The 279,259-nt window shown below is 48.0% G+C and overlaps 11 protein-coding genes and 7 long non-coding RNA genes across 29 annotated transcripts in view; 12 read left to right on the top strand and 6 right to left on the bottom strand.

Moving 5' to 3' along the window:
• The first annotated feature begins 13,566 nt into the window (after positions 1 to 13,566).
• Positions 13,567 to 16,453, top strand: LOC149912164 (uncharacterized). Its single transcript, XR_016462306.1, has 4 exons — positions 13,567 to 13,725; positions 14,527 to 14,642; positions 16,082 to 16,297; positions 16,398 to 16,453. It is a non-coding gene; the product is annotated as an uncharacterized LOC149912164 (long non-coding RNA).
• Positions 16,454 to 17,075: 622 nt separating this feature from the next.
• LOC149912165 (rho GTPase-activating protein 32-like) lies at positions 17,076 to 23,789 on the top strand. Its single transcript, XM_090131263.1, has 15 exons — positions 17,076 to 17,551; positions 18,100 to 18,186; positions 18,530 to 18,607; positions 19,259 to 19,381; positions 19,563 to 19,640; positions 19,954 to 20,035; positions 20,514 to 20,657; positions 20,934 to 21,036; positions 21,132 to 21,264; positions 21,430 to 21,512; positions 21,873 to 21,980; positions 22,331 to 22,476; positions 22,939 to 23,143; positions 23,319 to 23,464; positions 23,653 to 23,789. The coding sequence occupies exons 3-14, from the start codon at positions 18,554 to 18,556 to the stop codon at positions 23,341 to 23,343; spliced, it is 1,284 nt and encodes a 427-aa protein (XP_089987389.1). The 5' UTR covers positions 17,076 to 17,551; positions 18,100 to 18,186; positions 18,530 to 18,553; the 3' UTR covers positions 23,344 to 23,464; positions 23,653 to 23,789.
• A 4,385-nt stretch (positions 23,790 to 28,174) lies between these two features.
• On the bottom strand, positions 28,175 to 35,451 carry LOC149912166 (uncharacterized). 4 transcript variants are annotated; one of them, XR_016461584.1, is made up of 8 exons: positions 35,288 to 35,451; positions 34,652 to 35,168; positions 29,507 to 29,574; positions 29,284 to 29,381; positions 29,094 to 29,161; positions 28,871 to 28,968; positions 28,650 to 28,713; positions 28,175 to 28,535 (listed from the first exon to the last, which is right to left on the bottom strand). It is a non-coding gene; the product is annotated as an uncharacterized LOC149912166 (long non-coding RNA). The 4 variants fall into 4 exon arrangements; XR_016461586.1 differs by lacking the exon at positions 35,288 to 35,451 and having other exon boundaries at positions 28,175 to 28,527; positions 34,652 to 35,274; XR_016461585.1 differs by lacking the exon at positions 35,288 to 35,451 and having other exon boundaries at positions 28,175 to 28,530; positions 34,652 to 35,274.
• On the bottom strand, positions 30,851 to 32,130 carry LOC149912167 (uncharacterized). The gene is made up of 3 exons (XR_016461587.1): positions 31,762 to 32,130; positions 31,159 to 31,226; positions 30,851 to 31,039 (listed from the first exon to the last, which is right to left on the bottom strand). It is a non-coding gene; the product is annotated as an uncharacterized LOC149912167 (long non-coding RNA).
• On the bottom strand, positions 32,157 to 34,408 carry LOC149912168 (uncharacterized). The gene is made up of 3 exons (XR_016461590.1): positions 34,239 to 34,408; positions 33,413 to 33,703; positions 32,157 to 32,888 (listed from the first exon to the last, which is right to left on the bottom strand). It is a non-coding gene; the product is annotated as an uncharacterized LOC149912168 (long non-coding RNA).
• A 6,316-nt stretch (positions 35,452 to 41,767) lies between the features above and the next one.
• On the top strand, positions 41,768 to 167,126 carry LOC149912169 (uncharacterized). 2 transcript variants are annotated; one of them, XR_016461588.1, is made up of 4 exons: positions 41,768 to 41,884; positions 43,323 to 43,471; positions 166,884 to 166,950; positions 167,051 to 167,126. It is a non-coding gene; the product is annotated as an uncharacterized LOC149912169 (long non-coding RNA). The 2 variants fall into 2 exon arrangements; XR_016461589.1 differs by lacking the exons at positions 166,884 to 166,950; positions 167,051 to 167,126 and adding an exon at positions 43,639 to 43,734 and having other exon boundaries at positions 43,323 to 43,538.
• Positions 45,333 to 51,316, top strand: LOC149912170 (rho GTPase-activating protein 32-like). Its single transcript, XM_090131262.1, has 14 exons — positions 45,333 to 45,427; positions 45,771 to 45,848; positions 46,494 to 46,616; positions 46,798 to 46,875; positions 47,194 to 47,275; positions 47,755 to 47,898; positions 48,126 to 48,228; positions 48,324 to 48,456; positions 48,622 to 48,704; positions 49,065 to 49,172; positions 49,526 to 49,671; positions 50,135 to 50,339; positions 50,515 to 50,660; positions 50,849 to 51,316. The coding sequence occupies exons 2-14, from the start codon at positions 45,795 to 45,797 to the stop codon at positions 51,274 to 51,276; spliced, it is 1,833 nt and encodes a 610-aa protein (XP_089987388.1). The 5' UTR covers positions 45,333 to 45,427; positions 45,771 to 45,794; the 3' UTR covers positions 51,277 to 51,316.
• LOC149912171 (uncharacterized) lies at positions 60,480 to 96,492 on the top strand. Of its 7 annotated transcripts, none has more exons than XR_016461679.1 (10): positions 60,480 to 62,106; positions 62,975 to 64,440; positions 64,812 to 64,911; positions 65,006 to 65,186; positions 77,877 to 77,982; positions 81,643 to 81,826; positions 90,689 to 90,769; positions 90,970 to 93,495; positions 94,533 to 94,596; positions 96,076 to 96,492. It is a non-coding gene; the product is annotated as an uncharacterized LOC149912171 (long non-coding RNA). The 7 variants fall into 7 exon arrangements; XR_016461682.1 differs by lacking the exon at positions 96,076 to 96,492 and having other exon boundaries at positions 90,970 to 93,208; positions 93,313 to 93,495; positions 94,533 to 95,117; XR_016461683.1 differs by lacking the exon at positions 96,076 to 96,492 and having other exon boundaries at positions 64,819 to 64,911; positions 94,533 to 95,118.
• LOC149912172 (maestro heat-like repeat-containing protein family member 2B) lies at positions 107,185 to 109,074 on the bottom strand. The gene is made up of 5 exons (XM_090131308.1): positions 108,994 to 109,074; positions 108,697 to 108,820; positions 108,386 to 108,495; positions 107,762 to 107,914; positions 107,185 to 107,502 (listed from the first exon to the last, which is right to left on the bottom strand). The coding sequence occupies exons 1-5, from the start codon at positions 109,072 to 109,074 to the stop codon at positions 107,185 to 107,187; spliced, it is 786 nt and encodes a 261-aa protein (XP_089987434.1).
• LOC149912173 (uncharacterized) lies at positions 113,915 to 114,525 on the bottom strand. Its single transcript, XR_016462020.1, has 3 exons — positions 114,439 to 114,525; positions 114,280 to 114,353; positions 113,915 to 113,948 (listed from the first exon to the last, which is right to left on the bottom strand). It is a non-coding gene; the product is annotated as an uncharacterized LOC149912173 (long non-coding RNA).
• On the bottom strand, positions 114,942 to 117,582 carry LOC116241499 (uncharacterized). Its single transcript, XM_090130691.1, has 7 exons — positions 117,503 to 117,582; positions 117,112 to 117,233; positions 116,831 to 116,953; positions 116,531 to 116,696; positions 116,029 to 116,144; positions 115,024 to 115,116; positions 114,942 to 114,974 (listed from the first exon to the last, which is right to left on the bottom strand). Exons 1-7 carry the CDS (start codon positions 117,525 to 117,527, stop codon positions 114,942 to 114,944), a joined length of 678 nt encoding a protein of 225 aa, XP_089986817.1. The 5' UTR covers positions 117,528 to 117,582.
• A 958-nt stretch (positions 167,127 to 168,084) lies between the features above and the next one.
• Positions 168,085 to 173,607, top strand: LOC149912174 (rho GTPase-activating protein 32-like). Its single transcript, XM_090130692.1, has 13 exons — positions 168,085 to 168,204; positions 168,753 to 168,839; positions 169,183 to 169,260; positions 169,912 to 170,034; positions 170,216 to 170,293; positions 170,607 to 170,688; positions 171,168 to 171,311; positions 171,588 to 171,690; positions 171,786 to 171,918; positions 172,084 to 172,166; positions 172,304 to 172,411; positions 172,765 to 172,910; positions 173,399 to 173,607. Exons 3-13 carry the CDS (start codon positions 169,207 to 169,209, stop codon positions 173,605 to 173,607), a joined length of 1,263 nt encoding a protein of 420 aa, XP_089986818.1. The 5' UTR covers positions 168,085 to 168,204; positions 168,753 to 168,839; positions 169,183 to 169,206.
• Positions 173,608 to 203,844: 30,237 nt separating this feature from the next.
• On the top strand, positions 203,845 to 206,876 carry LOC149912175 (rho GTPase-activating protein 32-like). The gene is made up of 7 exons (XM_090130911.1): positions 203,845 to 204,352; positions 204,901 to 204,987; positions 205,331 to 205,408; positions 206,060 to 206,182; positions 206,364 to 206,441; positions 206,755 to 206,836; positions 206,869 to 206,876. The coding sequence occupies exons 3-7, from the start codon at positions 205,355 to 205,357 to the stop codon at positions 206,874 to 206,876; spliced, it is 345 nt and encodes a 114-aa protein (XP_089987037.1). The 5' UTR covers positions 203,845 to 204,352; positions 204,901 to 204,987; positions 205,331 to 205,354.
• Positions 206,877 to 207,318: 442 nt separating this feature from the next.
• LOC149912176 (rho GTPase-activating protein 32-like) lies at positions 207,319 to 210,591 on the top strand. The gene is made up of 7 exons (XM_090130913.1): positions 207,319 to 207,459; positions 207,736 to 208,066; positions 208,232 to 208,559; positions 208,918 to 209,063; positions 209,527 to 209,731; positions 209,907 to 210,052; positions 210,569 to 210,591. Exons 3-7 carry the CDS (start codon positions 208,411 to 208,413, stop codon positions 210,589 to 210,591), a joined length of 669 nt encoding a protein of 222 aa, XP_089987039.1. The 5' UTR covers positions 207,319 to 207,459; positions 207,736 to 208,066; positions 208,232 to 208,410.
• A 15,433-nt stretch (positions 210,592 to 226,024) lies between these two features.
• Positions 226,025 to 230,094, top strand: LOC149912177 (rho GTPase-activating protein 32-like). Of its 2 annotated transcripts, XM_090131817.1 has the most exons (10): positions 226,025 to 226,101; positions 226,650 to 226,736; positions 227,080 to 227,157; positions 227,809 to 227,931; positions 228,113 to 228,190; positions 228,504 to 228,585; positions 229,065 to 229,208; positions 229,485 to 229,587; positions 229,683 to 229,815; positions 229,981 to 230,094. In XM_090131817.1, the coding sequence occupies exons 3-10, from the start codon at positions 227,104 to 227,106 to the stop codon at positions 230,086 to 230,088; spliced, it is 825 nt and encodes a 274-aa protein (XP_089987943.1). In that variant the 5' UTR covers positions 226,025 to 226,101; positions 226,650 to 226,736; positions 227,080 to 227,103; the 3' UTR covers positions 230,089 to 230,094. The 2 variants fall into 2 exon arrangements, with proteins under 2 accessions (XP_089987943.1, XP_089987944.1); XM_090131818.1 differs by lacking the exon at positions 226,025 to 226,101 and having other exon boundaries at positions 226,125 to 226,736.
• A 166-nt stretch (positions 230,095 to 230,260) lies between these two features.
• Positions 230,261 to 232,300, top strand: LOC149912178 (rho GTPase-activating protein 32-like). Its single transcript, XM_090130918.1, has 5 exons — positions 230,261 to 230,308; positions 230,662 to 230,807; positions 231,314 to 231,500; positions 232,107 to 232,252; positions 232,293 to 232,300. The coding sequence occupies exons 1-5, from the start codon at positions 230,262 to 230,264 to the stop codon at positions 232,298 to 232,300; spliced, it is 534 nt and encodes a 177-aa protein (XP_089987044.1). The 5' UTR covers position 230,261.
• Positions 232,301 to 270,986: 38,686 nt separating this feature from the next.
• On the top strand, positions 270,987 to 273,598 carry LOC149912179 (maestro heat-like repeat-containing protein family member 2A). Its single transcript, XM_090130920.1, has 9 exons — positions 270,987 to 271,060; positions 271,330 to 271,451; positions 271,569 to 271,691; positions 271,826 to 271,991; positions 272,146 to 272,244; positions 272,396 to 272,547; positions 272,890 to 273,033; positions 273,424 to 273,516; positions 273,566 to 273,598. The coding sequence occupies exons 1-9, from the start codon at positions 271,036 to 271,038 to the stop codon at positions 273,596 to 273,598; spliced, it is 957 nt and encodes a 318-aa protein (XP_089987046.1). The 5' UTR covers positions 270,987 to 271,035.
• A 62-nt stretch (positions 273,599 to 273,660) lies between these two features.
• Positions 273,661 to 279,259, top strand: part of LOC116237703 (maestro heat-like repeat-containing protein family member 2B) — a 7,962-nt gene continuing 2,363 nt past the window's right edge. The window contains exons 1-17 of the mRNA XM_090130921.1: positions 273,661 to 273,871; positions 273,986 to 274,099; positions 274,185 to 274,258; positions 274,589 to 274,708; positions 274,852 to 274,959; positions 275,143 to 275,302; positions 275,430 to 275,470; positions 275,649 to 275,790; positions 276,183 to 276,235; positions 276,548 to 276,655; positions 276,931 to 277,050; positions 277,222 to 277,344; positions 277,468 to 277,623; positions 277,844 to 277,969; positions 278,276 to 278,355; positions 278,736 to 278,871; positions 278,987 to 279,079. Coding sequence (XP_089987047.1) covers positions 273,862 to 273,871; positions 273,986 to 274,099; positions 274,185 to 274,258; positions 274,589 to 274,708; positions 274,852 to 274,959; positions 275,143 to 275,302; positions 275,430 to 275,470; positions 275,649 to 275,790; positions 276,183 to 276,235; positions 276,548 to 276,655; positions 276,931 to 277,050; positions 277,222 to 277,344; positions 277,468 to 277,623; positions 277,844 to 277,969; positions 278,276 to 278,355; positions 278,736 to 278,871; positions 278,987 to 279,079 — 1,764 coding nt within the window. The 5' untranslated portion in view covers positions 273,661 to 273,861. The remainder of the gene's footprint in view (positions 273,872 to 273,985; positions 274,100 to 274,184; positions 274,259 to 274,588; positions 274,709 to 274,851; positions 274,960 to 275,142; positions 275,303 to 275,429; positions 275,471 to 275,648; positions 275,791 to 276,182; positions 276,236 to 276,547; positions 276,656 to 276,930; positions 277,051 to 277,221; positions 277,345 to 277,467; positions 277,624 to 277,843; positions 277,970 to 278,275; positions 278,356 to 278,735; positions 278,872 to 278,986; positions 279,080 to 279,259) is intronic.

A 279,259-nucleotide genomic window follows, 5' to 3' on the forward strand; every position in this document is an offset into this window, starting at 1 on the left:
AGTCAAGAGCTCCTGTGTCACACAAGGAAAAGCAATCTTTTACCTGCTGTGCCATGCTCATGGCAGCAGCAATGCAGATGCCAGCAGCTGATGCCCACAAGGACAGCCAGCCTGGACTTATTTTCATTACATATCCTTGTCCTGATGTCCTTCTACAAGCTGGAACATTTCTCCATCTCAGCAGAAGAGGGCAGGAGGGGTCCAAGGTGAGGGCACACTCTGCTCTTTATCTGGCACTCAAAGAGAAAGAGAAAATGAAAACCAGATGTGTTTCCCTCCCCATGGCAAACACCAGACATTCCATTTTTACAGTCCTTCCTGACATCAGCACTAATTGAAACAACATCCCACTCACCTTTGCCATGTCTGGCAGAGGTTGCAGCTCTTTCTATTGCATCCCTCTAGCTTTCAACTCAAGAGCTCCTGTGTCACACAAGGAAAAGCAATCTTTTACCTGCTGTGCCATGCTCATGGCAGCAGCAATGCAGATGCCAGCAGCTGATGCCCACAAGGACAGCCAGCCTGGACTTATTTTCATTACATATCCTTGTCCTGATGTCCTTCTACAAGCTGGAACATTTCTCCATCTCAGCAGAAGAGGGCAGGAGGGGTCCAAGGTGAGGGCACACTCTGCTCTTTATCTGGCACTCAAAGAGAAAGAGAAAATGAAAACCAGATGTGTTTCCCTCCCCATGGCAAACACCAGCCTTTCCATCCTTACAGTCCTTCCTGACATCAGCACTAATTGAAACAACATCCCACTCACCTTTGCCATGTCTGGCAGAGGTTGCAGCTCTTTCTATTGCATCCCTCTAGCTGTCAAGTCAAGAGCTCCTGTGTCACACAAGGAAAAGCAATCTTTTACCTCCTGTGCCATGCTCATGGCAGCAGCAATGCAGATGCCAGCAGCTGATGCCCACAAGGACAGCCAGCCTGGACTTATTTTCATTACATATCTTTGTCCTGATGTCCTTCTAGAAGCTTGGACATTTCTCCCTCTGAGCAGCAGAGAGCTGGATTGGTCCAAGGTGAGGGCACACTCTGCTCTTTATCTGGCACTCAAAGAGAAATAGAAAATGAAAATAAGATGTGTTTCCCAGCCCATGGCAAACACCAGCCTTTCCATCCTTCCAGTCCTTCCTGACATCAGCACTAATTGAAACAACATCCCACTCACCTTTGCAATGTCTGGCAGAGGTTGCAGCTCTTTCTATTGCATCCCTCTAGCTTTCAAGTCAAGAGCTCCTGTGTCACACAAGGAAAAGCAATCTTTTACCTGCTGTGCCATGCTCATGGCAGCAGCAATGCAGATGCCAGCAGCTGATGCCCACAAGGACAGCCAGCCTGGACTTATTTTCATCACATATCCATGTCCTGATGTCCTTCTACAAGCTGGAACATTTCTCCATCTCAGCAGAAGAGGGCAGGAGGGGTCCAAGGTGAGGGCACACTCTGCTCTTTTTCTGGCACACAAAGGGAAAATGAAAACCAGATGTGTTTCCCAGCCCATGGCAAACACCAGCCTTTCCATCCTTACAGTCCTTCCTGACATCAGCAGCAATGGAAACAACATCCCACTCACCTTTGCCATGTCTGGCAGAGGTTGCAGCTCTTTCTATTGCATCCCTCTAGCTTTCAAGTCAAGAGCTCCTGTGTCACACAAGGAAAAGCAATCTTTTACCTGCTGTGCCATGCTCATGGCAGCAGCAATGCAGATGCCAGCAGCTGATGCCCACAAGGACAGCCAGCCTGGACTTATTTTCATTACATACCTTTGTCCTGATGTCCTTCTACAAGCTGGAACATTTCTCCATCTCATCAGAAGAGGGCAGGAGGGGTCCAAGGTGAGGGCACACTCTGCTCTTTATCTGGCACTCAAAGAGAAAGAGAAAATGAAATCCAGATGTGTTTCCCTCCCCATGGCAAACACCAGACTTTCCATCTTTACAGTCCTTCCTGACATCAGCACTAATTGAAACAACATCCCACTCACCTTTGCCTTGTCTGGCAGAGGTTGCAGCTCTTTCTATTGCATCCCTCTAGCTGTCAAGTCAAGAGCTCCTGTGTCACACAAGGAAACGCAATCTTTTACCTGCTGTGCCATGCTCATGGCAGCAGCAATGCAGATGCCAGCAGCTGATGCCCACAAGGACAGCCAGCCTGGACTTATTTTCATTACATATCTTTGTCCAGATGTCCTTCTACAAGCTGGAACATTTCTCCCTCTCAGCAGCAGAGGGAAGGAGAGTTCCAAGGTGAGGGCAAACTATCCCATGTTTATCTGGCAGTCAAAGAGAAAGAGAAAATGAAAACCAGATGTGTTTCCCAGCCCATGGCAAACACCAGCCTTTCCATCCTTACAGTCTTCCGGACTTCAGCACTAATTGAAACAACATCCCACTCACCTTTGCCATGTCTGGCAGAGGTTGCAGCTCTTTCTATTGCATCCCTCTAGCTTTCAAGTCAAGAGCTCCTGTGTCACACAAGGAAAAGCAATATTTTACCTGCTGTGCCATGCTCACGGCAGCAGCAATGCAGATGCCAGCAGCTGATGCCCACAAGGACAGCCAGCCTGGACTTATTTTCATTACATATCTTTGTCCTGATGTCCTTCTAGAAGCTGGAACATTTCTCCCTCAGAGCAGCAGAGGGCAGGATGGGTCCAAGGTGAGGGCACACTCTGCTCTTTATCTGGCACTCAAAGAGAAAGAGAAAATGAAAACCAGCTGTGTTTCCCTGCCCATGGCAAACACCAGCCTTTCCATCCTTCCAGTCCTTCCTGACATCAGCACTAATTGAAACAACATCCCACTCACCTTTGCCATGTCTGGCAGAGGTTGCAGCTCTTTCTATTGCATCCCTCTAGCTTTCAAGTCAAGAGCTCCTGTGTCACACAAGGAAAAGCAATCTTTTACCTGCTGTGCCATGCTCATGGCAGCAGCAATGCAGATGCCAGCAGCTGATGCCCACAAGGACAGCCAGCCTGGACTTATTTTCATTACATATCCTTGTCCTGATGTCCTTCTACAAGCTGGAACATTTCTCCATCTCAGCAGAAGAGGGCAGGAGGGGTCCAAGGTGAGGGCACACTCTGCTCTTTATCTGGCACTCAAAGAGAAAGAGAAAATGAAAACCAGATGTGTTTCCCTCCCCATGGCAAACACCAGACTTTCCATCCTTCCAGTCCTTCCTGACATCAGCACTAATTGAAACAACATCCCACTCACCTTTGCCATGTCTGGCAGAGGTTGCAGCTCTTTCTATTGCATCCCTCTAGCTGTCAAGTCAAGAGCTCCTGTGTCACACAAGGAAAAGCAATCTTTTACCTGCTGTGCCATGCTCATGGCAGCAGCAATGCAGATGCCAGCAGCTGATGCCCACAAGGACAGCCAGCCTGGACTTATTTTCATTACATATCTTTGTCCTGATGTCCTTCTAGAAGCTTGGACATTTCTCCCTCTGAGAAGCAGAGAGCTGGATTGGTCCAAGGTGAGGGCACACTCTGCTCTTTATCTGGCACTCAAAGAGAAATAGAAAATGAAAATAAGATGTGTTTCCCAGCCCATGGCAAACACCAGATTTTCCATCCTTACAATCTTCCTGACTTCAGGAATAATTGAAAAAACATCCCACTCACCTTTGCCACGTCTGGCAGAGGTTGCAGCTCTTTCTACTGCATCCCTCTAGCTTTCAAGACAAGAGCTCCTGTGTCACACAAGGAAAAGCAATCTTTTACCTGCTGTGCCATGCTCATGGCAGCAGAAGTCCAGATGCCAGCAGCTGATGCCCACAAGGACAGCCAGCCTGGACTTATTTTCATTACATATCTTTGTCCTGATGTCCTTCTAGAAGCTGGAACATTTTTCCATCTCAGCAGAAGAGGGCAGGAGGGGTCCAAGGTGAGGGCACACTCTGCTCTTTATCTGGCACTCAAAGAGAAAGAGAAAATGAAAACCAGCTGTGTTTCCCTGCCCATGGCAAACACCAGCCTTTCCATCCTTCCAGTCCTTCCTGACATCAGCACTAATTGAAACAACATCCCACTCACCTTTGCCATGTCTGGCAGAGGTTGCAGCTCTTTCTATTGCATCCCTCTAGCTTTCAAGTCAAGAGCTCCTGTGTCACACAAGGAAAAGCAATCTTTTACCTGCTGTGCCATGCTCATGGCAGCAGCAATGCAGATGCCAGCAGCTGATGCCCACAAGGACAGCCAGCCTGGACTTATTTTCATTACATATCCTTGTCCTGATGTCCTTCTACAAGCTGGAACATTTCTCCATCTCAGCAGAAGAGGGCAGGAGGGGTCCAAGGTGAGGGCACACTCTGCTCTTTATCTGGCACTCAAAGAGAAAGAGAAAATGAAAACCAGATGTGTTTCCCTCCCCATGGCAAACACCAGACATTCCATTTTTACAGTCCTTCCTGACATCAGCACTAATTGAAACAACATCCCACTCACCTTTGCCATGTCTGGCAGAGGTTGCAGCTCTTTCTATTGCATCCCTCTAGCTTTCAACTCAAGAGCTCCTGTGTCACACAAGGAAAAGCAATCTTTTACCTGCTGTGCCATGCTCATGGCAGCAGCAATGCAGATGCCAGCAGCTGATGCCCACAAGGACAGCCAGCCTGGACTTATTTTCATTACATATCCTTGTCCTGATGTCCTTCTACAAGCTGGAACATTTCTCCATCTCAGCAGAAGAGGGCAGGAGGGGTCCAAGGTGAGGGCACACTCTGCTCTTTATCTGGCACTCAAAGAGAAAGAGAAAATGAAAACCAGATGTGTTTCCCTCCCCATGGCAAACACCAGCCTTTCCATCCTTACAGTCCTTCCTGACATCAGCACTAATTGAAACAACATCCCACTCACCTTTGCCATGTCTGGCAGAGGTTGCAGCTCTTTCTATTGCATCCCTCTAGCTGTCAAGTCAAGAGCTCCTGTGTCACACAAGGAAAAGCAATCTTTTACCTCCTGTGCCATGCTCATGGCAGCAGCAATGCAGATGCCAGCAGCTGATGCCCACAAGGACAGCCAGCCTGGACTTATTTTCATTACATATCTTTGTCCTGATGTCCTTCTAGAAGCTTGGACATTTCTCCCTCTGAGCAGCAGAGAGCTGGATTGGTCCAAGGTGAGGGCACACTCTGCTCTTTATCTGGCACTCAAAGAGAAATAGAAAATGAAAATAAGATGTGTTTCCCAGCCCATGGCAAACACCAGCCTTTCCATCCTTCCAGTCCTTCCTGACATCAGCACTAATTGAAACAACATCCCACTCACCTTTGCAATGTCTGGCAGAGGTTGCAGCTCTTTCTATTGCATCCCTCTAGCTTTCAAGTCAAGAGCTCCTGTGTCACACAAGGAAAAGCAATCTTTTACCTGCTGTGCCATGCTCATGGCAGCAGCAATGCAGATGCCAGCAGCTGATGCCCACAAGGACAGCCAGCCTGGACTTATTTTCATCACATATCCATGTCCTGATGTCCTTCTACAAGCTGGAACATTTCTCCATCTCAGCAGAAGAGGGCAGGAGGGGTCCAAGGTGAGGGCACACTCTGCTCTTTTTCTGGCACACAAAGGGAAAATGAAAACCAGATGTGTTTCCCAGCCCATGGCAAACACCAGCCTTTCCATCCTTACAGTCCTTCCTGACATCAGCAGCAATGGAAACAACATCCCACTCACCTTTGCCATGTCTGGCAGAGGTTGCAGCTCTTTCTATTGCATCCCTCTAGCTTTCAAGTCAAGAGCTCCTGTGTCACACAAGGAAAAGCAATCTTTTACCTGCTGTGCCATGCTCATGGCAGCAGCAATGCAGATGCCAGCAGCTGATGCCCACAAGGACAGCCAGCCTGGACTTATTTTCATTACATACCTTTGTCCTGATGTCCTTCTACAAGCTGGAACATTTCTCCATCTCATCAGAAGAGGGCAGGAGGGGTCCAAGGTGAGGGCACACTCTGCTCTTTATCTGGCACTCAAAGAGAAAGAGAAAATGAAATCCAGATGTGTTTCCCTCCCCATGGCAAACACCAGACTTTCCATCTTTACAGTCCTTCCTGACATCAGCACTAATTGAAACAACATCCCACTCACCTTTGCCTTGTCTGGCAGAGGTTGCAGCTCTTTCTATTGCATCCCTCTAGCTGTCAAGTCAAGAGCTCCTGTGTCACACAAGGAAACGCAATCTTTTACCTGCTGTGCCATGCTCATGGCAGCAGCAATGCAGATGCCAGCAGCTGATGCCCACAAGGACAGCCAGCCTGGACTTATTTTCATTACATATCTTTGTCCAGATGTCCTTCTACAAGCTGGAACATTTCTCCCTCTCAGCAGCAGAGGGAAGGAGAGTTCCAAGGTGAGGGCAAACTATCCCATGTTTATCTGGCAGTCAAAGAGAAAGAGAAAATGAAAACCAGATGTGTTTCCCAGCCCATGGCAAACACCAGCCTTTCCATCCTTACAGTCTTCCGGACTTCAGCACTAATTGAAACAACATCCCACTCACCTTTGCCATGTCTGGCAGAGGTTGCAGCTCTTTCTATTGCATCCCTCTAGCTTTCAAGTCAAGAGCTCCTGTGTCACACAAGGAAAAGCAATATTTTACCTGCTGTGCCATGCTCACGGCAGCAGCAATGCAGATGCCAGCAGCTGATGCCCACAAGGACAGCCAGCCTGGACTTATTTTCATTACATATCTTTGTCCTGATGTCCTTCTAGAAGCTGGAACATTTCTCCCTCAGAGCAGCAGAGGGCAGGATGGGTCCAAGGTGAGGGCACACTCTGCTCTTTATCTGGCACTCAAAGAGAAAGAGAAAATGAAAACCAGCTGTGTTTCCCTGCCCATGGCAAACACCAGCCTTTCCATCCTTCCAGTCCTTCCTGACATCAGCACTAATTGAAACAACATCCCACTCACCTTTGCCATGTCTGGCAGAGGTTGCAGCTCTTTCTATTGCATCCCTCTAGCTTTCAAGTCAAGAGCTCCTGTGTCACACAAGGAAAAGCAATCTTTTACCTGCTGTGCCATGCTCATGGCAGCAGCAATGCAGATGCCAGCAGCTGATGCCCACAAGGACAGCCAGCCTGGACTTATTTTCATTACATATCCTTGTCCTGATGTCCTTCTACAAGCTGGAACATTTCTCCATCTCAGCAGAAGAGGGCAGGAGGGGTCCAAGGTGAGGGCACACTCTGCTCTTTATCTGGCACTCAAAGAGAAAGAGAAAATGAAAACCAGATGTGTTTCCCTCCCCATGGCAAACACCAGACTTTCCATCCTTCCAGTCCTTCCTGACATCAGCACTAATTGAAACAACATCCCACTCACCTTTGCCATGTCTGGCAGAGGTTGCAGCTCTTTCTATTGCATCCCTCTAGCTGTCAAGTCAAGAGCTCCTGTGTCACACAAGGAAAAGCAATCTTTTACCTGCTGTGCCATGCTCATGGCAGCAGCAATGCAGATGCCAGCAGCTGATGCCCACAAGGACAGCCAGCCTGGACTTATTTTCATTACATATCTTTGTCCTGATGTCCTTCTAGAAGCTTGGACATTTCTCCCTCTGAGAAGCAGAGAGCTGGATTGGTCCAAGGTGAGGGCACACTCTGCTCTTTATCTGGCACTCAAAGAGAAATAGAAAATGAAAATAAGATGTGTTTCCCAGCCCATGGCAAACACCAGATTTTCCATCCTTACAATCTTCCTGACTTCAGGAATAATTGAAAAAACATCCCACTCACCTTTGCCACGTCTGGCAGAGGTTGCAGCTCTTTCTACTGCATCCCTCTAGCTTTCAAGACAAGAGCTCCTGTGTCACACAAGGAAAAGCAATCTTTTACCTGCTGTGCCATGCTCATGGCAGCAGAAGTCCAGATGCCAGCAGCTCATGCCCACAAGGACAGCCAGCCTGGACTTATTTTCATTACATATCTTTGTCCTGATGTCCTTCTAGAAGCTGGAACATTTCTCCATCTCAGCAGAAGAGGGCAGGAGGGGTCCAAGGTGAGGGCACACTCTGCTCTTTATCTGGCACTCAAAGAGAAAGAGAAAATGAAATCCAGATGTGTTTCCCTGCCCATGGCAAACACCAGCCTTTCCACCCTTACAGTCCTTCCTGACATCAGCACTAATTGAAACAACATCCCACTCACCTTTGCCATGTCTGGCAGAGGTTGCAGCTCTTTCTATTGCATCCCTCTAGCTTTCAAGTCAAGAGCTCCTGTGTCACACAAGGAAAAGCAATCTTTTACCTGCTGTGCCATGCTCATGGCAGCAGCAATGCAGATGCCAGCAGCTGATGCCCACAAGGACAGCCAGCCTGGACTTATTTTCATCACATATCCATGTCCTGATGTCCTTCTACAAGCTGGAACATTTCTCCATCTCAGCAGAAGAGGGCAGGAGGGGTCCAAGGTGAGGGCACACTCTGCTCTTTTTCTGGCACACAAAGGGAAAATGAAAACCAGATGTGTTTCCCAGCCCATGGCAAACACCAGCCTTTCCATCCTTACCGTCCTTCCTGACATCAGCAGCAATGGAAACAACATCCCACTCACCTTTGCCATGTCTGGCAGAGGTTGCAGCTCTTTCTATTGCATCCCTCTAGCTTTCAAGTCAAGAGCTCCTGTGTCACACAAGGAAAAGCAATCTTTTACCTGCTGTGCCATGCTCATGGCAGCAGCAATGCAGATGCCAGCAGCTGATGCCCCCAAGGACAGTCAGCCTGGACTTATTTACATTACATATCTTTGTCCTGATGTCCTTCTAGAAGCTGGAACATTTCTCCATCTCAGCAGAAGAGGGCAGGAGGGGTCCAAGGTGAGGGCACACTCTGCCCTTTATCTGGCACTCAAAGAGAAAGAGAAAATGAAAACAAGATGTGTTTCCCTGCCCATGGCAAACACCAGCCTTTCCATCCTTACAGTCTTCCTGCCATCAGCACTAATTGAAACAACATCCCACTCACCTTTACCTAATATGGAAGGGAGGTGATGCTCTTTCTATTATACACCTCTGGCTTTGAATTCACCAGTGCTTGTGTCACACAAGGAAATGCAACATTCCAGCTGTTCTGCCATTCCCATAGCAACAACTATGCAGATGTCAGCAGCTGATGCCCACAAGGACAGCCAACCTGGACTTATTTTCATTACATATCTTTGTCCTGAAGTCCTTCTAGAAGGTTGAACACTTCTCCATCTCTGCTGCAATGGTCAAAAAGGGTCCAAGTTTAGGGCACACTCTCCTCATGGCCTCTTGCACTCAAAGGCAAAGAGAAGATGAAAACCAGAAGTGTTTCTTTGCCCATGGCAGACACTAGCCTTTCCATCCCGACAGTCCTTCCTACAATCAGCTTGAATTGAAACAACATCCCCCACATCTCTTTTTTGTACTTATTCATGCGTGAATAATAATAAGGAGAATTTTTCTGTAAATCTTATTTCTGCATGGAAACGATCAGATAACCGGAGCTTTTTTCTCTAAAACAATCCTGCAAATTTGCACTGCTTATCTATGTACGCAAAATGTTTTTGCCATTCATCTCAAATATCAATACATCTGGCAAAATAAGATAGAAAAAGTATTTACAGACATTTTTGGACATAGATTACTTCTGTTCAAGTGGGAAAGAATCCCTAAGCTGCAATCATGAAATTCTTTTATCACTTTCTCTGATTTAGCCAGTGTTACTAAAAGGGAAATAAGACACAGGCTTTTGATAGCAGCTGCCAATTTAAGAATGATAATAAGTTTTATTATTCTTGGCTAAGATCAAAGTCCTGCATTTCAGGTTTATCTCCAGCTCATCAAGTATAATTTACAGTTTTGGATAGCCACATTATTATATGGCAATATTGTCTTCCTGCAAGGAATTTCATTGTTTTGACACGTGCCACAGGTTGTTAATAGATTGCCTGATTACCATTTATTTTTTTTATTGGCTTATGATGACCACAGAAAACTATACAGCAGCACCATAAAAACTTTAAATCCTATCCCATGTATCTGCATTCATACGAAAATTATATTGGAAAGCATTGGTGAAACTAAGATTACAAAATAAAGCAGGGGACAATTTCAGTGAAAGCCTGCAGGTTTCACAGCTCTGCCCATTTCAACCCCCTGAAGACATCCACGGGTTTCCTGCTGTGGGACACAGGCACTCACCTGCAGCTCAGCACTGCCTGCTCATGCCTGCGCACACCTTCAGGCTGGAACCAAGGAAATCCTCAGCAAAGACATCAGTACACTTTTGTTATGATGACTTTCCTAAAGAAGCATCAAATATTTCTTCTCGAGAAATACTGCAAGTCCCTTTGACACTAGCCCTTATTTTAAATGTTTAGATTTGTGCTTCATTCAGGCGTGCTGTCACTCCCAAAAAGATTTTTATTCTTTTGCTTTTCATTCTGAGGAACACAGTGATTTCTGCCTTGTTTACTGACTGTAGGCACAGCAATACTCCTGCACCTTCAGGGAAACAGCAAATCCATCTCTTTCACACCCTACTTCTATCAAGCTCATTCACCTTACAAGGTATTTATTGCAAGCAGCTCTTCCAGAAATGGAGATTAACAGAACCTGCAACCCAGGACACCTCAGTAAGCCAGTACTTTTCATCTCCTGAAGGTGTAGGTAGACACAGAGCTGGAACATCTTTTCCAGAGCTGTGTGATGCTATCTCATCTGTGTTCCCTTACTGTTGACTCAGTGTCACTTCTTATCTAACCTGGTTGCATCCCAGGATTTCTGGTGCCAAAAATAAACTGACAGCTTTCATCACTAGTTAAAAGGAAACTGCAATAGGAAAAGCAATTTTTCTGATTTCTCTGTTGATCAGAGATGCTTCATGCAAGCCTGATGCGGTAGAAACAATATCAGCTTTAGAATGACAGTCATTAGAGCAGAATCCTTTCACTGATGAAATCCCACAGTCCTGATTCATACAACACTGACACTGGAGGACACAGTAGTTTAGATGAGAGCGCATTAAAAATGACTAAGTTAAGGTCTCAGAAATAGCAAAGAGTGACAAGTATGAAAAAAAGAAGTTGCAGAAACTGCTTCAGTTTGGCACTCTGGCATAAAGTATGACAACACACAACCTGCCTGTGCAGTTCCAGAAGCAGAAGAAAGCCGTCAACCAAGACTTGTTCTCATCTGCTCTGAAAGTCCACTGGGACAAGGCCACTTTTCTCTGACGTGCTTCCAGAAGTATCACTTCTGAGCACTGTGCCAGGGAGTTACAAGATACTGTTTGTGTGTACAGAGGAGAAAAAGACGTCTGTCTGGAAACAGACTTGGTGAAGGAGAAGCAGCATTTTCCAGAGTACTTCAGAAAGAACTGAGCACTGCCCCAAGAGCTTCAGAGCGGCAGGCTGTCACAGTGTGCCAACCAGCTCAGCTGTGAGTTGGCACTGAAGCTGCACCACAGGGAGAACAAAGCCCCCTGTGCACCCTTGGAGAGCCAAGGGTTGGAGATTCATGAACCTTGAGCTCCTTTCCAAGCCGGGCCATGCTGTGATTCTGGGATTCTCACCTTTGCCTCATCTGGCAGAGGGAGGCAGCTCTTTCTCTTGTCTCCCTATGGCTGTCAGGTCACCAGGGCCAGTGTCACACAGGGAACTGCAAACACTGTGTGTGCTGTGCCCTGCCCATGGCAGCACAGAGGCAGCTGCCAGCAGCTGATGCCCACAAGGACAGCCAGCCTGGACTTCCTTTGATTCCTTCCCTTTGGATCAGCGTCCTTCAGGAAGGCGGAACATCTCTCCAGCTGAGCAGCAGAGGACAGCAGGGCTTCGTTGTCTGGGCATGTTCTCTTCTGGCCCTCTGGCCCTCACAGACACAGGAGGAGGACACAGAGGCTGCTGTCACACAGCCAGCCCTGCCTCTCAGGTCAGCTCTCAGGCCATCCTCTCTCCCCTCAGCAGCAGCTCACTGTTCTGCACTCCTCTGGCCTGGGCTGGCAGAGGTGTGCAGCAGTTCTGCTGATCTCCCAGTGCTGGCCATGTCTGCAGTGCCTGTGTGAAAGACACAGGAAGCTGCCAGCATTGCACTGCTCTGCTGTGCCCCTGCCATCACCGAGTTTGCTGTCAGCAGCTGCTGCTACACGTCCATTCAGGCACAGGCCTTTCCTTCCTGGCCCTCTTTCCCCCCTCTCTCCTCTGCTCTCTCTCGTGCTCCCCTTTGGCCTGGGCTGGCTGAGCAGTGCAGGCCTTGTTGTTGCTCCCTGGGCCAACTACGTCACGGTTCCCCGTGACTCTGCCAGCTGCTCTGACACAGCGACTGCGTCCTCAGTGTGGATTCCAGAATGCGACAGACGTCCAGAGAAGACTTCCAGGGCTGATTGGAACATGCTGCCATCAAGAACTGCCATGGCTCAGGCCCCCTGGGAATCTGCTCACAGCGAAAGCTGCTGTCACTCTGTGTGGGCACAGCCTTGTCTGTGTAGGCCTGCTCACACTGCAGCCCCTGTCTGCACCAGAACCGTGCCGATCCACCTTCTCTTGGCCTCCTTGCCTGCATGGAAAAGGGCAGCTTGGGCTGAAGGCCCTCAACTTGCAGATGGCCGAGTGAAGTCTCTGAGCCCTGGTGACCCACGCAGCTCTTCAGCCTGCTGACCTGCTCTGCTGGGGCTGTCTTAAAAGGCAGAGGGCACGTTATCCTAATGTCCCCACATCCATCCCTCTTAGCATACTGTAGGCCAGTTCCTAAAAGGACACCTGCACAATCTCTCTGAATGTTAATCAACATGTAGTTAGTTTTCAGTGGTGATTAGCTATGTGTTTAGTCAGAGGTGCAATGGTTCTAATGGTGAGAGAAAGACATTCCCAGTTGTCATCAGGTGGAACACACTTCAGACTGGAATCCTCAAGCAGACTGCAGTCAAGCTTTCTTAATTACTCGTTGTTGTTATCAATTCAGACGCATCTCTTAATTCCTGCTTGAATGAACATTTTGTAATAATCTGCTGAGACAGTGCAAGGCTTGACAATGAGACTATAGTTTATTAAAGTAGCACTTTTTACTTAGGTGCACTTTTCATCTGTTGAACTTCCTGTCGTCTATTGGAAATCTCTGGCACCAGTGCATAAGATTCACCTATTCTATAGAAGTCTGACTGAACCCCATACTGGGATTATTTTTGTTCAATCCAAGCACCTTGGACGTTACTATACATTTATTCAATCATGAGGTAAGTCTGCTTCAGAAGCAATATAGAAAGCATAAAGGGGGAAGAAGATAATGTATTAGTGAAGACTTAACTAGTATTCATAAACTGAAAACTGTTAAACACTATGATGATTACAGAATTTCCCGGAGAAATGTCAAGTTCTTATCTGAATGCTAAATGCAACATCAGTTCACTTCTCACTGGGTTGAATGTTTTAAATATTTGGTAATAATAATGGTTCCTTAATTCTGACATTTAATATGAAAATATTAAAATTCCTGTGTTAGAGTACTTTTTTGTTAGAATGCCAGATGCTAAAGGGATGAAGTGGCACAAGAAAGCAAAATATCTCTGCTGATGGCAGGAAGGACTGTAAGGATGGAAAGGCTGGTGTTTGCCGTGGGAAGGGAACACGTCTGGTTTTCTTGTTCCCTTTGTCTTTGAGTGCCAGAAAAATAGAGGAGAGCGTGCCCTCACCTTGGACCCCTCCTGCCCTCTGCTGCTGAGATGGAGAAATGTCCCACCTCCTACAAGGACATCAGGACAAAGGTAAGTAATCAAAATATTTCCAGGCTGGCTGTACTTGTGGGCATCTGTTGCTGGAAAATTTAATGGCAGTAAACTGCCTAGATAATGACAGAATGAGGGTGACAATAGAATGGTACGTAATCACAGTGCAATGAAAAAAGTATGCAGGGTGCAGGAAGGGAGGTGTGGACATTCTGAGTTGCAACTCTTTATTTGCTCCAGAAAGCTCTATCAGAATGGAAGACTGAAGGAAATACTTTGAGGGGTTTTTTAATGTGACTGGATAAAAGATCCATGTGGCAAATTGAATAACTGAGTGGTAAAGGGACATAGATACCTCACTGTTTCATGGAACCTTTCAATTAAGCATCTGAGCACTGTGTACAGGACTTGGGAATATAAGTATTAGAGGATCATGGAATATCTGTATTTGGAAGGGACCTCGAGGATCATGTATTCCACCTCCTGGTTCCACACCGGACCTCCTATGGGTCAAGCCCTGTGTCTGAGAGCATTGTGCAAATGCTCTTTGGCCTTTGTCAGCTCAGTGCCAAACCACTGCCCTGGGGAGCCAGTGCCAAATTCCATGTATCTAGTTCATCCTACAGAATGATGCCAAGAACAGTTATAGAGATCGACTTACAAACAAAATTCTTGTCTTGAATTAATGGTACACTCACCATTTAAAAAAAAAAAAAGAAAAAAAAAAAATCAAAGCCACATTCTTACGCTGGCATTTTACAGTATTGTCAGATTTTTGTAATTCTGTTTTGTCATATAAGATTCTCTCATCGTGAAATAATGACCAAGTTCTCTTTTCAGATCTAAACATACAAATGCTGAAGGCAGCAGTGCTGTTCAAGAGTACATTACCAGCTCAAACACTGCTTTGGCTATAAAACTGAAGGCAGTCAGGAATTTTATCAAGGAGTTAGCATGTAAGTGTAGATTTAAAAGCAACCTGTATTGTTACTTAGAGTTTGATATAGTGTAATCCAATGCACAGTACTTGTAACGTGTGTTTTACAAAATGCTTTGCAATGTAGGCATCTATTAAGAAAAATGCTGCAAGTTCTAATATGTCCATGACCTTTTCAAACAGTTCCTTACTCCTACACATCACTACGAGTAGTTCTTCTGTCAGGAAGGATCACATGAGTAATTAACCTGTGACCTTAAGTTTGGAATTAAATGCATACAGTGGAAGTAAGAGCTGTGGGTTATTTTGCTCTTTCAGTGTTGAACAGCCGAGGTGTTTTGTTTTGGAGGGTGGACAGTGATGGGACACGTGGGGAATGGCTTTAAACTGAGACGAGGGGTGTTGAGGTTTAGGTTGGATGTGAGGAGGAAGTTTTTCAGCCAGAGGGTGGTGAGGCACTGGAACAGGTTGCCCAGGGAGGCTGTGGATGCCCCATCCCTGCAGGCATCCAAGGCCAGGCTGGATGTGGCTCTGGGCAGCCTGGGCTGCTGGTGGGCAGGTTAGAAAGCCCACAGGACTTTATTGCAGCCCTGGGTGCAGGGGGATCACTTCTCCTAGCATGCACACAGAAGAGCTGGAGCACACAGGTGATGTACATTCCACTTGTGAACATTCCTGCAATTGCAGAGAGCGTGCGCCTGTTCCAATCACTGCTGCACAGATTAAAAACTGATTGCAGATGAGCTGTTTTGGTATGGGGTTCTTGCCAACGGTCTGCAGTGGCTGTGTGATTCCTCGGGGAGTTGCTCTCCAGCCCAAAGGTCATGTCCTAAGTCGACCAGATCCCGTTTGTGTCCAGAAATGGCTGACAACAGATCAGCTGCTGGTCAAGTTTCTAACATCACACTGGCCTTGCTCCAGTGTCTGTGTCATCAGCCCCAGCACATACGCTGCACCTCTTCAAGGCTTTGCAACACTGAGACTCTGCACTTGGGCTCCAGACATCCTGCTGCACCAAGAGGTTATTCTAGCTTTGGTATCTTGCAACTTTGTATATAACTACATCACTGTAATCATAAATGTCTAGGAGAATGGAGATGGAGAAATTAATCTCCCTGTAATTCTCTGTACTGCAGCCCCGTGGTTGTCAACACCTAATGCAATATTGAAATTTCAGTTGAGAAATTGAAAGCTGCCCTTAACAAAAAAGCATCTGGATTTGTTACTGAAATCACACTGAGGATCAATAAATCCAAATGCTTCTAGCATAACCACGATTATAGGCAGTGTTTAGACAAGCTCTTACAGGAAAACCATGAACACAAGGCTAAAGAGAGACTAAGTGATGCACTCTGCAGGAATACTCATGGAAGTCTTCACAGTGCAGGAGTCTGATCTGATTACAGATGCTGTGCTTTAAGTACCCCTTATCATATCTTTTTTTTCACTGTTGTGCAGGGGTTGGACTCAGTGATCTCTGGAGGCTGGAGATGCTGTTTGCTAATGGCAGATGGAGATAGGAAAAGCAAGTCCAAGGCATGCTGTGCATAGCCACCACATGGCATCTGCACCATTTCCCCCTGCACCAAGGAGGAGCAGCTCACAAGCTTGGCCTGGGCCAGGGAAGGGAGCAGACAAACATCTGGACCGACCCCAAACGAGCTGGTTCTGCAGGTTGGGTGTCTTCTGCTGCTTGTCTCACATCCTGCTGCTCAGCGGTAGATTTGTTCCTGCTCAGTGCTAACAGGAAACTCACACAGCATTTCTGTTTCAGCTGTGCCAACGCTTTGATCCCTTGCTGCTTGGATGGGGCGTTTGAAGAATGATGCCTGTGCTGATGTCCAGCCAGGCTTTGGGGATGAGTCTCCACACCAGGGTACGACTGAAAGGACTGAGGGTTGGGGATCCAGCCAGGTCGAGTCCAGTGTGCTTTGCTCTTGTTCTTAGTGCTTGTTTTTGCTCAGGAGGGCAGGAGGTGAACCTCGTGAACCAATGCCTGCAGACGGGGTTTGGAGAGAAAGAGGTCCTGCAGGCCTTGTGTGACAGCCACGGAGCTGCAGCGAGGCTGCATCCGTGTAAAACACCAGAGATCCACGGAGGTGTGAAGGGGAGCTGTGGGCTGCAGTCACGCAGGAAGGGATGTGCATGCTCGGGGTTTGGTTGTTGTGTGTGTGTTAAGTGACTGTGATACCACTGCTGGGTCAGTGTGAGTGTACGGAACAAGTGTGACAGCCTTTTTGATGGAGCCCTGTGAAAGGAGTCCTATGGATTTGAGATCCAACTATCAGCCCGTGGGCATCATCCAGGAGTTGGGGTAGGGGATGAGGCAAGGGAAGTTGGGCTGAGAAAGGGATAAAGCAGTCTGGCAGCAGTTCTGTGTTTCTCCCATCTCCTGCTTTATTTCCTTCCAGGTGAAATAAATAGGTGCTGCAACATGCCCTTGAATGTAACAAAACCCACTCTAGTGTGGATTTGACATGGGCCCAGCACTGCAAGGTACGCTGCTGGGAGGAAGCGTCCATCTGGCTGAGGGCAGGAAGGCCCTCCAGAGGGATGCACTGAGGCCAGTTGTGCGAGGCTCAACAAGAGCAAGCGCCAGGTCCTGCGCTTTGGTCATGACGACCCCGTGCCAGCTTCTCCAGGATTTGGCTGGGGTAGAATTCCAAGCAGCCCCTGATTCCAGAACGTTGGGCTGGGCTGTTGGAATCTTCTGCCCTTGTGACTGGTCTTGCCTCCCCACCCTGTCCGTCGTGGTGGAGCAGCCTGGTGGCCCTCAGTGATGTCATAAGGGCTAGAATGAGGGGAGGAGCAGTGCGTGCTGCGTCCCTTCATTGGAGCGCTGGAGCTCTGACTGAGCAGCTCGCTTGTTGCACTTGTGCACCGACTGCGTCCCTTTGTCTTCACACCGTCCTGTGCAGCACCTTGTAGGTAAGCTGAGACAGTGTGGGAGAGACGGGGGGACAGTGAGTGCTGAGAACTGCTGGCTGGCGGAGCTCATAGGATCACATTATCTCCATCAGCAGAGGGGTGGCCATGAGGGACAGGGAGGTGATCGTCCCCCCCTGCTCTGCTCTTGTGAGGCCCCAGCTGCACTACAGTGTCCAGAAAGACAGGGAGCTGTTGGAGAGGGTCCAGAGGCGAGCCACAGAGATGATCAGGGGACAGGAGCACCTCCCCTGCAAAGACAGGCTGGGGGAGCTGGGCTTGTTCAGCCTGGAGAAATGAAGGCTGTGGGGTGACCTCATGGCAGCCTTCAGTACCTCAAGGGAGCCTAAAAAGAGGAGGGGAATCAACTCTTTGAAAGGGTAGATAACAGCAGGACAAGGGGAAACGGTTTTAAGTTGAAAACTTGAGTTTTTAAGTTGAGGGAGGGCAGACTTTGGATTTTCCGTCGTAGTCTTTGCTAAACCGTGGAAGCAAACTGACCTGCTCTTTCTCTCTCCTCTCTCCACCCTCTGCCTGCTTCCCTGCTGCAGCTTTTGCTCGTGGAAGATCAGAGCATAGTGACAAGGAACGGCTGCGGATTCGTGAGATTTCTCTCCCTCGTTCTGATCTCTTGCCAGGTACCTGCCATGGTTTGTCCCCCCACATGCTTTAGCAGCCCGTGACGCCCCGTGTTTAGTAACACAGCCTCATCCAGCTTTGATGGGACGCTGGTCACGTGTGGGTTTTCTCCACGTGCTCTGCAGCTCAGCCCTCAGAAGGATGCTGTCTGTGGTGCTGTGACCAGCTGGTCTACAGGAAACCAATCCCTTAGGCAAAGAGTCCCAGCCCCAGCTTGTGCAGAGCTGCACAGCATCACCAGGGACACCAGCAGGCGTGCTTGGGCTGTGTGAGTGTGCCCGACAGCTGTAGGGAGCACAGCAGAGATGTGAACAGAGAAAATAAAAGTGTGTTTCTTTTCAGTTCCAGCTTGTCACACCTACGCTGATGGCTGTGGCGTGCAGCGAGATCAGCTGTGGGCCTGACCTGGCATGGACAGAGGTAGAGTATGAAGCTCTGATTGGTCTTTGTTCCCTGACTGCAGCCAGCAGAGTGAGCCGCAGATGTGCTCTCCTGCTTTCCAAGAGAGCTCCTCTGTGGCAAGACAGTAGTGCAAGAGTGGCAAGTTTATAAAAGTACCAGAGCCATCTCGGGTGTTGTGTTTGTCCTCTACTGACTTTTCCCTTGAAATGGCTGCAGAAACAACAATCATTCTCTGCTCTGTTTGGCCTCGCTGTTGGTTGGACTGCTCAAGAGAGCTGCTTGGTGCTTGCAATGGCACTGTTTGCACCTTGTAACTGCAGCCGTAGCTTTGGTTTCCCTCTGCACGGTCTCCTAGCATCTGAAACAGTCAGCCTTCCTGCACAAAGAGCGCAGGAAAGGAGGGGGCAAAATGGACAAGGCCACCTGTCTGCGTCAGTGCCATTGCTGATTAGTCTGGGTGGGGAGAGATGCATCTTTGCATTGCCTGGCGTGTGCCTGCTGCACACCAGGGAGAGAAACAGCCGTTATTAGACTTGCAGTTCCTTCTGAAGTGCCCACGATAAGGACCGAGTGCATTTCCTGCAGCTTTCTCTGCAGATGTGCTCCTCACCTTGAAATCCTCCTTGTTGGTTCCCAGCTCCTCACCGTGGCCTGTGCTCTCTGTTTCAGGCTGAGAACAAGGGGAAGCCCCTGCTAGACCATGAGGTGGCACCTGTGAATGTTCCAGCTATTGCTGCTGCCCATGCTATTAAGAGATACGTTGCCCAGGCAGCGGATGAACTCTCCTTTGAGGTAAGCAGTTCAAGGCGTTCCTTGTTGCTCAATTTTACAATGGCAAATGCCTTCAGAGCTGCACTGGTGCAAGTGCTTTAATGCTCGGCGATGTTTGGCAGTGCAGAAGAATGCAGTCATTTGAGCTGTGCTTTCCTCCCAGCCGTGCTGAAGCTGGGATTGACGTTGCACTCTCTTGCAGGTGGGAGACATCGTGTGTGTCATCGACATGCCACCAAAGGAGCTGACCCCCTGGTGGAGAGGCAAGCTCGGCTTCCAGGTAGGCACAAGCTTCAGACTGGAGAGTGCAACTTCAGTAAAGGCAGGAATCTCAGCTTAGAGCTGCTCTGCCTGCACAGGACGCCTAGTGGACATAAACAGTTTCCCTGTGTCGGTGTCAGAGGACCTTGCCTTTGGCTGCAAATGTTGAAAAATTATTACCTTTATGCTGTGAACTATGGCCATTTTCTGCTGGATAGTCTTATGGAACGTCAGGCAAGCACGTTCCGAGGGAAATGTTACGTGCCTTTTGGTTTAACAGTTCAGACCTGAGAAGTGCTGCATGCAATAGTTGGCCTCTCTTCTTGTTATAGGTTGGATTTTTCCCAGGGGAGTGTGTGGAACTCATTAATAAGAACATTCCTGAGGCACTCATCAACTCTGTGCCAAAGCCAGGTACGGATGTTACATTTGATGGTGTGGGGAAGCAAAATGAAGTCTTTATTGGGGTGTGTTCCATGTTTAATACCTCCTTTATCCATGCCACATTGTCCTCTGTGTTGATGATTCTTCATGCACACCATGGGGCAGAGATTTGGCCCAATCCTCCTGATTTTATGATTGGACTTGGCAAAACTATAGAATCTTCATAGAATGGCTTGTGACGGAAGGGACCTCAGGGATCATCATGCTCCAACCCTCCTGCATCAGGCTGTACTGCCAGCCCCCACATTTATTGTCAGATTAGACCAGGCTGCCCAGGGCCCCACCATCTTGGCCTTGGGCTCTTCCAGGCATGGGGAAAATCACTTTTTGTATGTACTGGTTGGTAACGTTCTTCCCGTTCTGACGTGCTCTGTAGAATGTGCTGTGCTCGGCCTCGTCCAACGGAGCCAAACCTGAAATGACCTGGTTTCTTCCTTTTGTTGTGCAGTGCCCAAGAAACGCAGCAAGATCCTCACCTTCCTTCGTTCCTTGGTGAAGGCCCGCCCAAAGAAACCGACCGAGCGGGAGGTGGAGAAGGAAAGGGTGTTTGGCGGTGACCTGGGAGAGCATCTTCTCCACTCCGGTCGTGATGGTAAGGAGCTGCCCATTCCTGAGATCTTCCTCTGCTGGGCATCTAAAGAAGATGAAAGGGAGCTCATATCTAGCAGGGGGCAGGCTGATAGCCGTGGAGACACGTGTAATGGGAGTTGATGGCTGAAGGATCAAGTGAGGCGGATGCTCCTAAGAGACAAGCACATCTGTATTTGCTTCAGCCAAGCCTGGCTGGGCTTAGTGGATAGGATGTGAAGCACAGCCTGCAGCACGATTGAATCAGGAGCTCCACTGACGGCTGGCACGTGTTCTTTAGTCCCCCAGGTCCTCCAGAGCTGCGCTGAGTTCATTGAGCAGCACGGCGTGGTGCAGGGGATATACCGCCTGTCCGGCGTCGCGTCCAACATCCAGAGACTGCGGTAAGAGTGCTGCGACTGACACAGCCTGAGTGCATCTGGTGTGGCTTTGGGCTTGCCTTCCTCTCGCTCAACCGGGTTTGCGTCCCTCTCTCCAGGCAGGAATTTGAGTCGGAGCAGATTCCTGAGCTCACCGTCCGTGACATTCACAGCGTGAGCTCCCTCTGCAAGATGTACTTCAGGGAGCTCCCGAACCCTCTGCTCACCCACCAGCTGTACGGCAAGTTCTCGGTAAGCACAAGGCCACGTCTTTCATTTCCCTCTTCCTGGGCCTCTTGGCAGATGGCTGCAGCAGTGCCCCAGCTCGGAGGCCCTTTTGCTGTCAGCCCCACGAGGTTTACTCGCAGTGGTGTACTAGCCTGATTGGTGTCTCGCTCCCTTTCTGCACTACTCCAGGATGCTGTTGGTGCCGCTACAGAGGAGGAGCGGCTGCTCAGAATGCAGGACGTCATCCAGCAGCTGCCCGCTCCTCACTACAGGTCAGTGCTGCCCTCAGCCTGCTGAGCTCAGTCCTGCTGCATTGCAGAGGGCAATGATGCGGTTCCAGGCTCTGTCTCACGCCGGCAACACGATGCCTGTGTATGCTGAAGGGTTGAAGGCTCCATGGGCTTACTTTATGGGGTCAGTTCCTGGGCACGGGGGCACGCTTGGTGCAGCTGATGGCTGCGGCTGTGCTGTGCTGGGGCTTGGTGCTGCAGCGTGGCACTCAGTCAAGTTGGATCTACTTCATCTTCTGTGACAGTAGCAATCACAAGAAGTAGCATGAATGGAGGTTTGCTTTCTGAATTGCAGCACAGCATGCTCGTTGGTGCTGAACGTTTGCTTCTCTTGTTTTCCAGGACACTGGAGTTCCTGATGAGACACTTGGCGTGTCTGGCTGGGAGCTCCACGGTAACAAACATGCATGCCAAGAACCTAGCCATTGTGTGGGCTCCAAACCTCTTAAGGTAAACTTCTGGTTCTGTTTCAACACTTCCTCTGTTCTCCAGTTAAGAAAAGCAGTCTTCCCTTTTTCTCCATCAAATGTGCTCTTCTGTAAAATCTGTGGCTGACAGAAGTGCAGGAGCCTGGGCTGTTCTCCATCCCCATGGGCACAATGTCTAGGTGACAATTTCTGCAGTCTTGTTGAGATGGGACTGACGTGTCCTTGATCATCCAGGGGAATTTCTGCAGTGGCATCACTGATTGCCCACTGCGGAAGTCTCCAGAGCCTCAGCTGACAGCTTTTGGCTGCAACAATTCAGACTCGGGGAAACGGTCTTGGAGAAATGACTTCTAAAATCTGCCTTTTCTACAGATCACAGCAGAACGAGTCTGCCTGCGCCAGCGGAAGAGCTGCCTGCATGGAGCTGCAGATGCAGTCGGATGTGGTGGAATTCATCATCAACCACACAGACGTCCTCTTCTGCTCCAAATCCGGAGCAGACATTGCAGATGCAGCAGGTGAGTGTCTTCCTCCATTAGCTTGATCTTGACCTGACACCTTGATCAAATGCAGGCCTTCTCCAGGACCTCTGAGATACTCTTTTACCATCAAGGGGACTACAGACCTCTGGGCTTCCATTAGGGTATGGCATCCTGTTGCTGGATGCTGAGAATGTCCAAGCCCAAACTTCACAAGGAGGAAACTGTCATTATTATGTTTGCACGCAGGAGAAGCTTGATGCAAGCGTTGCAGCGAAGCTTTCTCAGTTCCCTGCCCCTTTTATCTAGGGGTGAGCTCTCTTAATGATGACCATGTCCTTTGCCATAAACAGACCTCTGCCCACATGGTTATTTTGGGCTCCTCTTCTTCCAGTGGCTCGGATAAGCAAGCCTGAGAAAAATACAGCACCTCCCCCAGAACCGTGGTGGCTGTGCTGCTGCTTTCTGATCCTCACTCTTACCTGTGCTTTTCCCTGACAGGGCACAATTCTCTCCCAGGGCCCAAGTCTGTGGGGGTCTCTTCTGCTGCCACAAAGCTGCTCAGCCTGGAGGAGGCACAGGCACAGAGGCGAGGCCACAGCACCTCTTCTGTGGTAACAGAGAGCAGCAGGGACATTGAAGTGGAAGAAAGCCCTGCAGCTGGGCAGGGCAAATTCCACACTGTCATCGACTTTCCATCTGACAGGTAAAGAGGACTTTCTTTTCCAGCACCTAGCATCATTGTTTGGGTGGGTTTTTGTGTTTTCCTGCAGAAACCAGGCAGTGCTAGGAACAAGCAACTGCTGCCAAGAGCTCAGTGCAGCTCTTCCCTCACCCTTCACCACGCACGACTCACAGCGTTGGCTGTTTTCTCTCTCCAGACAAAATCCACACAGCAAGAAGTAGGAATCACCAGCTAGCAGTTGGTGTTGCTGCTTCAGCCTCAGAAAGCCATCCTCTGGCAGCAAACGCCAACTGCAGCGCAATGCCAGGCAGCCCTCAGAAACAGCAGTGGTAGTCCTGGCAGGTAAGGGTGCAAATGCAGCTTCCAAATCCCTGCTTTTCAGGAGCATAGAATTCAAGCTTGCTCTGCACTTGTATCTCTTTCTGGCGTTCCAGCCCCTGCCCAACATCTTCAGTTCACCCCTGATCAAGAACCACTGTCGTAATTCAGCTTGTGAAAGTTTGACACTAACCCCTGTGTATCCTTTCTAGGTGAATCGAGCCCTTGCCAACCCACAAGATCCAGGGCAAGTAGCGAGGATGCTCTCTGTGCTTCCATCAGTGGAGAGCTCTTAGGAAGCACAAATTGCTGCAGTTCCAACAGCAGCCTTCCGTCTGACAACATTAATGGAGAGAAGGAGCTCATCGAAGTTCATGCCCTCATTACACCTGGCTCTGCTCAAAATGCTGACCTGGGCCTGCCAGAAACCACAGTCACCAGCCTGGATTGTAACCAGGAGTCTCTGCAGTGCAGGCCATCCCAAGAGCAGTGTGAGTGCCCCAACAGCAGCACCTCCATGCAGGAGCAGGTCAGTGTCAGTGAGGAGGAGCAGAGCCTCTTGCAGGAGGACTTTCAATCAGGCCTCCAGTCCCAGGCATCAGAGAGCAGCACTGAGAGCTCTGAGCCACTCTCTCCATGACAAGACAGGATGAGTCCCATCTTCACCGTGGACCTCTCACACCCTCCTGTCCTTTATATAATAATAAAAGCACACTCGTGCTCAATCAACGCCTTGACTGCCTCCAGAGTCTTCATTCACACGGACTGGGATGAATGCAGCACACAGCAAGGCACCCCAGCTTGCAATGCTGTGGCTGTGGGGTGCGTGCAGCACAGCTCCGGGTTTGTTCCTGTTTTGTCTGGCTTTGGGATGTCTGCAGGGGGAGCTCTGCTACCATTTGGCATGGTAGCAAATAATCTCTCGCATCCTGGATGCTGCTCATGATACTCCCAAGCTTCCTGGCTGTGGCTTTGTGATGCTTTTCAGGGCTTTCTGATGCATTTTGATGCCTTGGATGTTGCTTAACACCTCCCTCCTCCCATCATGTCCTTTCCTGGCTCCCATCTACGAACTGGCCCTGCAGATCATCTCCAGACCTGTCATCAGCACACTGCGGCAGGAGAAGCTCCCCCTGGCAAACGTCAGGCAGTACTGCTTGGTCTGCAGCTCAGTGGCCATTTCCCCTTTAGGCGGCTCCTGCAGAAGAATCAGGCAGCAGAAGAATTTGCTCACCCTGCAGCACACAAATGCTACGAAAGCAGAAACAACCTGGGAATCTCTGGGTCTGCAAGACTTCACAGACACTCACCGACTGTGTCTGATGGTTCCCTCCCATCCTTGATTTCCGTCTCCCCTTCTCCACATCGGATCCCACTGCTGAGCCATGATCAAGCTGCCCAGTGTGGCAGAGCATCGTGCAGAACCGTGCTGGCACCTCCTCCCCTTCCTCTCCTGCAACCTCACCCGCTTCTCTGACAGACCTGCTGATCCCACGCGTCCCATCGGGATGCTCTGGCACAGGATGTGCCCCTAACCCAAAGCTCCTTCCCACCCTCCCAAGAAAAATTAAACAGGTTTTCTGCCTCCTCTGCTTGATTTCATGTGGCAGGGATGGAGAGCTCTTCAGCTCTGAGCAAGTTTTTTTCTGAGAAAGTGACCAGCTCTTTTCCATCCCTTTGCCCCTACAAAGAGTTGTCCAGAGCATCTCGTCCAAGAATTCCTGGAACAGCTTGCAGCTGGCTCTCCTGAAGTTCAGGCTCCTGCCTTTGCTTCCTGCCAGGCCCGCATTCCTTGAGATCACCAACTCAAGGAGGGCATGGTCACTGCAGCCCTGACCGCCTCCTGTCATAACCCCTGGTGTGCACCATGTCCAGCAATGCTTCCCTTCTGCTTGCTGTGCCCAATGCCTGCACCACAGAGTGATTCTCACTGCACTCCAGGAGTCTGTCAGATTGCTTGCAGCCAGCCATGCTGATTTCCCAGACTGACTGGAATCCCCCATCAGGATGAGAGTCAGTGAGTGCGATGCTTCTGCTGGCTGCAGTAAGCAGCTCCCACCAACAGGCTCTCTTTCCAGGCGGCTGTAGCAGACCCTCACCTCCAGAAGCCCTGCACTGCTGCACTTCCTAATTTTACCCACAAGTTCACAACCTGCTCATGGCTCTTCTTAGTTCTTTGCAGTCAACTTCTCATCATAGGGGGCAAATCCCTTGCCTTCCAGAATTCCGTAGTATCAATTGTGTCTCCTTTATGTCAGGATTTTTTTTCTTTCTTTTCTTTTTCCATTTTCTAGGTAGGAAAATGAATTTCTGAGCCAGGAGAAGCAGAAGTGAAACAGTCTTCCTGGCACTGCTCAGGTTGCAGGAGTTGCCAAGTGCTCCTCAGGTAATGTGTGCTGAAGAGCTGACCTTGGTGGCAGGGGCTGTGGCTGCATTTTGTGCCTGTCATGCGGGAATCCAAGAAAGCCTATTCAGAGCAGGAGCTGCAGAGCGAGATAAACATCACGAGAAGGTAAGGCTGAGAAGCAAGGACACCTCCAGAAAGAAGAGAAAAACTGAGTCAAGTGAGCTGCGTGACGGCCGTGTGATGCTGACCATGATTGGAGGAAGAGCGCATGGCTGGGAATGACTGATGGCTCTGGTTGGATGGGTGCCTGTGTGCACAGAGGTAAGGAGTGTTTGTGGGATGTTTTGCTGGCATCTAACGGCTGTAAGGGGAAGTCAAGAGAGAAAACTTGTGAATGCATAGAAGGGATGTTAAAATCTGGAACAGACTGTTTGGATCATTCACAGCTGAGTCCGTGCCAGATTGCCACACTGTCAGAACCTGGGGCCTAGGATTTTCCTTTAAGAGTGCCAACTGCTCATTTTAAATGATAAAAAGTAACATTGATAGAAGCTTCCCTCCTTGCATTAGAATAAGGCATTGATATTTGATGTTTCTGTCTTTCCATTCCTTTAGCAGCCTGGGTGTTGATGCAGCTGCATGCATCTGCTGCCCTCCCCTTCTGTTTTGTGTAAAAGAACAGTAAAATATGCAATCAGTGTGAGATCTTTCTGAAGTATTTTACTTTATTTGCCCCTAGGCTGCAATGGCTGGGAAATGGCAGTGTCACCCAGGAGCCCACACGGCGACCTGATGTCTCATTGTTGGGGTCTATTGGAAACCACCACGATGACAAAAGAATGCCTGGGATTCCTCCGGCCCAAATGCCAAACCTTGCACTTGGCTGTGCTGAACCTCATGAGGTTCACCCAGGCCCACCTCTCAAGTCTGCTGAGCTCAAACAGATGTCATTTTTCTCGTGTCCTTCCATTCCGAGTCCATCTGTTCCCCAAAGCAAAAGAATTTGGAGGGAACCACCGACAGTTATGTGAGCGATTTCAGCGTCTATTTCTGATCATGGCAACAACTTCAGAGGTCACACTTAATTTACGGTGCCCGTTGTAATTCTGACCAAGGCTGCAGTTGCAGCTGACTTCCCAAGGCTGCAAGACGTGGTGGTGACACAGCCTTGTGCTTCTGCATTGGTGCTCATCCCACGTTTCCTTTCTCTGTCTCGCAGGTCAGCTCCTGCTGGAAGCAGATGGTATCCCAGTGTGAATGAAGGTCAGTGCAGGAGCAGCTGCTGATGGGAGGAAGGAAGTCCATGCTGAAGAGCTCTGAAGCATCTGCAGGTATGGTTCTGGAGGAGGCAGCAGTGATGTCGGAGGGCTCCCCAGCAGGAAGCTGTCTCATCCAAATGCTTGCTGAGTGGTTGGAAGGGAGCTTTCTGCATGACAGCAGCACCAGCTGCTTGCTTCAAATGCTGCAAAGACAAGGATTAGCACGAGTTCCAGTATCTACAGTATCATCACGAATCACGATAGGATTACAATGTGTCCTCATACAAACGCAGCCACTTCTCTCTGAGTCCAAAGGCTGTTTGGAAAGCATCTTTGAGGTCTCTCACACCAAACCACTGCTGCCCGTGTGGGATCTGACTCATTAGGGTGTAGGGGTTAGGAACCACAGGCTGTCTTTTGAGAACGGGTTCAGTCATTTCCTTACATCTTGCACCAGCCGATACGTGCCGTCTGCCTTCCGTGCCGACAGGATTGGGGTGTTATAAGGCAACAGGTTTGAAACAAGGTTCCAGAAGACATCCTTAACCAGTGTCTGTGTTACAGCTTTTAGACCCACTCTCCCTTCTAAGGCTATGGGATATTGTTGCTGTTTCACAGCTCCACTCCCTCCTTGGGCAGTTCTTTGTAAAAGAAAATTGTGAGTCCACCCCGATTTCCTTCCCCTGCCCACACCTTTGGATTCATTTCTTCTCATCACCAGCTGTTAACACATTCATTGACCCCTGATATGTGTTTAACAGACTTGCAGCTGTAATCCTCATTTAACTGTTAAATCTCTCCCCCATAAATCGGTCCCTGCTTCAGGCACAGAGAACAATTGCCCTGCAACTATTTTATCTTTCCATTTTAGTTCTGTGGTCTCCAAGAGTGGAGCTGTCATTTCTGATCCCTCAGCCCCAGTTACGCACAACAGCCACATCCAGATACATGTCTGGTACCTCTGAACTAGCTAATGCTGTAGGATGGAATGTTGTTTCTGCACTGGCTATCAAATGTGGGATTGCTCTGAAGCAGTACAGCACGATGTGTTTTGTAATTTGCCCTTAGAAACAGTTTGAAAAAGTAGAAAGACTTTATTAGTATTAGTAAAAAGAAGCTATTTCATAACATGTTTTAGAAATACAGTTGTTCAATCATGTGATCAATTCTCACTTACAGAACTGTAATAGTTACAAATTGCATGGGTATAGTATTAAGGACCAGAAAGCATGTTGTAAGGCCATTCTGTTTGGATAGGAGAAGCTCAGCAAAAGAAAAACAGACTCCAAAGAAGCCAGGGCCTCCACACAAGGCCGAACTGACTCACTCTGTGGGCAGGTTGGGATGCAACAGGCAGGCATCAAGAGACTCCCCTCTGTCCTCCTTCCAAACTTCTCTCTCTTCAGGGATGAGCAGGTGTCCAGAAATAGTGGCCAAGTGTTGATAAGCAGCTGTCAGGCGTTCAATAATTAGCAGTATACCTGCTGAGCTAGCAACAATTGGTGTTTAGCCAGTCACACACACACACACAGAATGGCCCGGGTTGGAAGGGACCTCAAGGATCAGGAATCTCCAACTCCCTCCCACAGGCAGGGCCACCAACCTCTGTACCATTGCACATATGAACATTGCTGGACAGAAACAGCAGTGTGGGAAAAATCTGTATGCTGTGGATGAAAAGGGTGAATCAGAATGGCTTAACAGTTGTCCCACAAGGAAAAGCAATCCCTTACCTGCTGTGCCATGCTCATGGCAGCAGAAATGCAGATGCCAGCAGCTGATACCCACAAGGACAGCCAGCCTGGACTTATTTTCATTACATACCTTTGTCCTGATGTCCTTCTAGAAGCTGGGACATTTCACCATCTCAGCAGAAGAGGGCAGGGGAGTTACAAGGTGAGGGCCCACTCTCCCCTGTTTATCTGGCACTCAAAGAGAAAGAGAAAATGAAAACCAGATGTGTTTCCCTGCCCATGGCAAACACCAGCCTTTTCATCCTTACAGTCCTTCCTGACATCAGCAGCAATGGAAACAACATCCCACTCACCTTTGCCATGTCTGGCAGAGGTTGCAGCTCTGTCTATTGCATCCCTCTAGCTTTCAAGTCAAGAGCTCCTGTGTCACACAAAGAAAAGCAATCTGTTACCTGCTGTGCCATGCTCATGTCAGCAGCAATGCAGATGCCAGCAGCTGATGCCCACAAGGACAGCCAGCCTGGACTTATTTTCATTACATACCTTTGTCCTGATGTCCTTCCAGAAGCTGGGACATTTCTCCCTCTCAGCAGCAGAGGGCAGGAGAGTTGCAAGGTGAGGGCACACTCTCCCCTGTTTATCTGGCACTCAAAGAGAAAGAGAAAATGAAAACCAGATGTGTTTTTCTGCCCATGGCAAACACCAGCCTTTCCATCCATACAGTCCTTCCTGACATCAGCACTAATTGAAACAACATCCCACTCACCTTTGCCATTTCTGGCAGAGGTTGCAGCTCTTGCTATTGCATCCCTCTAGCTGTCAAGTCAAGAGCTCCTGTGTCACACCAGGAAAAGCAATCTGTTACCTGCTGTGCCATGCTCATGTCAGCAGCAATGCAGATGCCAGCAGGTGATGCCCACAAGGACTGCCAGCCTGGACTTATTTTTATAACATATCTTTGTCCTGATGTCCTTCCAGAAGCTGGGACATTTCTCCCTCTCAGCAGCAGAGGGCAGGAGAGTTGCAAGGTGAGGGCACACTCTCCCCTGTTTATCTGGCACTCAAAGAGAAAGAGAAAATGAAAACCAGATGTGTTTCCCTGCCCATGGCAAACACCAGCTTTTCCATCCTTACAGTCCTTCCTGACATCAGCACTAATTGAAACAACATCCCACTCACCTTTGCCATGTCTGGCAGAGGTTGCAGCTCTATCTATTGCATCCCTCTCGCTTTCAACTCAAAAGCTCCTGTTTCACACAAGGAAAAGCAATCTTTTACCTGCTTTGCCATGCTCATGGCAGCAGCAATGCAGATGCCAGCAGCTGATGCCCACAAGGACAGCCAGCCTGGACTTATTTTCATTACATATCTTTGTCCTGATGTGCTTCTAGAAGCTGGGACATTTCACCATCTCAGCAGAAGAAGGCAGGGGAGTTGCAAGGTGAGGGCACACTCTCCCCTGTTTATCTGGCACTCAAAGAGAAAGAGAAAATGAAAACCAGATGTGTTTCCCTGCCCATGGCAAACACCAGCCTTTCCATCCTTACAGTCCTTCCTGACATCAGCACTAATTGAAACAACATCCCACTCACCTTTGCCATGTCTGGCAGAGGTTGCAGCTCTGTCTATTGCATCCCTCTAGCTGTCAAGTCAAGAGCTCCTGTGACACACCAGGAAAAGCAATCTGTTACCTGCTGTGCCATGCTCATGTCAGCAGCAATGCAGATGCCAGCAGGTGATGCCCACAAGGACTGCCAGCCTGGACTTATTTTCATTACATATCTTTGTCCTGATGTCCTTCTAGAAGCTGGGATATTTCACCATCTCAGCAGAAGTAGGCAGGGGAGTTGCAAGGTGAGGGCACACTCTCCCCTGTTTATCTGGCACTCAAAGAGAAAGAGAAAATGAAAACCAGATGTGTTTCCCTGCCCATGGCAAACACCAGCCTTTCCATCCTTACAGTCCTTCCTGACATCAGCACTAATTGAAACAACATCCCACTCACCTTTGCCATAACTGGCAGAGGTTGCAGCTCTGTCTATTGCATCCCTCTCGCTTTCAACTCAAAAGGTCCTGTGTCACACCAGGAAAAGCAATCTGTTACCTGCTGTGCCATGCTCATGGCAGCACCAATGCAGATGCCAGCAGCTGATGCCCACAAGGACAGCCAGCCTGGACTTATTTTCATTACATATCTTTGTCCTGATGTGCTTCTAGAAGCTGGGACATTTCACCATCTCAGCAGAAGAAGGCAGGGGAGTTACAAGGTGAGGGCACACTCTCCCCTGTTTATCTGGCACTCAAAGAGAAAGAGAAAATGAAAACCAGATGTGTTTTTCTTCCCATGGCAAACACCAGCCTTTCCATCCTTACAGTCCTTCCTGACATCAGCACTAATTGAAACAATATCCCACTCACCTTTGCCATGTCTGGCAGAGGTTGCAGCTCTGTCTATTGCATCCCTCTAGCTTTCAAGTCAAGAGCTCCTGTGTCACACAAGGAAAAGCAATCTGTTACCTGCTGTGCCATGCTCATGTCAGCAGCAATGCAGATGCCAGCAGGTGATGCCCACAAGGACTGCCAGACTGGACTTATTTTTATAACATATCTTTGTCCTGATGTCCTTCCAGAAGCTGGGACATTTCTCCCTCTCAGCAGCAGAGGGCAGGAGAGTTGCAAGGTGAGGGCACACTCTCCCCTGTTTATCTGGCACTCAAAGAGAAAGAGAAAATGAAAACCAGATGTGTTTCCCTGCCCATGGCAAACACCAGCCTTTCCATCCTTACAGTCCTTCCTGACATCAGCAGCAATGGAAACAACATCCCACTCACATTTGACATGTCTGGCAGAGGTTGCAGCTCTGTCTATTGCATCCCTCTAGCTGTCAAGTCAAGAGCTCCTGTGTCACACCAGGAAAAGCAATCTTTTACCTGCTGTGCCATGCTCATGGCAGCAGCAATGCAGATGCCAGCAGCTGATGCCCACAAGGACTGCCAGCCTGGAGTTATTTTCATTACATACCTTTGTCCTGATGTCCTTCTAGAAGCTGGGACATTTCTCCCTCTCAGCAGCAGAGGGCAGGAGAGTTGCAAGGTGAGGGCACACTCTCCCCTGTTTATCTGGCACTCAAAGAGAAAGAGAAAATGAAAACCAGATGTGTTTCCCTGCCCATGGCAAACACCAGCCTTTCCATCCTTACAGTCCTTCCTGACATCAGCACTAATTGAAACAACATCCCACTCACCTTTGCCATGTCTGGCAGAGGTTGCAGCTCTGTCTATTGCATCCCTCTCGCTTTCAACTCAAAAGCTCCTGTGTCACACAAGGAAAAGCAGCCTTTTACCTGCTTTGCCATGCTCATGGCAGCAGCAATGCAGATGCCAGCAGCTGATGCCCACAACGACGGCCAGCCTGGACTTATTTTCATTACATATCATTGACCTGATGTCCTTCCAGAAGCTGGGACATTTCTCCCTCTCAGCAGAAGACGGCAGGGGAGTTACAAGGTGAGGGCACACTCTCCCCTGTTTATCTGGCACTCAAAGAGAAAGAGAAAATGAAAACCAGATGTGTTTCCCTGCCCATGGCAAACACCAGCCTTTCCATCCTTACAGTCCTTCCTGACATCAGCACTAATTGAAACAACATCCCACTCACCTTTGCCATGTCTGGCAGAGGTTGCAGCTCTGTCTATTGCATCCCTCTAGCTTTCAACTCAAAAGCTCCTGTGTCACACAAGGAAAAGCAATCTGTTACCTGCTGTGCCATGCTCATGTCAGCAGCAATGCAGATGCCAGCAGCTGATGCCCACAAGGACTGCCAGCCTGGACTTATTTTTATAACATATCTTTGTCCTGATGTCCTTCCAGAAGCTGGGACATTTCTCCCTCTCAGCAGCAGAGGGCAGGAGAGTTGCAAGGTGAGGGCACACTCTCCCCTGTTTATCTGGCACACAAAGAGAAAGAGAAAATGAAAACCAGATGTGTTTTTCTGCCCATGGCAAACACCAGCCTTTCCATCCTTACAGTCCTTCCTGACATCAGCACTAATTGAAACAACATCCCACTCACCTTTGCCATGTCTGGCAGAGGTTGCAGCTCTATCTATTGCATCCCTCTAGCTGTCAAGTCAAGAGCTCCTGTGTCACACTAGGAAAAGCAATCTGTTACCTGCTGTGCCATGCTCATGTCAGCAGCAATGCAGATGCCAGCAGCTGATGCCCACAAGGACTGCCAGCCTGGACTTATTTTCATTACATACCTTTGTCCTGATGTGCTTCTAGAAGCTGGGACATTTCACCATCTCAGCAGAAGAAGGCAGGGGAGTTACAAGGTGAGGGCACACTCTCCCCTGTTTATCTGGCACTCAAAGAGAAAGAGAAAATGAAAACCAGATGTGTTTCCCTGCCCATGGCAAACACCAGCCTTTCCATCCTTACAGTCCTTCCTGACATCAGCACTAATTGAAACAACATCCCACTCACCTTTCCATGTCTGGCAGAGGTTGCAGCTCTGTCTATTGCATCCCTCTAGCTTTCAAGTCAAGAGCTCCTGTGACACACAAGGAAAAGCAATCTTTTACCTGCTGTGCCATGCTCATGTCAGCAGCAATGCAGATGCCAGCAGCTGATGCCCACAAGGACTGCCAGCCTGGACTTATTTTCATTACATACCTTTGTCCTGATGTCCTTCCAGGAGCTGGGACATTTCTCCCTCTCAGCAGCAGAGGGCAGGAGAGTTGCAAGGTGAGGGCACACTCTCCCCTGTTTATCTGGCACTCAAAGAGAAAGAGAAAATGAAAACCAGATGTGTTTCCCTGCCCATGGCAAACACCAGCCTTTCCATCCTTACAGTCCTTCCTCACATCAGCAGCAATGGAAACAACATCCCACTCACATTTGACATGTCTGGCAGAGGTTGCAGCTCTGTCTATTGCATCCCTCTAGCTTTCAAGTCAAGAGCTCCTGTGTCACACCAGGAAAAGCAATCTTTTACCTGCTGTGCCATGCTCATGGCAGCAGCAATGCAGATGCCAGCAGCTGATGCCCACAAGGACTGCCAGCCTGGACTTATTTTCATTACATACCATTGTCCTGATGTCCTTCCAGAAGCTGGGACATTTCTCCCTCTCAGCAGCAGAGGGCAGGAGAGTTGCAAGGTGAGGGCACACTCTCCCCTGTTTATCTGGCACTCAAAGAGAAAGAGAAAATGAAAACCAGATGTGTTTCCCTGCCCATGGCAAACACCAGCCTTTCCATCCTTACAGTCGTTCCTGACATCAGCACTAATTGAAACAACATCCCACTCACCTTTGCCATGTCTGGCAGAGGTTGCAGCTCTGTCTATTGCATCCCTCTCGCTTTCAACTCAAAAGCTCCTGTGTCACACAAGGAAAAGCAACCTTTTACCTGCTTTGCCATGCTCATGGCAGCAGCAATGCAGATGCCAGCAGCTGATGCCCACAAGGACTGCCAGCCTGGACTTATTTTCATTACATACCTTTGTCCTGATGTCCTTCTAGAAGCTGGGACATTTCACCATCTCAGCAGAAGAAGGCAGGGGAGTTACTAGGTGAGGGCACACTCTCCCCTGTTTATCTGGCACTCAAAGAGAAAGAGAAAATGAAAACCAGATGTGTTTTTCTGCCCATGGCAAACACCAGCCTTTCCATCCTTACAGTCCTTCCTGACATCAGCAGCAATGGAAACAACATCCCACTCACCTTTGCCATAACTGGCAGAGGTTGCAGCTCTGTCTATTGCATCCCTCTAGCTGTCAAGTCAAGAGCTCCTGTGTCACAACAGGAAAAGCAATCTTTTACCTGCTGTGCCATGCTCATGTCAGCAGCAATGCAGATGCCAGCAGCTGATGCCCACAAGGACTGCCAGCCTGGACTTATTTTCATTACATACCTTTGTCCTGATGTCCTTCCAGAAGCTGGGACATTTCTCCCTCTCAGCAGCAGAGGGCAGGAGAGTTGCAAGGTGAGGGCACACTCTCCCCTGTTTATCTGGCACTCAAAGAGAAAGAGAAAATGAAAACCAGATGTGTTTCCCTGCCCATGGCAAACACCAGCCTTTCCATCCTTACAGTCCTTCCTGACATCAGCACTAATTGAAACAACATCCCACTCACCTTTGCCATGTCTGGCAGAGGTTGCAGCTCTGTCTATTGCATCCCTCTAGCTTTCAAGTCAAGAGCTCCTGTGTCACACAAAGAAAAGCAATCTTTTACCTGCTGTGCCATGCTCATGTCAGCAGCAATGCAGATGGCAGCAGCTGATGCCCACAAGGACAGCCAGCCTGGACTTATTTTCATTACATATCTTTGTCCTGATGTGCTTCTAGAAGCTGGGACATTTCACCATCTCAGCAGAAGAAGGCAGGGGAGTTACAAGGTGAGGGCACACTCTCCCCTGTTTATCTGGCACTCAAAGAGAAAGAGAAAATGAAAACCAGATGTGTTTCCCTGCCCATGGCAAACACCAGCCTTTCCATCCTTACAGTCCTTCCTGACATCAGCAGCAATGGAAACAACATCCCACTCACCTTTGCCATGTCTGGCAGAGGTTGCAGCTCTGTCTATTGCATCCCTCTAGCTTTCAAGTCAAGAGCTCCTGTGTCACACCAGGAAAAGCAATCTGTTACCTGCTGTGCCATGCTCATGTCAGCAGCAATGCAGATGCCAGCAGCTGATGCCCACAAGGACTGCCAGCCTGGACTTATTTTTATAACATATCATTGTCCTGATGTCCTTCCAGAAGCTGGGACATTTCTCCCTCTCAGCAGCAGAGGGCAGGAGAGTTGCAAGGTGAGGGCACACTCTCCCCTGTTTATCTGGCACTCAAAGACAAAGAGAAAATGAAAACCAGATGTGTTTTTCTGCCCATGGCAAACACCAGCCTTTCCATCCTTACAGTCCTTCCTGACATCAGCACTAATTGAAACAACATCCCACTCACCTCTGCCATGTCTGGCAGAGGTTGCAGCTCTATCTATTGCATCCCTCCAGCTGTCAAGTCAAGAGCTCCTGTGTCACACAAGGAAAAGCAATCTTTTACCTCCTTTGCCATGCTCATGGCAACACCAATGCAGATGCCAGCAGCTGATGCCCACAAGGACAGCCAGCCTGGACTTATTTTCATTACATACCTTTGTCCTGATGTCCTTCCAGGAGCTGGGACATTTCTCCCTCTCAGCAGCTGAGGGCAGGAGAGTTGCAGGGTGAGGGCACACTCTCCCCTGTTTATCTGGCACTCAAAGAGAAAGAGAAAATGAAAACCAGATGTGTTTCCCTGCCCATGGCAAACACCAGCCTTTCCATCCTTACAGTCCTTCCTGACATCAGCACTAATTGAAACAACATCCCACTCACCTTTGTGAAGTCTGGCAGAGGTTGCAGGTCTTTCTATTGCATCCTTCTTTCTTTCAAGTCAAGAGCTCCTGTGTCACACAAGGAAAAGCAGTCTGTTACCTGCTGTGCCATGCTCATGGCAGCAGCAATGCAGATGGCAGCAGCTGATGCCCACAAGGACAGCCAGCCTGGACTTATTTTCATTACATATCTTTGTCCTGATGTCCTTCTAGAAGCTGGGACATTTCACCATCTCAGCAGCAGAGGGCAGGGGAGTTACAAGGTGAGGGCACACTCTCCCCTGTTTATCTGGCTCTCAAAGAGAAAGAGAAAATGAAAACCAGATGTGTTTCCCTGCCCATGGCAAACACCAGCCTTTCCAGGGAGGGTGATACTCTTTCTATTATACCCCTCTGGCTTTGAATTCACCAGTGCTTGTGTCACACAAGGATATGCAAGATTCCACCTGTTCTGCCATTCCCATAGCAACAACTATGCAGATGTCAGCAGCTGATGCCCACAAGGACAGCCAACCTGGACTTATTTTCATTACATATCTTTGTCCTGAAGTCTTTCTAGAAGGTTGAACACTTCTCCATCTCTGCTGCAATGGTCAAAAAGGGTCCAAGTTTAGGGCACACTCTCCTCATGGCCTCTTGCACTCAAAGACAAAGGGAACATGAAAACCAGAAGTGTTTCTTTGCCCATGGCAGACACTAGCCTTTCCATCCTGACAGTCCTTCCTACAATCACCTGGAATTGAAACAACATCCCCCACATCTCTTTTTTGAACTTATTCATTCATGAATGAGAATAATGAGAATTTTTCTGTAAATCTTATTTCTGCATGGAAACAATCTGATAACCGGAGCTTTTTTCTCTAAAACAATCCAGGAAATTTGCATTGCTTATCTATGTACGCAAAATGTTTTGTCCTTTCATCTCAAATATCAATTCATATAGCAAAATAATATAGAAAATATATTTACAGACATTTTTGGACATAGATTACTTCTGGTCATGTGGGAAAGATTCCCTAAGCTGCAATCATGAAATTCTTTTATCATTTTCTCTGATTTAGCCAGTGTTACTAAAAGGGAAATAAGACACAGGCTTTTGATAGCAGCTGCCAATTTAAGAACGATAATAACTTTTATTATTCTTGGCTAAGATCAAAGTCCCGCATTTCAGGATTATCTCCAGCTCCGAAAGTATAATTAACAGTTTTGGATAGCCACATTATTATATAGCAATATTGTCTTCCTGCAAGAAATTTCATTGTTTTGACACGTGCCACAGGTTGTTAATAGATTGACTGATTGCCATTTATTTTTTTTATTGGCTTATGATGACTACAGAAAATTATACAGCAGCACCATAAAAACTTTAAATCCTATCCCATGTATCTGCACTCATACGAAAATCATATTGGAAAGCATTGGTGAAACTAAGATTACAAAATAAAGCAGAGGACAATTTCAGTGAAAGCCTGCAGGTTTCACAGCTCTGCCCATTTCAACCCCCTGAAGACATCCACGGGTTTCCTGCTGTGGGACACAGGCACTCACCTGCAGCTCAGCAGTGCCTGCTCATGCCTGTGCACACCTTCAGGCTGGAACCAAGCAAATCCTCAGCAAAGACATCAGTACACTTTTGTTAGGATGACTTTCATAAAGAAGCATCAAATATTTCTTCACGAGAAATACTGCAAGTCCCTTTGACACTAGCCCTTATTTTAAATGTTTAGATTTATGCTTCATTCAGGCGTGCTGTCACTCCCAAAAAGATTTTTATTCTTTTGCTTTTCATTCTGAGGAACACAGTGATTTCTGCCTTGATTACTGACTGTAGGCACAGCAATACTCCTGCACCTTCGGGGAAACAGCAAATCCATCTCTTTCACACCCTACTTCTATCAAGCTCATTCACCTTACAAGGTATTTATTGCAAGCAGCTCTTCCAGAAATGGAGATTAACAGAACCTGCAACCCAGGACACCTCAGTAAGCCAGTACTTTTCATCTCCTGAAGGTGTAGGTAGACACAGAGCTGGAACATCTTTTCCAGAGCTGTGTGATGCTGTCTCATCTCTGCTCCTTTACTGTTGACTCAGTGTCACTTCTTATCTAACCTGGTTGCATCCCAGGATTTCTGGTGCCAAAAATAAACTGACAGCTTTCATCACTAGTTAAAAGGAAACTGCAATAGGAAAAGCAATTTTTCTGATTTCTCTGTTGATCAAAGATGCTTCATGCAAGCCTGATGCGGTAGAAACAATATCAGCTTTAGAATGACAGTCATTAGAGCAGAATCCTTTCACTGATGAAATCCCACAGTCCTGATTCATACAACACTGACACTGGAGGACACAGTAGTTTAGATGAGAGCGCATTAAAAATGACTAAGTTAAGCTCTCAGAAATAGCAAAGAGTGACAAGTATGAAAAAAAGAAGTTGCAGAAACTGCTTCAGTTTGGCACTCTGGCATAAAGTATGACAACACACAACCTGCCTGTGCAGTTCCAGAAGCAGAAGAAAGCCGTCAACCAAGACTTGTTCTCATCTGCTCTGAAAGTCCACTGGGACAAGGCCACTTTTCTCTGACGTGCTTCCAGAAGTATCACTTCTGAGCACTGTGCCAGGGAGTTACAAGATACTGTTTGTGTGTACAGAGGAGAAAAAGACGTCTGTCTGGAAACAGACTTGGTGAAGGAGAAGCAGCATTTTCCAGAGTACTTCAGAAAGAACTGAGCACTGCCCCAAGAGCTTCAGAGCGGCAGGCTGTCACAGTGTGCCAACCAGCTCAGCTGTGAGTTGGCACTGAAGCTGCACCACAGGGAGAACAAAGCCCCCTGTGCACCCTTGGAGAGCCAAGGGTTGGAGATTCATGAACCTTGAGCTCCTTTCCAACCCGGGCCATGCTGTGATTCTGGGATTCTCACCTTTGCCTCATCTGGCAGAGGGAGGCAGCTCTTTCTCTTGTCTCCCTATGGCTGTCAGGTCACCAGGGCCAGTGTCACACAGGGAACTGCAAACACTGTGTGTGCTGTGCCCTGCCCATGGCAGCACAGAGGCAGCTGCCAGCAGCTGATGCCCACAAGGACAGCCAGCCTGGACTTCCTTTGATTCCTTCCCTTTGGATCAGCGTCCTTCAGGAAGGCGGAACATCTCTCCAGCTGAGCAGCAGAGGACAGCAGGGCTTCGTTGTCTGGGCATGTTCTCTTCTGGCCCTCTGGCCCTCACAGACACAGGAGGAGGACACAGAGGCTGCTGTAACACAGCCAGCCCTGCCTCTCAGGTCAGCTCTCAGGCCATCCTCTCTCCCCTCAGCAGCAGCTCACTGTTCTGCACTCCTCTGGCCTGGGCTGGCAGAGGTGTGCAGCAGTTCTGCTGATCTCCCAGTGCTGGCCATGTCTGCAGTGCCTGTGTGAAAGACACAGGAAGCTGCCAGCATTGCACTGCTCTGCTGTGCCCCTGCCATCACCGAGTTTGCTGTCAGCAGCTGCTGCTACACGTCCATTCAGGCACAGGCCTTTCCTTCCTGGCCCTCTTTCCCCCCCTCTCTCCTCTGCTCTCTCTCGTGCTCCCCTTTGGCCTGGGCTGGCTGAGCAGTGCAGGCCTTGTTGTTGCTCCCTGGGCCAACTACGTCACGGTTCCCCGTGACTCTGCCAGCTGCTCTGACACAGCGACTGCGTCCTCAGTGTGGATTCCAGAATGCGACAGACGTCCAGAGAAGACTTCCAGGGCTGATTGGAACATGCTGCCATCAAGAACTGCCATGGCTCAGGCCCCCTGGGAATCTGCTCACAGCGAAAGCTGCTGTCACTCTGTGTGGGCACAGCCTTGTCTGTGTAGGCCTGCTCACACTGCAGCCCCTGTCTGCACCAGAACCGTGCCGATCCACCTTCTCTTGGCCTCCTTGCCTGCATGGAAAAGGGCAGCTTGGGCTGAAGTCCCTCAACTTGCAGATGGCCGAGTGAAGTCTCTGAGCCCTGGTGACCCACGCAGCTCTTCAGCCTGCTGACCTGCTCTGCTGGGGCTGTCTTAACAGGCAGAGGGCACGTTATCCTAATGTCCCCACATCCATCCCTCTTAGCATACTGTAGGCCAGTTCCTAAAAGGACACCTGCACAATCTCTCTGAATGTTAATCAACATGCAGTTGGTCTGTGCACTGCAGAAATTGCATCTAGGTTTTCAGTGGTGATTAGCTATGTGTTTAGTCAGAGGTGCAATGGTTCTAATGGTGAGAGAAAGACATTCCCAGTTGTCATCAGGTGGAACACACTTCAGACTGGAATCCTCAAGCAGACTGCAGTCAAGCTTTCTTAATTATTCGTTGTTGTTATCAATTCAGACGCATCTCTGAATTCCTGCTTGAATGAACATTCTGTAATAATCTGCTGAGACAGCGCAAGGCTTGACAATGAGACTATAGTTTATGAAAGCAGCACTTTTTACTTCCTTTACAAGTTCTTATCTGAATGCTAAATACAACATCAATTCACTTCTCACTGGGTTGAACGTTTTAAATATTTGGTAAACATAATGGTTCTAATTCTGACATTTAATATGAAAATATTAAAATTCTTGTGTTACAGTACTTTTTTGTTAGAATGCCAGATGCTAAAGGGATGAAGTGGCACAAGAAAGCAAAATATCTCTGCTGATGGCAGGAAGGACTGTAAGGATGGAAAGGCTGGTGTTTGCCATGGGCAGGGAAACACATCTGGTTTTCTTGTTCCCTTTGTCTCTGAGTGCCAGAAAAACAGAGGAGAGCGTGCCCTCACCTTGGACCCCTCCTGCCCTCTGCTGCTGAGATGGAGAAATGTCCCACCTCCTACAAGGACATCAGGACAAAGGTAAGTAATCAAAATATTTCCAGGCTGGCTGTACTCGTGGGCATCTGTTGTTGGAAAATTTAATGTCAGTAAACTGCCTAGATAAGGACAGAATGAGGGTGACAATAGAATGGTACGTAATCACAGTGCAATGAAAATAGTATGCAGGGTGCAGGAAGGGAGGTGTGGACATTCTGAGTTGCAACTCTTTATTTGCTCCAGAAAGCTCTATCAGAATGGAAGACTGAAGGAAATACTTTGAGTGTTTTTGTAATGTGACTGGACGAAAGATCCATGTGGCAAATTGAATAACTGAGTGGTAAAGGGACATAGATACCTCACTGTTTCATGGAACCTTTCAATTAAGCATCTGAGCACTGTGTACAGGACTTGGGAATGTAAGTATTAGAGGATCATGGAATATCTTTATTTGGAAGGGACCTCGAGGATCATGTATTCCACCTCCTGGTTCCACACCGGACCTCCTATGGGTCAAGCCCTGTGTCTGAGAGCATTGTGCAAATGCTCTTTGGCCTTTGTCAGCTCAGTGCCAAACCACTGCCCTGGGGAGCCACTGCCAAATTCATGTATCTAGTTCATCCTCCAGAATGATGCCAAGAACAGTTATAGAGATCGACTTACAAACAAAATTCTTGTCTTGAATTAATGGTACATTTACCATTAAAAAAAAAAAAAAAGAAAAAAAAAAGAAAAAAAAAATGAAAGCCACATTCTTACGCTGGCATTTTACAGTATTGTCAGATTTTTGTAATTCTGTTTTGTCATATAAGATTCTCTCATCATGAAATAATGACCAAATTCTCTTTTCATATCTAAACATACAAATGCTAAAGGCAGCAGTGCTGTTCAAGAGTACATTACCAGCTCAAACACTGCTTTGGCTATAAAACTGAAGGTAGTAAGGAATTTTATCAAGGAGTTAGAAGAAAACATGTAAGTGTAGATTTAAAAGCAACCTGTATTGTTACTTAGAGTTTGATATAGTGTAATCCAATGCACAGTACTTGTAACGTATGTTTTATAAAATGCTTTGCAATGTAGGCATCTATTAAGATAAATGCTGCAAGTTCTAATATGTCCATGACCTTTTCAAACTGTTCCTTACTCCTACACATCACTACGAGTAGTTCTTCTGTCAGGAAGGATCACATGAGTAATTAACCTGTGACCTTAAGTTTGGAATTAAATGCATACAGTGGAAGTAAGAGCTGTGGGTTATTTTGCTCTTTCAGTGTTGAACAGCCGAGGTGTTTTGTTTTGGAGGGTGGATAGTGATGGGACACGTGGGGAATGGCTTTAAACTGAGACGGGGGGTGTTGAGGTTTAGGTTGGATGTGAGGAGGAATTTTTTCAGCCAGAGGGTGGTGAGGCACTGGAACAGGTTGCCCAGGGAGGCTGTGGATGCCCCATCCCTGCAGGCATCCAAGGCCAGGCTGGATGTGGCTCTGGGCAGCCTGGGCTGCTGGCTGGCAGGTTAGAAACCCAACATGACTTTATTGCAGCCCTGGGTGCAGGGGGATCACTGCTCCTAGCATGCACACAGAAGAGCTGGAGCACACAGGTGATGTACATTCCACTTGTGAACATTCCTGCAATTGCAGAGAGCGTGCGCCTGTTCCAATCACTGCTGCACAGATTAAAAACTGATTGCAGATGAGCTGTTTTGGTATGGGGTTCTTGCCAACGGTCTGCAGTGGCTGTGTGATTCCTCGGGGAGTTGCTCTCCAGCCCAAAGGTCATGTCCTAAGTCGACCAGATCCCGTTTGTGTCCAGAAATGGCTGACAACAGATCAGCTGCTGGTCAAGTTTCTAACATCACACTGGCCTTGCTCCAGTGTCTGTGTCATCAGCCCCAGCACATACGGTGCACCTCTTCAAGGCTTTGCAACACTGAGACTCTGCACTTGGGCTCCAGACATCCTGCTGCACCAAGAGGTTATTCTAGCTTTGGTATCTTGCAACTTTGTATATAACTACATCACTGTAATCATAAATGTCTAGGAGCATGGAGATGGAGAAATTAATCTTCCTGTAATTCTCTGTACTGCAGCCCCGTGGTTGTCAACACCTAATGCAATATTGAAATTTCAGTTGAGAAATTGAAAGCTGTCCCTAACAAAAAAACATCTGCATTTGTTATTGAAATCACACTGAGGATCAATAAATCCAAATTCTTCTAGCATAACCACGATTATAGGCAGTGTTTAGACAAGCTCTTACAGAAAACCATGAACACAAGGCTAAAGAGAGACTAAGTGATGCACTCTGCAGGAATACTCATGGAAGTCTTCACAGTGCAGGAGTCTGATCTGATTACAGATGCTGTGCTTTAAGTACCCCTTATCATATCTTTTCTTTCACTGTTGTGCAGGGGTTGGACTCAGTGATCTCTGGAGGCTGGAGATGCTGTTTGCTAATGGCAGATGGAGAGAGGAAAAGCAAGTGCAAGGCATGCTGTGCATAGCCACCACATGGCATCTGCACCATTTCCCCCTGCACAAAGGAGGAGCAGCTCACAAGGTTGGCCTGGGCCAGGGAAGGGAGCAGACAAACATCTGGACCGACCCCAGACGAGCTGGTTCTGCAGGTTGGGTGTCTTCTGCTGCTTGTCTCACATCCTGCTGCTCAGCGGTAGATTTGTTCCTGCTCAGTGCTAACAGGAAACTCACACAGCATTTCTGTTTCAGCTGTGCCAACGCTTTGATCCCTTGCTGCTTGGATGGGGCGTTTGAAGAATGATGCCTGTGCTGATGTCCAGCCAGGCTTTGGGGATGAGTCTCCACACCAGGGTCTGTCTGACAGGACTGAGGGTTGGGGATCCAGCCAGGTCGAGTCCAGTGTGCTTTGCTCTTGTTCTTAGTGCTTGTTTTTGCTCAGGAGGGCAGGAGGTGAACCTCGTGAACCAATGCCTGCAGACGGGGTTTGCAGAGAAAGAGGTCCTGCAGGCCTTGTGTGACAGCCACGGAGCTGCAGCGAGGCTGCATCCGTGTAAAACACCAGAGATCCACGGAGGTGTGAAGGGGAGCTGTGGGCTGCAGTCACGCAGGAAGGGATGTGCATGCTCGGGGTTTGGTTGTTGTGTGTGTGTTAAGTGACTGTGATACCACTGCTGGGTCAGTGTGAGTGTACGGAACAAGTGTGACAGCCTTTTTGATGGAGTCCTGTGAAAGGAGTCCTATGGACTTGAGATCCAACTATCAGCCCGTGGGCATCATCCAGGAGTTGGGGTAGGGGATGAGGCAAGGGAAGTTTGGCTGACAAAGGGATAAAGCAGTCTGGCAGTAGTTCTGTGTTTCTCCCATCTCCTCCTTTATTTCCTTCCAGGTGAAATAGATGGGTGCTGCAACATGCCCTTGAATGTAACAAAACCCACTCTAGTGTGGATTTGACATGGGCCCAGCACTGCAAGGTACGCTGCTGGGAGGAAGCGTCCATCTGGCTGAGGGCAGGAAGGTTTTCCAGAGGGATGCACTGAGGCCAGTTGTGCGAGGCTCAACAAGAGCAAGCGCCAGGTCCTGCGCTTTGGTCATGACGACCCCGTGCCAGCTTCTCCAGGATTTGGCTGGGGTAGAATTCCAAGCAGCCCCTGATTCCAGAACGTTGGGCTGGGCTGTTGGAATCTTCTGCCCTTGTGACTGGTCTTGCCTCCCCACCCTGTCCGTCGTGGTGGAGCAGCCTGGTGGCCCTCAGTGATGTCATAAGGGCTAGAATGAGGGGAGGAGCAGTGCGTGCTGCGTCCCTTCATTGGAGCGCTGGAGCTCTGACTGAGCAGCTCGCTTGTTGCACTTGTGCACCGACTGCGTCCCTTTGTCTTCACACCGTGCTGTGCAGCACCTTGTAGGTAAGCTGAGACAGTGTGGGAGAGACGGGGGGACAGTGAGTGCTGAGAACTGCTGGCTGGCGGAGCTCATAGGATCACATTATCTCCATCAGCAGAGGGGTGGCCATGAGGGACAGGGAGGTGATCGTCCCCCCCTGCTCTGCTCTTGTGAGGCCCCAGCTGCAGTACAGTGTCCAGAAAGACAGGGAGCTGTTGGAGAGGGTCCAGAGGCGAGCCACAGAGATGATCAGGGGACAGGAGCACCTCCCCTGGAAAGACAGGCTGAGGGAGCTGGGCTTGTTCAGCCTGGAGAAATGAAGGCTGTGGGGTGACCTCATGGCAGCCTTCAGTACCTAAAGGGAGCCTAAAAAGAGGAGGGCAATCAACTCTTTGAAAGGGTAGATAACAGCAGGACAAGGGGAAATGGATTTAAGTTGAAAACTTAAGTTTTTAAGTTGAGGGAGGGCAGATTTTGTTTTTTCCCTCGTAGTCTTTGCTAAACCGTGGAAGCCAACTGACCTGCTCTTTCTCTCTCCTCTCTCCACCCTCTGCCTGCTTCCCTGCTGCAGCTTTTGCTCGTGGAAGATCAGAGCAAAGTGACAAGGAACGGCTGCGGATTCGAGAGATTTCTCTCCCTCGTTCTGATCTCTTGCCAGGTACCTGCCATGGTTTGTCCCCCCACATGCTTTAGCAGCCCGTGACGCCCCGTGTTTAGTAACACAGCCTCATCCAGCTTTGATGGGATGCTGGTCACGTGTGGGTTTTCTCCACGTGCTCTGCAGCTCAGCCCTCAGAAGGATGCTGTCTGTGGTGCTGTGACCAGCTGGTCTCCAGGAAACCAATCCCTTAGGCAAAGAGTCCCAGCCCCAGCTTGTGCAGAGCTGCACAGCATCACCAGGGACACCACCAGGCATGCTTGGGCTGTGTGAGTGTGCCCGACAGCTGTAGGGAGCACAGCAGAGATGTGAACAGAGAAGATAAAAGTGTGTTTCTTTTCAGTTCCAGCTTGTCACACCTACGCTGATGGCTGTGGCGTGCAGCGAGATCAGCTGTGGGCCTGACCTGGCATGGACAGAGGTAGAGTATGAAGCTCTGATTGGTCTTTGTTCCCTGACTGCAGCCAGCAGAGTGAGCCGCAGATGTGCTCTCCTGCTTTCCAAGAGAGCTCCTCTGTGGCAAGACAGTAGTGCAAGCATGGCAAGTTTATAAAAGTACCAGAGCCATCTCGGGTGTTGTGTTTGTCCTCTACTGACTTTTCCCTTGAAATGGCTGCAGAAACAACAATCATTCTCTGCTCTGTTTGGCCTCGCTGTTGGTTGGACTGCTCAAGAGAGCTGCTTGGTGCTTGCAATGGCACTGTTTGCACCTTGTAACTGCAGCCGTAGCTTTGGTTTCCCTCTTCACGGTCTCCTAGCATCTTAAACAGTCAGCCTTCCTGCACAAAGAGCGCAGGAAAGGAGGGGGCAAAATGGACAAGGCCACCTGTCTGCGTCAGTGCCATTGCTGATTAGTCTGCGTGGGGAGAGATGCATCTTTGCTGGCGTGTGCCTGCTGCACACCAGGGAGAGAAACAGCCGTTATTAGACTTGCAGTTCCTTCTGAAGTGCCCATGATAAGGACCGAGTGCATTTCCTGCAGCTTTCTCTGCAGATGTGCTCCTCACCTTGAAATCCTCCTTGTTGGTTCCCAGCTCCTCACCGTGGCCTGTGCTCTCTGTTTCAGACTGAGAACAAGGGGAAGCCCCTGCTGGACCATGAGGTGGCACCTGTGAATGTTCCAGCTATTGCAGCTGCCCATGCTATTAAGAGATACGTTGCCCAGGCAGCGGATGAACTCTCCTTTGAGGTAAGCAGTTCAAGGCGTTCCTTGTTGTTCAATTTTACAATGGCAAATGTCTTCAGAGCTGCACTGGTGCAAGTGCTCTCAAGCTCGGCGATGTTTGGCAGTGCAGAAGAATGCAGTCATTTGAGCTGTGCTTTCCTCCCAGCCGTGCTGAAGCTGGGATTGACACTGCAATCTCTTGCAGGTGGGAGACATCATCTGTGTCATCGACATGCCACCAAAAGAGCTGACCCCCTGGTGGAGAGGCAAGCTCGGCTTCCAGGTAGGCACAAGCTTCAGACTGGAGAGTGCAACTTCAGTAAAGGCAGGAATCTTAGCTTAGAGCTGCTCTGCCTGCATAGGATGCCTAATGGATATAAACAGTTTCCCTGTGTTGGTGTCAGAGGACCTTGTCTTTGGCTGCAAATGTTGAAAAATTGTTACCTTTATGCTGTGAACTATGGCCACTTTCTGCTGGATAGTCTTATGGAACGTCAGGCAAGCACGTTCCGAGGGAAATGTTACGTGGCTTTTGGTTTAACAGTTCAGACCTGAGAAATGCTGCATGCAATAGTTGGCCTCTCTTTTCTTCTTGTTACAGGTTGGATTTTTCCCAGGGGAGTGTGTGGAACTCATTAATAAGAACATTCCTGAGGCACTCATCAACTCAGTGCCAAAGCCAGGTACGGATGTTACATTTCATGGTATGGGGAAGCAAAATGAAGTCTTTTATGGGGTGTGTTCCATGTTTAGTACCTCCTTTATCCATCCCACATTGTCCTCTGAGTTGATGATCCTTCATGCACACCATGGGGCAGAGATTTGGCCCAATCCTCCTGTGTTTATGACTGGACTTGGGGAAACTATAGAACTCTCATGGAATGGCTTGGGATGGAAGGGACCTCAGGGATCATCATGCTCCAACCCTCCTGCCTCAGGATGGTCTCCCAGCCCCCACATTTAATGTCAGATTAGACCAGGCTGCCCAGGGCCCCATCCAACCTGGCCTTGGGCTCCTCCAGAGATGGGGAAAATCCCTTTTTGTATGTACTGGTTGGTAATGTTCTTCCCGTTCTGACGTGCTCTGTAGAATGTGCTGTGCTCGGCCTCGTCCAACGGAGCCAGACCTGAAATGACCTGGTTTCTTCCTTTTGTTGTGCAGTGCCCAAGAAACGCAGCAAGATCCTCACCTTCCTTCGTTCCTTGGTGAAGGCCCGCCCAAAGAAACCGACCGAGCGGGAGGTGGAGAAGGAAAGGGTGTTTGGCGGTGACCTGGGAGAGCATCTTCTCCAGTCCGGTCGTGATGGTAAGGAGCTGCCCATTCCTGAGATCTTCCTCTGCTGGGCATCTAAAGAAGATGAAAGGGAGCTCATATCTAGCAGGGGGCAGGCTGATAGCAGTGGAGGCACGTGTAAGGGGAGTTGATGGCTGAAGGATAAAGTGAGGTGGATGCTTAGTGGATGGGATGTGAAGCACAGCCTGCAGCAGGACTTGAATCAGGAGCTCCACTGACGGCTGGCACGTGTTCTTCAGTCCCCCAGGTCCTCCAGAGCTGCGCTGAGTTCATTGAGCAGCACGGCGTGGTGCAGGGGATATACCGCCTGTCCGGCGTCGCGTCCAACATCCAGAGACTGCGGTAAGAGTGCTGCGACTGACACAGCCTGAGTGCATCTGGTGTGGCTTTGGGCTTGCCTTCCTCTCGCTCAACCGGGTTTGCGTCCCTCTCTCCAGGCAGGAATTTGAGTCGGAGCAGATTCCTGAGCTCACCGTCCGTGACATTCACAGCGTGAGCTCCCTCTGCAAGATGTACTTCAGGGAGCTCCCGAACCCTCTGCTCACCCACCAGCTGTACAGCAAGTTCTCGGTAAGCACAAGGCCACGTCTTTCATTTCCCTCTTCCTGGGCCTCTTGGCAGATGGCTGCAGCAGTGCCCCAGCTCGGAGGCCCTTTTGCTGTCAGCCCCACGAGGTTTACTCGCAGTGGTGTACTAGCCTGATTGGTGTCTCGCTCCCTTTCTGCACTACTCCAGGATGCTGTTGGTGCCGCTACAGAGGAGGAGCGGCTGCTCAGAATGCAGGACGTCATCCAGCAGCTGCCCGCTCCTCACTACAGGTCAGTGCTGCCCTCAGCCTGCTGAGCTCAGTCCTGCTGCATTGCAGAGGGCAATGATGCGGTTCCAGGCTCTGTCTCACGCCGGCAACACGATGCCTGTGTATGCTGAAAAGTTGAAGGCTCCATGGGCTTACTTTATGGGGTCAGTTCCTGGGCACGGGGGCACGCTTGGTGCAGCTGATGGCTGCAGCTGTGCTGTGCTGGGGCTTGGTGCTGCAGCGTGGCACTCAGTCAAGTTGGATCTACTTCATCTTCGGTGACAGTAGCAATCACAAGAAGTAGCATGAATGGAGGTTTGCTTTCTGAATTGCAGCACGGCATGCTCGTTGGTGCTGAACGTTTGCCTCTCTTGTTTTCCAGGACACTGGAGTACCTGATGAGACACTTGGCGTGTCTGGCTGGGAGCTCCACGATAACAAACATGCATGCCAAGAACCTAGCCATTGTGTGGGCTCCAAACCTCTTAAGGTAAACTTCTGGTTCTGTTTCAACACTTCCTCTGTTCTCCAGTAAAAAAAAAACAGTCCTCCCTTTTTCTCCATCAAATGTGCTCTTCTCCTGTAAAATCTGTGGCTGACAGCAGAGCAGGAGCCTGGGCTGTTCTCCATCCCCACAGGCACAATGTCTAGGTGACAATTGTGCTCTGTTCTTTAGATGGGACTGACGTGTCCTTGATCATCCAGGGGAATTTCTGCAGTGGCATCACTGATTGCCCACTGCGGAAGTCTCCAGAGCCTCAGTTGACAGCTTTTGGCTGCAACAATTCAGACTCGGGGAAACGGTCTTGGAGAAATGACTTCTAAAATCTGCCTTTTCTACAGATCACAGCAGAACGAGTCTGCCTGTGCCAGCGGAAGAGCTGCCTGCATGGAGCTGCAGACGCAGTCGGATGTGGTGGAATTTCTCATCAACCACACCGACGTCCTCTTCAGCTCCAAATCCGGAGCAGACATCGCAGATGCAGCAGGTGAGTGTCTTCCTCCATTAGCTTGATCTTGACCTGACACCTTGATCAAATGCAGGCCTTCTCCGGGACCTTTGAGATACTCTTTTACCATCAAAGGGACAGCAGACCTCTTGGCTTCCATTAGAATCTGGCAACCTGTTGCTGGATGCTGAGAATGTCCAAGCCCAAATTTCACAAGGAGGAAACCGTCATTATTATGGTTTGCATGCAGGAAAAGCTTGATGCAAGCGTTGCAGCGAAGCTTTCTCAGTTCCCTGCCCCTTTTATCTAGGGGTAAGATCTCTTAATGATGACCGTGTCCTTTGCCATAAACAGACTTCTGCCCACATGGTTATTTTGAGCTCCTCTTCTTCCAGTGGCTCGGATAAGCAAGCCTGAGAAAAATACAGCACCTCCCCCAGAACCGTGGTGGCTGTGCTGCTGCTTTCTGATCCTCGCTCTTACCTGTGGTTTTCCCTGACAGGGCACAATTCTCTCCCAGGGCCCAAGTCTGTGGGGGTCTCTTCTGCTGCCACAAAGCTGCTCAGCCTGGAGGAGGCACAGGCACAGAGGCGAGGCCACAGCAGCTCTCCCCCTGTGACAGAGAGCAGCAGGGACATTGAAGTGGAAGAAAGCCCTGCAGCTGGGCAGGGCAAGTTCCACACCGTCGTTGACTTTCCATCTGACAGGTAAAGAGGACTTTCTTTTCCAGCACCCAGCATCATTCTTTGGGTGGGTTTTTCTGTTTTTCTGCAGAAACCAGGCAGTGCTAGGAACAAGCAACTGCTGCCAAGAGCTCAGTGCAGCTCTTCCCTCACCCTGCACCATGCACGACTCACAGCGTTGGCTGTTTTCTCTCTCCAGACAAAATCCACCCAGCAAGAGTGAGGAATCACCAGCTAGCAGTTGGTGTTGCTGCTTCAGGCTCAGAAAGCCATCCTCTGGCAGCAAACGCCAACTGCAGCGCAATGCCAGGCAGCTTTCAGAAACAGCAGTGGTAGTCCTGGCAGGTAAGGGTGCAAATGCAGCTTCCAAATCCCTGCTTTTCAGGAACATAGAATTCAAGCTTGCAGTGCACTTGTATCTCTTTCTGGCATTCCAGCCCCTGCCTAGCATCTTCAGTTCACCCCTGATCAAGAACCACTGTCGTAATTCAGCTTGTGAAAGTTTGACACTAATCCCTGTGTATCCTTTCTAGGTGAATCGAGCCCTTGCCAACCCAGAAGATCCAGGGCAAGTAGCGAGGATGTTCTCTGTGCTTCCATCAGTGGAGAGCTCTTAGGAAGCACAAATTGCTGCAGTTCCAACAGCAGCATTCCATCTGACATCATTAATGGAGAGAAGGAGCTCATCGAAGTCCATGCTCTCATTACACCTGGCTCTGCTGAATTTGCTGACCTGGGCCTGCAAGACACCACAGTCACCAGCCTGGATTGTAACCAGGAGACTCTGCAGTGCAGCCCATCCCAAGCACAGTGTGAGTGCCCCGACAGCAGCACCTCCATGCAGGAGCAGGTCAGCATCAGTGAGGAGGAGCAGAGCCTCTTGCAGGGGGACTTTCAATCAGGCCTCCAGTCCCAGGCACCGGACAGCAGCACTGAGAGCTCTGAGCCACTCTCTCCATGACAAGACAGGATGAGTCCCATCTTCACCGTCGACCGCTCACACTCTCCTGTCTTTTATACAATAATAAAAGCACATTTGTGCTCAACCAACGCCTTGACTGCCTCCAGAGTCTTCATTCACACGGACTGGGATGAATGCAGCACACAGCAAGGCACCCCAGCTTGCAATGCTGTGGCTGTGGGGTGCGTGCAGCACAGCTCCGGGTTTGTTCCTGTTTTGTCTGGCTTTGGGATGTCTGCAGGGGGAGCTCTGCTACCATTTGGCATGGTAGCAAATAATCTCTCGCATCCTGGATGCTGCTCATGATACTCCCAAGCTTCCTGGCTGTGGCTTTGTGATGCTTTTCAGGGCTTTTTGATGCATTTTGATGCCTTGGCTGCTCCTTAACACCTCTCTCTTCCCATCATGTCCTTTCCTGGCTCCCACCTACGAGCTGGCCCTGCAGATCATCTCCAGACCTGTCATCAGCACACTGCGGCAGGAGAAGCTCCCCCTGGCCAACGTCTGGCAGTACTGCTTGGTCTGCAGCTCAGTGGCCATTTCCCTTTTAGGCGGCTCCTGCAGAAGAATCAAGCAGCAGAACCTTTTGCTCACCCTGCAGCACAAAGATGCTACGAAAGCAGAAACAACCTGGGAATCTCTGGGTCTGCAAGACTTCACAGACACTCACCGACTGTGTCTGATGGCTCCCTCCCATCCTTGATTTCCTTCTCCCTTTCTCCACGTCGGATCCCACTGCTGAGCCATGATCAAGCTGCCCAGTGTGGCAGAGCATCGTGCAGAGCCGTGCTGGCACCTCCTCCCCTTCCTCTCCTGCAGCTCAGCGTGCAACCTGAGCAAGTTTTTTTCTGAGAAAGTGACCAGCTCTTTTCCATCCCTTTGCCCCTACAAACAGTTGTCCAGAGGATCTCGTCCAAGAATTCCTGGAACAGCCTGCAGCTGGCTCTCCTGAAGTTCAGGCTCCTGCCTTTGCTTCCTGCCAGGCCCGCATTCCTTGAGATCACCAACTCAAGGAGGGCATGGTCACTGCAGCCCTGACCGCCTCCTGTCGTAACCCCTGGTGTGCACCATGTCCAGCAATGCTTCCCTTCTGCTTGCTGTGCCCAATGCCTGCACCACAGAGTGATTCTCACTGCACTCCAGGAGTCTGTCAGATTGCTTGCAGCCAGCCATGCTGATTTCCCAGACTGACTGGAATCCCCCATCAGCATGAGAGTCAGTGAGTGCGATGCTTCTGCTGGCTGCAGTAAGCAGCTCCCACCAACAGGCTCTCTTTCCAGGCGGCTGTAGCAGACCCTCACCTCCAGAAGCCCTGCACTGCTGCACTTCCTAATTTTACCCACAAGTTCACAACCTGCTCATGGCTCTTCTTAGTTCTTTGCAGTCAACTTCTCATCATAGAGGGCAAATCCCTTGCCTTCCAGAATTCCATAGTATCAATTGTGTCAGGATTTTTTTATTTTATTTATTTATTTATTTATTTATTTATTTCCATTTTCTAGGTAGGAAAATGAATTTCTGAGCCAGGAGAAGCAGAAGTGAAACAGTCTTCCTGGCACTGCTCAGGTTGCAGGAGTTGCCAAGTGCTCCTCAGGTAATGTGTGCTGAAGAGCTGACCTTGGTGGCAGGGGCTGCATTTTGTGCCTGTCATGCGGGAATCCAAGAAAGCCTATTCAGAGCAGGAGCTGCAGAGCGAGATAAACATCACGAGAAGGTAAGGCTGAGAAGCAAGGACACCTCCAGAAAGAAGAGAAAAACTGAGTCAAGTGAGCTGCGTGACGGCCGTGTGATGCTGACCATGATTGGAGGAAGAGCGCATGGCTGGGAATGACTGATGGCTCTGGTTGGATGGGTGCCTGTGTGCACAGAGGTAAGGAGTGTTTGTGGGATGTTTTGCTGGCATCTAACGGCTGTAAGGGGAAGTCAAGAGAGAAAGCTTGTGAATGCATAGAAGGGATGTTAAAATCTGGAACAGACTGTTTGGATCATTCACAGCTGAGTCCAGATTGCCACACTGCCAGAACCTGGGGCCTAGGATTTTCCTTTAAGAGTGCTAACTGCTTATTTTAAATGATAAAAAGTAACATTGAAAAAAGCTTCCCTCCTTGCATTAGAATAAGGCATTGATATTTGATGTTTCTGTCTTTCCATTCCTTTAGCAGCCTGGGTGTTGATGCAGCTGCATGCATCTGCTGCCCTCCCCTTCTGTTTTGTGTAAAAGAACAGTAAAATATGCAATCAGTGTGAGATCTTTCTGAAGTATTTTACTTTATTTGCCCCTAGGCTGCAATGGCTGGGAAATGGCAGTGTCACCCAGGAGCCCACACGGCGACCTGATGTCTCATTGTTGGGGTCTATTGGAAACCACCACGATGACAAAAGAATGCCTGGGATTCCTCCGGCCCAAATGCCAAACCTTGCACTTGGCTGTGCTGAACCTCATGAGGTTCACCCAGGCCCACCTCTCAAGTCTGCTGAGCTCAAACAGATGTCATTTTTCTCGTGTCCTTCCATTCCGAGTCCATCTGTTCCCCAAAGCAAAAGAATTTGGAGGGAACCACCGACAGTTATGTGAGCGATTTCAGCGTCTATTTCTGATCATGGCAACAACTTCAGAGGTCTCACTTAATTTACGGTGCCCGTTGTAATTCTGACCAAGGCTGCAGTTGCAGCTGACTTCCCAAGGCTGCAAGACGTGGTGGTGACACAGCCTTGTGCTTCTGCATTTGTGCTCATCCCACGCTTCCTTTCTCTGTCTCGCAGGTCAGCTCCTGCTGGAAGCAGATGGTATCCCAGTGTGAATGAAGGTCAGTGCAGGAGCAGCTGCTGATGGGAGGAAGGAAGTCCATGCTGAAGAGCTCTGAAGCATCTGCAGGTATGGTTCTGGAGGAGGCAGCAGTGATGTCGGAGGGCTCCCAGCAGGAAGCTGTCTCATCCAAATGCTTGCTGAGTGGTTGGAAGGGAGCTTTCTGCATGACAGCAGCACCAGTTGCTTGCTTCAAATGCTGCCAAGACAAGGATTAGCACGAGTTCCAGTATCTACAGTATCATCACGAATCACGATAGGATTACAATGTGTCCTCATACAAACGCAGCCATTTCTCCCTGAGTCCAAAGGCTGTTTGGAAAGCATCTGTGAGGTCTCTCAGACCAAACCACTGCTGTCCGTGTGGGATCTGACTCATTAGGGTATAGGGGTTAGGAACCACAGGCTGTCTTTTGAGAACGGGTTCAGTCATTTCCTTACATCTTGCACCAGCCGATACGTGCCGTCTGCCTTCCGTGCCGACAGGATTGGGGTGTTATAAGGCCACAGACAAGGTTCCAGAAGACCATCCTTAACCAGTGTCTGTGTTACAGCTTTTAGACCCACTCTCCCTTCTAAGGCTATGGGATATTGTTGCTGTTTCACAGCTCCACTCCCTCCTTGGGCAGTTATTTGTAAGGGAAAATTGTGAGTCCACCCCGATTTCCTTCCCCTGCCCACAGCTTTGGATTCATTTCTTCTTCATCACAGCTGATAACACATTCATTGACACCTGATATCTGTTTCACAGACTTGCAGCTGTAATCCTCATTTAACTGTTAAATCTCTCCCCCATAAATCGGTCCCTGCTTCAGGCACAGAGAACAATTGCCCTGCAACTATTTTATCTTTCCATTTTAACTCTGTGGTCTCCAAGAGTGGAGCTGTCATTTCTGATCCCTCAGCCCCAGTTATGCACAACAGCCACATCCCGATACAAGTCTGGTACCTCTGAACTAGCTAATGCTGTAGGATGGAATGTTGTTTCTGCACTGGCTATCAAATGTGGGATTGCTCTGAAGTAGTACAGCACCATGTGTTTAGTAATTTGCCCTTAGAAACAGTTTGAAAAAGTAGAAAGACTTTATTAGTATTAGTAAAAAGAAGTTATGTCATAACATATTTTAGAAATACAGTTGTTCAATCATGTGATCAATTCTCACTTACAGAACTGTAATAGTTACAAATTGCATGGGTTTAGTATTAAGGACCAGAAAGCATGTTGTAAGGCCATTCTGTTTGGATAGGAGAAGCTCAGCAAAAGAAAAACAGACTCCAAAGAAGCCAGGGCCTCCACACAAGGCCGAACTGACTCACTCTGTGGGCAGGTTGGGATGCAACAGGCAGGCATCAAGAGACTCCCCTCTGTCCTCCTTCCAAACTTCTCTCTCTTCAGGGATGAGCAGGTGTCCAGAAATAGTGGCCAAGTGTTGATAAGCAGCTGTCAGACGTTCAATAATTAGCAGTACACCTGCTGAGCTAGCAACAATTGGTGTTTAGCCAGTCACACACACACACACAGAATGGCCCGGGTTGGAAGGGACCTCAAGGATCAGGAATCTCCAACTCCCTGCCACAGGCAGGGCCACCAACCTCTGTACCACTGCACATATGCACACTGCTGGATAGAAACAGCAGTGTGGGAAAAAACTGTATGCTGTGGATGCAAAGGGTGAATCAGAATGGCTTAACAGCTCAAATCACGAATGTATTTTCACCTTCACATTACCCATACAATGTCTGAGAAGGAGCTGTGTGTCAGATTTTTTTTTATGCTCCCTTTCTTTCACCAGCCCTCTTGTGAAGTGCCTAGCTGATGGCAGCCCTGCTCAGCCTCAGAGAAAGGTGACCCCAGCCAGCACTTCTGTGCTTTGTGTCCTGTGTCAGCAATAACTCTGAGTAACTAATGCATTCAGGAAAATCAGGGTCTGTTGATGGACCATTTGCAAACATAAAGAGATGCCAAAACCGAATGGATAACTGACCTGTTATGAATGATTATCCCCACCTCTTCTGTTTGCAGCTCAGTGACTGTGGGCAGCCAGTCGAGCCAATGCACACCCAAGAAACATCAGACAAGGCACTTCTGACCTCGTTCTTCCTGTGACCTTACAGCACTGCCCTGCAGAATGAATGTGTGCCTGCAGAGATCTCTCTTGGCATGACTTCAAGAGCAGCTCAGTCAGTAGTTCACAACTTCACACCCATCTGGCTGTTAGATCTACGAGGGAACTGTTAATGTCAGAGCTAGAACATTGCCAAGCTGCAACAAAAGCTGCATGGCAACGCAGTGTTGATGATCTCCACATCTTTCCGGCAGTGAAATTTATTTTTAATTCTCTGCAGGAAAAGGTTTGTGCCAAATGACAAAGGAAAGAACCCTTCCTGCAAAACGTCTGTTAGAAAGCAGCACGTTGTCAGCTGGAATCATGAGTTATTTCAGCCCTCACTGGGCTGATCTGGAGAAGGGCTGTGCCAAGGTATTTACAGATGTCTTCTGATGGGTTTGAAGCATTTCTGGCTTGCAGGGTAGGCATAATTCTGCAAAGCTGGTGGATTGCTTGATCAATCTGAAATACAAGAAAGATCAATAAATGACAAAAAAAAAAAAAAAAAAGCACCCAGATATATTGATAGCTGCATTACGTACTACATGATTCCTTTCAGCTGTATGCTTTTTTTTTAAATAAGAAAGTGTAGAGCTGCCAGTTCCCTTATCCATCCTTTCAAGCTCCAGGCTAAGTAAGAAATGTTATTCCTCTCAACTGGAAGATGCATTCTGGGAAGAATGGTCTTCAAACTATTTGCGTTTCTTTAAGACATTCAGTTATGGGAAAATAAGACAAAACAAAACAACAACAACAACAAAACACGAACAACCCCTATATTCTGAAAATGAAAAAAAAAAAAAAACCCTCTTGACTTTCTCTTGACTGACTGAAAAGTATAACACATAAAATGCAAATGTTTAAGGAACAAAGAAAGAACTGTCACGGAAAAGGAGGGAGCTGCTCTTTTACCTATCAAACCTTCCACATCTTTGAGTGTCTGCCAACAACCAGAATGTGTGGAGGCCCCTTCAGTAAATGGAGGGCAATGATGGCACTGCACTTACATTAATCCTTGATGAAATAGTACAGCACTGATAGAAACTTCCCAACAGTCTGTGCTGATCTGAAATGCTCTGGCAACTCTTTGCAAAAGGCACTTCATGCTGAGTATTTTTATGTCATTGCTTGCTTGCTGGTATCACCTGTGCTGAGCTAGCTGGACAAACCCAGATTGGCAGCTCCTCAGATGTGTTACCAGCTAATTTCTCACTGATCATTAGAAATAGAAAGTTAATTCTGCTGGGATTTTAGCCAGCTTTCTAGCTGTGTATTCATCCTTGGCATAACTAATTCTGTCTTTAGACATGTTTTTGAAACACTCACACGTTTTACCAACAGATAAGTAGATAAGAGACCAAAATGCTGAATGGGAATGAAAAAAAAAAGCCATGTCAAAACAACAACAACAACAGAAATAGAAGAATTAAAAGTGTTCCAAAAGGTTAAAGATGTGGACTGAAAAAGTCTCAGCCAAAAGTATTTCTGAGGAATTTCTAAATTTATTTCCGTATTTCTTCTACTTGCCAAGAAAGCACGATCTTACTTCTCCAGCAAAATTGGTGTGCCCTTATCTTACTAGAGAAAGGGCCTCTCACCATGGCACAAAGCTGCTAGAGTTTCCCAGGACACAGGAACAAGATTTTCTCCACTCTTCCACTCCTCCACTTTAGCATTTTGCAGTCAATGCTTTGGGGTTTTGGCAGAACTCACGGGTTACCCTAGTGTAGGATACTGGCTTCTACATTGCCAAGATACCTCATGGTAATTTTGGTCGCCCAGATTTCAGCTCTGTTGGGGATGAAAAAAGAGGCTGAATTTCCCACCGTCAGTCCCACAGATTCCTTCTCTCCCATTGGAAACGTCTGGGACATTACTGAGAAAAACACTGCAGTCTTTTGTTCAGGGGTTGGCAAAGGCAATGCTCCCCGCATTCCTCGCAGGGGCCTTTTTCCATGACTTTTTCATTGCTGTACACAAGTGCATACGGATACTTGGACACTCCGATGTAGGTCGCTCCAAAAGTAATGCCTGCTGTTGATTTCGATGGAAACTGCAGCTCTGCTGCCATCTGCTGGCACGACAACAGAACGTAATGGAGTATTTGTAGGAAGGTTCAGCCTCTGCTGCCGTACCACCAACAGTCACCTCTGATATCACGGGCGTTCATCATTATCTGTCATCACAACACCTGAACGTACGGCCACTGACACAGATTGCTGACAAGGCCTACGATTAACCTGCAGCAATGAGGAAACCCATGAAGTCTACGTGGAAATGATAAAAGCTGACCAGGATAACTGCCAGCCAAGTTTCATGTTACAGATCGGTGCATCATTTCTGTATTTGGCAGGGTTGAGCAGTCGGCAGTTGGAAAACAAAGCACTGGATTTTGCAGTGTTAGTGACAGAGTGAGATGTGAACAAATGAACCACTTGTCACGTACTGCCTTCTTCTGTAGCGACATTAAACTCTGCAGAAATACATTTTCCCTGTGTTTGCCTGCATTTGTGAGGAACCGGGGCAGAAAGAGAGCAGCGTCGGGCAGAGGGGATGAAAGATGGAACCCTGCTTTCTCGGGCTCTCCTGCTTGCAGGAGGCCGCCACCGCAACCGCGAAGAACGTCTGCTTTATCCGAGACGCCGTCCCAGAGCGTTATGTGGAGACTTCCCACACTGCGGCACGTCCTCCGGCATCACCGCGAAGTGCGGACGCCTCGACCGCCGAGGTTCGCCGCTTCGGAGCCGTTCCCGCCAGAAGCGCAGCGACGGCCCGCGAGGCGCGGCGCGGTTCCGGCCGCTTCCCTCACTCACGGCTCCCCGAGGCGACGGAGCGGCCGCGCGGCTCTCGGCCGGGCGGCTCTCGCGAGAGCGGCCGACGCGGCGGGGACGTCGCCGGGGCTCGCCTGGAAAAAGCCTCGGGGGCGGAGCGGAGGCGGCGGGGCGCGAGGATCGCCCGGGCCGCTTTAACGAGGAGAAGCCGCGAGCCGCTCGGACGCGGGACCGCGCGGCGAGGGCGGCCGTCGGCGCCGCCGGGCGAGCGGTGAGTGCGCGGCTCCCGTTGACGGCCCGGCGGCCGCAGCTCCGGAGGCGCCGAGTGGCCGCGGCCGCGCCCGCGCCCGGCGGAAGGCTGACGCCGCAGCTGCGGAGCCCCGGGTGCTGCTGGGCTGATGTTCTTTTGTGTCCGTGAGATTGGCAGTGGGGCTGAGTGTTCCCTCAGCAGGTCTGTAGATGACACCGAGCTGTGGGCTGTGGTCAGCACACCGGAGGGATGGGGTGCCACCAAATGGACCTGGACGGGCTTGAGCACTCGGCCTGGGAGAGCCTCAGCAAATTCAAGTGCGAGGTCTTGCACCTGGGCTGAGGCAGCACCCATTAGCAGTACAGACTGGGGGATGAAAGGATTGAGCGCAGCCCTGCTGAAAAAGACCCGGGAGTGCTGGTGGATGGGAAGCTGGACATGAGTCAGCCCGGAAAGCCAACCGTGTGCTGGGCTGCACCCAAAGCAGTGTGGCCAGCAGGGTGAAGGAGGGGATCCTCCTTCCTCTCTGCTTTGCGCTGGTGAGACCTTACCTGGAGTCCTGTGTCCAGATGTGGAGTCCTCAGTACAGGAGAGACGTAGACCCGTTGGATTGTATTGAGTGGAGGGCCATAAAAATTATCCAAGGGGTGAAGCACCTCTCCTATGAGGACAGGCTGAAAGAGCTGGGGCTGCTCAGCCTGGAGAAGAGAAGGCTCTGAGGTGATTGTGGCATTTCAGTATCTCAATGGGAGCTACAGGAACAAAGGTGATAGACTCTTTATCAGGCTCTGTTGTGATAGGACCAGGGGAAATGGTTTCAAGCTTAAAAAGGATGGATTTAGGTTAGATATTAGGAAAAAGTTTTTTACAGTAAGGGTGGTAAGGCAGTGGAACAGATTGCCCAGAGATGTGGTGGATGCTGTGTCCCTAGTGACTTTCAAGGCAGTGTGCTGGATTAAACCATGGGGAACCTGATGTAGATGTAAATGTCCCTGTTCATTGCAGAGGAGTTGGACTAGATGACTTCTAAAGGTCTGTTCCAACCCTAAGGATTCTATGATAAAAGTCACTATACACACTCTCTTGGCGTTGATTTCTGTCTCTTGCCACTTACTCTTCCTTTCCTCCTGTCACTAATACAAACATCTCATTTGCTTTTCTCTATTTTGTTTCCATGTAAGCTTCTACTGTCTTCGGATGCTTTTCTTGCACTCAGTTTCTTTGTTTCCTACACAAAGGAATACCACCCTCACAAAGTGACCCCTCCCTCCCCCCACTCCTCTAACTTCTTTCCAGGCATTCCATTCCTAAACTTATTGGTATTCTGAACTCTCCTCTGATTTCATCATGGCAACAATCCATCCTCCATCCTTGACATCTCTCTAGAATTTCTCTCACTAAAGCCTTTGATGACTGCAGCTGAATCTCAGATCCACATCAGCATGCTTATGTTTTTCAAATGATCAGACACCTGCCTCACATTTAACCAGGCTTTTCTTACTGAATTCTTGCCCTTCCTCAGGGACTGTATCCTCTCTGAGCTTCTCTCATTATTCTCCAATTTTTTTTTTTTCCAGTTTCATTTTGGGGGGAGAGGGGTAGGAACCAGACAATTCTTTAACTTCCTATGGGTTTTGGATAAATTTTTTGTCTCTATCCACACTGTCTGTGGATAATTTTGTCAGGAAACAAAGTCATTTCCAAATTCTGAGACAGAGAAGCAGATTTAAACTTATTTTTCTCTCTTCGGTGCTCTCTTCCAAACATTCAGCAATCCATTCTATTTAGCTGTGACTAGAGGTAAACTCATTTTCTCTTGGCCACCTTTGTGTCCTGTTTGTTCAGTCCTTAGTCACTGAGGTTATGGCCTGTGACTAGAGTGCTGCAGCAGTGTGACAACCAGAATAACAAATAGCCACAGAGTTGAATTAGGTAGAAATGTGTCAGTTTTGAAACGAGTGTCACAGTACCTTGAAGAACACCTACATGAAGATTTACTGTCATTAAAAACTAAGTGTTTGACTCGGTTGTTCAGCATTTGTGTGCGTGCTGCATGGCCTGAATTCAGTGCTCTACAAAAGTTTCTGTTGTTTGGCATAAAAGAGGTCTGGATCCTGTACTTTGCTACCCTAGTATCTCTGGTTCTGCTGGTACATCTCTTGTGCCTGGAGCTGGCTCTCCATCTAACTGAGGCATCATCTTTAACACTTAAAAAAACAAGCTCAAGGAAAAAAGGTTTTGGTGATGTGACATGAAAATAGACAGCACAAATACAGACCTGCAGTAACAGAAGATGTACGTGCTAGGTGTTAAATATAATTTGGAAACCAAGCCACAGATGAGAGGTCTTACTTGATTTGGTTTATTTTTGCTAATCAGAAAGTCAGTAGATGTAAACTACAGATGCATCATAGGGATATTCAGTCAGGTGATGCAACATGTATCTAATTGTTTCTTCGTAATTACAATGATTAATAGATATTAGCATGATGATGACTCTCTTCCTAGCTTAAAATATGTTATCACTAAATTTGAAAATGGCACACTAATAAATAGGGCTTGTAAAAGAGGTGTGTTGGTAAAACCTTGTTTTATCTACTTGTTTTTCACTGTAATATCAATATATTGAAAACATTTGCACAGGGCCAAGTAATTGTGAGGGAATAAAACAGCATATGAGGTTATAATTACTATGTTAGGTAAAACAGAGCATTATCAGTCTTCATTGTTGTTGTTTTTTTTTTCCCTTCCAATTACTTGATAGTCCAGGAAACTTTTCACAGCTGAGCCATTGTGTTTTCTTCAGAAGTTAGAAAGAAGATTGGCAGATTGATGTCCGTATTCAGCCATGCAGCAAAGTACTGGAAGAACTGCCCTATTTCATCCTACTCTTCTGTGAGTTTCTATTATTTACCACATAAGAACAACTTCTTTGTAATGTCTCCCTTGTAGAAAAATGACATGTTTATCTTCATTGCCAGCCCTTGATTTCCAGTGCATGTTCAAAATAGTTAATGGGTAAAGGAATGCTGGCTGGTTTTATGCTAAGAAAAAAAGCCTCCACAAGTTCACAGTTAGTAAAGTACACTTTTTTTTTTTTTTTTTTTTGCCAGATGGTCTGCTGGTTTCTCAAGTCTTCTTCTGTAACATGAGGGAACATTTTGTTGTTTGAATTGTTATAACTGCCTATTTTCTGTGTTCAAAGGAATAGATTCCCTTACATCTGGGGTATTTTTAACTGGATAATGTAACTCAGAATGATAATATATAAAAACAGACTTCTGTGTTGGTTGTTGGAAAGAAAGTTGCTTGTTCATTAGAAATACTAGAAATGTAATAATCCCATTTAGTAGTTAGTTTTTCATCTGAATATTAAGTTCTGAGTAGAAAAGAAAATAGCACTAAGTTTAATTGCATGCTTTGAACAAGGTTTAATAACCTATACACTTTCTTAAATATCCCTCAGTAGTGTATGCTATTATTGTCCTTAGAACCTCTGGATGTCCTTGTTTTAATGGTTCAAAGCATGTGAAAAATCTTTATCTCGAAGAATATAACAACTGGGATTTTTTATTTGTACATGATAACACACTAAATTATATCACCTTTAATTAATTTGATTAATTATAATTTAATAATTTAATAATTTAACTATATATAAAAATATATAGCCATAATTCACTGCTGCAGATCTCAATACAAAGATTGCTGGGGCAATGCTTTCAGAGCCAAAACTTCAGCTAGACTGTTGTGTCTTTTGAAGGAATTATGCAGATCCTTCCTATTTGAGGGTCTAGCTTTTGGCTGTCACCTTATGAAGTCACTGCTTTCCATGGACTTCCTGGCATTCGCCTTAATCAAGAGTTGGTGAGGGATAAAAGCCCCTGGCTGATCTCATATCTGCACTTCTTGCACAACCATTGTAGTAAGTATCATCCTTAATCTAACATTGTGAAATGGTTTAATTTATAATGATTAAAAAGGTGCAAAAACACGTCAACCTTCACATACCTTTGGAAGATCATAGAATCATATAATGGCTTAGATTGGAAAGGACCTTACAGGCCCCCCCAGCCCCAACCCCTGCCATGTGCAGGGCTGCCCCCCACCAGCTCAGCTGCCCAGGGCCCCATCCAGCCTGGCCTCGAGCGCCTCCAGGGATGGGGCACCACAGCTTCTCTGGGCAGCTGTGCCAGCGCCTCACCAACCTCTGGGTACAGCATTTCCTCCTAACATCTAACTTAAATTGCCCCCTTTTTAATTTAAAATCATTTCCCCCTGTCCTATTACTAGCAGACTGTGTAAAAACTTGTAAGCTCCCTTCAAGTACTGGGAGGCTGCAATAAGGCCTGCCCAGAGCCTTCTCTTCTCCAAACTACACAAGCCCAGCTCCCTCAGCCTTTCTTCACAGGAAATGTTCTCCAGTCCTCTCATCATCTCCAAGGCCACCTCTGGACCTGCTTCAGCAGCTCCACATCCTTACTGTACTGGGATGCAGTACTCCAGATGGGGCCTCACAAGGACAGAGTAGAGGGGAGCAATAGCTCAGGTTGGGTAAAACCCAGCATCCTGGCCGAGAAGCAAGGATGTGTAAGCAGTGTGCTTACATGTATTTCTGAAGCTGTAGTTTGATTTTTATGGTGTATATATGTATGGGAAGAATGGCCTGAACCTCTGATTGATCACCTGAGGTGAGCAATGAGTCAGCCCTGGGAGCACAGGTGAAGGCAATTCAGCTGTGCTGCTGGAAGGAGTGGAGCCTGGCTGCACCTCTCCTGGTCCCATTTAAGAGCTGACTACCAGTGGGGAAGGATCTTTTTCTGGAGATCCCTTCTTTGGAGTTTTACAGCAAGCCCAGGTAAGCGTAAGCACTCTATCTGTTCTTTCTTTGGTGTATGTAATAATCTGCTTAGCCAAACTCTCTTGTGTTTCGTAATTATAATGTCTGTGTATTCATTGATTATACAGTATAACTAAGGTTTTCTAGCATGTGTTCACTGCAGTTGGGAATTATCTAGGGCAAACACGAAAACCTGGCAAACTGTAGTATTGTGGAGTAAAGAGAAATCCTGCAGTAGAACAACTTGCAAGCAGAGGCATCTAAGCAGAGAACTAATCGCTTAATAGTATATTTTATCATTTGTTTTCTTGAAAGCAAGAAGGCAAAGTGGAAGTGAAGAAGTAAGAATGGACATCATGAAAACATCAGCAAGAATTTCTGTTCTAAAAGTAAGCTAGAGAAGGAGTCTGTAAATACTTACAATTCCACATTAATCATAAATTATTTTTCTTGAGTTCCTATATTCAAGTTTGTTTAAATAAGAGGTTGACATAATCTCTGTTTATGCTTGTGTGTGCATAGCAGTATATTTGGAGATGCTCAGGTTAATGGTGGGCCAGTAACTCAGTCACTCTGCTATAGCAAGAAAGGGATGTTTTAAATTCTTTATTTATTAAATATTTAATTATAATATATAATATATATATTAATATTTTATTTAAAAATTTAAATAAAATTTAAATATTATAGAAATAGTTGCTAGTCAAAAATGGATTTTTTTGGTTCCCAGTCCTTACCAATACATTTCTCTGGTCTTGAGTCCACAGATGGGTCGCTCATTACAAGATGAAGAAAATCCAGCAGAACTGTGTGGAGCACTGAAGGCGTAGCAAAATAATGGATCGTCAGTACCAGATGATGTATGTATTTCTTAAAATTCCCATGTTTTTATGTAGCAATATAGATGGCTCTACTTATCTTGTCCTTAGTGCACTTCAAATACTTTGATTCCAGCCTGTTCTGACTTCCTTGTCAGTACCAACTGGGGTACAAATCATCTCACTTGACATCAAACCTGTAACCGTTAGGTGTGAAGTTAAGCTGGCTGAAGATCAGATTTGGCTGCTATGGACGTTCTAAGTGCATCTACAGAGGAAGCTTAATCTTTCCCATCCCAGATGGCTGTCTTGAAAAGGTATGGATTGCTATCCTTAATCACTCCTTTCTCTTTGCTGAATATGTAGGGAATCTAAATATTGATTTAAGATGATATGTCTAATTTTTGGATGGCTGATTCTAGAGAACAGAAATTCTATTTTAAGGAGGCACACAAATCCTTCCATGCAGTACTGTTCTCATAGATAGAGTGTAGTTCTTGTAGGCCTGGGATGTAGGTACTTACGTATTTTGAGGAAGATAACAATTTAACTGCTCTGTTCTGTACTCTTGGTGTATTTGGTGCTGGGGGAGAACTGGTCCATTAGGATCCTGGTATGAAAGGCACTCAGAGTCTGTAAGGTACCATTTGACCTGCTGTTTATTAGATTGAATGCTAAAAGGACAGAATAATAAATAACTGATGTCCCTTTAGATGCTAAGAACCCCAAGTTATGCAGCACCGAAGAAGCATCTGATCCCTGCACAACACTATGCAGACCCCTTATTTGAAGGGGTACTCCCATTTGGATAATTTCCCAACATGCCAGCTTTTTGCTGTACTTCTAGACAAAGTCAGGATAACCCAAGTGGCATAATCACTGGTACTAAATGGGAGCTGGAGTTTTTGTGAAGGAAACTTAAAACTTGATTGCAGTACTGAATCAACAGGTGAGAATGATGCCTAGAGCACAGATCCACAGCAGTTCTAGCTGTTCGGTTATGTTCACTTGTAGCCTTTAATGTCAGGAAAGGAGTTGAGCACTGAGCTGTGTATGCTCTGTTTTGCTGAGAGTTGCAGCGTGACTTATTGAGTCAAACTGCCATCTCTTCCTGGAAGGCAGGTTCCATTTAAGACACTTTTGTGGCTCACACACTCCAGATTATGCAGACGCACATTTAAAGGTTGTGAATGACTGGCTCTGGGTCTTTTGAAATGCTCCTTTCCTACCTATCTACTTCAACAAGTCAATAGTTTTGTGTCAAGTTAAAGATCAGAGGGCATTATTCTACCTGATCGTATTTGTGGCGTGGAGACAATCACTGTGGCAGATTTCCTGCTCTGAAGAGTACTGCTATGGCATTTAGCTAAGAAACAGAAATTCTGTTGGAAAGACAGACCTCTTCTGTTACTGAGGCTTACTGTGTGGAAGTGCTTTTTTTTGGGAGAGCAGTTTGAAGGAAATCGTCCTGAGAGCTTGTGACAATTCTAACTGAAGACAGAGCTGTTTAGATCTGTTTCCAACCACCACAGAGCCAACAAGAAAGCTGCCCCAACTCCTCTGTAGAGGTCTTATGTGACTGATGATGGGGCAAGGCCAGGGCCTCCTTCTGTTACCTATCCCCCTGTCAAGGAAGAAGCATTGCTGCACTTGTGTTTTCCAGAAGAGGTGACAGACCTTGGCAGCGTGACGTCTGTGATGCTAGCAAGGAAGTCAGGCTGGTCCTATGTAAAAGTGAGAAAAATCATCTGGATAGAAAATCATCTGGTAAATATTGCCTTCATAACCTGGGGTTCCCTTATTGCATCCATGTGCAGAGGGACTGGGCTTTTTCTTGGTGATGGACTGACAGATTAATGAAGAAGATTCAGTATGGATCAGATAGATAGAATTGGAGCTGAAGGTCTCAGCAGCAGTATGAGATGCCTAAGCAATGTCATCCTATGAACTCAGAAAGCTCAGGGTGCATTACAGCCATACATGAATTCATGGAGTTCAGTAGAAGACTCACGGTAGGGGTTGCATGGTCAAGGCATCTGGCTTTTGGTCTGAAATATGCTGCATTTAACACACGACTCAACCTGATGGTGTGGGGCCAGAGCAATGGAAATCTGTGCCCTAATTAAGTCAAATTATGGGCCTTGCAGACAAGTTTAATGTCAACAGAAAGATCAGAATTTCCCTTCTCCTATTAGAAGCTTTTAGTAGAAAAGAAAATAAAGCTTGAAATCATACTTTTTTAAAAATTATTATTATTTGGAAGAGAATATCAGTGTACAGTGTGGTAAATGCAGCTGAATGAAAGGATTTTCATTTGTAATTGGCTTGAAGCTAATTTCTTTTCTATTAGCATCTCCTCTACCAAGATTTAATAGCAATCAGAGGGCTAAGGAGGCTTCCCATGCTCTTCAGTTGCAGTAGCATGCGCAGTGTCAATTAACTGGTCTGTAGGTGAAGTCTGTGCCCTTTATCTCAAACCCTGGGCACTGCCTGCCTTTTAACTACATTTCTGGCTTTTCATCTGATGTTCCTACCCTTGTTTACAGATTCTTGATTTTACCTTGGTAATCCAGTTTGGCTTGAAACTTTATTCTGGACTATGAGCTTTGATTTCTTCCTAGGTTAACAAGAAAGCAGGCATAGTTTTAGGTTTGCTCAAAGAAAGCTTAGCAGTGATTATGTGGGGACGTTTTAGAAGTCAAAGGTCTAGTTTCATTTGATTCTGTTTTCTGTATTGTTTACCATCTCTATCTTAATGTTTGGTGGCATAGCTGACTTCATCTCCCCAGCGTCACCGATTCATTCCTAAGTTTGTTGCTTGGATGAATCTCAGCTGTATTCACTCCTCTCTGTGCCTTATTCTCAGATTTCGTCGTTTCCTCTTTTTTTTTTTTTTTTTTTTCCCAGGCATTTATTGAAGTGCAAACTTTTCCATGTAGTCCTCTTTTTCCTTTGGTGTCCAGACAGTACTACCTCCTCTTCATCCTGAGCTGATGAGATTTATTGCCACCCTGCTTCAGTCTGATCAGGGAGTCAAGAACTGTCTTCCTGCTTATGGAATTGTTAAAACTTTCCCAACCGTGCTTTTTAAGAGTTTCCAGTCTCTTGAGTTTACTGTGGCAAGATCAAGGTTCTCAGAATTCTTGTATGCCTATTCATTATGAGTAAAAACAATGTTTTTCATCTGTCAACTGAAGACATGCTCAGAGTGCTAAGTAAACATGCTACAACAAACAGCAAGAAGGCTAAGCCTTTAAAATCCCCTTTATTTGCTGTGATTTGTGACTGTTGTCTTTCATTTTTTTGAGTTTTGTAGGACTTGTATCTAACCCGCTTACCCTGTGGCATTCATTCAGATGTTGTACAGGTCAGAGCTGAAGTCTGCATTTGTGCGTTTGAGATTTGCTGTAGTTGGAGTCTGGCTTTAATGTATTGATTCACTGGATGAAGGACTGATTCAGCCTTGATGTGACTGTTAAACTGCAGTAGATAGAGACCTTGACCACAGCTTGCCCAGCCTTGAACTTGGCCGTCATGATCACTTGGCACTCCTCCTGGAAAGCTGCTGAGTATAAACTTAGCCTGAGAAGATGAATCTGTTAAATTATGTAACTTCTAACAGATGGACTTGCTTGAACACAGAAGTCTCTGTTATTGTATGGAAAATGCCTTTAGAATTGAGGAAGAATGTATGAAAAGGAAAAATATGCAAAATTTGCATTTTCTTTGGCTATGGGATACTCAGAGCAACTTAACAGTTAAGGTTGGCATGTAAGTAATGTGAGATAAGATGAAGCTTCTTTTTGAATCTGAAGTTTTCAAAACTTCAGAGATGACGTAGATGCTATTGCAAAATAGCATAGTGGTTACAAGTGACGTGCTTTTGTACCCATATAACAAGCAGAAAAGATTGTGTATTATTTAGAATAATTTAGAATAATTCAAATAGAATTAGAAAAAATCCTTTATGTAAGCAAGAATGAATTTGGTATTCCAAGCACTATCATTCATGGGAACTTGTCAGTGCTCATGTATCATAGATATCTACTGGGATACTTACAAATACATGCACTTAGGTACAAGACCTAATATTTGCAAACTAATGAAGATCATTTAGTTCAGACACTGAAACTAGCTAAAAAGAATAACCTTAATAAAATAAAATAACCCCACAATTATCAACTGCTAGGATTCTGATAGGCTTTTGTAACAAGTCTTTGTCTCGGATACTAAAAATACCTTTGGAAAAGACAGATGGGGAGCTTTCTGACTGGTTTTGTGAGAACAGTCAAAATGTGCTCTGAAAAGGAATTTCCTCCTGTATGACCTGATGCACTGATGTGTGTCCAAGCTGCAGCTCATTTCACAAGTGTTGCTGGGCTTGTTAATGGTGCGTTGAGAGAGCTTTTCCTTATCTGAAGCTGCTCATTAATGACACAGAGGATCTACATAACCTTAATTGGTTTCAAATACCTATATGCTGAACTCAATTACGTAAATTTGATTTCTGTTCATTCTTTGGAGATAATTTGATAGGAATATCTTCATCTTAGCTAAAATGATCCCATTTGCTCCTGCTAGTATAGGTATTGCTGTCCACATTTCTTAAATAATCACAGATTTCTGTGAATTGCATAGTTAGTCAGGATAAGACAGCTGTTAAGTTCCCCAGACTGGCTCATATTGCATTGTATACATTACTGTTTTTGAAACATTGCATATACCTCTGCTGACAGCACTTTCATATCTTCAAGATTAACCTTCCATTGAGTACAGTGATACTATGGTTTTCTTACTGCTTTACCCCAGCCTATGCACATCTGATTGCTGTTGTGGGTTCTTCCTTGTATAGGTTTGATTTCACACATCTTGACAGTATTGACCTGTATTAAATTGTATAAAACCTTTTGCTTGGAGAGTAATAAATGACTTTACCCCGGAAAGAACAGAAATATTCCTTCCCTCCTTCCTTCCTCCCTCACTTACTGCTTTGGCTTATTGTTGGAAATGCAAAACTCCTAGAGATCTGATTTCAAGTGTTTCAAATATTCTCTACAATACTTGTCATTAATTTCTGTTATTGCTTTTTTGCCCACATTCTATTTATTATATGGAGCTGGCCTCAGTATGAACCTTGAGAGGTTACCATCCAGGAGCATTAAAGAGATTTAAATCCCTTAATGTTCAATGCATTAAGAACTATTTTATGATATGGCAATTAAAAATGACATGCTGTGGAAAGTAAGAGGATCCCACAGAGTATGTTACAGGTATGGATCATCAGAAAATGAGCAGTATGTCCAACTTCTCCCCTTGGCCTCTTCTTATCTCATAAAAACTGTAACTTTCAAAACATAAAGGAAGCAGTACAGATCTCTACTGGGTTGAAGGATGATGTTTTGTTGCAGAATGGAAAGTTGCAAGTTATTAGAAAAAAATGACCATTGAAAGTGGTCAATTTATGGTGCAGGAAATCTAATTTCTTGGAGCTGTGTGTGCATGTATGTTCTCACTTCATCACTGTTTCCAGATGATGGGGCTACAAACTCAGGCAGTAACCATCATTAGTCATCGTTATTCTCAAAGTTCAGATCTTCTTTCTGACTTCTTAGAGATCATTTGAGATGTTTGTAGCAATGGTCATGGCATTCTCTGTTTGGCTGCAGCTCTGACTAAATGGAATAGAATTATGAAGGAGAACATAGAAGCTGATATTCCCTGGGCAAACCTGCATGCCAAATGTACCTTTCTCAGAAAAAGATGTAATGGTTTAGAGCTCAGGAGAGCTGTAGCCACACGCTGCAGGCATATTTGATGAGCTTGCATTCCCCTTCTGTTGAATCAAAAATCTGGGCTAAGCAGGAACTTTGTAGGGAAAAGAAGATAGAACGTGTTCCTTTCCAGGCTCGCTTGGGAAATGTCAGGTCTTTCAAAGGCACCATTCAGCCACCGGCCTTTTTTGCCAAAAAGATAACAAGACAGCCAGCACTGCAGTACTGAGTATTCTCCATGTATTTACTCATAGCCTGAAATAGAGTATGGCAGTTGTCTTTAAGATCATCAATATACAGTTAAGAAGTGAGCAGCTGACAAAGGTAGGGGCATACCAGTGAGTCTTTCCATTATGAAAGATTTTCATGTAGACCTTAACTCTAAGTATTACAGATTGATCACAGTCACAAATCCCATCTTTCATCCCAAACCTATTAAGCTATTGCAAATTGACCTTATCTGAGCCCTCTTCTTTTTTCTTTTTTTAACTTAACTGCTTATTATGTATTCATTTTATGTATCTCTTATTTTTGCCTTGCCTCGAGCTGGAAGTCACTTTAAGAAAGCCATCTAAAAAACTCTCTGTATCTCTATTTAGTATGTAAGTAAATCTTGGTGTGAATTGTAGTGTATGCGTATCTTTGGTTCATCTCCTGTACTACATAGTGTGGCAGTATGGCTTTACTCTTTCCAAAACAGTATGCCTTCTCAGAAAGCACTTCACTGACAGCTGAAGCTGTTCCTGTGTTTTTCAAATGTCAGGGGGATAAGAAATGCCATGTGGCAGCAGCAGCTGTGCTGGCTGCATCTCCTCTGTTGTCTGGGGGAACATCTGATAAGGTGCCCATCTTGCACCTTATCTGTGACTCCAGTGGAATGTGTAGCAAGGCAGAAGCGAAAGACTTGAGCTTTGCAGCTGTGAAGAAAACCTACAAAATAAGACAGTTACTCACAGCTTGAAATAAAAGTGACAGGTGTGAATGATGAAGAAGTCCATGTGATATCTAACCTTCTTCCTCAAAGCGGAGATTTACTGTCAGACAGGCTGCTTCAGACACTGATCTCATATTATCACACATCTGGAGCAATGACAGCCTTTGCTTACTGCTTACAGGGAGACCTCTAGGGTAAATGCACACACAAGTGTACAAGGAGAGTTAGCAGTTGTCACTCTTCCCAAATGCACTGTGACATGGGATGTGTTCAAGGTAACAGACTTGCTGGAGGGGCAGATTTCCTTGCAGCTTTATAGGAAACCTGAGAGCTCAGTGCAGAACTCTACGATAAAACACCCTTAGTAAAATCTATTTGAGAGGTGAATCCTCCTGGTTTCCATGAAGTTTGGGACTCCCTAATAATGAAATTAAAATTTGCATGATTGGAAATTATATGTTTGGTTCTTTTGATCCCACTGGACTTTAGTTTTAATATTTACCTTCCTGCCTATTGGGGTACTTGAGTAATTTTAATCTGCCACAATATTATGCAGCTCCTCTCTTTAACAGAGTGGGGTAGGCTGTTACCAACTTGGCTGAGGGAGCTGGTGTTGTTCAATCTGCTGAAGTGGAAGCTCAGGAGAGACGTTATAGCTCTCTCTACCTACCTGAAGGGAAGTTGTAGCCAGCTGGTCTCGGCCTCTTCTCCCATGTAACTAGTGACACGACTGGAGGAAATGGCCTCGAGTTGCACCAGGGGAGCTTCAGGTTGGACATTAGGAAATAGTACTTCTCTGAAAGAGTGGGCAGGCACTGGAATGGGCTGCCCGGGGAGGTGGTGGAGTCACCGACCCAGGAGGCATTCAAGGAACGTTCAGATGTTGTGTTGAGGGACGTGGTTTAGTGAGAAATATTGGTGATGATCTTGCAGGTCTTTTCCAACCTCGGTGATTCTATGATAGCAGGAGAAATAGTTATTGCATATCCTTTTTTTTCTATTCTACCTCACTTTGTATTTGGGCTGCTGCTTGGGATCTGCTCAGGATCACAGATGATTTTAGATACTTTTGATCTATAAAGATGAAAATAAGAATGAAGATGGGGTGTATTTTAATATTAGCTTTTGGGTGAATACCAAGGGTGTAAAAAGAGATTAGAAATATTTTGATGGAGAGAGATAAAAAAAAGATCTAGTGGAGATTGTAGAGATTGAATTGTCTTTCCTTCTTCATGTATCAAATATGTTAATAGAGAAAGTGCTCTTTAAGATCAAGCGAAGGTGACAAATTTTAATTAAATCATGTCTTTATGGATTTTTTTTCCTGTTCTTATAAAGTCATCTAAAAATGTTGTAAAGAAGACTGCAACATTTCAGAGGAAGAGTGAGATACAATTTCCAGTTGTTTGCTTTCCTGAACATAGGTGTCCTCATGTCGGTGTGCACATGGAGCTAGGAACTTGGCTCAGTTCCCCACATGCAGGCACTGATGAAAGTTGAGGTGCTCTGGGGTGCTCCTTGTTTCCTGCTGCTGGCACAGACGAGTCTGGGTGTCTCTGAAGCTGCCTGTCACGTTCAGCAGTCCTGTATGTGTTGAACTGCAGCACAGTTCTGTGCACTTTTAAGGCCATGCTGTTGGATAAGGTGATGGGAGCACTTGACCAGTATAGGGCAATGCAGGAACACAGGATTCAGTATTGTCTTGAGACTTTGGAGAGGAGAAATAAGATTCAGCTACAAACAGGTCCCGAACTGGGAAAGGGTCTTCCATCCCAGACAGATCCTGCTGATGAGCTGCTCAGCATAGAGTTGCCTCCTGCTCCCCAGTGAGGAAACATCAACAAGAGCTGAGCTGAAAGCCTCGTGATCAGGGACTTTGCCTGAAAGAGAGTTAAATGTGGCTCTAATTCTTAGTCTGAAAACCATATCAACAATTTATTCAATTACTGTTTATAGTAGAAGTAGCTACACAGGCTTACAATCAATACAGGCTCCCAGAATGCCTTCTATTTATGTGCATTTTTGGTTTGTTTGTTTTCCCCTTGATCTCCAGATGGGTTCTTCATTTGTTCACATGAGGAAAAAAATGAACAGAAGTAGAGAGGTGTGAATTGAGTGTGTGTATATACTTTTACATCTGTTCCTTGTGCTTTGCATGCTCTATAGGAACGTAGGTGACCTGGATGCAAACTCCATAAGGCTGTGGGGGAAACTTAAATATATTCCTACTCCCTGGATGGCAGTTAAGTATTTGTTATCTTACAGAAGGAGGCTGTGTATGAACTGAGATGCCTGTCAATTTCTAATGACATTTCTGTAAGTCTTGTGGTGAAAGTGGTGAAGACAGATGAAAGGCAAGTAGTTTGGTTTATTAAATGATCATTCTTCACATTGAATAGCAATGTCATGCACTCTGAATCCAAGTATTAGAGCCTCTTGTTGTTTTGTAACTTGATCACACACAGTAACTCCTAAGCTAATTTCTTAAAGGCTCATCTGTAGTCTCAGCTGATTATGCTCCGACAGTGAAATGTTTGGGATGGAGAGCAGCAGCAAATGTAGATCACTGATTTATTTTCTTGCAGCCATCATGTCTACCCTTGGAGGCCTTAGAAGCAAATTCTGTTTTCCATGTATTCAAGCTAGAGTAAACCTTTGCTCCAACAGTACTAAATGTAACTATCTGAAATGTTTTGTAGTGTATCAGTAGTTAAGAGTGAGCACCCTATTCAGAGTCACTGAAGTCAAAGACTTGCAGGTAGCTGTCAGAGCTGAAGACAAGTGGCTCTGTGGGCATGTTGCATAGCCATGGTCCCGCATGCATCCCTACTGGTGGACGGGCTGTCAAAGTGCCCTGTGGTTCCCTTTCAGCCTCTGCACTTTCCTTCTCAGGGAATCAGAGTAAGAGATCAAAGGCAGAGAGAAGGTGCACAGTGTTTTGCCCACCTGTATTTTCTGGAGAAGTGTCTTCAGATGTCTTGGCACAAGTTTTTCCCTAATGATTTCGTAGGGCTTTGCACATGGCTGCAGACTAGCACTGTCTGAACACACAACATAAAGGTAATGTAGATGCCCTGCTCACAAAGAAGCAAAATTGTTTCTGACAGATTCTTGGAGATACCAGGCAAAGTATTCACAGGTAGACCAGTAATCATAGCAAGAAAAATCGTGCTCCCCCAACTGGTGAAGGGGCTCTATGGCCACACAGCACTCCTTCCCAGGAAGCAGCCTAGCTCCAAGAGGTACTCTCTTGTTGTGGTCTTATGATTTTTGGTCAGTATTCCACATCATAACATCACACTGTACTGGGAGTTAAAGGGTTAGTACTGCAGCTCAGTGGCTTGTCAGCATTTCTGGTTTCCTGGTCTCAGAAGGAAAGAGTGAGCTACAACTCCCAGAAGACTTCATTGTTCCATTTCCATTCGAACAAAAAGATAAAACTGGCGGAGTCTCAAGACTGCCTCTCTTTGCTCTCTGTGCTCCTGGCTGTCTCTCCTACAGCATTAGAGTAAGGAATGCAGTTTTGTAAACTCTTTCCTGTTTTATTTGAGTTGTTAACTCCAAATCCCATCATATTCTATTATCTCACATTGTGCCACTATATTTTGTAAATTAAGATTTTCCCTTAGTTCACTGCTGCTGGTTTTCTTGCCTCTTCCCCCACCCTTTTGTCTTCCCAGTCCATAGATCCCTTAGCTCCCTGTCACCAAACCTGGCCAAACTACGACAACTTCCTTCAGTGACTGGCCCTTACATGAGCCCAGGCTAACAGAAGGGGACTTATTTTCTGGAGAACATTTTTGTCCTTTTGTTTTTCTTCTAAGACTGTGCAAGCTTTGGGTAGCAATGTCATGGTAGGGAAAGGAGAATGTGTGGACTTAGCAACAGGTAGGACATACTGCCACCTGCAGAGCCTGAGTTGACTTCAGACAGAGCACAGAGGGCACCTGAAGAATGGGGGATAGGGCATAATGGATATACCTCATCTTACTAGAGGATCATTAGATGAGGTAACTGGAGGTAAAAGGTAAAGGAGTTTACACTAGACAGCAGGGATTTATATGAGCATCAGCTTAGTAAGGGCTGTGCAGAATATCTCATCGTGCCAACCTAGCTTCTCCCCATCTCACTTTTGAGCACTGCACAGACTTTTTGACGTGCTGTACTTTCTGATGTGGTGGGACTCAATAGTCAGGAACCAGAGGAGATAGACCATACCCTCTCAGCCCACCTGGAGGGTTTGGTTTGGAAATGTCTTGGGCTGATGCAAGCGATCAAATCAGGAAATAATTTTTGCTGCTGTATTTTCAGTTAGTGAGCAGGTGTAGCTTGTGAGCTCTCAGGGCCAAATCAGAGAGTATTCAGGAAAAGCAGCATTACCTTTAGAGTGAGGGTGGAACCACTGATGTGATGAAATTCTGAAGTGTGGTCTAAACTACTTAAAGTAAACTCCAGATTGAATGAATATTTACATAAAAAATGAAGCTGTGTAAATGCTTACAACACAACAGTCTTGAAAAATACAGGTCTCTAGGTGTTAGATTCTTATATTCGATTAGGGAAAGAAGTTGTGTGATTCCTAATGATTTCATCTGGGAGCACCCAAAGGTACAAAAAGAGTAATTTCAGAGAATTTTAATTGGAATCACAGAATCACAGATTCTGGAAGGTCACCTTTGGAGATTTTCTAGTCCACTGCTTGCTCAGGCAGGGTGTTGCTCGCAGACGTGTCCAATTGGGCTTGAGCATCTCCAGAAATTCCATCACCTCTCTGGGCAATCTGTTCCAGTGTTTGACTTCTCCTGGAGTAAAACTGTTGTTTTTTTGTTTTGTTTTTCCTATTTATAGAGACTTTCACAGGTGTTCACTTTGTGTTCGTCACTTGTTATCCTGTCACTGGGCAGAATCTGGCTCCCTCTTCTTCATTCCTTCCTATCAAGAATTTATATCATCAACAAGATCCCCCTAAGCCTCTTCTTTTCCAGGTTGAACAGTCTCAGTTCTTTCAGCTTCTCTTCATGTCACATTATCCTCTTCCTTTGTTATTTTTGTGCCCCTTCACTGCACCTGTTGCAGTAGCTTCCTGTCTCATACCAGTAAGCCCAGAGCTCCAGATGTATCGCACCAGAAGTGAGTACAGGAGAGGGAATTCCTCTGCTGACCTGCTGTCAATGCCTTGCCTAACACAACTCTGGAGGTCGCTGACTTCCTCTGCTGTGAAGGCACAGTGTTGGCTTGTGGTCAGCTTTTTGTCCTGCAGAACCCAGATTCCCCTCTGTAGTGCTTCTCCTCATCCTGTCATTATGTACTGGGGAGTCATTCCTTGACAGACACAGGACTTTGCATTTCTTCTTGTTGAATATCACATGATTCTTTTCAGCCTAATACTGCAGCCAATCCAGCTCCCTTTGAATGGCAGCACACTCAACTAGTGCCTCAGCAGCAATGTTGTACCATCTGCAAACTTGATGAGAGTGCACTTTGTCCAGACGTTCAGGTCATTAATGAAGATAGACAATGTTGGCCCTGATGTTGTCCCCTGGCACACTTGTTGTGGTTTCAAGATTTCTGCTATTGGTATTCCACATCATAGCATCAGGTAATGCACGGGGAGTTAAAGAGTTAAGGCCTCAGTTCCATGGATTGTTGATAGTTCCAGGTACATTTCACAGAAGAGAAAGAATGAACTGTATCTCCCAGAATACTTCACTGTTCCATTTCCATTTTCTGTTTAAAGGGAAAGAGAAAACTGGGAGTCATGAGACTTCTTTTTCTGCTTGGCTCTGCAGTGTATGCTCCGTAGCTGTCTCACCTTTAACATTAGAGTAAGGCCTTTGGTTTTGGACAATCTCTTGTTTAGTTTATCAGCTACAATTCCAATTGTATTGTGTTCTATTGCATTCTCTCACACTGTGCTCTAATACTTAGTGAATTAATTTTCTCCCTTAGCTCGTTGCTGCTGTTTTGTTTTTAGACCCATCACAGGGTCCCCCTGTGCCATTTAGTCAAGGAACCAGGTCGAAGCAGGTCAGAACTGTGACAGTGCTGTATCTGAATAACTGGGTAAAAGGCACGAGGTGCACTGAGTAGGACTTCTGCTCCACCATACGTTTTTGTTGAGTTTGTAATATAGAGCTGGTTGTATTGAAGTGGAGCTTAATTGTAACTTTCCTAAAATCAGAATGCTGTAATGTTGTAATTCCAAAGATGTTCACTATATGTTTCCCATTTACGAGTATTTATAGCTGACCTACTGTTACTGAATCCTCACTAATTTTGTATTTACTTTTATTCTTTAAAAGATATAACTGTGAGGTGAGAAGATGAAAAATTCATTGTACTCTGCGGAGAAGAAAGACAATTTTCTTTGTATGAATGGCAGAACAGCCCCATGGCAAGACTTGTAGGGTGAGTTAATATCTTTTTCTGGAGTAACTGAAAAAAATAGAGAAGATATGAAAGCTGCTTGCAGTTCTGAAATGGGGGATGTATGGCAGAATAATTAGTATTGACCTCCAAAGGTAAATCCAGACTGAAAACAGTTGTGATGACTGCAACTGCACAATGTTGCTCAGTTAAGGAAAAATTAAATGTAACGCAGTGGAGAAGAGGAGAAAGAAATGAAGAGTTTAGTGTTCAGATCACATACACGGAGCCAAAAATTTCCATATATCACATGTGAGATGTCCCTGCTAAGTGAAAAAACATCATTGATTTTTACCCCTACAGACTAAAGCACCATGAATTTCTACCAAACGCTGTGAGTATGCTTGCTTCATCACATTTTTTCCACTCTCTGTCAAGACTAGTGGGGTCAGAATCCTCCACAAGGGAAACACTGGGGCAAAAGTACTAAGAGAATCTGCTGGGAAAAGGTGAAAAGGAGTTGGGGGGTGTTGTCTGTAAGAGTGGATGTGATGATGCCCCAAATTGCAGGTGTATTTTGGATGTTGGCAGCAGTGTTTTCTTTGCGTAACTCTGCTTCATGGTATGAGTGGTGAGAGGCAGTCAGAAAGCTCACCTGGCTGTCTGCTCAACAGGGATCACACTGAACCTCTATTTCAGTAGCGAAAAAATGGTGAATATATGATGTCTGACTGTCTGCTAGCAGTCAGTTTGGGTATGCAATTTTTGTGGGAAGAATGGTGGAACTGAGCAGACAGCTGGCCTTCTAGTTGTCCCTGAAAAGCAGCTTATGCTACCATGGCTTGGAATCACACAATATGGAATCATAGAATGGTCTGGGTTGGAAGGGGCCTCAAGGATCATGAAGCTCCAACCCTCATGGCACGGGCAGGGCCACCATCCTCCAAATTTAGTACTAGACCAGGCTGCCCAGGGTCCCATCCAGCCTGGCCTTGAACACCTCCAGGGATGGGGCATCCACAACCTGGAAGATCTTCCTGGAAGATCTGGGGATTCACTTAGGGACTACCTGAGTTCAGTAACTCCTCTGCTATCCATAGAAGTACATGGAAATTGTGAGTAAATGATACTACAGCACATCAACCAATATTAATACTGCTGCTAATGCTGATGGAGGTAAAAGAATAGATGTAAGAAAAAATGGGAAGTTAGAAGACACAAAGTTCTCCTAAAACATTTGCTGAGAGTTTTACTCACGTAAGTGTTTCCATGTGTTAAAGTGGGACTGTTCATGCACATGAATACATCTTTGAAGGATTCACTCGTTAGCAACGTCATCTTTTTCACTTTAGAAGATTTTAATGTGACTGTTGTACTTTCTTGAAAAGACAAACAGATATTTTACTGTAGTATTCTTTTCTTCTACATCTTTTTAGTTGTTTTACGTAAACTGCTTTACATATGTGATTTTTTGAGACCTTTTATGCTTCTCTTACTGTATGATTGTCAATTTCTATATTTGATTCAAATGAATGACTTTTTAAATTGTAATACATTCTATTGTTTATATTGCAATGAGTCACAAATATGTCTCATGCTCAGTTTCCTCTCATTCCCTTTGATCACTCTGTACGACTGATTTCTCCATACTGGTGTGCTGTCTTTCATGGTTTTTGTCTTTTCCTTTTGCAGAAATTGCTGACCTTCACACAATCACCATTCATCCATACTCTGTTCTCATCAAAGTTAGTATAACCACAAGGTTTAGGCTTCTTTTTTTAGCTTTACTCTTTCTCATTTATCATAGATGAGCTGCATTTAAGCTACAGCCAACAGTACCTCCTTGCAGGTCCACGCACTGGAGATAACGGAGGTCCTTGCTGTGAAGAAAGGGGAATAGAGATGCAAGGGAATGATGGAGCTGAAAAGAAGTACAATAAGAGACTTTGCCAAACTTTTTTCACAGGACAATGATTAATCAGTTTGTTCTCTTCTACTTATGAATCATCTGGAAGTGGGCTTTGCCACAGTGTATGCTCAATCTATGAGTTGCTTTTGAGTTAATTACTATGACTATCAGCCTTTCTGTTAATTTGTAGCGTGTAATAATCCAAATCACCTGTGTGATGTCTTTTCCTTGGTTCAAAGATTCATTAATCCCACAAATGGCTTTCACTATACATGTGAGTACGTTGATATAACTTTCTGTTCACAAATCTATGTTCAGAGAATAGAAGTAGTCCTATCTTAATTTTTTTTCTGCTTACAAACTGCCATACAGTGCGCTTTCAAATTTACATGAAAAGAACATGAACAATGTATTGAAGGAGAATTTATAGACATACAGATATCATTGTGCAATATTTGCCCACGTTTAAAGTGTTTGTATAAGTATCAAACATGAGGAAGAATCAGAAACTCATTAACAGAATTTCATGTACATGTAATGTAAACACTATCTACTAAAGTCTCCAATTAGGAAAGCATAACATGGTTAATGTATGTGACTCAGCTGAATCCCAGTGTTAAACGTGCTGTGATTAAGTAATGGATGGCTTTTGGGAAATGAATTGATGGTCTCAGGCTTGTTCCTGCTGGACAGTTATCACTGTCATACAAATGAAATTGTTATCCTATTGCTTTACAAGCTAAGGAGAAGGATAATGAACAGAATAGATAAAGCAGCAGAACTATTCCTTGTCCTTAAAACATTTAAGTGGCATTTAATCATCTGGATGATATGGTAGTAACTTATATTGCCACTGGCCTCGCTGAAATCTTTGTGGCAGAAAATATAACTTCCAAGGTCTCTAAATCTTTCTTATCAGTGACATCTCAGATGAAAATGTTCACGCAGGTTCCTACATCAGGTTGCTTTTTACTGTCAGAATTTTACACAGAAAGTTTTCTAAAAGCTTTACTACTTACTGGGAAATGAGTCCTCACGTGGAAGGAACCCAACCCTTGAAAACCAAAATGTTGGTTAAAATAAAGCAAAATAACAATATGCAGTAATGCAACATTAATTAAATAACTTTTCTCGGGGAAAAAGTTCATAAGGTATTTTTCATCAGCTCTCAAATGTTTGAGAGGAGTCCATTCTGTTAAAAAGAGCTCAGATACTTCCAGTACTTAAAGCTGAAGATACATGTTATGAAGTATGAAATGTCAGGAGATGCCTTAAGGTACCGTCTACTCCATCAGTGCCTAGAAAGACAGGATCAACCACAGATGTATGTCATTCTTTACCACTGTCTAACTTGTTATTGAAGCTGTCAGATGACGTAGATCCTGTTTGTTGAACCAACAGTACATCTCATTGTTAAATTAGCTCTGTTTATTCTTCCTCATGTCTGCTAGGATTCTTCTGTACTTCAGTTTAAGCCATGCTTTGTGTTACTGTCAATGGATTTATGTAATCCATACGTAATATGTATATATGATGCCATGGGCTTCTCCTGCCCTATTCCCTACAAGGCTTTCTCCTCTCTATTGTGTAAGCCAGTTGTGAAGATTCTCTTTAAATCCTAATGATTAATATTTTTCATCTTTATTATTTAGTCGGTCTTCAAGGAATTGAGAAAATGACAACATGGCATAGAACTGTGGCTTAAACTCTCTTCTAACAGCTGTCACTAAACCAGCCATCTGTACAGTATCTGTAAGGATTCCTAAATATTCATTTTTCTCTGTTTTTTTTAGAAAAGATGATGGCTGTACCACGAGACATGAAGGACCCGAGAAAAGATGAAACGAAGGTCACTCATCTCTGGGCCCTGCAAACAGTGCAAGGCAAAAAACTCTTACCATCCCGAAGGCCCGTTGTTGCGCACACCACTGATGAATCATCAAATATCCAGTGTGGAACCCTGCAGATACCAGTAAGGTGTGCCAATTAACAGAATGATGATGTAGATTGCTCTTACTCATAATAGGCCATTAATTTTCTGGTAACTCATAATACAAATAAGACAGTAGCTATCCAAGCATCCCAGTCACCTCAATTTCACATAGTAGTTTCCCTCCAATGATTTTCTTCCCAGTGGGAAACTGTCCTCATGGATTATTATAAAGCCATTTTTCTTGTCTTTCATATCCCCTCTGCTTCCACTCATTTGTACAGTCTTCTTCCCAGATGCTTCTACTAGAATGTCAGTAGGAAAAATACAGCAACAATAAAGCCAGTGAGAGAAAGGCTGAAGAATAAAACTAGGAGATTTTAAGTTGAACAAAGGGTTGCTTTCTTCAGTTCCTCTTAAAAAAAAAGAAAGAAAGAAATATATAAAGCATTAGTGATAGGGAACCACTTTGCCACTTAATGCTTTCTCAAAAACATGCTATTGTTGCTAAGAATCGTATCACCTCTGTGGGTTTTGGATCAGCTGTATCCTTGAGAAGTCTCCTAAAGTCTCTCTGCTCTGAAGCAGACACTCATGCCAAGAACAGGAGTGCTGGAGATGGAATACCACGCGTGCTTCAGAGTTTACACACTGCGTGGTGCTATAGGCAAAGAGGCATAAAGGAGGAAATATGCAGAGCAAATGTGGAAGTTTCATGTGAGATTATCTTCTCCTCTTTTACCAGACCACCACTAGATTAATTCTGATGTCTTTTGCTGGCAGGTTTACAAATTATTTCATTAGTTCCTGTGAGTGTACATTCTTCCACTCAGTGAACAAATAAGCAAAGACAAAAGCAAAACCAAAAATCACAGCAGGCTGGAATTCCTACACTAAGTACGGGTCAGGCAACACAGCTATATGATAAAAGGAATTCACACAACAAATCTGAACCAAATCAAACCAAAAACATCTTGGTGAAGGCTTTTAGTTAGAGGTATCTGGTTCAGCTTGTTATTGAAGTAATATATTGATCAGCATTATTGTCACATTTTCCTGGACCCCATAGGCATTCTGCATTGCCACTAATTGCTACTGAAATATTTCCTATTTTTCTGTAATTTTCTATGTTTCTCTAATTTTCTTTCAGAATTATGTTCCTACTAAAAAATCCAGCTTTATACAAGCACTGTTGTTAAGTACTATATGTTAATAATATAGGTACATAATATATTTAAAATTTAAAACAAAGGGTATAATTATACCCTTTTTCAAAGTGATAAAATTAACCCTTTTCATTTATAGGAATATTTGAATACTGTCTATTGACTACTTATAAATCATCTTATTTCTAGATGAGCAAAACTGTTTTTGGAACGTGATGTTGCATGTGTCCTTTTTAAAAGCTAGAAACTATACAATGCTTCATAAAGTCTTACAGGTCTTACAGTCCATGCTTGCAGTATTTAGTTTTGAGGCATGTGGCTTTTAAAGCTCATCTCCTTAATGCCGTTTGTGTGCCAAGTTTACAGCTTGGCTTCCAGACTGGGATTCTCTTCTTTGTTCTAACAACTGTGAATGCCTAAAGCCCTAGCAAAGTGTCTGAAGAATTTGTTTCCAATAGCTGCTCATATGGAAATAATAGTCAGCTGCTCATATGGAAATTAGTGAGCTACTTTGACACTTGTGAAATACACGGATCACTTCTTAGAGCTTAAACATGGATTTTTTTTTTTTTTTGAGGAATTGAAGTTGAATAAGATAAAGTGGGATAAAGATTAAAAAAGACTGTGGACAGCTTAGAAAGTAGGTGGAAGGGAAATTTTCAGGACTCTACTAACAGTGCACAAATCACATAGGAATGACAGAGAACAGAGGCTCATGGAACAGAGGCTGAATAAATTACAGAAAATATCAGATATTGTATGATATCTGATTATTGTAAGATAAGATGCCTGTAGGTGGAAATTCCATACCTAAGTAGGTAAGCAGAGCATGAAAGCCATGCAACTGCCTGCCTTTCTTTATCCAGGTGATGCCAGTGACTATGGAGAGCAAGTGACCATGAGATGCTGCTACCTCACAGTAATCTGATTGGAAAGGGGCTTCAGGAAGTTTCTGTCCCACCGTAGGACAAGCTTTGGGGTCAGACCAAGTTGCTCAGGGCTTTGTTCATTTGAGTATCTAAAGCCATCATAGCCATATCATTTGCATAGTGATGCCAACACATGCCAGGGCAACCTGCTCCACTTTTCCAGGATAATTAAGAGGCCTTACCATGAGCAGCTCCCTTCACTAGGTGCATTCCATCAAGTTCCTTGGGCTCACATCCTATTCAAATGCATCCTAACCTGATTGTCCTCTGCTCAGGATAGGTCTTTATTTGGCTTCTAACCTTCCCTCTTTTCTCAAGGGTCAGGAATTCCTAAAGACCAGTCTTACCAGGAAAGACTGAGGTAAGAAAGGCACTGAATACCTCATTCTTTTCAGTGTTCTGCAAAGGGTTCCTTCTTCATTCAGCATTGAGCCCTTATTTTCCCTAGTTTTCATATTCCTGCCTGTGTACCTGTAGAAGTCTTTCCTGTTGCCTTTTATGTCCCTCACCAGATTCACCTCCAGATGGACTTTGGTTGGAATAATGACTCTGTGTTTGTCCTGGGTCATCTGTTGCTGCTTACATTTGAGTTTAGTCAGGATATCTACACTTGATCTTTTGATCACCTGTGTCAGGATCATCAGTGCACTCCAGAAATCTGGATTGTTTCTGATTGTGCTGGACTGCGTAGTCTCTTTTGCATTTATTAGGCTGTGCAAACAAGAGGTTTCTTCCAGTTATCTAATAGGCTCTAATTATGTGAGCTATGCCACTGCATTCTGATGAAGTCATAGCCCTTTCCCTGCATACAGGCCTCCATTTCATGCTTTTGTTCCCATGACGTGGGCATTAGTGTAGAGCACTTCAGCGAGTCACAGAGATGTGCTGGTTTTCCAGAAAGAGTGTGGAAGCCTTCCCCATGTGCTGAGGAGACCTTTTCAGGAGACTGAGGCAAAACAGAAAACAGATGAATAATGTCAGATATTTGTAACTTCACTAGACCACTTTTGATTCAGAAAAGTTGTATTACTAGGATGTACTTGTTATGTATTCAAATAACATTACCTCTGCTTCTTAGAGCACGTTGTCCTGCAGGCAAAAAACAGCTCATGATTTAATTATAGAATCAGAGAATTGTTTGAGTTGGAAGAAACCTGTAGAGGTCATCTTGTCCATCACCCCAGCAATGATCTGGTGCTCAGTGCCCCATCCAGCCTGACTTTGAGTGTCTGCAGGGATGGGGCAGCCACCTCCTCTCTGGACAACGTGTTCCAGTGACTCACTACTGTTATTGTGAAAATCTTTTTCCTTATGTGCAATCTAAATCTCTCCTTTTAGTTTAAAACTCCCCCTGTCCTATCACAGCAGGTACTGCTAAGGAGTCTGTCCTCTTCTTTCTTATAGTCCTTGTTTAGATACTGATAAGAATGGCAGTAAGTGCCATTATCAGTTTCGTCATGCTAATTATTCACCTACGTAATTTAAGACGACCTGAAATGAAAGATGAGTCAGACTGAGCATTATAGATCTTTCTGTGTTCCCTACCTGTCTCATGTTAGCACTTTTACTCAGTGGAGCAGTGTGGGAATCAACCAAGAAAAGAATATTTTCTTTCTTTCCAGTATCTACATCTAAAAGATCAATTTGTTTTGCTCATATATATATGCATATTCTTGGGATGTCTGTTCCCAAATTAGATGATTGTTATTTGATTGATATCTTTGATTTTTATTTGGGTTGTTTCTTTTTTTCCTCCCTGAAAGCATCAGTTGGTGAGCTCTTCTCTGTGAATTTTCCCTTCTTGTAGCAAGCTGGGGAGAATTTTCTTGCCCTTCTCAAAACTCACTGGCCCTCAACCTGTGGGCTGGAGTATCATCTGGTCTGCTTGGGTTAGCATGCATTCTACTTTGAGCTTAAATGTTAGCATCTTTGATAAAGGAAGAAGGCGCCTGCCTGGAGGCAAGTACTGATACAAATAGGGAAAAACCTCACTCTTAGAAAACCTTTGACAGCACTGATAACCTGAAAATGGCTTTCATTGCTAGCTGAGAGGAACATATAAAAAAACGTAGACTTGATGTTCATGGAGAATGAAAAAATCAGGTACAGTTCTTGTTCATAACACCCAAACATTCCTGAGTCTTTTTCTCTAGGAGCGACAAAATTGGTTTAGCTTATTCACATCAGCAGAAAGCTTCATTAGGTAAGTTTAATAATTTTTAATAATGTCATGGCATAATATTATTAAACTGTATCTCACGTATTAGAGTCTTTCAGTCAAAATAAAATACAATAAACTATTTCTTTTGTAAGTCTAATGACTAGTATCAAGGTTACTGATTACCTTTCCTACACAAAGGGAGACTTGTCTCTGTGAAGAACTGATTGTCTTCAGATGCTTGTTGGCAGCAGGCAACGTAGGGTGTTCAGGTATTCAGCAAGTATTCTTGTCCAAAAAAGCCTCATGGCCTTGCTATGTTCTGCCCTCAGAATGAATCTGTACCTGTTCTGCAAAGTGGAAGGCTGCAGTGGAGTTCTCAAACAACTTCACACGTGCAATTTGTCAAGGGCAAAAGCCACCAATCCCCAAGAAGCTGATAAAGGAGTGGGAAGTTCATTCTATGGCTTTGTCTCTGTCTGAATTGCACCTGTTCTGTTTCTATCCAAAACTGTGCTGAATCTTACAGATATTGCTGTCTTATACAGGGTATGAGGACTCTGGGGAGCCAGATTTGCTATGTTATGATCCCACAGATGGAAAAAATTCTGCCAATTTATTTAAATAAGAGGCATAATTCACTACATCTTTATTCTAGGAAACCGAACATTGTGTGATAGTAAGTTTTCAAAAGCACTAAAATTGTATTTCAGCTATTTTTTTTTATGTTACCAGTTGTGTAGACTTCTTATGTATTGTTTCTTTTGATACAATTGGGAAGGAACCAGTCTTTATCTCTTGGTTGTCCTGAACTTTGAGCTGCAGGGAGCTGGGGCAGTACCTTCTTAATTTGTATATACACATTCCAGTCCATGGGTCCATGTAACAGTCAGAACAATTACTAAAGGGAACAGAAGTGATTTCTGTCACATGGAATACAGTCTGATATTGCTGACTTAGTGTCTTTCAGAAGTGTTGTCTACAGAGTCTTTCCTGACCAGTGACTAGGATCCCTGCCTCTTTTGTAATGTTATCCTTGCTTCTTATATGCCAATACTGTGGGGATTTGGAGATGCAGAAATGTTATTTAGTCATGCACCACCAGACTAAACTCAAGTCACCATAAAGTGACCCAGCCCAGATCCATAGAGTGGTATCTAAATTTGTCATTTAATAGCAGGTGTTTGGACGTGGTAGGAGTAATAAGGGTATCTGACAATCTGTGCAGTTTTGGTAGGGTTTCCTTCTCCAGAGAGACTTCTCCTATCTTTTTGTATCTTCTGTGGGAATGAGCTCTGCATAAGCCTCAATGGAGTTAGTCTGGTTCCAAAGGGGAAATAGAAAAATGTTGCCTTTTATCCATAGTCTAGCTCTTAATACATGTAAGAGTACAGGAAGAATTTCTAAGTATTTCAGGAATCCATGAAGGAAAAGGACAAGATTGGATGGGGCCCTGGGCAGCCTGGTCTAGCATTAGGTGGGATGGTTAGTGGCCCTGCATGTGGCAGGGGGGTTGGAGATTCATGATCCTTGAGGTCCCTTCCAACCCTGGCAATTCTGTGATTCTGTGAAAAGGAAGCAATCCAAATTTATCTGCTGTCAGAATATCAGCAAATAACAGAAAGTCCCTATGCCTACATTTTCCTACCTCTGAGTCTCTAACCTATAGAGAAGAGTAGTGATACGGCTTGAAACATCACCTGAGGAACAAGGTCTAACTGGAGGTTGAACTGAGGATGTTATCAAGATGAAATGATTTCTTTTAGCATTGTGCTGAATTCAACCTGATAGCAGTGAGAGCCCTAGGCAGAAAATACCAATTTTATGATTGCTTGGTAGGCTTACGACACCTGAGTAAAATTTCTTAATTTGCTATTGCTAGTGTCATACACTGCTACAACTGAGCAAAAGTACTTTAGATGCTCATTGTGCATTCTTATTAATAAGACTTTCTTGCCTCTGAGCCCTTGCAAATCCAAAGTTGATCAGTAGGAGATAAAAGGAAATATCAGAAAGGGATATTCTTAGGCAAGTTCTACGAGATTATAGGAATTTTTCTCACTAGGAAAACAGACCATACATTTGGCATATTACTAGGTTTTTTTCCCTATGTTCAAAAGTTTTTATGAAAAATAATCAAAATAAGCTGAAGACAAACAGCAAGAAGAGTACTCTTCTTTTCCAGTGGAGATAGTTCAGCTTTTGATTTTCACTTTTCAAATACTGTTAGCCATGAGAAAGCTATGGAAAAAACAGAGTCTGATGACTACGTGCAGTGATTAATGTAATTGCCTGCAGGACTAGGCCCCAGATATGTCTCCTATTTTCATCTCGTGGGCACTGTTGGTTTAGGAAAGCTATCAGATGTGTGGGTTTCTCCTCCAGGTGTCTATTGGAATTACAAAATTATATAGGATGTAAAGGACCTCTGGAGGTCATTTAATCTAATGTCCTGTTCAAAATCAGGTACAGGCTAGATCTGGGTGCTGAAGGCTTAACCAGTCAAGCTGTGAGTATCTTCAAGGATGGAGGTCTCACAACCTTTATGAAAGAACCTGTTCTAGATTTTGACTACAATTTTTGTTACAAGATTTTTTTTCTAACATCCAATCGTAATTCCTCTTCTTGCAAGCAGTGTCTCTTGTCCTTTGTCTTTTTCTCTATGAATCTTCAAGAAGTGATGAGTCTTGTTCTGCTAGCCTCCCACTAGCCAGTTGAAGATATGGTCTGGCCCCCTTCGACATCCCAACCCTGAACAAACACAGTTCTGTCAACCTTTCCCACATGTTTCTGTAGACAATGGCATAAAAAATAAAAGAAAGGGATTTTGGAAATATGCGGTAGAAGGGAGAAAGGTCATTGATGGGCTGCCCAATATTAGATCAGAAATATCCTTAACATATATTAACTTATATACTATCCTTGACACTAAAAATGTCAATATGTGTTGAGTGCAGGTTTAATTTTTCATTTGTTAAAAGTCTGTAGGAAAGAGAAGGGCTCTTCAGCCACAGTGCAGCCCAATGGAATACAGATTTTCATGTCTCCTGGTATGTGTTCATATCTTCCAGGTTCCCACAGTCACAGTGCTTTATGTATCAATGTTGCACTGCAAGCAGATAGCTATTTTGATCTTCAGGCACAAATTGGAATATTTTTACCCTACATATTTTAAAATATTCCAAACAATAATATTTATGTTTTGAGTTATTCTCCCCACAGACATCAGTCTACATATTTAAAATCTAACCTCTTTTTTTTTTCCATTTCTCAATCTTCTGGATTCCTTTTCCCTCTATTTCATTAGAGACTACAATCTTTTCTATTTGAATAGAACTTGCAGCACACTATTGACTCTTTCATCGAGTTGTGGAAGAAGTCAATTGGGCAGTCTTTCCTGTACTCAACAAGAACATCCCTCTGCACTGTGCTGGTCTATCGTGACATCCTGCCAGCATTGCTCCTCTCTGCTTATAGCCCTTCACTGAGTTCATTACTGCTCTAACCTGCCATTCCATGCAAAACAAACTGCAGTACATTTCACTCTTCAAATAAACTATTAACCTGTATTCTTAGAGAGGGAAACTTTTCGAGCTGTGTCCTACAATAGAGATTGAGAATATCAGTAGAAATGAGCTCAAAGAAGTGTAAGGAAATATTACCAAGAAGTTAGGAATTAATGTTAAAGCATTACATGTCCTCTCCAGATTGATGCAGCTATATCCCACTTAAAATGTCAGTGCATATGCAGACACCATCTTCAAAGAACTTCTACTATATGCATACACATATATATAAAACTATGTTAATAAGATCAGCCATTTCTGTCTTTGCTCTGAATACTTTTGAGAAAGTGTAGGTGGTTTTCTGTAGTATGATGAATACCTTTTCAGATTAAGAGACTGTAAAAAGAGTTGATTCATCAAAGATGTGCCATCAAATGATATCCAGACAAAACAGTGAATGACTGCATTTCTTTGTGCATGGTTACTTCTTTTCCCTGTTTTTCAAGATACCTTGCTGTTTGTTTAAAAATCCCACTAGAAGAGTTTTTCTGTTGAACAGACAGAAACAGCCATACTGGATTGGACAGAAGATGCCTTAGGGTTAAGTCTTTATTGTCTTTTGAGATAAGCCTTAAAGCAACCTTACAGCCAGTGTGCTATGCCACATGGACTCACTCACGCTCAGCCACAGGCACATCAATCACACATCAGTCTTTCAGGGACATGCAGGCAAACTCTGTGCATGCCTCTGGGTCCTGCTCTGCTCACTCATTTAGAACAGGCTTTGGGATCTAAAGATGTGTAAAGCAGTTGGTATCCCATCTCTTATGCAGTTGGGTGTTAGATGCTTCAAAGGAAGATTCCTGGCTATACTAATGGTGAAGAATTTTGAAATCAATTAGAATCATAGAATCATTGAATTATTTAGGTTGAAGGAGACCTCTGGATGCTATCTAATCCAATCTGTTGCTCAGAGAGGGAGTGATTATATCAGTTTGCTCAGGGAGGTTTCTAATTGAGTGTTCAACAACTCCAAGGCTGGAGATCCCAAAAGCTGTCTGAACACGTTCCAGTGTTTGACTATCCTTATAATGAAAATATTTTCCTTATATCTAATTGGAATTTCCTGTGTTCCAAACTCTGCCCACAGCCTTTTTTCCCCCTGCTGTTCTGCACATCTGTTAAGAATTTTGCTCAGCCTGGCTCCACCTGCTCTGAATCTTCTGTTCAGGTACCAACTTGGTTGTTCCTCCTAATCTAGTGTTGTCTGCAGACTTGCTGAGAATGCATATTGTCCTGCCATTGGGGTTAATAATGAAGACATTAAACAGTATGAACTTCAGTGTCAGCCCCTGAAGGGTGCTGTAGTTTCTGGCTGCCAGTTGGACTTTGCACCGCTGATCACAACATTTTGCTATGTTGTTTTCGCAGGGACTGAACTGAGACTGACCAGCCTTTAAGTGACCTGGATCCTTACGCCTGCAATTCCTGAAGCTGGATGAAGACCTGCTGAAATGTTCTTGCCCTGAGGCTCCTGTGGTTAACCATTATTTTATTCTTTATACATAAGAACTTACAAACCTCATAGATAGTGTATCTAGACTTCCATTAAATAAAAAATGCTGCAGATTTCGTGGCTCTAAGAGTAAACTGGGTTAGCAAATTCATGGGTCTGAAACTGTTCCTGTCGATTGTTGTTCCTGAATATGAGCCAGTACCAATTTTTAGAAGTTCTACTTCTCACTAACACATCTTTATTAGGTTCCTTCAGAATCCCTTGCAATCTTCTCTGATCTTGCCAAATGAAATAATTTTCAACCATCTGCAAAATTAATTGACTGACTCACTGTTCACATTTTTTTTTCTCAGTGATTGTACTCATACAAAACACATGGGGTTCTATCAGACGTTGGTCCTATCATGTTCCCTGAGATGTTTTAAAAGACTATTTTTATTTAAATTTTACAAGATTAACTTACATTGAAATAAAACTCTATGATCTGCGTTTCTCCAGTTCCCTACCTTTTCTTTTTTCCTTTCTTTTTTTTTAATAGCTGGAACGGTTGTTACCCTGCAGGTCTCCAGTGGAGCTGCTGATTTTAACCAGAGATTGAATATTTTGATAGCTGTTAAATCCTTTCTGTCTTCAGCATCTGCAGAGCTTTGGAGAGGTACCAGCTAGTCCTAGGGAGTTGTTGTTTGCCAGTTTGTGCCAGCCTCGTTTGCTGTGACATGGTGGGAAGGGATTATTCAAAGAATTCTTTAAGTTTATTTGCATTTTTGTTGTCTTTTAGTTCGTGGTCACCTTGGGCTTGGAGATAACTAATTCACTTCTGACTTCCTGCTTCTGTAATACCTAGAAAGTTTCATTGGGTTTGTTGTATCCCGTGCAGTTCTTCTCCATATTCCTGCTTTGCTCTTCTATCTTCTTTTCTGCACACTGTCACTAATGATTTTCCCTTTCCTGTTGACTTCTCTTCTCTTGGGTCAGATTTCTTTCTTCTCAGTGAGATTAAGTGCACGGCAGTAGATTTTTAACTTTTTTTACTTATCTAGCTAACTTCCTCAGCTACTGCCTTATATTTCATGTTAGTCTTTCTTACGTATATATGTATACATGAGATTCATTGTATCATTTTTCCCACAGAGTAAAACTTCTAAGATACTTCTGTTACTGCACAAAAAAATCCAGCTTTAAATAATGTTTTGTGGAAAACCCAGCTAATCATGAAATCTTTAGCTGTCAAGAAACGTGTTGCTCAGTCCAGTAAAGCTACTTCTGTTAATTCAGGATTCCGTTAATTAAGCATTCACTTCATCAATGGAGACCACAGTGGAAATGTCAGGAGATGAGGAAGTGGGAGATTTTCCAGCAAGAAACGTTTAAAGCAGTAACCCTGAAGTCAGCTTTAACAATAACCAGAGAACAAAAATTTCAAAGTGCTTGACAGTGGCCTTTAAGGTGAAGGATGAATACTGAGGGAGGAAGAAAGAAGCCACAGTCGTGTAAAAACAGGTTTTGGATTTATAGGTTGCTACAGGCTACTGAAGATGCTTATGTTCTTCAGTTTCTATAAATCTTTCTGTGTGAACTTGTTCATCCAGATGGAGACTCAGTGATGGTACTGATACTGCAACCTGCAGAGTGGAGTTGTAGATTACTTTCTTAAAGATTACTTGTGAACTTTTGTTATAATTTCACAGAGATCCACATATATTCATGATTTTTAAGAGTGAAGAAACTTTTATTTATAGCTAGAAGATAATACTTTCTCAGCACCAACCCTCACGTACCAGATTTATTTCTCTAGCTTTGTTATTCTTGGCAGCAACTGAAACCCACAAGAACTTCCTCTTCATAATCTGCAGCTTTCACTACCCTGCAGCAGTTCTGAGTACTTAACAAGTACATTTCTAAACCAGACATAGAAAGGAGATGTATTTACGATAAAAAGAAATTGCCAAAGGAATTCTGAAAGCTAAGCAAGCTATCACTTTCTTTCTTTCCCCAGCTCCGTCACAGTATGATGAATCATAGATCGAGTTATCTTTTATTCTCTTGGAAAAGCTTTTGTAGCTACAAAAGCTAGTGGCTATAACACAAAGACAGCTCATCCCTCCTACTAGCCTTCAGTTCAGTTGACACCTGTGCCACTGGGTCTACCCTGAGGTCAAGTTGAGTTCAGGCTGGGTTTTCACCCTTCTAATTTTCTCCCTGCATATCCTAAGAACTTCTCTGTACTCTCCCTGAATTTCCCATCCCTTCTTCCACAGGAATAAGGTTCTTCTTTTCTCTTGGAGCCTCAGGAAAAGCTCCCTGTTCATCCACGCCGGTGCTCTTCCCCACAGGCTCATCTTGCAGCTCAGGGGGATGGGCTGCTTTTGCACCTTCCAGACTTCCTTCTTGAGGAGGGACCAGCTTTTCTGGACCCCTTTACCTTTCAGGAAATAATCCAGGTATGTATGGGGAGGCCTCTCAAACTATGCGAAACACAGTTTGATTTCACTGCAAAGGAAAGCGTGCAGCATGCTTCACAGCTGGAAGGATCGCATTTCCTTCCTCAGTGAGTGAAGCATTCAGAATTAGATGTGGTGCCAAGGACAGCATCCGGACAGGGAGAGCTGGGTGAGGAGTCTTACAAAACGCATGCAGTGCTGCTTGTAATGATGCTGAGTTTGGTCTGTGGTGCAGCTCAAAGTGGTGGCTGCGAATTAATGGGGAATTTAAGCAAGAATTCTCAAATCAGAAATGAATAATTCCAGACAGCTGATGAAAGAGGGTTTCATACACACAGTTCACCTCATTTCTTGCTTAATGGTTGGGCTTTGATGTTAGTGTAATTTTTCCTCCTTTGCCTAACAATTATTTATATTAATGCTGAGATGATACTGCAGTCGTGTTTCTGAATCTTCCAACCAAATCCTTGTTTAATGTCATAGGCAGTGTTTCAGCCAGGTTTTCTCAAGAGAGTAGCTCTATTTCAGGAAACAATTAAATTTAGATTTGCTTGGTGACCTAAAAGTCCTCAACTGGATTTCAAGCTTATAAACACAGTGGGAAGAAAATGATTCCTGAGAAATGAGAACGGAGTCAAGCTGGGGATAAATACTCTAAATAGTGATCTCAGCCACAAATCCTGTTTCAGGAGCAGAGAGAATGCAGGCAAGGTGGTGATCCAGACTCAGAAGACATGAAACTGCAGTACTGGTTTATTAAGTCTAGCACAAGCATGTTAATCAAAGTCGGTGAAAGAAAAAAGGAGTTGCTGGACTGAAGTGATAAAATCAGATACAAAATCTGATTTGCTAAAACAATCTGCAAGAGGCAAAATTTCATTGTAGGGAGCACGGTCACAAAAAGGTAGAGAGTGCTGTGCTCACTTACACTGAAGCAAAAAGCTGTGTAACAGTGAGGGAGAAAATCAGTATCATATAGGAATAAACAAAAAGAGTATGTGCCAGCAGTAAGTCCTTTCATTCTGTTTGAACTCTAGGAAGCTGTGGGGACTGCACTGGGATCTGAATGCTAACTGCATTGCAACTCTTCTCAGGTTAAAGGTAAGGATCACCCCCAGACTGTCTGATTTTCCACTACATTCACATCAGTGCATATAAAAGCAGTTAAGCAAGATAAGAGCTATGCCTGAATCATAGAAACATATAATCATTAAAAGGTTGGAAAAGACCACTAAGATCATCTGGTCCAACCATTCACCTACCACCAGTTAAACTATTCTTGGATATTCTGTTTTAGGAGAGCCTCAGTCAATGTCTTGCTAGTTCATACTTGCCTTCTGCAACACTTTTTGAACAGTTTAGTAATACATTCTGATGGGGGGACATAGCTCTGGTCTTTGGCACTATGTCTGACATTTTCCTTAACTTGCTAGCAATACCTTACTCCCCTCCCATATACTTACTCTACCAAGCTTTCTCCCTGCTCTGATCCAAAGGATCACTGCATTTTCTGTTGTACGTGGCCCAAATCTTGGTCTTCAGCAAAATAAATATTTCTGTGTAGATGTTCACTGTTCCAATTGGTCTTTTCCATGGAAAGGATGACTAGGTTCAATTGAAAACAGTTGTAAAGTTTTTTTCTATGCCATATTTTGTCCCATGGAAAGGATGGAATAATGCTGCTCCACTGCCACACTTGTGCTGCTTTTGAGTTGTGTCAGGGAAGATATGCTGCCACAGTGAGACCCAGTGTGAAGGGCTCTTGCCAGTGCAGTGGCTGTTTCCTGAATGCAGTCCCTGTAAAGATGGGAAACAGATCTGACTGTGAATTCTTGTTCTACTGTTTTGTAACTGCTGGAACTTTTATTATTTGATGCAGATGCTCTTACTAAAACCTCTGTCAGTTGCCATCCCTAGGGAAGTGGTGATACTTGGCTGAGAGTAGAAAAGGGAAACCTCAGTTAGAGAAAGCGAGAAGCCTGGGGCAGGGAGCGGGGGGAGCACCCACCTTAGATTTTCCTGCTGGAAAAGGTTTCATGCACTTCTTTTTCTGCTCCCTCTTTGCTGAGTGGGAGGCAGAACACTTCTCCCCAGACATCCCCTGGTGCCTTCTGACATGTCCTGTGCGGCACCTCTGAAGCACACAGCAGTCCCTGCAGATGAGAGAGCTTCCTTCCATGCTTTCCTGGGGACGTTTGAGCAGATTGCATTCTTCAGGGTGGTTACTTTTTGTTCTAATTACCAAGAACAGCTTTACAAGGTTACTCAAACAGTGGTCTATCCAGAGGAAGTTGTGTAACTTGTGACCTGATGGCACTGTGACTGACTCAGATGGGTTTTGAACGTTCAGATCTGGTGTTATTGGCTCTTGTTGTCCAATGCAGTTTCTTTTCAACACAGGCAGAGTGTTGAAATATTTCTTCAGTACACTGCATCTTTGACATCACACAGGCAAACGGAACCTTACAGCTCCTCCCTTCAAATTCATGACAATTATTTAAATATCACAAGAAACATCACAAGAAGGATGGTATTTATTTATTTATTTATTTTAAATATATATTTTTTCTCTGTTTACAGCCTTTAAATTTGTGGCTATGGTGGGTTGACTCCAAGTGGCAGCTAAGTCCCCACTCAGTTTCTCACTCCTTACCTGCAGTACTTGGGAGAGAAAATTGGAAGAGCAAGAGTAAGAACAGATTATGGTTCAAGACAAAGACAGTGTCTGTATCCCCAGCTTTTATGGTTGAGCTTGACGTCATATGATATGGAATTTTGTTCAGCTGGAGTCAGCTGTCCCTCCCAGCTTCTTTTGCAGCCACAGCATCCTCACTGGCAGGGCAGTATGGGAAGCTGAAAGTCCATGACTTGGTGTATGCACTGCTCAGCAGCAGTCAAAACACTGCTGTGCTATCAACATTATTTTCATCCCAAATTCAGAACACAGAACCACCCCAACTGCTATAATAACTCTGTGCTACCTGAGACCAGGTACCTCCCAACCCTTTCCTTCTCTCCAGCCTACTTTCAGTGGGGCCAGAGAGGGAAAAAAAGACAAGGCCTATATACCGTGCAAGCGCTGCTCAGCAAAAGCTGGAACACCAGTTTGTTATCACCACTCTCTTGGCCACCAATCTAAAATAAAGCCCCAAAGGAGCTATTATGAATTCCAGCCTAGCTGGACTCAGTTAAATCTCTGCCCCTTTTTCCATGCCATTTACATCATGGTCAGTAATGCCCCACTATCTAATGCCTCTTTGTCAGCCACACCTCTCAACCTCACCTTCAGCACATCTACCCATTCCCTGTGTAACATCTGTAAAATGTACAGCAAATATCCACCAGGTTCATTCAACTCTGCCTGTCCATGCCCATCCTGGGCCTTCCCTTGCCCAAGCCCAGGCCCCCACACCATCCTGGGGCTGTGGTCCCTTTCCCAGCAAGACAACAGCAGGCTGGGCTTCGGCCCTTCACAGCCCTGCCAGGTCAGCCCTTTGCCCAGCTGAGCCCACCTGTGGCCCAAACCCACCCCAGCTTGTGGGCCTGTCCCCCCCCAAGGAGACTCCACACCCAAGGTCTGCACCACTGTCCCTGACCGCCTTCCTGTGCTTGGGAACATAGGATGGGATCAGGTTGCCAGGGCCTGCCCTGAACTGCCCATGGGGACCCCCAACACTCTTGTCTTACAGGGTGCCCCTGGCCCATCTTCCCATGCTGTGTCACTGAGTGGCAGAGAACTCTTCCCATCCTTTTAAAAAAATTGTTGTTGTTTTCAGCTTTTGTTTGTTTCTTACTTTCTGCATCCAAGCTGTGTTTCTTGCCCAAGCGTGAAACTTAGAGATGAATCTTTCAAAACAACAGAACATAAAACCATAATTCACAGCAAAGTTGTGTTTGCACTTGTGAATGTGTTGACAAAGAGGCCAACTTTCAAGACAGAAAGAATTCAAGGGAACACAAGAGACACAGGAATAGTCTGTAGACAGAAATATGGCCTGCCTTACGTATGAATGGGAAAATACTTCTTCTAATGTAATATGTAAATAATTATAGATGACGACCCCTAAGAAATGTCTTACAAACAGTTGCTTTTTCCAACATCTTCTATTTTTTTTTTATTTAGGTTGTTGTTTTTTATTCAGTTTTTGTGTCTCCTGGGCTGGATCTTATTGGCTTCTCAGGGCTGAACAGTTGAAACCTATCATTAAAATATTCCTTCTGCTAGATCTTTGAGAGCGAGCACTCAACCTCTGCAAATCCCCATTAGTTCTATATTTTAAGCTGCTGTGGAAGTTTGTTCTGCCGTGTCACATGCACAGTGTGCAAAGTGCAGTGTGAAGGGTCAGGCTGTGTCAGGTGGAATTCCCAGTCCGAACTGAACGGTGCTCAATTTTCCCACTGCCCAGAAGCATTTTGAGAAATGACCTTTCAGTCATGCCTTTAAGCAGGAATCTTCAGACTGTCCGACTTGATCCACCAGCCCTCACAACATGGGTATATGAAAGTTGGGGCCAGGACTTTATTCCAGACTACAGGATATTTTAGTACTGCTCATCAAAGCCCCTGGTTACTCTTACCAGTGTAGTGCACTCCATGTTCTTAGAGAACATACTTCTAAACAACTCAGCTGGCCTTTCAGCATGTTCTGCTTCTCACCTGAGTTAACCATTAAAGAAGGCTGAACAAAGGACATTATCTTCCTACTGATGGCAAACAAATCCAAAGAGAATGATACGGTAGAATTGACAAAGCAGCATGAAATAGAAAGAAGGAGAGCTCTGACACTGATGACTCAAAACCAGCAAATACTCCAAATTTCAAAGCCAGCGTAATTTGAAAACTGTGATGAAATCATAGGAGTATGTTTAGCAAAAAACACTGTGATTACCTCTTTCTTGACAGTCTGCTGCTTCATGGATACTTGATGGATATTATGTGCATTCATAGCAGTACATAGTTTGAGCAAATGAGTTTCAAAGTACAAAGCTAAATGTTTTCATAATTCAGTATTTCAGGATGAACATAGTGCAAATGAGACCTAGAAAATCAGTTCTCTAGAAACATAGTCCATTTCTTTTCTTACATTTTGGCTTATTGAAGGATACAGGTAAGATTGCATGTTACAGTTGTCACTGGAGCACGCATTTTACATAAAATGTCTATTTAAGTTTAAAAAATGTTTTACTTTTTTTTTTTTTTTTCAATATTGAAAAGATATTATGCTGTTTTGTGGATTCTGGGCTATCATTTATTCACACTTTTATGTACCTCTGACTGCAATTCCTGCATATATTAATTCTCTCTTTAGCAGCTTCATCTGCAGGAAGAAAAATGGCAGCACAACAGTTGTCCTATCTGCAGATTTTGCTCCTTGCAAATTCTGAAAAACATTTCAATACAGTTTTCCTTGTGCGACATCTAATACTGCTAAAAGCTGTGTTTTGTTCCCATTTCTAGAGATTTATTTACAGTATGAGGGAACCATCAGCTGCACTTCCTTTCTCTTGTAATTTTTGCTCCTTGATTGAAGTTGCTGTTACATGGCTTCTCCTGGAAGCTGTTGGCACTGTCTGTGGTCTCTACCAGCATCATGATTTGGAAGGTACGACATTTCTGGCTCAATGGAAAGAAAGTACATGTAGTAGATGTAGAAAGTCATGCTTCCATGTTCTGACAGCCCTTGGTTACAGGACGGCAGCCCTTTGGCACTGTGCAGCTGGGTGTGATTTAGAAAGAAGTTTGCCGAGGCATCTCCAGACAGTGTGGGAAATTCAGTTCACCAAGGGCTTAGAAATGAAGGATGTATATTCCTGTGCCCTTTTTCTGTTGCTGTGCTTTTTCTTGGCAGTGTGAAAGTAGGAAACAGTAACGGAAGGAACAGAAACCTGCAGATGATGTTCTTGCAAACAAAGTACGCTCATGTTACTCTTGAGATTTTCTCCTTGCAGATCGCTGAGTAGAATTCAGGTGCTTGTGCATGAATGGCTACAACTATTTTAGATGCCTTGGGACACCTGAAACATTCAGAAGCCTGCAAACATGCCGTGGATCCTACAGAAGATCTGTATCCTTGTGGAGAGCAAGTTACAGGCCAAGAGAAAAGCTGGGGAGGCTTAATTGGTGTTAGATGTCCTGTGCTTATTTGAAAGATTCCTGTCTACACTGCGTCTCAGGTGAGTGTCCTGTGTCTGAAAGGAGAGGGCAAAGAGTGGAGAAGGGAGGTTCACATGGATGTATTGGTAGAAATGTTCTGTAGATTGTAGGTAAGTTGGCTCTTATCTTCACCATCACTGTTAGTAAGAAAACTATTTTGCATTGTATAGCACTGTATGAGTGTGCCTTTCAGTGCATGGATTGTTCTTACCGTGTTTGCTCTGAGAACTTGCCCCTTGCTCCACAGCACTGGTGATGTGAAAGAGGGGAAGGGTGAGCTCATCACAGCACCAGTGCTTTTTGTGAGAGCACTTATATAGTGTATGTTAGCCTCCAGAACTGCTGGATGTTCTTTCCCCAGGTCAGGAGGTACTGCTTAAAATGGAGATTGCTTATGTTACCTGGAAGCAAGTAAACTGTGTTACAAATACTGATGAAATGATTTAATCTTCTTCATTCATACAAATACAATTAAATCACTTTTCTCCACTCTTCCCTCTAATCCTCACATTGACACAGAGTCAGTGGGACAGTTGTTATTCTGGGGTTTGCTATCTGATAGAACAAAAAAATAAAGGACTTATTCATTACAGAATGGTTTTTGGTCAGTGAAGCTCTGACTACCTGTTCTCTTTAGCTGTACTGTATTCTCATGTCAGGAATGAGAAAATACAAATTTGTCCATTTCATCTCTCTTTTGGGAACAAAAAAAGTTGTAGCGATTTTTGTTTGGACACGTGCTAATTTTTCTTCCTGCCCTGGGACAGAATGGTTTGGAAATGGCTTTAACAGAGTGCTTTGGAAACTGTTCCCAGCTAATGAAAGCTATTAAGTAGCCAGATCTAGCTGAAGGAGGATGGCTTTGGTAACCTGTGTAGAGCAACATGCTGGTTTTGCTTTGCAGTATAATTAGTCCCTGGATGAGGCACCCTGCTTTTACTTTAAAAGTAAAATATACATGTGGTTTATGAAAACCAAGCATCTGCCACAGAGACACTAAAATATGTACCTTAAAATATCTTCTGCTAATACACTGCTAAGTACATTAAACAAATTAACAACGATCCAAACGGACATTTTAACACTGAAGTTATGGTTACCTGTCACTTAACTCATGTATCTTCCCATTAACTATACTTCTGATATACAGACCTTACTTGCTTTAAAAATATATCTTCCATGTTTCTGAATCATCTTTTCGTCTACTGACCACAAGACTTGCTTCACTCCCAGAATGAGCAGATCTCATACATTTTTCCTCTTAATTGTATAGGATTGATTCCTCTTTATCATTGCTCAGTGATGTCTACCCTAGAAAAACAGAAGACCAGTTTGTCACCTGTCAGATGCTGGCAGAATAAGAGACACTGATTGATGGAACGATGACTTGAATCTCCCCACATATGCCCAAACTGCCTTAAATATTCCTTTGGCCGTGGTATTTACAGGAAAAAATGCTGGAATGTGGCAATAAAGGAAATGAATATGAAGGGCAGACTGACTTTTCTGCTGGTGGTTTTCGCTACACAAAAACTTAACTCCCAGGCGGTGACACCTTGTACTAATGAGAAGCACCGTTATCCAGGGTCTTTCCTAACAGCACATGAAGCTTACTTGAAGTTTCAGCTTTCTCTCCCCTACTAATTGAAACTAGCAAACACAACTAATGCATTTGATAATTAAATTGCCAAGTTACTTCATGGGAAACCGCTCACACTGCTTCAGCTTGTGTTCAAATCAGCAACCGGCTGGAGAAACGTGGTGTCTTTTCATCATTCTGTTGTCAAAGGGCAAGCTTGGAAAACAAACTGAAACATGCATGCTGGCTTTCTGTCACTGAATAGGCGGTAGCCAAAAAGTGAATGCTGACACGGACTTAAAGATTGGAGATCTTGAAAGTGAGGGAGGCAAGTTTTCCTAAGATTTCATTAGAACTCTCTGATAAGGTAAGGCAAGGCTGCACTTACAGGCACTGAAATTGTTGAAAACAGAAATAATTTCTGTTGAGAGTCAGAGTTGTAGTTCATGGGAGGAACTACTCTTAAAATCACCTCGTCTGAATGCAGTTTGATAGCTGGATAAGCTAATGGTGTGAATTAAGTTTCTGTCTGTACATTCCCTTTTCTTTATTTGTTGATTTGTTTAGTTTGCTTTTCAGGGAGGAAGAGGCAGTAGGACAAGACCAGCTGTTTTAACATCAGGCTGTGAAAAACAGCCACCAAATAATGCAATAAATTATTCCTCTTGTCCAGTGAGCAGCACTATGGAACCACCTTCAGTGAGAAAATAGAGATTCGTAAATACAGAACATTTCACAGGGATTGTATTAAGAAATCTTTGAAAATAATTTGTTTCAACTTCATTTAGAATAAAAAATGTGTGCATTTTTTATGCTGCATGTTGGTGGTAAACTTGAGACACACACAAAATGAACATACTTCTACATGTATAATAAGCCATGGTGCAAATGAGAAATCTTTTTTAAAAGAAATAGGTTGTTTTTCACTGAGGGCATTCTGAGTCTTCATTCTGGAAAACTATGGCTCTCATTTCAGTACGATTTTAATTGCAAAGTCTCTTTCAGCAGAAAAACAATGAACTGCTGGACAGGTAGATGAAGGTACGTGATTAATGGAGTTGTTACCTGGAAAGGGAAATATTCGGCCACATTAGAAGTCCAGCCTGTTTCTGTTTGCATATTTGGCAGCCTTAAAAAAAGGCATTAACTAGTACTGCTGTGTCAGTGGGGTTATGTCATATTGTGTGGGGACACCAGTGGTTCTTCCCTATATGATATTCTAAGGTTAAAAAGGAGAGGGAGAGGAAAAAAAAAAAAAAAATCAAAATCAAGTTGTTCATTTTTGCTGTTGTAGTGTTTCTTTTAGTGCAAAAATTAAAACATAGTTTTATTTTATCTTAGCCATTTGTCAAGGAAATAAGGAAAAGTTTAAACTTGTGCTCTTGTTCTTGAAAAAGCAACAAGCAACTAGTGCATGATGTAGTAACCTTTTCATCTAAGCAGCATTTCAGTGCTTGTATATGTTTGCAGAAAATAACACTTTTTTTTCCTGGCATCTGTCTGTAACGCCATCTGCTGCTGTGCTTCAGGCAGCTTCAACTGTGTGAACTTAGCTTTCCAGACAGTTTGCCAGATGTGGAGCTGCTGAAGATGTATCCTCCTTCATCCCCTACTGAGACCTTTGATGGTGTCCAGCAGACGCAGTGCAGAATGTGCAGACCTCAGCTGTAGTGAAAGCATTTCTTGCTTCCTCAGTTCTGCTTGTGACTTCACACGTCTGAGTCAGCAGGATGCGCACTGGGGACAGATAACAGCATTCTTCCTGCCGCTCCAGGTTTGAATTAAACACACGCAAGGAGAGCTTTATTTCTCTTTGCACATGACACACAAAGGAAACAAGTTACATGAGTAAGTAACAGCGTGGTCTCCAGGAGAGACACTGGGCCACTTTTGCTTTTCCTCCATGAATTGCAACAGAGAAAACCATTAAAAACATTTCCCAGTCTTCTTGTATTACCAGTGGTGAATCTTTGCATCTCATTTTCCACCTTGTGATTGTCACTATTCTCTCTTGCTCTTTGTTTCCTATTGTGAATACCAAACTTGCATTTAGGAATTACAGAAAGAAAATCATTTCTTCTGTTAGAGTCTCTGAATAGATTGTGTAGGTGTATGTAAACTCCTTTATTTTTTAATATTTTCCTACTGTGTGTCTTCAAGTAGGCCATGGGTAGTTGCTGAAGGAAATAAACTAACAGAAGTATGTACTGAGAGATTTTCTGGTTCTTAATTTGTAATTCCAGGGAAAAAAAATCTTCTAATCTTTTTCGTTTTCCCTTTCTTTAGGTACACTTAATTTTATTTATTTACGTATTTATTTTTCTGTCATGGACATTTATGGAAAATGAAATTAAAACTTCCTTGCTTAAGCATTCCCTTAAAGCAGACCTAAATTCTCTCTCCATAAGTAATTTTCTCATCAGATAATCACATTATGATCTGCTGACTCATAGACCTGCCCCTGTGACACAGCCCTGCTCTGAGCTCTGGGTTTATTTACCAAACAGACTGAACACACATTTCTTTCTTTCTGCTGCAGAGTTCGTATCTGATCCAATGCAGCAAGTTAACAGATATTGTGTGCACGAATAGAGAGGATTGTTTTTGTATTTTGCTATTCTGTGTCGAGGACATGCAGCTGCTGCCATCTTCAAAAGATCAAGATAACGTGTGAGCTAATAGACCAGACACGATTGCACTAAAGCAGTTTCAGGCTGAGTTTATGGAAGTAAGCTGTAGTGGCAGGTTTATGAATCAGCAGATCATAAAGTTGCAGTGAATGGAGGTTGAAAGCTTAGTATTTCTGTGCTGAGAAAATTACCCCGCGTCCAGAGGAACAGACAGACATTACAGCCATGACACCTCTGTGGATTTTGTTATGCCTGTCCTTCTCATGGACATAGGCCCTGAGTCTTCAGAATTTGTAGACAGAAGTGCCTTTAAACAACCTGTGTGTCAGTTTTGGACTGGGCCCTAGAGAAAAAATAGCCTCCTACCACCCCCTCTCCTCAATTTTGCATGCGTGTAAGAGGCTCTCCTGTAGGCTCTTGGTCTGTGCTTAAGAAGCAATCAGAAACGTGCCAGAACATCCAGGTGCATCTCATGTAATAACTAAGTGCTGCTCCTGGGCCAGCAGTCGGACCTGTGCTTTTTCTTCATGATGCTTTTCTGCAACGTACAGCAAGGCATGTGACCTTTGTCTGTGAATAAAATGTATCAGAGAATCAGAGAATCACAGAATAGCCTGGGTTGAAAGGAACAATGATCACACAGTTTCAACGCCCCTGCTGTGTGCAGGGCACCAAGCACTCAACCAGGCTGCCCAGAGCCACATCCAGCCTGGCCTCGAATACCTCCAGGGATGGGCATCCACAGCCTCCTTACTCTTCTCCAGTGTGAGAAATGCTATTGCTGGGCTACCTTGGAGTTTGTTCTGTGTCCTCACGATGTTCTAGTGAGGCCAAACATCTGCCAACCTGTCTAATTGAGCGTGGCTGACAGCTGCTTTTGCTTCTGGAAGTCTGTAAACCCACTGAATCTAACTAGGAGCACAGCGTAGTTGTGAGAGATGTGTGAACTTGCAGCCTAATTCCACCCTTAGCTGTGCAGCCCATCTGCCACTGCTGAGAGTGGCTTCTATTACTGTTGGTTCACATTTCGTGCTGTTGCCAAAATAATGCAAATTATTGTGTGAATATTTCCAGATTTGCTGCCAAGATAAGCAGAGCTAGCAGATAAATACCTCTTTGGCATCTGAGTTGCCAAGAGACATTGCTGAGCTTTGAACGAGCGTCAGCCACTCAGTGAGGAACCACCCACAGCTCCAACATGGACCAGATTCTCTCAGTGGTACTCATGTCTGACTGCACAACTGAGGAGCCTCCAAATTTAAGGCGTCTGCAGCAACTACATTTGAGTGTCTAAATGTAAGTGTCTGAATCTAGAGCTGAGCTACACAGCTTCTGGTCTGAAAGACTGTTAAAATTAAAGCCTGCCACCAAGCACTGTCTGCCAACATATTATGACACACTTTGTCATAGATGCTAGGGATGTGAGGAATTTAAGGGGGAAAAAGAGACGTGTAGACGTGTCCTAGTTTCATGAGAGACACATGCACTTAGACTGCTGAGGTAAACTTGTACAGTTCATAACTCAACTAGTTTTTCAATTCTGAAGGCCATTCAGACTTTCAGACCCTTCAGTAAGGGTGATGGAGCACTGGAGCAGGTTGCCCAGAGAGGCTGTGGGGTCTCCTTCTCTGGAGACATTACTCAAAACCTGCCTGGATGCGTTCCTGAGTGACCTAATCTAGGAGTTCTGCTAAGGCAGGGGATTGCACTCGATGAGCTTCCCAGGTTCCTTCAGCTATAAATAGGAAGACTGCTAAAAAAGTACCCTTTTCACATCTCAGCCAGGATTCTCGCATTTATTTATTTTTAATAAATGATACAATTTTCTCTTTCTTCTTCTCTTTCTCTTCTCTTCTCTTCTCTTCTCTTCTCTTCTCTTCTCTTCTCTTCTCTTCTCTTCTCTTCTCTTCTCTTCTCTTCTCTTCTCTTCTCTTCTCTTCTCTTCTCTTCTCTTCTCTTCTCTTCTCTTCTCTTCTCTTCTCTTCTCTTCTCCTCTCTTCTTTCTCCTCTCTTCTCCTCTCTTCTTTCTCCTCTCTTCTCTTCTTTCTCCTCTCTTCTCCTCTCTTCTTTCTCCTCTCTTCTCTTCTTTCTCCTCTCTTCTCCTCTCTTCTCCTCTCTTCTCCTCTCTTCTCTTTCTTTCTCCTCTCTTCTCCTCTCTTCTCCTTTCCCCTCCTTCCCTTTTTCCTTCCCTTTTCCTTCCCTTTCTCCTTCCATTTTCCCTTCCCTTTTTCTTCTACTCCTCTCATATTTTTTTTTTCATTCCCTTTTTCCTTCCCTCTCTGTTTCCTCCTCATCCCCTCTCCTTTCCCTTTTCCCTCCTCTCCCTTCTCCTCCCCTTCTCTCTTTTCATTTTCTTTCCTCTCCTCTCCTCCCCTCCCCACTCCTCCCCTCCCCTCCCCACTCCTCCCCTCCCCTCCCCACTCCTCCCCACTCCTCCCCTCTCCTCCCCACTCCTCCCCACTCCTCCCCTCTCTTCTCCTCCCTTCTCTTCTCCTCCCTTCTCTTCTCCTCCCTTCTCTTCTCCTCCCTTCTCTTCTCCTCCCTTCTCTTCTCCTCCCTTCTCTTCTCCTCCCTTCTCTTCTCCTCCCTTCTCTTCTCCTCCCTTCTCCTCCCTTCTCCTCCCTTCTCCTCTCTTCTCTTCTCTTCTCTTCTCTTCTCTTCTCTTCTCTTCTCTTCTCTTCTCTTCTCTTCTCTTCTCTTCTCTTCTCTTCTCTTCTCTTCTCTTCTCTTCTCTTCTCTTCTCTTCTCTTCTCTTCTCTTCTCTTCTCTTCTCTTCTCTTCTTTCTCTTCTCTTTTCTCTTCTCTCCTCCTTTCCCCTCCTTCCCTTTTTCTTTCCCTTTTTCCTCTCCTCTCCTCTCCTCTCCTCTTCTCTTTTCTCTTCTCTCCTCCTTTCCCCTCCTTCTTTTTCCTTCCCTTTTTCCTTCCCTTTTTCCTTCCCTTTCTCCTCTCCTCTCCTCTCCTCTCCTCTCCTCTCCTCTCCTCTCCTCTCCTCTCCTCTCCTCTCCTCTCCTCTCCTCTCCTCTCCTCTCCTCTCCTCTCCTCTCCTCTCCTCTCCTCTCCTCTCCTCTCCTCTCCTCTCCTCTCCTCTCCTCTCCTCTCCTCATTTTAAATTTCTCTTTTTCATTCCCTTTTTCTTCCCTCCCCTTTCCTCTCATTCCTCCTCATTCCCTCTCCTTTCCCTTTTCCCTCCTCTCCCTTCTACTCCCCTTCTCTCCTTCTTCTCTTTTTTTCTTTTTTCTCTTCTTTCATTTTCTCTTTTTCCTTTCGTTTCCTTTTCTTTTTCTTCCTTTTTCTTCTACTGGCTCCACCGTTGAAGGCAGAACTCTCTTATTCTCTTCCACGTCTCACTAGAAAATGGAGAGTCTCAAGTTGTGACTGAGTAATTTCCACCTCACACAGACTTTGAGAGGAAAAAAGAGAAGCTGCCTCCTCCCTGGATCCCTCTGGCAGAGGCAAGCTACAGCAACAGCAAAGGCAGGAGTGCCAGTACCTGTCTGTGGGTCCAGGCGGCCGGGAGAAGTTGTTCATCACGGCCTCAGTGTGACAGCGGGTGAGGATGACCACCGCCTGGCACAGGAAGGGCACGAACGTGCTCTGCTGCGTAGATGACGCGCAGCTGCGCAGGATGTAGAGGATGGGTGGCACCTGGAAGAAGAAGGGGAGAAGGAAGGACTTGCTGCATCCTGGACTCTGCAGGGCCTAACCATGGACATTCAGCGCGTGAGCAGTGCCTGCTCACTTGACATGCTGCAACACCTAAGCCTAAATTTCAAACCAGCCCCCCTGTCCAAGCCCTGGCTCTGCGCTCAGGCTGTGCTGCTTTAGTACCAGAGGCAGACGGCACAGGGCATGGTGCAACAGCCAGAAACAAACCAAGACACGTGGAAGAAAGAAAGTCTCTTACGTTCCAACAGATGTCCTTCCCGTGCATCTGCAGAAAGGTGGTCACCCACTTCCCAGCAGCACGCACGCGCACTCCTGTGGCTTTCCGGATGGTCTCCTTGGTGGCCATCATGAAGTCGACGGTGCGTTCGACGGGGAAGTTTCTGCACACGATCTGCAGAGAGATGAGAAGCAGGAGAGATCCCATCACTGCTCTGCGCAGCTCTTCAGAGCACCAAGCAGTCTGGAGGGCATTCTTAGCTCAGTGGCTTGCCGGCCATTCACAACGCTCCTGCTGTCCGTACCCTGCTATTTACACGGAAGGCGGCTGAGCCTTCGCTCAGCTTCTGCACCCATGGTGTCTGCTGACATGCAAAGCCTACCTCCCAGCAGCCACAGTCACACATGCACGCAAGTGCACACACACACACACACACACACACACACACACACACATCATGGAGTCAGCCCCTTGCACTGCGTGCCTGAAGGCCAGCCATAGCTCAGAGCCTCCTGCTGCTTGCTGAGAACAGCGGTCTCAGGGCGACAGCTCATTTTGGAAACGGTGTGAAAGGCTGGGAGCAGCACAGAGTCGTGCAGAAGCCTCCGCACAGAGATCCCACCACCCCTTTCTGGGTCCACTTACCATGGCCATTTTGGACGTGGTCTGGAGCTGAGAGACAGTGCTGCAGGCATGCAGTCCCTCAGACAGGCTCCCGATGTCTCCTGGCTCCATGACTCCGTTGGCTGCTTTGGCTGGAAAGAGCCCAGGGAGAAAAGGGAAGTCATGCTTCTGGAAATGGAACCGCTCTCCACGGGGCAGAGACAGAGGACAGGGTGGGGACGAGAAGAGAGCTGTGCACGGTGCCTCTCCCTCCTGTAAACAGGGCCCAGCCCGTGGGGCTCTGGCAGTGCTACGGAGGAGGGCAGAGGGCTGGTGCAACCTGCTCTGCTCACCTTGGATTCGGAGAAGGGAGCTCAGACAGGAGGCAGCCAACTGGCGGGATGCGGGCATGGGGTCGCACGTCAGAGGCGCCAGCAATCCCACCAGGGAGCCAAAGTGCTCGCAGGCATCTGCTCTCTGCAGGGGTGAGAGGCAGGAAGAAAGCTGTAGGCAGCCCCGGCTCTCCCTGGCTTCTCCGCCTGTGCCTTCCTCACGCCGTGGCACAGCATGCACAGCTGGGCGGAGCTCGCCTTCCAGCTCAGGGCCTCTGGGGAGGGAGCAGGGGGCATGCGGTGGGGCTCTTTACTCACTCGAAGCTCTTCGCAAACAGCCAGAAGCTGGGAGCAGGTCTGCAGGGCCCTCTTGCGCTCCCACACGTTCTCTGAGACCATGCATTTCTGCAGGACCTGGGGTAGAGCATCTGTCTCACTGAGGAGTCTTTGCTTTCCCTCCTGCCGCCCCTCTCCCTGTCCCTCCTTCCCCAGCACTTTCCCCCAAGGCTGCCCTGTGGCTCCACGTGGCCTCCAGCCTCACTGAGCACCGGCACTGCTGCCCCCGCTCTCTGCAGTCATCCTGCCTGCCAACCCGGGAGCTTTTCCTCGGCTGTGGCCTGCCAGGGGCTGGCTCCTGCCTTTCCCCTGCAGGGCCCATCGCTCTGCCCATTTCTGAGCTCGCAGTGAGCTGGCACGTCAGCAGGAGATTGCTCCCCTCTGATCACCCTCTCAGTCCCCAGATCTGCCCCCACTGCCGACAGGCACCATGCTTTCTCCCTTGCCCCACACATACTCACATGCACTATGTTCTGAAAGAAGCCGCCGCTGGGCTCTGTCTGGAGCAGAACCGCCATGAGCCGGCCCAGAGCTTTCAGGGACGTTTGCTGAAGCTGAAAGCAGAAGAGGGCAGTGAGGTTTAGCATCACGGCTGCTGCCAGAGCATAGGCTGTGTGTGCTGAGGTCGGGTTTGACCGAGAGGTGGCCGGGAAAGTTACGGCAGGTTACCTGCAGGTACTGCGCTGCGTGCTGTGACTTCCTGATCTTCAGCATCATCTCTGCTGAAGGGTGCGTCACGATGTTCTTGCAGCACAGGACCAACATCTCCCGCATGTCCTTGCTTTCAAAAGAGGGCTTCAGCTTGCTGACAGGAGGAAGAAAGGAAGAGAAATCAGAAAGGGCCTTTAGCAGTGCACTCCAGACTGGTTCAGACAGCATCTGACTTTCTCCTAATCGACAGCTACCAAGCCAATACCCCCAGCTCCTGCTGCTGAGCACTGTCTTCAGTTCCAGCAGCGCCCACCTCCTCCTCGGCAGCACTGAACCAGCTCCCTCTCTGAAGGGAAGGAGACCCCAACTCTCCCTTCTCTTCCCTGCCAGGGGACAGGAGCACCAGGGCCTTTCTCCCTGCCCAGAACCTCAGCTCCGCCGGGCACAACAGCCCAGCCTTCACTCCTATAGATGTGTCTCTTTGCCCCCTACCCCCTCCAGGCCTTCAGGAGCTACCCAAAATGGGGACCACCATCCTGCCTTGCAACCTCAGACCTTACCTCAGCTGCTCCAGGGCCAGAACCACCTTGAGGGGCACTGGGGAGACAGGAATGCCCGAGTAGTATTTCTTCAGCAGGTCCTGAAAGTCCCAGAGAGACACTGTCAAGTTGGGCAGGGGGCACATGAGAGCTTTTCCACCCAGCCCTGAGACAGACATAACTGCCACACACCAGCCCCATCACTCCCATGTTTCCCATGGAAGCACTGCAGGATGCAGCAGCTCGACAGCTGGTGCACCTAGCCCGCTGCCCAGCAGAGCCTCCAGCACCCAAAGTCCCCACCAGCTGGAGACATGTGGCTGATGGAGACCTGTATGCCCCCAGGGAAGCGGGCCTCATAGTGCAGCCCAGAACTCTGCAGGCAGCCCTGCCTCTAGGCACTCACCATCAGGATCTCCAGAAGCTTTCCCTTCAAGGAGGGGTTAAAGGATGCAGAATCACCCACAGCTTGGAAGGCAGAGCTGAAGTCGGTGATGCTCTGCACCAGTGCGAGGTTGTTCTGCAGGTCCTGAGGCCCAAGAGAGAAGAACATTCTTTGAACTGCGGGATGGGACAAGGGCTGCAAGGGGGACACGTGGGGGCAACGCTAAGGGAAGGGCTTGGGTCTTCATCTGGGCACAAACCATTCCCCGGGGGACCGTTGGAAAGGGAAGGTCCCTCTCAGCATCCCCCCTTGTGGAGGGGCTGCAGCTGGGCGCTCAGACACCCTGGCACGCTTTGAGCTCTCACCCGGCAGCTGCAGCTGTAGAGCATCAGGATGTTGCCCACGATGTCTCCCTCCAGGTGGGCGAGCAGCTGCTCCTTGGAGGCACGCAGTGCCAAGCTGCCGTGGGCGAGCACGAGAGCGCTGCGTGTGGCCTGAGCTCTCGTGCTGTCCAGCTCCATCTGTGTGGGAAGAAATGCCTTGAGACACTCGCTCAACGGCCCCCAGTGCCCCGCGATGCACCTGGGCTCCAAGGCAGAAAATAAGGCAGAAGAATGCCAAGATGGAAACCCGTAACGCTTTACCTTCTTGCGCCTGGAAATCCTCGCGTTGCGGCCTTTGCACAGCCTGGACGCAAACGTGGTGAGCGTGGCCAGGACTGCTTGGAAGTTACTCTCAGCCGCGTGGCTGAGAAGAGAGACCATTCCCTGCACAAAAGAACAAGGGGCAGTTGGCACAGGCCTGAATCTACAGATCCTCTCCTGAGGAAAAGGGCAGCAGGGAGGAGATGGAAAGGCGCGGAGCAGGGCCAGGAGAAGCCCTCTGCCCCAGGGACGGAGCGGGGATGCTCGCAGGAGCTGGAGGAGAGCAGGGCTCACCTGGGCCTCACATGGGTCCTCCGCGTTTGCTTCCTCCAGGTGCTGCAGCAGCTTCTCCTGGACGTGGAGGACTCCCTTACAGGCTCCCAGCACTGTGCCCAGAGCCTTGTACAGGAAAGACTGCAGGGGAAGGGAAGGAAGAAGCTGAGATGTGGCAGCAGCTTAACCTGTTGGGGGAGGGCCAGGTGGAAGGACCCACGCTCCCTGGGAGTCACTGAGAGCAGCTGCAGGGCCGAGCTTTATCCATCCCTGGGCAGATTGCAGGGAAAGGCCCTCTGGGGGCACAGACTGGGGAAGCAGCATCAGCATCCCGCGTGGGCAGAGCACCAGCCGCAGCCCCAGCCCCAGTTGGACACCTGCAGCTGCACCGCTGCGTGGAGCCGGGGGGAACTCACCTTTTCTGCAGAGCTGCTGGCAGAGCTGCTCAGCCACCGGCTCAGCTCACAGCTCAGGGCCTCGATCCAGGCCTCATCCCGTATGGTGTCCATTGACGCCCCGAGGAACTGTTGGAGAACAGGAGAAGACGATGTTCCCTCGCCCTTTGCCTCTTCCCTCACTCCCAATTGCTGCAGCCCTCTGGGGAGAGGTGTCTGGAAGAACAGTTCCTCTCCCAGCTCCCCAGCATTCCCTCCATTTAAGCCTCCTGCCGCTCTTCTCCTAAGACCCCCCTTGGGCTTGGGACAGAGCGGAAGAGGCAGCGCCTCAAAGGCTCCTCAGCAGCACTGGAGAGGCTGTTCCTGTCCCGTGGTGGCTCATATGGGAGCGGGGCTACTTGGGGCAGGCAAGCACTTCTCTGCACCCAGCAGTGCTGTACCTTCAGCAGACGGCGCTCCCACCCTGCAGCGTCCAGGAAGCTCTCATCTTTCCCTGCACAGCAACAGGAAGAAAAAGACCCTTACTTGGGATCAAGGCACAGAAGAAGAGCTGCTGCAAACCTGGCTTGGCCTGGGCACTTGACACTGCCAAGCTGGGACCCGCACCCCCTCCACAAACTGACTTGTCCCTCCCCACAAACACTGTCCCTGCAGGAACACAGAACTGAGGGGACGTGAAGGGCCCATCCGTGTCCTGGAAGGGGCAGATCCCCGCGGGGAAAGATCCCCGGGCCTCAGCGCTGTCTCCCTGGAATGGGAACAGCAGCAGAGCAAGCACTGGGCTGCAGGCAATGCTTCCCCTCTGCCACCCTGCAGAGAGAGCTGCATTTTCACTCCCGCCCTTCCCTGCCTCCGCCTCTCCCTCCCCACCAGCACTTTACCTTGGAGACACTGCAGCAGCAGGGGGATCTCAGCGGCCCACATGGCCCCCACAGCTCTGTGGAACCTGCTGTGGAGGTTTTGCATCAGCTGCAAGGCAGCGGCCTGGAGTTCGCTGCCTGCAACAGGGCTCCCTGCCACCACCTGAGCGAGAGCAAGGAGAAGCAGGGTCACTTCTGCAGCAAGAGCAGCGGCTTCCCCCCAGGATGGAAGCAGCCAACAGCTCTGCCCGTGGCCGTGCTGCTTCCTCCCGGGGGCTGGTGGCACTGGGCTCTGGAGCATCTACTCACCAGCAGGCGCGCCAGCAGTGTCTGGGGAGTCAGTCGTGGGCCTGTGAGGAGAAAAAAGTGCTGAGTCAGACTCCAAGACGCTCCGTGCCCAGCCACGCGCAGCTCCGCTGTCCCTTCTGGGTGGTAGCACAGGTCAGCAGAGCTCACTGGCGGAGCTTCTGCTCCTACCTTGAAACATGGAGCTGAGGAAATGGGGATCCAGCTCCTCTACTCGCCGTCCTGTCAGATCCTCTCTCTCGGCCAGGGCTCGGACACAGCGCGAGACCGGGATCAGCATGCCGGTGTGCTGGGCTGGCACCACGAACAGCAGCAGCCGTGGCCACAGGAGCTGTCGGGAACGAGGCAGTTGAGCGTGTCAGCATTCCTGCCTCCGCTCAGAGATGAAGAGGACTCTGCGAATTTCCCTGAGCCTTGCGTGCTTCAGAGCACGCTGGAGGAGAGACCTGGGGTGGTGGGATGAGGAACAGGTGGTGCGAAGGCAAGGAGCAGCAGCAGGGCAGATGTGACTTACTTTGGACATCCCTGTCGCAGAGACGTCCAGAGACCCCAGGATGTCCATGCACAGCTCCTGCAGAGCTCCTTCTTCCTGGGCTTCCCGGGGAGAAAGGTCTCCAGCTGCCTGCACAACAACGGTGTTGAAACCCGGTTACCTCAGTTCTCAGAGCCTCTCAGGAGGCTCAGGTGCGGCCCCAGCGGTGCTTCTGTGCCACCCTCTGAGCAGCACAGGTCTTCCCAAAGAAGATGCTGCCCACTGTCCTTACCCTTCTTCCAGCGGTGCGGCTGAACTCAGTGAAGATGTGCCCCACCACATCCCAGGCTGAGCAGCTCCGGGTGTTCGAACTGAGCAGGTCCTTGATGAAGTGCAGAACTGCCGTCCTCACCTGCCAGGGGTCAATTGTGGGTGTGATTTTTCTGGTCAGAAGGCAAAGGGAAGCCACCTGCTCATCGGGGCAGCCCTTTGGGCACGAGCAGAGGCAACAGGAGCAGAGGAGAAGCCTTGGCTCCTGAGGTGAGGGCCAGGCCGTAGCACCAGGCTGTGCACTTTCCAAGCACAGCACAGGGACCTGCCCGCTCCACTCTGCCTGCTCTCCCACAGGAGCCATCGCGACCGTGTGGTCAATGCCCCAGCACCTCTCTAGTCACCCCAGCCCTGCCCGTGTTGGCAGCAGCATCACCACCCCAAAAGAGCTTTCTTTTCCCAAAGCAGCTCACCCGGATCCTGAGGTCGCTGCACAGACACTGCACAGCCTCAACCACCTGGGGCAGCTTCTCCATCATCACGGGCTCTGCAAGAGATGCACAGAAGCATGAGCGGAGCCACAACCCTGATGGCAGAGGGGATCCCTGGAAGTCCCAGCCTGTGGTACTGACCATCAGAGCGAGCCAGAGCACCGAGCAGACCCAGTGCTGCCACGCGTCCAGCCTCCCAGTCCTCGCCCAGCTGTGACTGCAGAAACAGGACCATTTCCTCTGGGCAGATCCGGGCTGCAGGGAGGAAATCCCACGCTGTGTTAGCAAGAAACTCATGCCCATTCCTGAGGTTTGTGAGAGAGGCCCTTCTGGCAAGGGCACTGCAAGCATTGCCAAAGCTCCTCTCCTTACCCTGCAGCAGGATGCAGTGGCTCAGCTCCGCACGATCAGCCTCGCTGTGCTGCTTGGTGTTGTCATAGAGCTGTGGGAACAAAGTCCATATGAGAAAATCACATCAGCACTGAGGATGGAAAAGACACTGTGCTGCTGCTCTCGTCTCCCTGGGCACTCTCAGGAAGAGGACAGGCAGACAAAACCCAGCCTGCCTCACAGCAACCCCAGGGGGACAGGCACGGCTCTGGAACAGCCTTGAGCATGCAGAAGCCAAGGCTCAGCTGCATTAGTCAGGGGCTCAGACCTTTGCACTCCTCCTGAGACTTAGGCAAGAGGGAAACTGCTGTGGGCACAGGGATAGGCTCCCCTTACCTGGTAGAACACGGCACTCGTGACGTCCAGAAACTTGTCCTTCTGGATGACAGACTCAATGCCCTCTAAGGCCTCCAGGAAGACAGTGAGGCTCTGCAAGAGACCAGGAGAGGAAGAAAGGGATGAAGCCACATCTAGACACTTGGGAGTGGAAAAACTCTTTCCCAATTGTTTCTCTGCAGGGAGAAACTCCTGCACAGGCTTTTTATCCCCCACCTCCCAGCAGCACCGAGAGTCTCTCTGCTCTCAAACAAGCTGTGTTTGGGCATCATTTGCAGGCATTTCCCACCCAGCAGCCCTCTTCTCCTCCAGTCAGATGCAACTGGATGTGGTCCCCCCAGTTGCTAGCACAAAGCTCCTCAGGCTCTGAGGCACCCATTCCTCCTTTCTCCAAGGGCTCCCCACCTCCTCCCTGCACCCCCCGACCCCTCGTGGCACTTGCACCGGCCCCACGTCCACCCTGAGCCCTGCACATCGTCTCACCTTGGCCACCCTGCAGGTGTCTTGGATCTCCTGACACGGGTGCACAAGCCAGAGGAGCTGCTCCCAGACGTGCTCTTGGTGCAGCTCCTCTTGCAGGAGAACATCCAGCATGGCAGCCACGGCCCCGAGGACGGCCTGTTTGTCCTGGAGAGGGATGGCAGAGGCCCGGCATCAAAGACCGAAGGTCTGCCCTTCCTACAGAGAAGGCTTTCTCTTTCCCTTCCCCTTCCCCAACCCCCACGCCCAGCAGGAGATGGGCTCGCTCTGGAGGGCAGGCAGGTTTTCCCCAGACCCTCATCCCCAGCTCTTCCTGCCACAGTGCTGTGACATGCAGCTGCTCCCTGCCACAGAGCCACTTTGGGGCCCTTTGCAGAGCCAGCCCACTCCCTCCCATCACTGCTCAGCTGCCAGCCCACTGGGCACAGACAGAGCTGCCACATGGGTGCCCCCGCTGCCACCCTGGGCTGGGAGCGCAGCAAGGCTCACCTCCTCCTCCTGGCAGTCCTGCCAGTTCCTCAGCACAGAGAAGAGCAGCTCCTGAAGGTTCTCATAGATCTGCTCTTTCTCCATGGCAGGCCAGGGGCATTGGGATCCAGAGGACAAGTGAATCTTCACTCCTTCCAGCCACTGTTTCACAACTGAGAAAACAAAATTAAAGAAACATATATGAATAGTAATTGTTATTTTCTGTGTTTAAAGAGAGTGAGAGAAAAGGCAGCCTGTGAGAGCCTGCAGCAGGGCGAGGTGCAAGGGCTGTCCCAAGGCCCCCTGCTCTGGAGCCAGCACTCACCAGCACAAGCGAGGCGCAGGGTCCGGCCGCTCCTCACCTGGCCCACCACACTGCGCAGGCCAGCCAGCATCAGCCACGTGAAGGGGATGCACTGTGGAGCTGCAGAGAGGAAGGAGAGGTCCACAGTCAGAGCCCTGGCAGCAACAGAGGAGGGGGCGAAGCCCTGCATCCCCCAGAGAGGAAAGACCCCTTTCCCCAGTTGTCATAGGTGTAGGGTGGCTGAGAGCACTCTACCGTAGATGCCGAACAGTTTGCTGAGGGTGATGAGCACGAAATCCTTGGATACCTCACCGATGGCCTTCAGCTGGCCCTGGAGCTCAGCCATCACCAAGCTGAAATGCATCCGGGCCAGAGCCACCAGGACGTTGCTGGCAGCCATCCTCACGTTGTCCCTGACACCCTGAAAAGGAGTCACTGGTGACACACCGTCCAGGAGACTGCCTGAGACCCTGGGAAGGGCTGAGCCACCGCCGTCCACCAGCACAACACCAGCACGGGCAGCGGCTCCCTTTGCCTTTGGCTGTAACCCCTCACCTGGGCTGCCGTCAGGTCCCGGGACACCTCTGCCAGCAGCCGGTTCACCACTCCGCACGGCGGGCGGCTGTCGTCTTCCCACAGGGCGCCCTCCAGCTCGCGGTACACCTGTGCTCGATCACCCTGGGGACAGGGACCAGTCATGCTTTGCTTTGCCCTTGCTCTCGGGGAGCCGCCCACTGCCACCCATCACCGTGCCGGTGTGGTGCCGCGGCCCGGCACCCACAGGACCACGGCACTGCGCCACGGCAAGGATTCACGGCCGGACGTCCCCAGCTCACCTCCCGGTCTTGCAGGCGCTGTTGCAGCACAGTCACAGCGGAGACAGGGACAGGGCTCGGCACCCTGCTTCTCTCCCTGCGACGCGTACGTCTGGGCACGCAGCCCACACAGGCAAAGAGACCTGGAAGCAAAGAGCGGAGCAGCTGCCGCCGGTGTCGCTCGGAGCCAGGGCCGAGCATCCGGCCGGCTCTGGGAGGAACGCTCCTCCAGCCCCACGGTTGGCGGGGACGGGGGAGGGAGCTTTCCCCTTGCTGGGGTGCCGGGGAAACCACGGCGGGCAGCTGCGCTCAGCAGAGCGAGGACGGTGCTGCCGGCGCGGCCTGAACTGACTCTGGAGGCACACGTGCGCTCGGGCGGCGTCACGGCGTGCGGAGAGGTGGAGGGACTCACCTCGAAGGGCTCTCAGCCGCTCCATGACAGCAGGAAATCTCCAGGTAGACGCAACGCTCTCTCTGGTTCCGCTTCCTGCGGGTCCCACAAGCGGACTGAGCCACCGCTCCCACCGCTGCCACGAGGGCGCACGAGGTACCACTGTGACATCACAGCGCAGTGTCACCTCACAGGGAATGGCTGGGGACCAGGCAGCACGCAGGGCAGCCCTGCAGGCCCCCAAACGCAGCATCTTCTGTGATGCACTCGGCTCTGGGGTTCCGGTTCCATGCGGAATTCCTTCCATGAAGTTGTAATAAAGACATTTTACTGGCTTAATAAATAGGACCTGAACTGGTAAAGTACTTCACGATGGCTTAATTTTAAGATTTAGGTCTCAGAAGGAGCCCTTGGTTACCAAACCCCAGCAGTTTAGCAATACTGGTGCACCAGCACATTAGCACTATCCTAATGGATACCACGGTTACTGTAGAAATTCCCTGTCTCACTGTAGAAACTAAAACATACTCCTGGCTGATTACAATAATTTTCTGTCCATTCTGATGCTCTGAAACAATAAATGTGCATAGCTCAATTACATTTGATGCCTAGAATGTCAGCAATCAACATAGTTTAATAACTTTTCTAAGAGTGAAGGGATTTTCACTATTTTTGAAAAGAATCCATAATTGCACACTCACTCGTGCAAAATGAGTTCATCTTGTTACAGAGTGGTTCTTACTGGAATGAAATGCGCCGTGCTAAGTAAACAGCTACAGTCAGATTGGCACAAAACCCAAACACATTCCAAGGATAAATGTTTATAACAAATAAAATGAAATGAACACATCTTACGAGTGCTTTTAGAAACGTGCTCCTGTTACTCGTTACAAAACAAATGGCTGCAACATACATAAAGTGAAGGAAAACACCAAACAAATAAGGCAGGAACAGGCTCAAAGTGTTACATGAGCAAGAAGAAAAACTATGACAAATCAGGCATGCTTCAGCAGGAAGGTATTTGTGAAGAAAATGCTGCCAAATATAAGGCACGTATTTATTCTGTGCTGAGTAACTGAAGAGCCGCATCTACTTCACGGAGATGTGCTGCCAGAGCTGCACAGTCAGCACAGAGTTTGAAAGCAGAATGCATGTCTCTGAAGACAGGTATGCAAAGCCATAAAACCAATGGCTGAATGATGCAGAACAGCATCTCTAAAAGCATCTCACCTTTCTGGAATGGCTGCTGTTCCTATGTGATATGGGTTCTTTCAAACTGCACGTCAGACCTGACACCTCTGTGTGAGCTCCCAACCCAGTTCTGAAAGACAACACTGAACATTTTGGGTGGGCTTTGGCTTGCAATGTGTACTTTCTCTCTGTGAGCTAAGCCCCCATTATGCTCTGCATAGACATAACCAAAACAACTGCAGCCTGAAGAGGAGTTCAGCTCATCCTATCTCTGGATAGCTAAACATCTCACAGACTCCATAGGCTGCACTGCTGTATAGGCAAATGGATACAGTGAAATAAAGGAGACTGCTTAACAGAATTGGAAACTCCACTGCACTGCCTTTTATTACTTGGTCTTATCATTCTGTCTGTTTGGAAAAGGGGAGCTGTATCTTTAGGAAGCCTTGACCTGGTCCAGTTGAAACGTGTAATTCCCAGAGGCTCATCAGAACAACACATCATGGTACAAGGTGATGTAAATGTCCAGCTGAACCCAGCCCCAAAGCTTTCTCTGCAGGAATGCGATTGATGTTGGTGTGGAGCTGCGACAGCCAACTCACAGCCCATGAAAGGACATCTTGTTAATGCTCCAGAAGAGGGGAAAGATAAATAGCTCTCTAAGTTCTGTACTTCATATACCAGCCACAGTTACGGCTCTTCATAAATATTTTCAGAGAGACATCAATCAGAATTGCCACTTTATTTCTTCCCACACCTGAACCTGTGAGGTTTTATTTTGGGAAATTAAATCTACCTACTGCACACAGACAGACTGTTCCCTGGATACCACGGAATGAACGCAGTAAAGTGATCTCTGGGCTGTGCCAGGGCTGGGAACGCTCTCCGACGTGTGCATCCTCTTGCCCTTACAGGACAGAAGAGCCTGAAACGCTGGAATTTGAATTGCTTAAGCATTTCTTCACTAAATGCTGGCTTAAATATTATCTCTCTGTCACTTACAGGTATTTGTATTGAGCTCAGCTGTTTGGCTTTTTAAAGGAAAAAAAATCTGAGACATTACCATCTCAGTTTTTGTACTAATACGATTTGACAGCAGCAGTAAAACGGAGCCATTGCTAATTGCTTCTACATAGAGATTATTAAGGAATTTCTATCTGAACAGCAGAATACTTGCATTTCTAATAAAACCTCTAGAAGAGAAATCACGCTTTGGTTCTGCTGATGTGTTCTTATCAGTTATTGCAGCTTTCAGGTAACTCATAGTTTGCCCTTATCAAACTTTCTGTTTAGGGGAGCAACTCATGTGAGAAAGGAGGAAAGATGATACGTGGAAAGTATTACACACACTAATCTCTATTGTAGAAAATGCTGGCATACAAAATAATCTCCTTTATTAAAAAGCGTACAGTTAAGAGTCCAGCCCACATGAAGATAGAAGCTTCACTTCTTTTGGTGTCTATCTGGAGCTCTGCTGCTACATTTCTAATAACATTAGAAACATGACAAACCTAGCTAGCAACACTAACCTTAGAGTCTAAACCATGAAAAAGAAAAGGGAAGGCAGCAATTTCACACCACTTGTGTTTAGGATTTCTAATGCATAGACATCACTTAAACCTTGCTCAGAAATGAGAAAACTTGCAAGAGTCTTTGTCCTCTTCTTGCTTTCTTCATACATTTGATAGTGCTCTGCATGCAGATTGGTTCCATATTTTCTCCAGGATAGCACCTATAATAGCATGAAATGCCATTTACTAGCCTTTACTGCTGTCACCGTCCCAGGAGGTGACTAGGCTGCATTATTTTCAACAGCTGAAGTCATCAGGGCCCAAACTGTTTAACTGTAACTCTGAAAGTCACAATTAATACAGTACAAATACAAGTACTCTGCTATGCAGTGTGTCCTGACTCAGACTGAAATTAAAACATGATTGCTTATCTCTGTGGCTGAAAGGAAAAACTGAAATCTTCCATTGAGTGCAGCAGTCAGCTCCTCCAGCTGACACAAGGCCAAATGTTCTATTGCACTCACTCATAAATAAAGCATGGGGCAGATCTGCTAGGTTTACAAATTGCTGGAGGAGATGGTGTCTGCAGATTGCCTTTCCTTTGCCCTCTTCTACTACATGTGAGAGGAATCCAAACTGAGTTCTTCCTCTGCCTGGGGCATTTGGAACCCACACAGTCAGATCCGATACTAGGAGAAAAATTCTAAGAGTGGTGAGGTGCTGAACACCTCAATAGAAACAGAAAACTCTCCAAATCCTGTCCTTATTGCTTGTGTCCCACACTGAAGTTAGCTTTTTCCTTCCCACCAAGGGCCGCAGTCTTTGATTCTCTCCATCTTCCCCCATCTTGCTCCCTTGTCCGTCACAGGAAAGCTTTACTTTCTAAAGTGCACACGATGCCTTGTTTACCTGCTGCCATGCTGCTCAGTGCCGTCTCTTCTCCTGCTCTGTGTTGGAATATATTCAGACACAGCCTGATTTTCCAAGAAATCAAGCTCACAGTTCTGTTCCGACCATTACTGGATTGTGGAAGGATGCTCCCAGCAATATGCCATTCAGCAGGTAGAGCTTGTTGCTGGGAGGATGGTAAGATTTGACTCAGAAAGAAGGCTGTCACTGCAGCCAAAACCTTGTCAGAAGAGAGACGTGAGCTTGTCATTTGTCCATTGCATTCCTTGCAGGTTTGATATAGCACATGAAGATTTCGGTACATCAGCAGTGAGCTTTCACCATTCTCATCTTCACTTGTGATTGCTTGGGTGATTTACATACCAGCAGCACAAGGAGCCTTTATACTTCTTCTTCCTTTGTTTTCTTATTGGAAAACCACTGTGAGGCAGGTAAAATGGTTTACAAGTGTCAGTGCAATATATTTGCTTCTAGTAATGCAGATGTATTGATGCCTTGTTTTTCATCTGGCGAATGTACTTTGTAAGTTATGTACTTCTTTGTAAGCCGTAAGCAAGTACTTTTAATTACTGATACAAATTATTTTACCTGGACTTGAGCAAGGCCTTTGACATGGTCCCCCACCACATCCTTCTCTCCAAACTGGAGGGATGTGGATGTGATGGGTGGACCACTCGATGGATAAGAAACTGGTTGAAAGGCCGCAGACAGAGGGTGGTCATCAATGGCTCCATGTCCAGGTGGAGGCCGGTAACGAGCGGCGTCCCCCAGGGATCTGTCTTGGGACCGGTGCTCTTTAACATCTTTATCAATGACATCGATGACGGAATCGAGTGCACCCTCAGCAATTTGCTGACGACACCAAGCTGAGTGGTGTGGTTGACACGGTTGAAGGACGGGATGCCATTCAGAGGGACTTCGAGAGGCTGGAAAGGTGGGCCCGGGTGAACCTGATGAGGTTCAACACGGCAAAGTGCAGAGTTTTGCACTTGGGCCGGAGGAATCCCAAGCATCCCTACAGACTGGAAGGAGCGGTCCTTGAGAGCAGCCCTGTGGAGAAGGACCTGGGGGTCTTGGAAGACGAAAAACTTAACATGAGCCAGCAGTGTGCCCTTGCGGCTCGGAAGGCAAATGGGATCCTGGGCTCCATCAGAAGAGGGGTGGCCAGCAGGGACAGGGAGGTGATTGTTCCCCTCTACTCTGCTCTTGTGAGGCCCCATCTGGAATACTGCGTCCAGGTCTGGAGCCCCCAGTACAAGAAAGACAGGGAGCTGTTGGAGAGGGTCCAGAGGAGGGCCACAAAGATGATCAGGGGATTGGAGCACCTCCTCTATGAGGACAGGCTGAGGGAGCTGGGCTTGTTCAGCCTGGAGAAAAGAAGGCTGCGGGGTGACCTCATGGCAGCCTTTCAGTACCTAAAGGGAACCTACAAACAGGAGGGAAATCAACTCTTTGAAAGGGTGAGTGACAGCAGGACAAGGGGAAATGGTTTTAAGCTGAGGGAAGGGAGATTTAGGTTGGACGTCAGGGGGAAATTCTTTACGGAGAGAGTGGTGAGGTACTGGAACAGCTGCCCAGGGAGGTTGTGGATGCCCCGTCCCTGGAGGTGTTCAAGGCCAGATTGGATGGGGCCCTGGGCAGTCTGGTCTAGCATTAGGTGGGATGGTTGGTGGCCCTGCGTGTGGCAGGGGGGTTGGAGATTCATGATCCTTGAGGTCCCTTCCAACCCTGGCAATTCTGTGATTCCTTGATAAAATTCCTTACTACCTTCAGTTTTACAGCCAAAGCAGTGTTTGAGCTGGTAATGTATTCTTGAACAGCACTGCTGCCTTTAGCATTTGCATGTTTAGATATGAAAAGAGAACTTGGTCATTATTTCACGATGAGAGAACCTTGATTTCACACAACAGAATTACAATACTGTAAAATGCCACTGTAAGAATGTGGCTTTTCTTCTTTCTTTTTTTTTTTCTTTTCATTTTTTTTTTTCTTATTGCAATGGTGAGTGTATGATTGATTCAAGATAAAAATGTTGTTTGTAAGTCAATCTCTATACCTGTTTTGAAAAATATGTGTTTTTATTTCTCATTATTTAAAAATTGTCTGGCGTGAAGAATCACGAGGTCACTCATGCTACAAGATCAGTAAATATCTCATATCAAGGTTAGAGAACATTCTCTCTGTGCATTTTAACAGAGGAGCTGCATCTGTACGTAACTGTAGCTACACACGATGAGCTTTTCTTGAAGGTAGGCAGGAAATTTGGTCTGCGCTGGAACAAAAATCCAGTCCTGTTTTGACTGCTCTACTTTTCACTGAGATAAAAAAATGGCATCATTCTGCAGGATGAACTAGATATACGGAATTTGGCACTGCCCTTAAATTGTGTGTAGTGAACTGAGGGGCATCAGAGCTTTACAGATTTCTACATATTCTCATGGAGAAATCTAGAGAGATCACAGGACGTAACACTGAGCTTCCAAATGGATAACAAAACACTGATGTTTTTCAGAAGACCAGAAGCTGTAGAGGACCAAGTAGCCTGGCTAGAAAAAGAGTGCAATGAATAATTGGCTGGATTAAATGAACTGCAGTGTATTTGCAGTGTTTATTCTGGAGTACTGCAGGACTTGACTAATTTTTGGCATCCTATGAGGAGATACTACAGCATTTACATTCTGATTAAATCATAGAATCACAGAATGGCCTGGGTTGAAAAGGACCACAATGATCATCTAGTTTCAACCCCCTGCTCTGTGCAGGGCAGCCAACCACTAGACCAGGCTGCCCAGAGCCAAATCCAGCCTGGCCTTGAATGCATACAGGAGTGGGGCATCCACAACTTACTTGGGTTTTCACTTTCTGGTAATATTCCAGAGATGTCATGCAGCCTGGAGGAGAGGACCAAAGTTCCACCTGATGAGGACCTGCTGAAAACTGAGAGATTCTTCAGTCTGTGTTTGTCTAGTCTGAACTATGGGCAAATTGTCAGGTGGATCCTCAGGGTCCAGAAGAATGTGTGATTGCCAAAGTGAAAGACAATTTGCTGATAGTCCATGGAAACAGGAATCCTCCTGGCATCTGGCACTCAAAGACAAAGAGAACAGGAAAACCAGATGTGTTTCCCTGCCCATGGCAAACACCTGCCTTTCCATCCTTCCTGATGCCCACAGACGCCAACAGCTGATGCCCTCAAGTACAGGCAGCCTGGACTTATTTTCATTACATATCTTTGTCCTGATGTCCTTCTAGAAGATTGGATATTTCTCCATCTCAGGAGCAGAGGGCAGGAGGGGTCCAAGGTGAGGGCACACTCTCCTCTATTTTTCTGGCACTCAAAGACAAAGAGAACATGAAAACCAGATGTGTTTCCCTGCCCATGGCAAACACCAGCCTTTCCATCCTAACGGTCCTTCCTGCCTTCAATAGTGATATTTGGCTGTCTTTTACCACTTCATCTGTTTAGCCGCTGGCATTCTAACGAAAAAGTACTTACAAGCATTTTTAATGTTTTTATATTAAATGTCAGAATTAAGGAACCATTATTATTACCAAATATTTAAAACATTCAACCCAGTGAGAAGTGAACTGATGTTGCATTTAGCATTCAGATAAGAACTTGACATTTCTCCGGGAAATTCTGTAATCATCATAGTGTTTCACAGTTTTCAGTTTATGAATACTAGTTAAGTCTTCACTAATACATTATCTTCTTCCCCCTTTATGCTTTCTATATTGCTTCTGAAGCAGACTTACCTCATGATTGAATAAATGTATAGTAACGTCCAAGGTGCTTGGATTGAACAAAAATAATCCCAGTATGGGGTTCAGTCAGACTTCTATAGAATAGGTGAATCTTATGCATTGGTGCCTTTAAGGACTAGAGATTTCCAATAGACGACAGGAAGTTCAACAGATGAAAAGTGCACCTAAGTAAAGAGTGCTGCTTTCATAAACTATAGTCTCATTGTCAGGCCTTGCACTGTCTCAGCAGATTGTTACAGAATGTTCATTCAAGCAGGAATTCAGAGATGCGTCTGAATTGATAACAACAACGAATAATTAAGAAAGCTTGACTGCAGTCTGCTTGAGGATTCCAGTCTGAAGTGTGTTCCACCTGGTGACAACTGGGAATGTCTTTCTCTCACCATTAGAACCATTGCACCTCTGACTAAACACATAGCTAATCACCACTGAAAACCTAGATGCAATTTCTGCAGTGCACAGACCAACTAAGTGTTGATTAACATTCAGAGAGATTGTGCAGGTGTCCTTTTAGGAACTGGCCTACAGTATGCTAAGAGGGATGGATGTGGGGACATGAGGATAACGTGCCCTCTGCCTTTTAAGACAGCCCCAGCAGAGCAGGTCAGCAGGCTGAAGAGCTGCGTGGGTCACCAGGGCTCAGAGACTTCACTCGGCCATCTGAAAGTTGAGGGACTTCAGCCCAAGCTGCCCTTTTCCATGCAGGCAAGGAGGCCAAGAGAAGGTGGATCGGCACGGTTCTGGTGCAGACAGGGGCTGCAGTGTGAGCAGGCCTACACAGACAAGGCTGTGCCCACACAGAGTGACAGCAGCTTTCGCTGTGAGCAGATTCCCAGGGGGCCTGAGCCATGGCAGTTCTTGATGGCAGCATGTTCCAATCAGCCCTGGAAGTCTTCTCTGGACGTCTGTCGCATTCTGGAATCCACACTGAGGACGCAGTCGCTGTGTCAGAGCAGCTGGCAGAGTCACGGGGAACCGTGACGTAGTTGGCCCAGGGAGCAACAACAAGGCCTGCACTGCTCAGCCAGCCCAGGCCAAAGGGGAGCACGAGAGAGAGCAGAGGAGAGAGGGGGGGAAAGAGGGCCAGGAAGGAAAGGCCTGTGCCTGAATGGACGTGTAGCAGCAGCTGCTGACAGCAAACTCGGTGATGGCAGGGGCACAGCAGAGCAGTGCAATGCTGGCAGCTTCCTGTGTCTTTCACACAGGCACTGCAGACATGGCCAGCACTGGGAGATCAGCAGAACTGCTGCACACCTCTGCCAGCCCAGGCCAGAGGAGTGCAGAACAGTGAGCTGCTGCTGAGGGGAGAGAGGATGGCCTGAGAGCTGACCTGAGAGGCAGGGCTGGCTGTGTTACAGCAGCCTCTGTGTCCTCCTCCTGTGTCTGTGAGGGCCAGAGGGCCAGAAGAGAACATGCCCAGACAACGAAGCCCTGCTGTCCTCTGCTGCTCAGCTGGAGAGATGTTCCGCCTTCCTGAAGGACGCTGATCCAAAGGGAAGGAATCAAAGGAAGTCCAGGCTGGCTGTCCTTGTGGGCATCAGCTGCTGGCAGCTGCCTCTGTGCTGCCATGGGCAGGGCACAGCACACACAGTGTTTGCAGTTCCCTGTGTGACACTGGCCCTGGTGACCTGACAGCCATAGGGAGACAAGAGAAAGAGCTGCCTCCCTCTGCCAGATGAGGCAAAGGGGAGAATCCCAGAATCACAGCATGGCCCGGGTTGGAAAGGAGCTCAAGGTTCATGAATCTCCAACCCTTGGCTCTCCAAGGGTGCACAGGGGGCTTTGTTCTCCCTGTGGTGCAGCTTCAGTGCCAACTCACAGCTGAGCTGGTTGGCACACTGTGACAGCCTGCCGCTCTGAAGCTCTTGGGGCAGTGCTCAGTTCTTTCTGAAGTACTCTGGAAAATGCTGCTTCTCCTTCACCAAGTCTGTTTCCAGACAGACGTCTTTTTCTCCTCTGTACACACAAACAGTATCTTGTAACTCCCTGGCACAGTGCTCAGAAGTGATACTTCTGGAAGCACGTCAGAGAAAAGTGGCCTTGTCCCAGTGGACTTTCAGAGCAGATGAGAACAAGTCTTGGTTGACGGCTTTCTTCTGCTTCTGGAACTGCACAGGCAGGTTGTGTGTTGTCATACTTTATGCCAGAGTGCCAAACTGAAGCAGTTTCTGCCACTTCTTTTTTTCATACTTGTCACTCTTTGCTATTTCTGAGAGCTTAACTTAGTCATTTTTAATGCGCTCTCATCTAAACTACTGTGTCCTCCAGTGTCAGTGTTGTATGAATCAGGACTGTGGGATTTCATCAGTGAAAGGATTCTGCTCTAATGACTGTCATTCTAAAGCTGATATTGTTTCTACCGCATCAGGCTTGCAGGAAGCATCTCTGATCAACAGAGAAATCAGAAAAATTGCTTTTCCTATTGCAGTTTCCTTTTAACTAGTGATGAAAGCTGTCAGTTTATTTTTGGCACCAGAAATCCTGGGATGCAACCAGGTTAGATAAGAAGTGACACTGAGTCAACAGTAAGGGAACACAGATGAGATAGCATCACACAGCTCTGGAAAAGATGTTCCAGCTCTGTGTCTACCTACACCTTCAGGAGATGAAAAGTACTGGCTTACTGAGGTGTCCTGGGTTGCAGGTTCTGTTAATCTCCATTTCTGGAAGAGCTGCTTGCAATAAATACCTTGTAAGGTGAATGAGCTTGATAGAAGTAGGGTGTGAAAGAGATGGATTTGCTGTTTCCCTGAAGGTGCAGGAGTATTGCTGTGCCTACAGTCAGTAAACAAGGCAGAAATCACTGTGTTCCTCAGAATGAAAAGGAATAAAAATCTTTTTGGGAGTGACAGCACGCCTGAATGAAGCACAAATCTAAACATTTAAAATAAGGGCTAGTGTCAAAGGGACTTGCAGTATTTCTCGTGAAGAAATATTTGATGCTTCTTCATGAAAGTCATCATAACAAAAGTGTCCTGATGTCTTTGCTGAGGATTTCCTTGGTTCCAGCCTGAAGGTGTGCGCAGGCATGAGCAGGCAGTGCTGAGCTGCAGGTGAGTGCCTGTGTCCCACAGCAGGAAACCCGTGGATGTCTTCAGGTGTTTGAAATGGGCAGAGCTGTGAAACCTGCAGGCTTTCACTGAAATTGTCCTCTGCTTTATTTTGTAATCTTAGTTTCACCAATGCTTTCCAATATGATTTTCGTATGAATGCAGATACATGGGATAGGATTTAAAGTTTTTATGGTGCTGCTGTATAGTTTTCTGTAGTCATCATAAGCCAATAAAAAAAATAAATGGTAATCAGGCAATCTATTAACAACCTGTGGCACGTGTCAAACCAATGAAATTCCTTGCAGGAAGACAATATTGCCATATAATAATGTGGCTATCCAAAACTGTTAATTATACTTTCGGAGCTGGAGATAATCCTGAAATGCGGGACTTTGATCTTAGCCAAGAAAAATAAACCGTATTATCATTCTAAAATTGGCAGCTGCTATAAAAAGCCTGTGTCTTACTTCCCTTTTAGTAACACTGGCTAAATCAGAGAAACTGATAAAAGAATTTCATGATTGCAGCTTAGGGATTCTTTCCCACTTGACCAGAAGTAATCTATGTCCAAAAATGTCTGTAAATACTTTTTCTATATTCCTTGGCCAGATGTATTGATATTTGAGATGAATGGCAAAAACATTTTGCGTACATAGATAAGCAATGCAAATTTGATGGATTGTTTTAGAGAAAAAAGCTCCGGTTATCTGATCGTTTCCACGCAGAAATAAGATTTACAGTAAAATTCTCATTATTATTATTCATGCATGAATAAGTTCAAAAAAGAGATGTGGGGGATGTTGCTTCAATTCCAGCTGATTGTAGGAAGGACTGTCAGGATGGAAAGGCTAGTGTCTGCCATGGGCAAAGAAACATTTCTGGTTTTCATGTTCCCTTTGTCTTTGAGTGCAAGAGGCCATGAGGAGAGAGTGCCCTAAACTTGGACCTTTTTTGAACATTGCAGCAGAGATGGAGAAGTGTTCAACCTTCTAGAAGGACTTCAGGACAAAGATATGTAATGAAAATAAGTCCAGGTTGGCTGTCCTTGTGGGCATCAGCTGCTGGCATCTGCATAGTTGTTGCTATGGGAATGGCAGAACAGCTGGAATGTTGCATTTCCTTGTGTGACACAAGCACTGGTGAATTCAAAGCCAGAGGGGTATAATAGAAAGAGCATCACCTCCCTTCCAGATTAGGCAAAGGTGAGTGGGATGTTGTTTCAATTAGTGCTGATGTCAAGAAGGACTGTAAGGATGGAAAGGCTGGTGTTTGCCATGGGCAGGGAAACACATCTGGTTTTCATCTTCTCTTTGTGTGCCAGAAAAAGAGGAGAGTGTGCGTGCAACTTGGACCCCTCCTGCCCTTTGCTGCTAAGAAAGAGAAATGTCCAAGCTTCTAGAAGGACACCAGGACAAAGATATGTAATGAAAATAAGTCCAGGCTGGCTGTCCTTGTGGGCATCAGCTGCTGGCATCTGCATTGCTGCTGCCATGAACATGGCAAAGCAGGTAAAAGATTGCTTTTCCTTGTGTGACACAGGAGCTCTTGAGTTGAAAGCTAGAGGGATGCAATAGACAGAGCTGCAACCTCTGCCAGACATGGCAAAGGTGAGTGGGATGTTGTTTCAATTAGTGCTGATGTCAGGAAGGACTGTAAGGATGGAAAGTCTGGTGTTTGCCATGGGCAGGGAAACACATCTGGTTTTCATTTTCTGTTTCTCTTTGAGTGCCAGATAAACAGGGGAGAGTGTGCCCTCACCTTTTAACTCCCCTGCCCTCTTCTGATGAGATGGTGAAATGTCCCAGCTTCTAGAAGGACTTCAGGACAAAGATATGTAATGAAAATAAGTCCAGGCTGGCAGTCCTTGTGGGCATCAGCTGCGGGCATCTGCATTGCTGCTGACATGAGCATGGCAAAGCAGGTAAAAGATTGCTTTTCCTTGTGTGACACAGGAGCTCTTGACTTGACAGCTAGAGGGATGCAATAGCAAGAGCTGCAACCTCTGCCAGACATGGCAAAGGTGAGTGGGATGTTGTTTCAATTAGTGCTGCTGATGTCAGGAAGGACTGTAAGGATGGAAAGGCTGGTGTTTGCCATGGGCAGGGAAACACATCTGGTTTTCATTTTCTCTTTCTCTTTGAGTGCCAGATAAACAGGGGAGAGTGTGCCCTCACCTTGCAACTCTCCTGCCCTCTGATGCTGAGATGGTGAAATGTCTCAGCTTCTAGAAGGACATCAGGACAAAGATATGTAATGAAAATAAGTCCAGGCTGGCTGTCCTTGTGGGCATCAGCTGCTGGCATCTGCATTGCTGCTGCCATGAGCATGGCAAAGCAGGTAAAAGATTGCTTTTCCTTGTGTGACACAGGAGCTCTTGAGTTGAAAGCTAGAGGGATGCAATAGATAGAGCTGGAACCTCTGCCAGACATGGCAAAGGTGAGTGGGATGTGGTTTCAATTAGTGCTGATGTCAGGAAGGACTGTAAGGATGGAAAGGCTGGTGTTTGCCATGGGCAGGGAAACACATCTGGTTTTCATTTTCTCTTTCTCTTTGAGTGCCAGATAAACAGGGGAGAGTGTGCCCTCACCTTGTAACTCCCCTGCCCTCTGCTGCTCAGAGGGAGAAATGTCCCAGCTTCTAGAAGGACATCAGGACAAAGATATGTAATGAAAATAAGTCCAGGCTGGCTGTCCTTGTGGGCATCAGCTGCTAGCATCTGCATTGCTGCTGACATGAGCATGGCAAAGCAGGTAAAAGATTGCTTTCCTTGTGTGACACAGGAGCTCTTGACTTGAAAGCTAGAGGGATGCAATAGCAAGAGCTGCAACCTCTGCCAGACATGGCAAAGGTGAGTGGGATGTTGTTTCAATTAGTGCTGATGTCAGGAAGGACTGTAAGGATGGAAAGTCTGGTGTTTGCCATGGGCAGGGAAACACATCTGGTTTTCATTTTCTCTTTCTCTTTGAGTGCCAGATAAACAGGGGAGAGTGTGCCCTCACCTTGTAACTCCCCTGCCCTCTTCAGCTGAGATGGTGAAATGTCCCAGCTTCTAGAAGGACATCAGGACAAAGATATGTAATGAAAATAAGTCCAGGCTGGCTGTCCTTGTGGGCATCAGCTGCTGGCATCTGCATTGCTGCTGACATGAGCATGGCACAGCAGGTAACAGATTGCTTTTCCTTGTGTGACACAGGAGCTCTTGAGTTCAAAGCTAGATGTATGCAATAGACAGAGCTGCAACCTCTGCCACACATGGCAAAGGTGAGTGGGATGTTGGTTCCATTGCTGCTTATGACGGGAAGGACTGTAAGGATGGAAAGGCTGGTGTTTGCCATGGGCAGGGAAACACATCTGGTTTTCATTTTCTCTTTCTCTTTGAGTGCCAGATAAACAGGGGAGAGTGTGCCCTCACCTTTTAACACCCATGCCCTCTTCTGATGAGATGGTGAAATGTCCCAGCTTCTAGAAGGACATCAGGACAAAGATATGTAATGAAAATAAGTCCAGGCTGGCAGTCCTTGTGGGCATCAGCTGCTGGCATCTGCATTGCTGCTGCCATGAGCATGGCAAAGCAGGTAACAGATTGCTTTTCCTTGTGTGACACAGGAGCTCTTGACTTGACAGCTAGAGGGATGCAATAGACAGAGCTGCAACCTCTGCCAGACATGGCAAAGGTGAGTGGGATGTTGTTTCAATTAGTGCTGATGTCAGGAAGGACTGTAAGGATGGAAAGTCTGCTGTTTGCCATGGGCAGGGAAACACATCTGGTTTTCATTTTCTCTTTCTCTTTGAGTGCCAGATAAACAGGGGAGAGTGTGCCCTCACCTTGTAACTCCCCTGCCCTCTTCTGCTGAGATGGTGAAATGTCCCAGCTTCTGGAAGGACATCAGGACAAAGATATGTAATGAAAATAAGTCCAGGCTGGCTGTCCTTGTGGGCACCAGCTGCTGGCATCAGCATTGCTGCTGCCATGAGCATGGCAAAGCAGGTAAAAGGTTGCTTTTCCTTGTGTGACACAGGAGGTCTTGAGTTGAAAGCTAGAGGGATGCAATAGACAGAGCTGCAACCTCTGCCAGACATGGCAAAGGTGAGTGGGATGTTGTTTCAATTAGTGCTGATGTCAGGAAGGACTGTAAGGATGGAAAGGCTGGTGTTTGCCATGGGCAGGGAAACACATCTGGTTTTCATTTTCTCTTTCTCTTTGAGTGCCAGATAAACAGGGGAGAGTGTGCCCTCACCTTGGAGCCCTCCTGCACTATTGCGCTGTGATGGAGAAATGTTCCAGCTTCTAGAAGGACATCAGGACAAAGATATGTAATGAAAATAAGTCCAGGCTGGCAGTCCTTGTGGGCATCAGCTGCGGGCATCTGCATTGCTGCTGCCATGAGCATGGCAAAGCAGGTAAAAGATTGCTTTTCCTTGTGTGACACAGGAGCTCTTGACTTGACAGCTAGAGGGATGCAATAGACAGAGCTGCAACCTCTGCCAGACATGGCAAAGGTGAGTGGGATGTTGTTTCAATTAGTGCTGATGTCAGGAAGGACTGTAAGAATTGAAAGGCTGGTGTTTGCCATGGGCAGGGAAACACATCTGGTTTTCATTTTCTCTTTCTCTTTGAGTGCCAGATAAACAGGGGATAGTGTGCCCTCACCTTGCAACTCTCCTGCCCTCTGCTGCTGAGAGGGAGAAATGTCCCAGCTTCTGGAAGGACATCAGGACAAAGATATGTTATAAAAATAAGTCCAGGCTGGCTGCCCTTGTGGGCATCAGCTGCTGGCATCTGCATTGCTGCTGACATGAGCATGGCACAGCAGGTAACAGATTGCTTTTCCTTGTGTGACACAGGAGCTCTTGACTTGACAGCTAGAGGGATGCAATAGCAAGAGCTGCAACCTCTGCCAGACATGGCAAAGGTGAGTGGGATGTTGTTTCAATTAGTGCTGATGTCAGGAAGGACTGTAAGGATGGAAAGGCTGGTGTTTGCCATGGGCAGGGAAACACATCTGGTTTTCATTTTCTCTTTCTCTTTGAGTGCCAGATATACAGGGGAGAGTGTGCCCTCACCTTTTAACTCCCCTGCCCTCTTCTGCTGAGATGGTTAAATGTCCCAGCTTCTAGAAGGACATCAGGACAGAGATATGTAATGAAAATAAGTCCAGGCTGGCAGTGCTTGTGGGCATCAGCTGCTGGCATCTGCATTGCTGCTGACATGAGCATGGCACAGCAGGTAACAGATTGCTTTTCCTTGTGTGACACAGGAGCTCTTGACTTGACAGCTAGAGGGATGCAGTAGACAGAGCTGCAACCTCTGCCAGACATGGCAAAGGTGAGTGGGATGTTGTTTCAATTAGTGCTGATGTCAGGTAGGACTGTAAGGATGGAAAGGCTGGTGTTTGCCATGGGCAGGGAAACACATCTGGTTTTCATTTTCTCTTTCTCTTTGAGTGCCAGATAAACAGGGGAGAGTGTGCCCTCACCTTGCAACTCTCCTGCCCTCTGCTGCTGAGAGGGAGAAATGTCCCAGCTTCTGGAAGGACATCAGGACAAAGGTATGTAATGAAAATAAGTCCAGGCTGGCAGTCCTTGTGGGCATCAGCTGCTGGCATCTGCATTGGTGTTGCCATGAGCATGGCAAAGCAGGTAAAAGATTGCTTTTCCTTGTGTGACACAGGAGCTCTTGACTTGACAGCTAGAGGGATACAGTAGACAGAGCTGCAACCTCTGCCAGACATGGCAAAGGTGAGTGGGATGTTGTTTCAATTAGTGCTGATGTCAGGAAGGACTGTAAGGATGGAAAGGCTGGTGTTTGCCATGGGCAGGGAAACACATCTGGTTTTCATTTTCTCTTTCTCTTTGAGTGCCAGATAAACAGGGGAGAGTGTGCCCTCACCTTGCAACTCTCCTGCCCTCTGCTGCTGAGAGGGAGAAATGTCCCAGCTTCTGGAAGGACATCAGGACAAAGATATGTTATAAAAATAAGTCCAGGCTGGCAGTCCTTGTGGGCATCAGCTGCTGGCATCTGCATTGCTGCTGACATGAGCATGGCAAAGCAGGTAACAGATTGCTTTTCCTTGTGTGACACAGGAGCTCTTGACTTGACAGCTAGAGGGATGCAATAGCAAGAGCTGCAACCTCTGCCAGACATGGCAAAGGTGAGTGGGATGTTGTTTCAATTAGTGCTGATGTCAGGAAGGACTGTAAGGATGGAAAGGCTGGTGTTTGCCATGGGCAGGGAAACACATCTGGTTTTCATTTTCTCTTTCTCTTTGAGTGCCAGATATACAGGGGAGAGTGTGCCCTCACCTTTTAACTCCCCTGCCCTCTTCTGCTGAGATGGTTAAATGTCCCAGCTTCTAGAAGGACATCAGGACAGAGATATGTAATGAAAATAAGTCCAGGCTGGCAGTGCTTGTGGGCATCAGCTGCTGGCATCTGCATTGCTGCTGACATGAGCATGGCACAGCAGGAAACAGATTGCTTTTCCTTGTGTGACACAGGAGCTCTTGACTTGACAGCTAGAGGGATGCAGTAGACAGAGCTGCAACCTCTGCCAGACATGGCAAAGGTGAGTGGGATGTTGTTTCAATTAGTGCTGATGTCAGGTAGGACTGTAAGGATGGAAAGGCTGGTGTTTGCCATGGGCAGGGAAACACATCTGGTTTTCATTTTCTCTTTCTCTTTGAGTGCCAGATAAACAGGGGAGAGTGTGCCCTCACCTTGCAACTCTCCTGCCCTCTGCTGCTGAGAGGGAGAAATGTCCCAGCTTCTGGAAGGACATCAGGACAAAGGTATGTAATGAAAATAAGTCCAGGCTGGCAGTCCTTGTGGGCATCAGCTGCTGGCATCTGCATTGCTGCTGACATGAGCATTGCACAGCAGGTAACAGATTGCTTTTCCTTGTGTGACACAGGAGCTCTTGACTTGACAGCTAGAGGGATGCAATAGAAAGAGCTGCAACCTCTGCCAGACATGGCAAAGGTGAGTGGGATGTTGTTTCAATTAGTGCTGATGTCAGGAAGGACTGTAAGGATGGAAAGGCTGGTGTTTGCCATGGGCAGGGAAACACATCTGGTTTTCATTTTCTCTTTGTATTCCAGAAAAAGAGGAAAGTGTGCCCTCACCTTGGACCCCTCCTGCCCTCTTCTGCTGAGATGGAAAAATGTTCCAGCTTCCAGAAGGACATCAGGACAAAGATATGTAATTTAAATAAGTCCAGGCTGGCTGTCCTTGTGGGCATCAGCTGCTGGCATCTGCATTGCTGCTGCCATGAGCATGGCAAAGCAGGTAAAAGGTTGCTTTTCCTTGTGTGACACAGGAGCTCTTGACTTGAAAGCTAGAGGGATGCAATAGAAAGAGCTGCAACCTCTGCCAGACATGGCAAAGTTGAGTGGGATGTTGTTTCAATTAGTGCAGATGTCAGGAAGGACTGTAAGGATGGAGAGGCTGGTGTTTGCCATGGGCAGGGAAACACATCTTGTTTTCATTTTCTCTTTCTCTTTGAGTGCCAGATAAAGAGCAGAGTGTGCCCTCACCTTGGACCCATCCTGCCCTCTTCTGCTGAGATGGAGAATTGTTCCAGCTTCTAGAAGGACATCAGTACAAGGATGTGTAATGAAAATAAGTCCAGGCTGGCTGTCCTTGTGGGCATCAGCTGCTGGCATCTGGACTTCTGCTGCCATGAGCATGGCACAGCAGGTAAAAGATTGCGTTTCCTTGTGTGACACAGGAGTTCTTGATTGAAAGCTAGAGGGATGCAATAGAAAGAGCTGCAACCTCTGCCAGACATGGCAAAGGTGAGTGGGATGTTGTTTCAATTAGTGCTGATGTCAGGAGGACTTTAAGGATGGAAAGGCTGGTGTTTGCCATGGGCAGGGAAACACATCTTGTTTTCATTTTCTCTTTGTATTCCAGAAAAAGGGGAAAGTGTGCCCTCACCTTGGACCCCTCCTGCCCTCTTCTGCTGAGATGGAGAAATGTTCCAGCTTCTAGAAGGACATCAGGACAAAGATATGTAATGTAAATAAGTCCAGGCTGGCTGTCCTTGTGGGCATCAGCTGCTGGCATCTGCATTGCTGCTGCCATGAGCATGGCACAGCAGGTAAAAGATTGCTTTTCCTTGTGTGACACAAGAGCTCTTGACTTAAAAGCTAGAGGGATGCAATAGAAAGAGCTGCAACCTCTGCCAGACATGGCAAAGGTGAGTGGGATGTTGTTTCAATTATTGCTGATGATTGCAGGAAGGACTGTAAGGATGGAAAGGCTGGTGTTTGCCATGGGGAGGGAAACACATCTGGTTTTCATTTTCTCTTTATCTTTGAGTGCCAGATAAAGAGCAGAGTGTGCCCTCACCTTGGACACATCCTGCCCTCTTCTGCTGAGATGGAGAAATGTTCCAGCTTGTAGAAGGACATCAGGACAAGGATATGTGATGAAAATAAGTCCAGGCTGGCTGTCCTTGTGGGCATCAGCTGCTGGCATCTGCATTGCTGCTGCCATGAGCATGGCAAAGCAGGTAAAAGATTGCTTTTCCTTGTGTGACACAGGAGCTCTTGACTTGACAGCTAGAGGGATGCAATAGAAAGAGCTGCAACCTCTGCCAGATATGGCAAATGTGAGTGGAATGTTGTTTCAGTTGCTGCTGATGTCAGGAATGACTGTAAGGATGGAAAGGCTGGTGTTTGCCATGGGCAGGGAAACACAGCTGGTTTTCATTTTCTCTTTCTCTTTGAGTGCCAGATAAAGAGCAGAGTGTGCCCTCACCTTGGACCCATCCTGCCCTCTGCTGCTGAGATGGTGAAATGTCCCAGCTTCTAGAAGGACATCAGGACAAAGATATGTAATTTAAATAAGTCCAGGCTGGCTGTCCTTGTGGGCATCAGCTGCTGGCATCTGGACTTCTGCTGCCATGAGCATGGCACAGCAGGTAAAAGGTTGCGTTTCCTTGTGTGACACAGGAGCTCTTGACTTGAAAGCTAGAGGGATGCAATAGAAAGAGCTGCAACCTCTGGCAGAAATGGCAAAGGTGAGTGGGATGTTGTTTCAATAAGTGCTGATGTCAGGAAGGACTGTAAGGATGGAAAGTCTGGTGTTTGCCATGGGCAGGGAAAGACATCTGGTTTTCATTTTCTCTTTGAGTGCCAGAAAAAGAGCAGAGTGTGCCCTAACCTTGGACCCCTCCTGCCCTCTGCTGCTGAGATGGAGAAATGTCCCAGCTTATAGAAGGACATCAGGACAAAGATATGTAATGAAAATAAGTCCAGGCTGGCTGTCCTTGTGGGCATCAGCTGCTGGCATCTGCATGGCTGCTGCCATGAGCATGGAAAAGCAGGTAAAAGATTGCTTTTACTTGTGTGACACTGGAGCTCTTGACTTGAAAGCTAGAGCGATGCAATAGAAAGAGCTGCAACCTCTGCCAGACATGGCAAAGGTGAGTGGGATGTTGTTTCAGTTGCTGCTGATGTCAGGAAGGACTGTAAGGATGGAAAGGCTGGTGTTTGCCATGGGCAGGGAAACACATCAGGTTTTCATTTTCTCTTTCTCTTTGAGTGCCAGATAAAGAGCAGAGTGTGCCCTCACCTTGGACCCATCCTGCCCTCTTCTGCTGAGATGGAGAAATGTTCCAGCTTCTAGAAGGACATCAGTACAAGGATGTGTAATGAAAATAAGTCCAGGCTGGCTGTCCTTGTGGGCATCAGCTGCTGGCATCTGCATTGCTGCTGCCATGAGCATGGCACAACAGGTAAAAGATTGCGTTTCCTTGTGTGACACAGGAGCTCTTGACTTGAAAGCTAGAGGGATGCAATAGAAAGAGCTGCAACCTCTGCCAGACATGGCAAAGGTGAGTGGGATGTTGTTTCAATAAGTGCTGATGTCAGGAAGGACTGTAAGGATGGAAAGTCTGTTGTTTGCCATGGGCAGGGAAAGACATCTGGTTTTCATTTTCTCTTTCTGTGCCAGAAAAAGAGCAGAGTGTGCCCTCACCTTGGACCCCTCCTGCCCTCTTCTGCTGAGATGGAGAAATGTTCCAGCTTCTAGAAGGACATCAGGACAAGGATATGTAATGAAAATAAGTCCAGGCTGGCTGTCCTTGTGGGCATCAGCTGCTGGCATCTGCATTGCTGCTGCCATGAGCATGGCACAGCAGGTAAAAGATTGCTTTTCCTTGTGTGACACAGGAGATCTTGACTTGACAGCTAGAGGGATGCAATAGAAAGAGCTGCAACCTCTGCCAGACATGGCAAAGGTGAGTGGGATGTTGTTTCAATTAGTGCTGATGTCAGGTAGGACTGTAAGGATGGAAAGGCTGGTGTTTGCCATGGGCAGGGAAACACATCTGGTTTTCATTTTCTCTTTCTCTTTGAGTGCCAGATAAACAGGGGAGAGTGTGCCCTCACCTTGCAACTCTCCTGCCCTCTGCTGCTGAGAGGGAGAAATGTCCCAGCTTCTGGAAGGACATCAGGACAAAGGTATGTAATGAAAATAAGTCCAGGCTGGCAGTCCTTGTGGGCATCAGCTGCTGGCATCTGCATTGCTGCTGACATGAGCATTGCACAGCAGGTAACAGATTGCTTTTCCTTGTGTGACACAGGAGCTCTTGACTTGACAGCTAGAGGGATGCAATAGAAAGAGCTGCAACCTCTGCCAGACATGGCAAAGGTGAGTGGGATGTTGTTTCAATTAGTGCTGATGTCAGGAAGGACTGTAAGGATGGAAAGGCTGGTGTTTGCCATGGGCAGGGAAACACATCTGGTTTTCATTTTCTCTTTGTATTCCAGAAAAAGAGGAAAGTGTGCCCTCACCTTGGACCCCTCCTGCCCTCTTCTGCTGAGATGGAAAAATGTTCCAGCTTCCAGAAGGACATCAGGACAAAGATATGTAATTTAAATAAGTCCAGGCTGGCTGTCCTTGTGGGCATCAGCTGCTGGCATCTGCATTGCTGCTGCCATGAGCATGGCAAAGCAGGTAAAAGGTTGCTTTTCCTTGTGTGACACAGGAGCTCTTGACTTGAAAGCTAGAGGGATGCAATAGAAAGAGCTGCAACCTCTGCCAGACATGGCAAAGTTGAGTGGGATGTTGTTTCAATTAGTGCAGATGTCAGGAAGGACTGTAAGGATGGAGAGGCTGGTGTTTGCCATGGGCAGGGAAACACATCTTGTTTTCATTTTCTCTTTCTCTTTGAGTGCCAGATAAAGAGCAGAGTGTGCCCTCACCTTGGACCCATCCTGCCCTCTTCTGCTGAGATGGAGAATTGTTCCAGCTTCTAGAAGGACATCAGTACAAGGATGTGTAATGAAAATAAGTCCAGGCTGGCTGTCCTTGTGGGCATCAGCTGCTGGCATCTGGACTTCTGCTGCCATGAGCATGGCACAGCAGGTAAAAGATTGCGTTTCCTTGTGTGACACAGGAGTTCTTGATTGAAAGCTAGAGGGATGCAATAGAAAGAGCTGCAACCTCTGCCAGACATGGCAAAGGTGAGTGGGATGTTGTTTCAATTAGTGCTGATGTCAGGAGGACTTTAAGGATGGAAAGGCTGGTGTTTGCCATGGGCAGGGAAACACATCTTGTTTTCATTTTCTCTTTGTATTCCAGAAAAAGGGGAAAGTGTGCCCTCACCTTGGACCCCTCCTGCCCTCTTCTGCTGAGATGGAGAAATGTTCCAGCTTCTAGAAGGACATCAGGACAAAGATATGTAATGTAAATAAGTCCAGGCTGGCTGTCCTTGTGGGCATCAGCTGCTGGCATCTGCATTGCTGCTGCCATGAGCATGGCACAGCAGGTAAAAGATTGCTTTTCCTTGTGTGACACAAGAGCTCTTGACTTAAAAGCTAGAGGGATGCAATAGAAAGAGCTGCAACCTCTGCCAGACATGGCAAAGGTGAGTGGGATGTTGTTTCAATTATTGCTGATGATTGCAGGAAGGACTGTAAGGATGGAAAGGCTGGTGTTTGCCATGGGGAGGGAAACACATCTGGTTTTCATTTTCTCTTTATCTTTGAGTGCCAGATAAAGAGCAGAGTGTGCCCTCACCTTGGACACATCCTGCCCTCTTCTGCTGAGATGGAGAAATGTTCCAGCTTGTAGAAGGACATCAGGACAAGGATATGTGATGAAAATAAGTCCAGGCTGGCTGTCCTTGTGGGCATCAGCTGCTGGCATCTGCATTGCTGCTGCCATGAGCATGGCAAAGCAGGTAAAAGATTGCTTTTCCTTGTGTGACACAGGAGCTCTTGACTTGACAGCTAGAGGGATGCAATAGAAAGAGCTGCAACCTCTGCCAGATATGGCAAATGTGAGTGGAATGTTGTTTCAGTTGCTGCTGATGTCAGGAATGACTGTAAGGATGGAAAGGCTGGTGTTTGCCATGGGCAGGGAAACACAGCTGGTTTTCATTTTCTCTTTCTCTTTGAGTGCCAGATAAAGAGCAGAGTGTGCCCTCACCTTGGACCCATCCTGCCCTCTGCTGCTGAGATGGTGAAATGTCCCAGCTTCTAGAAGGACATCAGGACAAAGATATGTAATTTAAATAAGTCCAGGCTGGCTGTCCTTGTGGGCATCAGCTGCTGGCATCTGGACTTCTGCTGCCATGAGCATGGCACAGCAGGTAAAAGGTTGCGTTTCCTTGTGTGACACAGGAGCTCTTGACTTGAAAGCTAGAGGGATGCAATAGAAAGAGCTGCAACCTCTGGCAGAAATGGCAAAGGTGAGTGGGATGTTGTTTCAATAAGTGCTGATGTCAGGAAGGACTGTAAGGATGGAAAGTCTGGTGTTTGCCATGGGCAGGGAAAGACATCTGGTTTTCATTTTCTCTTTGAGTGCCAGAAAAAGAGCAGAGTGTGCCCTAACCTTGGACCCCTCCTGCCCTCTGCTGCTGAGATGGAGAAATGTCCCAGCTTATAGAAGGACATCAGGACAAAGATATGTAATGAAAATAAGTCCAGGCTGGCTGTCCTTGTGGGCATCAGCTGCTGGCATCTGCATGGCTGCTGCCATGAGCATGGAAAAGCAGGTAAAAGATTGCTTTTACTTGTGTGACACTGGAGCTCTTGACTTGAAAGCTAGAGCGATGCAATAGAAAGAGCTGCAACCTCTGCCAGACATGGCAAAGGTGAGTGGGATGTTGTTTCAGTTGCTGCTGATGTCAGGAAGGACTGTAAGGATGGAAAGGCTGGTGTTTGCCATGGGCAGGGAAACACATCAGGTTTTCATTTTCTCTTTCTCTTTGAGTGCCAGATAAAGAGCAGAGTGTGCCCTCACCTTGGACCCATCCTGCCCTCTTCTGCTGAGATGGAGAAATGTTCCAGCTTCTAGAAGGACATCAGTACAAGGATGTGTAATGAAAATAAGTCCAGGCTGGCTGTCCTTGTGGGCATCAGCTGCTGGCATCTGCATTGCTGCTGCCATGAGCATGGCACAACAGGTAAAAGATTGCGTTTCCTTGTGTGACACAGGAGCTCTTGACTTGAAAGCTAGAGGGATGCAATAGAAAGAGCTGCAACCTCTGCCAGACATGGCAAAGGTGAGTGGGATGTTGTTTCAATAAGTGCTGATGTCAGGAAGGACTGTAAGGATGGAAAGTCTGTTGTTTGCCATGGGCAGGGAAAGACATCTGGTTTTCATTTTCTCTTTCTGTGCCAGAAAAAGAGCAGAGTGTGCCCTCACCTTGGACCCCTCCTGCCCTCTTCTGCTGAGATGGAGAAATGTTCCAGCTTCTAGAAGGACATCAGGACAAGGATATGTAATGAAAATAAGTCCAGGCTGGCTGTCCTTGTGGGCATCAGCTGCTGGCATCTGCATTGCTGCTGCCATGAGCATGGCACAGCAGGTAAAAGATTGCTTTTCCTTGTGTGACACAGGAGATCTTGACTTGACAGCTAGAGGGATGCAATAGAAAGAGCTGCAACCTCTGCCAGACATGGCAAAGGTGAGTGGGATGTTGTTTCAATTAGTGCTGATGTCAGGTAGGACTGTAAGGATGGAAAGGCTGGTGTTTGCCATGGGCAGGGAAACACATCTGGTTTTCATTTTCTCTTTCTCTTTGAGTGCCAGATAAACAGGGGAGAGTGTGCCCTCACCTTGCAACTCTCCTGCCCTCTGCTGCTGAGAGGGAGAAATGTCCCAGCTTCTGGAAGGACATCAGGACAAAGGTATGTAATGAAAATAAGTCCAGGCTGGCAGTCCTTGTGGGCATCAGCTGCTGGCATCTGCATTGCTGCTGACATGAGCATTGCACAGCAGGTAACAGATTGCTTTTCCTTGTGTGACACAGGAGCTCTTGACTTGACAGCTAGAGGGATGCAATAGAAAGAGCTGCAACCTCTGCCAGACATGGCAAAGGTGAGTGGGATGTTGTTTCAATTAGTGCTGATGTCAGGAAGGACTGTAAGGATGGAAAGGCTGGTGTTTGCCATGGGCAGGGAAACACATCTGGTTTTCATTTTCTCTTTGTATTCCAGAAAAAGAGGAAAGTGTGCCCTCACCTTGGACCCCTCCTGCCCTCTTCTGCTGAGATGGAAAAATGTTCCAGCTTCCAGAAGGACATCAGGACAAAGATATGTAATTTAAATAAGTCCAGGCTGGCTGTCCTTGTGGGCATCAGCTGCTGGCATCTGCATTGCTGCTGCCATGAGCATGGCAAAGCAGGTAAAAGGTTGCTTTTCCTTGTGTGACACAGGAGCTCTTGACTTGAAAGCTAGAGGGATGCAATAGAAAGAGCTGCAACCTCTGCCAGACATGGCAAAGTTGAGTGGGATGTTGTTTCAATTAGTGCAGATGTCAGGAAGGACTGTAAGGATGGAGAGGCTGGTGTTTGCCATGGGCAGGGAAACACATCTTGTTTTCATTTTCTCTTTCTCTTTGAGTGCCAGATAAAGAGCAGAGTGTGCCCTCACCTTGGACCCATCCTGCCCTCTTCTGCTGAGATGGAGAATTGTTCCAGCTTCTAGAAGGACATCAGTACAAGGATGTGTAATGAAAATAAGTCCAGGCTGGCTGTCCTTGTGGGCATCAGCTGCTGGCATCTGGACTTCTGCTGCCATGAGCATGGCACAGCAGGTAAAAGATTGCGTTTCCTTGTGTGACACAGGAGTTCTTGATTGAAAGCTAGAGGGATGCAATAGAAAGAGCTGCAACCTCTGCCAGACATGGCAAAGGTGAGTGGGATGTTGTTTCAATTAGTGCTGATGTCAGGAGGACTTTAAGGATGGAAAGGCTGGTGTTTGCCATGGGCAGGGAAACACATCTTGTTTTCATTTTCTCTTTGTATTCCAGAAAAAGGGGAAAGTGTGCCCTCACCTTGGACCCCTCCTGCCCTCTTCTGCTGAGATGGAGAAATGTTCCAGCTTCTAGAAGGACATCAGGACAAAGATATGTAATGTAAATAAGTCCAGGCTGGCTGTCCTTGTGGGCATCAGCTGCTGGCATCTGCATTGCTGCTGCCATGAGCATGGCACAGCAGGTAAAAGATTGCTTTTCCTTGTGTGACACAAGAGCTCTTGACTTAAAAGCTAGAGGGATGCAATAGAAAGAGCTGCAACCTCTGCCAGACATGGCAAAGGTGAGTGGGATGTTGTTTCAATTATTGCTGATGATTGCAGGAAGGACTGTAAGGATGGAAAGGCTGGTGTTTGCCATGGGGAGGGAAACACATCTGGTTTTCATTTTCTCTTTATCTTTGAGTGCCAGATAAAGAGCAGAGTGTGCCCTCACCTTGGACACATCCTGCCCTCTTCTGCTGAGATGGAGAAATGTTCCAGCTTGTAGAAGGACATCAGGACAAGGATATGTGATGAAAATAAGTCCAGGCTGGCTGTCCTTGTGGGCATCAGCTGTTGGCATCTGCATTGCTGCTGCCATGAGCATGGCAAAGCAGGTAAAAGATTGCTTTTCCTTGTGTGACACAGGAGCTCTTGACTTGACAGCTAGAGGGATGCAATAGAAAGAGCTGCAACCTCTGCCAGATATGGCAAATGTGAGTGGAATGTTGTTTCAGTTGCTGCTGATGTCAGGAATGACTGTAAGGATGGAAAGGCTGGTGTTTGCCATGGGCAGGGAAACACAGCTGGTTTTCATTTTCTCTTTCTCTTTGAGTGCCAGATAAAGAGCAGAGTGTGCCCTCACCTTGGACCCATCCTGCCCTCTGCTGCTGAGATGGTGAAATGTCCCAGCTTCTAGAAGGACATCAGGACAAAGATATGTAATTTAAATAAGTCCAGGCTGGCTGTCCTTGTGGGCATCAGCTGCTGGCATCTGGACTTCTGCTGCCATGAGCATGGCACAGCAGGTAAAAGGTTGCGTTTCCTTGTGTGACACAGGAGCTCTTGACTTGAAAGCTAGAGGGATGCAATAGAAAGAGCTGCAACCTCTGGCAGAAATGGCAAAGGTGAGTGGGATGTTGTTTCAATAAGTGCTGATGTCAGGAAGGACTGTAAGGATGGAAAGTCTGGTGTTTGCCATGGGCAGGGAAAGACATCTGGTTTTCATTTTCTCTTTGAGTGCCAGAAAAAGAGCAGAGTGTGCCCTAACCTTGGACCCCTCCTGCCCTCTGCTGCTGAGATGGAGAAATGTCCCAGCTTATAGAAGGACATCAGGACAAAGATATGTAATGAAAATAAGTCCAGGCTGGCTGTCCTTGTGGGCATCAGCTGCTGGCATCTGCATGGCTGCTGCCATGAGCATGGAAAAGCAGGTAAAAGATTGCTTTTACTTGTGTGACACTGGAGCTCTTGACTTGAAAGCTAGAGCGATGCAATAGAAAGAGCTGCAACCTCTGCCAGACATGGCAAAGGTGAGTGGGATGTTGTTTCAGTTGCTGCTGATGTCAGGAAGGACTGTAAGGATGGAAAGGCTGGTGTTTGCCATGGGCAGGGAAACACATCAGGTTTTCATTTTCTCTTTCTCTTTGAGTGCCAGATAAAGAGCAGAGTGTGCCCTCACCTTGGACCCATCCTGCCCTCTTCTGCTGAGATGGAGAAATGTTCCAGCTTCTAGAAGGACATCAGTACAAGGATGTGTAATGAAAATAAGTCCAGGCTGGCTGTCCTTGTGGGCATCAGCTGCTGGCATCTGCATTGCTGCTGCCATGAGCATGGCACAACAGGTAAAAGATTGCGTTTCCTTGTGTGACACAGGAGCTCTTGACTTGAAAGCTAGAGGGATGCAATAGAAAGAGCTGCAACCTCTGCCAGACATGGCAAAGGTGAGTGGGATGTTGTTTCAATAAGTGCTGATGTCAGGAAGGACTGTAAGGATGGAAAGTCTGTTGTTTGCCATGGGCAGGGAAAGACATCTGGTTTTCATTTTCTCTTTCTGTGCCAGAAAAAGAGCAGAGTGTGCCCTCACCTTGGACCCCTCCTGCCCTCTTCTGCTGAGATGGAGAAATGTTCCAGCTTCTAGAAGGACATCAGGACAAGGATATGTAATGAAAATAAGTCCAGGCTGGCTGTCCTTGTGGGCATCAGCTGCTGGCATCTGCATTGCTGCTGCCATGAGCATGGCACAGCAGGTAAAAGATTGCTTTTCCTTGTGTGACACAGGAGATCTTGACTTGACAGCTAGAGGGATGCAATAGAAAGAGCTGCAACCTCTGCCAGACATGGCAAAGGTGAGTGGGATGTTGTTTCAATTAGTGCTGATGTCAGGAAGGACTGTAAGGATGGAAAGGCTGGTGTTTGCCATGGGCAGGGAAACACATCTGGTTTTCATTTTCTCTTTCTCTTTGAGTGCCAGATAAGGAGCAGAGTGTGCCCTCACCTTGGACCCATCCTGCCCTCTTCTGCTGAGATGGAGAATTGTTCCAGCTTCTAGAAGGACATCAGTACAAGGATGTGTAATGAAAATAAGTCCAGGCTGGTTGTCCTTGTGGGCATCAGCTGCTGGCATCTGGACTTCTGCTGCCATGAGCATGGCACAGCAGGTAAAAGATTGCGTTTCCTTGTGTGACACAGGAGTTCTTGATTGAAAGCTAGAGGGATGCAATAGAAAGAGCTGCAACCTCAGCCAGACATGGCAAAGGTGAGTGGGATGTTGTTTCAATTAGTGCTGATGTCAGGAAGGACTGTAAGGATGGAAAGGCTGGTGTTTGCCATGGGCAGGGAAACACATCTGGTTTTCATCTTCTCTTTGTGTGCCAGAAAAAGAGGAGAGTGTGCCTGCTACTTGGACCCCTCCTGCCCTCTTCTGCTGAGATGGAGAAATGTTCCAGCTTGTAGAAGGACATCAGGACAAAGATATGTAATGAAAATAAGTCCAGGCTGGCTGTCCTTGTGGGCATCAGCTGCTGGCATCTGCATTGCTGCTGCCATGAGCATGGCAAAGCAGGTAAAAGGTTGCTTTTCCTTGTGTGACACAGGAGCTCTTGACTTGAAAGCTAGAGGGATGCAATAGAAAGAGCTGCAACCTCTGCCAGACATGGCAAAGGTGAGTGGGATGTTGTTTCAATTAGTGCAGATGTCAGGAAGGACTGTAAGGATGGAGAGGCTGGTGTTTGCCATGGGCAGGGAAACACATCAGGTTTTCATTTTCTCTTTCTCTTTGAGTGCCAGATAAAGAGCAGAGTGTGCCCTCACCTTGGAACTCTCATGCGCTCTGATGCTGAGATGGAGAAATGTTCCAGCTTCTAGAAGGACATCAGGACAAAGATATGTAATGTAAATAAGTCCAGGCTGGCTGTCCTTGTGGGCATCAGCTGCTGGCATCTGCATTGCTGCTGCCATGAGCATGGCACAGCAGGTAAAAGATTGCTTTTCCTTGTGTGACACAAGAGCTCTTGACTTAAAAGCTAGAGGGATGCAATAGAAAGAGCTGCAACCTCTGCCAGACATGGCAAAGGTGAGTGGGATGTTGTTTCAATTATTGCTGATGATTGCAGGAAGGACTGTAAGGATGGAAAGGCTGGTGTTTGCCATGGGGAGGGAAACACATCTGGTTTTCATTTTCTCTTTGAGTGCCAGATAAAGAGGAGAGTGTGCCCTAACCTTGGACCCCTCCTGCCCTCTGCTGCTGAGATGGAGAAATGTTCCAGCTTGTAGAAGGACATCAGGACAAGGATATGTGATGAAAATAAGTCCAGGCTGGCTGTCCTTGTGGGCATCAGCTGCTGGCATCTGCATTGCTGCTGCCATGAGCATGGCACAGCAGGTAAGAGATTGCTTTTTCTTGTGTGACACAGGAGCTCTTGACTTGAAAGCTAAAGGGATGCAATAGAAAGAGCTGCAACCTCTGCCAGACATGGCATACTTCAGTGGGATGTTGTTTCAGTTGCTGCTGATGTCAGGAAGGACTGTAAGGATGGAAAGGCTGGTGTTTGCCATGGGCAGGGAAACACATCTGGTTTTCATCTTGTTTTTGTGTGCCAGAAAAAGAGGAGAGTGTGCCCTAACCTTGGACCCCTCCTGCCCTCTGCTGCTGAGATGGAGAAATGTTCCAGCTTGTAGAAGGACATCAGGACAAAGATATGTAATGAAAATAAGTCCAGGCTGGCTGTCCTTGTGGGCATCAGCTGCTGGCATCTGCATGGCTGCTGCCATGAGCATGGCACAGCAGGTAAGAGATTGCTTTTCCTTGTGTGACACAGGAGCTCTTGACTTGAAAGCTAGAGCGATGCAATAGAAAGAGCTGCAACCTCTGCCAGACATGGCAAAGGTGAGTGGGATGTTGTTTCAGTTGCTGCTGATGTCAGGAAGGACTGTAAGGATGGAAAGGCTGGTGTTTGCCATGGGCAGGGAAACACATCTGGTTTTCATTTTCTCTTTCTCTTTGAGTGCCAGATAAACAGGGGAGAGTGTGCCCTAACCTTGGACCCCTCCTGCCCTCTGCTGCTGAGATGGAGAAATGTTCCAGCTTGTAGAAGGACGTCAAGACAAAGATATGTAATGAAAATAAGTCCAGGCTGGCTGTCCTTGTGGGCATCAGCTGCTGGCATCTGCATTGCTGCTGCCATGAGCATGGCACAGCAGGTAAAAGATTGCTTTTCCTTGTGTGATACAGGAGCTCTTGAGTTGAAAGCTAGAGGGATGCAATAGAAAGAGCTGCAACCTCTGGCAGAAATGGCAAAGGTGAGTGGGATGTTGTTTCAGTTGCTGCTGATGTCAAGATGGACTGTGAGGATGGAAAGGCTGGTGTTTGCCATGGGCAGGGAAACACATCTGGTTTTCATCTTCTCTTTGTGTGCCAGAAAAAGAGGAGAGTGTGCCCTAACCTTGGACCCCTCCTGCCCTCTGCTGCTGAGATGGAGAAATGTTCCAGCTTGTAGAAGGACATCAGGACAAAGATATGTAATGAAAATAAGTCCAGGCTGGCTGTCCTTGTGGGCATCAGCTGCTGGCATCTGCTTTGCTGCTGCCATGAGCATGGCACAGCAGGTAAGAGATTGCTTTTCCTTGTGTGACACAGGAGCTCTTGACTTTAAAGCTAGAGGGATGCAATAGAAAGAGCTGCAACCTCTGCCAGACATGGCAAAGGTGAGTGGGATGTTGTTTCAGTTGCTGCTGATGTCAGGAAGGACTGTAAGGATGGAAAGGCTGGTGTTTGCCATGGGCAGGGAAACACATCTGGTTTTCATCTTCTCTTTCTCTTTGAGTGCCATATTAACAGGGGAGAGTGTGCCCTCACCTTGGATATCTCCTGCCCTCTTCTGCTGAGAGGGAGAAATGTTCCAGCTTGTAGAAGGACATCAGGACAAAGATATGTAATGAAAATAAGTCCAGGCTGGCTGTCCTTGTGGGCATCAGCTGCTGGCATCTACATTGCTGCTGCCATGAGCATGGCACAGCAGGTAAAAGATTGCTTTTCCTTGTGTGACACAGGAGCTCTTGACTTGAAAGCTAGAGGGATGCAATAGAAAGAGCTGCAACCTCTGCCAGACATGGCAAAGGTGAGTGGGATGTTGTTTCCATTGCTCCTGATGTCAGGAAGGACTGTGAGGATGGAAAGTCTGGTGTTTGCCATGGGCAGGGAAACACATCTGGTTTTCATCTTCTCTTTGTGTGCCAGAAAAAGAGGAGAGTGTGCCTGCTACTTGGACCCCTCCTGCCCTCTTCTGCTGAGATGGCGAAATGTTCCAGCTTGTAGAAGGACATCAGGACAAAGATATGTAATGAAAATAAGTCCAGGCTGGCTGTCCTTGTGGGCATCAGCTGCTGGCATCTGCACTGCTGCTGCCATGAGCATGGCAAAGCAGGTAAAAGATTGCTTTTCCTTGTGTGACAGAGGAGCTCTTGACTTGAAAGCTAGAGGGATGCAATAGAAAGAGCTGCAACCTCTGCCAGACATGGCAAAGGTGAGTGGGATGTTGTTTCAATTAGTGCTGATGTCAGGAAGGACTGTAAGGATGGAAAGGCTGGTGTTTGCCATGGGCAGGGAAACACATCTGGTTTTCATTTTCTCTTTCTCTTTGAGTGCCAGATAAAGAGCAGAGTGTGCCCTCACCTTGGACCCCTCCTGCCCACTTCTGCTGAGATGGAGAAATGTTCCAGCTTGTAGAAGGACATCAGGACAAAGATATGTAATGAAAATAAGTCCAGGCTGGCTGTCCTTGTGGGCATCAGCTGCTGGCATCTGCTTTGCTGCTGCCATGAGCATGGCACAGCAGGTAAGAGATTGCTTTTCCTTGTGTGACACAGGAGCTCTTGACTGTAAAGCTAGAGGGATGCAATAGAAAGAGCTGCAACCTCTGCCAGACATGGCAAACTTCAGTGGGATGTTGTATCACAGAATCACAGAATCACAGAATCGTAGGGGTTGGAAGGGACCTCCAGAGATCATCGAGTCCAACCCCCCTGCCAATCAGGATCCCTACACCAGGTCGCACAGGTAGGCGTCCAGGCGGGTCTTGAATATCTCCAGAGAAGGAGACTCCACAACCTCCCTGGGCAGCCTGTTCCAGTGCTCCGTCACCCTCACCGTAAAGAAGTTCTTGCGCACATTGGTGCGGAACTTCCTATGCTCCAGCTTCTGGCCATTTCCCCTTGTCCTGTCTCTGCACACTGCTGAAAAGAGTCTGGCCTCGCCACTTTGCCCCCCACACCTTAGATATTTATAGACCTGGATCAGGTCCCCTCTCAGTCTTCTCTTCTCAAGGCTAAACAGACCCAGCTCACTTAGCCTTTCCTCATAGGGGAGATGCTCCAGGCCCTTCACCATCTTTGTGGCTCTCCGCTGGACTCTTTCCAAGAGATCCCTGTCTTTTTTGTACTGGGGAGCCCAGAACTGGACACAGTACTCCAGATGAGGCCTTACCAGGGCAGAGTAGAGGGGGAGGATCACCTCCCTCGACCTGCTGGCCACGCTCCTTTTAATGCACCCCAGAATGCCATTGGCCTTTTTGGCCACAAGGGCACACTGCTGGCTCATGGCCAACCTGTCGTCCACCAGGACACCCAGGTCCCTCTCCACAGAGCTCCTCTCCAGCAGGTCATCCCCCAACCTGTACCGGTGCATGGAATTATTCCTCCCTAGGTGCAAGACTCTACACTTGCTTTTGTTAAACCTCATCTGGTTCCTTACTGCCCAGCTCTCCAGCCTGTCCAGGTCTCGCTGAATGGCAGCACAGCCTTCGGGCGTGTCAGCCAATCCTCCCAACTTCGTATCATCAGCAAACTTGCTGAGGGTGGCCACTACCCCCTCATCAAGGTCATTGATGAAGATGTTGAACAGGACCGGTCCCAGCACCGACCCCTGGGGAACACCGCTGGTTACAGGTCTCCAACCAGACTCTGCACCGCCAATGACAACCCTCTGTGCTCTGCCAGTCAGCCAGTTCTCAACCCACCTCACTGTCCACTCATCTATCCCGCACTTCCTCAGCTTCGTTATAAGGATGTCGTGGGAGACAGTGTCAAATGCCTTGCTGAAATCAAGGTAGACTACATCCACTGCTCTCCCCCCATCCACCCAGCCAGTGACAACATCATAGAAGGCTACCAGGTTGGTCAAGCACGACCTCCCCCTGGTGAACCCGTGCTGACTACTCCTGATAACCTCCTTTTCTTCCAGTTGTCTGGAGATGGCATCCAGCACAATCTGTTCCATCACCTTTCCAGGGACAGAGGTGAGGCTGACTGGCCTGTAATTACCTGGATCTTCCTTCTTGCCCTTTTTGAAGACCGGAGTGACATTGGCTATCCTCCAGTCTTCAGGCACCTCCCCCATTCTCCAAGACCTCTCAAAGATGATAGAGAGCGGTTCAGCAATCACCTCTGCCAGCTCCCTCAGCACCCGTGGATGCACCCCATCGGGTCCCATGGATTTATGAACATTGGTGTTGCCTAGGCGCTCTCGGACCGCCTCTTCCCTGACTAAAGGGAAGTCTTCCATTCCCCAGACCTTCTCACTAACCACCAGGGCCTGGGATTCCCGAGGGGGAGCTTTTTCACTGAAGACAGAAGCAAAGAAGGCGTTCAGTATCTCCGCCTTCTCAGCATCCCCCGTTACCAGAACACCCCCCTCACTTAGTAGGGGACCTACATTCTCCCTAGTCTTCCTTTTACTGTTAACATACTTAAAAAAACCTTTTTTATTATCCTTTACCACCTTTGCTAGATTCAATTCCAGGTGGGCTTTAGCCTTCCTCGTCGCATCCCTGCAGGCCCTGACAACATTTCTATATTCTTCCCGAGTGGTCAGACCCTTTTTCCACATTTCATGGACCTTCTTTTTCCCTTTGAGTTTGTGCATGAGCTCCTTGCTCATCCACACAGGTCTCCTGCCACCCTTTCCTGATTTCTTGCTCACAGGGACGCACCGATCCTGGGCTTGGAAGAAGAGCTGTTTAAATGCCAACCAGCTCTCACAGGCCCCCTTACCTTCTAACACCCTAGCCCACGGGATAGCTCCAAGTAGGTCCCGGAAGAGATCAAAGTTGGCTCTCCTAAAGTCCAGGGTAGCAATCCTACTTTTTGCTTTGCTCCTTCCACTCAAGATCTTGAACTCCACCATCTCGTGGTCACTACAACCCAAGCTACCCCCAACTTTTACTTCCTTAACAAACCCGTCCTTATTTGTGAGAATAAGGTCCAGTAACACCCCTCCCCTCGTTGGTTCCTCCACCATCTGCATCAGAAAGTTGTCTTCGACACATTGCAGGAACCGTCTGGACTGCGCATGCCTGGCCACGTTGCTTTTCCAGCAAATATCTGGATAATTGAAGTCCCCCATAAGCACCAGCGCCTGGGATTGCGACGCTACTTTCAGTTGCTTGTGGAAGGCCTCGTCAACCTCCTCCTCCTGATCAGGGGGCCTGTAGTACACACCCACAACGGTGTCACCCATACCAGCCTGCCCCTTGATTCTCACCCACAAGCTCTCCACTGCTACATCACCCTCCCCCAGGTGGAGTTCAATACATTCTAGCTGCTCTCTCACATAAAGAGCAACTCCACCACCCCGCCTCGCCAGCCGATCTTTCCTAAAAAGCACATAGCCCTCCATGACAACATTCCAGTCATGCGAGCTGTCCCACCACGTCTCCGTGATCGCAATGAGATCATGGCCTTGCGACCGCACACAGATCTCCAACTCTTCCTGTTTATTTCCCATGCTGCGCGCATTAGTGTATAGACACTTTAGGGAAGCAGCACCCCCCTGCCTCTCTCCATCCCTTTGAACTCCACCCTTTTCACCCATCGAACTCCATTTTGAGCCATGAACTACCCGCTCAACCCCAGTGGCCCTCATTCTGTCCCCTTCCCCCTTCATACCTAGTTTAAACACCTTTCAATGAGCCCTGCCAGTTCCTGGGCTAGGATCCTCTTACCCCTTGGAGACAGGCTACTTCCATCCGCAGCCATCATGCCAGGCGCAGAGTAAATTGCCCCGTGGTCAAAAAAACCGAAGTTCCTGTGCTTGCACCAACTTCTTAGCCATTTATTTATGAGGCGGGTTTTTTGGATGCTCTCGGTATCCTTCCCTGCCACTGAAGGTAGGGAAGAAAAAACCACCTGCACACCCGTTCCTTCAACTACCCGCCCCAGTCCCCTGAAGTCTTCCTTGATAGACCTCAGGCTTCTCTCAGCGACTTCATCGCTGCCAGCCTGAACTATCAATAATGGGTAATAATCAGAAGGGCCAATCAGACCAGGAAGTTTCCTAGCAATATCCCTGACCCTTGCCCCAGGGAGGCAGCACACCTCCCTACGGGTAGGGTCAGGCCGACATATAGGGCCTTCCGTTCCTCTCAGCAGGGAGTCACCTATGACAACCACCCTTCTGTCCTTCCGGGCGGAGGCAGTCTTGAGGCGTGGGGTCGACCGCTTCGCCCGAGGCAACCTTACAGGTGGACCTCCCTCCACCCCCTCACTCACCTCTCCCTCGAGATTCAGGGCCTCAAACCTATTTTGCAGAGGCACCTGGGGAGCCGAGGATGGTCGGGATGGAGGACGCCCACTTCGCCGAGCTGGTATCCTTTTCCACTCCTCCTCCTCCCTTAGATTGCCTTGCTCTGCTCTCAAATTGCCTTGCACTGCAGCAGGAACACAGTCTACCTGCCGGTTCCCCTCTACTACCTGTTTGCAAGGCGGCAGGGAGTGACACGCTCCACGCAGAGCCTCAGCTGTGTGCCAAGATCTCGGGGCTGATAGGGACTGGCACCACCAATCAATCTCCCTCTCACATTCCTTTATGGTCCTTAGCCTCTCCACCTCCTCCTTCAGGTTGACCACAAGGCAAAGTAAGTCCTTTAGCTGGTCACATCTTACACAAGTGCTGCCTCCATCGCCTGGCACTGCAAGGGCCAGGCTCTGGCACTCATCACAGCCAGTGACCTGCACACTAGCATGTTGTTTTGGGACCTCAGTCTGCACCTCTGCATTCTTCTTGGCAGTCTTTCTTTTACATGTGCAGGGGGCCTCTGTCTGGGTCCCCACATTATTTTTAGAGACAGTAGCCTTCCGCCGGGGTGGAGCCATGGAGAACCTGAAGACTAATTAGCACAACTAGAATAGCCTTAACAGGGCGTGACCGATAAGCCCCACCCTGCTGCTGATAGTGCTGGCTCTGCCCTCGCCCCCTTACCAGGTCGTTAATGGGTGACCCCGCACCTGCCACTTACCTCACAGTGATAACGCCTCTCCTCTCCGCCCTGGTGGGGAAGTCAAGAGCTCCTGTGTCACACAAGGAAAAGCAATCTTTTACCTGCTGTGCCATGCTCATGGCAGCAGCAATGCAGATGCCAGCAGCTGATGCCCACAAGGACAGCCAGCCTGGACTTATTTTCATTACATATCCTTGTCCTGATGTCCTTCTACAGGCTGGAATATTTCTCCCTCTGAGCAGCAGAGGGCAGGATGGGTCCAAGGCGAGGGCACACTCTGCTCTTTATCTGGCACACAAAGAGAAAGAGAAAATGAAAACCAGATGTGTTTCCCTGCCCATGGCAAACACCAGCCTTTCCATCCTTACAGTCCTTCCTGACATCTGCACTAATTGAAACAACATCCCACTCACCTTTGCCATGTCTGGCAGAGGTTGCAGCTCTTTCTATTGCATCCCTCTAGCTTTCAAGTCAAGAGCTCCTGTGTCACACAAGGAAAAGCAATCTTTTACCTGCTGTGCCATGCTCATGGCAGCAGCAATGCAGATGCCAGCAGCTGATGCCCACAAGGACAGCCAGCCTGGACTTATTTTCATTACATATCCTTATCCTGATGTCCTTCTACAGGCTGGAATATTTCTCCCTCTGAGCAGCAGAGGGCAGGATGGGTCCAAGGCGAGGGCACACTCTGCTCTTTATCTGGCACACAAAGAGAAAGAGAAAATGAAAACCAGATGTGTTTCCCTGCCCATGGCAAACACCAGACTTTCCATCCTTACAGTCCTTCCTGACATCAGCAGCAACTGAAACAACATCCCACTCACCTTTGCCATGTCTGGCAGAGGTTGCAGCTCTTTCTATTGCATCCCTCTAGCTTTCAAGTCAAGAGCTCCTGTGTCACACAAGGAAAAGCAATCTTTTACCTGCTGTGCCATGCTCATGGCAGCAGCAATGCAGATGCCAGCAGCTGATGCCCACAAGGACAGCCAGCCTGGACTTATTTTCATTACATATCCTTGTCCTGATGTCCTTCTACAAGCTGGAACATTTCTCCATCTCAGCAGAAGAGGGCAGGATGGGTCCAAGGTGAGGGCACACTCTGCTCTTTATCTGGCACTCAAAGAGAAAGAGAAAATGAAAACCAGATGTGTTTCCCTCCCCATGGCAAACACCAGCCTTTCCATCCTTACAGTCCTTCCTGACATCAGCACTAACTCAAACAACATCCCACTCACCTTTGCCATGTCTGGCAGAGGTTGCAGCTCTTTCTATTGCATCCCTCTAGCTTTCAAGTCAAGAGCTCCTATGTCACACAAGGAAAAGCAATCTTTTACCTGCTGTGCCATGCCCATGGCAGCAGCAATGCAGATGCCAGCAGCTGATGCCCACAAGGACAGCCAGCCTGGACTTATTTTCATTACATATCCTTGTCCTGATGTCCTTCTACAAGCTGGAACATTTCTCCATCTCAGCAGAAGAGGGCAGGAGAGTTCCAAGGTGAGGGCACACTCTCCTCTTTTTTCTGGCACACAAACACAAAGAGAAGATGAAAACAAGATGTGTTTCCCAGCCCATGGCAAACACCAGCCTTTCCATCCTTACAGTCCTTCCTGACATCAGCAGCAACTGAAACAACATCCCACTCACCTTTGCCATGTCTGGCAGAGGTTGCAGCTCTTTCTATTGCATCCCTCTAGCTTTCAAGTCAAGAGCTCCTGTGTCACACAAGGAAAAGCAATATTTTACCTGCTGTGCCATGCTCATGGCAGCAGCAATGCAGATGCCAGCAGCTGATGCCCACAAGGACAGCCAGCCTGGACTTATTTTCATTACATATCCTTATCCTGATGTCCTTCTACAGGCTGGAATATTTCTCCCTCTGAGCAGCAGAGGGCAGGATGGGTCCAAGGCGAGGGCACACTCTGCTCTTTATCTGGCACACAAAGAGAAAGAGAAAATGAAAACCAGATGTGTTTCCCTGCCCATGGCAAACACCAGACTTTCCATCCTTACAGTCCTTCCTGACATCAGCAGCAACTGAAACAACATCCCACTCACCTTTGCCATGTCTGGCAGAGGTTGCAGCTCTTTCTATTGCATCCCTCTAGCTTTCAAGTCAAGAGCTCCTGTGTCACACAAGGAAAAGCAATCTTTTACCTGCTGTGCCATGCTCATGGCAGCAGCAATGCAGATGCCAGCAGCTGATGCCCACAAGGACAGCCAGCCTGGACTTATTTTCATTACATATCCTTGTCCTGATGTCCTTCTACAAGCTGGAACATTTCTCCATCTCAGCAGAAGAGGGCAGGATGGGTCCAAGGTGAGGGCACACTCTGCTCTTTATCTGGCACTCAAAGAGAAAGAGAAAATGAAAACCAGATGTGTTTCCCTCCCCATGGCAAACACCAGCCTTTCCATCCTTACAGTCCTTCCTGACATCAGCACTAACTCAAACAACATCCCACTCACCTTTGCCATGTCTGGCAGAGGTTGCAGCTCTTTCTATTGCATCCCTCTAGCTTTCAAGTCAAGAGCTCCTATGTCACACAAGGAAAAGCAATCTTTTACCTGCTGTGCCATGCCCATGGCAGCAGCAATGCAGATGCCAGCAGCTGATGCCCACAAGGACAGCCAGCCTGGACTTATTTTCATTACATATCCTTGTCCTGATGTCCTTCTACAAGCTGGAACATTTCTCCATCTCAGCAGAAGAGGGCAGGAGAGTTCCAAGGTGAGGGCACACTCTCCTCTTTTTTCTGGCACACAAACACAAAGAGAAGATGAAAACAAGATGTGTTTCCCAGCCCATGGCAAACACCAGCCTTTCCATCCTTACAGTCCTTCCTGACATCAGCAGCAACTGAAACAACATCCCACTCACCTTTGCCATGTCTGGCAGAGGTTGCAGCTCTTTCTATTGCATCCCTCTAGCTTTCAAGTCAAGAGCTCCTGTGTCACACAAGGAAAAGCAATATTTTACCTGCTGTGCCATGCTCATGGCAGCAGCAATGCAGATGCCAGCAGCTGATGCCCACAAGGACAGCCAGCCTGGACTTATTTTCATTACATATCCTTATCCTGATGTCCTTCTACAGGCTGGAATATTTCTCCCTCTGAGCAGCAGAGGGCAGGATGGGTCCAAGGCGAGGGCACACTCTGCTCTTTATCTGGCACACAAAGAGAAAGAGAAAATGAAAACCAGATGTGTTTCCCTGCCCATGGCAAACACCAGACTTTCCATCCTTACAGTCCTTCCTGACATCAGCAGCAACTGAAACAACATCCCACTCACCTTTGCCATGTCTGGCAGAGGTTGCAGCTCTTTCTATTGCATCCCTCTAGCTTTCAAGTCAAGAGCTCCTGTGTCACACAAGGAAAAGCAATCTTTTACCTGCTGTGCCATGCTCATGGCAGCAGCAATGCAGATGCCAGCAGCTGATGCCCACAAGGACAGCCAGCCTGGACTTATTTTCATTACATATCCTTGTCCTGATGTCCTTCTACAAGCTGGAACATTTCTCCATCTCAGCAGAAGAGGGCAGGATGGGTCCAAGGTGAGGGCACACTCTGCTCTTTATCTGGCACTCAAAGAGAAAGAGAAAATGAAAACCAGATGTGTTTCCCTCCCCATGGCAAACACCAGCCTTTCCATCCTTACAGTCCTTCCTGACATCAGCACTAACTCAAACAACATCCCACTCACCTTTGCCATGTCTGGCAGAGGTTGCAGCTCTTTCTATTGCATCCCTCTAGCTTTCAAGTCAAGAGCTCCTATGTCACACAAGGAAAAGCAATCTTTTACCTGCTGTGCCATGCTCATGGCAGCAGCAATGCAGATGCCAGCAGCTGATGCCCACAAGGACAGCCAGCCTGGACTTATTTTCATTACATATCCTTGTCCTGATGTCCTTCTAGAATCTGGGACATTTCTCACTCTGAGCAGCAGAGGGCAGGAGAGTTAGAAGTTGCAGGCACACTCTCCTCTTTTTCTGCCACACAAAGAGAAAATGAAAACCAGATGTGTTTCCCTGCCCATTGCAAACACCAGACTTTGCATCCTTACAGTCCTTCCTGACATCCGCAGCAACTGAAACAACATCCCACTCACCTTTGCCATGTCTGGCAGAGGTTGCAGCTCTTTCTATTGCATCCCTCTAGCTTTCAAGTCAAGAGCTCCTGTGTCACACAAGGAAAAGCAATCTCTTACCTGCTGTGCCATGCTCATGGCAGCAGCAATGCAGATGCCAGCAGCTGATGCCCACAAGGACAGCCAGCCTGGACTTATTTTCATTACATATCTTTGTCCTGATGTCCTTCTAGAAGGTGGGACATTTCTCACTCTGAGCAGCAGAGGGCAGGAGAGTTAGAAGTTGCAGGCACACTCTCCTCTTTTTCTGCCACACAAAGAGAAAATGAAAACCAGATGTGTTTCCCTGCCCATTGCAAACACCAGACTTTGCATCCTTACAGTCCTTCCTGACATCAACAGCAACTGAAACAACATCCCACTCACCTTTGCCATGTCTGGCAGAGGTTGCAGCTCTTTCTATTGCATCCCTCTAGCTTTCAAGTCAAGAGCTCCTGTGTCACACAAGGAAAAGCAATCTTTTACCTGCTGTGCCATGCTCATGGCAGCAGCAATGCAGATGCCAGCAGCTGATGCCCACAAGGACAGCCAGCCTGGACTTATTTTCATTACATATCTTTGTCCTGATGTCCTTTTCGAAGATTGGACATTTCACCCTCTGAGCAGCAGAGGGCAGGATGGGTCCAAGGTTAGGGCACACTCTCCCCTGTTTATCTGGCACTCAAAGAGAAAGAGAAAATGAAAACCAGATGTGTTTCCCTGCCCATGACAAACACCAGACTTTCGATCCTTACAGTCCTCCTGACATCAACAGCAACTGAAACAACATCCCACTCACCTTTGCCATGTCTGGCAGAGGTTGCAGCTCTTTCTATTGCATCCCTCTAGCTTTCAAGTCAAGAGCTCCTGTGTCACACAAGGAAAAGCAATCTTTTACCTGCTGTGCCATGCTCATGGCAGCAGCAATGCAGATGCCAGCAGCTGATGCCCACAAGGACAGCCAGCCTGGACTTATTTACATTACATATCTTTGTCCTGATGTCCTTCTAGAAGCTTGGACATTTCTCCCTCTGAGCAGCAGAGAGCTGGATGGGTCCAAGGCGAGGGCACACTCTGCTCTTTATCCGGCACTCAAAGAGAAATAGAAAATGAAAATAAGATGTGTTTCCCAGCCCATGGCAAACACCAGACTTTCCATCCTTACAATCTTCCTGACTTCAGGAATAATTGAAACAACATCCCACTCACCTTTGCCACGTCTGGCAGAGGTTGCAGCTCTTTCTACTGCATCCCTCTAGCTTTCAAGACAAGAGCTCCTGTGTCACACAAGGAAAAGCAATCTTTTACCTGCTGTGCCATGCTCATGGCAGCAGAAGTCCAGATGCCAGCAGCTGATGCCCACAAGGACAGCCAGCCTGGACTTATTTTCATTACATACCTTTGTCCTGATGTCCTTCTAGAAGCTTGGACATTTCTCCATCTCAGCAGAAGAGGGCAGGAGGGGTCCAAGGTGAGGGCAAGCTCTGCTCTTTATCTGGCATTCAAAGAGAAAGAGAAAATGAAAACAAGATGTGTTTCCCAGCCCATGACAAACACCAGCCTTTCCATCCTTACAGTCCTTCCTGACATCAGCACTAACTGAAACAACATCCCACTCACCTTTGCCATGTCTGGCAGAGGTTGCAGCTCTTTCTATTGCATCCCTCTAGCTTTCAAGTCAAGAGCTCCTGTGTCACACAAGGAAAAGCAACCTTTTACCTGCTTTGCCATGCTCATGGCAGCAGCAATGCAGATGCCAGCAGCTGATGCCCACAAGGAAAGCCAGCCTGGACTTATTTACATTACATATCTTTGCCCTGATGTCCTTCTACAAGCTGGAACATTTCTCCATCTCAGCAGAAGAGGGCAGGATGGTTCCAACGTGAGGGCACACTCTCCCCTGTTTATCTGGCACTCGAAGAGAAAGAGAAAATGAAAACCAAATGTGTTTCCCTGCCCATGGCAAACACCAGCCTTTCCATCCTTACAGTCCTTCCTGCCATCAGCACTAATTGAAACAACATCCCACTCACCTTTGCCTAATCTGGCAGGGAGGTGATGCTCTTTCTAATATACCCCTCTTGCTTTGAATTCACCAGTGCTTGTGTCACACAAGGAAATGCAACATTCCTGCTGTTCTGCCATTCCCATAGCAACAACTATGCAGATGCGAGCAGCTGATGCCCACAAGGACAGCCAACCTGGACTTATTTTCATTACATATCTTTGTCCTGTAGTCCCTCTAGAAGGTTGAACGCTTCTCCATCTCTGCTGCAATGGTCAAAAAGGGTCCAAGTTTAGGGCACACTCTCCTCATGGCCTCTTCCACTCAAAGACAAAGGGAACATGAAAACCAGAAGTTTTTCTTTGCCCATGGCAGACACTAGCCTTTCCATCCTGACAGTCCTTCCTACAATCACCTGGAATTGAAACAATATCCCCCACATCTCTTTTTTGAACTTATTCATGCATGAATAATAATAATGAGAATTTTTCTGTAAATCTTATTTCTGCATGGAAACGATCTGATAACCGGAGCTTTTTTCTCTAAAACAATCCAGGAAATTTGCATTGCTTATCTATGTACGCAAAATGTTTTTGCCATTCATCTCAAATATCAATACATCTGGCAAAATAAGATAGAAAAAGTATTTACAGACATTTTTGGACATAGATTACTTCTGGTCAAGTGGGAAAGAATCCCTAAGCTGCAATCATGAAATACTTTTATCACTTTCTCTGATTTAGCCAGTGTTACTAAAAGGGAAATAAGACACAGGCTTTTTAAAGCAGCTGCCAATTTAAGAATGATAATAAGTTTTATTATTCTTGGCTAAGATCAAAGTCCCCCATTTCAGGATTATCTCCAGCTCATCAAGTATAATTAACAGTTTTGGATAGCCACATTATTATATAGCAATATTGTCTTCCTGCAAGGAATTTCATTGTTTTGACACGTGCCACAGGTTGTTAATAGATTGCCTGATTACCATTTATTTTTTTTATTGGCTTATGATGACCACAGAAAATTATACAGCAGCACCATAAAAACTTTAAATCCTATCCCATGTATCTGCACTCATACGAAAATCATATTGGAAAGCATTGGTGAAACTAAGATTACAAAATAAAGCAGAGGACAATTTCAGTGAAAGCCTGCAGTTTTACAGCTCTGCCCATTTCAAACCCCTGAAGACATCCACGGGTTTCCTGCTGTGGGACACAGGCACTCACCTGCAGCTCAGCACTGCCTGCTCATGCCTGTGCACACCTTCAGGCTGGAACCAAGGAAATCCTCAGCAAAGACATCAGTACACTTTTGTTATGACGACTTTCATAAAGAAGCATCAAATATTTCTTCACGAGAAATACTGCAAGTCCCTTTGACACTAGCCCTTATTTTAAATGTTTAGATTTATGCTTCATTCAGGCGTGCTGTCACTCCCAAAAAGATTTTTATTCTTTTGCTTTTCATTCTGAGGAACACAGTGATTTCTGCCTTGTTTACTGACTGTAGGCACAGCAATACTCCTGCACCTTCAGGGAAACAGCAAATCCATCTCTTTCACACCCTACTTCTATCAAGCTCATTCACCTTACAAGGTATTTATTGCAAGCAGCTCTTCCAGAAATGGAGATTAACAGAGCCTGCAACCCAGGACACCTCAGTAAGCCAGTACTTTTCATCTCCTGAAGGTGTAGGTAGACACAGAGCTGGAACATCTTTTCCAGAGCTGTGTGATGCTATCTCATCTGTGTTCCCTTACTGTTGACTCAGTGTCACTTCTTATCTAACCTGGTTGCATCCCAGGATTTCTGGTGCCAAAAATAAACTGACAGCTTTCATCACTAGTTAAAAGGAAACTGCAATGGGAAAAGCAATTTTTCTGATTTCTCTGTTGATCAAAGATGCTTCCTGCAAGCCTGATGCGGTAGAAACAATATCAGCTTTAGAATGACAGTCATTAGAGCAGAATCCTTTCACTGATGAAATCCCACAGTCCTGATTCATACAACACTGACACTGGAGGACACAGTAGTTTAGATGAGAGCGCATTAAAAATGACTAAGTTAAGGTCTCAGCAAAGAGTGACAAGTATGAAAAAAAGAGGTTGCAGAAACTGCTTCAGTTTGGCACTCTGGCATAAAGTATGACAACACACAACCTGCCTGTGCAGTTCCAGAAGCAGAAGAAAGCCGTCAACCAAGACTTGTTCTCATCTGCTCTGAAAGTCCACTGGGACAAGGCCACTTTTCTCTGACGTGCTTCCAGAAGTATCACTTCTGAGCACTGTGCCAGGGAGTTACAAGATACTGTTTGTGTGTACAGAGGAGAAAAAGACGTCTGTCTGGAAACAGACTTGGTGAAGGAGAAGCAGCATTTTCCAGAGTACTTCAGAAAGAACTGAGCACTGCCCCAAGAGCTTCAGAGCGGCAGGCTGTCACAGTGTGCCAACCAGCTCAGCTGTGAGTTGGCACTGAAGCTGCACCACAGGGAGAACAAAGCCCCCTGTGCACCCTTGGAGAGCCAAGGGTTGGAGATTCATGAACCTTGAGCTCCTTTCCAACCCGGGCCATGCTGTGATTCTGGGATTCTCACCTTTGCCTCATCTGGCAGAGGGAGGCAGCTCTTTCTCTTGTCTCCCTATGGCTGTCAGGTCACCAGGGCCAGTGTCACACAGGGAACTGCAAACACTGTGTGTGCTGTGCCCTGCCCATGGCAGCACAGAGGCAGCTGCCAGCAGCTGATGCCCACAAGGACAGCCAGCCTGGACTTCCTTTGATTCCTTCCCTTTGGATCAGCGTCCTTCAGGAAGGCGGAACATCTCTCCAGCTGAGCAGCAGAGGACAGCAGGGCTTCGTTGTCTGGGCATGTTCTCTTCTGGCCCTCTGGCCCTCACAGACACAGGAGGAGGACACAGAGGCTGCTGTCACACAGCCAGCCCTGCCTCTCAGGTCAGCTCTCAGGCCATCCTCTCTCCCCTCAGCAGCAGCTCACTGTTCTGCACTCCTCTGGCCTGGGCTGGCAGAGGTGTGCAGCAGTTCTGCTGATCTCCCAGTGCTGGCCATGTCTGCAGTGCCTGTGTGAAAGACACAGGAAGCTGCCAGCATTGCACTGCTCTGCTGTGCCCCTGCCATCACCGAGTTTGCTGTCAGCAGCTGCTGCTACACGTCCATTCAGGCACAGGCCTTTCCTTCCTGGCCCTCTTTCCCCCCCTCTCTCCTCTGCTCTCTCTCGTGCTCCCCTTTGGCCTGGGCTGGCTGAGCAGTGCAGGCCTTGTTGTTGCTCCCTGGGCCAACTACGTCACGGTTCCCCGTGACTCTGCCAGCTGCTCTGACACAGCGACTGCGTCCTCAGTGTGGATTCCAGAATGCGACAGACGTCCAGAGAAGACTTCCAGGGCTGATTGGAACATGCTGCCATCAAGAACTGCCATGGCTCAGGCCCCCTGGGAATCTGCTCACAGCGAAAGCTGCTGTCACTCTGTGTGGGCACAGCCTTGTCTGTGTAGGCCTGCTCACACTGCAGCCCCTGTCTGCACCAGAACCGTGCCGATCCACCTTCTCTTGGCCTCCTTGCCTGCATGGAAAAGGGCAGCTTGGGCTGAAGTCCCTCAACTTTCAGATGGCCGAGTGAAGTCTCTGAGCCCTGGTGACCCACGCAGCTCTCCAGCCTGCTGACCTGCTCTGCTGGGGCTGTCTTAAAAGGCAGAGGGCACGTTATCCTCATGTCCCCACATCCATCCCTCTTAGCATACTGATGGCCAGTTCCTAAAAGGACACCTGCACAATCTCTCTGAATGTTAATCAACACTTAGTTGGTCTGTGCACTGCAGAAATTGCACCTAGGTTTTCAGTGGTGATTAGCTATGTGTTTAGTCAGAGGTGCAATGCTTCTAATGGTGAGAGAAAGAAATTCCCAGTTGTCACCAGGTGGAACACACTTCAGACTGGAATCCTCAAGCAGACTGCAGTCAAGCTTTCTTAATTACTCGTTGTTGTTATCAATTCAGACACATCTCTCAATTCCTGCTTGAATGAACATTCTGTAATGAAAGCAGCACTTTTTACTTCCTTTACAAGTTCTTATCTGAATGCTAAATGCAACATCAATTCACTTCTCACTGGGTTGAACGTTTTAAATATTTGGTAAACATAATGGTTCTAATTCTGACATTTAATATGAAAATATTAAAATTCCTTGTAACTACTTTTTTGTTAGAATGCCAGATGCTAAAGGGATGAAGTGGCACAAGAAAGCAAAATGTCTCTGCTGATGGCAGGAAGGACTGTAAGGATGGAAAGGCTGGTGTTTGCCATGGGCAGGGAAACACTGCTGGTTTTCTTGTTCCCTTTGTCTTTGAGTGCCAGAAAAACAGAGGAGAGCGTGCCCTCACCTTGGACCCCTCCTGCCCTCTGCTGCTGAGATGGAGAAATGTCCCACCTCCTACAAGGACATCAGGACAAAGATAAGTAATCAAAGTATTTCCAGGCTGGCTGTACTTGTGGGCATCTGTTGCTGGAAAATTTAATGGCAGTAAACTGCCTAGATAATGACAGAATGAGGGTGACAATAGAATGGTACGTAATCACAGTGCAATGAAAAAAGTATGCAGGGTGCAGGAAGGGAGGTGTGGACATTCTGAGTTGCAACTCTGTATTTGCTCCAGAAAGCTCTATCAGAATGGAAGACTGAAGGAAATACTTTGAGTGTTTTTTTAATGTGACTGGATGAAAGATCCATGTGGCAAATTGAATAACTGAGTGGTAAAGGGACATAGATACCTCACTGTTTCATGGAACCTTTCAATTAAGCATCTGAGCACTGTGTACAGGACTTGGGAATATAAGTATTAGAGGATGATGGAATATCTTTATTTGGAAGGGACCTCGAGGATCATGTATTCCACCTCCTGGTTCCACACCGGACCTCCTATGGGTCAAGCCCTGTGTCTGAGAGCATTGTGCAAATGCTCTTTGGCCTTTGTCAGCTCAGTGCCAAACCACTGCCCTGGGGAGCCAGTGCCAAATTCCATGTATCTAGGTCATCCTACAGAATGATGCCAAGAACAGTTATAGAGATCGACTTACAAACAAAATTCTTGTCTTGAATTAATGGTACACTCACCATTTAAAAAAAAAAAAAAAAGAAAAAAAAAAGGAAATAATAGAGAAAAAAAAAAAAGAAAAAGAAAAAGAAAAAGAAAAAAAGAAGAAAAAAAATGAAAAAAAAAAATCAGAGCCATATTCTTACACTGGCATTTTACAGTATTGTCAGATTTTTGTAATTCTGTTTTGTCATATAAGATTCTCTCATCATGAAATAATGACCAAATTCTCTTTTCAGATCTAAACATACAAATGCTAAAGGCAGCAGTGCTGTTCAAGAGTACACTACCAGCTCAAACACTGCTTTGGCTATAAAACTGAAGGTAGTAAGGAATTTTATCAAGGAGTTTGAAGAAAACATGCAAGTGTAGATTTAAAAGCAACCTGTATTGTTACTTAGAGTTTGATATAGTGTAATCGAATGCACAGTACTTGTAACGTGTGTTTTACAAAATGCTGTGCAATGTAGGCATCTATTAAGATGAATGCTGCAAGTTCTAATATGTCCATGACCTTTTCAAACTGTTCCTTACTCCTACACATCACTACGAGTAGTTCTTCTGTCAGGAAGGATCACATGAGTAATTAACCTGTGACCTTAAGTTTGGAATTAACTGCATACAGTGGAAGTAAGAGCTGTGGGTTATTTTGCTCTTTCAGTGTTGAGCAGCCGAGGTGTTTTGTTTTGGAGGGTGGACAGTGATGGGACAAGTGGGGAATGGCTTTAGACTGAGACGGGGGGTGTTGAGGTTTAGGTTGGATGTGAAGAGGAAGTTTTTCAGCCAGAGGGTGGTGAGGCACTGGAACAGGTTGCCCAGGGAGGCTGTGGATGCCCCATCCCTGCAGGCATCCAAGGCCAGGCTGGATGTGGCTCTGGGCAGCCTGGGCTGCTGGTTGGCAGGTTAGAAAGCCCACAGGACTTTATTGCAGCCCTGGGTGCAGGGGGATCACTGCACCTAGCATGCACACAGAAGAGCTGGAGCACACAGGTGATGTACATTCCACTTGTGAACATTCCTGCAATTCCAGAGAGCGTGCGCCTGTTCCAATCACTGTTGCACAGATTAAAAACTGATTGCAGATGAGCTGTTTTGGTATGGGGTTCTTGCCAACGGTCTGCAGTGGCTGTGTGATTCCTCAAGGAGTTGCTCTCCAGCCCAAAGGTCATGTCCTAAGTCGACCAGATCCCGTTTGTGTCCAGAAATGGCTGACAACAGATCAGCTGCTGGTCAAGTTTCTAACATCACACTGGCCTTGCTCCAGTGTCTGCGTCATCAGCCCCAGCACATACGGTGCACCTCTTCAAGGCTTTGCAACACTGAGACTCTGCACTTGGGCTCCAGACATCCTGCTGCACCAAGAGGTTATTCTAGCATAACCACGATTATAGGCAGTGTTTAGACAAGCTCTTACAGGAAAACCATGAACACAAGGCTAAAGAGAGACTAAGTGATGCACTGTGCAGGAATACTCATGGAAGTCTTCACAGTGCAGGAGTCTGATCTGATTACAGATGCTGTGCTTTAAGTACCCCTTATCATATCTTTTTTTTCACTGTTGTGCAGGGGTTGGACTCAGTGATCTCTGGAGGCTGGAGATGCTGTTTGCTAATGGAAGATGGAGAGAGGGAAAGCAAGTAAAAGGCATGCTGTGCATAGCCACCACATGACATCTGCACCATTTCCCCCTGCACCAAGGAGGAGCAGCTCACAAGCTTGGCCTGGGCCAGGGAAGGGAGCAGACAAACATCTGGACCGACCCCAAACGAGCTGGTTCTGCAGGTTGGGTGTCTGCTGCTGCTTGTCTCACATCCTGCTGCTCAGCGGTAGATTTGTTCCTGCTCAGTGCTAACAGGAAACTCACACAGCATTTCTGTTTCAGCTGTGCCAACGCTTTGATCCCTTGCTGCTTGGATGGGGCGTTTGAAGAAGGATGCCTGTGCTGATGTCCAGCCAGGCTTTGGGGATGAGTCTCCACACCAGGGTACGACTGACAGGACTGAGGGTTGGGGATCCAGCCAGGTCGAGTCCAGTGTGCTTAGCTCTTGTTCTTAGTGCTTGTTTTTGCTCAGGAGGGCAGGAGGTGAACCTCGTGAACCAATGCCTGCAGACGGGGTTTGCAGAGAAAGAGGTCCTGCAGGCCTTGTGTGACAGCCACGGAGCTGCAGCGAGGCTGCATCCGTGTAAAACACCAGAGATCCACGGAGGTGTGAAGGGGAGCTGTGGGCTGCAGTCACGCAGGAAGGGATGTGCATGCTCGGGGTTTGGTTGTTGTGTGTGTGTTAAGTGACTGTGATACCACTGCTGGGTCAGTGTGAGTGTACGGAACAAGTGTGACAGCCTTTTTGATGGAGCCCTGTGAAAGGAGTCCTATGGACTTGAGATCCAACTATCAGCCCGTGGGCATCATCCAGGAGTTGGGGTAGGGGATGAGGCAAGGGAAGTTGGGCTAAGAAAGGGATAAAGCAGTCTGGCAGTAGTTCTGTGTTTCTCCCATCTCCTGCTTTATTTCCTTCCAGGTGAAATAGATGGGTGCTGCAACATGCCCTTGAATGTAACAAAAGCCACTCTAGTGTGGATTTGACATGGGCCCAGCACTGCAAGGTACGCTGCTGGGAGGAAGCGTCCATCTGGCTGAGGGCAGGAAGGCCCTCCAGAGGGATGCACTGAGGCCAGTTGTGCGAGGCTCAACAAGAGCAAGCGCCAGGTCCTGCGCTTTGGTCATGACGACCCCGTGCCAGCTTCTCCAGGATTTGGCTGGGGTAGAATTCCAAGCAGCCCCTGATTCCAGAACGTTGGGCTGGGCTGTTGAAATCTTCTGCCCTTGTGCCTGGTCTTGCCTCCCCACCCTGTGCGTCGTGGTGGAGCAGCCTGGTGGCCCTCAGTGATGTCATAAGGGCTAGAATGAGGGGAGGAGCAGTGCGTGCTGCGTCCCTTCATTGGAGCGCTGGAGCTCTGACTGAGCAGCTCGCTTGTTGCACTTGTGCACCGACTGCGTCCCTTTGTCTTCACACCGTCCTGTGCAGCACCTTGTAGGTAAGCTGAGACAGTGTGGGAGAGACGGGGGGACAGTGAGTGCTGAGAACTGCTGGCTGGCGGAGCTCATAGGATCACATTATCTCCATCAGCAGAGGGGTGGCCATGAGGGACAGGGAGGTGATCGTCCCCCCCTGCTCTGCTCTTGTGAGGCCCCAGCTGCAGTACAGTGTCCAGAAAGACAGGGAGCTGTTGGAGAGGGTCCAGAGGCGAGCCACAGAGATGATCAGGGGACAGGAGCACCTCCCCTGCAAAGACAGGCTGAGGGAGCTGGGCTTGTTCAGCCTGGAGAAATGAAGGCTGTGGGGTGACCTCATGGCAGCCTTCAGTACCTAAAGGGAGCCTAAAAAGAGGAGGGGAATCAACTCTTTGAAAGGGTAGATAACAGCAGGACAAGGGGAAATGGTTTTAAGTTGAAAACTTAAGTTTTTAAGTTGAGGGAGGGCAGATTTTGGATTTTCCGTCGTAGTCTTTGCTAAACCGTGGAAGCAAACTGACCTGCTCTTTCTCTCTCCTCTCTCCACCCTCTGCCTGCTTCCCTGCTGCAGCTTTTGCTCGTGGAAGATCAGAGCAAAGTGACAAGGAACGGCTGCGGATTCGTGAGATTTCTCTTCCTCGTTCTGATCTCTTGCCAGGTACCTGCCATGGTTTGTCTCCCCACATGCTTTAGCAGCCCGTGACGCCCCATGTTTAGTAACACAGCCTCATCCAGCTTTGATGGGACGCTGGTCACGTGTGGGTTTTCTCCACGTGCTCTGCAGCTCAGCCCTCAGAAGGATGCTGTCTGTGGTGCTGTGACCAGCTGGTTTTATGGAAAGCAATCCCTTAGGCAAAGAGTCCCAGCCCCAGCTTGTGCAGAGCTGCACAGCATCACCAGGGACACCAGCAGGCGTGCTTGGGCTGTGTGAGTGTGCCCGACAGCTGTAGGGAGCACAGCAGAGATGTGAACAGTGAACATAAAAGTGTGTTTCTTTTCAGTTCCAGCTTGTCACACCTACGCTGATGGCTGTGGCGTGCAGCGAGATCAGCTGTGGGCCTGACCTGGCATGGACAGAGGTAGAGTATGAAGCTCTGATTGGTCTTTGTTCCCTGACTGCAGCCAGCAGAGTGAGCCGCAGATGTGCTCTCCTGCTTTCCAAGGGAGCTCCTCTGTGGCAAGACAGTAGTGCAAGTGTGGCAAGTTTATAAAAGTACCAGAGCCATCTCGGGTGTTGTGTTTGTCCTCTACTGACTTTTCCCTTGAAATGGCTGCAGAAACAACAATCATTCTCTGCTCTGTTTGGCCTCGCTGTTGGTTGGACTGCTCAAGAGAGCTGCTTGGTGCTTGCAATGGCACTGTTTGCACCTTGTAACTGCAGCCGTAGCTTTGGTTTCCCTCTTCACGGTCTCCTAGCATCTGAAACAGTCAGCCTTCCTGCACAAAGAGCGCAGGAAAGGAGGGGGCAAAATGGACAAGGCCACCTGTCTGCATCAGTGCCATTGCTGATTAGTCTGGGTGGGGAGAGATGCATCTTTGCATTGCCTGGCGTGTGCCTGCTGCACACCAGGGAGAGAAACAGCCGTTATTAGACTTGCAGTTCCTTCTGAAGTGCCCATGATAAGGACCAAGTGCATTTCCTGCAGCTTTCTCTGCAGATGTGCTCCTCACCTTGAAATCCTCCTTGTTGGTTCCCAGCTCCTCACCGTGGCCTGTGCTCTCTGTTTCAGGCTGAGAACAAGGGGAAGCCCCTGCTGGACCATGAGGTGGCACCTGTGAATGTTCCAGCTATTGCTGCTGCCCATGCTATTAAGAGATACGTTGCCCAGGCAGCGGATGAACTCTCCTTTGAGGTAAGCAGTTCAAGGCGTTCCTTGTTGCTCAATTTTACAATGGCAAATGCCTTCAGAGCTGCACTGGTGCAAGTGCTCTCATGCTCGGCGATGTTTGGCAGTGCAGAAGAATGCAGTCATTTGAGCTGTGCTTTCCTCCCAGCCGTGCTGAAGCTGGGATTGACGTTGCAATCTCTTGCAGGTGGGAGACATCATCTGTGTCATCGACATGCCACCAAAGGAGCTGACCCCCTGGTGGAGAGGCAAGCTCGGCTTCCAGGTAGGCACAAGCTTCAGACTGGAGAGTGCAACTTCAGTAAAGGCAGGAATCTCAGCTTAGAGCTGCTCTGCCTGCACAGGATGCCCAGTGGACATAAACAGTTTCCTTGTGTCGGTGTCAGAGGACCTTGCCTTTGGCTGCAAATGTTGAAAAATTATTACCTTTATGCTGTGAACTATGGCCATTTTCTGCTGGATAGTCTTATGGAACGTCAGGCAAGCACGTTCTGAGGGAAATGTTACGTGCCTTTTGGTTTAACAGTTCAGATCTGAGAAGTGCTGCATGCAATAGTTGGCTTCTCTTCTTGTTACAGGCTGGATTTTTCCCAGGGGAGTGTGTGGAACTCATTAATAAGAACATTCCTGAGGCACTCATCAATTCTGTGCCAAAGCCAGGTATGGATGTTACATTTGATGGTGTGGGAAAGCAAAATGAAGTCTTTTTGGGGGTATGTTCCATGTTTAGTACCTCCTTTATCCATCCCACATTGTCCTCTGGGTTGATGATTCTTCATGCACACCATGGGGCAGAGATTTGGCCCAATCCTCCTGTGTTTATGATTGGACTTGGCAAAACTATAGAATCTTCATAGAATGGCTTGGGATGGAAGGGACCTCAGGGATCATCATGCTCCAACCCTCCTGCCTCAGGATGGTCTCCCAGCCCCCACATTTAATGTCAGATTAGACCAGGCTGCCCAGGGCCCCATCCAGCCTGGCCTTGGGCTCCTCCAGAGATGGGGAAAATCCCTTTTTGTATGTACTGGTTGGTAATGTTCTTCCCGTTCTGACGTGCTCTGTAGAATGTGCTGTGCTCGGCCTCGTCCAACGGAGCCAAACCTGAAATGACCTGGTTTCTTCCTTTTGTTGTGCAGAGCCCAAGAAACGCAGCAAGATCCTCACCTTCCTTCGTTCCTTGGTGAAGGCCCGCCCAAAGAAACCGACCGAGCGGGAGGTGGAGAAGGAAAGGGTGTTTGGCGGTGACCTGGGAGAGCATCTTCTCCACTCCGGTCGTGATGGTAAGGAGCTGCCCATTCCTGAGATCTTCCTCTGCTGGCATCTAAATAAGATGAAAGGGAGCTCATATCTAGCAGGGGGTAGGCTGATAGCAGTGGAGGCACGTGTAATGGGAGTTGATGGCTGAAGGATAAAGTGAGGCGGATACTCCTAAGAGACAAGCACATCTGTATTTGCTTCAGCCAAGCCTGGCTGGGCTTAATGGATGGGATGTGAAGCACAGCCTGCAGCAGGACTTGAATCAGGAGCTCCACTGACGGCTGGCACGTGTTCTTCAGTCCCCCAGGTCCTCCAGAGCTGCGCTGAGTTCATTGAGCAGCACGGCGTGGTGCAGGGGATATACCGCCTGTCCGGCGTCGCGTCCAACATCCAGAGACTGCGGTAAGAGTGCTGCGACTGACACAGCCTGAGTGCATCTGGTGTGGCTTTGGGCTTGCCTTCCTCTCGCTCAACCGGGTTTGCGTCCCTCTCTCCAGGCAGGAATTTGAGTCGGAGCAGATTCCTGAGCTCACCGTCCGTGACATTCACAGCGTGAGCTCCCTCTGCAAGATGTACTTCAGGGAGCTCCCGAACCCTCTGCTCACCCACCAGCTGTACGGCAAGTTCTCGGTAAGCACAAGGCCACGTCTTTCATTTCCCTCTTCCTGGGCCTCTTGGCAGATGGCTGCAGCAGTGCCCCAGCTCGGAGGCCCTTTTGCTGTCAGCCCCACGAGGTTTACTCGCAGTGGTGTACTAGCCTGATTGGTGTCTCGCTCCCTTTCTGCACTACTCCAGGATGCTGTTGGTGCCGCTACAGAGGAGGAGCGGCTGCTCAGAATGCAGGACGTCATCCAGCAGCTGCCCGCTCCTCACTACAGGTCAGTGCTGCCCTCAGCCTGCTGAGCTCAGCCCTGCTGCATTGCAGAGGGCAACGATGCGGTTCCAGCCTTTGTCTTTCTGAATTGCAGCACGGCATGCTCGTTGGTGCTGAACATTTGCCTCTCTTGTTTTCCAGGACACTGGAGTTCCTGATGAGACACTTGGCGTGTCTGGCTGGGAGCTCCACCATCACAAACATGCATGCCAGGAACCTAGCCATTGTGTGGGCTCCAAACCTCTTAAGGTAAACTTCTGCTTCGGTTTCAACACTTCCTCTGTTCTCCAGTTAAGAAAAGCAGTCCTCTCTTTTTCTCCATCAAATGTGCTCTTCTCCTGTAAAATCTGTGGCTGACAGAAGAGCAGGAGCCTGAGCTGTTCTCCAACCCCACGGGCACAATGTCTAGGTGACAATTTCTGCAGTCTTGTTGAGATGGGACTGACGTGTCCTTGATCATCCAGGGGAATTTCTGCAGTGGCATCACTGATTGCCCACTGCGGAAGTCTCCAGAGCCTCAGCTGACAGCTTTTGGCTGCAACAATTCAGACTCGGGGAAACGGTCTTGGAGAAATGACTTCTAAAATCTGCCTTTTCTACAGATCACAGCAGAACGAGTCTGCCTGCGCCAGCGGAAGAGCTGCCTGCATGGAGCTGCAGACGCAGTCGGATGTGGTGGAATTCATCATCAACCACACCGACGTCCTCTTCTGCTCCAAATCCGGAGCAGACATTGCAGATGCAGCAGGTGAGTGTCTTCCTCCATTAGCTTGATCTTGACCTGACACCTTGACCAAATGCAGGCCTTCTCCAGGATGTTTGAGATACTCTTTTACCATCAAGGGGACAGCAGACCTCTGGGCTTCCATTAGGGTATGGCATCCTGTTGCTGGATGCTGAGAATGTCCAAGCCCAAATTTCACAAGGAGGAAACCGTCATTATTATGGTTTGCACGCAGGAAAAGCTTGATGCAAGTGTGGCAGCGAAGCTTTCTCAGTTCCCTGCCCCCATTTCCTTGTTTTTTTCCTTGCCTATTTTGATACAGTAAGCTGCTCTTAATGATGACCGTGTCCTTTGCCATAAACACACCTCTGCCCACATGGTTATTTTGAGCTCCTCTTCTTCCAGTGGCTCGGATAAGCAAGCCTGAGAAAAATACAGCACCTCCCCCAGAACTGTGGTGGCTGTGCTGCTGCTTTCTGATCCTCGCTCTTAACTGTGGTTTTCCCTGACAGGGCACAATTCTCTCCCAGGGCCCAAGTCTGTGGGGGTCTCTTCTGCTGCCACAAAGCTGCTCAGCCTGGAGGAGGCACAGGCACAGAGGCGAGGCCACAGCAGCTCTCCTGTTGTGACAGAGAGCAGCCGGGACAATGAAGTGGAAGAAAGCCCTGCAGCTGGACAGGGCAAATTCCACACCGTCATTGACTTTCCATCTGAAAGGTAAAGAGGACTTTCTTTTCCAGCACCTAGCATCATTGTTTGGGTGGGTTTTTCTGTTTTTCTTTCCATGATTTCTAGTGCCAAAACTTGCTGAAACTAAGTTATGCTACTGGTGGGGTTTTCCAGATGTCAGGGCCACTGCCTGAAAACAATTCCAGTTCTCCTCTAAGCAGAGCAGTTGGTCAGACTTGCTGGCACTAGAAATTAAACATGGCAGTGAGATGAGGCTGATGAGGTGCTAATGTAAGAGTCAGAGATGCTTTTGAGCTTCCTTTATGGCTGCACGGTTCCTCAGAAAGCAGTTACACCTGCCAGCTAAATCAAAGCACTCCCTCAGATGCTGTGCTGTACAGCTGTGGAGCCTTTGCTCACATGCTCTGCATCTTGCTTGACAGATGTGAGGGGAATTCAGCCAGCAAGACTTCAGGGCTGAGCTGTAGAACGGAGCCATCCTCAACTGTTGCAAACAGAGCGAGTTTCTAAGTTGTGTTTCTGCAGAAACCAGGCAGTCCCAGGAACAAGAAACTGCTGCCAAGAGCTCAGTGCTGCTCTTCCCTCACCCTGCACCACGCACGACTCACAGCATTGGCTGTTTTCTCTCTCCAGGCAAAATCCACCCAGCAAGACTGAGGAATCGCCAGCTAGCAGTTGGTGTTGCTGCTTCAGGCTCAGAAAGCCATCCTCTGGGAGCAAACGCCAACTGCAGCGCAATGCCAGGCAGCCCTCTGAAACAGCAGTGGTAGTCCTGGCAGGTAAGGGTGCAAATGCAGCTTCCAAATCCCTGCTTTTCAGGAGCATAGAATTCAAGCTTGCTCTGCACTTGTATCTCCTTCTGGCGTTCCAGCCCCAGCCTAGCATTTTCAGTTCACCCCTGATCAAGAACCACTGTCGTAATTAAGTTTGACACTAACCCCTGTGTATCCTTTCTAGGTGAATCGAGCCTTTGCCAAGCCATAAGATCCAGGGCAAGTAGCGAGGATGCTCTCTGTGCTTCCATCAGTGGAGAGCTCTTAGGAAGCACAAATTGCTGCAGTTCCAACAGCAGCCTTCCATCTGACAACATTAATGGAGAGAAGGAGCTCATCGAAGTCCATGCCCTCATTACACCTGGCTCTGCTGAAGTTGCTGACCTGGGCCTGCAAGACACCACAGTCACAAGTGTGGTCTGTCACCCAGTGTCTCTGCAGTGCAACCCATCCCAAGAGCAGTGTGAGTGCCCTGACAGCAGCACCTCCATGCAGGAGCAGGTCAGCGTCAGTGAGGAGGAGCAGAGCCTCTTGCAGGGGGACTTTCAATCAGGCCTCCAGTCCCAGGCACCGGACAGCAGCACTGAGAGCTCTGAGCCACTCTCTCCATGACAAGACAGGATGAGTCCCATCTTCACCATCGACCTCTCACACCCTCCTGTCTTTTATACAATAATAAAAAGCACACTCGTGCTCAATCAACGCCTTGACTGCCTCCAGAGTCTTCATTCACACGGACTGGGATGAATGCAGCACACAGCAAGGCACCTCAGCTTGCAATGCTGTGGCTGTGGGGTGCGTGCAGCACAGCTCCGGGTTTGTTCCTGTTTTGTCTGGCTTTGGGATGTCTGCAGGGGGAGCTCTGCTACCATTTGGCATGGTAGCAAATAATCTCTCGCATCCTGGATGCTGCTCATGATACTCCCAAGCTTCCTGGCTGTGGCTTTGTGATGCTTTTCAGGGCTTTCTGATGCATTTTCATGCCTTGGATGTTCCTTAACACCTCCCTCCTCCCATCATGTCCTTTCCTGGCTCCCACCTACGAACTGGCCCTGCAGATCATCTCCAGACCTGTCATCAGCACACTGCGGCAGGAGAAGCTCCCCCTGGCCAACGTCAGGCAGTACTGCTTGGTCTGCAGCTCAGTGGCCATTTCCCTTTTAGGCGGCTCCTGCAGAAGAATCAAGCAGCAGAAGAATTTGCTCACCCTGCACCACACAAATGCTGCAAAAGCAGAAACAACCTGGGAATCTCTGGTTTGCAAGACTTCACAGACACTTATTGACTGTGTCTGATGGTTCCCTCCCATCCTTGATTTCCTTCTCCCCTTCTCCTCGTCTGATCCCACTGCTGAGCCATGATCAAGCTGCCCAGTGTGGCAGAGCATCGTGCAGAGCCGTGCTGGCACCTCCTCCCCTTCCTCTCCTGCAGCTCAGCCTGCAACCTGAGCAAGTTTTTTTCTGAGAAAGTGACCAGCTCTTTTCCATCCCTTTGCCCCTACAAACAGTTGTCCAGAGGATCTCGTCCAAGAATTCCTGGAACAGCCTGCAGCTGGCTCTCCTGAAGTTCAGGCTCCTGCCTTTGCTTCCTGCCAGGCCCGCATTGCTTGAGATCACCAACTCAAGGAGGGCATGGTCACTGCAGCCCTGACCGCCTCCTGTCGTAACCCCTGGTGTGCACCATGTCCAGCAATGCTTCCCTTCTGCTTGCTGTGCCCAATGCCTGCACCACAGAGTGATTCTCACTGCACTCCAGGAGTCTGTCAGATTGCTTGCAGCCAGCCATGCTGATTTCCCAGACTGACTGGAATCCCCCATCAGGATGAGAGTCAGTGAGTGCGATGCTTCTGCTGGCTGCAGTAAGCAGCTCCCACCAACAGGCTCTCTTTCCAGGCGGCTGTAGCAGACCCTCACCTCCAGAAGCCCTGCACTGCTGCACTTCCTAATTTTACCCACAAGTTCACAACCTGCTCATGGCTCTTCTTAGTTCTTTGCAGTCAACTTCTCATCATAGAGGGCAAATCCCTTGCCTTCCAGAATTCCATAGTATCAATTGTGTCTGCTTTATGTCAGGATTTTTTGTCTTTCTTTTCTTTTCCCATTTTCTAGGTAGGAAAATGAATTTCTGAGCCAGGAGAAGCAGAAGTGAAACAGTCTTCCTGGCACTGCTCAGGTTGCAGGAGTTGCCAAGTGCTCCTCAGGTAATGTGTGCTGAAGAGCTGACCTTGGTGGCAGGGGCTGTGGCTGCATTTTGTGCCTGTCATGCGGGAATCCAAGAAAGCCTATTCAGAGCAGGAGCTGCAGAGCGAGATAAACATCACGAGAAGGTAAGGCTGAGAAGCAAGGACACCTCCAGAAAGAAGAGAAAAACTGAGTCAAGTGAGCTGCGTGACGGCCGTGTGATGCTGACCATGATTGGAGGAAGAGCGCATGGCTGGGAATGACTGATGGCTCTGGTTGGATGGGTGCCTGTGTGCACAGAGTTAAGGAGTGTTTGTGGGATGTTTTGCTGGCATCTAACGGCTGTAAGGGGAAGTCAAGAGAGAAAACTTGTGAATGCATATAAGGGATGTTAAAATCTGGAATGGATTGTTTGGATCATTCACATCTGAGTCCAGATTGCCACACTGCCTAAACCTGGGGCCTAGGATTTTCCTTTAAGAGTGCCAACTGCTCATTTTAAATGATAAAAAGTAACATTGAAAAAAGCTTCCCTCCTTGCATTAGAATAAGGCATTGATATTTGATGTTTCTGTCTTTCCATTCCTTTAGCAGCCTGGGTGTTGATGCAGCTGCATGCATCTGCTGCCCTCCCCTTCTGTTTTGTGTAAAAGAACAGTAAAATATGCAATCAGTGTGAGATCTTTCTGAAGTATTTTACTTTATTTGCCCCTAGGCTGCAATGGCTGGGAAATGGCAGTGTCACCCAGGAGCCCACACGGCGACCTGATGTCTCATTGTTGGGGTCTATTGGAAACCACCACGATGACAAAAGAATGCCTGGGATTCCTCCGGCCCAAATGCCAAACCTTGCACTTGGCTGTGCTGAACCTCATCAGGTTCACCCAGGCCCACCTCTCAAGTCTGCTGAGCTCAAACAGATGTCATTTTTCTCGTGTCCTTCCATTCCGAGTCCATCTGTTCCCCAAAGCAAAAGAATTTGGAGGGAACCACCGACAGTTATGTGAGCGATTTCAGCGTCTATTTCTGATCATGGCAACAACTTCAGAGGTCACACTTAATTTACGGTGCCCGTTGTAATTCTGACCAAGGCTGCAGTTGCAGCTGACTTCCCAAGGCTGCAAGACGTGGTGGTGACACAGCCTTGTGCTTCTGCATTGGTGCTCATCCCACGTTTCCTTTCTCTGTCTCGCAGGTCAGCTCCTGCTGGAAGCAGATGGTATCCCAGTGTGAATGAAGGTCAGTGCAGGAGCAGCTGCTGATGGGAGGAAGGAAGTCCATGCTGAAGAGCTCTGAAGCATCTGCAGGTATGGTTCTGGAGGAGGCAGCAGTGATGTCGGAGGGCTCCCAGCAGGAAGCTGTCTCATCCAAATGCTTTCTGAGTGGTTGGAAGGGATCTTTCTGCATGACAGCAGCACCAGCTGCTTGCTTCAAATGCTGCAAAGACAAGGATTAGCACGAGTTCCAGTATCTACAGTATCATCACGAATCACGATAGGATTACAATGTGTCCTCATACAAACGCAGCCATTTCTCTCTGAGTCCAGAGGCTGTCCGGAAAGCATCTTTGAGGTCTCTCACACCAAACCACTGCTGTCCGTGTGGGATCTGACTCATTAGGGTATAGGGGTTAGGAACCACAGGCTGTCTTTTGAGAACGGGTTCAGTCATTTCCTTACATCTTGCACCAGCCGATACGTGCCGTCTGCCTTCCGTGCCGACAGGATTGGGGTGTTATAAGGCCACAGACAAGGTTCCAGAAGACCATCCTTAAGCACTGTCTGTGTTACAGCTTTTAGACCCACTCTCCCTTCTAAGGCTATGGGATATTGTTGCTGTTTCACAGCTCCACTCCCTCCTTGGGCAGTTCTTTGTAAGGGAAAATTGTGAGTCCACCCCGATTTCCTTCCCCTGCCCACACCTTTGGATTCATTTCTTCTTCATCACAGCTGTTAACACATTCATTGACCCCTGATATCTGTTTCACAGACTTGCAGCTGTAATCCTCATTTAACTGTTAAATCTCTCCCCCATAAATCGGTCCCTGCTTCAGGCACAGAGAACAATTGCCCTGCAACTATTTTATCTTTCCATTTTAGTTCTGTGGTCTCCAAGAGTGGAGCTGTCATTTCTGATCCCTCAGCCCCAGTTATGCACAACAGCCACATCCAGATACACGTCTGGTACCTCTGAACTAGCTAATGCTGCAGGATGGAATGTTGTTTCTGCACTGGCTATCAAATGTGGGATTGCTCTGAAGCAGTACAGCACAATGTGTTTTGTAATTTGCCCTTAGAAACAGTTTGAAAAAGTAGAAAGACTTTATTAATATTAGTAAAAAGAAGTTATTTCATAACATATTTTAGAAATACAGTTGTTCAATCATGTGATCAATTCTCACTTACAGAACTGTAATAGTTACAAATTGCATGGGTTTAGTATTAAGGACCAGAAAGCATGTTGTAAGGCCATTCTGTTTGGATAGGAGAAGCTCAGCAAAAGAAAAACAGACTCCAAAGAAGCCAGGGCCTCCACACAAGGCCGAACTGACTCACTCTGTGGGCAGGTTGGGATGCAACAGGCAGGCATCAAGAGACTCCCCTCTGTCCTCCTTCCAAACTTCTCTCTCTTCAGGGATGAGCAGGTGTCCAGAAATAGTGGCCAAGTGTTGATACGCAGCTGGCAGACGTTCAATAATTAGCAGTATACCTGCTGAGCTAGCAACAATTGGTGTTTAGCCAGTCACACACAGAATGGCCCGGGTGGGAAGGGACCTCAAGGATCAGGAATCTCCAACTCCCTGCCACAGGCAGGGACACCAGCCTCTGCAGCACTGCACATATGCACACGGCTGGATAGAAACAGCAGTGTGGGAAAAAACTGTATGTTGTGGATGAAAAGGGTGAATCAGAATGGCTTAACAGGTGTCCCACAAGGAAAAGCAATCCCTTACCTGCTGTGCCATGCTCATGGCACCAGCAATGCAGATGCCAGCAGCTGATGCCCACAAGGACAGCCAGCCTGGACTTATTTTCATTACATATCTTTGTCCTGATGTCCTTCTAGAAGCTGGAACATTTCTCCCTCTGAGCAGCAGAGGGCAGGAGAGATCCAAGGTGAGGGCACACTCTCCTCTATTTATCTAGCACTGAAAGATTAAGACAAAATGAAAACCAGATGTGTTTCCCTGCCCATGGCAAACACCAGCCTTTCCATCCTTACAGTCTTCCTGACTTCAGCAGCAATGGAATCAACATCCCACACACCTTTGCCATGTCTGGCAGAGGTTGCAGCTCTTTCTCTTGCATACCTCTTGCTTTCAAGTCAACAGTGACTGTGTCACACAAGGAAAAGCAATCTTTTACCTGCTGTGCCATGCTCGAGGCAGCAGCAATGCAGATGCCAGCAGCTGATGCCCACAAGGACAGCCAGCCTGCACTTATTTTCATTACATATCTTTGTCCTGATGTCCTTCTAGAAGCTTGGACATTTCTCCATCTCAGCAGAAGTGGGCAGGAGGGGTCCAAGATGAGGGCACACTCTCCTCTTTTTCTGGCACACAAAGACAAAGAGAAGATGAAAACCAGATGTGTTTCCCAGCCCATGGCAAACACCAGAATTTCCATCCTTACAGTCTTCCTGACTTCAGCAATAATTGAAACAACATCCCACGCACCTTTGCCATGTCTGGCAGAGGTTGCAGCTCTTTCTATTGCATCCCTCTAGCTTTCAAGTCAAGAGCTCCTGTGTCACACAAGGAAAAGCAATCTTTTACCTGCTTTGCCATGCTCATGGCAGCAGCAATGCAGATGCCAGCAGCAGATGCCCACAAGGACAGCCAGCCTGGACTTATTTTCATTACATATCTTTGTCCTGATGTCCATCTACAAGCTTGGAAATTTCTCCATCTCAGCAGAAGTGGGCAGCAGGGGTTCAAGGTGAGGGCACACTCTGCTCTTTATCTGGCACTCAAAGAGAAAGAGAAAATGAAAACCAGATGTGTTTCCCTGCCCATGGCAAACACCAGCCTTTCCATCCTTACAGTCCTTCCTGACATCAGCACTAACTCAAACAACATCCCACTCACCTTTGCCATGTCTGGCAGAGGTTGCAGCTCTTTCTATTGCATCCCTCTAGGTTTCAAGTCAAGAGCTCCTGTGTCACACAAGGAAAAGCAATCTTTTACCTGCTGTGCCATGCTCATGGCAGCAGCAATGCAGATGCCAGCAGCTGATGCCCACAAGGACAGCCAGCCTGGACTTATTTTCATTACACTTCTTTGTCCTGATGTCCTTCTAGAAGCTTGGACATTTCTCCCTCTCAGCAGCACAGGGGAGGAGAGCTCCAAGGTGAGGGCCAACTATCCCATGTTTATCTGGCACTCAAAGAGAAAGAGAAAATGAAAACCAGATGTGTTTCCCTGCCCATGGCAAACACCAGCCTTTCCATCCTTACAGTCTTCCTGACTTCAGCAATAATTGAAACAACATCCCACTCACCTTTGCCATGTCTGGCAGAGGTTGCAGCTCTTTCTATTGCATCCCTCTAGCTTTCAAGTCAAGAGCTCCTGTGTCACACAAGGAAAAGCAATCTTTTACCTGCTTTGCCATGCTCAAGGCAGCAGCAATGCAGATGCCAGCAGCAGATGCCCACAAGGACAGCCAGGCTGGACTTATCTTCATTAAATATCTTTGTCCTGATGTCTTTCCAGAAGCTGGGACATTTCTCCATCTCAGCAGAAGAGGGCAGGAGGGGTCCAAGGTGAGGGCACACTCTGCTCTTTATCTGGCACTCGAAGAGAAAGAGAAAATGAAAACCAGATGTGTTTCCCTCCCCATGGCAAACACCAGCCTTTCCATCCTTACAGTCCTCCTGACATCAGCACTAACTGAAACAACATCCCACTCACCTTTGCCATGTCTGGCAGAGGTTGCAGCTCTTTCTATTGCATCCCTCTAGCTTTCAAGTCAAGAGCTCCTGTGTCACACAAGGAAAAGCAATCTTTTACCTGCTGTGCCATGCTCATGGCAGCAGCAATGCAGATGCCAGCAGCTGATGCCCACAAGGACAGCCAGCCTGGACTTATTTTCATTACATGTCTTTGTCTTGATGTCCTTCTAGAAGCTTGGACATTTCTCCATCTCAGCAGCAGAGGGCAAGAGAGTTCCAAGTTGAGGGCAAACTATCCCATGTTTATCTGGCACTCAAAGAGAAAGAGAAAATGAAAACCAGATGTGTTTCCCTGCCCATGGCAAACACCAGCCTTTCCATCCTTACAGTCCTCCTGACATCAGCACTAATTGAAACAACATCCCACTCACCTTTGCCATGTCTGGCAGAGGTTGCAGCTCTTTCTATTGCATCCCTCTAGCTTTCAAGTCAAGAGCTCCTGTGTCACACAAGGAAAAGCAATCTTTTACCTGCTGTGCCATGCTCATGGCAGCAGCAATGCAGATGCCAGCAGCAGATGCCCACAAGGACAGCCAGCCTGGACTTATTTTCATTACATATCTTTGTCCTGATGTCCTTCTAGAAGCTTGGACATTTCTCCATCTCAGCAGCAGAGGAAAAGAGAGTTCCAAGTTGAGGGCAAACTATCCCATGTTTATCTGGCACTCAAAGAGAAAGAGAAAATGAAAACCAGATGTGTTTCCCTGCCCATGGCAAACACCAGCCTTTCCATCCTTACAGTCTTCCTGACTTCAGCAATAATTGAAACAACATCCCACTCACCTTTGCCATGTCTGGCAGAGGTTGCAGCTCTTTCTATTGCATCCCTCTAGCTTTCAAGTCAAGAGCTCCTGTGTCACACAAGGAAAAGCAATCTTTTACCTGCTTTGCCATGCTCATGGCAGCAGCAATGCAGATGCCAGCAGCTGATGCCCACAAGGACAGCCAGCCTGGACTTATTTTCATTACATATATTTGTCCTGATGTCCTTCTACAAGCTGGAACATTTCTCCATCTCAACAGAAGAGGGCAGGAGGGGTCCAAGGTGAGGGCACACTCTCCCCTGTTTATCTGGCACTCAAAGAGAAAGAGAAAATGAAAACCAGATGTGTTTCCCTGCCCATGGCAAACACCAGCCTTTCCATCCTTACAGTCTTCCTGACTTCAGCAATAATTGAAACAACATCCCACTCACCTTTGCCATGTCTGGCAGAGGTTGCAGCTCTTTCTATTGCATCCCTCTAGCTTTCAAGTCAAGAGCTCCTGTGTCACACAAGGAAAAGCAATCTTTTACCTGCTTTGCCATGCTCATGGCAGCAGCAATGCAGATGCCAGCAGCAGATGCCCACAAGGACAGCCAGCCTGGACTTATTTTCATTACATATCTTTGTCCTGATGTCCTTCTAGAAGCTTGGACATTTCTCCATCTCAGCAGAAGTGGGCAGGAGGGGTCCAAGGTAAGGGCACACTCTGCTCTTTATCTGGCACTCAAAGAGAAAGAGAAAATGAAAACCAGATGTGTTTCCCTGCCCATGGCAAACACCAGCCTTTCCATCCTTACAGTCCTCCTGACATCAGCACTAACTGAAACAACATCCCACTCACCCTTGCCATGTCTGGCAGAGGTTGCAACTCTTTCTATTGCATCCCTCTAGCTTTCAAGTCAAGAGCTCCTGTGTCACACAAGGAAAAGCAATCTTTTACCTGCTGTGCCATGCTCATGGCAGCAGCAATGCAGATGCCAGCAGCTGATGCCCACAAGGACAGCCAGCCTGGACTTATTTTCATTACATATCTTTGTCTTGATGTCCTTCTAGAAGCTTGGACATTTCTCCATCTCAGCAGCAGAGGGCAAGAGAGTTCCAAGTTGAGGGCAAACTATCCCATGTTTATCTGGCATTCAAAGAGAAAGAGAAAATGAAAACCAGATGTGTTTCCCTGCCCATGGCAAACACCAGCCTTTCCATCCTTACAGTCCTTCCTGACATCAGCACTAATTGAAACAACATCCCACTCACCCTTGCCATGTCTGCCAGAGGTTGCAGCTCTTTCTATTGCATCCCTCTAGCTTTCAAGTCAAGAGCTCCTGTGTCACACAAGGAAAAGCAATCTTTTACCTGCTTTGCCATGCTCAAGGCAGCAGCAATGCAGATGCCAGCAGCAGATGCCCACAAGGACAGCCAGCCTGGACTTATCTTCATTAAATATCTTTGTCCTGATGTCTTTCCCGAAGCTGGGACATTTCTCCATCTCAGCAGAAGAGGGCAGGAGGGGTCCAAGGTGAGGGCACACTCTGCTCTTTATCTGGCACTCGAAGAGAAAGAGAAAATGAAAACCAGATGTGTTTCCCTGCCCATGGCAAACACCAGCCTTTCCATCCTTACAGTCCTCCTGACATCAGCACTAATTGAAACAACATCCCACTCACCTTTGCCATGTCTGGCAGAGGTTGCAGCTCTTTCTATTGCATCCCTCTAGCTTTCAAGTCAAGAGCTCCTGTGTCACACAAGGAAAAGCAATCTTTTACCTGCTGTGCCATGCTCATGGCAGCAGCAATGCAGATGCCAGCAGCAGATGCCCACAAGGACAGCCAGCCTGGACTTATTTTCATTACATATCTTTGTCCTGATGTCTTTCCCGAAGCTGGGACATTTCTCCATCTCAGCAGCAGAGGGCAAGAGAGTTCCAAGTTGATGGCAAACTCTCGCCTGTTTATCTGGCACTCAAAGAGAAAGAGAAAATGAAAACCAGATGTGTTTCCCTGCCCATGGCAAACACCAGCCTTTCCATCCTTACAGTCTTCCTGACTTCAGCAATAATTGAAACAACATCCCACTCACCTTTGCCATGTCTGGCAGAGGTTGCAGCTCTTTCTATTGCATCCCTCTAGCTTTCAAGTCAAGAGCTCCTGTGTCACACAAGGAAAAGCAATCTTTTACCTGCTGTGCCATGCTCATGGCAGCAGCAATGCAGATGCCAGCAGCTGATGCCCACAAGGACAGCCAGCCTGGACTTATTTTCATTACATATCTTTGTCCTGATGTCCTTCTACAAGCTGGAACATTTCTCCATCTCAACAGAAGAGGGCAGGAGGGGTCCAAGGTGAGGGCACACTCTCCCCTGTTTATCTGGCACTCAAAGAGAAAGAGAAAATGAAAACCAGATGTGTTTCCCTGCCCATGGCAAACACCAGCCTTTCCATCCTTACAGTCTTCCTGACTTCAGCAATAATTGAAACAACATCCCACTCACCTTTGCCATGTCTGGCAGAGGTTGCAGCTCTTTCTATTGCATCCCTCTAGCTTTCAAGTCAAGAGCTCCTGTGTCACACAAGGAAAAGCAATCTTTTACCTGCTTTGCCATGCTCATGGCAGCAGCAATGCAGATGCCAGCAGCAGATGCCCACAAGGACAGCCAGCCTGGACTTATCTTCATTAAATATCTTTGTCCTGATGTCTTTCCAGAAGCTGGGACATTTCTCCATCTCAGCAGAAGAGGGCAGGAGGGGTCCAAGGTGAGGGCACACTCTGCTCTTTATCTGGCACTCGAAGAGAAAGAGAAAATGGAAACCAGATGTGTTTCCCTGCCCATGGCAAACACCAGCCTTTCCATCCTTACAGTCCTCCTGACATCAGCACTAACTGAAACAACATCCCACTCACCTTTGCCATGTCTGGCAGAGGTTGCAGCTCTTTCTATTGCATCCCTCTAGCTTTCAAGTCAAGAGCTCCTGTGTCACACAAGGAAAAGCAATCTTTTACCTGCTTTGCCATGCTCATGGCAGCAGCAATGCAGATGCCAGCAGCTGATGCCCACAAGGACAGACAGCCTGGACTTATTTTCATTACATATCTTTGTCCTGATGTCCTTCTAGAAGCTTGGACATTTCTCTATCTCAGCAGAAGTGGGCAGGAGGGGTCCAAGGTAAGGGCACACTCTGCTCTTTATCTGGCACTCAAAGAGAAAGAGAAAATGAAAACCAGATGTGTTTCCCTGCCCATGGCAAACACCAGCCTTTCCATCCTTACAGTCCTCCTGACATCAGCACTAACTGAAACAACATCCCACTCACCCTTGCCATGTCTGGCAGAGGTTGCAACTCTTTCTATTGCATCCCTCTAGCTTTCAAGTCAAGAGCTCCTGTGTCACACAAGGAAAAGCAATCTTTTACCTGCTGTGCCATGCTCATGGCAGCAGCAATGCAGATGCCAGCAGCTGATGCCCACAAGGACAGCCAGCCTGGACTTATTTTCATTACATATCTTTGTCTTGATGTCCTTCTAGAAGCTTGGACATTTCTCCATCTCAGCAGCAGAGGGCAAGAGAGTTCCAAGTTGAGGGCAAACTATCCCATGTTTATCTGGCATTCAAAGAGAAAGAGAAAATGAAAACCAGATGTGTTTCCCTGCCCATGGCAAACACCAGCCTTTCCATCCTTACAGTCCTTCCTGACATCAGCACTAATTGAAACAACATCCCACTCACCCTTGCCATGTCTGGCAGAGGTTGCAGCTCTTTCTATTGCATCCCTCTAGCTTTCAAGTCAAGAGCTCCTGTGTCACACAAGGAAAAGCAATCTTTTACCTGCTTTGCCATGCTCAAGGCAGCAGCAATGCAGATGCCAGCAGCAGATGCCCACAAGGACAGCCAGCCTGGAATTATCTTCATTAAATATCTTTGTCCTGATGTCTTTCCAGAAGCTGGGACATTTCTCCATCTCAGCAGAAGAGGGCAGGAGGGGTCCAAGGTGAGGGCACACTCTGCTCTTTATCTGGCACTCGAAGAGAAAGAGAAAATGAAAACCAGATGTGTTTCCCTGCCCATGGCAAACACCAGCCTTTCCATCCTTACAGTCCTCCTGACATCAGCACTAACTGAAACAACATCCCACTCACCTTTGCCATGTCTGGCAGAGGTTGCAGCTCTTTCTATTGCATCCCTCTAGCTTTCAAGTCAAGAGCTCCTGTGTCACACAAGGAAAAGCAATCTTTTACCTGCTGTGCCATGCTCATGGCAGCAGCAATGCAGATGCCAGCAGCTGATGCCCACAAGGACAGCCAGCCTGGACTTATTTTCATTACATATCTTTGTCTTGATGTCCTTCTAGAAGCTTGGACATTTCTCCATCTCAGCAGCAGAGGGCAAGAGAGTTCCAAGTTGAGGGCAAACTATCCCATGTTTATCTGGCATTCAAAGAGAAAGAGAAAATGAAAACCAGATGTGTTTCCCTGCCCATGGCAAACACCAGCCTTTCCATCCTTACAGTCCTTCCTGACATCAGCACTAATTGAAACAACATCCCACTCACCCTTGCCATGTCTGGCAGAGGTTGCAGCTCTTTCTATTGCATCCCTCTAGCTTTCAAGTCAAGAGCTCCTGTGTCACACAAGGAAAAGCAATCTTTTACCTGCTTTGCCATGCTCAAGGCAGCAGCAATGCAGATGCCAGCAGCAGATGCCCACAAGGACAGCCAGCCTGGAATTATCTTCATTAAATATCTTTGTCCTGATGTCTTTCCAGAAGCTGGGACATTTCTCCATCTCAGCAGAAGAGGGCAGGAGGGGTCCAAGGTGAGGGCACACTCTCCCCTGTTTATCTGGCACTCGAAGAGAAAGAGAAAATGAAAACCAGATGTGTTTCCCTGCCCATGGCAAACACCAGCCTTTCCATCCTTACAGTCCTCCTGACATCAGCACTAACTGAAACAACATCCCACTCACCTTTGCCATGTCTGGCAGAGGTTGCAGCTCTTTCTATTGCATCCCTCTAGCTTTCAAGTCAAGAGCTCCTGTGTCACACAAGGAAAAGCAATCTTTTACCTGCTGTGCCATGCTCATGGCAGCAGCAATGCAGATGCCAGCAGCTGATGCCCACAAGGACAGCCAGCCTGGACTTATTTTCATTACATATCTTTGTCTTGATGTCCTTCTAGAAGCTTGGACATTTCTCCATCTCAGCAGAAGAGGGCAAGAGAGTTCCAAGTTGAGGGCAAACTATCCCATGTTTATCTGGCACTCAAAGAGAAAGAGAAAATGAAAACCAGATGTGTTTCCCTGCCCATGGCAAACACCAGCCTTTCCATCCTTACAGTCCTCCTGACATCAGCACTAATTGAAACAACATCCCACTCACCTTTGCCATGTCTGGCAGAGGTTGCAGCTCTTTCTATTGCATCCCTCTAGCTTTCAAGTCAAGAGCTCCTGTGTCACACAAGGAAAAGCAATCTTTTACCTGCTTTGCCATGCTCATGGCAGCAGCAATGCAGATGCCAGCAGCAGATGCCCACAAGGACAGCCAGCCTGGACTTATTTTCATTACATATCTTTGTCCTGATGTCCTTCTAGAAGCTTGGACATTTCTCCCTCTCAGCAGCAGAGGGCAAGAGAGTTCCAAGTTGATGGCAAACTATCCCATGTTTATCTGGCACTCAAAGAGAAAGAGAAAATGAAAACCAGATGTGTTTCCCTGCCCATGGCAAACACCAGCCTTTCCATCCTTACAGTCTTCCTGACTTCAGCAATAATTGAAACAACATCCCACTCACCTTTGCCATGTCTGGCAGAGGTTGCAGCTCTTTCTATTGCATCCCTCTAGCTTTCAAGTCAAGAGCTCCTGTGTCACACAAGGAAAAGCAATCTTTTACCTGCTGTGCCATGCTCATGGCAGCAGCAATGCAGATGCCAGCAGCTGATGCCCACAAGGACAGCCAGCCTGGACTTATTTTCATTACATATATTTGTCCTGATGTCCTTCTACAAGCTGGAACATTTCTCCATCTCAACAGAAGAGGGCAGGAGGGGTCCAAGGTGAGGGCACACTCTCCCCTGTTTATCTGGCACTCAAAGAGAAAGAGAAAATGAAAACCAGATGTGTTTCCCTGCCCATGGCAAACACCAGCCTTTCCATCCTTACAGTCTTCCTGACTTCAGCAATAATTGAAACAACATCCCACTCACCTTTGCCATGTCTGGCAGAGGTTGCAGCTCTTTCTATTGCATCCCTCTAGCTTTCAAGTCAAGAGCTCCTGTGTCACACAAGGAAAAGCAATCTTTTACCTGCTTTGCCATGCTCATGGCAGCAGCAATGCAGATGCCAGCAGCTGATGCCCACAAGGACAGCCAGCCTGGACTTATCTTCATTAAATATCTTTGTCCTGATGTCTTTCCAGAAGCTGGGACATTTCTCCATCTCAGCAGAAGAGGGCAGGAGGGGTCCAAGGTGAGGGCACACTCTGCTCTTTATCTGGCACTCGAAGAGAAAGAGAAAATGGAAACCAGATGTGTTTCCCTGCCCATGGCAAACACCAGCCTTTCCATCCTTACAGTCCTCCTGACATCAGCACTAACTGAAACAACATCCCACTCACCTTTGCCATGTCAGGCAGAGGTTGCAGCTCTTTCTATTGCATCCCTCTAGCTTTCAAGTCAAGAGCTCCTGTGTCACACAAGGAAAAGCAATCTTTTACCTGCTTTGCCATGCTCATGGCAGCAGCAATGCAGATGCCAGCAGCTGATGCCCACAAGGACAGACAGCCTGGACTTATTTTCATTACATATCTTTGTCCTGATGTCCTTCTACAAGCTTGGACATTTCTCCATCTCAGCAGAAGTGGGCAGCAGGGTTTCAAGGTGAGGGCACACTCTCCTCTTTATCTGGCACTCAAAGAGAAAGAGAAAATGAAAACCAGATGTGTTTCCCTGCCCATGGCAAACACCAGCCTTTCCATCCTTACAGTCCTCCTGACATCAGCACTAATTGAAACAACATCCCACTCACCCTTGCCATGTCTGCCAGAGGTTGCAGCTCTTTCTATTGCATCCCTCTAGCTTTCAAGTCAAGAGCTCCTGTGTCACACAAGGAAAAGCAATCTTTTACCTGCTGTGCCATGCTCATGGCAGCAGCAATGCAGATGCCAGCAGCTGATGCCCACAAGGACAGCCAGCCTGGACTTATTTTCATTACATATCTTTGTCCTGATGTCTTTCCAGAAGCTGGGACATTTCTCCATCTCAGCAGAAGAGGGCAGGAGGGGTCCAAGGTGAGGGCACACTCTGCTCTTTATCTGGCACTCAAAGAGAAAGAGAAAATGAAAACAAGATGTGTTTCCCTGCCCAAGGCAAACACCAGACTTTCCATCCTTACAGTCTTCCTGACTTCAGCACTAATTGAAACAACATCCCACTCACCCTTGCCATGTCTGCCAGAGGTTGCAGCTCTTTCTATTGCATCCCTCTAGCTTTCAAGTCAAGAGCTCCTGTGTCACACAAGGAAAAGCAATCTTTTACCTGCTGTGCCATGCTCATGGCAGCAGCAATGCAGATGCCAGCAGCTGATGCCCACAAGGACAGCCAGCCTGGACTTATTTTCATTACATATCTTTGTCCTGATGTCCTTCTAGAAGCTTGGACATTTCTCCATCTCAGCAGAAGAGGGCAGGAGGGGTCCAAGGTGAGGGCAAGCTCTGCTCTTTATCTGGCACTCAAAGAGAAAGAGAAAATGAAAACCAGATGTGTTTCCCTGCCCATGGCAAACACCAGCCTTTCCATCCTTACAGTCCTCCTGACATCAGCACTAATTGAAACAACATCCCACTCACCCTTGCCATGTCTGCCAGAGGTTGCAGCTCTTTCTATTGCATCCCTCTAGCTTTCAAGTCAAGAGCTCCTGTGTCACACAAGGAAAAGCAATCTTTTACCTGCTGTGCCATGCTCATGGCAGCAGCAATGCAGATGCCAGCAGCTGATGCCCACAAGGACAGCCAGCCTGGACTTATTTTCATTACATATCTTTGTCCTGATGTCCTTCTACAAGCTGGGACATTTCTCCATCTCAGCAGAAGAGGGCAGGAGGGGTCCAAGGTGAGGGCACACTCTGCTCTTTATCTGGCACTCAAAGAGAAAGAGAAAATGAAAACAAGATGTGTTTCCCTGCCCAAGGCAAACACCAGACTTTCCATCCTTACAGTCTTCCTGACTTCAGCAATAATTGAAACAACATCCCACTCACCTTTGCCATGTCTGGCAGAGGTTGCAGCTCTTTCTATTGCATCCCTCTAGCTTTCAAGTCAAGAGCTCCTGTGTCACACAAGGAAAAGCAATCTTTTACCTGCTGTGCCATGCTCATGGCAGCAGCAATGCAGATGCCAGCAGCTGATGCCCACAAGGACAGCCAGCCTGGACTTATCTTCATTAAATATCTTTGTCCTGATGTCTTTCCAGAAGCTGGGACATTTCTCCATCTCAGCAGAAGAGGGTAGGAGGGGTCCAAGGTGAGGGCACACTCTGCTCTTTATCTGGCACTCGAAGAGAAAGAGAAAATGGAAACCAGATGTGTTTCCCTGCCCATGGCAAACACCAGCCTTTCCATCCTTACAGTCCTCCTGACATCAGCACTAACTGAAACAACATCCCACTCACCTTTGCCATGTCTGGCAGAGGTTGCAGCTCTTTCTATTGCATCCCTCTAGCTTTCAAGTCAAGAGCTCCTGTGTCACACAAGGAAAAGCAATCTTTTACCTGCTTTGCCATGCTCATGGCAGCAGCAATGCAGATGCCAGCAGCTGATGCCCACAAGGACAGACAGCCTGGACTTATTTTCATTACATATCTTTGTCCTGATGTCCTTCTAGAAGCTTGGACATTTCTCCATCTCAGCAGAAGTGGGCAGGAGGGGTCCAAGGTAAGGGCACACTCTGCTCTTTATCTGGCACTCAAAGAGAAAGAGAAAATGAAAACCAGATGTGTTTCCCTGCCCATGGCAAACACCAGCCTTTCCATCCTTACAGTCCTCCTGACATCAGCACTAACTGAAACAACATCCCACTCACCCTTGCCATGTCTGGCAGAGGTTGCAACTCTTTCTATTGCATCCCTCTAGCTTTCAAGTCAAGAGCTCCTGTGTCACACAAGGAAAAGCAATCTTTTACCTGCTGTGCCATGCTCATGGCAGCAGCAATGCAGATGCCAGCAGCTGATGCCCACAAGGACAGCCAGCCTGGACTTATTTTCATTACATATCTTTGTCTTGATGTCCTTCTAGAAGCTTGGACATTTCTCCATCTCAGCAGCAGAGGGCAAGAGAGTTCCAAGTTGAGGGCAAACTATCCCATGTTTATCTGGCATTCAAAGAGAAAGAGAAAATGAAAACCAGATGTGTTTCCCTGCCCATGGCAAACACCAGCCTTTCCATCCTTACAGTCCTTCCTGACATCAGCACTAATTGAAACAACATCCCACTCACCCTTGCCATGTCTGGCAGAGGTTGCAGCTCTTTCTATTGCATCCCTCTAGCTTTCAAGTCAAGAGCTCCTGTGTCACACAAGGAAAAGCAATCTTTTACCTGCTGTGCCATGCTCATGGCAGCAGCAATGCAGATGCCAGCAGCTGATGCCCACAAGGACAGCCAGCCTGGACTTATTTTCATTACATATATTTGTCCTGATGTCCTTCTACAAGCTGGAACATTTCTCCATCTCAACAGAAGAGGGCAGGAGGGGTCCAAGGTGAGGGCACACTCTCCCCTGTTTATCTGGCACTCAAAGAGAAAGAGAAAATGAAAACCAGATGTGTTTCCCTGCCCATGGCAAACACCAGCCTTTCCATCCTTACAGTCTTCCTGACTTCAGCAATAATTGAAACAACATCCCACTCACCTTCGCCATGTCTGGCAGAGGTTGCAGCTCTTTCTATTGCATCCCTCTAGCTTTCAAGTCAAGAGCTCCTGTGTCACACAAGGAAAAGCAATCTTTTACCTGCTTTGCCATGCTCATGGCAGCAGCAATGCAGATGCCAGCAGCAGATGCCCACAAGGACAGCCAGCCTGGACTTATCTTCATTAAATATCTTTGTCCTGATGTCTTTCCAGAAGCTGGGACATTTCTCCATCTCAGCAGAAGAGGGCAGGAGGGGTCCAAGGTGAGGGCACACTCTGCTCTTTATCTGGCACTCGAAGAGAAAGAGAAAATGGAAACCAGATGTGTTTCCCTGCCCATGGCAAACACCAGCCTTTCCATCCTTACAGTCCTCCTGACATCAGCACTAACTGAAACAACATCCCACTCACCTTTGCCATGTCTGGCAGAGGTTGCAGCTCTTTCTATTGCATCCCTCTAGCTTTCAAGTCAAGAGCTCCTGTGTCACACAAGGAAAAGCAATCTTTTACCTGCTTTGCCATGCTCATGGCAGCAGCAATGCAGATGCCAGCAGCTGATGCCCACAAGGACAGACAGCCTGGACTTATTTTCATTACATATCTTTGTCCTGATGTCCTTCTACAAGCTTGGACATTTCTCCATCTCAGCAGAAGTGGGCAGCAGGGTTTCAAGGTGAGGGCACACTCTCCTCTTTATCTGGCACTCAAAGAGAAAGAGAAAATGAAAACCAGATGTGTTTCCCTGCCCATGGCAAACACCAGCCTTTCCATCCTTACAGTCCTCCTGACATCAGCACTAATTGAAACAACATCCCACTCACCCTTGCCATGTCTGCCAGAGGTTGCAGCTCTTTCTATTGCATCCCTCTAGCTTTCAAGTCAAGAGCTCCTGTGTCACACAAGGAAAAGCAATCTTTTACCTGCTGTGCCATGCTCATGGCAGCAGCAATGCAGATGCCAGCAGCTGATGCCCACAAGGACAGCCAGCCTGGACTTATTTTCATTACATATCTTTGTCCTGATGTCCTTCTACAAGCTGGGACATTTCTCCATCTCAGCAGAAGAGGGCAGGAGGGGTCCAAGGTGAGGGCACACTCTGCTCTTTATCTGGCACTCAAAGAGAAAGAGAAAATGAAAACAAGATGTGTTTCCCTGCCCAAGGCAAACACCAGACTTTCCATCCTTACAGTCTTCCTGACTTCAGCAATAATTGAAACAACATCCCACTCACCTTTGCCATGTCTGGCAGAGGTTGCAGCTCTTTCTATTGCATCCCTCTAGCTTTCAAGTCAAGAGCTCCTGTGTCACACAAGGAAAAGCAATCTTTTACCTGCTTTGCCATGCTCATGGCAGCAGCAATGCAGATGCCAGCAGCTGATGCCCACAAGGACAGCCAGCCTGGACTTATTTTCATTACATATCTTTGTCCTGATGTCCTTCTAGAAGCTTGGACATTTCTCCATCTCAGCAGAAGAGGGCAGGAGGGGTCCAAGGTGAGGGCAAGCTCTGCTCTTTATCTGGCATTCAAAGAGAAAGAGAAAATGAAAACCAGATGTGTTTCCCTGCCCATGGCAAACACCAGCCTTTCCATCCTTACAGTCCTCCTGACATCAGCAGCAACTGAAACAACATCCCACTCACCTTTGCCATGTCTGGCAGAGGTTGCAGCTCTGTCTATTGCATCCCTCTAGCTTTCAAGTCAAGAGCTCCTGTGTCACACAAGGAAAAGCAATCTTTTACCTGCTTTGCCATGCTCATGGCAGCAGCAATGCAGATGCCAGCAGCTGATGCCCACAAGGACTGCCAGCCTGGACTTATTTTCATTACATATCTTTGTCCTGATGTCCTTCCAGAAGATGGAACATTTCTCCATCTCAGCAGCAGAGGGCAGGATGGGTCCAAGGTGAGGGCACACTCTCCCCTGTTTATCTGGCACTCAAAGAGAAAGAGAAAATGAAAACCAGATGTGTTTCCCTGCCCATGGCAAACACCAGCCTTTCCATCCTTACTGTCCTTCCTGACATCAGCACTAATTGAAACAACATCCCACTCACCTTTGCCATGTCAGGCAGAGGTTGCAGCTCTTTCTATTGCATCCCTCTAGCTTTCAAGTCAAGAGCTCCTGTGTCACACAAGGAAAAGCAATCTTTTACCTGCTTTGCCATGCTCATGGCAGCAGCAATGCAGATGCCAGCAGCTGATGCCCACAAGGACAGCCAGCCTGGACTTATTTTCATTACACATCTTTGTCCTGATGTCCTTCTAGAAGCTTGGACATTTCTCCCTCTCAGCAGCAGAGGGCAAGAGAGTTCCAAGTTGAGGGCAAACTATCCCCTGTTTATCTGGCACTCAAAGAGAAAGAGAAAATGAAAACCAGATGTGTTTCCCTGCCCATGGCAAACACCAGCCTTTCCATCCTTACAGTCCTTCGTGACATCAGCAGCAATGGAAACAACATCCCACTCACCTTTGCCATGTCTGGTAGAGGTTGCAGCTCTTTCTATTGCATCCCTCTAGCTTTCAAGTCAAGAGCTCCTGTGTCACACAAGGAAAAGCAATCTTTTACCTGCTGTGCCATGCTCATGGCAGCAGCAATGCAGATGCCAGCAGCAGATGCCCACAAGGACAGCCAGCCTGGACTTATTTTCATTACATATCTTTGTCTTGATGTCCTTCTAGAAGCTTGGACATTTCTCCATCTCAGCAGCAGAGGGCAGGATGGGTCCAAGGTGAGGGCACACTCTCCTCTTTATCTGGCACTCAAAGAGAAAGAGAAAATGAAAACCAGATGTGTTTCCCTGCCCATGGCAAACACCAGCCTTTCCATCCTTACAGTCCTTCCTGACATCAGCAGCAATGGAAACAACATCCCACTCACCTTTGCCATGTCTGGCAGAGGTTGCAGCTCTTTCTATTGCATCCCTCTAGCTTTCAAGTCAAGAGCTCCTGTGTCACACAAGGAAAAGCAATCTTTTACCTGCTTTGCCATGCTCATGGCAGCAGCAATGCAGATGCCAGCAGCTGATGCCCACAAGGACAGCCAGCCTGGACTTATTTTCATTACATATCTTTGTCCTGATGTCCTTCCAGAAGCTTGGACATTTCTCCATCTCAGCAGAAGTGGGCAGGAGGGGTCCAAGGTGAGGGCACACTCTGCTCTTTATCTGGCACTCAAAGAGAAAGAGAAAATGAAAACCAGATGTGTTTCCCTGCCCATGGCAAACACCAGCCTTTCCATCCTTACAGTCCTCCTGACATCAGCACTAACTGAAACAACATCCCACTCACCCTTGCCATGTCTGGCAGAGGTTGCAACTCTTTCTATTGCATCCCTCTAGCTTTCAAGTCAAGAGCTCCTGTGTCACACAAGGAAAAGCAATCTTTTACCTGCTGTGCCATGCTCATGGCAGCAGCAATGCAGATGCCAGCAGCTGATGCCCACAAGGACAGCCAGCCTGGACTTATTTTCATTACATACCTTTGTCCTGATGTCCTTCTACAAGCTGGAACATTTCTCCATCTCAGCAGAAGAGGGCAGGATGGGTCCAAGGTGAGGGCACACTCTCCTCTTTATCTGGCACTCAAAGAGAAAGAGAAAATGAAAACAAGATGTGTTTCCCAGCCCATGGCAAACACCAGCCTTTCCATCCTTACAGTCCTCCTGACATCAGCAGCAACTGAAACAACATCCCACTCACCTTTGCCATGTCTGGCAGAGGTTGCAGCTCTTTCTATTGCATCCCTCTAGCTTTCAAGTCAAGAGCTCCTGTGTCACACAAGGAAAAGCAACCTTTTACCTGCTTTGCCATGCTCATGGCAGCAGCAATGCAGATGCCAGCAGCTGATGCCCACAAGGACAGACAGCCTGGACTTATTTTCATTACATAACTATGTCCTGATGTCCTTCTACAAGCTGGAACATTTCTCCATCTCAGCAGAAGAGGGCAGGATGGTTCCAACGTGAGGGCACACTCTCCCCTGTTTATCTGGCACTCGAAGAGAAAGAGAAAATGAAAACCAAATGTGTTTCCCTGCCCATGGCAAACACCAGCCTTTCCATCCTTACAGTCCTTCCTGCCATCAGCACTAATTGAAACAACATCCCACTCACCTTTGCCTAATCTGGCAGGGAGGTGATGCTCTTTCTAATATACCCCTCTTGCTTTGAATTCACCAGTGCTTGTGTCACACAAGGAAATGCAACATTCCTGCTGTTCTGCCATTCCCATAGCAACAACTATGCAGATGCGAGCAGCTGATGCCCACAAGGACAGCCAACCTGGACTTATTTTCATTACATATCTTTGTCCTGTAGTCCCTCTAGAAGGTTGAACGCTTCTCCATCTCTGCTGCAATGGTCAAAAAGGGTCCAAGTTTAGGGCACACTCTCCTCATGGCCTCTTCCACTCAAAGACAAAGGGAACATGAAAACCAGAAGTTTTTCTTTGCCCATGGCAGACACTAGCCTTTCCATCCTGACAGTCCTTCCTACAATCACCTGGAATTGAAACAATATCCCCCACATCTCTTTTTTGAACTTATTCATGCATGAATAATAATAATGAGAATTTTTCTGTAAATCTTATTTCTGCATGGAAACGATCTGATAACCGGAGCTTTTTTCTCTAAAACAATCCAGCGAATTTGCATTGCTTATCTATGTACGCAAAATGTTTTTGCCATTCATCTCAAATATCAATACATCTGGCAAAATAAGATAGAAAAAGTATTTACAGACATTTTTGGACATAGATTACTTCTGGTCAAGTGGGAAAGAATCCCTAAGCTGCAATCATGAAATACTTTTATCACTTTCTCTGATTTAGCCAGTGTTACTAAAAGGGAAATAAGACACAGGCTTTTTAAAGCAGCTGCCAATTTAAGAATGATAATAAGTTTTATTATTCTTGGCTAAGATCAAAGTCCCCCATTTCAGGATTATCTCCAGCTCATCAAGTATAATTAACAGTTTTGGATAGCCACATTATTATATAGCAATATTGTCTTCCTGCAAGGAATTTCATTGTTTTGACACGTGCCACAGGTTGTTAATAGATTGCCTGATTACCATTTATTTTTTTTATTGGCTTATGATGACCACAGAAAATTATACAGCAGCACCATAAAAACTTTAAATCCTATCCCATGTATCTGCACTCATACGAAAATCATATTGGAAAGCATTGGTGAAACTAAGATTACAAAATAAAGCAGAGGACAATTTCAGTGAAAGCCTGCAGTTTTACAGCTCTGCCCATTTCAAACCCCTGAAGACATCCACGGGTTTCCTGCTGTGGGACACAGGCACTCACCTGCAGCTCAGCACTGCCTGCTCATGCCTGTGCACACCTTCAGGCTGGAACCAAGGAAATCCTCAGCAAAGACATCAGTACACTTTTGTTATGACGACTTTCATAAAGAAGCATCAAATATTTCTTCACGAGAAATACTGCAAGTCCCTTTGACACTAGCCCTTATTTTAAATGTTTAGATTTATGCTTCATTCAGGCGTGCTGTCACTCCCAAAAAGATTTTTATTCTTTTGCTTTTCATTCTGAGGAACACAGTGATTTCTGCCTTGTTTACTGACTGTAGGCACAGCAATACTCCTGCACCTTCAGGGAAACAGCAAATCCATCTCTTTCACACCCTACTTCTATCAAGCTCATTCACCTTACAAGGTATTTATTGCAAGCAGCTCTTCCAGAAATGGAGATTAACAGAGCCTGCAACCCAGGACACCTCAGTAAGCCAGTACTTTTCATCTCCTGAAGGTGTAGGTAGACACAGAGCTGGAACATCTTTTCCAGAGCTGTGTGATGCTATCTCATCTGTGTTCCCTTACTGTTGACTCAGTGTCACTTCTTATCTAACCTGGTTGCATCCCAGGATTTCTGGTGCCAAAAATAAACTGACAGCTTTCATCACTAGTTAAAAGGAAACTGCAATGGGAAAAGCAATTTTTCTGATTTCTCTGTTGATCAAAGATGCTTCATGCAAGCCTGATGCGGTAGAAACAATATCAGCTTTAGAATGACAGTCATTAGAGCAGAATCCTTTCACTGATGAAATCCCACAGTCCTGATTCATACAACACTGACACTGGAGGACACAGTAGTTTAGATGAGAGCGCATTAAAAATGACTAAGTTAAGGTCTCAGCAAAGAGTGACAAGTATGAAAAAAAGAGGTTGCAGAAACTGCTTCAGTTTGGCACTCTGGCATAAAGTATGACAACACACAACCTGCCTGTGCAGTTCCAGAAGCAGAAGAAAGCCGTCAACCAAGACTTGTTCTCATCTGCTCTGAAAGTCCACTGGGACAAGGCCACTTTTCTCTGACGTGCTTCCAGAAGTATCACTTCTGAGCACTGTGCCAGGGAGTTACAAGATACTGTTTGTGTGTACAGAGGAGAAAAAGACGTCTGTCTGGAAACAGACTTGGTGAAGGAGAAGCAGCATTTTCCAGAGTACTTCAGAAAGAACTGAGCACTGCCCCAAGAGCTTCAGAGCGGCAGGCTGTCACAGTGTGCCAACCAGCTCAGCTGTGAGTTGGCACTGAAGCTGCACCACAGGGAGAACAAAGCCCCCTGTGCACCCTTGGAGAGCCAAGGGTTGGAGATTCATGAACCTTGAGCTCCTTTCCAACCCGGGCCATGCTGTGATTCTGGGATTCTCACCTTTGCCTCATCTGGCAGAGGGAGGCAGCTCTTTCTCTTGTCTCCCTATGGCTGTCAGGTCACCAGGGCCAGTGTCACACAGGGAACTGCAAACACTGTGTGTGCTGTGCCCTGCCCATGGCAGCACAGAGGCAGCTGCCAGCAGCTGATGCCCACAAGGACAGCCAGCCTGGACTTCCTTTGATTCCTTCCCTTTGGATCAGCGTCCTTCAGGAAGGCGGAACATCTCTCCAGCTGAGCAGCAGAGGACAGCAGGGCTTCGTTGTCTGGGCATGTTCTCTTCTGGCCCTCTGGCCCTCACAGACACAGGAGGAGGACACAGAGGCTGCTGTCACACAGCCAGCCCTGCCTCTCAGGTCAGCTCTCAGGCCATCCTCTCTCCCCTCAGCAGCAGCTCACTGTTCTGCACTCCTCTGGCCTGGGCTGGCAGAGGTGTGCAGCAGTTCTGCTGATCTCCCAGTGCTGGCCATGTCTGCAGTGCCTGTGTGAAAGACACAGGAAGCTGCCAGCATTGCACTGCTCTGCTGTGCCCCTGCCATCACCGAGTTTGCTGTCAGCAGCTGCTGCTACACGTCCATTCAGGCACAGGCCTTTCCTTCCTGGCCCTCTTTCCCCCCCTCTCTCCTCTGCTCTCTCTCGTGCTCCCCTTTGGCCTGGGCTGGCTGAGCAGTGCAGGCCTTGTTGTTGCTCCCTGGGCCAACTACGTCACGGTTCCCCGTGACTCTGCCAGCTGCTCTGACACAGCGACTGCGTCCTCAGTGTGGATTCCAGAATGCGACAGACGTCCAGAGAAGACTTCCAGGGCTGATTGGAACATGCTGCCATCAAGAACTGCCATGGCTCAGGCCCCCTGGGAATCTGCTCACAGCGAAAGCTGCTGTCACTCTGTGTGGGCACAGCCTTGTCTGTGTAGGCCTGCTCACACTGCAGCCCCTGTCTGCACCAGAACCGTGCCGATCCACCTTCTCTTGGCCTCCTTGCCTGCATGGAAAAGGGCAGCTTGGGCTGAAGTCCCTCAACTTTCAGATGGCCGAGTGAAGTCTCTGAGCCCTGGTGACCCACGCAGCTCTCCAGCCTGCTGACCTGCTCTGCTGGGGCTGTCTTAAAAGGCAGAGGGCACGTTATCCTCATGTCCCCACATCCATCCCTCTTAGCATACTGATGGCCAGTTCCTAAAAGGACACCTGCACAATCTCTCTGAATGTTAATCAACACTTAGTTGGTCTGTGCACTGCAGAAATTGCACCTAGGTTTTCAGTGGTGATTAGCTATGTGTTTAGTCAGAGGTGCAATGCTTCTAATGGTGAGAGAAAGAAATTCCCAGTTGTCACCAGGTGGAACACACTTCAGACTGGAATCCTCAAGCAGACTGCAGTCAAGCTTTCTTAATTACTCGTTGTTGTTATCAATTCAGACACATCTCTCAATTCCTGCTTGAATGAACATTCTGTAATGAAAGCAGCACTTTTTACTTCCTTTACAAGTTCTTATCTGAATGCTAAATGCAACATCAATTCACTTCTCACTGGGTTGAACGTTTTAAATATTTGGTAAACATAATGGTTCTAATTCTGACATTTAATATGAAAATATTAAAATTCCTTGTAACTACTTTTTTGTTAGAATGCCAGATGCTAAAGGGATGAAGTGGCACAAGAAAGCAAAATGTCTCTGCTGATGGCAGGAAGGACTGTAAGGATGGAAAGGCTGGTGTTTGCCATGGGCAGGGAAACACTGCTGGTTTTCTTGTTCCCTTTGTCTTTGAGTGCCAGAAAAACAGAGGAGAGCGTGCCCTCACCTTGGACCCCTCCTGCCCTCTGCTGCTGAGATGGAGAAATGTCCCACCTCCTACAAGGACATCAGGACAAAGATAAGTAATCAAAGTATTTCCAGGCTGGCTGTACTTGTGGGCATCTGTTGCTGGAAAATTTAATGGCAGTAAACTGCCTAGATAATGACAGAATGAGGGTGACAATAGAATGGTACGTAATCACAGTGCAATGAAAAAAGTATGCAGGGTGCAGGAAGGGAGGTGTGGACATTCTGAGTTGCAACTCTGTATTTGCTCCAGAAAGCTCTATCAGAATGGAAGACTGAAGGAAATACTTTGAGTGTTTTTTTAATGTGACTGGATGAAAGATCCATGTGGCAAATTGAATAACTGAGTGGTAAAGGGACATAGATACCTCACTGTTTCATGGAACCTTTCAATTAAGCATCTGAGCACTGTGTACAGGACTTGGGAATATAAGTATTAGAGGATGATGGAATATCTGTATTTGGAAGGGACCTCGAGGATCATGTATTCCACCTCCTGGTTCCACACCGGACCTCCTATGGGTCAAGCCCTGTGTCTGAGAGCATTGTGCAAATGCTCTTTGGCCTTTGTCAGCTCAGTGCCAAACCACTGCCCTGGGGAGCCAGTGCCAAATTCCATGTATCTAGGTCATCCTACAGAATGATGCCAAGAACAGTTATAGAGATCGACTTACAAACAAAATTCTTGTCTTGAATTAATGGTACACTCACCATTTAAAAAAAAAAAAAAAAAGAAAAAAAAAAGGAAATAATAGAGAAAAAAAAAAAGAAAAAGAAAAAGAAAAAGAAAAAAAGAAGAAAAAAAATGAAAAAAAAAAATCAGAGCCATATTCTTACACTGGCATTTTACAGTATTGTCAGATTTTTGTAATTCTGTTTTGTCATATAAGATTCTCTCATCATGAAATAATGACCAAATTCTCTTTTCAGATCTAAACATACAAATGCTAAAGGCAGCAGTGCTGTTCAAGAGTACACTACCAGCTCAAACACTGCTTTGGCTATAAAACTGAAGGTAGTAAGGAATTTTATCAAGGAGTTTGAAGAAAACATGCAAGTGTAGATTTAAAAGCAACCTGTATTGTTACTTAGAGTTTGATATAGTGTAATCGAATGCACAGTACTTGTAACGTGTGTTTTACAAAATGCTTTGCAATGTAGGCATCTATTAAGATGAATGCTGCAAGTTCTAATATGTCCATGACCTTTTCAAACTGTTCCTTACTCCTACACATCACTACGAGTAGTTCTTCTGTCAGGAAGGATCACATGAGTAATTAACCTGTGACCTTAAGTTTGGAATTAACTGCATACAGTGGAAGTAAGAGCTGTGGGTTATTTTGCTCTTTCAGTGTTGAGCAGCCGAGGTGTTTTGTTTTGGAGGGTGGACAGTGATGGGACAAGTGGGGAATGGCTTTAGACTGAGACGGGGGGTGTTGAGGTTTAGGTTGGATGTGAAGAGGAAGTTTTTCAGCCAGAGGGTGGTGAGGCACTGGAACAGGTTGCCCAGGGAGGCTGTGGATGCCCCATCCCTGCAGGCATCCAAGGCCAGTCTGGATGTGGCTCTGGGCAGCCTGGGCTGCTGGTTGGCAGGTTAGAAAGCCCACAGGACTTTATTGCAGCCCTGGGTGCAGGGGGATCACTGCACCTAGCATGCACACAGAAGAGCTGGAGCACACAGGTGATGTACATTCCACTTGTGAACATTCCTGCAATTCCAGAGAGCGTGCGCCTGTTCCAATCACTGTTTCACAGATTAAAAACTGATTGCAGATGAGCTGTTTTGGTATGGGGTTCTTGCCAACGGTCTGCAGTGGCTGTGTGATTCCTCAAGGAGTTGCTCTCCAGCCCAAAGGTCATGTCCTAAGTCGACCAGATCCCGTTTGTGTCCAGAAATGGCTGACAACAGATCAGCTGCTGGTCAAGTTTCTAACATCACACTGGCCTTGCTCCAGTGTCTGCGTCATCAGCCCCAGCACATACGGTGCACCTCTTCAAGGCTTTGCAACACTGAGACTCTGCACTTGGGCTCCAGACATCCTGCTGCACCAAGAGGTTATTCTAGCATAACCACAATTATAGGCAGTGTTTAGACAAGCTCTTACAGGAAAACCATGAACACAAGGCTAAAGAGAGACTAAGTGATGCACTGTGCAGGAATACTCATGGAAGTCTTCACAGTGCAGGAGTCTGATCTGATTACAGATGCTGTGCTTTAAGTACCCCTTATCATATCTTTTTTTTCACTGTTGTGCAGGGGTTGGACTCAGTGATCTCTGGAGGCTGGAGATGCTGTTTGCTAATGGAAGATGGAGAGAGGGAAAGCAAGTAAAAGGCATGCTGTGCATAGCCACCACATGACATCTGCACCATTTCCCCCTGCACCAAGGAGGAGCAGCTCACAAGCTTGGCCTGGGCCAGGGAAGGGAGCAGACAAACATCTGGACCGACCCCAAACGAGCTGGTTCTGCAGGTTGGGTGTCTGCTGCTGCTTGTCTCACATCCTGCTGCTCAGCGGTAGATTTGTTCCTGCTCAGTGCTAACAGGAAACTCACACAGCATTTCTGTTTCAGCTGTGCCAACGCTTTGATCCCTTGCTGCTTGGATGGGGCGTTTGAAGAAGGATGCCTGTGCTGATGTCCAGCCAGGCTTTGGGGATGAGTCTCCACACCAGGGTACGACTGACAGGACTGAGGGTTGGGGATCCAGCCAGGTCGAGTCCAGTGTGCTTAGCTCTTGTTCTTAGTGCTTGTTTTTGCTCAGGAGGGCAGGAGGTGAACCTCGTGAACCAATGCCTGCAGACGGGGTTTGCAGAGAAAGAGGTCCTGCAGGCCTTGTGTGACAGCCACGGAGCTGCAGCGAGGCTGCATCCGTGTAAAACACCAGAGATCCACGGAGGTGTGAAGGGGAGCTGTGGGCTGCAGTCACGCAGGAAGGGATGTGCATGCTCGGGGTTTGGTTGTTGTGTGTGTGTTAAGTGACTGTGATACCACTGCTGGGTCAGTGTGAGTGTACGGAACAAGTGTGACAGCCTTTTTGATGGAGCCCTGTGAAAGGAGTCCTATGGACTTGAGATCCAACTATCAGCCCGTGGGCATCATCCAGGAGTTGGGGTAGGGGATGAGGCAAGGGAAGTTGGGCTAAGAAAGGGATAAAGCAGTCTGGCAGTAGTTCTGTGTTTCTCCCATCTCCTGCTTTATTTCCTTCCAGGTGAAATAGATGGGTGCTGCAACATGCCCTTGAATGTAACAAAAGCCACTCTAGTGTGGATTTGACATGGGCCCAGCACTGCAAGGTACGCTGCTGGGAGGAAGCGTCCATCTGGCTGAGGGCAGGAAGGCCCTCCAGAGGGATGCACTGAGGCCAGTTGTGCGAGGCTCAACAAGAGCAAGCGCCAGGTCCTGCGCTTTGGTCATGACGACCCCGTGCCAGCTTCTCCAGGATTTGGCTGGGGTAGAATTCCAAGCAGCCCCTGATTCCAGAACGTTGGGCTGGGCTGTTGAAATCTTCTGCCCTTGTGACTGGTCTTGCCTCCCCACCCTGTGCGTCGTGGTGGAGCAGCCTGGTGGCCCTCAGTGATGTCATAAGGGCTAGAATGAGGGGAGGAGCAGTGCGTGCTGCGTCCCTTCATTGGAGCGCTGGAGCTCTGACTGAGCAGCTCGCTTGTTGCACTTGTGCACCGACTGCGTCCCTTTGTCTTCACACCGTCCTGTGCAGCACCTTGTAGGTAAGCTGAGACAGTGTGGGAGAGACGGGGGGACAGTGAGTGCTGAGAACTGCTGGCTGGCGGAGCTCATAGGATCACATTATCTCCATCAGCAGAGGGGTGGCCATGAGGGACAGGGAGGTGATTGTCCCCCCCTGCTCTGCTCTTGTGAGGCCCCAGCTGCAGTACAGTGTCCAGAAAGACAGGGAGCTGTTGGAGAGGGTCCAGAGGCGAGCCACAGAGATGATCAGGGGACAGGAGCACCTCCCCTGCCAAGACAGGCTGAGGGAGCTGGGCTTGTTCAGCCTGGAGAAATGAAGGCTGTGGGGTGACCTCATGGCAGCCTTCAGTACCTAAAGGGAGCCTAAAAAGAGGAGGGGAATCAACTCTTTGAAAGGGTAGATAACAGCAGGACAAGGGGAAATGGTTTTAAGTTGAAAACTTAAGTTTTTAAGTTGAGGGAGGGCAGATTTTGGATTTTCCGTCGTAGTCTTTGCTAAACCGTGGAAGCAAACTGACCTGCTCTTTCTCTCTCCTCTCTCCACCCTCTGCCTGCTTCCCTGCTGCAGCTTTTGCTCGTGGAAGATCAGAGCAAAGTGACAAGGAACGGCTGCGGATTCGTGAGATTTCTCTTCCTCGTTCTGATCTCTTGCCAGGTACCTGCCATGGTTTGTCTCCCCACATGCTTTAGCAGCCCGTGACGCCCCATGTTTAGTAACACAGCCTCATCCAGCTTTGATGGGACGCTGGTCACGTGTGGGTTTTCTCCACGTGCTCTGCAGCTCAGCCCTCAGAAGGATGCTGTCTGTGGTGCTGTGACCAGCTGGTTTTATGGAAAGCAATCCCTTAGGCAAAGAGTCCCAGCCCCAGCTTGTGCAGAGCTGCACAGCATCACCAGGGACACCAGCAGGCGTGCTTGGGCTGTGTGAGTGTGCCCGACAGCTGTAGGGAGCACAGCAGAGATGTGAACAGAGAAAATAAAAGTGTGTTTCTTTTCAGTTCCAGCTTGTCACACCTACGCTGATGGCTGTGGCGTGCAGCGAGATCAGCTGTGGGCCTGACCTGGCATGGACAGAGGTAGAGTATGAAGCTCTGATTGGTCTTTGTTCCCTGACTGCAGCCAGCAGAGTGAGCCGCAGATGTGCTCTCCTGCTTTCCAAGGGAGCTCCTCTGTGGCAAGACAGTAGTGCAAGTGTGGCAAGTTTATAAAAGTACCAGAGCCATCTCGGGTGTTGTGTTTGTCCTCTACTGACTTTTCCCTTGAAATGGCTGCAGAAACAACAATCATTCTCTGCTCTGTTTGGCCTCGCTGTTGGTTGGACTGCTCAAGAGAGCTGCTTGGTGCTTGCAATGGCACTGTTTGCACCTTGTAACTGCAGCCGTAGCTTTGGTTTCCCTCTTCACGGTCTCCTAGCATCTGAAACAGTCAGCCTTCCTGCACAAAGAGCGCAGGAAAGGAGGGGGCAAAATGGACAAGGCCACCTGTCTGCATCAGTGCCATTGCTGATTAGTCTGGGTGGGGAGAGATGCATCTTTGCATTGCCTGGCGTGTGCCTGCTGCACACCAGGGAGAGAAACAGCCGTTATTAGACTTGCAGTTCCTTCTGAAGTGCCCATGATAAGGACCAAGTGCATTTCCTGCAGCTTTCTCTGCAGATGTGCTCCTCACCTTGAAATCCTCCTTGTTGGTTCCCAGCTCCTCACCGTGGCCTGTGCTCTCTGTTTCAGGCTGAGAACAAGGGGAAGCCCCTGCTGGACCATGAGGTGGCACCTGTGAATGTTCCAGCTATTGCTGCTGCCCATGCTATTAAGAGATACGTTGCCCAGGCAGCGGATGAACTCTCCTTTGAGGTAAGCAGTTCAAGGCGTTCCTTGTTGCTCAATTTTACAATGGCAAATGCCTTCAGAGCTGCACTGGTGCAAGTGCTCTCATGCTCGGCGATGTTTGGCAGTGCAGAAGAATGCAGTCATTTGAGCTGTGCTTTCCTCCCAGCCGTGCTGAAGCTGGGATTGACGTTGCAATCTCTTGCAGGTGGGAGACATCATCTGTGTCATCGACATGCCACCAAAGGAGCTGACCCCCTGGTGGAGAGGCAAGCTCGGCTTCCAGGTAGGCACAAGCTTCAGACTGGAGAGTGCAACTTCAGTAAAGGCAGGAATCTCAGCTTAGAGCTGCTCTGCCTGCACAGGATGCCCAGTGGACATAAACAGTTTCCTTGTGTCGGTGTCAGAGGACCTTGCCTTTGGCTGCAAATGTTGAAAAATTATTACCTTTATGCTGTGAACTATGGCCATTTTCTGCTGGATAGTCTTATGGAACGTCAGGCAAGCACGTTCTGAGGGAAATGTTACGTGCCTTTTGGTTTAACAGTTCAGATCTGAGAAGTGCTGCATGCAATAGTTGGCTTCTCTTCTTGTTACAGGCTGGATTTTTCCCAGGGGAGTGTGTGGAACTCATTAATAAGAACATTCCTGAGGCACTCATCAATTCTGTGCCAAAGCCAGGTATGGATGTTACATTTGATGGTGTGGGAAAGCAAAATGAAGTCTTTTTGGGGGTATGTTCCATGTTTAGTACCTCCTTTATCCATCCCACATTGTCCTCTGGGTTGATGATTCTTCATGCACACCATGGGGCAGAGATTTGGCCCAATCCTCCTGTGTTTATGATTGGACTTGGCAAAACTATAGAATCTTCATAGAATGGCTTGGGATGGAAGGGACCTCAGGGATCATCATGCTCCAACCCTCCTGCCTCAGGATGGTCTCCCAGCCCCCACATTTAATGTCAGATTAGACCAGGCTGCCCAGGGCCCCATCCAGCCTGGCCTTGGGCTCCTCCAGAGATGGGGAAAATCCCTTTTTGTATGTACTGGTTGGTAATGTTCTTCCCGTTCTGACGTGCTCTGTAGAATGTGCTGTGCTCGGCCTCGTCCAACGGAGCCAAACCTGAAATGACCTGGTTTCTTCCTTTTGTTGTGCAGAGCCCAAGAAACGCAGCAAGATCCTCACCTTCCTTCGTTCCTTGGTGAAGGCCCGCCCAAAGAAACCGACCGAGCGGGAGGTGGAGAAGGAAAGGGTGTTTGGCGGTGACCTGGGAGAGCATCTTCTCCACTCCGGTCGTGATGGTAAGGAGCTGCCCATTCCTGAGATCTTCCTCTGCTGGCATCTAAATAAGATGAAAGGGAGCTCATATCTAGCAGGGGGTAGGCTGATAGCAGTGGAGGCACGTGTAATGGGAGTTGATGGCTGAAGGATCAAGTGAGGCGGATACTCCTAAGAGACAAGCACATCTGTATTTGCTTCAGCCAAGCCTGGCTGGGCTTAATGGATGGGATGTGAAGCACAGCCTGCAGCAGGACTTGAATCAGGAGCTCCACTGACGGCTGGCACGTGTTCTTCAGTCCCCCAGGTCCTCCAGAGCTGCGCTGAGTTCATTGAGCAGCACGGCGTGGTGCAGGGGATATACCGCCTGTCCGGCGTCGCGTCCAACATCCAGAGACTGCGGTAAGAGTGCTGCGACTGACACAGCCTGAGTGCATCTGGTGTGGCTTTGGGCTTGCCTTCCTCTCGCTCAACCGGGTTTGCGTCCCTCTCTCCAGGCAGGAATTTGAGTCGGAGCAGATTCCAGAGCTCACCGTCCGCGACATTCACAGCGTGAGCTCCCTCTGCAAGATGTACTTCAGGGAGCTCCCGAACCCTCTGCTCACCCACCAGCTGTACGGCAAGTTCTCGGTAAGCACAAGGCCACGTCTTTCATTTCCCTCTTCCTGGGCCTCTTGGCAGATGGCTGCAGCAGTGCCCCAGCTCGGAGGCCCTTTTGCTGTCAGCCCCACGAGGTTTACTCGCAGTGGTGTACTAGCCTGATTGGTGTCTCGCTCCCTTTCTGCACTACTCCAGGATGCTGTTGGTGCCGCTACAGAGGAGGAGCGGCTGCTCAGAATGCAGGACGTCATCCAGCAGCTGCCCGCTCCTCACTACAGGTCAGTGCTGCCCTCAGCCTGCTGAGCTCAGCCCTGCTGCATTGCAGAGGGCAACGATGCGGTTCCAGCCTTTGTCTTTCTGAATTGCAGCACGGCATGCTCGTTGGTGCTGAACGTTTGCCTCTCTTGTTTTCCAGGACACTGGAGTTCCTGATGAGACACTTGGCGTGTCTGGCTGGGAGCTCCACCACCACAAACATGCATGCCAAGAACCTAGCCATTGTGTGGGCTCCAAACCTCTTAAGGTAAACTTCTGGTTCTGTTTCAACACAACGCTTCATCTGTTCTTCCGTAAAAAAAAAACAGTCCTCCCTTTTTCTCCATCAAATGTGCTCTTCTCCTGTAAAATCTGTGGCTGACAGAAGCGCAGGAGCCTGGGCTGTTCTCCAACCCCACGGGCACAATATCTAGGTGACAATTGTGTTCTATTCTTTAGATGGGACTGACGTGTCCTTGATCATCCAGGGGAATTTCTGCAGTGGCATCACTGATTGCCCACTGCGGAAGTCTCCAGAGCCTCAGCTGACAGCTTTTGGCTGCAACAATTCAGACTCGGGGAAACGGTCTTGGAGAAATGACTTCTAAAATCTGCCTTTTCTACAGATCACAGCAGAACGAGTCTGCCTGCGCCAGCGGAAGAGCTGCCTGCATGGAGCTGCAGACGCAGTCGGATGTGGTGGAATTCATCATCAACCACACAGACGTCCTCTTCTGCTCCAAATCCGGAGCAGACATCGCAGATGCAGCAGGTGAGTGTCTTCCTCCATTAGCTTGATCTTGACCTGACACCTTGATCAAATGCAGGCCTTCTCCAGGACCTCTGAGATACTCTTTTACCATCAAGGGGACAGCAGACCTCTGGGCTTCCATTAGGGTGTGGCATCCTGTTGCTGGATGCTGAGAATGTCCAAGCCCAAACTTCACAAGGAGGAAACCGTCATTATTATGGTTTGCATGCAGGAAAAGCTTGATGCAAGCGTTGCAGTGAAGCTTTCTCAGTTCCCTGTCCCTTTTATCTAGGGGTGAGCTCTCTTAATGATGACCATGTCCTTTGCCATAAACAGACTTCTGCCCACATGGTTATTTTGGGCTCCTCTTCTTCCAGTGGCTGGGATAAGCAAGCCTGAGAAAAATACAGCACCTCCCCCAGAACTGTGGTGGCTGTGCTGCTGCTTTCTGATCCTCGCTCTTACCTGTGGTTTTCCCTGACAGGGCACAATTCTCTCCCAGGGCCCAAGTCTGTGGGGGTCTCTTCTGCTGCCACAAAGCTGCTCAGCCTGGAGGAGGCACAGGCACAGAGGCGAGGCCACAGCAGCTCTCCCCCTGTGACAGAGAGCAGCCGGGACATTGAAGTGGAAGAAAGCCCTGCAGCTGGGCAGGGCAAGTTCCACACCGTCATTGACTTTCCATCTGAAAGGTAAAGAGGACTTTCTTTTCCAGCACCCAGCATCATTCTTTGGGTGGGCTTTTCTGTTTTTCTGCAGAAACCAGGCAGTGCTAGGAACAAGCAACTGCTGCCAAGAGCTCAGTGCAGCTCTTCCCTCACCCTGCACCACGCACAACTCACAGCATTGGCTGTTTTCTCTCTCCAGGCAAAATCCACCCAGCAAGAGTGAGGAATCACCAGCTAGCAGTTGGTGTTGCTGCTTCAGCCTCAGAAAGCCATCCTCTGGCAGCAAACGCCAACTGCAGCACAATGCCAGGCAGCCCTCAGAAACAGCAGTGGTAGTCCTGGCAGGTAAGGGTGCAAATGCAGTTTCCAAATCCCTGCTTTTCATGAACATAGAATTCAAGCTTGCTCTGCACTTGTATCTCCTTCTGGCATTCCAGCCCCTGCCTAGCATCTTCAGTTCACCCCTGATCAAGAACCACTGTCGTAATTCAGCTTGTGAAAGTTTGACACTAACCCCTGTGTATCCTTTCTAGGTGAATCGAGCCCTTGCCAACCCAGAGGATCCAGGGCAAGTAGCGAGGATGCTCTCTGTGCTTCCATCAGTGGAGAGCTCTTAGGAAGCACAAATTGCTGCAGTTCCAACAGCAGCCTTCCATCTGACATCAGTAATGGAGAGAAGGAGATCATCGAAGTTCATGCTCTCATTACACCTGGCTCTGCTGAAGTTGCTGACCTGAGCCTGCAAGACACCACAGTCACAAGTGTGGATTTTAACCCAGAGTCTCTGCAGTGCAGCCCATCCCAAGCACAGTGTGAGTGCCCCGACAGCAGCACCTCCATGCAGGAGCAGGTCAGTGTCAGTGAAGAGGAGCAGAGCCTCTTGAATGAGGACTGTCAATCAGACCTCCAGTCCCAGGCACCGGACAGCAGCACTGAGAGCTCTGAGCCACTCTCTCCATGACAAGACAGGATGAGTCCCATCTTCACCGTGGACCTCTCCCACCCTCCTGTCCTTTATTTAATAATAAAAGCACACTCGTGCTCAATCAACGCCTTGACTGCCTCCAGAGTCTTCATTCACACGGACTGGGATGAATGCAGCAAACAGCAAGGCACCTCAGCTTGCAATGCTGTGGGTGTTGGGTTTGTGCAGCACAGCTCCGGGTTTGTTCCTGTTTTGTCTGGCTTTGGGATGTCTGCAGGGGGAGCTCTGCTACCATTTGGCATGGTAGCAAATAATCTCTCGCATCCTGGATGCTGCTCATGATACTCCCAAGCTTCCTGGCTGTGGCTTTGTGATGCTTTTCAGGGCCTTCTGATGCATTTTGATGCCTTGGATGTTGCTTAACACCTCCCTCCTCCCATCATGTCCTTTCCTGGCTCCCATCTACGAACTGGCCCTGCAGATCATCTCCAGACCTGTCATCAGCACACTGCGGCAGGAGAAGCTCCCCCTGGCCAACGTCAGGCAGTACTGCTTGGTCTGCAGCTCAGTGGCCATTTCCCTTTTAGGCGGCTCCTGCAGAAGAATCAAGCAGCAGAACCTTTTGCTCACCCTGCACCACACAAATGCTGCAAAAGCAGAAACAACCTGGGAATCTCTGGTTTGCAAGACTTCACAGACACTTATTGACTGTGTCTGATGGTTCCCTCCCATCCTTGATTTCCTTCTCCCCTTCTCCTCGTCTGATCCCACTGCTGAGCCATGATCAAGCTGCCCAGTGTGGCAGAGCATCGTGCAGAGCCGTGCTGGCACCTCCTCCCCTTCCTCTCCTGCAGCTCAGCCTGCAACCTGAGCAAGTTTTTTTCTGAGAAAGTGACCAGCTCTTTTCCATCCCTTTGCCCCTACAAACAGTTGTCCAGAGGATCTCGTCCAAGAATTCCTGGAACAGCCTGCAGCTGGCTCTCCTGAAGATCAGGCTCCTGCCTTTGCTTCCTGCCAGGCCCGCATTCCTTGAGATCACCAACTCAAGGAGGGCATGGTCACTGCAGCCCTGACCGCCTCCTGTCGTAACCCCTGGTGTGCACCATGTCCAGCAATGCTTCCCTTCTGCTTGCTGTGCCCAATGCCTGCACCACAGAGTGATTCTCACTGCACTCCAGGAGTCTGTCAGATTGCTTGCAGCCAGCCATGCTGATTTCCCAGACTGACTGGAATCCCCCATCAGCATGAGAGTCAGTGAGTGCGATGCTTCTGCTGGCTGCAGTAAGCAGCTCCCACCAACAGGCTCTCTTTCCAGGCGGCTGTAGCAGACCCTCACCTCCAGAAGCCCTGCACTGCTGCACTTCCTAATTTTACCCACAAGTTCACAACCTGCTCATGGCTCTTCTTAGTTCTTTGCAGTCAACTTCTCATCATAGAGGGCAAATCCCTTGCCTTCCAGAATTCCATAGTATCAATTGTGTCAGGATTTCTTTATTTTATTTATTTATTTATTTATTTATTTATTTCGATTTTCTAGGTAGGAAAATGAATTTCTGAGCCAGGAGAAGCAGAAGTGAAACAGTCTTCCTGGCACTGCTCAGGTTGCAGGAGTTGCCAAGTGCTCCTCAGGTAATGTGTGCTGAAGAGCTGACCTTGGTGGCAGGGGCTGTGGCTGCATTTTGTGCCTGTCATGCGGGAATCCAAGAAAGCCTATTCAGAGCAGGAGCTGCAGAGCGAGATAAACATCACGAGAAGGTAAGGCTGAGAAGCAAGGACACCTCCAGAAAGAAGAGAAAAACTGAGTCAAGTGAGCTGCGTGACGGCCGTGTGATGCTGACCATGATTGGAGGAAGAGCGCATGGCTGGGAATGACTGATGGCTCTGGTTGGATGGGTGCCTGTGTGCACAGAGGTAAGGAGTGTTTGTGGGATGTTTTGCTGGCATCTAACGGCTGTAAGGGGAAGTCAAGAGAGAAAACTTGTGAATGCATAGAAGGGATGTTAAAATCTGGAACAGACTGTTTGGATCAGTCACAGCTGAGTCCAGATTGCCACACTGTCAGAACCTGGGGCCTAGGATTTTCCTTTAAGAGTGCCAACTGCTCATTTTAAATGATAAAAAGTAACATTGATAGAAGCTTCCCTCCTTGCATTAGAATAAGGCATTGATATTTGATGTTTCTGTCTTTCCATTCCTTTAGCAGCCTGGGTGTTGATGCAGCTGTATGCATCTGCTGCCCTCTCCTTCTATTTTGTGTAAAAGAACAGTAAAATATGCAATCAGTGTGAGATCTTTCTGAAGTATTTTACTTTATTTGCCCCTAGGCTGCAATGGCTGGGAAATGGCAGTGTCACCCAGGAGCCCACACGGCGACCTGATGTCTCATTGTTGGGGTCTATTGGAAACCACCACGATGACAAAAGAATGCCTGGGATTCCTCCGGCCCAAATGCCAAACCTTGCACTTGGCTGTGCTGAACCTCATCAGGTTCACCCAGGCCCACCTCTCAAGTCTGCTGAGCTCAAACAGATGTCATTTTTCTCGTGTCCTTCCATTCCGAGTCCATCTGTTCCCCAAAGCAAAAGAATTTGGAGGGAACCACCGACAGTTATGTGAGCGATTTCAGCGTCTATTTCTGATCATGGCAACAACTTCAGAGGTCACACTTAATTTACGGTGCCCGTTGTAATTCTGACCAAGGCTGCAGTTGCAGCTGACTTCCCAAGGCTGCAAGACGTGGTGGTGACACAGCCTTGTGCTTCTGCATTGGTGCTCATCCCACGTTTCCTTTCTCTGTCTCGCAGGTCAGCTCCTGCTGGAAGCAGATGGTATCCCAGTGTGAATGAAGGTCAGTGCAGGAGCAGCTGCTGATGGGAGGAAGGAAGTCCATGCTGAAGAGCTCTGAAGCATCTGCAGGTATGGTTCTGGAGGAGGCAGCAGTGATGTCGGAGGGCTCCCAGCAGGAAGCTGTCTCATCCAAATGCTTGCTGAGTGGTTGGAAGGGAGCTTTCTGCATGACAGCAGCACCAGCTGCTTGCTTCACATGCTGCAAAGACAAGGATTAGCAGGAGTTCCAGTATCTACAGTATCATCACGAATCACGATAGGATTACAATGTGTCCTCATACAAACGCAGCCATTTCTCTCTGAGTCCAAAGGCTGTCCGGAAAGCATCTGTGAGGTCTCTCACACCAAACCACTGCTGTCCGTGTGGGATCTGACTCATTAGGGTATAGGGGTTAGGAACCACAGGCTGTCTTTTGAGAACGGGTTCAGTCATTTCCTTACATCTTGCACCAGCCGATACGTGCCGTCTGCCTTCCGTGCCGACAGGATTGGGGTGTTATAAGGCCACAGAAAAGGTTCCAGAAGACCATCCTTAACCAGTGTCTGTGTTACAGCTTTTAGACCCACTCTCCCTTCTAAGGCTATGGGATATTGTTGCTGTTTCACAGCTCCACTCCCTCCTTGGGCAGTTCTTTGTAAGGGAAAATTGTGAGTCCACCCCGATTTCCTTCCCCTGCCCACACCTTTGGATTCATTTCTTCTTCATCACAGCTGTTAACACATTCATTGACCCCTGATATCTGTTTCACAGACTTGCAGCTGTAATCCTCATTTAACTGTTAAATCTCTCCCCCATAAATCGGTCCCTGCTTCAGGCACAGAGAACAATTGCCCTGCAACTATTTTATCTTTCCATTTTAGTTCTGTGGTCTCCAAGAGTGGAGCTGTCACTTCTGATCCCTCAGCCCCAGTTATGCACAACAGCCACATCCAGATACACGTCTGGTACCTCTGAACTAGCTAATGCTGTAGGATGGAATGTTGTTTCTGCACTGGCTATCAAATGTGGGATTGCTCTGAAGCAGTACAGCACGATGTGTTTTGTAATTTGCCCTTAGAAACAGTTTGAAAAAGTAGAAAGACTTTATTAGTATTAGTATTAGTAAAAAGAAGTTATTTCATAACATATTTTAGAAATACAGTTGTTCAATCATGTGATCAATTCTCACTTACAGAACTGTAATAGTTACAAATTGCATGGGTATAGCATTAAGGACCAGAAAGCATGTTGTAAGGCCATTCTGTTTGGATAGGAGAAGCTCAGCAAAAGAAAAACAGACTCCAAAGAAGCCAGGGCCTCCACACAAGGCCGAACTGACTCACTCTGTGGGCAGGTTGGGATGCAACAGGCAGGCATCAAGAGACTCCCCTCTGTCCTCCTTCCAAACTTCTCTCTCTTCAGGGATGAGCAGGTGTCCAGAAATAGTGGCCAAGTGTTGATAAGCAGCTGTCAGGCGTTCAATAATTAGCAGTATACCTGCTGAGCTAGCAACAATTGGTGTTTAGCCAGTCACACACACACACACAGAATGGCCCGGGTTGGAAGGGACCTCAAGGATCACGAATCTCCAACCCCCTGCCACAGGCAGGACCACCAACATCTGTAGCACTGCACATATGCACACTGCTGGATAGAAACACCAGTGTGGAAAAAAACTGTATGCTGTGGATGCAAAGGGTGAATCAGAATGGCATAACAGCTGTCATACAAGGAAAAGCAATCCTTTACCTGCTGTGACATGCTCATGGCAACACCAATGCAGATGCCAGCAGCTGATGCCCACAAGGACAGCCAGCCTGGACTTATTTTCACTACATATCTTTGTCCTGATGTCCTTCTAGAAGCTGGGACATTTCTCCTTCTGAGCAGCAGAGGGCAGGATGGGTCCAAGGTGAGGGCACACTCTGCTCTTTAACTGGCACTCAAAGAGAAAGAGAAAATGAAAATCAGCTGTGTTTCCATGCCCATGGCAAACACCAGCCTTTCCATCCTTATAGTCCTTCATGACATCAGCAGCAATGGAAACAACATCCCACTCACCTTTGCCATGTCTGGCAGAGGTTGCAGCTCTTTCTATTGCATCCCTCTAGCTTTCAAGTCAAGAGCTCCTGTGTCACACAAGGAAAAGCAATCTTTTACCTGCTGTGCCATGCTCATGGCAGCAGCAATGCAGATGCCAGCAGCTGATGCCCACAAGGACAGCCAGCCTGGACTTATTTTCATTACATATCTTTGTCCTGATGTCCTTCTACAAGCTGGAACATTTCACCATCTCAGCAGAAGAGTGCAGGAGGGCTCCAAGTTACAGGCACACTCTCCTCTTTTTCTGGCACACAAAGAGAAAATGAAAACCAGATGTGTTTAACTGCCTATGGCAAACACCAGACTTTCCATCCTTACAGTCTTCCTGACTTCAGCAATAATTGAAACAACATCCCACTCACCTTTGCCATGTCTGGCAGAGGTTGCAGCTCTTTCTATTGCATCCCTCTAGCTTTCAAGTCAAGAGCTCCTGTGTCACACAAGGAAAAGCAATCTTTTACCTGCTTTGCCATGCTCATGGCAGCAGCAATGCAGATGCCAGCAGCTGATGCCCACAAGGACAGCCAGCCTGGACTTATTTTCATTACATATCCTTGTCCTGATGTCCTTCTAGAAGCTGGAACATTTTTCCATCTCAGCAGCAGAGGGCAGGAGGGGTCCAAGGTGAGGGCACACTCTGCTCTTTTTCTGGCACACAAAGAGAAAATGAAAACCAGATGTGTTTCCCTGCCCATGGCAAACACCAGACTTTCCATCCTTACAGTCCTCCTGACATCAGCACTAATTGAAACAACATCCCACTCACCTTTGCAATGTCTGGCAGAGGTTGCAGCTCTTTCTATTGCATCCCTCTAGCTTTCAAGTCAAGAGCTCCTGTGTCACACAAGGAAAAGCAATCTTTTACCTGATGTGCCATGCTCATGGCAGCAGCAATGCAGATGCCAGCAGCTGATGCCCACAAGGACAGCCAGCCTGGACTTATTTTCATTACATATCTTTGTCCTGATGTCCTTCCAGAAGATGGAACATTTCTCCATCTCAGCAGCAGAGGGCAGGATGGGTCCAAGGTGAGGGCACACTCTCCCCTGTTTATCTGGCACTCAAAGAGAAAGAGAAAATGAAAACCAGATGTGTTTCCCTGCCCATGGCAAACACCAGCCTTTCCATCCTTACTGTCCTTCCTGACATCAGCACTAATTGAAACAACATCCCACTCACCTTTGCCATGTCAGGCAGAGGTTGCAGCTCTTTCTATTGCATCCCTCTAGCTTTCAAGTCAAGAGCTCCTGTGTCACACAAGGAAAAGCAATCTTTTACCTGCTTTGCCATGCTCATGGCAGCAGCAATGCAGATGCCAGCAGCTGATGCCCACAAGGACAGCCAGCCTGGACTTATTTTCATTACACATCTTTGTCCTGATGTCCTTCTAGAAGCTTGGACATTTCTCCATCTCAGCAGAAGTGGGCAGGAGGGGTCCAAGGTGAGGGCACACTCTGCTCTTTATCTGGCACTCAAAGAGAAAGAGAAAATGAAAACCAGATGTGTTTCCCTGCCCATGGCAAACACCAGCCTTTCCATCCTTACAGTCCTCCTGACATCAGCACTAACTGAAACAACATCCCACTCACCCTTGCCATGTCTGGCAGAGGTTGCAACTCTTTCTATTGCATCCCTCTAGCTTTCAAGTCAAGAGCTCCTGTGTCACACAAGGAAAAGCAATCTTTTACCTGCTGTGCCATGCTCATGGCAGCAGCAATGCAGATGCCAGCAGCTGATGCCCACAAGGACAGCCAGCCTGCACTTATTTTCATTACTTATCTTTGTCCTGATGTCCTTCTACAAGCTGGAACATTTCTCCATCTCAGCAGAAGAGGGCAGGATGGGTCCAAGGTGAGGGCACACTCTCCTCTTTATCTGGCACTCAAAGAGAAAGAGAAAATGAAAACAAGATGTGTTTCCCAGCCCATGGCAAACACCAGCCTTTCCATCCTTACAGTCCTCCTGACATCAGCAGCAACTGAAACAACATCCCACTCACCTTTGCCATGTCTGGCAGAGGTTGCAGCTCTTTCTATTGCATCCCTCTAGCTTTCAAGTCAAGAGCTCCTGTGTCACACAAGGAAAAGCAACCTTTTACCTGCTTTGCCATGCTCATGGCAGCAGCAATGCAGATGCCAGCAGCTGATGCCCACAAGGACAGACAGCCTGGACTTATTTTCATTACATAACTATGTCCTGATGTCCTTCTACAAGCTGGAACATTTCTCCATCTCAGCAGAAGAGGGCAGGATGGTTCCAACGTGAGGGCACACTCTCCCCTGTTTATCTGGCACTCAAAGAGAAAGAGAAAATGAAAACCAAATGTGTTTCCCTGCCCATGGCAAACACCAGCCTTTCCATCCTTACAGTCCTTCCTGCCATCAGCACTAATTGAAACAACATCCCACTCACCTTTGCCTAATCTGGCAGGGAGGTGATGCTCTTTCTAATATACCCCTCTTGCTTTGAATTCACCAGTGCTTGTGTCACACAAGGAAATGCAACATTCCTGCTGTTCTGCCATTCCCATAGCAACAACTATGCAGATGCGAGCAGCTGATGCCCACAAGGACAGCCAACCTGGACTTATTTTCATTACATATCTTTGTCCTGTAGTCCCTCTAGAAGGTTGAACGCTTCTCCATCTCTGCTGCAATGGTCAAAAAGGGTCCAAGTTTAGGGCACACTCTCCTCATGGCCTCTTGCACTCAAAGACAAAGGGAACATGAAAACCAGAAGTTTTTCTTTGCCCATGGCAGACACTAGCCTTTCCATCCTGACAGTCCTTCCTACAATCACCTGGAATTGAAACAATATCCCCCACATCTCTTTTTTGAACTTATTCATGCATGAATAATAATAATGAGAATTTTTCTGTAAATCTTATTTCTGCATGGAAACGATCTGATAACCGGAGCTTTTTTCTCTAAAACAATCCAGCGAATTTGCATTGCTTATCTATGTACGCAAAATGTTTTTGCCATTCATCTCAAATATCAATACATCTGGCAAAATAAGATAGAAAAAGTATTTACAGACATTTTTGGACATAGATTACTTCTGGTCAAGTGGGAAAGAATCCCTAAGCTGCAATCATGAAATACTTTTATCACTTTCTCTGATTTAGCCAGTGTTACTAAAAGGGAAATAAGACACAGGCTTTTTAAAGCAGCTGCCAATTTAAGAATGATAATAAGTTTTATTATTCTTGGCTAAGATCAAAGTCCCCCATTTCAGAATTATCTCCAGCTCATCAAGTATAATTAACAGTTTTGGATAGCCACATTATTATATAGCAATATTGTCTTCCTGCAAGGAATTTCATTGTTTTGACACGTGCCACAGGTTGTTAATAGATTGCCTGATTACCATTTATTTTTTTTATTGGCTTATGATGACCACAGAAAATTATACAGCAGCACCATAAAAACTTTAAATCCTATCCCATGTATCTGCACTCATACGAAAATCATATTGGAAAGCATTGGTGAAACTAAGATTACAAAATAAAGCAGAGGACAATTTCAGTGAAAGCCTGCAGTTTTACAGCTCTGCCCATTTCAAACCCCTGAAGACATCCACGGGTTTCCTGCTGTGGGACACAGGCACTCACCTGCAGCTCAGCACTGCCTGCTCATGCCTGCGCACACCTTCAGGCTGGAACCAAGGAAATCCTCAGCAAAGACATCAGTACACTTTTGTTATGACGACTTTCATAAAGAAGCATCAAATATTTCTTCACGAGAAATACTGCAAGTCCCTTTGACACTAGCCCTTATTTTAAATGTTTAGATTTGTGCTTCATTCAGGCGTGCTGTCACTCCCAAAAAGATTTTTATTCTTTTGCTTTTCATTCTGAGGAACACAGTGATTTCTGCCTTGTTTACTGACTGTAGGCACAGCAATACTCCTGCACCTTCAGGGAAACAGCAAATCCATCTCTTTCACACCCTACTTCTATCAAGCTCATTCACCTTACAAGGTATTTATTGCAAGCAGCTCTTCCAGAAATGGAGATTAACAGAGCCTGCAACCCAGGACACCTCAGTAAGCCAGTACTTTTCATCTCCTGAAGGTGTAGGTAGACACAGAGCTGGAACATCTTTTCCAGAGCTGTGTGATGCTATCTCATCTGTGTTCCCTTACTGTTGACTCAGTGTCACTTCTTATCTAACCTGGTTGCATCCCAGGATTTCTGGTGCCAAAAATAAACTGACAGCTTTCATCACTAGTTAAAAGGAAACTGCAATGGGAAAAGCAATTTTTCTGATTTCTCTGTTGATCAAAGATGCTTCCTGCAAGCCTGATGCGGTAGAAACAATATCAGCTTTAGAATGACAGTCATTAGAGCAGAATCCTTTCACTGATGAAATCCCACAGTCCTGATTCATACAACACTGACACTGGAGGACACAGTAGTTTAGATGAGAGCGCATTAAAAATGACTAAGTTAAGGTCTCAGCAAAGAGTGACAAGTATGAAAAAAAGAGGTTGCAGAAACTGCTTCAGTTTGGCACTCTGGCATAAAGTATGACAACACACAACCTGCCTGTGCAGTTCCAGAAGCAGAAGAAAGCCGTCAACCAAGACTTGTTCTCATCTGCTCTGAAAGTCCACTGGGACAAGGCCACTTTTCTCTGACGTGCTTCCAGAAGTATCACTTCTGAGCACTGTGCCAGGGAGTTACAAGATACTGTTTGTGTGTACAGAGGAGAAAAAGACGTCTGTCTGGAAACAGACTTGGTGAAGGAGAAGCAGCATTTTCCAGAGTACTTCAGAAAGAACTGAGCACTGCCCCAAGAGCTTCAGAGCGGCAGGCTGTCACAGTGTGCCAACCAGCTCAGCTGTGAGTTGGCACTGAAGCTGCACCACAGGGAGAACAAAGCCCCCTGTGCACCCTTGGAGAGCCAAGGGTTGGAGATTCATGAACCTTGAGCTCCTTTCCAACCCGGGCCATGCTGTGATTCTGGGATTCTCACCTTTGCCTCATCTGGCAGAGGGAGGCAGCTCTTTCTCTTGTCTCCCTATGGCTGTCAGGTCACCAGGGCCAGTGTCACACAGGGAACTGCAAACACTGTGTGTGCTGTGCCCTGCCCATGGCAGCACAGAGGCAGCTGCCAGCAGCTGATGCCCACAAGGACAGCCAGCCTGGACTTCCTTTGATTCCTTCCCTTTGGATCAGCGTCCTTCAGGAAGGCGGAACATCTCTCCAGCTGAGCAGCAGAGGACAGCAGGGCTTCGTTGTCTGGGCATGTTCTCTTCTGGCCCTCTGGCCCTCACAGACACAGGAGGAGGACACAGAGGCTGCTGTCACACAGCCAGCCCTGCCTCTCAGGTCAGCTCTCAGGCCATCCTCTCTCCCCTCAGCAGCAGCTCACTGTTCTGCACTCCTCTGGCCTGGGCTGGCAGAGGTGTGCAGCAGTTCTGCTGATCTCCCAGTGCTGGCCATGTCTGCAGTGCCTGTGTGAAAGACACAGGAAGCTGCCAGCATTGCACTGCTCTGCTGTGCCCCTGCCATCACCGAGTTTGCTGTCAGCAGCTGCTGCTACACGTCCATTCAGGCACAGGCCTTTCCTTCCTGGCCCTCTTTCCCCCCTCTCTCCTCTGCTCTCTCTCGTGCTCCCCTTTGGCCTGGGCTGGCTGAGCAGTGCAGGCCTTGTTGTTGCTCCCTGGGCCAACTACGTCACGGTTCCCCGTGACTCTGCCAGCTGCTCTGACACAGCGACTGCGTCCTCAGTGTGGATTCCAGAATGCGACAGACGTCCAGAGAAGACTTCCAGGGCTGATTGGAACATGCTGCCATCAAGAACTGCCATGGCTCAGGCCCCCTGGGAATCTGCTCACAGCGAAAGCTGCTGTCACTCTGTGTGGGCACAGCCTTGTCTGTGTAGGCCTGCTCACACTGCAGCCCCTGTCTGCACCAGAACCGTGCCGATCCACCTTCTCTTGGCCTCCTTGCCTGCATGGAAAAGGGCAGCTTGGGCTGAAGTCCCTCAACTTTCAGATGGCCGAGTGAAGTCTCTGAGCCCTGGTGACCCACGCAGCTCTCCAGCCTGCTGACCTGCTCTGCTGGGGCTGTCTTAAAAGGCAGAGGGCACGTTATCCTCATGTCCCCACATCCATCCCTCTTAGCATACTGATGGCCAGTTCCTAAAAGGACACCTGCACAATCTCTCTGAATGTTAATCAACATGTAGTTAGTTTTCAGTGGTGATTAGCTATGTGTTTAGTCAGAGGTGCAATGGTTCTAATGGTGAGAGAAAGACATTCCCAGTTGTCATCAGGTGGAACACACTTCAGACTGGAATCCTCAAGCAGACTGCAGTCAAGCTTTCTTAATTATTCGTTGTTCTTATCAATTCAGACGCATCTCTTAATTCCTGCTTGAATGAACATTCTGTAATAATCTGCTGAGACAGCGCAAGGCTTGACAATGAGACTATAGTTTATGAAAGCAGCACTTTTTACTTCCTTTACAAGTTCTTATCTGAATGCTAAATGCAACATCAATTCACTTCTCACTGGGTTGAACGTTTTAAATATTTGGTAAACATAATGGTTCTAATTCTGACATTTAATATGAAAATATTAAAATTCTTTGTAAGTACTTTTTTGTTAGAATGCCAGATGCTAAAGGGATGAAGTGGCACAAGAAAGCAAAATGTCTGTGCTGATGGCAGGAAGGACTGTAAGGATGGAAAGGCTGGTGTTTGCCATGGGCAGGGAAACACATCTGGTTTTCTTGTTCCCTTTGTCTTTGAGTGCCAGAAAAATAGAGGAGAGCGTGCCCTCACCTTGGACCCCTCCTGCCCTCTGCTGCTGAGATGGAGAAATGTCCCACCTCCTACAAGGACATCAGGACAAAGATAAATAATCAAAATATTTCCAGGCTGGCTGTACTTGTGGGCATCTGTTGCTGGAAAATTTAATGGCAGTAAACTGCCTAGATAATGACAGAATGAGGGTGACAATAGAATGGTACGTAATCACAGTACAATGAAAAAAGTATGCAGGGTGCAGGAAGGGAGGTGTGGACATTCTGAGTTGCAACTCTTTATTTGCTCCAGAAAGCTCTATCAGAATGGAAGACTGAAGGAAATACTTTGAGTGTTTTCTAATGTGACTGGATGAAAGATCCATGTGGCAAATTGAATAACTGAGTGGTAAAGGGACATAGATACCTCACTGTTTCATGGAACCTCTCAGTTAAGCACCTGAGCACTGTGTACAGGACTTGGGAATATAAGTATTAGAGGATCATGGAATATCTGTATTTGGAAGGGACCTCGAGGATCATGTATTCCACCTCCTGGTTCCACACCGGACCTCCTATGGGTCAAGCCCTGTGTCTGAGAGCATTGTGCAAATGCTCTTTGGCCTTTGTCAGCTCAGTGCCAAACCACTGCCCTGGGGAGCCAGTGCCAAATTCCATGTATCTAGGTCATCCTACAGAATGATGCCAAGAGCAGTTATAGAGATCGACTTACAAACAAAATTCTTGTCTTGAATTAATGGTACACTCACCATTTAAAAAAAAAAAAAAAGAAAAAAAAAAGGAAATAATAGAGAAAAAAAAAAAAAGAAAAAGAAAAAGAAAAAGAAAAAAAGAAGAAAAAAAATGAAAAAAAAAAATCAGAGCCATATTCTTACACTGGCATTTTACAGTATTGTCAGATTTTTGTAATTCTGTTTTGTCATATAAGATTCTCTCATCATGAAATAATGACCAAATTCTCTTTTCAGATCTAAACATACAAATGCTAAAGGCAGCAGTGCTGTTCAAGAGTACATTACCAGCTCAAACACTGCTTTGGCTATAAAACTGAAGGTAGTAAGGAATTTTATCAAGGAGTTTGAAGAAAACATGCAAGTGTAGATTTAAAAGCAACCTGTATTGTTACTTAGAGTTTGATATAGTGTAATCCAGTGCACAGTACTTGTAACGTGTGTTTTACAAAATGCTTTGCAATGTAGGGATCTATTAAGATAAATGCTGCAAGTTCTAATATGTCCATGAACTTTTCAAACTGTTCCTTACTCCTACACATCACTACGAGTAGTTCTTCTGTCAGGAAGGATCACATGAGTAATTAACCTGTGACCTTAATTTGGAATTAAATGCATACAGTGGAAGTAAGAGCTGTGGGTTATTTTGCTCTTTCAGTGTTGAGCAGCCGAGGTGTTTTGTTTTGGAGGGTGGACAGTGATGGGACAAGTGGGGAGTGGCTTTAGACTGAGACGGGGGGTGTTGAGGTTTAGGTTGGATGTGAAGAGGAAGTTTTTCAGCCAGAGGGTGGTGAGGCACTGGAACAGGTTGCCCAGGGAGGCTGTGGATGCCCCATCCCTGCAGGCATCCAAGGCCAGTCTGGATGTGGCTCTGGGCAGCCTGGGCTGCTGGTTGGCAGGTTAGAAAGCCCACAGGACTTTATTGCAGCCCTGGGTGCAGGGGGATCACTGCACCTAGCATGCACACAGAAGAGCTGGAGCACACAGGTGATGTACATTCCACTTGTGAACATTCCTGCAATTCCAGAGAGCGTGCGCCTGTTCCAATCACTGTTGCACAGATTAAAAACTGATTGCAGATGAGCTGTTTTGGTATGGGGTTCTTGCCAACGGTCTGCAGTGGCTGTGTGATTCCTCGGGGAGTTGCTCTCCAGCCCAAAGGTCATGTCCTAAGTCGACCAGATCCCGTTTGTGTCCAGAAATGGCTGACAACAGATCAGCTGCTGGTCAAGTTTCTAACATCACACTGGCCTTGCTCCAGTGTCTGTGTCATCAGCCCCAGCACATACGGTGCACCTCTTCAAGGCTTTGCAACACTGAGACTCTGCACTTGGGCTCCAGACATCCTGCTGCACCAAGAGGTTATTCTAGCATAACCACGATTATAGGCAGTGTTTAGACAAGCTCTTACAGGAAAACCATGAACACAAGGCTAAAGAGAGACTAAGTGATGCACTGTGCAGGAATACTCATGGAAGTCTTCACAGTGCAGGAGTCTGATCTGATTACAGATGCTGTGCTTTAAGTACCCCTTATCATATCTTTTTTTTCACTGTTGTGCAGGGGTTGGACTCAGTGATCTCTGGAGGCTGGAGATGCTGTTTGCTAATGGAAGATGGAGAGAGGGAAAGCAAGTAAAAGGCATGCTGTGCATAGCCACCACATGACATCTGCACCATTTCCCCCTGCACCAAGGAGGAGCAGCTCACAAGCTTGGCCTGGGCCAGGGAAGGGAGCAGACAAACATCTGGACCGACCCCAAACGAGCTGGTTCTGCAGGTTGGGTGTCTGCTGCTGCTTGTCTCACATCCTGCTGCTCAGCGGTAGATTTGTTCCTGCTCAGTGCTAACAGGAAACTCACACAGCATTTCTGTTTCAGCTGTGCCAACGCTTTGATCCCTTGCTGCTTGGATGGGGCGTTTGAAGAAGGATGCCTGTGCTGATGTCCACCCAGGCTTTGGGGATGAGTCTCCACACCAGGGTACGACTGACAGGACTGAGGGTTGGGGATCCAGCCAGGTCGAGTCCAGTGTGCTTTGCTCTTGTTCTTAGTGCTTGTTTTTGCTCAGGAGGGCAGGAGGTGAACCTCGTGAACCCATGCCTGCAGACGGGTTTTGCAGAGAAAGAGGTCCTGCAGGCCTTGTGTGACAGCCACGGAGCTGCAGCGAGGCTGCATCCGTGTAAAACACCAGAGATCCACGGAGGTGTGAAGGGGAGCTGTGGGCTGCAGTCACGCAGGAAGGGATGTGCATGCTCGGGGTTTGGTTGTTGTGTGTGTGTTAAGTGACTGTGATACCACTGCTGGGTCAGTGTGAGTGTACGGAACAAGTGTGACAGCCTTTTTGATGGAGCCCTGTGAAAGGAGTCCTATGGACTTGAGATCCAACTATCAGCCCGTGGGCATCATCCAGGAGTTGGGGTAGGGGATGAGGCAAGGGAAGTTGGGCTAAGAAAGGGATAAAGCAGTCTGGCAGTAGTTCTGTGTTTCTCCCATCTCCTGCTTTATTTCCTTCCAGGTGAAATAGATGGGTGCTGCAACATGCCCTTGAATGTAACAAAAGCCACTCTAGTGTGGATTTGACATGGGCCCAGCACTGCAAGGTACGCTGCTGGGAGGAAGCGTCCATCTGGCTGAGGGCAGGAAGGCCCTCCAGAGGGATGCACTGAGGCCAGTTGTGCGAGGCTCAACAAGAGCAAGCGCCAGGTCCTGCGCTTTGGTCATGACGACCCCGTGCCAGCTTCTCCAGGATTTGGCTGGGGTAGAATTCCAAGCAGCCCCTGATTCCAGAACGTTGGGCTGGGCTGTTGAAATCTTCTGCCCTTGTGACTGGTCTTGCCTCCCCACCCTGTGCGTCGTGGTGGAGCAGCCTGGTGGCCCTCAGTGATGTCATAAGGGCTAGAATGAGGGGAGGAGCAGTGCGTGCTGCGTCCCTTCATTGGAGCGCTGGAGCTCTGACTGAGCAGCTCGCTTGTTGCACTTGTGCACCGACTGCGTCCCTTTGTCTTCACACCGTCCTGTGCAGCACCTTGTAGGTAAGCTGAGACAGTGTGGGAGAGACGGGGGGACAGTGAGTGCTGAGAACTGCTGGCTGGCGGAGCTCATAGGATCACATTATCTCCATCAGCAGAGGGGTGGCCATGAGGGACAGGGAGGTGATCGTCCCCCCCTGCTCTGCTCTTGTGAGGCCCCAGCTGCAGTACAGTGTCCAGAAAGACAGGGAGCTGTTGGAGAGGGTCCAGAGGCGAGCCACAGAGATGATCAGGGGACAGGAGCACCTCCCCTGCAAAGACAGGCTGAGGGAGCTGGGCTTGTTCAGCCTGGAGAAATGAAGGCTGTGGGGTGACCTCATGGCAGCCTTCAGTACCTAAAGGGAGCCTAAAAAGAGGAGGGGAATCAACTCTTTGAAAGGGTAGATAACAGCAGGACAAGGGGAAATGGTTTTAAGTTGAAAACTTAAGTTTTTAAGTTGAGGGAGGGCAGATTTTGGATTTTCCGTCGTAGTCTTTGCTAAACCGTGGAAGCAAACTGACCTGCTCTTTCTCTCTCCTCTCTCCACCCTCTGCCTGCTTCCCTGCTGCAGCTTTTGCTCGTGGAAGATCAGAGCAAAGTGACAAGGAACGGCTGCGGATTCGTGAGATTTCTCTCCCTCGTTCTGATCTCTTGCCAGGTACCTGCCATGCTTTGTCCCCCCACATGCTTTAGCAGCCCGTGACGCCCCGTGTTTGGTAACACAGCCTCATCCAGCTTTGATGGGACGCTGGTCACGTGTGGGTTTTCTCCACGTGCTCTGCAGCTCAGCCCTCAGAAGGATGCTGTCTGTGGTGCTGTGACCAGCTGGTTTTATGGAAAGCAATCCCTTAGGCAAAGAGTCCCAGCCCCAGCTTGTGCAGAGCTGCACAGCATCACCAGGGACACCAGCAGGCGTGCTTGGGCTGTGTGAGTGTGCCCGACAGCTGTAGGGAGCACAGCAGAGATGTGAACAGAGAAAATAAAAGTGTGTTTCTTTTCAGTTCCAGCTTGTCACACCTACGCTGATGGCTGTGGCGTGCAGCGAGATCAGCTGTGGGCCTGACCTGGCATGGACAGAGGTAGAGTATGAAGCTCTGATTGGTCTTTGTTCCCTGACTGCAGCCAGCAGAGTGAGCCGCAGATGTGCTCTCCTGCTTTCCAAGGGAGCTCCTCTGTGGCAAGACAGTAGTGCAAGTGTGGCAAGTTTATAAAAGTACGAGAGCCATCTCGGCTGTTGTGTTTGTCCTCTACTGACTTTTCCCTTGAAATGGCTGCAGAAACAACAATCATTCTCTGCTCTGTTTGGCCTCGCTGTTGGTTGGACTGCTCAAGAGAGCTGCTTGGTGCTTGCAATGGAACTGTTTGCACCTTGTAACTGCAGCCGTAGCTTTGGTTTCCCTCTTCACGGTCTCCTAGCATCTGAAACAGTCAGCCTTCCTGCACAAAGAGCGCAGGAAAGGAGGGGGCAAAATGGACAAGGCCACCTGTCTGCATCAGTGCCATTGCTGATTAGTCTGGGTGGGGAGAGATGCATCTTTGCATTGCCTGGCGTGTGCCTGCTGCACACCAGGGAGAGAAACAGCCGTTATTAGACTTGCAGTTCCTTCTGAAGTGCCCATGATAAGGACCGAGTGCATTTCCTGCAGCTTTCTCTGCAGATGTGCTCCTCACCTTGAAATCCTCCTTGTTGGTTCCCAGCTCCTCACCGTGGCCTGTGCTCTCTGTTTCAGGCTGAGAACAAGGGGAAGCCCCTGCTGGACCATGAGGTGGCACCTGTGAATGTTCCAGCTATTGCTGCTGCCCATGCTATTAAGAGATACGTTGCCCAGGCAGCGGATGAACTCTCCTTTGAGGTAAGCAGTTCAAGGCGTTCCTTGTTGCTCAATTTTACAATGGCAAATGCCTTCAGAGCTGCACTGGTGCAAGTGCTCTCATGCTCGGCGATGTTTGGCAGTGCAGAAGAATGCAGTCATTTGAGCTGTGCTTTCCTCCCAGCCGTGCTGAAGCTGGGATTGACGTTGCAATCTCTTGCAGGTGGGAGACATCATCTGTGTCATCGACATGCCACCAAAGGAGCTGACCCCCTGGTGGAGAGGCAAGCTCGGCTTCCAGGTAGGCACAAGCTTCAGACTGGAGAGTGCAACTTCAGTAAAGGCAGGAATCTCAGCTTAGAGCTGCTCTGCCTGCACAGGATGCCCAGTGGACATAAACAGTTTCCTTGTGTCGGTGTCAGAGGACCTTGCCTTTGGCTGCAAATGTTGAAAAATTATTACCTTTATGCTGTGAACTATGGCCATTTTCTGCTGGATAGTCTTATGGAACGTCAGGCAAGCACGTTCTGAGGGAAATGTTACGTGCCTTTTGGTTTAACAGTTCAGATCTGAGAAGTGCTGCATGCAATAGTTGGCTTCTCTTCTTGTTACAGGTTGGATTTTTCCCAGGGGAGTGTGTGGAACTCATTAATAAGAACATTCCTGAGGCACTCATCAATTCTGTGCCAAAGCCAGGTATGGATGTTACATTTGATGGTGTGGGAAAGCAAAATGAAGTCTTTTTGGGGGTATGTTCCATGTTTAGTACCTCCTTTATCCATCCCACATTGTCCTCTGGGTTGATGATTCTTCATGCACACCATGGGGCAGAGATTTGGCCCAATCCTCCTGTGTTTATGATTGGACTTGGCAAAACTATAGAATCTTCATAGAATGGCTTGGGATGGAAGGGACCTCAGGGATCATCATGCTCCAACCCTCCTGCCTCAGGATGGTCTCCCAGCCCCCACATTTAATGTCAGATTAGACCAGGCTGCCCAGGGCCCCATCCAACGTGGCCTTGGGCTCCTCCAGGCATGGGGAAAATCCCTTTTTGTATGTACTGGTTGGTAATGTTCTTCCCGTTCTGACGTGCTCTGTAGAATGTGCTGTGCTCGGCCTCGTCCAACGGAGCCAAACCTGAAATGAACTGGTTTCTTCCTTTTGTTGTGCAGTGCCCAAGAAACGCAGCAAGATCCTCACCTTCCTTCGTTCCTTGGTGAAGGCCCGCCCAAAGAAACCGACCGAGCGGGAGGTGGAGAAGGAAAGGGTGTTTGGCGGTGACCTGGGAGAGCATCTTCTCCACTCCGGTCGTGATGGTAAGGAGCTGCCCATTCCTGAGATCTTCCTCTGCTGGCATCTAAATAAGATGAAAGGGAGCTCATATCTAGCAGGGGGTAGGCTGATAGCAGTGGAGGCACGTGTAATGGGAGTTGATGGCTGAAGGATAAAGTGAGGCGGATACTCCTAAGAGACAAGCACATCTGTATTTGCTTCAGCCAAGCCTGGCTGGGTTTAATGGATGGGATGTGAAGCACAGCCTGCAGCAGGACTTGAATCAGGAGCTCCACTGACGGCTGGCACGTGTTCTTCAGTCCCCCAGGTCCTCCAGAGCTGCGCTGAGTTCATTGAGCAGCACGGCGTGGTGCAGGGGATATACCGCCTGTCCGGCGTCGCGTCCAACATCCAGAGACTGCGGTAAGAGTGCTGCGACTGACACAGCCTGAGTGCATCTGGTGTGGCTTTGGGCTTGCCTTCCTCTCGCTCAACCGGGTTTGCGTCCCTCTCTCCAGGCAGGAATTTGAGTCGGAGCAGATTCCTGAGCTCACCGTCCGTGACATTCACAGCGTGAGCTCCCTCTGCAAGATGTACTTCAGGGAGCTCCCGAACCCTCTGCTCACCCACCAGCTGTACGGCAAGTTCTCGGTAAGCACAAGGCCACGTCTTTCATTTCCCTCTTCCTGGGCCTCTTGGCAGATGGCTGCAGCAGTGCCCCAGCTCGGAGGCCCTTTTGCTGTCAGCCCCACGAGGTTTACTCGCAGTGGTGTACTAGCCTGATTGGTGTCTCGCTCCCTTTCTGCACTACTCCAGGATGCTGTTGGTGCCGCTACAGAGGAGGAGCGGCTGCTCAGAATGCAGGACGTCATCCAGCAGCTGCCCGCTCCTCACTACAGGTCAGTGCTGCCCTCAGCCTGCTGAGCTCAGCCCTGCTGCATTGCAGAGGGCAACGATGCGGTTCCAGCCTTTGTCTTTCTGAATTGCAGCACGGCATGCTCGTTGGTGCTGAACATTTGCCTCTCTTGTTTTCCAGGACACTGGAGTTCCTGATGAGACACTTGGCATGTCTGGCTGGGAGCTCCACCACCACAAACATGCATGCCAAGAACCTAGCCATTGTGTGGGCTCCAAACCTCTTAAGGTAAACTTCTGCTTCGGTTTCAACACTTCCTCTGTTCTCCAGTTAAGAAAAGCAGTCCTCTCTTTTTCTCCATCAAATGTGCTCTTCTCCTGTAAAATCTGTGGCTGACAGAAGAGCAGGAGCCTGAGCTGTTCTCCAACCCCACGGGCACAATGTCTAGGTGACAATTTCTGCAGTCTTGTTGAGATTGGACTGACGTGTCCTTGATCATCCAGGGGAATTTCTGCAGTGGCATCACTGATTGCCCACTGCGGAAGTCTCCAGAGCCTCAGCTGACAGCTTTTGGCTGCAACAATTCAGACTCGGGGAAACGGTCTTGGAGAAATGACTTCTAAAATCTGCCTTTTCTACAGATCACAGCAGAACGAGTCTGCCTGCGCCAGCGGAAGAGCTGCCTGCATGGAGCTGCAGACGCAGTCGGATGTGGTGGAATTCATCATCAACCACACCGACGTCCTCTTCTGCTCCAAATCCGGAGCAGACATTGCAGATGCAGCAGGTGAGTGTCTTCCTCCATTAGCTTGATCTTGACCTGACACCTTGACCAAATGCAGGCCTTCTCCAGGATGTTTGAGATACTCTTTTACCATCAAGGGGACAGCAGACCTCTGGGCTTCCATTAGGGTATGGCATCCTGTTGCTGGATGCTGAGAATGTCCAAGCCCAAATTTCACAAGGAGGAAACCGTCATTATTATGGTTTGCACGCAGGAAAAGCTTGATGCAAGTGTGGCAGCGAAGCTTTCTCAGTTCCCTGCCCCCATTTCCTTGTTTTTTTCCTTGCCTATTTTGATACAGTAAGCTGCTCTTAATGATGACCGTGTCCTTTGCCATAAACACACCTCTGCCCACATGGTTATTTTGAGCTCCTCTTCTTCCAGTGGCTCGGATAAGCAAGCCTGAGAAAAATACAGCACCTCCCCCAGAACTGTGGTGGCTGTGCTGCTGCTTTCTGATCCTCGCTCTTACCTGTGGTTTTCCTTGACAGGGCACAATTCTCTCCCAGGGCCCAAGTCTGTGGGGGTCTCTTCTGCTGCCACAAAGCTGCTCAGCCTGGAGGAGGCACAGGCACAGAGGCGAGGCCACAGCAGCTCTCCTGTTGTGACAGAGAGCAGCCGGGACAATGAAGTGGAAGAAAGCCCTGCAGCTGGACAGGGCAAATTCCACACCGTCATTGACTTTCCATCTGAAAGGTAAAGAGGACTTTCTTTTCCAGCACCTAGCATCATTGTTTGGGTGGGTTTTTGTGTTTTTCTTTCCATGATTTCTAGTGCCAAAACTTGCTGAAACTAAGTTATGCTACTGGTGGGGTTTTCCAGATGTCAGGGCCACTGCCTGAAAACAATTCCAGTTCTCCTCTAAGCAGAGCAGTTGGTCAGACTTGCTGGCACTAGAAATTGAACATGGCAGTGAGATGAGGCTGATGAGGTGCTAATGTAAGAGTCAGAGATGCTTTTGAGCTTCCTTTATGGCTGCACGGTTCCTCAGAAAGCAGTTACACCTGCCAGCTAAATCAAAGCACTCCCTCAGATGCTGTGCTGTACAGCTGTGGAGCCTTTGCTCACATGCTCTGCATCTTGCTTGACAGATGTGAGGGGAATTCAGCCAGCAAGACTTCAGGGCTGAGCTGTAGAACGGAGCCATCCTCAACTGTTGCAAACAGAGCGAGTTTCTAAGTTGTGTTTCTGCAGAAACCAGGCAGTCCCAGGAACAAGAAACTGCTGCCAAGAGCTCAGTGATGCTCTTCCCTCACCCTGCACCACGCACGACTCACAGCATTGGCTGTTTTCTCTCTCCAGGCAAAATCCACCCAGCAAGACTGAGGAATCGCCAGCTAGCAGTTGGTGTTGCTGCTTCAGGCTCAGAAAGCCATCCTCTGGCAGCAAACGCCAACTGCAGCGCAATGCCAGGCAGCCCTCTGAAACAGCAGTGGTAGTCCTGGCAGGTAAGGGTGCAAATGCAGCTTCCAAATCCCTGCTTTTCAGGAGCATAGAATTCAAGCTTGCTCTGCACTTGTATCTCCTTCTGGCGTTCCAGCCCCTGCCTAGCATTTTCAGTTCACCCCTGATCAAGAACCACTGTCGTAATTAAGTTTGACACTAACCCCTGTGTATCCTTTCTAGGTGAATCGAGCCTTTGCCAAGCCATAAGATCCAGGGCAAGTAGCGAGGATGCTCTCTGTGCTTCCATCAGTGGAGAGCTCTTAGGAAGCACAAATTGCTGCAGTTCCAACAGCAGCCTTCCATCTGACAACATTAATGGAGAGAAGGAGCTCATCGAAGTCCATGCCCTCATTACACCTGGCTCTGCTGAAGTTGCTGACCTGGGCCTGCAAGACACCACAGTCACAAGTGTGGTCTGTCACCCAGTGTCTCTGCAGTGCAACCCATCCCAAGAGCAGTGTGAGTGCCCTGACAGCAGCACCTCCATGCAGGAGCAGGTCAGCGTCAGTGAGGAGGAGCAGAGCCTCTTGCAGGGGGACTTTCAATCAGGCCTCCAGTCCCAGGCACCGGACAGCAGCACTGAGAGCTCTGAGCCACTCTCTCCATGACAAGACAGGATGAGTCCCATCTTCACCATCGACCTCTCACACCCTCCTGTCTTTTATACAATAATAAAAAGCACACTCGTGCTCAATCAACGCCTTGACTGCCTCCAGAGTCTTCATTCACACGGACTGCGATGAATGCAGCACACAGCAAGGCACCTCAGCTTGCAATGCTGTGGCTGTGGGGTGCGTGCAGCACAGCTCCGGGTTTGTTCCTGTTTTGTCTGGCTTTGGGATGTCTGCAGGGGGAGCTCTGCTACCATTTGGCATGGTAGCAAATAATCTCTCGCATCCTGGATGCTGCTCATGATACTCCCAAGCTTCCTGGCTGTGGCTTTGTGATGCTTTTCAGGGCTTTCTGATGCATTTTGATGCCTTGGATGTTCCTTAACACCTCCCTCCTCCCATCATGTCCTTTCCTGGCTCCCACCTACGAACTGGCCCTGCAGATCATCTCCAGACCTGTCATCAGCACACTGCGGCAGGAGAAGCTCCCTCTGGCCAACGTCAGGCAGTACTGCTTGGTCTGCAGCTCAGTGGCCATTTCCCTTTTAGGCGGCTCCTGCAGAAGAATCAAGCAGCAGAACCTTTTGCTCACCCTGCACCACACAAATGCTGCAAAAGCAGAAACAACCTGGGAATCTCTGGTTTGCAAGACTTCACAGACACTTATTGACTGTGTCTGATGGTTCCCTCCCATCCTTGATTTCCTTCTCCCCTTCTCCTCGTCTGATCCCACTGCTGAGCCATGATCAAGCTGCCCAGTGTGGCAGAGCATCGTGCAGAGCCATGCTGGCACCTCCTCCCCTTCCTCTCCTGCAGCTCAGCCTGCAACCTGAGCAAGTTTTTTTCTGAGAAAGTGACCAGCTCTTTTCCATCCCTTTGCCCCTACAAACAGTTGTCCAGAGGATCTCGTCCAAGAATTCCTGGAACAGCCTGCAGCTGGCTCTCCTGAAGTTCAGGCTCCTGCCTTTGCTTCCTGCCAGGCCCGCATTCCTTGAGATCACCAACTCAAGGAGGGCATGGTCACTGCAGCCCTGACCGCCTCCTGTCGTAACCCCTGGTGTGCACCATGTCCAGCAATGCTTCCCTTCTGCTTGCTGTGCCCAATGCCTGCACCACAGAGTGATTCTCACTGCACTCCAGGAGTCTGTCAGATTGCTTGCAGCCAGCCATGCTGATTTCCCAGACTGACTGGAATCCCCCATCAGCATGAGAGTCAGTGAGTGCGATGCTTCTGCTGGCTGCAGTAAGCAGCTCCCACCAACAGGCTCTCTTTCCAGGCGGCTGTAGCAGACCCTCACCTCCAGAAGCCCTGCACTGCTGCACTTCCTAATTTTACCCACAAGTTCACAACCTGCTCATGGCTCTTCTTAGTTCTTTGCACTCAACTTCTCATCATAGAAGGCAAATCCCTTGCCTTCCAGAATTCCATAGTATCAATTGTGTCTGCTTTATGTCAGGATTTTTTTTCTTTCTTTTCTTTTTCCATTTTCTAGGTAGGAAAATGAATTTCTGAGCCAGGAGAAGCAGAAGTGAAACAGTCTTCCTGGCACTGCTCAGGTTGCAGGAGTTGCCAAGTGCTCCTCAGGTAATGTGTGCTGAAGAGCTGACCTTGGTGGCAGGGGCTGTGGCTGCATTTTGTGCCTGTCATGCGGGAATACAAGAAAGCCTATTCAGAGCAGGAGCTGCAGAGCGAGATAAACATCACGAGAAGGTAAGGCTGAGAAGCAAGGACACCTCCAGAAAGAAGAGAAAAACTGAGTCAAGTGAGCTGCGTGACGGCCGTGTGATGCTGACCATGATTGGAGGAAGAGCGCATGGCTGGGAATGACTGATGGCTCTGGTTGGATGGGTGCCTGTGTGCACAGAGTTAAGGAGTGTTTGTGGGATGTTTTGCTGGCATCTAACGGCTGTAAGGGGAAGTCAAGAGAGAAAACTTGTGAATGCATATAAGGGATGTTAAAATCTGGAATGGATTGTTTGGATCATTCACATCTGAGTCCAGATTGCCACACTGCCTAAACCTGGGGCCTAGGATTTTCCTTTAAGAGTGCCAACTGCTCATTTTAAATGATAAAAAGTAACATTGAAAAAAGCTTCCCTCCTTGCATTAGAATAAGGCATTGATATTTGATGTTTCTGTCTTTCCATTCCTTTAGCAGCCTGGGTGTTGATGCAGCTGCATGCATCTGCTGCCCTCCCCTTCTGTTTTGTGTAAAAGAACAGTAAAATATGCAATCAGTGTGAGATCTTTCTGAAGTATTTTACTTTATTTGCCCCTAGGCTGCAATGGCTGGGAAATGGCAGTGTCACCCAGGAGCCCACACGGCGACCTGATGTCTCATTGTTGGGGTCTATTGGAAACCACCACGATGACAAAAGAATGCCTGGGATTCCTCCGGCCCAAATGCCAAACCTTGCACTTGGCTGTGCTGAACCTCATCAGGTTCACCCAGGCCCACCTCTCAAGTCTGCTGAGCTCAAACAGATGTCATTTTTCTCGTGTCCTTCCATTCCGAGTCCATCTGTTCCCCAAAGCAAAAGAATTTGGAGGGAACCACCGACAGTTATGTGAGCGATTTCAGCGTCTATTTCTGATCATGGCAACAACTTCAGAGGTCACACTTAATTTACGGTGCCCGTTGTAATTCTGACCAAGGCTGCAGTTGCAGCTGACTTCCCAAGGCTGCAAGACGTGGTGGTGACACAGCCTTGTGCTTCTGCATTGGTGCTCATCCCACGTTTCCTTTCTCTGTCTCGCAGGTCAGCTCCTGCTGGAAGCAGATGGTATCCCAGTGTGAATGAAGGTCAGTGCAGGAGCAGCTGCTGATGGGAGGAAGGAAGTCCATGCTGAAGAGCTCTGAAGCATCTGCAGGTATGGTTCTGGAGGAGGCAGCAGTGATGTCGGAGGGCTCCCAGCAGGAAGCTGTCTCATCCAAATGCTTGCTGAGTGGTTGGAAGGGATCTTTCTGCATGACAGCAGCACCAGCTGCTTGCTTCAAATGCTGCAAAGACAAGGATTAGCACGAGTTCCAGTATCTACAGTATCATCACGAATCACGATAGGATTACAATGTGTCCTCATACAAACGCAGCCATTTCTCTCTGAGTCCAAAGGCTGTCCGGAAAGCATCTTTGAGGTCTCTCACACCAAACCACTGCTGTCCGTGTGGGATCTGACTCATTAGGGTATAGGGGTTAGGAACCACAGGCTGTCTTTTGAGAACGGGTTCAGTCATTTCCTTACATCTTGCACCAGCCGATACGTGCCGTCTGCCTTCCGTGCCGACAGGATTGGGGTGTTATAAGGCCACAGACAAGGTTCCAGAAGACCATCCTTAAGCACTGTCTGTGTTACAGCTTTTAGACCCACTCTCCCTTCTAAGGCTATGGGATATTGTTGCTGTTTCACAGCTCCACTCCCTCCTTGGGCAGTTCTTTGTAAGGGAAAATTGTGAGTCCACCCCGATTTCCTTCCCCTGCCCACACCTTTGGATTCATTTCTTCTTCATCACAGCTGTTAACACATTCATTGACAGCTGACATCTGTTTCACAGACTTGCAGCTGTAATCCTCATTTAACTGTTAAATCTCTCCCCCATAAATCGGTCCCTGCTTCAGGCACAGAGAACAATTGCCCTGCAACTATTTTATCTTTCCATTTTAGTTCTGTGGTCTCCAAGAGTGGAGCTGTCATTTCTGATCCCTCAGCCCCAGTTATGCACAACAGCCACATCCAGATACACGTCTGGTACCTCTGAACTAGCTAATGCTGCAGGATGGAATGTTGTTTCTGCACTGGCTATCAAATGTGGGATTGCTCTGAAGCAGTACAGCACAATGTGTTTTGTAATTTGCCCTTAGAAACAGTTTGAAAAAGTAGAAAGACTTTATTAATATTAGTAAAAAGAAGTTATTTCATAACATATTTTAGAAATACAGTTGTTCAATCATGTGATCAATTCTCACTTACAGAACTGTAATAGTTACAAATTGCATGGGTTTAGTATTAAGGACCAGAAAGCATGTTGTAAGGCCATTCTGTTTGTATAGGAGAAGCTCAGCAAAAGAAAAACAGACTCCAAAGAAGCCAGGGCCTCCACACAAGGCCGAACTGACTCACTCTGTGGGCAGGTTGGGATGCAACAGGCAGGCATCAAGAGACTCCCCTCTGTCCTCCTTCCAAACTTCTCTCTCTTCAGGGATGAGCAGGTGTCCAGAAATAGTGGCCAAGTGTTGATACGCAGCTGGCAGACGTTCAATAATTAGCAGTATACCTGCTGAGCTAGCAACAATTGGTGTTTAGCCAGTCACACACAGAATGGCCCGGGTGGGAAGGGACCTCAAGGATCAGGAATCTCCAACTCCCTGCCACAGGCAGGGACACCAGCCTCTGCAGCACTGCACATATGCACACGGCTGGATAGAAACAGCAGTGTGGGAAAAAACTGTATGTTGTGGATGAAAAGGGTGAATCAGAATGGCTTAACAGCTGTCCCACAAGGAAAAGCAATCCCTTACCTGCTGTGCCATGCTCATGGCACCAGCAATGCAGATGCCAGCAGCTGATGCCCACAAGGACAGCCAGCCTGGACTTATTTTCATTACATATCTTTGTCCTGATGTCCTTCCAGAAGATGGAACATTTCTCCATCACAGCAGAAGAGGGCAGGAGGGGTCCAAGCTGAGGGCACACTCTCCTCTTTTTCTGGCACACAAAGAGAAAGAGAAGATGAAAACCAGATGTGTTTTCCTGCCCATGGCAAACACCAGACTTCCCATCCTTACAGTCCTTCCTGACATCAGCAGCAACTGAAAAAACATCCCACTCACCTTTGCCATGTCTGGCAGAGGTTGCAGCTCTTTCTATTGCATCCCTCTAGCTTTCAAGTCAAGAGCTCCTGTGTGACACAAGGAAAAGCAATCTTTTAACTGCTGTGCCATGCTCATAGCAGCAGCAATGCAGATGCCAGCAGCTGATGCCCACAAGGACAGCCAGCCTGGACTTATTTTCATTACATATCTTTGTCTTGATGTCCTTCTAGAAGCTTGGACATTTCTCCATCTCAGCAGAAGAGGGCAGGATGGGTCCAAGTTGAGGGCCAACTATCCCATGTTTATCTGGCACTCAAAGAGAAAGAGAAAATGAAAACCAGATGTGTTTCCCTGCCCATGGCAAACACCAGCCTTTCCATCCTTACAGTCCTCCTGACATCAGCACTAATTGAAACAACATCCCACTCACCCTTGCCATGTCTGCCAGAGGTTGCAGCTCTTTCTATTGCATCCCTCTAGCTTTCAAGTCAAGAGCTCCTGTGTCACACAAGGAAAAGCAATATTTTACCTGCTGTGCCATGCTCATGGCAGCAGCAATGCAGATGCCAGCAGCAGATGCCCACAAGGACAGCCAGCCTGGACTTATCTTCATTAAATATCTTTGTCCTGATGTCCTTCCAGAAGCTGGGACATTTCTCCATCTCAGCAGAAGAGGGCAGGAGGGGTCCAAGGTGAGGGCACACTCTGCTCTTTATCTGGCACTAGAAGAGAAAGAGAAAATGGAAACCAGATGTGTTTCCCTGCCCATGGCAAACACCAGCCTTTCCATCCTTACAGTCCTTCCTGCCATCAGCACTAATTGAAACAACATCCCACTCACCTTTGCCATGTCTGGCAGAGGTTGCAGCTCTTTCTATTGCATCCCTCTAGGTTTCAAGTCAAGAGCTCCTGTGTCACACAAGGAAAAGCAATCTTTTACCTGCTTTGCCATGCTCATGGCAGCAGCAATGCAGATGCCAGCAGCTGATGCCCACAAGGACAGCCAGCCTGGACTTATTTTCATTACATATCTTTGTCTTGATGTCCTTCTAGAAGCTTGGACATTTCTCCATCTCAGCAGCAGAGGGCAAGAGAGTTCCAAGTAGAGGGCAAACTATCCCATGTTTATCTGGCACTCAAAGAGAAAGAGAAAATGAAAACCAGATGTGTTTCCCTGCCCATGGCAAACACCAGCCTTTCCATCCTTACAGTCCTCCTGACATCAGCACTAATTGAAACAACATCCCACTCACCCTTGCCATGTCTGCCAGAGGTTGCAGCTCTTTCTATTGCATCCCTCTAGCTTTCAAGTCAAGAGCTCCTGTGTCACACAAGGAAAAGCAATCTTTTACCTGCTTTGCCATGCTCATGGCAGCAGCAATGCAGATGCCAGCAGCAGATGCCCACAAGGACAGCCAGCCTGGACTTATCTTCATTAAATATCTTTGTCCTGATGTCCTTCCAGAAGCTGGGACATTTCTCCATCTCAGCAGAAGAGGGCAGGAGGGGTCCAAGGTGAGGGCACACTCTGCTCTTTATCTGGCACTAGAAGAGAAAGAGAAAATGGAAACCAGATGTGTTTCCCTGCCCATGGCAAACACCAGCCTTTCCATCCTTACAGTCCTTCCTGCCATCAGCACTAATTGAAACAACATCCCACTCACCTTTGCCATGTCTGGCAGAGGTTGCAGCTCTTTCTATTGCATCCCTCTAGGTTTCAAGTCAAGAGCTCCTGTGTCACACAAGGAAAAGCAATCTTTTACCTGCTTTGCCATGCTCATGGCAGCAGCAATGCAGATGCCAGCAGCTGATGCCCACAAGGACAGCCAGCCTGGACTTATTTTCATTACATATCTTTGTCTTGATGTCCTTCTAGAAGCTTGGACATTTCTCCATCTCAGCAGAAGAGGGCAGGATGGGTCCAAGGTGAGGGCACACTCTCCTCTTTTTCTGGCACTCAAAGAGAAAGAGAAAATGAAAACCAGATGTGTTTCCCTGCCCATGGCAAACACCAGACATTCCATCCTTACAGTCCTTCCTGACATCAGCACTAATTGAAACAACATCCCACTCACCTTTGCCATGTCTGGCAGAGGTTGCAGCTCTTTCTATTGCATCCCTCTAGCTTTCAAGTCAAGAGCTCCTGTATCACACAAGGAAAAGCAATCTTTTACCTGCTTTGCCATGCTCATGGCAGCAGCAATGCAGATGCCAGCAGCTGATGCCCACAAGGACAGCCAGCCTGCACTTATTTTCATTACATATCTTTGTCCTGATGTCCTTCTAGAAGCTTGGACATTTCTCCATCTCAGCAGAAGTGGGCAGTAGGGGTCCAAGATGAGGGCACACTCTCCTCTTTTTCTGGCACACAAAGACAAAGAGAAGATGAAAACCAGATGTGTTTCCCAGCCCATGGCAAACACCAGAATTTCCATCCTTACAGTCTTCCTGACTTCAGCAATAATTGAAACAACATCCCACGCACCTTTGCCATGTCTGGCAGAGGTTGCAGCTCTTTCTATTGCATCCCTCTAGCTTTCAAGTCAAGAGCTCCTGTGTCACACAAGGAAAAGCAATCTTTTACCTGCTGTGCCATGCTCATGGCAGCAGCAATGCAGATGCCAGCAGCAGATGCCCACAAGGACAGCCAGCCTGGACTTATTTTCATTACATATCTTTGTCCTGATGTCCATCTACAAGCTTGGACATTTCTCCATCTCAGCAGAAGTGGGCAGCAGGGGTTCAAGGTGAGGGCACACTCTGCTCTTTATCTGGCACTCAAAGAGAAAGAGAAAATGAAAACCAGATGTGTTTCCCTGCCCATGGCAAACACCAGCCTTTCCATCCTTACAGTCCTTCCTGACATCAGCACTAATTGAAACAACATCCCACTCACCTTTGCCATGTCTGGCAGAGGTTGCAGCTCTTTCTATTGCATCCCTCTAGGTTTCAAGTCAAGAGCTCCTGTGTCACACAAGGAAAAGCAATCTTTTACCTGCTGTGCCATGCTCATGGCAGCAGCAATGCAGATGCCAGCAGCTGATGCCCACAAGGACAGCCAGCCTGGACTTATTTTCATTACACTTCTTTGTCCTGATGTCCTTCTAGAAGCTTGGACATTTCTCCCTCTCAGCAGCACAGGGGAGGAGAGCTCCAAGGTGAGGGCCAACTATCCCATGTTTATCTGGCACTCAAAGAGAAAGAGAAAATGAAAACCAGATGTGTTTCCCTGCCCATGGCAAACACCAGCCTTTCCATCCTTACAGTCTTCCTGACTTCAGCAATAATTGAAACAACATCCCACTCACCTTTGCCATGTCTGGCAGAGTTTGCAGCTCTTTCTATTGCATCCCTCTAGCTTTCAAGTCAAGAGCTCCTGTGTCACACAAGGAAAAGCAATCTTTTACCTGCTTTGCCATGCTCAAGGCAGCAGCAATGCAGATGCCAGCAGCAGATGCCCACAAGGACAGCCAGCCTGGACTTATCTTCATTAAATATCTTTGTCCTGATGTCTTTCCAGAAGCTGGGACATTTCTCCATCTCAGCAGAAGAGGGCAGGAGGGGTCCAAGGTGAGGGCACACTCTGCTCTTTATCTGGCACTCGAAGAGAAAGAGAAAATGAAAACCAGATGTGTTTCCCTGCCCATGGCAAACACCAGCCTTTCCATCTTTACAGTCCTCCTGACATCAGCACTAACTGAAACAACATCCCACTCACCTTTGCCATGTCTGGCAGAGGTTGCAGCTCTTTCTATTGCATCCCTCTAGCTTTCAAGTCAAGAGCTCCTGTGTCACACAAGGAAAAGCAATATTTTACCTGCTGTGCCATGCTCATGGCAGCAGCAATGCAGATGCCAGCAGCTGATGCCCACAAGGACAGCCAGCCTGGACTTATTTTCATTACATATCTTTGTCTTGATGTCCTTCTAGAAGCTTGGACATTTCTCCATCTCAGCAGCAGAGGGCAAGAGAGTTCCAAGTTGAGGGCAAACTATCCCATGTTTATCTGGCACTCAAAGAGAAAGAGAAAATGAAAACCAGATGTGTTTCCCTGCCCATGGCAAACACCAGCCTTTCCATCCTTACAGTCCTCCTGACATCAGCACTAATTGAAACAACATCCCACTCACCTTTGCCATGTCTGGCAGAGGTTGCAGCTCTTTCTATTGCATCCCTCTAGCTTTCAAGTCAAGAGCTCCTGTGTCACACAAGGAAAAGCAATCTTTTACCTGCTGTGCCATGCTCATGGCAGCAGCAATGCAGATGCCAGCAGCAGATGCCCACAAGGACAGCCAGCCTGGACTTATTTTCATTACATATCTTTGTCCTGATGTCCTTCTAGAAGCTTGGACATTTCTCCCTCTCAGCAGCAGAGGGCAAGAGAGTTCCAAGTTGATGGCAAACTATCCCATGTTTATCTGGCACTCAAAGAGAAAGAGAAAATGAAAACCAGATGTGTTTCCCTGCCCATGGCAAACACCAGCCTTTCCATCCTTACAGTCTTCCTGACTTCAGCAATAATTGAAACAACATCCCACTCACCTTTGCCATGTCTGGCAGAGGTTGCAGCTCTTTCTATTGCATCCCTCTAGCTTTCAAGTCAAGAGCTCCTGTGTCACACAAGGAAAAGCAACCTTTTACCTGCTGTGCCATGCTCATGGCAGCAGCAATGCAGATGCCAGCAGCTGATGCCCACAAGGACAGCCAGCCTGGACTTATTTTCATTACATATATTTGTCCTGATGTCCTTCTACAAGCTGGAACATTTCTCCATCTCAACAGAAGAGGGCAGGAGGGGTCCAAGGTGAGGGCACACTCTCCCCTGTTTATCTGGCACTCAAAGAGAAAGAGAAAATGAAAACCAGATGTGTTTCCCTGCCCATGGCAAACACCAGCCTTTCCATCCTTACAGTCTTCCTGACTTCAGCAATAATTGAAACAACATCCCACTCACCTTTGCCATGTCTGGCAGAGGTTGCAGCTCTTTCTATTGCATCCCTCTAGCTTTCAAGTCAAGAGCTCCTGTGTCACACAAGGAAAAGCAATCTTTTACCTGCTTTGCCATGCTCATGGCAGCAGCAATGCAGATGCCAGCAGCAGATGCCCACAAGGACAGCCAGCCTGGACTTATCTTCATTAAATATCTTTGTCCTGATGTCCTTCCAGAAGCTGGGACATTTCTCCATCTCAGCAGAAGAGGGCAGGAGGGGTCCAAGGTGAGGGCACACTCTGCTCTTTATCTGGCACTCGAAGAGAAAGAGAAAATGGAAACCAGATGTGTTTCCCTGCCCATGGCAAACACCAGCCTTTCCATCCTTACAGTCCTTCCTGACATCAGCACTAATTGAAACAACATCCCACTCACCTTTGCCATGTCTGGCAGAGGTTGCAGCTCTGTCTATTGCATCCCTCTAGCTTTCAAGTCAAGAGCTCCTGTGTCACACAAGGAAAAGCAATCTTTTACCTGCTGTGCCATGCTCATGGCAGCAGCAATGCAGATGCCAGCAGCTGATGCCCACAAGGACAGCCAGCCTGGACTTATTTTCATTACACTTCTTTGTCCTGATGTCCTTCTAGAAGCTTGGACATTTCTCCCTCTCAGCAGCACAGGGGAGGAGAGCTCCAAGGTGAGGGCCAACTATCCCCTGTTTATCTGGCACTCAAAGAGAAAGAGAAAATGAAAACCAGATGTGTTTCCCTGCCCATGGCAAACACCAGCCTTTCCATCCTTACAGTCTTCCTGACTTCAGCAATAATTGAAACAACATCCCACTCACCTTTGCCATGTCTGGCAGAGTTTGCAGCTCTTTCTATTGCATCCCTCTAGCTTTCAAGTCAAGAGCTCCTGTGTCACACAAGGAAAAGCAATCTTTTACCTGCTTTGCCATGCTCAAGGCAGCAGCAATGCAGATGCCAGCAGCAGATGCCCACAAGGACAGCCAGCCTGGACTTATCTTCATTAAATATCTTTGTCCTGATGTCTTTCCAGAAGCTGGGACATTTCTCCATCTCAGCAGAAGAGGGCAGGAGGGGTCCAAGGTGAGGGCACACTCTGCTCTTTATCTGGCACTCGAAGAGAAAGAGAAAATGAAAACCAGATGTGTTTCCCTGCCCATGGCAAACACCAGCCTTTCCATCTTTACAGTCCTCCTGACATCAGCACTAACTGAAACAACATCCCACTCACCTTTGCCATGTCTGGCAGAGGTTGCAGCTCTTTCTATTGCATCCCTCTAGCTTTCAAGTCAAGAGCTCCTGTGTCACACAAGGAAAAGCAATATTTTACCTGCTGTGCCATGCTCATGGCAGCAGCAATGCAGATGCCAGCAGCTGATGCCCACAAGGACAGCCAGCCTGGACTTATTTTCATTACATATCTTTGTCTTGATGTCCTTCTAGAAGCTTGGACATTTCTCCATCTCAGCAGCAGAGGGCAAGAGAGTTCCAAGTTGAGGGCAAACTATCCCATGTTTATCTGGCACTCAAAGAGAAAGAGAAAATGAAAACCAGATGTGTTTCCCTGCCCATGGCAAACACCAGCCTTTCCATCCTTACAGTCCTCCTGACATCAGCACTAATTGAAACAACATCCCACTCACCTTTGCCATGTCTGGCAGAGGTTGCAGCTCTTTCTATTGCATCCCTCTAGCTTTCAAGTCAAGAGCTCCTGTGTCACACAAGGAAAAGCAATCTTTTACCTGCTGTGCCATGCTCATGGCAGCAGCAATGCAGATGCCAGCAGCAGATGCCCACAAGGACAGCCAGCCTGGACTTATTTTCATTACATATCTTTGTCCTGATGTCCTTCTAGAAGCTTGGACATTTCTCCCTCTCAGCAGCAGAGGGCAAGAGAGTTCCAAGTTGATGGCAAACTATCCCATGTTTATCTGGCACTCAAAGAGAAAGAGAAAATGAAAACCAGATGTGTTTCCCTGCCCATGGCAAACACCAGCCTTTCCATCCTTACAGTCTTCCTGACTTCAGCAATAATTGAAACAACATCCCACTCACCTTTGCCATGTCTGGCAGAGGTTGCAGCTCTTTCTATTGCATCCCTCTAGCTTTCAAGTCAAGAGCTCCTGTGTCACACAAGGAAAAGCAACCTTTTACCTGCTGTGCCATGCTCATGGCAGCAGCAATGCAGATGCCAGCAGCTGATGCCCACAAGGACAGCCAGCCTGGACTTATTTTCATTACATATATTTGTCCTGATGTCCTTCTACAAGCTGGAACATTTCTCCATCTCAACAGAAGAGTGCAGGAGGGGTCCAAGGTGAGGGCACACTCTCCCCTGTTTATCTGGCACTCAAAGAGAAAGAGAAAATGAAAACCAGATGTGTTTCCCTGCCCATGGCAAACACCAGCCTTTCCATCCTTACAGTCTTCCTGACTTCAGCAATAATTGAAACAACATCCCACTCACCTTTGCCATGTCTGGCAGAGGTTGCAGCTCTTTCTATTGCATCCCTCTAGCTTTCAAGTCAAGAGCTCCTGTGTCACACAAGGAAAAGCAATCTTTTACCTGCTTTGCCATGCTCATGGCAGCAGCAATGCAGATGCCAGCAGCAGATGCCCACAAGGACAGCCAGCCTGGACTTATCTTCATTAAATATCTTTGTCCTGATGTCCTTCCAGAAGCTGGGACATTTCTCCATCTCAGCAGAAGAGGGCAGGAGGGGTCCAAGGTGAGGGCACACTCTGCTCTTTATCTGGCACTCGAAGAGAAAGAGAAAATGGAAACCAGATGTGTTTCCCTGCCCATGGCAAACACCAGCCTTTCCATCCTTACAGTCCTTCCTGACATCAGCACTAATTGAAACAACATCCCACTCACCTTTGCCATGTCTGGCAGAGGTTGCAGCTCTGTCTATTGCATCCCTCTAGCTTTCAAGTCAAGAGCTCCTGTGTCACACAAGGAAAAGCAATCTTTTACCTGCTGTGCCATGCTCATGGCAGCAGCAATGCAGATGCCAGCAGCTGATGCCCACAAGGACAGCCAGCCTGGACTTATTTTCATTACACTTCTTTGTCCTGATGTCCTTCTAGAAGCTTGGACATTTCTCCCTCTCAGCAGCACAGGGGAGGAGAGCTCCAAGGTGAGGGCCAACTATCCCATGTTTATCTGGCACTCAAAGAGAAAGAGAAAATGAAAACCAGATGTGTTTCCCTGCCCATGGCAAACACCAGCCTTTCCATCCTTACAGTCTTCCTGACTTCAGCAATAATTGAAACAACATCCCACTCACCTTTGCCATGTCTGGCAGAGGTTGCAGCTCTTTCTATTGCATCCCTCTAGCTTTCAAGTCAAGAGCTCCTGTGTCACACAAGGAAAAGCAATCTTTTACCTGCTTTGCCATGCTCATGGCAGCAGCAATGCAGATGCCAGCAGCAGATGCCCACAAGGACAGCCAGCCTGGACTTATCTTCATTAAATATCTTTGTCCTGATGTCCTTCCAGAAGCTGGGACATTTCTCCATCTCAGCAGAAGAGGGCAGGAGGGGTCCAAGGTGAGGGCACACTCTGCTCTTTATCTGGCACTCGAAGAGAAAGAGAAAATGGAAACCAGATGTGTTTCCCTGCCCATGGCAAACACCAGCCTTTCCATCCTTACAGTCCTTCCTGACATCAGCACTAATTGAAACAACATCCCACTCACCTTTGCCATGTCTGGCAGAGGTTGCAGCTCTGTCTATTGCATCCCTCTAGCTTTCAAGTCAAGAGCTCCTGTGTCACACAAGGAAAAGCAATCTTTTACCTGCTGTGCCATGCTCATGGCAGCAGCAATGCAGATGCCAGCAGCTGATGCCCACAAGGACAGCCAGCCTGGACTTATTTTCATTACACTTCTTTGTCCTGATGTCCTTCTAGAAGCTTGGACATTTCTCCCTCTCAGCAGCACAGGGGAGGAGAGCTCCAAGGTGAGGGCCAACTATCCCATGTTTATCTGGCACTCAAAGAGAAAGAGAAAATGAAAACCAGATGTGTTTCCCTGCCCATGGCAAACACCAGCCTTTCCATCCTTACAGTCTTCCTGACTTCAGCAATAATTGAAACAACATCCCACTCACCTTTGCCATGTCTGGCAGAGTTTGCAGCTCTTTCTATTGCATCCCTCTAGCTTTCAAGTCAAGAGCTCCTGTGTCACACAAGGAAAAGCAATCTTTTACCTGCTTTGCCATGCTCAAGGCAGCAGCAATGCAGATGCCAGCAGCAGATGCCCACAAGGACAGCCAGCCTGGACTTATCTTCATTAAATATCTTTGTCCTGATGTCTTTCCAGAAGCTGGGACATTTCTCCATCTCAGCAGAAGAGGGCAGGAGGGGTCCAAGGTGAGGGCACACTCTGCTCTTTATCTGGCACTCGAAGAGAAAGAGAAAATGAAAACCAGATGTGTTTCCCTGCCCATGGCAAACACCAGCCTTTCCATCTTTACAGTCCTCCTGACATCAGCACTAACTGAAACAACATCCCACTCACCTTTGCCATGTCTGGCAGAGGTTGCAGCTCTTTCTATTGCATCCCTCTAGCTTTCAAGTCAAGAGCTCCTGTGTCACACAAGGAAAAGCAATATTTTACCTGCTGTGCCATGCTCATGGCAGCAGCAATGCAGATGCCAGCAGCTGATGCCCACAAGGACAGCCAGCCTGGACTTATTTTCATTACATATCTTTGTCTTGATGTCCTTCTAGAAGCTTGGACATTTCTCCATCTCAGCAGCAGAGGGCAAGAGAGTTCCAAGTTGAGGGCAAACTATCCCATGTTTATCTGGCACTCAAAGAGAAAGAGAAAATGAAAACCAGATGTGTTTCCCTGCCCATGGCAAACACCAGCCTTTCCATCCTTACAGTCCTCCTGACATCAGCACTAATTGAAACAACATCCCACTCACCTTTGCCATGTCTGGCAGAGGTTGCAGCTCTTTCTATTGCATCCCTCTAGCTTTCAAGTCAAGAGCTCCTGTGTCACACAAGGAAAAGCAATCTTTTACCTGCTGTGCCATGCTCATGGCAGCAGCAATGCAGATGCCAGCAGCAGATGCCCACAAGGACAGCCAGCCTGGACTTATTTTCATTACATATCTTTGTCCTGATGTCCTTCTAGAAGCTTGGACATTTCTCCCTCTCAGCAGCAGAGGGCAAGAGAGTTCCAAGTTGATGGCAAACTATCCCATGTTTATCTGGCACTCAAAGAGAAAGAGAAAATGAAAACCAGATGTGTTTCCCTGCCCATGGCAAACACCAGCCTTTCCATCCTTACAGTCTTCCTGACTTCAGCAATAATTGAAACAACATCCCACTCACCTTTGCCATGTCTGGCAGAGGTTGCAGCTCTTTCTATTGCATCCCTCTAGCTTTCAAGTCAAGAGCTCCTGTGTCACACAAGGAAAAGCAACCTTTTACCTGCTGTGCCATGCTCATGGCAGCAGCAATGCAGATGCCAGCAGCTGATGCCCACAAGGACAGCCAGCCTGGACTTATTTTCATTACATATATTTGTCCTGATGTCCTTCTACAAGCTGGAACATTTCTCCATCTCAACAGAAGAGGGCAGGAGGGGTCCAAGGTGAGGGCACACTCTCCCCTGTTTATCTGGCACTCAAAGAGAAAGAGAAAATGAAAACCAGATGTGTTTCCCTGCCCATGGCAAACACCAGCCTTTCCATCCTTACAGTCTTCCTGACTTCAGCAATAATTGAAACAACATCCCACTCACCTTTGCCATGTCTGGCAGAGGTTGCAGCTCTTTCTATTGCATCCCTCTAGCTTTCAAGTCAAGAGCTCCTGTGTCACACAAGGAAAAGCAATCTTTTACCTGCTTTGCCATGCTCATGGCAGCAGCAATGCAGATGCCAGCAGCAGATGCCCACAAGGACAGCCAGCCTGGACTTATCTTCATTAAATATCTTTGTCCTGATGTCCTTCCAGAAGCTGGGACATTTCTCCATCTCAGCAGAAGAGGGCAGGAGGGGTCCAAGGTGAGGGCACACTCTGCTCTTTATCTGGCACTCGAAGAGAAAGAGAAAATGGAAACCAGATGTGTTTCCCTGCCCATGGCAAACACCAGCCTTTCCATCCTTACAGTCCTTCCTGACATCAGCACTAATTGAAACAACATCCCACTCACCTTTGCCATGTCTGGCAGAGGTTGCAGCTCTGTCTATTGCATCCCTCTAGCTTTCAAGTCAAGAGCTCCTGTGTCACACAAGGAAAAGCAATCTTTTACCTGCTGTGCCATGCTCATGGCAGCAGCAATGCAGATGCCAGCAGCTGATGCCCACAAGGACAGCCAGCCTGGACTTATTTTCATTACACTTCTTTGTCCTGATGTCCTTCTAGAAGCTTGGACATTTCTCCCTCTCAGCAGCACAGGGGAGGAGAGCTCCAAGGTGAGGGCCAACTATCCCATGTTTATCTGGCACTCAAAGAGAAAGAGAAAATGAAAACCAGATGTGTTTCCCTGCCCATGGCAAACACCAGCCTTTCCATCCTTACAGTCTTCCTGACTTCAGCAATAATTGAAACAACATCCCACTCACCTTTGCCATGTCTGGCAGAGGTTGCAGCTCTTTCTATTGCATCCCTCTAGCTTTCAAGTCAAGAGCTCCTGTGTCACACAAGGAAAAGCAATCTTTTACCTGCTTTGCCATGCTCATGGCAGCAGCAATGCAGATGCCAGCAGCAGATGCCCACAAGGACAGCCAGCCTGGACTTATCTTCATTAAATATCTTTGTCCTGATGTCCTTCCAGAAGCTGGGACATTTCTCCATCTCAGCAGAAGAGGGCAGGAGGGGTCCAAGGTGAGGGCACACTCTGCTCTTTATCTGGCACTCGAAGAGAAAGAGAAAATGGAAACCAGATGTGTTTCCCTGCCCATGGCAAACACCAGCCTTTCCATCCTTACAGTCCTTCCTGACATCAGCACTAATTGAAACAACATCCCACTCACCTTTGCCATGTCTGGCAGAGGTTGCAGCTCTGTCTATTGCATCCCTCTAGCTTTCAAGTCAAGAGCTCCTGTGTCACACAAGGAAAAGCAATCTTTTACCTGCTGTGCCATGCTCATGGCAGCAGCAATGCAGATGCCAGCAGCTGATGCCCACAAGGACAGCCAGCCTGGACTTATTTTCATTACACTTCTTTGTCCTGATGTCCTTCTAGAAGCTTGGACATTTCTCCCTCTCAGCAGCACAGGGGAGGAGAGCTCCAAGGTGAGGGCCAACTATCCCATGTTTATCTGGCACTCAAAGAGAAAGAGAAAATGAAAACCAGATGTGTTTCCCTGCCCATGGCAAACACCAGCCTTTCCATCCTTACAGTCTTCCTGACTTCAGCAATAATTGAAACAACATCCCACTCACCTTTGCCATGTCTGGCAGAGTTTGCAGCTCTTTCTATTGCATCCCTCTAGCTTTCAAGTCAAGAGCTCCTGTGTCACACAAGGAAAAGCAATCTTTTACCTGCTTTGCCATGCTCAAGGCAGCAGCAATGCAGATGCCAGCAGCAGATGCCCACAAGGACAGCCAGCCTGGACTTATCTTCATTAAATATCTTTGTCCTGATGTCTTTCCAGAAGCTGGGACATTTCTCCATCTCAGCAGAAGAGGGCAGGAGGGGTCCAAGGTGAGGGCACACTCTGCTCTTTATCTGGCACTCGAAGAGAAAGAGAAAATGAAAACCAGATGTGTTTCCCTGCCCATGGCAAACACCAGCCTTTCCATCTTTACAGTCCTCCTGACATCAGCACTAACTGAAACAACATCCCACTCACCTTTGCCATGTCTGGCAGAGGTTGCAGCTCTTTCTATTGCATCCCTCTAGCTTTCAAGTCAAGAGCTCCTGTGTCACACAAGGAAAAGCAATATTTTACCTGCTGTGCCATGCTCATGGCAGCAGCAATGCAGATGCCAGCAGCTGATGCCCACAAGGACAGCCAGCCTGGACTTATTTTCATTACATATCTTTGTCTTGATGTCCTTCTAGAAGCTTGGACATTTCTCCATCTCAGCAGCAGAGGGCAAGAGAGTTCCAAGTTGAGGGCAAACTATCCCATGTTTATCTGGCACTCAAAGAGAAAGAGAAAATGAAAACCAGATGTGTTTCCCTGCCCATGGCAAACACCAGCCTTTCCATCCTTACAGTCCTCCTGACATCAGCACTAATTGAAACAACATCCCACTCACCTTTGCCATGTCTGGCAGAGGTTGCAGCTCTTTCTATTGCATCCCTCTAGCTTTCAAGTCAAGAGCTCCTGTGTCACACAAGGAAAAGCAATCTTTTACCTGCTGTGCCATGCTCATGGCAGCAGCAATGCAGATGCCAGCAGCAGATGCCCACAAGGACAGCCAGCCTGGACTTATTTTCATTACATATCTTTGTCCTGATGTCCTTCTAGAAGCTTGGACATTTCTCCCTCTCAGCAGCAGAGGGCAAGAGAGTTCCAAGTTGATGGCAAACTATCCCATGTTTATCTGGCACTCAAAGAGAAAGAGAAAATGAAAACCAGATGTGTTTCCCTGCCCATGGCAAACACCAGCCTTTCCATCCTTACAGTCTTCCTGACTTCAGCAATAATTGAAACAACATCCCACTCACCTTTGCCATGTCTGGCAGAGGTTGCAGCTCTTTCTATTGCATCCCTCTAGCTTTCAAGTCAAGAGCTCCTGTGTCACACAAGGAAAAGCAACCTTTTACCTGCTGTGCCATGCTCATGGCAGCAGCAATGCAGATGCCAGCAGCTGATGCCCACAAGGACAGCCAGCCTGGACTTATTTTCATTACATATATTTGTCCTGATGTCCTTCTACAAGCTGGAACATTTCTCCATCTCAACAGAAGAGGGCAGGAGGGGTCCAAGGTGAGGGCACACTCTCCCCTGTTTATCTGGCACTCAAAGAGAAAGAGAAAATGAAAACCAGATGTGTTTCCCTGCCCATGGCAAACACCAGCCTTTCCATCCTTACAGTCTTCCTGACTTCAGCAATAATTGAAACAACATCCCACTCACCTTTGCCATGTCTGGCAGAGGTTGCAGCTCTTTCTATTGCATCCCTCTAGCTTTCAAGTCAAGAGCTCCTGTGTCACACAAGGAAAAGCAATCTTTTACCTGCTTTGCCATGCTCATGGCAGCAGCAATGCAGATGCCAGCAGCAGATGCCCACAAGGACAGCCAGCCTGGACTTATTTTCATTACATATCTTTGTCCTGATGTCCTTCTAGAAGCTTGGACATTTCTCCATCTCAGCAGAAGTGGGCAGGAGGGGTCCAAGGTAAGGGCACACTCTGCTCTTTATCTGGCACTCAAAGAGAAAGAGAAAATGAAAACCAGATGTGTTTCCCTGCCCATGGCAAACACCAGCCTTTCCATCCTTACAGTCCTCCTGACATCAGCACTAACTGAAACAACATCCCACTCACCCTTGCCATGTCTGGCAGAGGTTGCAACTCTTTCTATTGCATCCCTCTAGCTTTCAAGTCAAGAGCTCCTGTGTCACACAAGGAAAAGCAATCTTTTACCTGCTGTGCCATGCTCATGGCAGCAGCAATGCAGATGCCAGCAGCTGATGCCCACAAGGACAGCCAGCCTGGACTTATTTTCATTACATATCTTTGTCTTGATGTCCTTCTAGAAGCTTGGACATTTCTCCATCTCAGCAGCAGAGGGCAAGAGAGTTCCAAGTTGAGGGCAAACTATCCCATGTTTATCTGGCATTCAAAGAGAAAGAGAAAATGAAAACCAGATGTGTTTCCCTGCCCATGGCAAACACCAGCCTTTCCATCCTTACAGTCCTTCCTGACATCAGCACTAATTGAAACAACATCCCACTCACCCTTGCCATGTCTGGCAGAGGTTGCAGCTCTTTCTATTGCATCCCTCTAGCTTTCAAGTCAAGAGCTCCTGTGTCACACAAGGAAAAGCAATCTTTTACCTGCTTTGCCATGCTCAAGGCAGCAGCAATGCAGATGCCAGCAGCAGATGCCCACAAGGACAGCCAGCCTGGACTTATCTTCATTAAATATCTTTGTCCTGATGTCTTTCCAGAAGCTGGGACATTTCTCCATCTCAGCAGAAGAGGGCAGGAGGGGTCCAAGGTGAGGGCACACTCTGCTCTTTATCTGGCACTCGAAGAGAAAGAGAAAATGAAAACCAGATGTGTTTCCCTGCCCATGGCAAACACCAGCCTTTCCATCTTTACAGTCCTCCTGACATCAGCACTAACTGAAACAACATCCCACTCACCTTTGCCATGTCTGGCAGAGGTTGCAGCTCTTTCTATTGCATCCCTCTAGCTTTCAAGTCAAGAGCTCCTGTGTCACACAAGGAAAAGCAATCTTTTACCTGCTGTGCCATGCTCATGGCAGCAGCAATGCAGATGCCAGCAGCAGATGCCCACAAGGACAGCCAGCCTGGACTTATTTTCATTACATATCTTTGTCCTGATGTCCTTCTAGAAGCTTGGACATTTCTCCCTCTCAGCAGCAGAGGGCAAGAGAGTTCCAAGTTGATGGCAAACTATCCCATGTTTATCTGGCACTCAAAGAGAAAGAGAAAATGAAAACCAGATGTGTTTCCCTGCCCATGGCAAACACCAGCCTTTCCATCATTACAGTCTTCCTGACTTCAGCAATAATTGAAACAACATCCCACTCACCTTTGCCATGTCTGGCAGAGGTTGCAGCTCTTTCTATTGCATCCCTCTAGCTTTCAAGTCAAGAGCTCCTGTGTCACACAAGGAAAAGCAATCTTTTACCTGCTTTGCCATGCTCATGGCAGCAGCAATGCAGATGCCAGCAGCTGATGCCCACAAGGACAGCCAGCCTGGACTTATTTTCATTACATATCTTTGTCCTGATGTCCTTCTAGAAGCTGGAACATTTCTCCATCTCAACAGAAGAGGGCAGGAGGGGTCCAAGGTGAGGGCACACTCTCCTCTTTATCTGGCACTCAAAGAGAAAGAGAAAATGAAAACCAGATGTGTTTCCCTGCCCATGGCAAACACCAGCCTTTCCATCCTTACAGTCTTCCTGACTTCAGCAATAATTGAAACAACATCCCACTCACCTTTGCCATGTCTGGCAGAGGTTGCAGCTCTTTCTATTGCATCCCTCTAGCTTTCAAGTCAAGAGCTCCTGTGTCACACAAGGAAAAGCAATCTTTTACCTGCTTTGCCATGCTCATGGCAGCAGCAATGCAGATGCCAGCAGCAGATGCCCACAAGGACAGCCAGCCTGGACTTATCTTCATTAAATATCTTTGTCCTGATGTCTTTCCAGAAGCTGGGACATTTCTCCATCTCAGCAGAAGAGGGCAGGAGGGGTCCAAGGTGAGGGCACACTCTGCTCTTTATCTGGCACTCGAAGAGAAAGAGAAAATGGAAACCAGATGTGTTTCCCTGCCCATGGCAAACACCAGCCTTTCCATCCTTACAGTCCTCCTGACATCAGCACTAACTGAAACAACATCCCACTCACCTTTGCCATGTCTGGCAGAGGTTGCAGCTCTTTCTATTGCATCCCTCTAGCTTTCAAGTCAAGAGCTCCTGTGTCACACAAGGAAAAGCAATCTTTTACCTGCTTTGCCATGCTCATGGCAGCAGCAATGCAGATGCCAGCAGCTGATGCCCACAAGGACAGACAGCCTGGACTTATTTTCATTACATATCTTTGTCCTGATGTCCTTCTACAAGCTTGGACATTTCTCCATCTCAGCAGAAGTGGGCAGCAGGGTTTCAAGGTGAGGGCACACTCTCCTCTTTATCTGGCACTCAAAGAGAAAGAGAAAATGAAAACCAGATGTGTTTCCCTGCCCATGGCAAACACCAGCCTTTCCATCCTTACAGTCCTCCTGACATCAGCACTAATTGAAACAACATCCCACTCACCCTTGCCATGTCTGCCAGAGGTTGCAGCTCTTTCTATTGCATCCCTCTAGCTTTCAAGTCAAGAGCTCCTGTGTCACACAAGGAAAAGCAATCTTTTACCTGCTGTGCCATGCTCATGGCAGCAGCAATGCAGATGCCAGCAGCAGATGCCCACAAGGACAGCCAGCCTGGACTTATTTTCATTACATATCTTTGTCTTGATGTCCTTCTAGAAGCTTGGACATTTCTCCATCTCAGCAGAAGAGGGCAGGAGGGGTCCAAGGTGAGGGCACACTCTCCTCTTTATCTGGCACTCAAAGAGAAAGAGAAAATGAAAACCAGATGTGTTTCCCTGCCCATGGCAAACACCAGCCTTTCCATCCTTACAGTCCTTCCTGACATCAGCACTAATTGAAACAACATCCCACTCACCCTTGCCATGTCTGGCAGAGGTTGCAGCTCTTTCTATTGCATCCCTCTAGCTTTCAAGTCAAGAGCTCCTGTGTCACACAAGGAAAAGCAATCTTTTACCTGCTTTGCCATGCTCAAGGCAGCAGCAATGCAGATGCCAGCAGCAGATGCCCACAAGGACAGCCAGCCTGGACTTATCTTCATTAAATATCTTTGTCCTGATGTCTTTCCAGAAGCTGGGACATTTCTCCATCTCAGCAGAAGAGGGCAGGAGGGGTCCAAGGTGAGGGCACACTCTGCTCTTTATCTGGCACTCGAAGAGAAAGAGAAAATGAAAACCAGATGTGTTTCCCTGCCCATGGCAAACACCAGCCTTTCCATCTTTACAGTCCTCCTGACATCAGCACTAACTGAAACAACATCCCACTCACCTTTGCCATGTCTGGCAGAGGTTGCAGCTCTTTCTATTGCATCCCTCTAGCTTTCAAGTCAAGAGCTCCTGTGTCACACAAGGAAAAGCAATCTTTTACCTGCTGTGCCATGCTCATGGCAGCAGCAATGCAGATGCCAGCAGCAGATGCCCACAAGGACAGCCAGCCTGGACTTATTTTCATTACATATCTTTGTCCTGATGTCCTTCTAGAAGCTTGGACATTTCTCCCTCTCAGCAGCAGAGGGCAAGAGAGTTCCAAGTTGATGGCAAACTATCCCATGTTTATCTGGCACTCAAAGAGAAAGAGAAAATGAAAACCAGATGTGTTTCCCTGCCCATGGCAAACACCAGCCTTTCCATCCTTACAGTCTTCCTGACTTCAGCAATAATTGAAACAACATCCCACTCACCTTTGCCATGTCTGGCAGAGGTTGCAGCTCTTTCTATTGCATCCCTCTAGCTTTCAAGTCAAGAGCTCCTGTGTCACACAAGGAAAAGCAATCTTTTACCTGCTTTGCCATGCTCATGGCAGCAGCAATGCAGATGCCAGCAGCTGATGCCCACAAGGACAGCCAGCCTGGACTTATTTTCATTACATATATTTGTCCTGATGTCCTTCTACAAGCTGGAACATTTCTCCATCTCAACAGAAGAGGGCAGGAGGGGTCCAAGGTGAGGGCACACTCTCCCCTGTTTATCTGGCACTCAAAGAGAAAGAGAAAATGAAAACCAGATGTGTTTCCCTGCCCATGGCAAACACCAGCCTTTCCATCCTTACAGTCTTCCTGACTTCAGCAATAATTGAAACAACATCCCACTCACCTTTGCCATGTCTGGCAGAGGTTGCAGCTCTTTCTATTGCATCCCTCTAGCTTTCAAGTCAAGAGCTCCTGTGTCACACAAGGAAAAGCAATCTTTTACCTGCTTTGCCATGCTCATGGCAGCAGCAATGCAGATGCCAGCAGCAGATGCCCACAAGGACAGCCAGCCTGGACTTATCTTCATTAAATATCTTTGTCCTGATGTCTTTCCAGAAGCTGGGACATTTCTCCATCTCAGCAGAAGAGGGCAGGAGGGGTCCAAGGTGAGGGCACACTCTGCTCTTTATCTGGCACTCGAAGAGAAAGAGAAAATGGAAACCAGATGTGTTTCCCTGCCCATGGCAAACACCAGCCTTTCCATCCTTACAGTCCTCCTGACATCAGCACTAACTGAAACAACATCCCACTCACCTTTGCCATGTCTGGCAGAGGTTGCAGCTCTTTCTATTGCATCCCTCTAGCTTTCAAGTCAAGAGCTCCTGTGTCACACAAGGAAAAGCAATCTTTTACCTGCTTTGCCATGCTCATGGCAGCAGCAATGCAGATGCCAGCAGCTGATGCCCACAAGGACAGACAGCCTGGACTTATTTTCATTACATATCTTTGTCCTGATGTCCTTCTACAAGCTTGGACATTTCTCCATCTCAGCAGAAGTGGGCAGCAGGGTTTCAAGGTGAGGGCACACTCTCCTCTTTATCTGGCACTCAAAGAGAAAGAGAAAATGAAAACCAGATGTGTTTCCCTGCCCATGGCAAACACCAGCCTTTCCATCCTTACAGTCCTCCTGACATCAGCACTAATTGAAACAACATCCCACTCACCCTTGCCATGTCTGCCAGAGGTTGCAGCTCTTTCTATTGCATCCCTCTAGCTTTCAAGTCAAGAGCTCCTGTGTCACACAAGGAAAAGCAATCTTTTACCTGCTGTGCCATGCTCATGGCAGCAGCAATGCAGATGCCAGCAGCAGATGCCCACAAGGACAGCCAGCCTGGACTTATTTTCATTACATATCTTTGTCTTGATGTCCTTCTAGAAGCTTGGACATTTCTCCATCTCAGCAGAAGAGGGCAGGAGGGGTCCAAGGTGAGGGCACACTCTCCTCTTTATCTGGCACTCAAAGAGAAAGAGAAAATGAAAACCAGATGTGTTTCCCTGCCCATGGCAAACACCAGCCTTTCCATCCTTACAGTCCTCCTGACATCAGCACTAACTGAAACAACATCCCACTCACCCTTGCCATGTCTGGCAGAGGTTGCAACTCTTTCTATTGCATCCCTCTAGCTTTCAAGTCAAGAGCTCCTGTGTCACACAAGGAAAAGCAATCTTTTACCTGCTGTGCCATGCTCATGGCAGCAGCAATGCAGATGCCAGCAGCTGATGCCCACAAGGACAGCCAGCCTGCACTTATTTTCATTACTTATCTTTGTCCTGATGTCCTTCTACAAGCTGGAACATTTCTCCATCTCAGCAGAAGAGGGCAGGATGGGTCCAAGGTGAGGGCACACTCTCCTCTTTATCTGGCACTCAAAGAGAAAGAGAAAATGAAAACAAGATGTGTTTCCCAGCCCATGGCAAACACCTGCCATTCCATCCTTACAGTCCTTCCTGACATCAGCAGCAATGGAAACAACATCCCACTCACCTTTGCCTTGTCTGGCAGAGGTTGCAGCTCTTTCTATTGCATCCCTCTAGCTTTCAAGTCAAGAGCTCCTGTGTCACACAAGGAAAAGCAATCTTTTACCTGCTTTGCCATGCTCAAGGCAGCAGCAATGCAGATGCCAGCAGCAGATGCCCACAAGGACAGCCAGCCTGGACTTATCTTCATTAAATATCTTTGTCCTGATGTCTTTCCAGAAGCTGGGACATTTCTCCATCTCAGCAGAAGAGGGCAGGAGGGGTCCAAGGTGAGGGCACACTCTGCTCTTTATCTGGCACTCGAAGAGAAAGAGAAAATGAAAACCAGATGTGTTTCCCTGCCCATGGCAAACACCAGCCTTTCCATCTTTACAGTCCTCCTGACATCAGCACTAACTGAAACAACATCCCACTCACCTTTGCCATGTCTGGCAGAGGTTGCAGCTCTTTCTATTGCATCCCTCTAGCTTTCAAGTCAAGAGCTCCTGTGTCACACAAGGAAAAGCAATCTTTTACCTGCTGTGCCATGCTCATGGCAGCAGCAATGCAGATGCCAGCAGCAGATGCCCACAAGGACAGCCAGCCTGGACTTATTTTCATTACATATCTTTGTCCTGATGTCCTTCTAGAAGCTTGGACATTTCTCCCTCTCAGCAGCAGAGGGCAAGAGAGTTCCAAGTTGATGGCAAACTATCCCATGTTTATCTGGAGCTCAAAGAGAAAGAGAAAATGAAAACCAGATGTGTTTCCCTGCCCATGGCAAACACCAGCCTTTCCATCCTTACAGTCTTCCTGACTTCAGCAATAATTGAAACAACATCCCACTCACCTTTGCCATGTCTGGCAGAGGTTGCAGCTCTTTCTATTGCATCCCTCTAGCTTTCAAGTCAAGAGCTCCTGTGTCACACAAGGAAAAGCAATCTTTTACCTGCTTTGCCATGCTCACGGCAGAAGCAATGCAGATGCCACCAGCTGATGCCCACAAGGACAGCCAGCCTGGACTTATTTTCATTACATATCTTTGTCCTGATGTCCTTCTAGAAGCTGGAACATTTCTCCATCTCAACAGAAGAGGGCAGGAGGGGTCCAAGGTGAGGGCACACTCTCCTCTTTATCTGGCACTCAAAGAGAAAGAGAAAATGAAAACCAGATGTGTTTCCCTGCCCATGGCAAACACCAGCCTTTCCATCCTTACAGTCTTCCTGACTTCAGCAATAATTGAAACAACATCCCACTCACCTTTGCCATGTCTGGCAGAGGTTGCAGCTCTTTCTATTGCATCCCTCTAGCTTTCAAGTCAAGAGCTCCTGTGTCACACAAGGAAAAGCAATCTTTTACCTGCTTTGCCATGCTCATGGCAGCAGCAATGCAGATGCCAGCAGCAGATGCCCACAAGGACAGCCAGCCTGGACTTATCTTCATTAAATATCTTTGTCCTGATGTCTTTCCAGAAGCTGGGACATTTCTCCATCTCAGCAGAAGAGGGCAGGAGGGGTCCAAGGTGAGGGCACACTCTGCTCTTTATCTGGCACTCGAAGAGAAAGAGAAAATGGAAACCAGATGTGTTTCCCTGCCCATGGCAAACACCAGCCTTTCCATCCTTACAGTCCTCCTGACATCAGCACTAACTGAAACAACATCCCACTCACCTTTGCCATGTCTGGCAGAGGTTGCAGCTCTTTCTATTGCATCCCTCTAGCTTTCAAGTCAAGAGCTCCTGTGTCACACAAGGAAAAGCAATCTTTTACCTGCTTTGCCATGCTCATGGCAGCAGCAATGCAGATGCCAGCAGCTGATGCCCACAAGGACAGCCAGCCTGGACTTATTTTCATTACATATCTTTGTCTTGATGTCCTTCTAGAAGCTTGGACATTTCTCCCTCTGAGCAGCAGAGGGCAAGAGAGTTCCAAGTTGATGGCAAACTATCCCATGTTTATCTGGCACTCAAAGAGAAAGAGAAAATGAAAACCAGATGTGTTTCCCTGCCCATGGCAAACACCAGCCTTTCCATCCTTACAGTCCTCCTGACATCAGCACTAATTGAAACAACATCCCACTCACCCTTGCCATGTCTGCCAGAGGTTGCAGCTCTTTCTATTGCATCCCTCTAGCTTTCAAGTCAATAGCTCCTGTGTCACACAAGGAAAAGCAATCTTTTACCTGCTGTGCCATGCTCATGGCAGCAGCAATGCAGATGCCAGCAGCAGATGCCCACAAGGACAGCCAGCCTGGACTTATTTTCATTACATATCTTTGTCTTGATGTCCTTCTAGAAGCTTGGACATTTCTCCATCTCAGCAGAAGAGGGCAGGAGGGGTCCAAGGTGAGGGCACACTCTGCTCTTTATCTGGCACTCAAAGAGAAAGAGAAAATGAAAACCAGATGTGTTTCCCTGCCCATGGCAAACACCAGCCTTTCCATCCTTACAGTCCTCCTGACATCAGCACTAACTGAAACAACATCCCACTCACCCTTGCCATGTCTGGCAGAGGTTGCAACTCTTTCTATTGCATCCCTCTAGCTTTCAAGTCAAGAGCTCCTGTGTCACACAAGGAAAAGCAATCTTTTACCTGCTGTGCCATGCTCATGGCAGCAGCAATGCAGATGCCAGCAGCTGATGCCCACAAGGACAGCCAGCCTGCACTTATTTTCATTACTTATCTTTGTCCTGATGTCCTTCTACAAGCTGGAACATTTCTCCATCTCAGCAGAAGAGGGCAGGATGGGTCCAAGGTGAGGGCACACTCTCCTCTTTATCTGGCACTCAAAGAGAAAGAGAAAATGAAAACAAGATGTGTTTCCCAGCCCATGGCAAACACCTGCCATTCCATCCTTACAGTCCTTCCTGACATCAGCAGCAATGGAAACAACATCCCACTCACCTTTGCCATGTCTGGCAGAGGTTGCAGCTCTTTCTATTGCATCCCTCTAGCTTTCAAGTCAAGAGCTCCTGTGTCACACAAGGAAAAGCAATCTTTTACCTGCTGTGCCATGCTCATGGCAGCAGACATGCAGATGCCAGCAGCTGATGCCCACAAGCACAGCCAGCCTGGACTTATTTTCATTACATATCTTTGTCCTGATGTCCTTCTACAAGCTGGGACATTTCTCCATCTCAGCAGAAGAGGGCAGGAGGGGTCCAAGGTGAGGGCACACTCTGCTCTTTATCTGGCACTCAAAGAGAAAGAGAAAATGAAAACCAGATGTGTTTCCCTGCCCATGGCAAACACCAGCCTTTCCATCCTTACAGTCCTCCTGACATCAGCACTAATTGAAACAACATCCCACTCACCCTTGCCATGTCTGGCAGAGGTTGCAGCTCTTTCTATTGCATCCCTCTAGCTTTCAAGTCAAGAGCTCCTGTGTCACACAAGGAAAAGCAATCTTTTACCTGCTTTGCCATGCTCATGGCAGCAGCAATGCAGATGCCAGCAGCTGATGCCCACAAGGACAGCCAGCCTGGACTTATTTTCATTACATATCTTTGTCTTGATGTCCTTCTAGAAGCTTGGACATTTCTCCCTCTGAGCAGCAGAGGGCAAGAGAGTTCCAAGTTGATGGCAAACTATCCCATGTTTATCTGGCACTCAAAGAGAAAGAGAAAATGAAAACCAGATGTGTTTCCCTGCCCATGGCAAACACCAGCCTTTCCATCCTTACAGTCCTCCTGACATCAGCACTAACTGAAACAACATCCCACTCACCCTTGCCATGTCTGCCAGAGGTTGCAGCTCTTTCTATTGCATCCCTCTAGCTTTCAAGTCAAGAGCTCCTGTGTCACACAAGGAAAAGCAATCTTTTACCTGCTGTGCCATGCTCATGGCAGCAGCAATGCAGATGCCAGCAGCTGATGCCCACAAGGACAGCCAGCCTGGACTTATTTTCATTACATATCTTTGCCCTGATGTCCTTCTAGAAGCTTGGACATTTCTCCATCTCAGCAGAAGTGGGCAGGAGGGGTCCAAGGTGAGGGCACACTCTGCTCTTTATCTGGCACTCAAAGAGAAAGAGAAAATGAAAACCAGATGTGTTTCCCTGCCCATGGCAAACACCAGCCTTTCCATCCTTACAGTCCTCCTGACATCAGCACTAACTGAAACAACATCCCACTCACCCTTGCCATGTCTGGCAGAGGTTGCAGCTCTTTCTATTGCATCCCTCTAGCTTTCAAGTCAAGAGCTCCTGTGTCACACAAGGAAAAGCAATCTTTTACCTGCTGTGCCATGCTCATGGCAGCAGCAATGCAGATGCCAGCAGCTGATGCCCACAAGGACAGCCAGCCTGGACTTATTTTCATTACATATCTTTGTCCTGATGTCCTTCTAGAAGCTTGGACATTTCTCCCTCTCAGCAGCAGAGGGCAAGAGAGTTCCAAGATGATGGCAAACTATCCCATGTTTATCTGGCACTCAAAGAGAAAGAGAAAATGAAAACCAGATGTGTTTCCCTGCCCATGGCAAACACCAGCCTTTCCATCCTTACAGTCTTCCTGACTTCAGCAATAATTGAAACAACATCCCACTCACCTTTGCCATGTCTGGCAGAGGTTGCAGCTCTTTCTATTGCATCCCTCTAGATTTCAAGTCAAGAGCTCCTGTGTCACACAAGGAAAAGCAACCTTTTACCTGCTTTGCCATGCTCATGGCAGCAGCAATGCAGATGCCAGCAGCTGATGCCCACAAGGACAGCCAGCCTGGACTTATTTTCATTACATAACTATGTCCTGATGTCCTTCTACAAGCTGGAACATTTCTCCATCTCAGCAGAAGAGGGCAGGATGGTTCCAACGTGAGGGCACACTCTCCCCTGTTTATCTGGCACTCAAAGAGAAAGAGAAAATGAAAACCAAATGTGTTTCCCTGCCCATGGCAAACACCAGCCTTTCCATCCTTACAGTCCTTCCTGCCATCAGCACTAATTGAAACAACATCCCACTCACCTTTGCCTAATCTGGCAGGGAGGTGATGCTCTTTCTAATATACCCCTCTTGCTTTGAATTCACCAGTGCTTGTGTCACACAAGGAAATGCAACATTCCAGCTGTTCTGCCATTCCCATAGCAACAACTATGCAGATGCGAGCAGCTGATGCCCACAAGGACAGCCAACCTGGACTTATTTTCATTACATATCTTTGTCCTGTAGTCCCTCTAGAAGGTTGAACGCTTCTCCATCTCTGCTGCAATGGTCAAAAAGGGTCCAAGTTTAGGGCACACTCTCCTCATGGCCTCTTCCACTCAAAGACAAAGGGAACATGAAAACCAGAAGTTTTTCTTTGCCCATGGCAGACACTAGCCTTTCCATCCTGACAGTCCTTCCTACAATCACCTGGAATTGAAACAATATCCCCCACATCTCTTTTTTGAACTTATTCATGCATGAATAATAATAATGAGAATTTTTCTGTAAATCTTATTTCTGCATGGAAACGATCAGATAACCGGAGCTTTTTTCTCTAAAACAATCCAGCGAATTTGCATTGCTTATCTATGTACGCAAAATGTTTTTGCCATTCATCTCAAATATCAATACATCTGGCAAAATAAGATAGAAAAAGTATTTACAGACATTTTTGGACTTAGATTACTTCTGGTCAAGTGGGAAAGAATCCCTAAGCTGCAATCATGAAATACTTTTATCACTTTCTCTGATTTAGCCAGTGTTACTAAAAGGGAAATAAGACACAGGCTTTTTAAAGCAGCTGCCAATTTAAGAATGATAATAAGTTTTATTATTCTTGGCTAAGATCAAAGTCCCCCATTTCAGGATTATCTCCAGCTCATCAAGTATAATTAACAGTTTTGGATAGCCACATTATTATATAGCAATATTGTCTTCCTGCAAGGAATTTCATTGTTTTGACACGTGCCACAGGTTGTTAATAGATTGCCTGATTACCATTTATTTTTTTTATTGGCTTATGATGACCACAGAAAATTATACAGCAGCACCATAAAAACTTTAAATCCTATCCCACGTATCTGCACTCATACGAAAATCATATTGGAAAGCATTGGTGAAACTAAGATTACAAAATAAAGCAGAGGACAATTTCAGTGAAAGCCTGCAGTTTTACAGCTCTGCCCATTTCAAACCCCTGAAGACATCCACGGGTTTCCTGCTGTGGAACACAGGCACTCACCTGCAGCTCAGCACTGCCTGCTCATGCCTGCGCACACCTTCAGGCTGGAACCAAGGAAATCCTCAGCAAAGACATCAGTACACTTTTGTTATGACGACTTTCCTAAAGAAGCATCAAATATTTCTTCACGAGAAATACTGCAAGTCCCTTTGACACTAGCCCTTATTTTAAATGTTTAGATTTGTGCTTCATTCAGGCGTGCTGTCACTCACAAAAAGATTTTTATTCTTTTGCTTTTCATTCTGAGGAACACAGTGATTTCTGCCTTGTTTACTGACTGTAGGCACAGCAATACTCCTGCACCTTCAGGGAAACAGCAAATCCATCTCTTTCACACCCTACTTCTATCAAGCTCATTCACCTTACAAGGTATTTATTGCAAGCAGCTCTTCCAAAAATGGAGATTAACAGAACCTGCAACCCAGGACACCTCAGTAAGCCAGTACTTTTCATCTCCTGAAGGTGTAGGTAGACACAGAGCTGGAACATCTTTTCCAGAGCTGTGTGATGCTAGCTCATCTATGTTCCCTTACTGTTGACTCAGTGTCACTTCTTATCTAACCTGGTTGCATCCCAGGATTTCTGGTGCCAAAAATAAACTGACAGCTTTCATCACTAGTTAAAAGGAAACTGCAATAGGAAAAGCAATTTTTCTGATTTCTCTGTTGATCAAAGATGCTTCATGCAAGCCTGATGCGGTAGAAACAATATCAGCTTTAGAATGACAGTCATTAGAGCAGAATCCTTTCACTGATGAAATCCCACAGTCCTGATTCATACAACACTGACACTGGAGGACACAGTAGTTTAGATGAGAGCGCATTAAAAATGACTAAGTTAAGGTCTCAGAAATAGCAAAGAGTGACAAGTATGAAAAAAAGAAGTTGCAGAAACTGCTTCAGTTTGGCACTCTGGCATAAAGTATGACAACACACAACCTGCCTGTGCAGTTCCAGAAGCAGAAGAAAGCCGTCAACCAAGACTTGTTCTCATCTGCTCTGAAAGTCCACTGGGACAAGGCCACTTTTCTCTGACGTGCTTCCAGAAGTATCACTTCTGAGCACTGTGCCAGGGAGTTACAAGATACTGTTTGTGTGTACAGAGGAGAAAAAGACGTCTGTCTGGAAACAGACTTGGTGAAGGAGAAGCAGCATTTCCAGAGTACTTCAGAAAGAACTGAGCACTGCCCCAAGAGCTTCAGAGCGGCAGGCTGTCACAGTGTGCCAACCAGCTCAGCTGTGAGTTGGCACTGAAGCTGCACCACAGGGAGAACAAAGCCCCCTGTGCACCCTTGGAGAGCCAAGGGTTGGAGATTCATGAACCTTGAGCTCCTTTCCAACCCGGGCCATGCTGTGATTCTGGGATTCTCACCTTTGCCTCATCTGGCAGAGGGAGGCAGCTCTTTCTCTTGTCTCCCTATGGCTGTCAGGTCACCAGGGCCAGTGTCACACAGGGAACTGCAAACACTGTGTGTGCTGTGCCCTGCCCATGGCAGCACAGAGGCAGCTGCCAGCAGCTGATGCCCACAAGGACAGCCAGCCTGGACTTCCTTTGATTCCTTCCCTTTGGATCAGCGTCCTTCAGGAAGGCGGAACATCTCTCCAGCTGAGCAGCAGAGGACAGCAGGGCTTCGTTGTCTGGGCATGTTCTCTTCTGGCCCTCTGGCCCTCACAGACACAGGAGGAGGACACAGAGGCTGCTGTAACACAGCCAGCCCTGCCTCTCAGGTCAGCTCTCAGGCCATCCTCTCTCCCCTCAGCAGCAGCTCACTGTTCTGCACTCCTCTGGCCTGGGCTGGCAGAGGTGTGCAGCAGTTCTGCTGATCTCCCAGTGCTGGCCATGTCTGCAGTGCCTGTGTGAAAGACACAGGAAGCTGCCAGCATTGCACTGCTCTGCTGTGCCCCTGCCATCACCGAGTTTGCTGTCAGCAGCTGCTGCTACACGTCCATTCAGGCACAGGCCTTTCCTTCCTGGCCCTCTTTCCCCCCCTCTCTCCTCTGCTCTCTCTCGTGCTCCCCTTTGGCCTGGGCTGGCTGAGCAGTGCAGGCCTTGTTGTTGCTCCCTGGGCCAACTACGTCACGGTTCCCCGTGACTCTGCCAGCTGCTCTGACACAGCGACTGCGTCCTCAGTGTGGATTCCAGAATGCGACAGACATCCAGAGAAGATTTCCAGGGCTGATTGGAACATGCTGCCATCAAGAACTGCCATGGCTCAGGCCCCCTGGGAATCTGCTCACAGCGAAAGCTGCTGTCACTCTGTGTGGGCACAGCCTTGTCTGTGTAGGCCTGCTCACACTGCAGCCCCTGTCTGCACCAGAACCGTGCCGATCCACCTTCTCTTGGCCTCCTTGCCTGCATGGAAAAGGGCAGCTTGGGCTGAAGTCCCTCAACTTTCAGATGGCCGAGTGAAGTCTCTGAGCCCTGGTGACCCACGCAGCTCTTCAGCCTGCTGACCTGCTCTGCTGGGGCTGTCTTAAAAGGCAGAGGGCACGTTATCCTAATGTCCCCACATCCATCCCTCTTAGCATACTGTAGGCCAGTTCCTAAAAGGACACCTGCACAATCTCTCTGAATGTTAATCAACACTTAGTTGGTCTGTGCACTGCAGAAATTGCACCTAGGTTTTCAGTGGTGATTAGCTATGTGTTTAGTCAGAGGTGCAATGGTTCTAATGGTGAGAGAAAGAAATTCCCAGTTGTCACCAGGTGGAACACACTTCAGACTGGAATCCTCAAGCAGACTGCAGTCAAGCTTTCTTAATTACTCGTTGTTGTTATCAATTCAGACGCATCTCTGAATTCCTGCTTGAATGAACATTCTGTAATAATCTGCTGAGACAGTGCAAGGCTTGACAATGAGACTATAGTTTATGAAAGCAGCACTTTTTACTTACTTTACAAGTTCTTATCTGAATGCTAAATACAACATCAATTCACTTCTCACTGGGTTGAACGTTTTAAATATTTGGTAAATATAAGGTTCTAATTCTGACATTTAATATGAAAATATTAAAATTCCTTGTAAGTACTTTTTTGTTAGAATGCCAGATGCTAAAGGGATGAAGTGGCACAAGAAAGCAAAATATCTCTGCTGATGGCAGGAAGGACTGTAAGGATGGAAAGGCCGGTGTTTGCCATGGGCAGGGAAACACATCTGGTTTTCATGTTCTCTTTGTCTTTGAGTGCCAGAAAAATAGAGGAGAGCGTGCCCTCACCTTGGACCCCTCCTGCCCTCTGCTGCTGAGATGGAGAAATGTCCCAGGTTCTAGAAGGACTTCAGGTCAAAGATTTGTAATGAAAATAAGTCCAGGCTGGCTGTCCTTGTGGGCATCAGCTGCTGGCATCTGCATTGCTGCTGCCATGAGCATGGCACAGCAGGTAAAAGATTGCTTTTCCTTGTGTGACACAGGAGCTCTTGACTTGAAAGCTAGAGGGATGCAATAGAAAGAGCTGCAACCTCTGCCAGACATGGCAAGGCTGAGTGGGATGTTGTTTCAATTAGTGCTGATGTCAGGAAGGACTGTAAGGATGGAAAGTCTGTTGTTTGCCATGGGCAGGGAAACAGATCTGGTTTTCATCTTCTGTTTGTCTTTGAGTGCCAGAGGCCAGGAGGATTCCTGTTTCCATGGACTATCATCAAATTGTCTTTCACTTTGGCAATCACACATTCTTCTGGACCCTGTGGATCCACCTGACAATTTGCCCATAGTTCAGACTAGACAAACACAGACTGAAGAATCTCTCAGTTTTCAGCAGGTCCTCATCAGGTGTCACTTTGGTCCTCTCCTCCAGGCTGCATGATATCTCTGGCATATTACTAGAGAGGAAAAACCCAAGGATGTTGTGTACGCCCCACTCCTGTATGCATTCAAGGCCAGGCTGGATTTGGCTCTGGGCAACCTGGTGAATGGTTGGCTGCCCTACACAGAGCAGGGGTTTGAAACTAGATGATCATTGTGGTCCTTTTCAACCCAGGCCATTCTTTGATTCTATGATTTAATCAGAATGTAACTGCTGTAGTATCTCCTCATAGGATGCCAAAAATCAGTCAAGTCCTGCAGTACTCCATAATAAACACTGCAAATACACTGCAGTTCATTTAATCCAGCCAATTATTCATTGCACTCTTTTTCTAGCCAGGCTACTTGGTCCTCTACAGCTTCTGGTCTTCTGAAAAACATCAGTGTTTTGTTATCCATTTGGAAGCTCAGTGTTACGTCCTGTGATCTCTCTAGATTTCTCCATGAGAATATGTAGAAATCTGTAAAGCTCTGATGCCCCTCAGTTCACTACACACAATTTAAGGGCAGTGCCAAATTCCGTATATCTAGCTCATCCTGCAGAATGATGCCATTTTTTTATCTCAGTGAAAAGTATAGCAGTCAAAACAGGACTGGATTTTTGTTCCAGCGCAGACCAAATTTCCTGCCTACCTTCAAGAAAAGCTCATCGTGTGTAGCTACAGTTACGTACAGATGCAGCTCCTCTGTTAAAATGCACAGAGAGAATGTTCTCTAACCTTGATATGAGATATTTACTGATCTTGTAGCATGAGTGACCTCGTGATTCTTCACGCCTGTCAATTTTTAAATAATGAGAAATAAAAACACATATTTTTCAAAACAGGTATAGAGATTGACTTACAAAAAAATGTTTATCTTGAATCAATCATACACTCAGCATTGCAATAAAAAAAAATAATAAAAAAAAAAAAGAAAGAAGAAAAGCCACATTCTTACAGTGGCATTTTACAGTATTGTAATTCTGTTGTGTGAAATCAAGGTTCTCTCATCGTGAAATAATGACCAAGTTCTCTTTTCATATCTAAACATACAAATGCTAAAGGCAGCAGTGCTGTTCAAGAATACATTACCAGCTCAAACACTGCTTTGGCTATAAAACTGAAGGTAGTAAGGAATTTTATCAAGGAATCACAGAATTGCCAGGGTTGGAAGGGACCTCAAGGATCATGAATCTCCAACCCCCCTGCCACATGCAGGGCCACCACCATTCCACCTAATGCTAGACCAGACTGCCCAGGGCCCCATCCAATCTGGCCTTGAACACCTCCAGGGACGGGGCATCCACAACCTCCCTGGGCAGTTGTTCCAGTACAGTACAGTCATGTTTTAATTTCAGTCTGAGTCAGGACACACTGCATAGCAGAGTACTTGTATTTGTACTGTATTAATTGTGACTTTCAGAGTTACAGTTAAACAGTTTGGGCCCTGATGACTTCAGCTGTTGAAAATAATGCAGCCTAGTCACCTCCTTGGACGGTGACAGCAGTGGAAATGTGAAATTGCTGCCTTCCCTTTTCTTTTTCATGGTTTAGACTCTAAGGTTAGTGTTGCTAGCTAGGTTTGTCATGTTTCTAATGTTATTAGAAATGTAGCAGCAGAGCTCCAGATAGACACCAAAAGAAGTGAAGCTTCTATCTTCATGTGGGCTGGACTCTTAACTGTACGCTTTTCAATAAAGGAGATTATTTTGTATGCCAGCATTTTCTACAATAGAGATTAGTGTGTATAATACTTTCCACGTATCATCTTTCCTCCTTTCTCACATGAGTTGCTCCCCTAAACAGAAAGTTTGATAAGGGCAAACTAAGAGTTACCTGAAAGCTGCAATAACTGATAAGAACACATCAGCAGAACCAAAGCGTGATTTCACTTCTAGAGGTTTTATTAGAAATGCAAGTATTCTGCTGTTCAGATAGAAATTCCTTAATAATCTCTATGTAGAAGCAATTAGCAATGGCTCCGTTTTACTGCTGCTGTCAAATCATATTAGTACAAAAACTGAGATGGTAATGTCTCAGATTTTTTTTCCTTTAAAAAGCCAAACAGTTGAGCTCAATACAAATACCTGTAAGTGACAGAGATTTAATATTTAAGCCAGCATTTAGTGAAGAAATGCTTAAGCAATTCAAATTCCATTATTTTAAAGTTATTCTCTCTACTCCTAACTAGCCTATTGATATTGGTACAATAAGATGTGCAGTACTTTCAAGAGGTGTGTTTTCTTTATTTTCCTATGTATTTATCACTTTATTTTCATTTCAATAAAAACAGCTGAATGCACGGTTTGAAATTCTATTGATGTATTTTGAAGCCTTCCTGGAGTGACGACATCAGTGGGCATTGGGCAACTGCTGTCATCTCCCTGTACTTGTGGAAGGCTTTTGACATGTTCCCACATTGCGTCCTTCTCTCTGAGTTGGAGAGAGATGGATTTGAAGGCTGAATCATTCTGTGGGTAAATAATTGGTCTGATGGTCACAGCCAGAGGTTGTTATCACCGGTTCTGAGTCCGGGTGGAGGCCAGTCATGAGTGGTGTCCCCTAAGGGTCCATCCTGGGACTGGTGCTCTTCAGCATTTTCATCAATGTCACAGGCAGTGGAAACAACACACGGAGGATGGTGAGGCACTGGAACAGGTTGCCCAAGGAGGCTGTGGATGCCCCATCCCTGCAGGCATGCAAGGCCAGGCTGGATGTGGCTCTGGGCAGCCTGGGCTGCTGGTTGTGACTGCACACAGCAGGGGGATTAAAACTACGTGATCACTGTGGTCCTTTTCAACCCAGGCCATTGCAAGATTCTATGATTCCATGACACAAGTGTACCCTCAGCAAATTTGCTGATGATACCCAGTGAGGTGGTACAGCTGGCAGAGTAGAAGGGAGGGATGCGATCCAGAGGGACCTCCCGGCATGCAGTCCCCAGTCACTGAGACAGTGCCGGGCAGCGGTGCCCAGCAGCTGCTCCCTGGCAGGGGCTCTCCCTCAGCTGAGGTCATTCCCTGCTTGGAATTCCGCATGGAACCGGAACCCCAGAGCCGAGTGCATCACAGAACATGCTGCGTTTGGGGGCCTGCAGGGCTGCCCTGCGTGCTGCCTGGTCCCCAGCCATTCCCTGTGAGGTGACACTGCGCTGTGATGTCACAGTGGTACCTCGTGCGCCCTCGTGGCAGCGGTGGGAGCGGTGGCTCAGTCCGCTTGTGGGACCCGCAGGAAGCGGAACCAGAGAGAGCGTTGCGTCTACCTGGAGATTTCCTGCTGTCATGGAGCGGCTGAGAGCCCTTCGAGGTGAGTCCCTCCACCTCTCCGCACGCCGTGACGCCGCCCGAGCGCACGTGTGCCTCCAGAGTCAGTTCAGGCCGCGCCGGCAGCACCGTCCTCGCTCTGCTGAGCGCAGCTGCCCGCCGTGGTTTCCCCGGCACCCCAGCAAGGGGAAAGCTCCCTCCCCCGTCCCCGCCAACCGTGGGGCTGGAGGAGCGTTCCTCCCAGAGCCGGCCGGATGCTCGGCCCTGGCTCCGAGCGACACCGGCGGCAGCTGCTCCGCTCTTTGCTTCCAGGTCTCTTTGCCTGTGTGGGCTGCGTGCCCAGACGTACGCGTCGCAGGGAGAGAAGCAGGGTGCCGAGCCCTGTCCCTGTCTCCGCTGTGACTGTGCTGCAACAGCGCCTGCAAGACCGGGAGGTGAGTCGGGGACGTCCGGCCGCCAACCATCCTCCCTCGCCCTCCCGGCCTGGTGCCATGGTCCCGTCGGGATGGGTGGCAGCGGGCAAAGCGAGCGTGCCCGATCCTTGTCCCCAGGGTGACCGAGCGCAGGCGTACCGTGAGCTGGAGGGCGCCCTGTGGGAAGATGACAGCCGCCCGCCGTGCGGAGTGGTGAACCGGCTGCTGGCAGAGGTGTCCCAGGACCTGACGGCAGCCCAGGTGAGGGGTCACTCCCGATGGCAAAGGGAGCCGCTGCCCACACTGGCGTTCTGCTGGCGGACGGCGATGGCTCAGCCCTTCCCAGGGCCTCGGGCGATCTCCTGTGCCACGTGTCACCAGAGCCTCTTTTGCAGGGCGTGACCGGCCACGTGAAGACAGCTGCCGGCAATGTCCTGGTGGCTCTGGCTCGGACGCACTTCACCCTGGTGATGGCCGAGCTCCAGAGCCACCTGAAGGCCACGGGGGACGCGTCCAAGGAGTTTGTGCTCCTCACCCTGAGCCGACTCTTCAGCACCTCTGGTAGAGCGCCCTCAGCCCCCCGACATCTCCGACAACCGGGACAGGAGCCTCTCCCCTCCGCGCGCGATCTGCGTTGAGCTGGGGGATGCGGGGCTGCAGCCCCTCCTCCCTCACTGCCCAGACTCTGACTGCGGCCTCTCCTTCCTCTCTGCAGCTCCACAGTGCATCCCCTTCACGTGGCTGATGCTGGCTGGCCTGCGCAGTGTGGTGGGCCAGGTGAGGAGCGGCCGGACCCTGCGCCTCGCTTGTGCTGGTGAGTGCCGGACCAGAGCAGGGGGCCTCGGGACAGCCCTTGCACCTTGCCCTGCTGCAGGCTCTCACAGGCTGCCTTTTCTCTCACTCTCTTTAAACACAGAAAATAATAATTACTATTCATATGTGTTTCTTTAATTTTGTTTTTTCAGTTGTGAAACAGTGGCTGGATGGAGTGAAGACTCACTTGTCCTCTGGATCCCAATGCCCCTGGCCTGCCATGGAGAAAGAGCAGATCTATGAGAACCTTCAGGAGCTGCTCTTCTCTGTGCTGAGGAGCTGGCAGGACTGCCAGGAGGAGGAGGTGAGCCTTGCTGCGCTCCCAGCCCAGGGTGGCAGCAGGGGCACCCATGTGGCAGCTCTGTCTGTGCCCAGTGGGCTGGCAGCTGAGCAGTGATGGGAGGGAGTGGGCTGGCTCTGCAAAGGGCCCCGAAGTGGCTCTGTGGCAGGGAGCAGCTGCATGTCACAGCACTGTGGCAGGAAGAGCTGGGGATGAGGGTCTGGGGAAAACCTGCCTGCCCTCCAGAGCGAGCCCATCTCCTGCTGGGCGTGGGGGTTGGGGAAGGGGAAGGGAAAGAGAAAGCCTTCTCTGTAGGAAGGGCAGACCTTTGGTCTTTGATGCCAAGCCTCTGCCATCCCTCTCCAGGACAAACAGGCCGTCCTCGGGGCCGTGGCTGCCATGCTGGATGTTCTCCTGCAAGAGGAGCTGCACCAAGAGCACGTCTGGGAGCAGCTCCTCTGGCTCGTGCACCCGTGTCAGGAGATCCAAGACACCTGCAGGGTGGCCAAGGTGAGACGTTGTGCAGGGCTCAGGGTGGACGTGGGGCCAGTGCAAGTGCCACGAGGGGTCGGGGGGTGCAGGGAGGAGGTGGGGAGCCCTTGGAGAAAGGAGGAATGGGTGCCTGAGAGCCTGAGGAGCTCTGTGCTAGCAACTGGGGGGACCACATCCAGTTGCATCTGACTGGAGGAGAAGAGGGCTGCTGGGTGGGAAATGCCTGCAAATGATGCCCAAACACAGCTTGTTTGAGAGCAGAGAGACTCTCGGTGCTGCTGGGAGGTGGGGGATAAAAAGCCTGTGCAGGAGCTTCTCCCTGCAGAGAAACAATTGGGAAAGAGTTTTTCCACTCCCAAGTGGCTAGATGTGGCTTCATCCCTTTCTTTCTCTCCTTGTCTCTTGCAGAGCCTCACTGTCTTCCTGGAGGCCTTAGAGGGCATTGAGTCTATCATCCAGAAGGACAGGTTTCTGGACATCACGAGTGCCGTGTTCTACCAGGTAAGGGGAGACTATCCCTGTGCCCACAGCAGTTTCCCTCTTACCTAAGTCTCAGGAGCAGTGCAAAGGTCTGAGCCCCTGACTAATGCAGCTGAGCCTTGGCTCCTGCATGCTCACGGCTGTTCCAGAGCCGTGCCTGTCCCCCCAGGGATGCTGTGAGGCAGGCTGGGTTTGGTCTGCCTGTCCTCTTCCTGAGAGTGCCCAGGGAGATGAGAGCAGGCAGCACAGTGTCTTTTCCGTCCTCAGTGCTGATGTGATTTTCTCATATGGACTTTGTTCCCACAGCTCTATGACAACACCAAGCAGCACAGCGAGGCTGATCGTGCACAGCTGACCCACTGCATCATGCTGCAGGGTAAGGAGAGGAGCTTTGGCAATGCTTGCAGTGCCCTGGCCAAAATCGCTCTCATAAACCTCAGGATTGGGCATGAGTTTCTTGCTAACATAGCCTGGGATTTCCTCCCTGCAGCCCGGATCTGCCCAGAGGAAATGGTCCTGTTTCTGCAGTCACAGCTGGGCGAGGACTGGGAGGCTGGACGCGTGGCAGCACTGGGTCTGCTCGGTGCTCTGGCTCGCTCTGATGGTCAGTACCACAGGCTGGGACTTCCAGGGATCCCCTCTGCCATCGGGGTTGTGGCTCCGCTCATGCTTCTGTGCATCTCTTGCAGAGCCCGTGATGATGGAGAAGCTGCCCCAGGTGGTTGAGGCTGTGCAGTGTCTGTGCAGCGACCTCAGGATCCGGGTGAGCTGCTTTGGGAATAGAAAGTGTTGTTGGGGTGGTGATGCTGCTGCCAACACGGGCAGGGCTGGGGTGACTAGAGAGGTGCTGGGGCATTGACCACACGGTCGCGATGGCTCCTGTGGGAGAGCAGGCAGAGTGGAGCTGGCAGGTCCCTGTGCTGTGCTTGGAAAGTGCACAGCCTGGTGCTACGGCCTGGCCCTCACCTCAGGAGCCAAGGCTTCTCCTCTGCTCCTGTTGTCTCTGCTCGTGCCCAAAGGCTGCCCCGATGAGCAGGTGGCTTCCCTTTGCCTTCTGACCTGAAAAATCACACCCACAATTGACCCCTGGCAGGTGAGGACGGCAGTTCTGCATTTCATCGAGGACCTGCTCAGTTCGAACACCCGGAGCTGCTCAGCCTGGGATGTGGTGGGGCACATCTTCACTGAGTTCAGCCGCACCGCTGGAAGAAGGGTAAGGACAGTGGGCAGCATCTTCTTTGGGAAGACCTGTGCTGCTCAGAGGGTGGCACAGAAGCACCGCTGGGGCCGCACCTGAGCCTCCTGAGAGGCTCCTGAGAACTGAGGTAACCGGGTTTCAACACCGTTGTTGTGCAGGCAGCTGGAGACCTTTCTCCCCGGGAAGCCCAGGAGGAAGGAGCTCTGCAGGAGCTGTGCATGGACATCCTGGGGTCTCTGGACGTCTCTGCGACAGGGATGTCCAAAGTAAGTCACATCTGCCCTGCTGCTGCTCCTTGCCTTCGCACCACCTGTTCCTCATCCCACCACCCCAGGTCTCTCCTCCAGCGTGCTCTGAAGCACGCAAGGCTCAGGGAAATTCGCAGAGTCCTCTTCGTCTCTGAGCGGAGGCAGGAATGCTGACACGCTCAACTGCCTCGTTCCCGACAGCTCCTGTGGCCACGGCTGCTGCTGTTCGTGGTGCCAGCCCAGCACACCGGCATGCTGATCCCGGTCTCGCGCTGTGTCCGAGCCCTGGCCGAGAGAGAGGATCTGACAGGACGGCGAGTAGAGGAGCTGGATCCCCATTTCCTCAGCTCCATGTTTCAAGGTAGGAGCAGAAGCTCCGCCAGTGAGCTCTGCTGACCTGTGCTACCACCCAGAAGGGACAGCGGAGCTGCGCGTGGCTGGGCACGGAGCGTCTTGGAGTCTGACTCAGCACTTTTTTCTCCTCACAGGCCCACGACTGACTCCCCAGACACTGCTGGCGCGCCTGCTGGTGAGTAGATGCTCCAGAGCCCAGTGCCACCAGCCCCCGGGAGGAAGCAGCATGGCCACGGGCAGAGCTGTCGGCTGCTCCTTGCCCGCCAGGGCAGAGCTGTTGGCTGCTTCCATCCTGGGGGGAAGCCGCTGCTCTTGCTGCAGAAGTGACCCTGCTTCTCCTTGCTCTCGCTCAGGTGGTGGCAGGGAGCCCTGTTGCAGGCAGCGAACTCCAGGCCGCTGCCTTGCAGCTGATGCAAAACCTCCACAGCAGGTTCCACAGAGCTGTGGGGGCCATGTGGGCCGCTGAGATCCCCCTGCTGCTGCAGTGTCTCCAAGGTAAAGTGCTGGTGGGGAGGGAGAGGCGGAGGCAGGGAAGGGCGGGAGTGAAAATGCAGCTCTCTCTGCAGGGTGGCAGAGGGGAAGCATTGCCTGCAGCCCAGTGCTTGCTCTGCTGCTGTTCCCATTCCAGGGAGACAGCGCTGAGGCCCGGGGATCTTTCCCCCCGGGGATCTGCCCCTTCCAGGACACGGATGGGCCCTTCATGTCCCCTCAGTTAGTTCTGTGTTCCTGCAGGGACAGTGTTTGTGGGGAGGGACAAGTCAGTTTGTGGAGGGGGTGCGGGTCCCAGCTTGGCAGTGTCAAGTGCCCAGGCCAAGCCAGGTTTGCAGCAGCTCTTCTTCTGTGCTTTGATCCCAAGTAAGGGTCTTTTTCTTCCTGTTGCTGTGCAGGGAAAGATGAGAGCTTCCTGGACACTGCAGGGTGGGAGCGCCGTCTGCTGAAGGTACAGCACTGCTGGGTGCAGAGAAGTGCTTGCCTGCCCCAAGTAGCCCCGCTCCCATATGAGCCACCACGGGACAGGAACAGCCTCTCCAGTGCTGCTGAGGAGCCTTTGAGGCGCTGCCTCTTCCGCTCTGTCCCAAGCCCAAGGGGGGTCTTAGGAGAAGGGGGGCAGGCGGCTTTAATGGAGGGAATGCTGGGGGAGCTGGGAGAGGAACTGTTCTTCCAGACACCTCTCCCCAGAGGGCTGCAGCAATTGGGAGTGAGGGAAGAGGCAAAGGGCAAGGGAACATCGTCTTCTCCTGTTCTCCAACAGTTCCTCGGGGCGTCAATGGACACCATACGGGATGAGGCCTGGATCGAGGCCCTGAGCTGTGAGCTGAGCCGGTGGCTGAGCAGCTCTGCCAGCAGCTCTGCAGAAAAGGTGAGTTCCCCCCGGCTCCACGCAGCGGTGCAGCTGCAGGTGTCCAACTGGGGCTGGGGCTGCGGCTGGTGCTCTGCCCACGCGGGATGCTGATGCTGCTTCCCCAGTCTGTGCCCCCAGAGGGCCTTTCCCTGCAATCTGCCCAGGGATGGATAAAGCTCGGCCCTGCAGCTGCTCTCAGCGACTCCCGGGGAGCGTGGCTCCTTCCACCTGGCCCTCCCCCAACAGGTTAAGCTGCTTCCACATCTCAGCTTCTTCCTTCCCTTCCCCTGCAGTCTTTCCTGTACAAGGCTCTGGGCACAGTGCTGGGAGCCTGTAAGGGAGTCCTCCACGTCCAGGAGAAGCTGCTGCAGCACCTGGAGGAAGCAAACGCGGAGGACCCATGTGAGGCCCAGGTGAGCCCTGCTCTCCTCCAGCTCCTGCGAGCATCCCCGCTCCGTCCCTGGGGCAGAGGGCTTCTCCTGGCCCTGCTCCGCGCCTTTCCATCTCCTCCCTGCTGCCCTTTTCCTCAGGAGAGGATCTGTAGATGCAGGCCTGTGCCAACTGCCCCTTGTTCCTTTGTGCAGGGAATGGTCTCTCTTCTCAGCCACGCGGCTGAGAGTAACTTCCAAGCAGTCCTGGCCACGCTCACCACGTTTGCGTCCAGGCTGTGCAAAGGCCACAACGCGAGGATTTCCAGGCGCAAGAAGGTAAAGCGTTACGGGTTTCCATCTTGGCATTCTTCTGCCTTATTTTCTGCCTTGGAGCCCAGGTGCATCACGGGGCACTGGGGGCCGTTGAGCGAGTGTCTCATGGCATTTCTTCCCACACAGATGGAGCTGGACAGCACGAGAGCTCAGGCCACACGCAGCGCTCTCGTGCTCGCCCACGGCAGCTTGGCACTGCGTGCCTCCAAGGAACAGCTGCTCGCCCACCTGGAGGGAGACATCGTGGGCAACATCCTGATGCTCTACAGCTGCAGCTGCCGGGTGAGAGTCAAAACGTGCCAGGGTGTCTGAGCGCCCAGCTGCAGCCCCTCCACATGGGGGGATGCTGAGAGGGGCCTTCCCTTTCCAACGGTCCCTCAGGGAATGGTTTGTGCCCAGATGAAGACCCAAGCCCTTCCCTTAGTGTTGCCCCCCCGTGTCCCCCTTGCAGCCCTTGTCCCATCCCGCAGTTCAAAGAATGTTCTTCTCTCTTGGGCCTCAGGACCTGCAGAACAACCTCGCACTGGTGCAGAGCATCACCGACTTCAGCTCTGCCTTCCAAGCAGTCGTGGGTGATTCTGCATGCTTTAATCCCTCCTTGAAGGGAAAGCTTCTGGAGATCCTGATGGTGAGTGCCTAGAGGCAGGGCTGCCTGCAGAGTTCTGGGCTGTGCCACGCGGCCCACTTCCCTGGGGGCATACAGGTCTCCATCAGCCACACGTCTCCAGCTGGTGGGGACCTTGGGTGCTGGATGCAGCTGCTGGGCAGCGGGCTAGGTGCACCAGCTGTCGAGCTGCTGCATCCTGCAGTGCTTCCATGGGAAACATGGGAGTGATGGGGCTGATGTGTGGCAGTTGTGCCTGTCTCAGAGCTGGGTAGAACAGCTCTCGTGTGCCCCCTGCCCACCTTGACAGTGTCTCTCTGGGACTTGCAGGACCTGCTGAAGAAATATTATTCGGGCATCCCTGTCTCCCCAGTGCCCCTCAAGGTGGTCCTGGCCCTGGAGCAGTTGAGGTAAGGTCCCCATTTTGGGTAGCTCCTGAAGGTCTGGAGGGGGTAGGGGGCGAGGAGCCGTATCTATAGGAGTGAAGACTGGGCTGTTGTGCCCAGCGGAGTTGAGGTTCTGGGCAGGGAGAAAGGCCCTGGTGCTCCTGTCCCCTGGCAGGGAAGAGAAAGGAGAGTTGGCGTCTCCTTCCCTTCAGAGAGGGAGCTGGTTCACTGCTGCTGGGGAGGAGGTGGGCGCTGCTGGAACTGAAGACAGTGCTCAGCAGCAGGAGCTGGGGGTCTTTGCTTGGTAGCTGTTGATTAGGAGAAAGTCAGATGTTGTCTGAACCAGTCTGGAGAGCACTGCTAAAGGCCCTTTCTGATTTCTCTTCCTTTCTTCCTCCTGTCAGCAAGCTGAAGCCCTCTTTTGAAAGCAAGGACATGCGGGAGATGTTGGTCCTGTGCTGCAAGAACATCGTGACGCACCCTTCAGCAGAGATGATGCTGAAGATCAGGAAGTCACAGCACGCAGCGCAGTACCTGCAGGTAACCTGCCGTAACTTTCCCGGCCACCTCTCGGTCAAACCCGACCTCAGCACACACAGCCTATGCTCTGGCAGCAGCCGTGATGCTAAACCTCACTGCCCTCTTCTGCTTTCAGCTTCAGCAAACGTCCCTGAAAGCTCTGGGCCGGCTCATGGCGGTTCTGCTCCAGACAGAGCCCAGCGGCGGCTTCTTTCAGAACATAGTGCATGTGAGTATGTGTGGGGCAAGGGAGAAAGCATGGTGCCTGTCGGCAGTGGGGGCAGATCTGGGGACTGAGAGGGTGATCAGAGGGGAGCAATCTCCTGCTGACGTGCCAGCTCACTGCGAGCTCAGAAATGGGCAGAGCGATGGGCCCTGCAGGGGAAAGGCAGGAGCCAGCCCCTGGCAG

This window comes from Phasianus colchicus, chromosome Z (assembly GCF_987193195.1).
Source record: "Phasianus colchicus chromosome Z, bPhaCol1.hap1.1, whole genome shotgun sequence".
Lineage (NCBI taxonomy): Eukaryota > Metazoa > Chordata > Aves > Galliformes > Phasianidae > Phasianus > Phasianus colchicus.

Bases quoted from the DNA above. Each gene is read 5' to 3' on its own strand.
- LOC149912175 (XM_090130911.1), top strand. From the start codon at position 205,355: ATGGCTGTGGCGTGCAGCGAGATCAGCTGTGGGCCTGACCTGGCATGG. The intron at 205,409-206,059 runs GTAGAGTATGAA...TCTCTGTTTCAG, and splicing joins CTGACCTGGCATGGACAGAG to GCTGAGAACAAGGGGAAGCC. The intron at 206,183-206,363 runs GTAAGCAGTTCA...AATCTCTTGCAG, and splicing joins CGGATGAACTCTCCTTTGAG to GTGGGAGACATCATCTGTGT.
- LOC149912165 (XM_090131263.1), top strand. From the start codon at position 18,554: ATGGCTGTGGCGTGCAGCGAGATCAGCTGTGGGCCTGACCTGGCATGG. The intron at 19,382-19,562 runs GTAAGCAGTTCA...ACTCTCTTGCAG, and splicing joins CGGATGAACTCTCCTTTGAG to GTGGGAGACATCGTGTGTGT. The intron at 21,265-21,429 runs GTAAGCACAAGG...GCACTACTCCAG, and splicing joins AGCTGTACGGCAAGTTCTCG to GATGCTGTTGGTGCCGCTAC.
- LOC149912174 (XM_090130692.1), top strand. From the start codon at position 169,207: ATGGCTGTGGCGTGCAGCGAGATCAGCTGTGGGCCTGACCTGGCATGG. The intron at 170,294-170,606 runs GTAGGCACAAGC...TTCTTGTTACAG, and splicing joins GAGGCAAGCTCGGCTTCCAG to GCTGGATTTTTCCCAGGGGA. The intron at 172,412-172,764 runs GTAAACTTCTGC...CCTTTTCTACAG, and splicing joins TGGGCTCCAAACCTCTTAAG to ATCACAGCAGAACGAGTCTG.
- LOC116241499 (XM_090130691.1), bottom strand. From the start codon at position 117,527: ATGGAGCGGCTGAGAGCCCTTCGAG. The intron at 116,697-116,830 runs GTGAGGGGTTAC...ACTCCTTTTCAG, and splicing joins GGGACCTGACGGCAGCCCAG to GGTGTCAGGGACAACGTGAG. The intron at 115,117-116,028 runs GTGCTGAGGAAC...GGTCTCTTGCAG, and splicing joins TTCAGGAGCTGCTCTTCTCT to AGCCTCACTGTCTTCCTGGA.
- LOC149912176 (XM_090130913.1), top strand. From the start codon at position 208,411: ATGCTCGTTGGTGCTGAACGTTTGCCTCTCTTGTTTTCCAGGACACTG. The intron at 209,732-209,906 runs GTAAAGAGGACT...TTCTCTCTCCAG, and splicing joins ATTGACTTTCCATCTGAAAG to GCAAAATCCACCCAGCAAGA. The intron at 210,053-210,568 runs GTAAGGGTGCAA...GGTCAGTGTCAG, and splicing joins AGCAGTGGTAGTCCTGGCAG to TGAAGAGGAGCAGAGCCTCT.
- LOC149912177 (XM_090131817.1), top strand. From the start codon at position 227,104: ATGGCTGTGGCGTGCAGCGAGATCAGCTGTGGGCCTGACCTGGCATGG. The intron at 227,158-227,808 runs GTAGAGTATGAA...TCTCTGTTTCAG, and splicing joins CTGACCTGGCATGGACAGAG to GCTGAGAACAAGGGGAAGCC. The intron at 229,588-229,682 runs GTAAGAGTGCTG...CCCTCTCTCCAG, and splicing joins TCCAACATCCAGAGACTGCG to GCAGGAATTTGAGTCGGAGC.
- LOC149912170 (XM_090131262.1), top strand. From the start codon at position 45,795: ATGGCTGTGGCGTGCAGCGAGATCAGCTGTGGGCCTGACCTGGCATGG. The intron at 49,173-49,525 runs GTAAACTTCTGG...CCTTTTCTACAG, and splicing joins TGGGCTCCAAACCTCTTAAG to ATCACAGCAGAACGAGTCTG. The intron at 49,672-50,134 runs GTGAGTGTCTTC...TTTCCCTGACAG, and splicing joins AGACATCGCAGATGCAGCAG to GGCACAATTCTCTCCCAGGG.
- LOC149912178 (XM_090130918.1), top strand. From the start codon at position 230,262: ATGCATGCCAAGAACCTAGCCATTGTGTGGGCTCCAAACCTCTTAAG. The intron at 230,808-231,313 runs GTGAGTGTCTTC...ATTCTCTCCCAG, and splicing joins AGACATTGCAGATGCAGCAG to GGCCCAAGTCTGTGGGGGTC. The intron at 231,501-232,106 runs GTAAAGAGGACT...TTCTCTCTCCAG, and splicing joins ATTGACTTTCCATCTGAAAG to GCAAAATCCACCCAGCAAGA.
- LOC149912172 (XM_090131308.1), bottom strand. From the start codon at position 109,074: ATGGTCTCAGAGAACGTGTGGGAGCGCAAGAGGGCCCTGCAGACCTGC. The intron at 107,915-108,385 runs GTAAGTGGACCC...ATCTCTCTGCAG, and splicing joins CCACGTCCAAAATGGCCATG to ATCGTGTGCAGAAACTTCCC. The intron at 107,503-107,761 runs GTAAGAGACTTT...TTCTTCTTCCAG, and splicing joins GGAAGGACATCTGTTGGAAC to GTGCCACCCATCCTCTACAT.
- LOC149912179 (XM_090130920.1), top strand. From the start codon at position 271,036: ATGGAGCGGCTGAGAGCCCTTCGAG. The intron at 271,061-271,329 runs GTGAGTCCCTCC...CTTTGCTTCCAG, and splicing joins GCGGCTGAGAGCCCTTCGAG to GTCTCTTTGCCTGTGTGGGC. The intron at 271,992-272,145 runs GTAGAGCGCCCT...TCCTCTCTGCAG, and splicing joins CCGACTCTTCAGCACCTCTG to CTCCACAGTGCATCCCCTTC.